This window comes from Ylistrum balloti, unplaced genomic scaffold, assembly GCF_031769215.1.
Source record: "Ylistrum balloti isolate Yb309-2 unplaced genomic scaffold, AGI_CSIRO_Ybal_v1 Utg369874, whole genome shotgun sequence".
Taxonomy (NCBI): domain Eukaryota; kingdom Metazoa; phylum Mollusca; class Bivalvia; order Pectinida; family Pectinidae; genus Ylistrum; species Ylistrum balloti.
This window is the reverse complement of record NW_026782015.1, coordinates 1,693,962-1,965,000: the sequence shown is the minus strand read 5'-3', so window position 1 is coordinate 1,965,000 and position 271,039 is coordinate 1,693,962. Positions and strand designations below refer to the sequence as shown.

Sequence of the window (271,039 nt, the reverse complement as noted above, 5' to 3'; positions counted from 1 at the left end):
TATGTCCTATTTTTTAACATTCACTTCAACTTTATCAGCACAATCATAAGTTCATGTGTAGTTTGATGGCTGATGTGAACAACATAAAAATAACGAATTAAAGTTTACAGACGTAAAAAATAAACAAAAGATACTCAATTAAACTTGCATCATATCATTGCATAATATTTGTTATGTTTGTGTGATCACTTAAAGTAATGGGATTAAAGATTTCCGCAATTTTGAGATAGAACTTTGACCTTACTGGTGTATTAAAGGATCAGTGGACAAGGATATGCATCACCCAGTGAATTACACGTTGTACATAATCTTTTCATTCTTGGAATAGTTTTCTACCATTAGTTATTTCAAGGTCGTGTTCTCATAATCTTAACTTGGTGAAAAACATTCTTAGATTAAAATCAGGCAGATTAAAGTTTCTGTTTTGTAGTCTTTTTTGAGAGGTTGGTATATAATTTATATATATATATACTTATAAATACATACTTATTATCTATTAATAGAAATTGATAAAAAGATATTCTGTGACATGTCATGTCATAAGTTAATTAAACAGATGTTTAAGGTAGATAAAGTATGGTATTTATTGTTACAGTTCATAAATCCAGCGAAATTTTAAAACTCCACTTCACCACGGATAGTACGGCCTATGAGTCCGGATTTTCCGTGAACTACGAGGTGTTGAGTTCAGAAGTAGACGAGACCTGCGGAAATAATGACAACTGTTCCAGCTGTAACACCTCGATCCGGCTGGACTACTTTGGGTGTTGTTATTGCTCTCGTGGACTCGCTACCCCTGGTTATTCACTGAACTCTACTGGCGGTAAGTGGAATTCTCTGAAAGTCTCGCACAAAACGAGATGAGGCATTAGCGAGCAGTTGGTAACAAACTAGAAATTATACCCTCTAAATCGGACGTAGCAAGAACAAGTTTTATATCAGCACATGTTCAGTGTCAGAGAAACATCTTTGTAGTAGTGTTAGTTAATATAAATTGGTCGACTCACGTTTTAGGACCTACGGAACCAAATCAATCACAATTTGTAATTACTCAGCACTTACGTTAATAGCATCGATGTTTGAACACAAGTAACGACTGTCTAGATTCATAGAAACATACCTGTAAAATGCTCCAAATGGTATATTTTAGCAGTGTGAATTGCATCTCGGACTGCAATCGCCTTCAAAAGCAAACAACATGAAGTTTACAAGTTAAACTATCTACCCACCAAGGGGGAAAGCCAACATTTTACATCTGTCTATAAATTCACTCTAGATACATTGATATGTGCAAAAACTATACTTTTCCATGAAGCCCAAAAAATCCAGATATCTTTCATGTATTATGAATTGTAAAGTTAAACCCCAAGAGGGCACACTCTTTCACCAAATATCAATTTTAGTAGGGACTGTATTTAACAGAATCCCAGCCGCCCATTGGCTTATTTAGTTGCATGAGTTTCATAAAAGTTGCGGGAGGTCTTATACCTAATCACCAGGGATCGATCCGCCGATCCCACTGGATATTATCGTACGTCAGTCTGAGCGAACAAGAACGGTTACTATCAGCTGAAAACGTTATTTCACAAATATTGTAAAATGATATAAATCTAATTTTGATACAATGGTGAATAATTTGATACATTAAATTTTTCTTTCAGTTTACTCCAAAAGTCTGCTGCTTCAGATGCTGACCAATATAGCACATCACGCACAGATCTTAGAACAGTACGCTCGTGACGTGGAGACTGAGGCGAACAACGCCAAGAACTTGGTCGCCCAGAGTTTCGGCTGACTGACTGACTGACAGACGTTGTGTCTATTTTAGTAGATTTACATAACTCAAAAAATATTCTAGTTAATGTTTTCCATGGAAAGATTTATAATCGAAGTAGTTTAATTTATTTTTCATTGTACTGTATGTTGTTCTACAGTTGTATATAAAGGTGTTGTTCTATTGTGTGTTTTTGTTCAATCCTTCAGAGGGACAAACTGGTCACAAAACCCATCTACATCGTACATATGAAAGGGAAACGTTATAAACAGAATATTTCTGTTTTCTCGATACATATTTTGGTATCATTTTTGTATTATTTAATTTCACTTTTGTTGCGCACCTGTAGTCAATATATATATATACACTTCATTACTTCCTTCAGTTTCTAAGAAAATTTAAACCCACATCGTTAAAGATATTCTTTGCTGGTATAGAAACTCTCTTTGCTCATTTTATCATTACGAGCAACTTTACAATTTGACGCTAATTACTTACATTACTGTTGGTATTTATTTAAGGTAAGACCTAATTATTTCACTTAATATCTATTTCTTTAATGTGCCCGACGTTCTAGGTTTTCATTTTCCGTTCTACTTTGAATTAGTTTGTGATATTCTTTTCAATTGGTTCTATAAAAAAAATAATCATTAACGATATTCCATTTCAAAGATATGCCTGGAAAAATCGTCTTTTATCTTAATTACCGACTCATTGTATACATGCCCTACTAGAGAAAACTGTACTAGGTCGCCATCAGCGTTTTAAACATTTGTTTGTGCTTATGTTGATTTCCCTATATCTGCTTTAAGTTGTAAGTTTTCATCCATTGTCACACAGAGTCGCAGAAGATTGAAACATCGGTATGATTTATTTTTATTCATAATTCCACACATAATATGCAATATGCATACTTCTCAATTCGAAATAAAAACACAATTAGACATGGGTGATGTTTCGAATTTTCAGAAATCAATATTTTTATTTGGCATTCAAAATATTGTCTTTTTTTTTTTTTTTTCGCTGAAAAATAAAATTTCAAAAATTCCTCAATGTTAACTTGTTCACTTGTGTTTTCGAAGGACAGACCCGTTTGTGCAACCAGATGTCTCATTTTACTTGTTCATGGTTGCAACAAAAAAATCAACAGTGATTTATAAGCAAATTAAGGTTTTATTCCACACCGAAGCATGATAATACCTAGGATCTGGGGTTATTCTCGGCCAATTTTCTCGCTTTTGCTAATACCAAGTGAGTGATATGAGTAAGTCCTTTCATGTTAAATGAAAAACAAGCAGATACATACATGTAATTAAGCAGAAAAAATTGTCCTAATTTTAACCAAGTTTGTAAAGGATAAAGCTATATCGGTATTACTGACAGAAATAAAATCCTTACCTTGTCATGAAGTTTGACTGTGGCGTAGAGTGCGTGTGTCTGTGAAGGTGAATGACTCATGTTATTTCATAGTTTTTACATTTGTATTTTGAATTGGCATAAAAGTAAAAATCACAAAATATGTTTTACCTCTACAATTACAAATGTTTTCACACAAAAAATTATGCTTTTAATTGCTTAACAATGGTTCTTAATATTGTATATAATTGCAGATATATCGCATCTGCCACCATAGATTAAAAATAATTAATTAGATATTCTGTTTCCTGAAATAGGTAAAATATATTCAATTTTCTTAAAATCTGAAAAAAATTTAAGGATTTTGAGAAATATGGTACACGTGTAGCTGACTCACAATTTCTGCAAATTATGAAGAATATCGAGCTCTTACAAGCTTATTCATGAGGTAACATAATCACATGTTTCAATATCATTAAGTTGTTAAAATTGTCATATAATACACACGTTATATTGTATGATAAGATAGTACTTCCTTTATTCCAGCATATGTATAACAGGAATCATTTATTATCCGAAACTTTAACAAGATATATACATAGAATATGAAATGTAATTCATAGCTTTAATATATAATATGCGCGAGGATAAGGTCGTTCATGTCATATGGATCAATTTGTACGTGGCTTCGACTAGAGACCCAGGTATGTACATGTTAGAAATAAGCGATAATTATAACCCTGACCTAGATAACAGCGTCCATTTGCTGTTGGGAAATTCCAAGTGCTGAATTGCACAAAGATAGGATAAGATTAATTGTTATACATTTGAAGGCTAACAAAAGATAACTTGTTCACCCCAGACAAATAAATAAAGAAGTAAAGTGTTTCCTTTCTCAAGTTTTGTGCAGGAACGTTAACCACAAATGTGTTTACTCTCGCCGCCTTTTCTCTTTGAACGATTAAAAAAAAAAAAAAAACATAAATCTCAATGTTTAAGAATTTTCGAAACTGATTGTTATTCTCATGTAGAAAGTTTATGCAAGTAGAATATAATTTAAGACAAAGACTTTGTTTTTATTTTACGTTCATTTCGGAAGGTCAGTCTTACGTTGGTGTTCATAGATTAGTGCGTTACGTTGAATTCGATAGGTCAGTTAGTTACGTTGATTTCTATGGGTTAATCTGTTAAGTTGGTTTTCATAGGTCAGTTTGTTACGTTGAATTCGATAAGTCAGTTTGTTACGGTGATTTCGATTAAGCAGCTTTTACGTGGATTTCGATAGGTTTGTTTATGATGTACATCATAGATTAGTTTGTTACGTTGATTTCGATTGGGTAGCTTTTATGAGGATTTTGATAAAGTAGATTGTTACGTTGATTCCGATTGGTTTGTTTATGATGTACATCATAGATTAGTTTGTTACGTTGATTTCGATTGGGTAGCTTTTATGAGGATTTTGATAAAGTAGATTGTTACGTTGATTCCGATTGGTTTGTTTATGATGTACATCATAGATTAGTTTGTTACGTTGATTTCGATTGGGTAGCTTTTATGAGGATTTTGATAAAGTAGATTGTTACGTTGATTCCGATTGGTTTGTTTATGTTGTACATCATAGACTAGTTTGTTACGTTGATTTCGATTGGGTAGCTTTTATGAGGATTTTGATAAAGTAGATTGTTACGTTGATTCCGATTGGTTTGTTTATGTTGTACATCATAGACTAGTTTGTTACGTTGATTCCGATAGGTTTGTTTATGTTGTACATCATAGACTAGTTTGTTACGTTGATTTCGATTGGGTAGCTTTTATGAGGATTTTGATAAAGTAGATTGTTACGTTGATTTCGATAGGTTCTTTTGTTCGGTAGGCTAGTTTAGTGAGTTGATTTTGATAGGTTATACGAGTTTCGGAAAATTTATCAAAAGGGAAAAAATACAATATTGTGTCGTTTGTAAGCTAAAATAAGTTATAAGAACTAGAATGAATTTGAATTATGATTCTTAAATTAAGTTAATTCTTCAAACTGTTTACTGTGTATAGAACTTGGACATTGTTCTATATAAAGAAAACATTTACGTTAGAACTTTTCTTATTCACCGTTTCAATTAACACTTAACGACACATATCTTTACGTTAAGACAAGAATATGATGATATTTTTACCTTTCAACGATCAATGACGCAAAATATTTGTCTAATATGATTTTATTTTTACAGTTTTTACTTTATTGTTCCTCCCTCCCCTTAGGATATGTTTTATAAATGAAACAAAGGAACTATTCCTTGTAATCTTGATTACGATAAACGTTTCGGAAGGCTCAACAACGGGTCACGTTACAAGTATTCAAGAAAATACAATTATATGAACGTGGTATACAGACGTATTAGACTATCCATCCGATTTCTAAAACACAAGCACGATACCATAATATACAAAACAATGCATTACTTGATTGCTAGTAATGCTGTATATCTGTAGACGTTGGAAAAACCATAGACAAGGTCTTCACGTTCATGTTGTGGTTGGTGTGTTTATTTTGGAGGTATACATGACAACATAAGACTTAAAATATGTCGGTGAAGTAATACCAAGCTTGTTTTCTTTGAGGACAATTGGTAAGAAAACAAGTAAGTAATGAGATTGAGGCCAAATTTACCTCGTCGGGTTGAGTAGTACAGACGTTACACTAATTCAACTACCACGTATAAAATAACGTTACTACAGACAATAACACTACCACGTATAAAATAACATTACTGTCAGACAATAACACTACCACGTATAAAATAACATTACTGTCAGACAATAACACTACCACGTATAAAATAACATTACTGTCAGACAATAACACTACCACGTATAAAATAACATTACTGTCAGACAATAACACTACCACGTATAAAATAACATTACTACAGACATTAACACTACCACGTATAAAATAACATTACTGTCAGACAATAACACTACCACGTATAAAATAACATTACTGTCAGACAATAACACTACCACGTATAAAATAACATTACTGTCAGACAATAACACTATCACGTATAAAATAACATTACTGTCAGACAATAACACTACCACGTATAAAATAACATTACTGTCAGACAATAACACTACCAGGTATAAAATAACATTACTGTCAGACAATAACACTACCACGTATAAAATAACATTACTGTCAGACAATAACACTACCACGTATAAAATAACATTACTGTCAGACAATAACACTACCACGTATAAAATAACATTACTGTCAGACAATAACACTACCAGGTATAAAGTAACATTACTGTCAGACAATAACACTACCACGTATAAAATAACATTACTGTCAGACAATAACACTACCAGGTATAAAATAACATTACTGTCAGACAATAACACTACCACGTATAAAATAACATTACTGTCAGACAATAACACTACCAGGTATAAAATAACATTACTGTCAGACAATAACACTACCACGTATAAAATAACATTACTACCAGACAATAACACTACCACGTATAAAATAACATTACTGTCAGACAATAACACTACCACGTATAAAATAACATTACTGTCAGACAATAACACTACCACGTATAAAATAACATTACTGTCAGACAATAACACTACCACGTATAAAATAACATTACTACCAGACAATAACACTACCACGTATAAAATAACATTACTACCAGACAATAACACTACCACGTATAAAATAACATTACTGTCAGACAATAACACTACCACGTATAAAATAACATTACTGTCAGACAATAACACTACCACGTATAAAATAACATTACTGTCAGACAATAACACTACCACGTATAAAATAACATTACTACAGACAATAACACTACCACGTATAAAATAACATTACTGACAGACAATAACACTACCACGTATAAAATAACATTACTGTCAGACAATAACACTACCAGGTATAAAATAACATTACTGTCAGACAATAACACTACCAGGTATAAAATAACATTACTGTCAGACAATAACACTACCCTACCACTACCAGGTATAAAATAACATTACTGTCAGACAATAACACTACCACGTATAAAATAACATTACTGTCAGACAATAACACTACCACGTATAAAAGTATAAAATAACATTACTGTCAGACAATAACACTACCACGTATAAAATAACATTACTGTCAGACAATAACACTACCACGTATAAAAGTATAAAATAACATTACTGTCAGACAATAACACTACCACGTATAAAATAACATTACTGTCAGACAATAACACTACCAAGTAAAAAATAACATTACTGTCAGACAATAACACTACCACGTATAAAATAACATTACTGTCAGACAATAACACTACCACGTATAAAAGTATAAAATAACATTACAATAACACTACCACGTATAAAATAACATTACGACAATAACACTACCACGTATAAAATAACATTACTGTCAGACAATAACACTACCACGTATAAAATAACATTACTGTCAGACAATAACACTACCACGTATAAAATAACATTACTGTCAGACAATAACACTACCAGGTATAAAGTAACATTACTGTCAGACAATAACACTACCACGTATAAAATAACATTACTGTCAGACAATAACACTACCACGTATAAAATAACATTACTGTCAGACAATAACACTACCAGGTATAAAATAACATTACTGTCAGACAATAACACTACCACGTATAAAATAACATTACTGTCAGACAATAACACTACCACGTATAAAATAACATTACTGTCAGACAATAACACTACCACGTATAAAATAACATTACTGTCAGACAATAACACCACCACGTATAAAATAACATTACTGTCAGACAATAACACTACCACGTATAAAATAACATTACTGTCAGACACTACCACGTATAAAAGTATAAAATAACATTACTGTCAGACAATAACACTACCACGTATAAAATAACATTACTGTCAGACAATAACACTACCAGGTAAAAAATAACATTACTACAGTATATAAAATAACATTACTGTCAGGCAATAACACTACCACGTATAAAATAACATTACTGTCAGACAATAACACTACCACGTATAAAATAACATTACTGTCAGACAATAACACTACCAGGTAAAAAATAACATTACTGCCGGACAATAACACCACCACGTATAAAATAACATTACCGCATTCAAGTAAATTTCTCACTTTCATTCCGGTAATGACATAGCTGTTATTTAAAACTGTTAGTCAACAAATGTTTTTCCACAAACAGATGATTCATGCGTCTAGTGTAAGTAGGTTATCAGCGACTCGAAGATACCACAAGTAAGACGTACATTGTCGCGTCTCCAGGATTTTGTCAGTATCGGATTTATATGGTTTATTAGTAACGGGACGCACTGAAAGAGCTCATTGAGTGTCGTCCTCTTGTTGATGTGAGGACAAGGATGGGGTTCGTGTACATCCGGTTGCTGGTTTTTCTGGTGTTGCTGTTGGTGGTTCGTGGACAGGAGGTAAATCAAAGTGTGGAATTCAACAAGACTGAGGAAATCTTTTAAAGTTAATTTCACAAAGACTGCAGTTGTTTTATATTGACACTACATGCCATCCTCAATATAAGTTTGGTGTCAATATATTTTATATATATTCGCTGTTGTTTCACTAAAATTTTCTTTATCAAAACCAACAAATAATTCCATGTTTGACGGGCAACTTTGATGGATTTGATGATGGTATGGGATTTTTTTTTCTGTTACAGGACGAGGCAGAGAATGGCGAAGATCCCAGAAACAGAGCTGGTAACTCATTCAGTACTCTCACTTATTTTTTAAAACGTGTGTTCATATCAAATAATAAGTGTATTGACAGAGTAGTCGTTAGTTTCAAGTTTAAGTAAAAATTTAAGTAAATGTTCGACAAAACTAAGGAACTTTGCAAACGTTTTTATGGTGAAGGAGTAGGAATATGATTTTTATGCAAGAAAGAAAAACACTTAGGAACATCTGATATCTGATAACAGTTCTTTTATTTTGGCATGTTAAGCAAGATTGGACAATAAAACGTCTGTTAAAAGGCCGAGAGCCCGTGATAGCGGCCGTTCGATAAATATGGAATAGAGTCGGGGTGATTAAACTTCCTTGGCATTCGTGACATTTTGGTGTTGCTCAGGTACATCATAACTTCAAGTTAAAGACGTGCATGGATTTTCCAAAATTTCTAAATAAATGAAAACGCAGCGTTGTTGAATGACACAATATGAGATAATATGGTTTAATACTTTGCCTTATTTAAAAATATATATATATACAATATACACGCCATACGTATCGAAAGTCACGTGACGATGATATGTAATAGATACATAATGGGCATGAGTAATGTACCGGATATTCGGACTCGTGTGATATATCCGATAAATTACGAGTGTCAATTATGTATCTGTTTTATCCAATGGCCACCGAGGTTTTCTCATCCACGTGCCAAGGGGCGGAGCTAGAACCTATTAGGAGCCGATTAGTGGAAAGTGTCAAGTCGGTGTCTGCTCACTTAGCCAACATTTTGATTTTTGGGGTATACAGGTATAAGGTATTTTGTTGGCCAGATAAGACTAGGTGTGAAAGGTAGAACAATAGGAGATAATTACAGGTAAGACTATAGAAGGCTTACTCCCATTTCGCCTTAGCTGTCAATTTCATGGTAAAAAATTATTCCCATTTCGCCTTATTGCCAAAAACCAGGTAGGAAGGAGTCAGCTAAGGCGAAATGGAACCTTGGATATACAAAATAAGGAAGCCAAATAATTAATTTAATAATGTTTATTTAGCTATATACTAGTATTCTTCTTTCAATGTCATCAATACAAACATAATAAACATTATACATATATAATATATATTGATACAGACAAGTATACATTTCATGCAACACAATCTTATAGTTGAGCACTATCAATCTTATCATATCAATCATTTAAATCAAGCACTAATGTTCAAAAGGTTCTCTGCTTCAATAGGATATAATAAAGAGTCCTTACATGACTCAAGCACTATAAATGTCACAACGCTGTGTAACTAGTCACTGAGTTTCAGAATGTAGGATGCTGCGTCTCCATACTGGATGAAGTCTTTGGTCCCATTCATTAGATCAGTCTTTAGGTTTGCTAGACGTTCTTCTACTTCTCTGTAGTTCCTTGCTTTCTGTCGTCTCTGTCCGCCTGCTGCATATTGGATTATCTTCACCTCGGTAGCTGCTTGCAGTCGCTGGAACTTCTCGATGATCTTGTAGATGTTGGGATGTGCTGTCTTTACTCTCTTCTTTAGTTTATTGTACTCTGGGCATCCCATGGAGTAGTTCGGAGTTTGGTTATTTCTTCACCATAGATGGTAGTGGACGAAGTTCGTTTTTAGCTCTCGTTCGTACGTTGTTCATAATCTTCTTGCCTTCTACTGCTGCTCGGTCTGGTAGATGATTGTGAACCTGGCCTATCTTTATGGGTACGTCATCTCGGGTGCATAATTTTGCAGTTTTGCTCGGTACACTTCCATGATATCCATGTGTCCCTCTTGTTGTTATGGCGATATATAAAGCCATTCCATACAAGATGTCTACCACCTCTGTTAGTCTCTAAAAAGTCTTCGTGTAGCATAACTCCTGTCATGTTGATTGTGAAACTGATACTTAAGCATTCTGGTAAATGTCTATATAACATGTAAGCTGAAATGAGGAGTTATTCCAAGCTGAATCTCTGCAAGTCTAGTGTTAGTTCAAGTTGTTACTTTTAGGGTGAACAGATCATTCAGTCTGTAAAAAATCTACTATGATATTTTTGCATACATATACCCCCAAGAAAAACTATCTAAAATTATAACTAAAAATATAAGTTGCTTATAAACATACATTTTTTTAAAATAAGATTTGTTCCTTTGAATTATAAAAGAAATAAGAAATAAATTCAATATTCATTTAAATATTTTCAATTGATTTAGTGTTAGAATGTAAAAGTTCAAAAAATTGAGTTATTTTTATTTCTTCATATATATTTTACATATTATATATATCTTAAATAAATATGGCCTTTGGTCGATTATAATTAAGATTTAACTGTAGAATGAGTTATTGTAAAAACAACAACCGCTGCATGTAATTGGTTTGTTTATCTTTCCACATTTTTCCTAAATTCCACTTTGCCTTAGCCCAATTCCCATTTTGCCTAAGCATATTTCCACCTGTTTTATACCAAAATATGTAACTAAGGCGAAATGGGAACACAACCTATAGGCTGCTTCATAAAACTTCCTACTTTCAAAAGAAAAATATCTCTGGATATTTAAGAATTAGATGTATTTTTATTTCACATTGAATGCATTTACAGTATTAACTTATATACCCTATATATAAGAAACATAGCTACCATTTTTGAATTATAAAAAAAAAACATAGAAGTATAAGAAAGTACACATATAGCTACTATTTTTAAATTATAAATTATAGAAAAACATTGGAATATCAGAAAGTACACTTATAACTATTTTTTTAAATTATAGAATCATGGAAATGAATTAATTCAATTCGGTACTAGAATGTTTTTTTCACAGCAGAATTTTTCATAACTGATATTTCTTTTTTGACGCAACACATGCAGTTTATTTCATTATTTTACTGCAAATGCAGTAGATGGGAATCAGCATAACCGAGCACATCAATTTGTCCATTTCTGTATTGGTCCTTTAGTTGATTAAGGCGATAGTCTATGTGGTGGTATTTCCTCTTCTTTGGTCTTGGTTTATCTCCGGTCGAAATTTGGATCATCTTTGGTTCATCGGTAGCCTGAATTTTCTTCAGATGCTGAACAATCGCAAAGATGTTCGGGTGCACATGCTGACAGAGCTTGTTGACCTTGCTGTGCCATCCCTCAACATGATTTGTTGTCCGTAGGCCATCGTTGTCATAATGGTTCCACAAAGCTACAATCTGTCCCTCAACCCACGTTTCCGTAACGTAGTCCTTAAATCGTGTAGTTTCAGGGCTCATTGCTGTCTAAGACAGAAAACCACACATCCTCAACTTGATCATTGGGCACTAACGGAGGCACAGCTGCGCGTCTCACTAGAGTTTTTAGTTCGTCATCCTAGCGATAGCGTCCAGCCAGTCCACATCCTTGTACTTTCCTCCAGATACACTGTCTCTGGAGCGAAGACAAAGCTCCTCTGAGTCACAGAATCCTTGAGTAAAGTAAACTTCTGTGTCAGTTACCGTCGGCGTCATCACAAAGAAGAAATCTCTCTCCTGCTGGGGTTTCCGTCTAGGCGCCCTGTAAGTCCACTTCTTGTTGTGTAGATGGAAGTTTTGGCAAAGTCTTTGAACGGGCTTTGTAGAGGGATGCTTTACAACTCTCAAATCTGGGAATCTTTGAAATCATCTCACCAACATCATCATCAAAATCTCTATCACGCAGATTTCCTAAAGCCTCATCAAAGATAGTAAGAATAGGACAAACTTCTTCACGACAACGTTGTTTAACATCATTGAGAAACACATTCGCTGCCAGTTTGATGGTATCTCCGGGATGGTCATAGATATTTCCAAAGGTAACTGGAATGTTGTTCAGTGTTGTAATAGTGGCCGGGCACGGTCTCTGTACACATCTCCAATAAACTCTATCATTGCGTCTGGTCCTGACGGAAAACTTGAAGCCTGAACCGTTAAGTCAATGATTTTCCCGCTATTTTCTTACCCATCCCATTTTCTGTCACAGTAATAATTCGTTTCATCAGTAGATGTCAGAGATGTCGGAGCTGGACAACGTATGGAAAAATCTTAGAAACATCAACGCCGGTGTTTTCGGCGATCTCGATGATATAACATTATCACAGGCCGTCGACAAGTATGAATTGGAGTTACAAGACATTGAGGCATCAGTCCGTGCTCAGTATCAGTTACACAGCTGCAACGTGAACTTATATTCAATGTAGGGCTATACAGAGTTCATGTGTTCATATGTGATATCGCATGGTATGGGATTTATCACCAGGAAAAGATCAAAGAAAAACCAAGGCGTCATTGGATGATATTGATTTACCTTTTTAATTGTTGATTATTTGCTTATTTGAGAACGTGCACTTTGACCAAACTACAGAAGACAACGAAGCTTCGGGTTACCTTGTCCTTCTTTCTTTGGACTTTTTTAAATATTTTTATCGGCTTTGTTTATAAATTAAGATTTTGTCAACATATTGTTATTCTCTTTATTTTGTATTAGCAGTTCACCTTTAGATATACGATCGTTGTCTTAGGTTGAAATCGAGCGTAGAAGCTGCAAGCGTTAATATCTAATACCAATGTCCCAAACACTGTATAGAACACTAATGTCCCAAACACTATAAAACACACTGATGTCCCAAACACTATAAAACACACTGATGTTCCAAACACTATAAAACACACTGATGTTTCAAACGCTATAAAACACACTGATGTTCCAAACACTGTAGCACACACTAATGTCCAAAACACTATATAGAATACTGATGTCCCAAACACTAAAAAACACACTGATGTTCCAAACGCTATAAAATACACTGATGTTTCAAACGCTATAAAACACACTGATGTTCCAAACACTATAAAACACACTGATGTTCCAAACACTATAAAACACACTGATGTTTCAAACGCTATAAAACACACTGATGTTCCAAACGCTATAAAACACACTGATGTTTCAAACGCTATAAAACACACTGATGTTCCAAACGCTATAAAACACACTGATGTTTCAAACACTATAAAACACACTGATGTTCCAAACACTATAAAACGCGCTGATGTTTCAAACACTATAAAACGCGCTGATGTTTGAAACGCTATATTGAACGCTTTTGTCCCAAACACTATAAAAGAGCACTGTTCCAGTAAATTGTTCGATCGATGAACTGAAAAGAATACCGACCAATTTGTCTATGTTATTCTGCTATTTCATCAATAACCCTGTCATCTCTTTAGGAACTCTTCATACTACGTCAGATATATATATATAATTGTTATATCGGAATTTAACAGCAATACCTATGTTTTTGCAACCATTTTGTTTCCCATAGTTTGCGGTGCCGTTCTCGCTTTCCTGTCATAGTGTATTTATCTGAAATTGTCTCTTTATGTCTATATGAATTCTTCAAGCATTATATTCCGATTACAAGGACAAACAAGACTAAGAAGATATTTCCTTCTACATATCTGTTTTGGATCAATGTTCTATCCATCCACAGCACACACCACGGGAGGATATTCTGGAACAACAAGTAGAGACAGACTCGGCGTAATTATGAGTCCTGGTTACCCTGGCAACTATCCCGATAACTACCGCTTCCGGTATGATATTTATCTCGGCAGAGAAAAGAGTGACTTAGAAATCAACTTTAAAATCTTTGATTTGGAGTACTGCAGCAATTGTGACTGTGACTACATAGAGATAGAAAACTACAAGCTAGCGAAACCATTGAAGTATTGTGGAGCTGCCCTTCCTAATGGAAACGGACAGGTATATTGTAAGTATGACTTAAAGAAAAAGCTCTTGTCAGGTTGTTTAATCGTATACAGCTGTGTTAACGAATAAGATAAGTGCTGTTTGTTATAGAAGTAGTATTGGTGTACTGACGAAATAAATATTTGTATTTTTTTTTCAAATACAAATCGTCGACTCTCAGATTTTTCTGTAATGTATTTCAGATAAATTTCCTGTGCTTGCTTTTTATCAAAATATGTCAAAGGTTCTATTTTACAAACATGCTTTTGTTTACAACAATTGTCTGTTTCTGTCTTGATGAACCATAATCATTTTGTCTTCGTGATCGCGTTTCCTTAGAAAATTGATATAATTTAAAATCTGTTGAATTGAGCTAGTTCCCATTTTCAGAAGATTGGATTACAATTTAGTGGTCCTGTTTGTTCCTATCTTTACAAGAAATAGTCATCGAAGACGTTACAGCTGTATCATACAGTTTAATGCTTGGTTTAGCTCTTCTGTACTAAATGGTATAATCCATTTGTGTTTCTTTTGTACAATTGCCTGTAAGTAAAACTTGGTACTCTAAGTTATTAGTTGTCATGTTTGTTTGTTTTGTATTTTTCCATGGATCGTTTTAATCAAATAAGCAATCTTTGATATAAGATAGAATTTTAGTTTAAGTGAATTTGGAGAGTACTGTTTAAAAACATCGCAATCAAGAACCAACGAAATAAGATCTATAGTAAAAACCACAAATATTGAGCCCAAGGAAATATCTGATATTTATAGTGCACTTTTCTGATGCGTCCACTGTCAACTATTTTCTTCTAATAATTGTGATCCCGGTGTTAATTCACGTGGCACAGTTTAACTCGTTGGATACTATCGATCATACCGTATTATTGGTAATTTTTGCGGGTCAAAATTTTCACGATTTTCGTTAAAACGATCGATTTATCAAGATTTCGCGATCTGGATGTTAAAGGACATCTTACATACACGTGTCCCATTATTTCAGTGGGCGTAATTTTCGCGATCACTTTATTGTACCGCTAAATAGCGAAAATATTATCCCCGCGAAAATAACCGGCAATAGCGTATTATACAGAGTAATATAGAAGGATTATTAATTAAATCAAATTTAATTATTAATGAAAAGTTTACTGTTTACATTCCTTACAATAAGGGATATACGTGGCTGTGGTTTTATGACAATGTTTTACTACAAAACATAGATGTCTTTGGTAGTTTTAATGAAAAGTATGACATTGTCAGTAAAATGTCTTATATCGTTATCATTTTCGCGTGTTTGTTTTACTGATTATAAGCACCAACATTATTTTATAGTGGACAACTTAGACGACTACGTGTGGATAACGTTTCAGTCTAATTCTAACCAACGTCGTCCGGGTTTTTACGCAACGTACGAGGTTACTCAGAGGTCAGGCAACGACTCGTTCCTGGCCGGAGGGTCAGTCTGTCCTCCAATCGCCTGTCCGTATTGTGAAGTCGGACAAACACCAGAATATGAGTAGGTACACACTTGTTGTATTGTGGTATAGACTACACAGAGAATTGTTCTTTAACTTATCAGCCATCTATCAGATTTGTCCACTATATCACTGAAAAATCTTAAACAATTCATTTCACTTTTATTCATTTTTAAGAAAAAATATTTTCACTAGTAAATACAAACATTGTTAAAATTATATTTCTACTGAATATCAGTAAGAAAATTGTGAATATCATATCATCAGAGAACTATTAAATTTCGCGTGATTTTAATGTCATTATAAAACGAGGATTCACATTTTGCAAATTACTACGGTGTACAAACCTGTCCACTGACAGCCAGTAATCTAAATTTCACCATGTTTGGACTGTGTAGTGTTACTACACCAACTATAAATGTTAGGTATCAGATGTCGCGCTGTGCAACATTCAAATTCTGACTCTTGAATGTCGACTGTTCAGCCAATTTCGCGATGTTGCATACTTAAACATATCAGTTATACTGATCGCTTGGCCCTAATTACGCATTTCTATATGGCAAATGATAGGTAAAATATAGATACTATTCACTGTGATAATTCTACAGAGACATAACTAGACACTGTTTTCAGTAGTTCAATTTCTTAGAAATATTTTTGTAAGCTTAATGTCATATTTAGCACTATGTTATTTTATCATTTTTCCCTCGATGTAAAAAAAAAAAAGTCAAATGTCTGAAGTGTACATTTTTTAATGCAGATTTTATTTTGGATAACAACCATGCCCTACGCAAGCCATTTTCTAAGATATGTATTCATTTCAAACAATACTAGACATTATGATGAAATATTGGTTTGAAGTTAGTGTTGTTCATTTATGAAATATACAAAATTTAAAAATTGAATGGAAGTCAACCTGCCAAAACCGGAGTTCTCCGTATTAAGAACGTAACATTACTAAGGTTTGAATTACTGTAGAAATATCGCCAAATAAAACAGAAAAAATACAACTCTACTGTAAGTTCTATTTTTATTCTTAGTCGAAATCGTGTTGATTTTCCGTGTTTTATATGATAACCACATCGTCAGTACTGAAAATGTTCCATAACGATATTTTTTTAGATACATAACTATCTGTCGTAGTTAAATTATTGTCCTACGTATAAATTTCAAGATCGGCGTAAGAACACGATGTCCAATCATTGTCTTTTGAATTCCGCATGAAACAGGTGACATCCGCGATACCAACAGGTAAACAGAATAACCTAAGGCAAAATATGAATGAAAGAAAAGATTTCCACACAAAAACTTAAAAGAGTAAAATAGAAATAAGATCAGGGTTTCCAAAAGGTAATGCGTCTCCTGATTCGTGTATTATTCAAGCAAAATCACGTGCTGTGAACTTTAGCTTTGATAGTGAAAACAAGTGTCTGTATATATCTATTCATATTTCCGTGTCCTATCATATTTTGTCGCTGTTATATATTTTGTTTATGTACAGTGTATTCTGATTCCCTCTACAGCTACACGAGTGTGTGTCCTTACTGTTACTGCAGAAGATACCAGGAAAACACATCGCCAATGAGTGAGTAGTTCCATCTGTTTAAGTCATAAATATTCTTTATGCATTTATATTCTTTATTCTTTTTCCCAGAGTGTGATCAGAATAGATCCGCTGTTTACATATGTATTGATATGTACAGATATGCCGTCCAAAAAATACACAAGTGAAAGAATATGTATCTGGCTGTGAAACGTATCTTTGAGTTGTACTTTGTACTGTCATATGCTAAAATACACTAAATAAAAAAGTCAAGTTAAAAAAAAGTGTCAGGGGGGAGGGTGGGGGGAGGGGGGAGGGGGGATTAAAAATTGTTGTCAAAACTGTATAACTTATACTGGCGTTACTTTTTTTAGCATCCTTGTGTCCACCTGTCTTCTGTCCGGCTTGTCCGTATGGTTTCAAGCAGCACATGGAGTGAGTTGACTTCCTATATCGACTTTTGTAATTCGGATTTTCGATTTTCAATTAATCTTGAGTGTCAAGAGTACCTGAAGAGTTTAATTTTTAAAATTATCACCGTAACTTTATTTCTTCTCTCATAATTTGTCTTACAGTTATAGCAGTTACAAGTGTACACATTGCTATTGTGTACACGATCATCAGTCAACGTCGAACCAGGAGACAACCACTAGCTACTATCCATGGTACCACCATACGACCACTCGCCGTCCTTGGCAAACCACCAGTCATCGTCCTTGGCGAACCACCAGTTATCGTCCTTGGCACCCAGAAAGTACCAGTTATCGTCCTTGGCAAACCACCAGTTATCGTCCTTGGCACCCAGAAAGTACCAGTTATCGTCCTTGGCAAACCACCAGTTATCGTCCTTGGCGCCAAGAAAGTACCAGTTATCGTCCTTGGCATACCACCAGTTATCGTCCTTGGCACCCAGAAAGTACCAGTTATCGTCCTTGGCATACCACCAGTCATCATCCTTGGCGTCCAGCAAGTACAACAGGGTACTATCCCTGGCGACCACACTATTCGTGGGAAACGACCACCGCTACATACGGTAACAAACATTCTTCCTAATTCTGGTAATTTTGTGTTTCATGGTACTGCACGCAAGTCACGAGACTTTAAAGAAACACATCTTCATCGTATGCTTTTAACAAATGGACTTAACAGTTAACGGCCATCATGTTGATTCAGCAACAGCTGAGCGTGTGCCTTCACGTTTGTCATTTCTTTAAGTATCACGCCTTTTAGATTTAACTGATGAATTTTGACTTCAAAGAGACCCCAGCATGGTTGTTTCAATTTTCATCTACCTCCAAAACGATTGGAATAGAGACACGTGATATGTTCTTTTAAATTTAGAATCACCAGATTTTTGTTCTTACTTGGTACATTCCGACAACAAGTGCACGGTTCCTTTATTTGTAATAAGATCTCGTATTAAACATGTATTCACCCTCGGATGTGGAGAAATAAGGTTATTTTACACATATAAATATAAAATATAATTTTATACATCCGTAATACAAACATGACTAACTAACCTGTAGCCAATATGCTGTAACTGATATGAAGATATCAATACTTTTTGTGCCTTCACTTATTATACCTCGATCAATTTTCAGTAAAACAGTGGCCAATGAAGCATTTGTTTACCATCCTGTTTCACCTGCATGTATACCGTATTGGCATGATCCAATATATTGTGTATTTGGATTAATTTTATCAGTAAAATCAATAAGGAAAGGAACGGCAGATGGTAATGACATACTGAAAGACACTTGGAAAAAGGGATGGCAGATGGTAATGACATACTGAAAGACACTTGGGAAAGGGGTGGTAGATGGTAATGACATACTGAAAGACACTTGGGAAAGGGGTGGTAAATGGCAATGACATACTGAAAGACACTTGGGAAAGGGGTGGTAGATGGTAATGACATACTGAAAGACACTTGGGAAAGGGGTGGTAGATGGCAATGACATACTGAAAGACACTTGGAAAAAGGAATGGCAGATGGTAATGACATATTTAAGACACTTGGAAAAAGGGATGGCAGATGGTAATGACATACTTAAAGACTCTTGGAAAAAGGGATGGCAGATGGTAATGACATACTGAAAGACACTTGGGAAAAGGGTGGTAGATGGCAATGACATACTGAAAGACACTTGGGAAAGGTATGGCAGATGGTGATGGCATACTGAAAGACACTTGGGAAAGGGATGGCAGATGGTAATGACATACTGAAAGACACTTGGAAAAAGGGATGGCAGATGGTAATGACATACTGAAAGATACTTGGGAAAAGGTATGGCAAATAGTAATGACATACTGAAAGACACTTTGGAAAAGGTATGGCAGATGGTAATGGCATACTGAAAGACACTTTAATAGAGAAATGTCTACTTATAAAGACAACATATAAAGGGGAGTGTTACCAATTATTTGCAAGCTTAAAGATATTTAGCGTTAAATGTTTTTTGTAAAAACGATGAAATATAAAAAAAAAATGCTAGATAGAACCGTTGTTTTTTTTTCTTCTTCCATTCCAGATTCTTTTACTCTTTTCTGTGTAATTTTCTTTAACCAAAATTGTTAACAAAGGTAGTCAACGTGAGGTTTGATTCAGGTGGCAATCGTTGAATTTGACGCCAGACCACAGTGTAGTTCCAACAGGCTGATATCGGATCAAGTCATTTATATGTTACAGACAGGTCATGTGGGAGAGGATATTTCTTCGCTTCTTCGGGGATCATCAGGACCCCGGGGGCACCTAACCACCTGTACCCAAGCGGCACTGACTGCGAGTATAACATTGACGTGGGCGGAGTTATTGGCACTCGTAAAACTGTTGCTTTGAGGTAAGTTACTTTGTATGTGGTGCATACGGTACACTGTGTTGTATCATTGGGTTTGTTCGGTAATGGAAAGGAATCGAGGAGATTTAAGTAGTCTGTTTCAATCATGAAAGAAACACCTGACATAAAACAGTTAAATGGGGGCGGATACATCCTGTCGTCTCTATGTTCCTATTTGACAAGAACCATTGCCGAACACCAGACTGGCGAGCAAGTGTTACTTATACAAATGTGTGTGCGCATCCATCGGTTGATAGTTTCCCTAATTTAATGCAAACATGTACTTCGTTGACATAACGAGTTCTCGTGGATGCGGAAAGTCGCGGTTATAGAGAATATAAATGAGAAGCGATGCAATAAGAATTTCAGTCAGTATGTTAATGATTTTCGATGTCATAACTGCGATTCTCGTTTGGAGAACGATAACTGTACAGACTGGAATGCCGCTAATGAAACGTAATTTAACATGCTGGCGTTCTTGTGATATCCAACTTACCGTTCCTAATCAGTTGTCGTTATCATGCTTGCCGTTCCGAATCAGTTGTCGCTATCCTGATTGCCGTTCCGAATCAGTTGTCGCTATCCTGCTTGCAGTTCCTGATCAGTTGTCGCTATCCTGCTTGCAGTTCCTAATCAGTTGTCGCTATCCTGCTTGCAGTTCCTGATCAGTTGTCGCTATCCTGCTTGCCGTTCCTAATTAGTTGTCGCTATCCTGCTTGCAGTTCCTGATCAGTTGTCGCTCTCCTGCTTGCAGTTCCTGATCAGTTGTCGCTATCCTGCTTGCCGTTCCGAATCAGTTGTCGCTATCCTGCTTGCCGTTCCTGACCAGTTCTCACTCTCCTGCTTGCAGTTCCTGATCAGTTGTCGCTATCCTGCTTGCCGTTCCGAATCAGTTGTCGCTATCCTGCTTGCAGTTCCTGATCAGTTGTCGCTATCCTGCTTGCAGTTCCTGATCAGTTGTCGCTATCCTGCTTGCCGTTCCGAATCAGTTGTCGCTCTCCTGCTTGCAGTTCCTGATCAGTTGTCGCTCTCCTGCTTGCAGTTCCTGATCAGTAGTCGCTATCCTGCTTGCCGTTCCTGACCAGTTGTCGCTATCCTGCTTGCCGCTCTTAATCAATTTTCGCTAACCTTCATGCCGTTTCTGGTCAGTTGTCGCTATCCTGCTTGCCGTTCCGAATCAGTTGCCGCTTTTCTGCCTGCCGTTCCTAATCAGTTGTCGCTATCCTACATGCCGTTCCGAATCAGTTGTCGCTATCCTACATGCCGTTCCTGACCAGTTGTCGCTATCCTACATGCCGTTCCTGACCAGTTGTCGCTATCCTACATGCCGTTCCTGACCAGTTGTCGCTATCCTACATGCCGTTCCTGACCAGTTGTCGCTATCCTACATGCCGTTCCTAATCAGTTGTCGCTATCCTACATGCCGTTCCTGATCAGTTGTCGCTATCCTACATGCCGTTCCTGACCAGTTGTCGCTATCCTACATGCCGTTCCTGACCAGTTGTCGCTATCCTACATGCCGTTCCTGACCAGTTGTCGCTATCCTACATGCCGTTCCGAATCAGTTGTCGCTATCCTGCTAGTCGTTCCTATCAGTAGTCGCTATCCTACTTGCTACTTATACTCTTGTCATTGTCTACATTACAGATTCGATTTTTTCGAACTTGAAAAGTGTGGTGGTTGCTCGTGTGACTCTCTCACCATCAACTCTGAGGAAACCAGTGGAGTTAGAATGTGTGATAATTACTTGGTTAACACGTCTCGTACCTATTACGGTAAGTTTCAGCTACATTTTGATCACTTTAATTCCGGCACAAGTGAGCTCCCATACCCCGTGTCATTATATGACAAAGCAGTGTTGATTTCATCAACACATAAGCACAACAAGATTGCTATTTGATGAAAATTGAAGAGTGAAGACAATGGTCTGCATTGATCTTCAAATATCTATAAAACGTCACAGTTGTTAAAATATATACAAACCGTAACACACAGATACTGACATTGCTGTTTGAGTGTACACAAATCGTAACACATTTATTGACATGTTCCGGTATATACAAACCGTAACACATTTATTGACATGTTCCGGTATATACAAACCGTAACACATTTATTGACATGTTCCGGTATATACAAACCGTAACACATTTATTGACATGTTCCGGTATATACAAACCGTAACACATTTATTGACATGTTCCGGTATATACAAACCGTAACACATTTATTGACATGTTCCGGTATATACAAACCGTAACACATTTATTGACATGTTCCGGTATATACAAACCGTAACACATTTATTGACATGTTCCGGTATATACAAATCGTAACACATTTATTGACATGTTCCGGTATATACAAACCGTAACACATTTATTGACATGTTCCGGTATATACAAATCGTAACACATTTATTGACATGTTCCGGTATATACAAACCGTAACATACATTTATTGACATGTTCCGGTATATACAAACCGTAACACATTTATTGACATGTTCCGGTATATACAAACCGTAACACATTTATTGACATGTTCCGGTATATACAAACCGTAACACATTTATTGACATGTTCCGGTATATACAAACCGTAACACATTTATTGACATGTTCCGGTATATACAAACCGTAACACATTTATTGACATGTTCCGGTATATACAAACCGTAACACATTTATTGACATGTCCCGGTATATACAAATCGTAACACATTTATTGACATGTTCCGGTATATACAAACCGTAACACATTTATTGACATGTTCCGGTATATACAAATCGTAACACATTTATTGACATGTTCCGGTATATACAAACCGTAACATACATTTATTGACATGTTCCGGTATATACAAATCGTAACACATTTATTAACATGTTCCGTTTATACAAACCGTAACCCACATTTTTTTACATGTTCCGGTATATACAAACCGTAACACACATATTGACATGTTCCGGTATATACAAACCGTAACACACATATTTACACATGTTCTGGTATATATATAATATAAACACAGCCGTCGACATTGTTATTCCATTATCTTGCTGTACAGACCATATCGACCTTAACGTTGCAATATTTACTAAGTGTCACATGCTGAACTTAGTTTGCCTCAAACATTGGTTGCATGAGGCCGAACAGTCAAACGGACAAATGATGAGAGCAAATTAATAGTATACTCAGTTTTTAAAACGCTTGATTTATTTCTCGTATTTCATTAACTGACTCCTGCGTATTAAGACCTCACTCTTGTGTCACCATGCGGGTTAAAACCTTATAAAGTTCTCAGTCTTAAGTCACCCTGCGTGCTAAAACCTAATGAAGATTTCTCTCTTGTGTCACCATGCGTGTTAAAACCTTACGCAGATCTCACACTTGTTTTAATCAATTTGTTGTTTCATTAGTCACATCTAATGACATCAAATTCAAATCCATGAACAAATAACCGAAGTTTGTAGTAAGTATATACGTGTTATTAGTGTCACAGTTAATAAAAATTTGCTTGCATGTTTACAGTCCATACAACAAGCGACATTTTGAAACTACGGTTTACCACGGATTCCACGGTTGTCAGATCCGGATTTTCGTTGAGCTATGACGTGTTGTCGTCAGATGTAAACGACACATGTGACAACGATACCTGCTACACCTGTAATGGACCTCCCAATTTTGACTATTTCGGATGCTGCTTTTGTTCAAATGGACAACACGAATATACAACGTCTGGCTATAACTATTCCACCCCTAACGGTAAGTGGAAATTTAGTTACATCATGGAGAAAGTTTAAGGCTTGATGAAGGGATGGGTAACAGTCAAAGGTACATTTATACGCTAAACACAGACGAGTGCTGCATTGTCTGTGTTATACATAACAACACAAAACATAAATACCGCACCCTCAGTGCTAGACATAATATCGAATAAATACTGCACCCTCAGTACTAGACATAATATAGAATTAATACCGCACCCTCAGTACTAGACATAATATAGAATAAATACCGCACCCTCAGTACTAGACATAATATAGAATAAATACCGCACCCTCAGTACTAGACAGAGTATAGAATAAATACCGCACCCTCAGTGCTAGACATAATATTGAATAAATGCCGCACTCAGTACCAGACATAATATTGAATAAATGCCGCACCCTCAGTGCTAGACATAATATCGAATAAATACTGCACCCTCAGTACTAGACATAATATAGAATTAATACCGCACCCTCAGTACTAGACATAATATAGAATAAATACCGCACCATCAGTACTAGACATAATATTGAATAAATACCGCACCCTCAGTACTAGACAGAGTATAGAATAAATGCCGCACTCTCAGTACCAGACATAATACTGAATAAATGCCGAACCCTCAGTACTAGACATACTATAGAATAAATACCGCACCCTCAGTACCAGACATAATATAGAATAAATACCGCACCCTCAGTACCAGACATTATATAGAATAAATGCCGCCCCCTCAGTATCAGACATAATATTGAATAAATACCGCACCCTCAGTACTAGACATAATATTGAATAAATGCCGCACCCTCAGTACCAGACATAATATAGAATAAATACCGCACCCTCAGTACTAGACATAATATTGAATAAATACCGCACCCTCAGTACTAGACATAATATTGAATAAATACCGCACCCTCAGTACCAGACATAATATAGAATAAATACCATACCGTCAGTACTAGACATCATAAAGAATAAATACCATACCGTCAGTACTAGACATCATAAAGAATACATGTTACACACTCAGTGCTAGACATATTATAGAACAAATACCACACACTCAGTACTAGACATAATATAGAATAAATACCATACCGTCAGTACTAGACATAATATAGAATAAATACCATACCGTCAGTACTAGACAGAATATAGAATAAATACCGCACCCTCAGTACTAGACAGAATATAGAATAAATACCGCACACTCAGTACTAGACATAATATAAAATAAATACCGCACCCTCAATACTAGACATAATATAGAATAAATACCGCACCATCAGTTCTAGACATAATATAGAATAAATACCGCACCATCAGTACTAGACATAATATTGAATAAATACCGCACCCTCAGTACTAGACAGAATATAGAATAAATACCGCACCCTTAGTACCAGACATAATATAGAATAAATACCGCACCCTCAGTACTAGACAGAATATAGAATAAATACCGCACCCTCAGTACTAGACAGAATATAGAATAAATACCGCACCATCAGTACTAGACATGTAGTTTATATTTTAATATTGCGACATCCGCCATACTCAAGTTGCTACGATGACTTTTGCTCTCTGCACCTATGGCACGTTTCCCTGCAAGATTGAAGGCACAAGTTAAGTCATTTGATTGGTCTAGAGCGGGTTTCATGAGAATTAATCAATTAGTCGCACATGGGACATTCAATTTGGCCATGACAAGATCCATGGGTGATGAGAGCAGTAGTGAGCCTAATCTCTCGAGTATCGAGGATGACGTTGCAGAAAGTTCTGAAAAAGTGTTCTTGAAACGATCCAAGGGAGATAACTCTTTCAACATTAATCATTGTCATGAAACAAACATTGTCAATATAATTAAAAAGAAACGATCAACTTTATATTATCTTTTCCTCCGTAAGATTCAAAGTCATAAAAATTGATGAGATACTCGTGTATAATTGTATTGACGTCCAAATCGGTTTGTAAATCTGTCCAAACATTTATATATTGCGGAAATAGTGTGTAATATGTCTAATTTCTCTTTCAGTTTACTCCAAAAGTCGACTGCTTCAGATACTGACCAATATAGAACATCACGCACAAATCTTAGAACAGTACGCTCGTGACGTGGAAAATGAGGCGAATGATGCCAAGAACATGGTCGCCCAGAGTTTCGGCTAACAGATCGACAAACTTGATTATGTCATGTAACAAAGGTTATAATATTGTTCTTTTTGTTGTTTGTTAAAAGTTTTTTCATATTCTTTTATTTTTTGTAATTTGAAAATGGACCGCTAATTTTGAAAATCAAACCACTTTCACCTACTAGTGTGTCGATAGTTTTTGATTGTGTATATTCTTTAATATAATACAACTTATACTTTATTGGTATAGTCTATCCTTGAAAACTGTTGATAAGGAGTAACATCAAGACATTGTTACGTGTTTCTCGCCTGCTTGCTAGATAAAGTGTAAATCTTGCTTGAGATATACTGTATATTTTAAATTCCGTGAATGATTTATGTTCAACATTCATTTCATCATGTTTTATCCATTAAATCAACCAGATTTTTCTTTGAAAAAGCAATTGTTAAATTTGTTCATATTTCAAAAGTTACTTATAAAAAGTTCATACTACTAGAAACTTTGAGCCCCTAAATTGTAAAACTGCGAATGTTGTTTATGGTATTGAGTGTCCTCTGTGTGGTATCATATTTGTTGGTGAAACAAAAGGACAGTTAATACAACGTATGAATGGTGATTGTTCAGCATGTGAACCGTAGAGAGAATCAATGTTTGTATCAATATTTCAACCTTCTGGACCTATACCGACCTATACTGACAATGAATTTCGGTATGTTGAAGAAAAAAATAACACTATACAAATGACCGTACCGTAGACAACGTGAGTAACACTATTAGACCCCTTGGCACTGCTGCACCATATGACTGCAATGACCGCGTGGACAGTCCTTGAGACGTAGTAACAATAACGTTATGTCTTTATTCACTCTTCAAACTAGACGTAATCGTAGCCACGGGCGGAGACATTACAAGAAATCGAGCGGATATTAAAAAAAATGAAAAATTAATTAATACAGAACTCATTAGGTGCCCGTCATGTTCGAACTACGTTATATTCGCTTCCTGTCTCTGTGCTACGAAAACTTTTTTGTAATTGTTCTTGCAGGTAAGATATCCAATAACTTGGTCCTTGTCAGTTTACAGTATTTGGATTATAAAGAACCCCACAGAGCTTTTGGCAAATCTGCGATACCCTCTTCTATAAAAAAATAGATTTTTGCATCCTGTACACAACCATGCCCCATTCTAAACTGAAAGATTTCTTTGATCTCTTGTGATGAGAGCTTTCTTCCAAATGAAAGGTGAACGGTGGTATAAATATATGGTTGTGAACTATACTGAAGTTCTGTGAAGTATCGGATATCTCAAAATCTACCGGCATGTACACAAAATAACGATTAAGAATCAATATCGATGAAACAGAGCAAAATTGTTACAAAGCCAGGATTTACACATCGAATCTCAAGAAAACTTCAAAGATTATCACACCAGTTGTTCCAAAAGGGTAAGCGTCTTCTTTATCAACAACAACATAAAATCTCAAAATCTACCGGCATGTACACAAAATAACGATTAAGAATCAATATCGATGAAACAGAGCAAAATTGTTAGAAAGACAGGATTTACACAGCGAATCTCAAGAAAACTTCAAAGATTATCACACCAGTTGTTCCAAAAGGGTGAGCGTCTTCTTTATCAACAACATAAACTCAGTTCATCCAATAAAGTTACGTCACGATCAGATTATAACCTAGAAACTACCAAACGTTTTAACAAGCATTGGACACATTCTACTTCACCATTTGTCTCTGAGTCTAAATTTGCATTGAAAAGTACTTTCCACTCGTGTGTGTCATGTGAACAATCTTCATACCATAAAAAAAAAAATTTTTCCATTGAGTTCATGATGGCGCAAATTATGATAATGTTTTGGAACAAGCCATTGAATATTAAATCAGCTGATCGTAGCTTTCACTGGTGGAGTCATTTTTATCAAAAAAATTCACAACGTTTGCAAAGGAATACAAAAGGTTAATCGTGCAAAGGAATACAACATGGCTGTAAATATTTTGGATCTTTCAACTGTTTGGTTCGAGGGTTCAATATAACACATGCTGACAGAAAATCAAGTCTACAAATGTTTTGTTATCCAAAAAATATATATACAGTTGGTATCTCAGAAAACGAATCATTATAGACACAAATCACATTTTTGGTGTTTGCATCGTCAGGAATGTCTTCAAAATCTTCCGCAATATGTTCAGTTAATCTGACCCTGATGGCAGACGACTTGTAAACATCGGAAGGTGACGTCAGCAATGCATCATATAGGGATGAGGGAAGCAGTTGACATCGGGATCTGGGTCAAACATCTGAAATTTCAGACTTTATTCACTATAGAAAAGTGATTATACGATAAAAAGGTAGAACAAATAATTGTATGACCTATTAACAACTTAAAAGACAACTAAAGGAATCACAATACTCCTTAAGTCTTATCTTCTAGTTCATCATCAGTATTCAGTTCTCTAAAAGAAGAACGCGCAGTTGCCATCTGATTGATTTATTTGTATTAATGCTAAGAACATATTCAGAAATCCACATTTGACGGATTCATAAAGACCTTATCTGGAGCACACGATCTGAAGTTAATCCCTTCTAAGGTCAAGTACGTACGAACGAACCGATATATATCTGTAGCGGCGTAGATATACAACAATTTTTTGTTTGATCCCCGAGACAACATCTGGTGCCATAATATTATTGACCGTCCTTTGTTAAACGTTTATGTATGTCGACACAAGAGATGTGTGATTAACATCTATAGATCTTCGTATATCACTTAAAATTGCCTCTAACTTCACCGCCCAGACGAGGTGACAACCATATCCTGTCAGTTATGTAGATATCATGCCAAATAATATTCACATGGAATATTTTTCCTTATTACACATGTGAAATATGACTAACGTGAGGTTTCAAAAGCGACATGACATCACCACACAGAGAGTGATGACCAGAGATATAGAGCTGAAATGGTTTTCAGTCTAACATGGAAACTTTTGTCTAAAGAATCAACCATCTTCAATTGATGTGTGATTTAGTTGTTTCAATGTTGCCGGCCAAAGGCTGCTACAATTAATAAAATATATGCATTAAGCATCCTCGGTGTGTAGAAAAAACAAATTAAACAATAAACAAAAAAACAAAACAAAAAATTATTCACAAACACAATACAAGAAAACAATAACCAAAAACAAAAAAACAAAAAAGAACATTTCCTGATCTGAGATGTCTAAATTTTCTAACAGATTTAAGAACATATACAAAACTGAATTGGAAAAGCTTCTGCCCTTCAGTATTTGAAGAGGAAGTGTTTCCCTTCGTTATCTTGTGGGTTAATGCATATTATAGTAACGACCAAATAACTAAACGATTAAGTACAGCACTTTATGATGAATCGTAGATTGAATTAAATTTTACAAATGCTTATTGAGGAAGAGGTTTGAGCAACAAGCAACTCGTAACGTCGACAGAATGTTGCAGGAAAGAACGAAATGTCAGAGAATTTGTTTTCTGACAAAATCCAGAAAATTCAGAACATCGTATGCTCTCATACCTTAAACTGAAATAAAATTGAAATTTTGTGAGATCTGTAAGTTAAACTGGAAACAGCTGTGTTATGATACGTAACCCGGAGCCCAATCAAATCACAGTAATGAACAACAGATTAAGGATCGTGAACTAAATATCGACCTTGTAGAACACACACATCTACCTGACATTTTATTGACATAATTCAATATCAAAAAGGATAAATTTCATTGCATTTTGAAATGAGTGCACATCCCATCTGGCTATTTGTATAATTTCGATCAATATTGATTTCAGCAATTTAGAGATACAATTCCCTTTTGCATTCTATAGTCCCAATCTCGACTTTAGAGTGTGACAAAAATACATAGATTGTTGCAGGGCGATGAAAATTCACTACTCCATCCAAATCCTGGGGGTAAACTATTTATCTTTCCACGATTTAGATACAAATTGTATTTCATATAATAAAAATATCAAATTGTAAATGACCTTTTTAATCTGCACATCAAACGGGGTTTTCCCAAAGTACATTAATATATTCTTCCATTACAAGTCAATTAGGTACATTGATGAGACATCCTAAATGGAACTTTACACTGTATGTCCTGATGGAGAGTGAGGCCACAGCTGTTGCAGGTTTGTGACTATTGTGTTTATAACCAGGTATGGTGACTGTCGGAGAGGCTGGTGATAAATGAGGCAGGAATGCAATGACTGGCATGTATGGTATGTGTAACTCACATCAACATCATTCCTCAATCAATAGGGTATTTATAGGGTTTCTTACATATCTTAAATGTCGCAATGACATATTCATTTGACATTACATTGACAGTAAGTACTTTATCTTTACCTTATCAAATGCTCCTGAATTTTTTCTATTCTAACTGTATCAACCTTTTCACACAGTTGCCCGAGGGCTCAGAATACTTAATCTGTTTCAGTCAACCCTTTGAGACAGTTGTACCAAAACTAAGAACACCCAGTCTGTATCAGCCAACCTTTTCAGACAGCTGTACCAGAACCCAGAACACCTCATCTGTATCAGCCAACCCTTTCAGACAGCTGTACCAGAACCCAGAACACCTCATCTGTATCAGTCAACCCTTTCAGACAGCTGTACCAGAACCCAGAACACCTCATTTGTATCAGCCAACCCTTTCAGACAGCTGTACCAGAACTCAGAATACTTAATCTGTATCAGCTAACCCTATCAGACAGTTGTACCAGAACCCAGAATACCTAATCTGTATCAGTCAGACCTTTCAGACAGCTGTACCAGAACTCAGAATACCTCATTTGTATCAGCCAACCTTTTCAGACAGCTGTACCAGAACCCAGAACACCTCATCTGTATCAGTCAACCATTTCAGACAGCTGTACCAGAACCCAGAACACCTCATCTGTATCAGTCGACCCGTTCAGACAGCTGTACCAGAACCTAGAACACCTCATCTGTATCAGCCAACCTTTTCAGACAGCTGTACCAGAACCCAGAACACCTCATCTGTATCAGTCAACCATTTCAGACAGCTGTACCAGAACCCAGAACACCTCATCTGTATCAGCAAGCCCTTTCAGACAGCTGTACCAGAACCCAGAACACCTCATCTGTATCAGCCAACCCTTTCAGACAGTTGTACCAGAAATCAGAATACTTAATCTGTATCAGCTAACCCTATCAGACAGTTGTACCAGAACCCAGAACACCTCATCTGTATCAGCCAACCTTTTCAGACAGCTGTACCAGAACTCAGAATACCTCATTTGTATCAGCCAGCCCTTTCAGACAGTTGTACCAGAACCCAGAACACCTCATTTGTATCAGCCAACCTTTTCAGACAGCTGTACCAGAACTCAGAATACTTCATTTGTATCATCCAACCCTTTCAGACAGCTGTACCAGAACCCAGAACACCTCATCTGTATCAGCCAACCCTTTCAGACAGCTGTACTGGAACCCAGAACACCTCATCTGTATCAGCCAACCCTTTCAGACAGCGGTACTGGAACCCAGAACACCTCATTTGTATCAGTCAACCCTTTCAGACAGCTGTACCAGAACTCAGAATACATAATCTGTATTAGCTAACCCTATCAGACAGCTGTACCAGAACCCAGAATACCTCATTTGTATCAGCCAACCTTTTCAGACAGCTGTACCAGAACTCAGAATACCTCATTTGTATCAGCCAACCCTTTCAGACAGTTGTACCAGAACCCAGAACACCTCATTTGTATCAGCCAACCTTTTCAGACAGCTGTACCAGAACTCAGAATACCTCATTTGTATCAGCCAACCCTTTCAGACAGTTGTACCAGAACCCAGAACACCTCATTTGTATCAGCCAACCTTTTCAGACAGCTGTACCAGAACTCAGAATACCTCATTTGTATCATCCAACCCTTTCAGACAGATGTACCAAAACCCAGAACACCTCATCTGTATCAGCCAACCCTTTCAGACAGCTGTACTGGAACCCAGAACACCTCATCTGTATCAGCCAACCCTTTCAGATAGTTGTACCAGAACCTAGAACACCTCATCTGTATCAGCCAACCTTTTCAGACAGCTGTACCAGAATTCAGAACACCTCATCTGTATTAGCCAACCCTATCAGGCAGTTGTACCAGAACCCAGAACACCTCATTTGTATCAGCCAACCCTTTCAGACGGTTGTGCAAGGACCCAGAACACCTCATCTCTAATAGCCAACCCTTTCAGCCTTTTGTACTAGAACTCAGAATACCTAATCCGTTTCAGTCAGACCTTTCAGACAGTTGTACCAGAACCAAGAACACCTCATCTGTATCCGACAACCCTTTCAGACAAAATTGTACCAGAACTCAAAATATCTGATCTTTAATGGCCAACTTTTTCAGATAGTTAAACCAGTGCTCAGATCTTACCATTTAACAAGATCAATATTTACCTTATCTACTCAACACATCTGAAAAGGTTACATCTATAACAGATTATACCTGCTATTTTACTAATGTCTCAAGAAAAACTGTTAGAATTCTTTTTCTATTACAAAATATATCAGTACAAGTAAACGTTAAAGATTGCGACGAGTACTGGTAAATATCAAAATAATTCTGATGTGTGTCACAAATAAACAGCACTGCAGTGTGAACAACTATCATATAGATTCGTGTACATTACAAATACAGGTACTTATGTATACCTTTTTTCCATTCTTTTACCAGTCTAATATATCATGTCCTAATATGGCATATAACACACCAGAAATGTCAAATTACATATAAATAAGGCGTATTGTGTTAACGACATCAGATTATAACTTTATAATTATTTATTTTATTTCAATCCTTTTTCCGTTTTTTTTTTTTTTTTTTTTATTATTATTATTTTTTCATTTATTTACTTCAGGGTATTTTATTTTTCTATTATGCTTGTGAAGATTAAACGTTATAAGCTTGGCAATCTAATTCCTGCACTGTTGTGTGTATATATGTAGATATTATGACGTTGAGTGTATAAGTAGCTTTCAATACGCCCCTTATTGTTAGCCTCTTAAAGATCGGTGAGATCGATATTCAACAAGATTCATTTCATCTATCCATATGTTCGAATGTCCTCGTGACTCACATATTTACATACGGGTCTTCAACACATCAGCAATACATTAGACTTGGCAATCAATGAAGGATGTCGTGAATACTACTAGGTAAGTGCGTTAGATTTTGTTAGGTATCTTAAAGATGTTGAGATTAATCCGAAAAAAAATATCTTTGACTTTGTCCTGAGATTAAAAGAAATGGCATGTTGTTTGATACTTTCTTAAACAAAACAAATCAGCGCGGGAAATTATTAGACTATAATCAATTCCATACATTGTGTTATGGTATCTGTTTATATTGTTTGTTCAAACAAACGTCCTAGCACATTCGCTGTATTGCATTCAAAGGCAAAAAGTTTATTATATCCGCTGTAAAAGAATCATACTCTTCAAGACTTGATGGAATAAGATAACATTGATATGAAAGTGTAAAAACTTGTTTCAGATTTGCAATGACATCACTATCCATTAATCTGTTTCACTAACTTGTTTGAGATTTGCAATGACATCAGTATCCATTAATCTGTTTCACTAACTTTTTCAGATTTGCAATGACATCACTATCCATTAATCTGTTTCACTAACTTGTTTCAGATTTGCAATGACATCACTATCCATTAATCTGTTTCACTAACTTGTTTCAGATTTGCAATAACATCAGTATCCATTAATCTGTTTCACTAACTTGTTTCAGATTTGCAATGACATCACTATCCATTAATCTGTTTCACTAACTTGTTTCAGATTTGCAATAACATCAGTATCCATTAATCTGTTTCACTAACTTGTTTCAGATTTGCAATGGCATCAGTATTCATTAATCTGTATCATTTCATCACTTTTCATTCATTAATTTTTTTTCTGTTTCAGTTAAAAATGAATAATGCTACGACTGACATAACAGACACCACGTATGCCTCCAGCACCAGCGGAAACCGACAGCGAAATACATACATGCTCATTGGCTTCTCTTTCATAAGTCTTCTCATGATAGGAATATTCCTGGCCTTTGTTCACAGAAAGTGTCGACAGTCAACATCAAGTGCGAAACAGTGGTGTTTATCTTGTTGTTCTCGCCAACCAGAAAACCGGTGTCCTTCGGTATCTCGGACTGAGGAAGTAGCTGTGACGGAAAATACATGCAACACAGTGCAGATCGAGCCCGAACCAGAACATCTGTACGAGAATCTCGCATTTACAGATGACGATGGCAAAATAAAAAAGGAAATTGTTGTCAAAGAAAGGTCTGTAAATCCCAAAAGGGAAATGCACAATTGCTCCGGATTTTGCGATACTGAAGATGATTCGGGAATATCTGATGTTTGTACAAGTCCGAGGTGTTCCGAAAGCATTTCATCGATAGATACTAGATATTTTGCCTATGATAAAAATAGCAGGATGCAAGTGTATTATAACGACAGTTTTGATCATGACCTCGAATCAAAAGGAAGTATACGTGTACTAATGCCAGAATCTCTAGACACTGACATCCGTCGACAAAAACGTAAAAAACATGTCCACGTTTATGAAAACATAGATCGAGATCAACATACGTATGTAAATGTAGCGAATGAACAGATTGCGCCAAATGTGAAGTTGCAGCAACGTCAACACTTTCAACAAAAACCACAAAAGTTCCATAACAGGGATACGCAAGAACGTGGCTCGCAAAGAAAATACTCGGATATTCACAGAACACCCCCTATGTATATTCTGGATCCTAATTACGAGAATTTAAAACCAGAAAAAAGATTAGAACATACTGGCCCTGAAACGGTATATTATGTGAATGATCATAATAATGACAGGATATTAGAGGCCTTTGGAGACAGCTTTCGGCTTTCACAGCGGAATTGGCGAGATGGCTTCATACAACGGGAACATCAACAGTCACAAGATAATGCTAAAATAGTGACAAATCGAGAAAGGAGTTCTCCGTCTAAAGTACGGCATGTGAAGGGCTTCTACAGACGCTCATCGGGGAGAAGAAATATCGGCTCGAATCGAGTGTTGTCTAATTACTCACCGTCCAAGAATAATGTTCTCCCCGACAGTCGGGTAGAGGAGCACAAACCGCGTGTCATGACGCAATACGTTAAAGCTGCTGATGGTACACTGCGTGCCATTACATTACATATGTGATTGCTTTAAATATCAATGTGTTACTTACAAAACGACACTATCTAGATCCAACATGGCCATGGGTATATGTGTATGCAAAGTCTTAAAAATTTAGGATGAACACAATATCATGTATATACATGAACATCAAAATGAATCAAATTCACATCGTACAGATAAGTTTATCTCATATTCATTTAGTCGTCTTCTTCATTCTGAAACATGGTGTACCCGCCAGGTTATAGGGACAGTATCTATAAGAACCATATTCGGGACTTTCCGTAAAAATATGCAACTTCACAATGTTTTTAACACCATGTAAAATGCATTTATTTTCACTTCATAGTAATTCTCCTTTTTTTCAAATTACATGTATGTTAAATGAAGTATTGTTAATGTAACAGCCCTACTTTCAATGCCATGCTTGTCGAACTGTCTTGAATTGATGTTCATACACAATAAATTTTACGTTTCAACCACTTTTCATCGCAAATAACTTTCAGTTTGATCATTTTTTAGGAAAAAATATGCATTTTCCCTTTTACAAAATCTATATTGTCAGTGTGTTTATCTTTTATTGGCGTCAACTATTTTTAGAGATTGAGGCTTAATTCGTTTGCAGTATATTTGCATTACCGTGTATTTAGATCACAAAAATCTCAGATGTAGTTGCTGAATGAAAGCGACACTAGTATCAGTGATGTTGACTGGCCATCTGTAAGGATACATTGATCTGGCAAGTGTCAAAACGACTGACGTCAGTAGAGATGATAAACATGTTGTCGCCGTATATTTAAGACATTTGATATTGACCCCAGTTTGTAAAACAATGATGAGTATTTGGACATCTGTTGGAATGATGTATAGGTTTAATAAAGCATACTTTTGAAGAATACACCAATCCTGTACGAGATTTAAAACTGATTCTAAGATGTCCTCATTATCATGATTTCCTCGTACGGTCAATATGATGTATTATCAACATATCAGCTGTCAATATACATCGTAAACATTATTTGAAAACAGAAATAGCCATAGAATAAGTGTCTCACTCATTACAAACCTCAAGGATGTCCTAGTTTAACATCGGAACATTGGAGGAAACATTTACCATGTTTCCAGTACGTTAAATCAAAGACATATATTCCAAACATTTTGCATGTGAAGATGAGTTCATTTGTTAGACGCTACAGTGCTTACTTCAAATATTTTGTGTGGTGTGTTATGTTAACGAGGTTGAGATAACATCTGGAAAGAAATTATCCCTTGTGAATGAAAGTCAAAGAGAAATAATTCGCAAGCTGTCGTAAAAACTATGAACATTTCAACCATCACAAAATACTTCTTTAAAAGAATTTTTTGTTTCGTTTTGAAGATACTTTACTGGTTTTCCTCTATAACTTTAATAACTCTAATACATCTTTTTTTTCAACAAAACGATGAAATAATAAAATAAACAGACAATATAACAATGCTGACTATTAAACATCACAATGACATAATTGAAACGTGATTAACTATAACTTTGGTATAGAAACGTACGTGTTTCTTAAAAGATTATAAAATTCATTTCGACAAACATTTTAAGCTATTTACTCATTTCTGTATGAGATACCTATGTATACATAGTTTGTGTTGCATTGCTTTCAAGGGAAAGGCATGATAAGTTACTTTGTGTCCCATCATATACTGGTTCATAGACACGACCTTGACTTTAATTCATGGCATCTAGTCTAGTGAGTTGTCCCATGTAGTGTTTGTCGCATTTGGTTAGTTGATCTTTTTGTTTACAAACTTTTATTGATTTATTGTGAAATAGCTGAAATTAAAGCAAAGATGCGGGCATCTTGATATCTTATTGTGTAAGTAATTTATTGTTATACGTTTTGGTTTACTATTTGTGTCGTGATTTGATTTCAGGTATGTATGATGTTATTTGAAGCTTCTAATTTTTTTTATTTACGTAATCATTTTTAATCACATTTCGTGTTTGTTGTGTTGACGTTTGCTTACAATTAAATTATATCGACGTGATATGTTCAATGATAATTTATTAAGATGATATTCTATGCAGGATTATTTGATTTTGTTATAAAATACGAAATGTAACTTTAAGAATAAATGTTGAATAAACAGTTTAAATATTAACAACCTTTTTGTGTGTTAATGAAACGACCAATTCTTCATGTTCCCTGTTAAACATTGGTTATAGATGCTATTTTCGTGTACAACAATTACCTTTTGTGAAATATATCTGATCTTATAACTTATAAATTGAATATGACATTTTGCATATTTGAATCAACCACCCTGCGTGTGAATGGACCAACTTTCGTCAAAACTGTTATCACCAAACAGGAAATTTAATGTTTAAGAATTTGGAAATTCAAGTAACACCATGTGATGTGATGGTCAACAGGATACATCTATACAGAATACACATGTGTTACTGGTGACTAAAAAAACTCGGTCATGTGATGTCATATAGAAAGATTCATGTCCTGGTGCAAGTTGTAGTTAAACGGTAGAAATTGTGTTAAATTCCAACACGGTGTAGGACGTCATTTAAATTAGCTTCCAATGAATCCAATGGTAAGGATTTATATACTGGAATAGTACGTATTATGCCCCTGGATGTGCTATCCGTTTGTGGTCTGACTGTTTGCTTGTTTGTTTGTTTGTCTATCGTAAACTTTAACCTTGCTCATAACCACTGTGCCGTGTGACCTTGACCGTGACCTTAGACCTATAGTTTAAAATTTTTAATATTGTCATAATTATTGCATCAGAAGAGGTAGGGCTTTAATATTTGGCATGTGTGTTCCTTATGACAAGACCTTTCCGTCCGGTGGTACCATAATACTTTCTCCTTCTCAGTTCATGAATGAATACTACTACACTAAATTACCTTAGATAGGCCGACACGCTTTATTAAGGAGCTGTACCTTTACCTACATTTTAAATGTAGAAAGATAAGTGAGAGTCAACTACACAGGGACTTAGCCGATTATTCTTATTTGTGAGAGACACGTTCATGCTACTGTTGTTGATTTAAGTGACGAAAAAATCATTCATCGGACAAGATCCAACAAACGACTCTGGCAAAATACTGACAAATTAATGCTAGTGGATAAAGTCGAAGTTACGACGTTTCCTGAAAAGGCCCGATAGACATGTATGGCTTCGATTTTACCACACGTTAAGGTGATGATAATGATAATACTTAGTATTGACTCCTCTTAAAATTCTGATGGGAAAATCCTTGCTTTCAGTGTATGTCATTGTCATCTGCATTCAAATTAATTACTAATCAATCATTTATAAGATATCCCTTCAACCTGAATGAATGTCTTATCAGTGGAAAAACTGTGTTGTTTGTTTCAGTTATGCTCAAAGACTCACTCAAAATGTCTTGGCTGAAGTGACTCCAGTTCAATACATGTAATCTACAAAAAAGGAAACCTAATGATGTTATTTTGAATTTTCACAACAGCTTTCCAAGTTTCAATACTTCAGGTCCACTGTATCACTGACGAATCCCAGTAGTTCGAAATAACTATACGGTGAAGTTGAAATTCTTGAGTTGCATTGAAAGATTTTAATTACTTATGTATCGGGTTCCAAGGATTTAGCAAAGTCGTTAGATTTTACTGAAGATGGATAATAGGTATACATACAAAATAAAGAAGGTCAGTGCCTTGTCTGATAAATACGAGGCTGTATCTATATCTCGGCTTCGCTTGAAAAAATATTTATATTAACTTAACAGGAATCTGAACATAATGATAAAATATTGGTATTCCTAGTTGACAATGAAGACCTGCGATTATCTTTTGACGGATATTATATAAACATGTCTGTTTTTATATTTTAATGGCAATGAGTTTGTAAAAGAGGGTCTTACATTCAGCATGAACACATTTAATTGGCTCAGATCTTGTGTGTACGTACTTTGTTTGACCAAGATGTATATGGTGAGTGTCTTCGATAAAGCAGAAGACATATACTTGATCTCATTCTCCTTGTCCATTTTACAGGAGTCTCCGTGTGAATCTAATCATATGTAAATGCTCTTCCCGGAAAAGAATATCTACACTTAATTATTTACAAATAAACTTTCTCGGAAAGAGAATATTTATATAATCAATTAATTATAGATTTTCCTTCTTACAAAGAACATTTATATAATATCAATTATACAGATATTTCTAGCCCCAGAAATTGTATTAATATATACTTAATTTGTTACATATTTTCTTTACAAAAAGTTTAAAATATACATGTTATTATCAGTTCTGTATACATTTACATTACGATAAATTTACTTGTAGATTATTAAAAGGTTTTACATAATTGCTTCTGTGATTATATTGTCTTCCAAACGTTATGCAGGAAAAACGAACATTTAAACGAGTTGTCTTTTCTTTGCACTTTCATTTTATTATAGTTTTGATGGAAAATCATTATAGGTCGACCTTTAACCTGAAAACAATACGGCTTCATCTTTTCTTTATCCATTTTCCAGTTTGTAACATTCTGAATAAGAAGAATAAATTTTGTCACTTCTTGAAAACCTGCTTAGGAATTAACATCATATTACATTTACTACGTCAAAACAGAACAAAAGCAGGTTAGAACATTTTAGATCGCACCAAAGCAGAAAACTTGAAACCCAATGACTAAGGGGGGACAACATAATTTACAATCCATGTAATCAGAGACTCTTTAGACCTCAGATGTCTTGGACAGTCATAAATAACACAGACATATCTATTTATTATATAAATCATCCTATGTACTAGGGACATTGCTTGGTACCTTATAAACCAGCTGTCATTAATACTGCAGACTCTACCCACTATGTAATACGACATCAACAAAATGAAACTCTGATAACCACACAATGGTTTCATCATACTGTTTAGCAGAAAAAATTAAGCTGAAAATCGATTTGATTTATAAGCGTAATAGTCGTGACAATCCGCAGCGCAAGTGTCTGCTAAGTAGATTGTGAAAGTGGCCTAGTATATTTCTCTCTTGGTGATCAAGCGCATAGAAGGTAATGAATACATATTTATATGTTTCTCAGATAGTTCTGTTTACTACGCAGCAGAAAAAATAAAACCAGATGGACATTTCTAGGATTTTTTGTTTGTTCGTCATTGGAGATAATGACAACACGAGGACGATTCTCGGATATTTTTATCTGCATATCTATTTACTAATTCATTGCCATTTTTTGCAGGTTAATCACATATAACTAATTACTGACGGTCCTTTACAGTACCATCAAATCCTACATGTACGTAAGTACATTATTTAGCAGTAAAGGTGCTCTAGAACTATGTGGTATGGAGGTCGTCCATGGATAGGAAAACTTTTTTATTTTCCATCTGTCAATTTGACATTACAATTATTCTTATCTACATCCTGTTATTGAAGATCTATTGTTCGTCTCTTCTTATCGTGCACTTGGCGTTGATCATCGGCGCAAATTAATTCTACGTTATGAAGGTAAGCTGCCAATGACGGTATGTTTTGTGTTAATTACATCGAAAAGAAATGAGAGAGAAATTCCACAATTATGTATGGAAGACCAAGTCTCTATACTTATAACATTGTATTGTATACAAAACACCTTTTACTCCTTATAACATCCTAGGCATTGCGTCATATTATATAATGTACACACGAATTATAAAGCATATTGTACCGACTGTAGGCGGCACCATATCACAGAACACGTTACTTTTAATCTTAACAAAGTTAAACAGTGCATCACTTTTACTTCTACATGGCAATGTATTACTCATTATAATATTTTATACACATGATACAGTCCAACATACCACGATACACAACAGCGTATAACAATAAATATTACAATATTTGTTACTGGCTATTTTTGGTATTGAAACCTGTAGGTTGTAAATAGGTGGCAGACAAGATGGGAACAATAGAAACACATTTTCAACGGGAATTTTGTCCAGGCAAAAAAATAGGAATAAGATTTCGTGTCAGTTTATTTTTTTTTAAATTTAATGCAGATGACTTTGTGACTAGACGGCAGGGTATTGTTGAAAATCAAAAATGTACCCGACGTGTTCCGGACAGAGTCGAGAACCTAACTGATTAGAAATATGGCCATCGATGTTTAAAAAACTATAAAATACATGAGTAATTTAATTATAATTCACAGATTCGCCTGCGGTCAGTGTCTTACTGACCAGGTAGACCAGATCGCTAATCAGTTTATCTAATGAAATAGAAAATAATTTGAGTTGCAAAATCTTCTATGGTAATGCATATTAAAACATTACACATGGTAACAACAGTACAAAATAGAAGATACACATTATGTACGTGAATGAGGATATGATAATTCAGCACTTAATAGCTCAGATACATTAAAATGTATTGTATGAAGAACTGTAAGAATTATAACCATTATATAAGAACTCAAATTAAAGCTAATCGATGTACATTTTCACTGTTTTTATATAACTTTTTTATCACTTATCTTCAATGTGATAATAGCATCGTTCCCATACAAATCATCATGGGTATTACTTTTCTTGTGAATAAGCGACTACACCGATTGACTATTATATTTGCCATCAATTTATACAAAAATACATTCATTTCATTTCGAAAATACATTTCAGTAAATTAAGTCTCGATTTTAAATGATATCATCTATTTTTTTTACAAAAGTATCAAAAGTCACTGTAGATAATATCAAAGTCTACTTAAATTGAGAGAAATGTTCGTAATGTTGATCTAGAATTACATTAATACCTTGTCGACAAGTCCACTATTTCCAAAGAAAAGAATGACCTTATCTGCAAAGACTTGCAAACACAGAGCACTTCAATCAGTTTTTAGGTGTTTGTCAATTTCATAAAAAAAAAATGTAATATTTTTAATCGACATACTATTGATATACTTTTGTGTGTTATTTTCAGGTAATGTCTGTTCAGGTTTTGGTGTGTTTCCTGATTGTTGGTCTATCTGTGACATTGGCATTCCTTATTGAAACCGTTAATAACTATGACGATCCAATGGATTTTTCATGCCAAGGAAACAAGACTTTACGGCACCTGTCTAGTCACCACAGCAACCACCATGAGGACAGAGTATGGTCGATGGGTTGCTATGATGCCGTAGCAATGGTTCATAACTGCCAGTGGACAGGTACATGTAAACAAGATTGAATGTGTTTTATATAAGCGATATAATTTTTTATCAATTTCTTAGACTCAAAAACTCATACCTATCTATTCGTTTGCTATATAAATTGTTCCTTTTAAGTAGCCGGCTGATCATCCCTCCTTATGATTGGTCATATACAGAGTCCGGTGTATCACTGGTGTTCAAAAACACCCAAAAAACAAATTACATAAAAACACACGTACACGTTGTCGCAATAAAGTTACCGAGTACAAAATAGTGAAACAAAACTAGACAAAACTCGTTTTTATAATATCAACTAATATTATCTTTACATCACCTCATCAATGCTGATTTTTTAATCTACGACCTTTGTGTATATCTGTTACTATTGGCTGTGAGTATGATTACAAATTAATAAGGCCTATTTGTATTTGTTAAATATTGCTGAATGAAATTATGTCAAATGTTTGTCTTTAAGGGAAAAAAATGATTTTTTGATTTATTATACTTTTTGCCAGTGAAATATAGAAAATTATTAATTTTTAGAAAATAACTTATATCCTCACTGCAGTGATATACCAGTGATATTACTTTCGTACTTTCAACCAGGGCGGTGCTTCGTTCTCACTACGTGAATTATCGCACTCGTGAACAATACAGATAGTATGAATTTCTTGTGAAATATATATATGATATTAAACGTTCGAGTGATGATATAACGTAGGTTGAATAAGTTCGTTTTCCATCAAAACATTCACTTGTACAATTCTTTTTTTCTCTTATTTACTATGAAAATAGTTTTGTAAGCGATTTCTACCAGATAACAGCATAAAATGGTAGAATACGACCTGATGTTAAGGTCGGCTTTTCTCATTTGTTTTTATTATTATTATTTCAAAGTGTAATAAAATGAAAAGGACAAATTATTTATATATCATTCGTGCTTTCCACTCGTGAAAAATATAGATATTTTGTCATACTCGTGAAATATATATGTTATAAAACAGGGGACCATTACATATCGTCTATATACCAAACAGTTTAAAACTGAGGATATTTCCACAAACGTGTGTCTGGAGCAATTAAACAGCCTGGGGAAGATACAGAGAAAAATAACTTATGGAGGTCTGTCCCGTTTGATTCTGATAGTGCTTTTATAAAGTTAAATAAGAGGAATACATTCCTTTACTGTCATATGGTGAATAACATGTGTATGATGAGATCTGGTATTGAGCATGGGATCAGCAACATCGGCACGCTTCTTTAAAGTGTGGTAATATATGGTAGGGTTTTTCCGACGTCGCCACCCGTGGCAAGAACATTGAGATTGGTACAACAATCAAACCGTGCGCAATTCAATTCGAAGGGTAACCTACCTAATATGAAGAACATTGAGCAGGATTCTGATAATCAGAAGACTGGCGGCTGCTGTGAATGGACGTTAGATAATTATAACACATCATTTTACTAACTTAATGATAGCACTTCTTGGCTATTTTACGAAATAATATTACACTTTTATTTAATGTCAATGCATTTCAATACTTTTCCAAAATGTTAATTGAATCCTTTCCGAAATTCCAATATGGAGGATGTGATTATTGATTTGGTGTGGAATTACCATTCTCAATCTAACAACAGGCTACGTCAACGATTTTGATCAACCATTTGACTTCGAGTGTCCTGGGGAGGGGTTCATCAACGGCGTTCGTAGTATCCATGACAACGGGCATGAGGATAGACGTTGGGCATTTCAGTGTTGTACGATGCAAGGTAAGTATTAACTGGAGTCACACTAACAGCATTCTCAGTACTTGCTTCTGTCACTCAGAATATTAGGAATATTTCTTCATTATTCTTAAAATATATTCAAATGAGGATTTAATTGTGAATTTTCGGTTTAAATTATTGAAATGACAACTGATAAGCTGATCAAACAACTGTTGTTTTGTTTAAAGTTTATAGTATTGATTTTTAAGGTCGCATTAGACAAGACTGTCAAGACACGGGGTTTGTGAACAGCTATGATGGAGGTCTATCGGTAACTACAGACCATAATAACAAGAACTTCCATGGATGGATCAGTATCCATGACAACGACCATGAGTATGCTTAACATTGCAATAGAGTCTCCCAATGTCATTTGTATGAAAACGATTCAATACAGAAACTCAAGACGAATTATTTTATCATCAATACATGTTCACCATTCATGAATGCCATGACATGACAGACATAGTATTGTTCAAACTCATTTTAATGATATTCAAAACCTGGGGAAATGGAAACAAATGACATTGGAAATACCTGACAAACTTTTGAATGTGGATATTATATGGGATATTTAGAAAATATCAGAAGTTTCGAATACAAAACACAGGATTTATATTAATTGCAAGTTTTACCTGATAATCAAAGTTTTAATTTAAATGTTAAGATTTTGAATATGAAAAGTTTTTCAGCAATTCTACGAAGGCTAAACACGACATTTGATACCCCGGTATGACATAATTTGAAACTGCAATATGACTTCAAGGTTATATATTCACACATAACACATCAAGAGTAAAAAATGTTGACACGTGACATGTACTATGTAAAGTTTACTCGTGGGATAACACGTACATTTTACATAAAATGCTGACACATGACATCTACCACGTAAAATTTACTCGTGGGTTAACATGTACATTTTACATAAAATGTTGACACGTGACATGTACTATGTAAAGTTTACTCGTGGGTTAACACGTACATTTTACATAAAATGCTGACACCTGACATCTACCACGTAAAGTTTACTCGTGTGTTACTCGTGTGTTACTCGTGTGTTAACATGTACATTTTACATTAAATGTTGACACATTACATCTACTTCGTAAAGTTTACACGTGGCTTAACACGTACATTGTACGTACAGTGCTTAGAAATCGCACCTTCCACATAGTCACATGTTGATACATCTACCATGCAAAGTTTTCTTGTGTGTTAACTCATGCATTTTAAAACGCCTAGAAATAGTAGCTTCCACATGAAGTATTCTCTTACATAAAATGCTGGCACATAAAATCTACAACGTAAAGTTTACTCGTGTGTTAACATGTACATTTTAATTGATATTTTACATGAAAATAAGACATCATTACATATTAACATTTCTTCATTTTCATTCATTCTCTTCTCTTTTTTTTTCTAGGGATCGGATTTTTGATTTCCAGGTGTGTGATTATGTGGAAGGTGAAACCAACGTGGTTTGAAATGGTGTATTGTACAATTTGCAAGACATCTGAAAAAAAAATTGAAATAGAACATTTAACTGTATTTGTTTTGTTGTTGTTATTTTAAAGTTACATCCACGATCCATTTACATATCCTTATCCTAAGTCCTCCTTTCAAATTTAAGCTTTAGTTAATCAGACCACAAGAAAACATACCATAAAGAATTAAATGTATTGTAAAATGTATAATTAGGAACAATAATCACTCCTACCTTATCTCCTCTAATTTTCTTTTTTTTAATTTGATACGAGAACACAAGTCCAGGCTGATTCGTCAATGCGATAATGCTGTGATAGCGCATTTATCAGGTAACCCCCATCCAACCCTTAAATGGAAATATAAATAAGCAAATTAAGAAGAATAGAAACATATAAACATAACAATCATTCAGAATACTTAACAAGTGTTCCAGAAGGGAGAGCGTGTTCAGCTTCATTTACAACACTTGCGAAGTATTTCTAATCCAATCTCAGTAATGTAATTGATCTGCTAATGGTCAGCTAGTGGTCATCTGTCGATATCTGGTAATTGTGATACTAGAAAGAAACCCTGGATAACCGAATTATCAACTGTAACAAATATTAAATACAAATGTTCATCCTTTGAAACGTTTGTTTGTTTCACAGGTTTTTCTTTCTTTCTTTTATACTTTTTTTTCCGATAACTGAAAATACTTTTAAATGTAACAGTCTGTTGAAGATTGTGCAAAAGATAAAGTCTAGAGTACTTCTTTCAGAATCATGAATTACATACAGTGGAGTCACATACTTATTTAAATTGAATCCTGCAGCTGTTTCTCCTTTCTAGGAATCGACATTTGGAACCTTGGGGGCAACTAAGAAAATAATAATTTATCGAAGTTAGATGAGGAAGTGCACATGCCACATAATCTGATAAGTAGTAATGAGTTAATAAATAATTCTCATTTCTCTGAAAACTACAGAAGAACGTCATGCCCATGTTAAATACCAGTAAGTAATTGAAATATTTATTCGCAAATACAGTTAGTCGAGCTTCCTGAAACAAAGATTCGTGAGCTAATGGAAGTAATATGGGGAGAGAAGAAAATCCCAGGTAGCTGGATCATTCAGTAAGCGAAAATGGGAAATCTCATGAAATGTAAGAATTCTATAGCAATCACATTGCTTTCTGTAGTTGGAAAACTACTCGGAAATTAAAGATGTTAAGAAAATTCATTCTTGTTATTAGGGACAGCCAAGGGAACTATCAAAACTGGTCTGGTATCGAAGGAAAACGAAAGGCACCATGGAAATGAAAAGCTTAGTACCTATAGATTTGCTTTTGTAATGTGTCTAGTCTTTGTTTATCTGTGACGGTGTCGTGATCAACCGATATACATTTATCTGTCGAAGTACAAATTATGACATATATCCTGTACATGTCTCTTATCCCTGCCAGTGCCTTAGAGATAATGGCTATATATGGATGATTCTCATTTTTTTTTTATTTTATCGTATTTGCTGGCACTTAGTGCAATAGTACTTTGTATTAGTAATACCCCCATAAGTGACATCTAACGTAAATTTTGTACGTTGTTCAGGAAGAGTGTAGATCTGTCCTCGACGTTGTCCTTTAACAGCGAAAAGGAACCCTTTATATAAAGACAGATTCCGTCGACTGTTTCAATTACACAAGACGTTGCACAGTCAGTGAAAATTTCTGGTGCAGTTCTACATCATAATGGTAAGATATCACTTTAAGTTTTAATGTAAAATGGTAAAAGCCTATTACAGTATACATTACTGTTATTCATGTTATTCAACACCTGAGAATATAATACAACACACATCTAGCACAAATCATCATAGCAGAATGCTTATAACATCTAATATTCAATATTCTATCAGTACCCAGTATAACATATTAAAATATTCACTCAGACCATCTGCAGTGATCAATCTACTATTCATTTTTCTCATTCCTTTTCAACTTTATTGCTGAAAACAGTGGGTCTCTGAAGTATTTCCAGAAATCCGATCAAATTTCTTTGATTACATGACTCGGGACTCGAGTGTAGATTTATCACTGCTTTCCTTACAATTCATTATATAACATTCTATCACAATATAAATATAAAACTGCATATTCAACAATATGATTCAAAGATACAATATGATACAACGGTACAATATAATACAATGATACAATATACTACAACTATACAATATACTACAACTATACAATATACTACAACTATACAATATACTACAACTAAACAATATAATACAACTATACAATATACTACAACTATACAATATACTACCACTATACAATATACTACAACTATACAATATAATACAACTATACAATATACTACAACTATACAATATACTACAACTATACAATATAATACAAATATACAATATACTACACCTATACAATATAATACAACTATACAATATACTACAACTATACAATATAATACAACTATACAATATACTACAACTATACAATATAATACAAATATACAATATACTACACCTATACAATATACTACAACTATACAATATAATACAACTATACAATATACTACAACTATACAATATAATACAAATATACAATATACTACACCTATACAATATACTACAACTATACAATATAATACAACTATACAATATACTACACCTATACAATATACTACAACTATACAATATAATACAACTATACAATATACTACAACTATACAATATACTACACCTATACAATATACTACAACTATACAATATACTACAACTATACAATATACTACACCTATACAATATAATACAACTATACAATATACTACAACTATACAATATACTACAACTATACAATATACTACACCTATACAATATACTACAACTATACAATATACTACAACTATACAATATACTACAACTATACAATATAATACAACTATACAATGTAATACAACTATACAATGTAATACAATATACTACAACTATACAATATAATACAACTATACAATATAATACAACTATACAATATACTACAACTATACAATATAATACAACTATACAATATACTACAACTATACAATATACTACAACTATACAATATACTACACCTATACAATATAATACAACTATACAATATACTACAACTATACAATATACTACAACTATACAATATACTACAACTATACAATATACTACAACTATACAATATAATACAACTATACAATATACTACAACTATACAATATAATACAACTATACAATATAATACAATATAATACAACTATACAATATAATACAACGGTACAATATACTACAACTATACAATATAATACCACTATACAATATAATACAACTATACAATATAATACAACTATACAATATACTACAACTATACAATATACTACAACTATACAATATAATACAACTATACAATATACTACAACTATACAATATACTACAACTATACAAATAATACAACTATACAATATACTACAACTATACAATATATACTACAACTATACAATATACTACAACTATACAATATACTACAACTATACAATATACTACAACTATATACAATATACAATATACAATACAACTATACAATATACTACAACTATACAATATTCTACACCTATACAATGTAATACAATATACAACTATACAATATACTACAACTATACAATATACTATACAATATACACAACTATACAATATACTACAACTATACAATATATATACAATATACAACTATATACAATATACTACAACTATACAATATACTACAACTATATACTACAATATATACAATATACTACAACTATACAATATACACAACTATACAATATACTACAACTATACAATATAATACAACTATACAATATAATACAACTACAATATACTATAACTAATACAATATAATACAACTATACAATATAATACAACTACAACTATACAACTATAATACAATACAACTATACAATATAATACAACTATACAATATAATACAACTATACAATATACTATACAACTATACAATATATATACAACTATACAATATAATACAACTATACAATATACTACAACTATACAATATACACAACTATACAATATAATACTACAACTATACAATATAATACAATACAATACAATATACTACAACTATACAATATATACAATACAATATACTACAACTATACAATATAATACAACTATACAATATACTACAACTATACAATATACTACAACTATACAATATAATACAACTATACAATATACTACAATATACAATATAATACAACTATACAATATACAATATAATACAACTATACAATATACAATACAACTATACAATATACTACAACTATACAATATACTACAACTATACAATATAATACAACTATACAATATACTATACAATATACTACAACTATACAATATACTACAACTATACAATATACTACAACTATACAACTATACAATATACAATACAACTATACAATATAATACAACTATACAATATACAAACTATACAATATACTACAACTATACAATATATACTAAACTATACAATATAATACAACTATACAATATACTATACAATATACTACAACTATACAATATAATACAACTATACAATATACTACAACTATACAATATACTACAACTATACAATATAATACAATATACAATATACACAACTATACAATATACTACAACTATACAATATACAATATACAAACTATACAATATAATACAACTATACAATATACTACAACTACAATATAATACAAATATACAATACAATATACTACAACTATACAATATTCTACAACTATACAATGTAATACAACTATACAATATATACAATACTAACAATATACAATATACAATATAATACAACTATACAATAATACATATAATACATTATACAAAATATATACAATATGATACAACGGTACAATATAATACAATGATACAATATACTACAACTATACAATATACTACAACTATACAATATAATACAACTACATACAATATACTATACAATACAATACATATTATCATTTTATATACAATGTAATACAACTATACAATATACTACTACAATACAATACATATTATCATTTTATTCGTGGCGCCACACACAATATTACGCCGCCCTTATATAAGATGCGCTTATACACAGTCAACAGAAAACTACACATGACACAGTATTACAACTACTTCCAAAAATCAAAATACGATTACTCTGATATTCCTTATAAATGAATCATGCTGAAAAATTGGCGATTCCGAAAGGTTTTATGGCAATATCTAATAAAACATTATACGTTCGTAACACTGTCAACAATCAAAGCTGAAGAGAGACAGAGAATTTAGCATCGATAATAGTTAACTTCTTTCCGATGCCAAGAGAAAACGATATATTCTCGGTTAATTGCAATTCTAAGACAACATATTAATAATCGGTTCAGCAAAGTAACTTATTTTACATTCTTACGCTGGCGTGTTTTTTATGGATGTTACTATTTTAGGTGCAAGTTTTTTTTATTGTCTATTATGTATAGTTTCAGCAGGAACGATATTTCTTGGCGACATCACATTTGTACTTGAATAGGTCCCTTTTAACAGCATGTTTGTTATAGTTTTGCCGAAGCAATATTACTAGTTGACATGAAATGCAAATCAAAACACAAACACGATCGTATCCCGATATGTTTTTTACTTATCTCCAAACAACTTCGTCACAATAGCCAATAAATCTCAAATATGATCCACATCAACTGTCGCTGGCAGATCCCAGGTTTTGTAAAAAAAAAAACAAAACATTTCATTGACTTCATCGATCGGGGCATATATGTGATAACTATTTCTTTATTTTCGACTTTTGAAAATATTTCTTCATTGACAGGTTTCGCTTTGTATATTGTTAACCAGTCTCTCGGTGACGTCAGCGTTACTTGTCAGCGCTGCCAATAACTGCACCAAGCCAATGGACCTTTTATGCGGTGAAAACAGTACTAAAGCCATATTTTTAGTCACTATGTCAATAATTATGAGGACAGAGTATGGTTGATGGGTTGCTATCCCACGACAGCAACGATTAACAGCTGCCAATGGACAGGTACATGAATATAGACTTTGCTGTTATATGAAATATTAGATACCGTTAGACATATTATCTACCTAATAGGGGAACACAATAATACCGACTGCATCAACTTGCATTACCGTATTTGTTGATCTTGGGGAAATCACACTTGAGTTTTTAAAAATGGGGAAAGAATCAGGATTGGTGAAAGGCAATTGCAATATGCATTACGACATCAGATTGAATTATTCGTTGGGCCAAATTGCACACAAATTCTGAATTATTCGTTATCACATTATGATATATTATGTCGGATGATTATAATATCAATAAAATATTAATATGTGTATGTACTTTTTATCTTGCCCTAGCATGAAAATGTCAAAAAAATACGATATGAAAGCATTTTCAGGCAAAAGAATTAAAACAGATGTTGCAGCCACTTTGATATATCCGCCTATATTCAATGTTTGTATATTATGCAAGAATATAGTTATGGTTTTAAGAACTTTGGGGACACATTACGATAATCTTTAATGATCTCTTATGTGCTACAGGCACAAAGCAAAAATTCCTTATGCATATAATGTCATCCAATCAAATACTGTTAATGTTTTTTTTATTTCCTATATTTTCACTATTTCGGATGAGATATAATGAAATTGCAAATATATAAATATCTTGAAAAATAAAGTACTGGAGAAAACCGAACTCTGTTACATGTCTTTCATCTGGAGTCCGTTATGGTTACTTCATGATTTCTGGAACATCGTGATCCATTGAAAAAGAACGGACAGTATTTGATCCAAGCTTGAATTGGGTATGAAAATAACACGAACAGACGCATTATAGTTATCATGACTAGTTACATAACCGCTATGTCCTGTTACGATTAACTTATCTATTTATGTTTTATTTTCGATGGTGAAAAAAATGGCTTTTTTTATTTGAAGAAAACTTTTGAGCAATTTTCAGATTTCATGTGGTAGACACAGCTGGTGGACTTTTTAGCTCCACGGTTTGCCGTAACCTACAAGACACGTTTTTTAAAATTCGTACAAAAAGAGGCAAGAGTCAGAATATACGCTTTTACTTGGAAATATTCTGAAATCATTAAACATATGAAAATTACAAAAGTATTGGGCAAGTGCAACCCCTCAGGTACATTTTTCCCATATCGGAGTCGTATCCTATATTTTCAAACCTTAGACATTAACGCGTCCTAGACAGACAATACAGAGATGTGATGGAGTTAAATTCCTTTATTGTATGGAATGGTGCTATACTTTTAAACTCAAAACACAGTGTTTCAAATGATGCAGATTGATGAAGATTATATGGAATTTTACGGTCGTCATAGTGATCTCATTGAGAAACTGGGCGTGTTCGATGCCCGTGTAAGTGGCTGTTGAATCAAAATGACGTTACTCATTTCGATTGACGAAGATTTACAAGGCGGATGTTGCCGATAAAGCAGAAACGGCTTACATTTCTTTTTTTTTAGCCAATTTTTTTTTTATTTTATTCATGTTTTGACCTATTTTCATTTTCAGTTTGGACGAAAGTTCGTTTAACATGTCTGTATTTTCTTTGTTATCATTATTTTAATGCTGAACAAATTCTTTGAGAAACCGCAGTTTTCTTACACTTATTTCTATCTTGTTATCATTCGTTCAACAGGCTATGTTAACGATTATGACAGGCCTTTTGTTTTTTAATGCTCAAGAGAAAGGTTCATTAATGGTGTCAGAAGTATTCATAGCAATCGCGATAAGGACAGACGTTGGGCCTTTTATTGTTGTCAGAAACAAGGTAAGTGCTGACTATTGCCACATTGACAAACCATTGTCCATCACACATTACCGGAAAGTAGAATAATGGCAACATTCCTTATGAACGCATGATTGCTATTATTCTAAAGATAATGTGTACAGAATGCCGATTTAACATGACATACATTCAGGTGTGTTGCTTGGTCGCTCAGGAGATAGTTATACCATGTAATGTTTTTCTCTGATTTTTATTAAATGGACGAATTTTAACCGAGAATGAAAAACCTCATAACTCAAACATAAACACATGTAATTGACGTTCTGTCAAAATTGTCAGATAACTAACAATCACGAAATTAAATGAATTACATGGTAAGTGTACCACCCTATCTTAACTTTAAATTTCTTTCGATCATTTTGGAATCTCCTCAGTGGCTCCTAGGTTTAATATTTAGGCGCTTAGCATCACTGAGGTGCTCTAGAAGACGAAATAGTTGTATAATGCAGTTTAATTCATTATTTGGTTCTACCTTATCCAAATTTGTGCCAAATGGTGCTATTCAATTATGTGACTTTTGTACAATTTTCTTAATTCCATCCTTTCATTGTTAAAATTACGTTTACGAAATAAAAGAACCTTTTACATAAATTAACACCTGTTTCATTGCTTTCTGAAGGTTACGTTTGACATGACTGCGATGACACTGGGTTTTTAAACGACTACGAAGGTGACCTCAACTACACAACGGCCAATAAAGACCAGAACTTTCATGGATGGATCTGTATTCATAACAACAGCCATGAGTATATATATTTAAGATTTTGAAGATAGAACAGTTATCAGAAATTAAGAAACAGTCTGCTGAATTTTTCACACATATAGTTATAGCAAATTGTTTCTTCTGCTTAGTTTAAGTGGCTACAGAAACGTATGCTTGCACATATCCAATCTATGTCAATAATTTTCTTTCTTATTTACAGGGATCGGATATTTGATTTCGCGGTTTGTCATTACATTAAAAGTTAAGACATTAAGTGAAACAAAAAGCTTCTCAGAGTCAGCTGTTATAAAAATAAAAATAAATCGGAAACATGTTGGGAACGATGCTGAAAAATTGATATAAAGATCATAAAACTGTATCAATATAAATGACTCCTTTTTTATGATCTAATGCTGCAAAGTGTGATAATGCTCTGTTCTGCTACAAAGGTGGGGTCAACATTTGGCCCCCACATAGATTTCTATTATTTTTTCGTCATATGTAGATCCATGAAAATAACCTACAACCGCATAAATGATTAGGCATTATAACTACTTATAGTCATACTGGACCTCCTTGTATAACACCAGGTTGAGTGACAAAGGTACCCTAACATAATGACAAATACTACATGAAAATTTTAAATGACAATATTTATATACCAGCCTAAAGTACATAAAATGTCCGTTATTTTGATAACACATATGTTATATTGGCATAAAAATATAAGCATATTGATAACTTTGATTTTAAAAAAAATGCAAAATGTTTGTGTGTTGTGTTGAATTTACTATCGACAATGTGTTTTTGTTGACTTTAAGGTGGGCCCAATTGGGTGTATTAGTTTTAAGAGTAAAAATATGACGGTACTGGTGTTACTGTAAGAATCACAACCGTAACGATAAACAAAGCCTTCATAATAAAACAGTGCAATATATATTAATGTGTACAGACAAAGTATCAATTCCTGTCGTTTCTTTTTTTTTCTCCTTTCCGATTGTAATTACCCCCTTTGGGGCCCCACTAGTTTAGCGCTCGCGATGGACATAGATAATTCTCGCACGACATGCGAAAAAAACGAATTACTAAGACTGATTGTTAAAAATTACATATTTTAACACTATAGAATCATTTACTGCAAACAAGAATTAGCAGAAAGGCGCAAAAGCAAGTGTCATACATAAGACATGTGCGTTTGTTTACCTCGTAATCTATTTTTTTTTTTTAGGCGGAAGTAAATGACATTGTCACGTGACAAGCCATGTGACCCACTCGGCTTTCTTCGTAATCAACCGAGCGTGAAGATGTTTATAATCAAAAGTCAAGATAAACAATGTGCCGACGCCGAAAATATGTACAAAAAACAACAAATTTGATGTTATAAGCGCGTGTATCGCTTTATTATGGATATATTTTATTATTTATAAGCCGAATTCTCCATTTCCCGATGTTGAAAAGGTATTTTGTATTTGTTTTAACATTAAATTCAGTAGGTATAACTTAGCATGGTTTTTCCTCTAAAGAACAACTGACAGTTTAGTTTGTATCATTCCACTTTTCTTCATTTATCATTAAATAATGGATATAAGTTAGTTAGATATTCTAATCAATAATTAATAGATGAGGCCAGAAATTATAACCTTGTCTGACAACTGAATGTGCAAGTATGGTAATTTCCTGAAACATATAAATGTATTACTATGAAGTATTCATACCTTTTCTGCTAAGTATCTATAGACAATTACATAGACAAACTTCCACTTATGTCAGACATTCTGTATTAAATTCAAATTACTGCAAATATCCCAGCAAGTTTACTAGTAATCATGTCAGACGTGTGCATAGGTCGTGGTTGAAAAACCAGGTTGAAAGATTTATCTCAAGGAGCTCAAGTAAGACATGTATATTTACCCCAGTTTAACTGGCTGCACCAGCTGCTGACCGCTGAGCTCATTAGCATAACAGAAGAAAGCATATTATGTGGAAAGTGTTACAAGCGGTACCTCAGGCAAAGACCATAGCAGTCTGAATTGTATTAACCTTCTGGTATGAGCACTCCAGGTGACCTGGCGAATGATGCAGATGACATCTAACCAACTACCACTAATCTCTGTTAAGAAATTATTTTATGATGGCAATTCAGTTAAAAGATTTGTCATATGTGGTAAAGAGGGCACTGGACTACGCACTATACCCAAGCGTGCCAGGACAAACTTGATATTTTTTCCATTTTCTATGGTGTCCCCCTGATGATCGTGTTTGCAATGACCATAGCATTTGCTCCTCAAAATCAATAGAGGACCATGTTCCTCTATAATCCACGCTTTGTTTCTTTTCTGGGTTAAACTGACGACCAATATTTCTCAACTTGGTGTCTTGTGTGGTCTGACAAAAACGCACTATGTGTCTCACACATTTTATAGCGTCTTAAAAAACCTTGAGCCATACCATTGTGCCAGGTTTCCGTGGTCCAAGACACATTACCTGAGAGGACGCTAAGTGCCACAACCCTGCCTTTACAAGATGTTTCTACGGGGACAAAGTAAATGTAATCCTTGACGGTACCTATATTTATGTCCAAAAAGGTGCTTATCACCCCCTTCAAAGATCCTCATACTGTGGGCAAAAGAACTATGTTAAATTCATGAGCAATGAAAATGGTGCAAATATCTTGACAAAATTTCTTGGAACAGTTGAGAACCTGACCTTGTGGCTCAGTGAAGATGGCAATGTGATTGTTTACCGGGAATTTAGGGATATGTTGGAGCTGCTGCGTGGTTCGGGGTTTTCTGTGTACATGCCTTCCTATCTTCTGTCAGGTCAGACACAGCATGATACACTTACTGCTAACGAGGACCGCCAGTGTACTAAGTAAAGATGGGTTGTGGAGAGCTGCCATGGTCGACTGAAACAGTGGAAATTGCTCAGAGAACAACTCAGCTCAAACTACTTCCTTGGTGTCATAGAGGAACTGGTTTAAGTAGCTACTGCTTCCTTGAATGCTGTACGTGGACCAACTTATGTGTCCACACCAGAGAGAGACTGAACGGACCGTCGCCTTGCTGAGCGAATGCAATCCCGTTTGGCTCTGCCCAACACCTTGGCCTCAAGGGTAGCAGATGAACCTGACCTTTCTAGACGCAACAAGGCCAACTGGGTGAAACTCGATGCCTGTTCAACAGAGTTTCCAGTACTGGAATATTTAGAAACAGTAACCTGCGGATCATACCAGTTGAAAGTAGCACCCAGATATATTGCTGAGCATCTGAAACCTGCTGGAGACTTTGAAGTTTGGGTCTATCAGCATGATGAAATCTCCTCCGAAGCCAAATCCATCAAAGGCACAAATCACAGTCAAAATACAGTGTTTGGATTGGGTTTGACAGAAATGATCAAGATGACCCCGTCAAAGATTACCACTGTGTCTGTCAAGCGGGCAAGCGAACCGTTGGAATGTGTGCACATGTTACGTGCATTTTGTATTTCTTGGGCCATGTTCAGCATCAAGAGCAAACTAACCCAGTTCATGCAACACTCAAGTTCAAACAAGCAATCACTTGAGCAGTTCTGCTATACTAAAACGCAATGTAATGTGCTGCAAACTGCAATTCTTCTATCTCTTATTATCTCTCAAAGTGCCACAGATTATGGATCGGACCTGACAAAGGCAAAACCCGTCCCTATTACTGTACATAATCTATCTAATAAGGTCACTTTATTGACCTTCATCAAAAGATTTGTATAAAGCTGCTAACTAAATCTTCAAATTGTGAATTTTGCACAAAAATGTCTTTATTTTAACAAATTTCATTTGTGCGACCTTGAACAGAGGTCATGTTCAGCAATGTTAACCAAACTGATACAAATTGACATGATGGGGAACCACCTTGTCAAATAGCAAGACCTGCAGACTTTTGGTTATTAAGCTGTCACTATTTAACGAAAATGAAAAAAAATCAGTGTTTCTTGGTTTTTCAAGCAATTGTGTAAAATGACATATTTACCGTTTTTCATTTTCCAAAGAATCCTCCTTTTGAAAGATATCATCTGTGGCCAACTTTTAAGCAAGTATGAAAAATAGACTGGTTTCGGAAGTATGAAAATTTAAGTGCCCAAAACAGTACTTTTCTCAAAAGTAATGGCTTTTTATATAAATTTTGGCTGCATTATTCAACATAAAAGAAACGTTTCTCCTGAATTAGTGTAATATGTGGTATCAAAATATTGGTAGGTACAATGTGCACACATTAATGTCATAATTGTATTGGAATTGCCTCATAATAATGCATTAGAAGGAATTACATAACAACTACTTCAACACCTACTTATGTGTTAGTCAAAGAGATCCCATTTTATAAGAAATCAATTCCGAGACTAACTTTTCCGTAATTAAGCTTCGGATACCCATATCTGTTTATGGTTATCATATTTTGAAATTACAAGTGGGGGCCGATACTAATGTTAAATTCCCATATATGTTGACCCCATCTTTATAATAAAATGCTATACAATATTAGTAATGTTAATTCAAAGATGGTCACGTTTATTATGTGAATGCATATATTCTACACTTAAGTCATGCACCAGAAAATTGTACACTTGACGTGAAGGTAATAATCAAATCCTTTGACAACAGGTTTCGGTGTGCATATATCCGAAATATAGTTAAACGTTGAAACGTCCCGATACTATAAACAATTATATATATCTACTTGTCTATGGCGTAAACAATAGGTTTAGAAGTTTAATTGATAACGGTTTGTTGAAAGCAATTCTAGTGATCAAATATACCTTTACATCATCCCATACAAACATTTTTTTCAAAGTTACTGTTAGTAAATGTAATAATTCATATCATATATGATTTCATATTTGCATTTTCTGTAGCGATGCAAAACGTTAAATCAATAGGGCAAATAAAAAAGAAAAGAAAGAGATTTACACGGAGACTCATTAAAAAAATACATTAGGAATAAGACCATGCGTTCCAGAAGAGTAAGCGTCTTCTACTATATTGGCGACACCTGCCGAGTAAATCTTGGTCAATCCAAGTACGTAATGTCACGTTGTTAACAAGATATACAACAACGGAACCAACAAACAAAAACAACGCCACATCAAACACATCCAACTCCATATCATACAAAGAAATAGAATATTTCTAAATGTGATCAATATGACGATAGTACGGAGTGAAAACTCCCCTATACCATCAATAGGCAACCTAAATGATAGCAATTCTTAAGCATGATTAGTAAGTATTTCTTGTTTGGAAAATTTGCATAATTTATAGACGTTATTCACGTCGTTATCAAGGGTGTCTACTTCTTTCTGTATACAGGAAATGAAATAATGTTTGCAGACAATGATAAAGTTATGGGACGCCTTATCTTCAGGTATGATAACATATCTGTCTTGTAAAGTGTGAAGTTTGGATTTAAAAACCAGGATCGAGGAAAGCTGACCTGTGGTTGGCTTTCACTTTAGATTTCCAAACCACGAATATTATATCGTATATAATAAGTTTTGTATGTATTTTCTATTCCGATAGTTTTCGTTGTATGTGATCGATAATATATATTTTTTTCTTTCTTGAAAGTGATTTTATTCCCCGAGGTTCGCCGTATCCTGCACAACACGTATAGATTCAACCGATTAATGACAACGGTTCTGAATATAACCTGTACTTGACGTTGTTCTATGATGATCAGCTGTATGAAAATTACGAAGTATATTTGATTATTGGGCTAACGCACCTCCCCATCTAGATTCTGATTTTTCTGTCGATCACATTGGGTTTTCCTCAGTCGCCTCCTTGGGTTCAAAATTTAGGCCCTTAGCATCACTGACGAGTCCTAAAAGGACAAAACAGCTGCATGTTGCAGCATCATTGACGGGGCCTAAAAGGAAAAAACAGCTGTATGATGCAGTTTAATTTATTATTTGACTCTACTGTATCTAACTCTAAATTTGTAATACAAGTTGCTAATCAGTTATGTCTTTTGTACAATCGTTGTACATAATTAATTATATAAAAATGTTCTTTCCCAAAAACTGTATTTGTATATAACTCGGCGTTCTTTTGTTCATGTCAAGCCCTTGTTTTACTGAATTTGAGTTTTTGGATTTCTTGGTATCGTCTTGTTTTTTGCCATTGATATTATTAACATCATGCCACAGAGACATTCGTCACTTATCGTTATCTGTCATCATTAAAAACTTTTTAAATCTATGTAATACATTTATAAGGTGAAACATTAATATTTACTAAATCATTTAATCTTTTATCTGAAATTAGGCCCATAACACTAGAGTCCCAGCACTTTGTAATGCTACATGACCACCAATGAATTGACTGCCGTATTTTATCCTTATCACAATTCTTGATACATATAAATAATATAAAACAAAATCTGCCAATTGTCTGACTTCACACGAATACTACTCCATATCGCCACGAAGAGCTGTATTACTTCCATTTCCAGCAGCTCCAAGGAAATTTCTACGGACCTTACTTTGAACTATGACCACTTCTTCGTATTTATTAAATCCCCAAAATATCCAACACCCTTAAATGACAGTTCCATCCGAGAAGTGTGTAATTTACAATAAATTTCATAATGCATTTATCCAGCATGTACATATTTGGAACAGAATAGAGAGCCGAGTGTTCTACATGCAGATTTACACAGTTCCTGATGAGTAAAATTGAAGATTTTAAAATTCCTGGATAAAAAGTGTATAAACCCAGATACATATAATCAAAAACTTTATTGTCTGTGTATATGTTACCACAAGGAAAGTCATAATTTGTCAGAGGTACATATAGATTTCTAAAATGTACAATATTAGTTCTCTTGATTGATGTACAATTTCCACTTTTTACACCAATTAAACAATGAAAAAAGGTGTTGGTGACACTTTTCAACTTTAGCTTCACATTAACAGTATCTGTTAATTTTCATACTAGACCGGACATTATAATACAAAGATTTAATGGTTTATAAACAGTTGCCATGGATACCCAATTATTCCAATTTTACCCATAGAAGTTCACGTCTAACATTAACTAATGCCTCTTTCATGTCGATCAAAGAAACAAACGCGGATTATTTCATAATTTTCCTATTAGTTAATATGGAATATAAAATAAACGGGTGATCAACTTCTGGGTTTTTTCCTGAAACTGTTCTGCTCCTCCACTAGGAGATCGTTGGTCGCGAACCAATTGGATAAACGCTAATTTGGAATATCAGCATAGATTTTACATAAAACATATCAAAGAAATCCCTGTGCAGTTTAAAGGTGACAGTGCGTCTCTCCCTATTTTCAATGCAGGGTTTATCATACTTCGTCCCCTTCGTCCCCAAATATCAGGAACCTGACCATTTATAAAACAAAACTTTAAAACATCAGATAAAAGATCTACACTTGCCGGGATATCTAATACCGAGCTCTGAATATCAACAAGCAGCAGTTTCTATATCTTTCCTTTTTATACGAGAGTTCAGTTCATCACTATTTTCATAAATCGGTGGACCAAGGGAGATAACAACTTCAGTTAAGTTAAAATCAGTGACATTGTATAGATCTGTATAAGAATCATGCCACACTGACATTTTTTCTGTTTGGTCTGTGATTGAGATATCATCAAAATCTTAAACTTTAATGGGAACACAACTTTTTTGTTCATTATGAAAACCCACGTGACGGACCTCCCGCATGCGGTGATGTGCAATCACTAGTTACAAAGCTTCAAACAGATCCTGTCTATTCATGGATGATAAGCCAGACAAATTCACGTACTACCACCTCACATATCCGCGTGTTCATCCACGTTTTTTCTCAACTACGTTTTCAACCTGATCAAACCATTCCATTATATTAAATGTCTTACCAATATGATGGTCATTCGGTTAAAAAGGTCCCTTCAACCACCTCTCCTCAAATTAATATTTATATAACTTTAAATTACACTAACCTGTGGCTGCAATGTAAACCTACCAAAACGTAAACTCTAGCGATATTGCCAGAAAGGGTGGATTTACATCTAAAAGTCTAGAGAGATTCCGCATATTGGCGGCCACTGTAAATATGTTGGGGAAAAAACGAGTGTAAATACTTTGTTTAAATCATTGAATTGCTTTGATACATATGCATGTTGGTAGAAAAATGTTTCATCTGTCCATCGATGTGTGATTTATAACTATCTCGCTGTTGTAAACTATATAAAACTTTGCGTGAATGCCGACCCTTGCAGAGGTCGTTAGTATTTGTTGTGGGCAGATTACAGATGCTAAGAGTTCCCGAAATTGTTGAGTCGTGCAAGCAAGCAGTTCGACAAGATTCTCGACTTGGTCTCAACTTGTCATCCATCCTGTGACAACAAATTTAGCGCCTTCCTCTAAACGGCCATGCAGAGCATGAAATTGTATTTCTGGAATCTCATATCTGGTTAAGGCGGGTTACAATTCTCCCATGGAAGATCCTAAAGTAAAAGGCAAATTGGGGCCAAATAATCTCGATTCAATGTTACAATGAATAAATGAGACAATGATACGAGAATCCTGTAACACGCATATTGACTGGTGGTTTTCCACCCTAGTGAATGTACCGCACTGTCCGTCATTCACAAGAGATATCCTATTATATATAACCACACTCTTTGTCCAAGTTAATACCCTCCTGCAGCCATTGTAGACAGTGTTACTGTAGTAATTTTAAGATCATCTGACTCCAGCTGTTGTCAAATCCCTCCTACGCTTAATTCCGTCATTGTACATAGTTTTATGTTAAATCTAAAATATAATGATAATAGTAAAAAGAACATTTTTCTCTCCGAATCCCCCATGCACTCAATGTGATCTTCGTTGCTGAAAAGGTCTGGAGAAAGAAGAAAACAAGAAAACTACTTATACAGTCGTTCAAATGTAAAAAAGATTTATTGCACGAACTCGTTCCATTCAGAATGTATTTCCACTCTGTGACTATTATTTACATTGAAATGAAAGCATAATTGCTACTGGTTCCACTACATTGTGACGTCACACAATTAATGTTTCGGCTGCTGTCATTACGGATTTTCGTTCCGATATACGATGTAACCGAATACCGACTGCAAATAAATGAAAATGCATTAATTTCAGCTGCCACCTGTAAAATACCAAGAAATTCGAGCTGACAATAAGTTTATAAAATGCGCCCACAACTTACATGACGCTTGCGTATTGGAAAGACTAAAGAACTACAGCGATAGCGGTAATGAACCATCTACATCCGATATATATGTAAAAATGTGTCCTTTCCACGGAGAATTGTAAATTCAGTGTTTTTGGTAGGTTAGATTCAAGAAAGTAATGTAAAAGACAAAATACAAATGATGATGCACTTTTTTCGATAAAGGCGTCTGACTTTGTGTAACTTGGCAGGAAATGATTCATTTTCAAACATTTTCCTGTGATAATGGACATTCTTTGTTATTTTCAAGGCAGCCATTTTTAGATCAATTTCTGGCAAATATTTCATGAAACCTTGGCGGATTTCATTGCATTTGCATAGAGACGTTGGAACCGTCCTTGATTTTCCATCAGCGTAAGGTCACTTGCAATTACTAAAAAAAACGCATTTTATTGCTTAAATAATAGATATAGCAGGAGGACAAAAGCATTTAACATACGTAGACATATCTTTATCACGGAAGTACTTTAGACATAACCACGGATTTAGATAGTAACAAAGATATAACTAATAAATCCGTGTAATTTTCTTCTCTAAAAATGTGATATTTATTTTAAAGCCCACATCTTTATTAAAATCTATGAAAATTAAATATGTAAACGTAAATATCATTAACTTGAAGCAGCTTATTGAAAAACCTCACACCATTCGGATAATTTGATACGTGTACGTTTCCAAAATAGCATTAACCTTAAATCTTGGTCTTTTAAACACTTTTGCCTGCGTGCCTAAACTATTAAGCGTTTAAATATCCCGATGAACGAAAAGGCGGCTGTTTCGCTCTGTTGTGAAAGTAAAACACGCGTGAGCGGGGCTAAGACGATGTTACTTGCGACACAAACAAAACATGGTAATTACTCATAGCTAATTCTCATCCCTATCGAATATACCAATTAATATCCAGGTTTCTCTGCTCCCGACAACACATGCGTTACTTCTCTGTGTGGTTACCTGTATTTGACGAGAACATTGGCGAATGCAGTATCATTATCAATATTATCAACATGACAATAACCAGATCTAAACCCGGTCCTCCATAACAACTTGAATTAGTTCCGTCGATATGACGGGTCTGCTTCTCCCACATATAAATATCCTAGTACTAAATCCGACATCAGATCTATAAATAGAAATTTGCTGATGTTAGGGATATATATGTCACACTGATTGGGTGATGTAAAACAGCTTAACCAATGGCTGCTCATGAGAGATGTGATATATCAATATCACACTCGCATGTATGACTCTATATAATGTAATCCACAGTATTCGTGTGATTTATTTCACAAATTGGTTTTTGTTTTTTTTGCAGCGTTCATGATAATTGTGTTGTAAAACTCAATTATTCTGAGCTATTACAAGAAGAGAGTGAAAGAATTTTCATAAACCTGTCATAAAAATGAAACGAAATGAAAAAGGAATTTTTGGAGTTAAAAAGGACCCAAGGAATTTGATGTTGTTTTCATTCCAAGTAAGGGAAGGAGAAGAATGGCCATCAAGTGATTCATGTGACTCCGACTATCAACCAAGTGATGACGAAATTAAACCAAACACTAAAAATAAATCAACAAACAAAAGGTAAGACATGTAATGTCACCAATCAGGACAGGTAAATGATTGCTGATTACAAGGTAAATTGTGTTCAGTAACAAACATTACATTTTAACACAAAAATATTTTTGTGTACATGTAGCAAGACCAGTTTGCTTTCAGGCACATGAACTCTTTACCTGAAAAATATCGTAATTGCACCATCAAAGAACTTTTAAGAACTGATTGGGTAAATATTGTGCAAACCAGGACATCTTGTATGACAATTGTGAAGCAACCATTGGGAGTGATGGCACACCAATAAACTTTGCAAAACTAGAGGAGTCTGGAATAGAGGTCAATTAAGGCCTGATCCAGAAAAAAATCATTAAGTGTCATTAAGTAAGTACATTTCAGGAGTTAAATTAGTTCATATGACTTCATTCAAGGCTGAAAATCCCAAGCCAAATATATATATCACATATTTCCATTAATAAATGGGAGGGTATATTCCACATCATCTAACTGCTTGATAAGGTATATATGTATAATACGTGATGAATCTGATCAATTTCTCTAGATCAGTACTGTATTTCTATTTCTCACTTTCCACTGCAGATGAATTATAGATAAAATCATGATTAGGCATTGTTATTTTGTGTAAGTAAAAAATGTGTATCAAAATTTTTATTTATTGTAAATATAACTACAGGTGCATAACTTCTTTATAATTTATTGTTTCATTAATCTAACTAGTTCTGCAAAAATAGCATCTAATTTATCAAAAGATGGTGTGCATGAACTTGATTTAGAATTTTAGAACTGCACACATTATTGGTTGTGGTAAGTTTGTAATGGCTGTGTATAGTCTTTACTTGTAATGAAAAATTTCAACTGTGTGTTATTGGTAATAATTGTGTTTGGAACAAAAGTCACAGCAATAATATATTAATACCGCAACTTAATTAACTTCTTTTCAGAAATAGATCAAATGTGAAGAAAAGTTCAAAAAGAGTCAAATCCAGTTCATCCGCAAAGGCGCACCCATCAGATGCATCTGCTGAAAATGTGCTCGGTGTGAACTGCCCTAACCTTCCGTCTGAAATATGGCTGAAAATATTTCAAGATGTAGTCAATACTAGCGGTCCTTTGCCATTTTTGTGCAGGTAAATAGTTTTTCGTACTAATATACATCATATACAAACCATGTGTCACTGATTACAATTCTGATGTTTGAAAATATTCCACCTGTATGGTTTTGTAGTAAGTCATTCTTAACACGCTGAATTCAGTATGTTCCCTTTAGACTGGAGAAATACTTAATTTAAGTGTACTGTTGATACATGTATCTATCTGTATAGTGCAATTGTATTTTCTTGTCTGGTGGCTTTGTTTGAATAATAAATCAGAGATACTTGATTAATTTTTGTGTGTACAGCCATTTTGTAACATATATATGTTTATTTTGGTACAAAAAAACAAGGTATGTCTTTTCAAATGTTGATATATAAAAGAATCCTTAACCTTGAAAGAATCTTATTTTGAGAATGGGATGAAAAAATATCAAATGTATATCTTTGTTTTGTCACAGTAGAAAATGGTGTGTCTATCCATATATGTTTTGTCTGTACTGCAGGCTTGTGTGTGTTCCCTATGACCAGACCTTTGTACTTGGCAGTATTGTTTGTTTGGTAGGGCATGCAGCTATGGTGTTCCCTTTGGCATTGACTTCTGTACTTACCAGTCTTGTTTTGATAGGGTGTCTAATTTATAAGGTGTGTACCCTTTAGTATGACCTCTGTGCTCATCAGTTTTGTATTTTATAACGTAACTAAGGAGTGTACCCTGTGGAATGATTTCTGTGCTCATCATTCTTGTATTGATGCAAGGGCAGCTAAGGTGTTTACTCTTTGGCATTACCTCTGTACTCATTCTGGTGTAGATAGGGCAACTTAGGTGTGTACCCTGTGGCATAACCTCTATACTCAAACAGTCTTGTATTGATAGGGCGGTTAATGGGTGTGCCCTGTGGCATAACCTCTGTATTTGTCATTCTTGTGTTGATAGGGCAGCTAAGGTGTGTACCCTGTGGCGAGACCTCTGTACCCATCAGTCCCTGTGGAGAAGTGTGGACTTATCCTATGGCTGGATCAAGTCAACAGACAGAACACTTCAGTGGCTTTGTGATAACAGACTTGAACATACTCAGGAAATCAACCTGTCAGGCTGGAAGTCTCTGTCCTCAGCTGCTCTTAAAGACCTGATGGTGAAATGTAGTGATTTGAGCAGTATTAATCTATCTTACTGTGTCAAAGTCAACACAGATGGCTGGATGTCTCTAGCCAACCACTGTAGTCGCCTTTCAGACATAGATGTGTCCTTCTCATGTGTGAGTATTTCAGTCAGCTAGAATCACCCATTTATTTCTGTTTCTTTTCATTTAAGTTATATTAATACAAAAAATTCAGAATAAAAGCACTTTAGGTATATATATGCACTACTTGTAACATCAGAGCACTAGAATTGATTACTTTGCCTAAAAGGATAGTTTTTAGTTCTCCATGAGATGGTGGGTAGGGGCATGGAGATTATAGTTCTGCATTGTGACCGTCCATGCTTTCGTTATCTTGTCTGGGCTCTCCTACAGTACTTGTTGTCGGAACATCATACTTAAGGTATATGTTATATGCATGATACAGCAAAAATCATATTCTAAGTATAGTTAGTGTAACCAGACAGTAGCATATTCATTAGTTATATAAGGCATTTCTATCTGCCTCGTATCTTCATGTTTTAACATAGGTGAAAAAGAAAAGGAAATAGATGGAATTATCCTATCTTCACACAAAACAGGACAAGTGGGGTTCTTTTTCAAATCAAACAGGGTTCTTAAAATTTTAATTTCTATGCTTCAAAAGATGATATCAATATAAAACAAACTCTATAACTTGACTATCTTAGCTATAAATATTTCATCATTGTCAGAAAATATGTTGCATGTCAAGTAGCAATAGTTTGATTCACACTTATTGTTTGTTAACATTACATATGCACCAGATTAAATTTCTGACTAAAGTTGCTGTAATTAAGCCATAAAGTACAAGGGGCTTGATCTCTATTGTTTCCCATACCAGAGATTGAACTCATGTGGACTGCTATGACCTTGACTTCGGTGAGATATTTAGTGATGGAATATATTGACCAGGTGTGAAAAACCCGAAATAGAATATTTCATACTAGAGATCATCCAAATGTTCATTTGAATTCCGATATTGACCCGCCAAATTGATATGTATATGTTTGGCGACATTCCGAGCTCGATGTTTATTGTTTTAATCCATAGATCCAAGTGCCTGCTCTCAAAGCCCTGGTAGAAAAATGTGGAGAAAACCTCAGGCAGCTCAATGTAGGTGGCAACATCCTGACTGGATTCAATAATGTGATGGCAGCTATCAAGGTATGTTTAGAATAAGGATGAGGTGGGGGTGGGGGGGATGTAATAGTATAATGTCAGCTATCAAGGGATATATAGAATTAGGATGAGGTGAGGAGGAAGGCGGATATTTTAACAGTGTGATGTAAGCCATTGAAGTACTCTTATTATATGAATAATAAGGATGAGTTAGGGACAGAGTTTATCAGTGAGATATTCGTCTTCAAGGTATGCTTAGAATTATTTTAATTTCAAAGTTTATTATTAGAAGTTTGGTATCTATCGTATGTTTAGAAATAGAAAGGTGACATATGCAAGAGTGTATAGTTACCTCTAGTCAGTATCTCCTGGTGTTGAAAAAAGCATTCAAGAGAGTCTAGTAAACGAACTAAAGAGTTGTTACTGTATAATACTGTATGAAAATAGACATATTAGGTTATACCAAAACTGACAAGTATGCTTCTATCCACACTCTACATTTCAGTACTGCTAACACCCTTTCACAATCCTGTCTATGGCATAGCAATCGCATCTATACTTAAGAGATCCTAGACTAGGAATTTATGGAGAAGAAATGAAGAATAAATTATACATAGATATTGTCTTTTTTAGGTATCCCCTGATTTCCTATTTCTAATGCTTTTGTTAAATTTGAAATATTTTAAGTTTTCAATTTTCGTTTTCTTATTTTGAAATCAATACAAGGCATCACAAAAATACTTATCTTTCACTGATATCACTGATGAACTAATACAGGGCATTGTTATTTTCAGAAATGTCCGAATCTTCAGTTGTTGGATGTGTCTAATGTGCGGTTTTCCTCAGATTTCATGGCATTTGATATTGAAAAAATTCAACATGCATGCCCAAAAATGAGAGTTCTTCGATTAGCAAACTCAAAATTCAGAGCTCCAGAAGTATCCAAGAGAATACAGGTAACTTTCCAGTAACGTTAAACTACTGCTTCAATCACATTATGGATATGATTTGTTTCAGTCTGCTTAGATTTCCAATACATTGTATTATATTTAGTATTACTTCTAGAATGTTTGAATTCTAACTGCTGGTTTTGTATACAGTATTATACGCTACCCTGCAATGTATTGTAATTTTATAGAATGAGTCTCCAGGCTTCCCAGAACTGGAGGAGTTAAGTCTAGCTGTACACACAGCCAAGGTTGGAGCAGGTCTTGCCATACATGATAATTTCTACCAAAGGTATGTCCACTTTTTCCCATGCATAGAATGTATTGTATCATATCTCTAAACTTCCACTTGTATCTTAAAGCCTTTCAGTGACTAGTTCAGTATCAATTTTTAAATCAATTCTATAACAGCTATGCCAATGTTTTCCTACATCCAATAGCAGACAATCCATTTCATAAATACATGTCTACTATAAAAATATTTTCTTGGTATAAACCAAGATATTGTGAAAGTCATTATTTATTTCAATGCCTCCACTAGGATTCGAACCTCAAACCCCAGGCCTACTAGCAAGCCTGACGCTCTATCACTCGAGCTAAAGAGAAGTTCTCTCTAGCCAGTATTTGCCAGAGTTACAGTATGATTTGGTGTACTTTTACTTTTGTAGACAGACATTGCCCTGTATTAGATAGGAATGACTTACATTATTCCAAAATTACAGTAGTTCAACTATTGAATGGCAAACATTGGGATTCCTTAGGCTTCACATCTAACACCTTTTGTCAGAGATTTTTTTAGCCCTATTAATTTTTCGTTTTTGATCAGATAAATTTCAAATGTCATGTCATGATATAATGCCTTACAGAATCCTGAAATCTTCCTATAACTTACGTCTGCTTGATCTGAGAGGCCTCAGTCAGATCACGACATTAGGTCTAGCCTCTCTTCCTGTGACTGACCTGGAGTCACTCTACCTGTCCATGACCTCTCTCGCCTCCCGCAACAACAACGTGGATGTTGTCCTACACAAGGTAAGATGAATACACTTTAACCACCCTATGTTACCTTTCTACTACATCCGTATTCACTTAAAGACTCCACAACTATTTGTCCAACAGAATTTTGAATTTTGGTATCAGAAAGGGGAGGGTGTTACACATAGGGAGACAAGTGTACAAAGGAGTTTTACCAAATAGGAGAATATCAAATTTTAAAAAAAATTATCTGACATAGAAGAAAATTGAGTGTGAGTAATTTAATGATCGACCTTATTTTCTTAATACTCTCTTTACTTTTCAAATACATGTTTCATTTGTAGCATTGATCTTACAAAGAAAAGGAATTACTTAAGTGATGAAAGCTTTAAGCTTGTTTTCTCATCCCACATGTACAATATGTAGGTGTAATATGTTAATAGTTTTTTTTAACAATTAATATTTTATTGCCATTTAATTAGCCCACCCTTAGTCAAGTTTATTAAAATGACAGCAGATGCTATTTCATATCCTGTTTCAAAATGATACAAGGTAACAAAAGCTGCTAGTCAATGTACAGTTGGTAATTTTCAAATTTCAGTTGTCAAAATGTTAGTGTTTTTTTTTTTTTTTACAACAACCAATTATATTTAAACAAATTAATACCGGGTATTTCACAATCTGGTTGTGAAATGACATCTTGTGTAAACTTGTCTCATAGTTTTACAAATTAAATTTTGGATCACTTTAATGTACCACAAAATAGGGGAAAATAACATCCTTCAGTAAATAACTGTGAATTATACTATAAAGAATTTCACATAACAGTGTATATGCTTTCATGCTTCAGTGATTTTTTAATTGAACTGACAATATGGGTATAACTGATGCATGTATGCATATTGAGGAACTGACTCAATTTCAGAGGTATTACTTGAAAAAATTTGATGACAATTGAAGAAAAAAAAATTACACAGGAATGCCATATGTGAAACAGACATTTAGTTTATGGTTATTTCTTTAAATTTGAAATTAAAAGGAAATTAAACATATCAAAACTCATTGATGTCATTTGACCAATATAAATGTAAACATAGACTGAACTTGATGTTGTAGTGGCGTCACAGTCTTAAGGTAGTGGATCTGTCGTGGAACACATTCCAAGACAATGTACTGGATGCTGCTTTTGAGGTGTATGTGGGTCTTCCCACCACAACACAACACAAACTACGCTGGATTAACTTTGCTGGAACTGCAGTCACTTTGACCACAGTCAAGTAAGTATATCAGAATTAGATCTCTCCGAACATTAAGATTGAAAATTTCAGGGCCTTCCTTTTAGTCTTTCTGATTTATTTATCCAGTGTTCCTTTCTGTCTTATCTGGTCTCCTAGTTCCCAATAATAGTATCGGTGTAGAATGTGGGCAGTTATCTGAACAGGTTTGGTTCAAATCCAGGACTTTAACCTTTAGTGAAATTTCAGTATTCACCTATATGTATGACAAGATTAACACATCCTATCATTTTCACACCACAGACTGCTGTTGGACAACTGTTCAGATTTGGAGTACATAAATCTTTCATCCTGTCGTGGACTTCCCAGAGGCATGAAGCGAGAATATAGTCAAGGACAGATCAGTAAGCTTCGAAGGGAAGTTCAAATGGAGTTGACCAACGAAGCTGATACAGATTCAGACTAAAACTTTTAAGGACTCCAATAAACTTTATTGTTTAAACGTTTTCAGGGGAGTGTAAAACTGTAATGCAAAGGCAGCTAAAAAAAAAATCAGGAATATCTATAAAATGGTCAGGTAAAATGTTATCAGGAATTAGATGTAGACATAGCCATTTTACTTATCAATGTGTAGTTAAAGCAGTTAGTGGATAAATCTCAGGTTCAGGGAAGGGGTAGATATAAGTGTAATGATACATACGTACAAAACAGATGAAGGCCGTTGTGTTTAGTGTTATTACATATCACATGTAGATATCTGTGTGATACATGTAGATGTCTGTATGGTACATATAGATGTCTGTATGATACACGTAGATGTCTGTATGATACATGTATGATACACGTAGATGTCTGTATGATACATGTATGATACAAGTAGATGTCTGTATGATACATGTAGATGTCTGTATGATACATGTATGATACACGTAGATGTCTGTATGATACATGTATGATACACGTAGATGTCTGTATGATACATGTATGATACACGTAGATGTCTGTATGATACATGTATGATACACGTAGATGTCTGTATGATACACGTAGATGCCTGTATGATACACGTAGATGTCTGTATGATACATGCATGATAAACGTAGATGTCTGTATGATACATGTAGATGTCTGTATGATACATGTATGATACACGTAGATGTCTGTATGATACATGTATGATACATGTAGATGTCTGTATGATACATGTTGGTATGCAGCACATGCATATGTTTTAGCCATTATGTGCTGTACTGGCTCTGTTTGTTTCATGACACTTAAGGCATTGTGTTTGTTACATTATACTGTCCTACACATTTGAGATACGTGTGGGCCTCTGTGAGTGCTACGTAGCATTGTTGTATACATGGATGTTGGATGTATGTATAGGTAGGCCATTGTGTTTTGTAACATTTTATTTGTCGTGATGAAATATTGATTTACATTTGTATGTTACACATGTACAATGTTGGCCATGATACACTATATGTAATATTTATTTCAAAACTTGTATATAATATCATTTGCATTAATAAATTGATCAAATGAAATGCAGTCTGGATTGAATTCATCAGCATGTCAGCCTTATGTCATCTGTTTTGAGGAAGATTTTGTAATCAAGGATTTTTTCTCAGACACAGAAGAACTGTATGTAATATCTATGGCATCAATGCCAGAGAAACGTCTTATCGAATGACAAACATCAAGATATTTACCACCCATTTCCTCTGTATACATCCTCTGTGTGGCATCAATGCCAGAGAAACGTCTTATCGAATGATGAACATCAAGATATTTACCACCCATTTCCTCTGTATACATCCTCTGTGTGGCGTCAGTGCCAGAGAAATGTCTTATCGAATGACAAACATCAAGATATTTACCACCCATTTCCTCTGTATACGTCCACTGTGTGGCGTCAGTGCCAGAGAAATGTCTTATCGAATGACAAACATCAAGATATTTACCACCCATTTCCTCTGTATACATCCTCTGTGTGGCATCAATTCCAGAGAAACATCTTATCGAATGACAAACATCAAGATATTTACCACCCATTTCCTCTGTATACATCCTCTGTGTGGCATCAATGCCAGAGAAACGTCTTATCGAATGACAAACATCAAGATATTTACCACCCATTTCCTCTGTATACATCCTCTGTGTGGCATCAATTCCAGAGAAACGTCTTATCGAATGACAAACATCAAGATATTTACCACCCATTTCCTCTGTATACATCCTCTGTGTGGCATCAATTCCAGAGAAATGTCTTATCGAATGACAAACATCAAGATATTTACCACCCATTTCCTCTGTATACATCCTCTGTGTGGCATCAATGCCAGAGAAACGTCTTATCAAATGACAAACATCAAGATATTTACCACCCATTTCCTCTGTATACATCCTCTGTGTGGCGTCAGTGCCAGAGAAATGTCTTATCGAATGACAAACATCAAGATATTTACCACCCATTTCCTCTGTATACATCCTCTGTGTGGCATCAATTCCAGAGAAACGTCTTATCGAATGACAAACATCAAGATATTTACCACCCATTTCCTCTGTATACATCCTCTGTGTGGCATCAATTCCAGAGAAATGTCTTATCAAATGACAAACATCAAGATATTTACTATCCATTCCTCTGTATACGTCCACTGTGTGGCGTTGGTGCCAGTAAAAATGTCATATTGAATGGTAAACACCAAGATTAAACGTGTGGTGTCAAACTCCTGAAGATCTGGTTCAGTCAGTTTGTTCATTAACACAAAGTATGTGAAGAAACAAGAATACCAAGAGAATCTAGCAGATTCCGATCTTTTGTACCAGAACATAGTAGCTATTGGATGGCAGATCGTTGGTAATTTTGCTGGAAACATCATAATTTCGTTTTAATCTTATTTTCGTTAGTTTTTATATTTTTTCCATCCCCATTACGAAATCCGGATGCTTGTTCTATTCCATGTAGGCCTATATCCCACAGGAAATGGCTGCTCCTTTTGAGGGTATTCCGGATGTATTATATACAGGTACTGGATAATGAATGAGAACTCCGATTTTATCATTTACCAATCAGCAAATTTATTGTATATGACAATACAGAAAAAAATTATTGTTCATCTGAATATACTAATTTGTTCTAGATATCACAAAGGCTTGTACAACAAGGATAAAACACTTCTTTAAATAAGATAACAAAGGATAGATCTAACAACAAGCAGTTATATCGGGAAACATAAAATTTTTAGCACATGAGATTAGGTATCATTAATGTGAACTGGTAACGTTAATGTCTATATCACAATTGACTACATTAGAAATAAATAAATATCATAATATCGATTTATGAGAGATAACTATATCTATGTGTAGTCTTATTACACCTGTTTATGAGATTTTTCTTTACACCTGTTTATAAAATATTTCATTTTACCTGTTGATGAGATCTCTCACTACACCTATTGATGAGATCTCTCACTACACCTGTTGATGAGATCTCTCACTTCACCTGGTGATGAGATCTCTCACTACACCTATTGATGAGATCTCTCATTACACCTGTTGATGAGATCTCTCACTACACCTGTTGATGAGATCTCTCACTTCACCTGGTGATGAGATCTCTCACTACACCTGTTCAGGAGATCTCTCATTACACCTGTTGATGAGATCTCTCACTACACCTGTTGATGAGATCTCTCACTTCACCTGGTGATGAGATCTCTCACTACACCTGTTCAGGAGAGCTCTCATTACACCTGTTAATGAGATCTCTCACTACACCTGTTCAGGAGATCTCTCATTACACCTGTTCAGGAGATCTCTCACTACACCTGTTCATGAGATCTCTCACTACACCTGTTGATGAGATCTCTCACTTCACCTGGTGATGAGATCTCTCACTACACATGTTCAGGAGATCTCTCATTACACCTGGTGATGAGATCTCTCATTACACCTGTTAATGAGGTCTTTCATTATACAACAAAAATGTACCTGTCTGTGAGATATTGTACCTGCCAGTGAGATCTTTCATTATACCTGTTTGTGAGGTCTCTCACTATACCTGTCTGTTATCTATCAATATACCTGTTTGTGAGGTCTCTCACTATACCTGTCTGTTATCTATCAATATACCTGTCTGTGAGGTCTCTCACTATACCTGTCTGTTATCTATCAATATACCTGTCTCTGAGGTCTCTCACTATACCTGTCTGTTATCTATCAATATACCTGTCTGTGACGTTTCTCACTATACCTGTCTGTGAGGTTTCTCACTATACCTGTCTATTATCTATCAATATACCTGTTTGTGAGGTCTCTCACTATACCTGTCTGTTATCTATCAATATACCTGTCTGTGAGACCTTTAGTTAAACCTGATGGTGAGATTTCTTATTAAGACATTTTGTTACATCTTTGTGTTATACAGGACAGTTACAGGTAACAGGTAAAGTGATGCAGGCATCAGAGAAACTTATCTTGTACACAAACAGGTAACTATGGTGATGCAGAAACCTGTCAGCTACAAAAAACTATCGTGTCCAGAAAAAAAGTAACTGGCAATCAAAAAACTAAACATATTAATAATTTAATCTTGTCCTCAAAATAGTTACTATGGTGATGTAGACACCAGGCAACTAAAAGTAAGTTAATATCGTTAATACACAGGTATCCAAGGTGATACAGAAACCAGACAACTATAAATAAACTAATCTTGTCCACAAACAGGTAACAACAATGTTTCAGATCATATTTGGGCAAAATCCAATCATCTCCACAGGAAGAGTAGGATTTTCAAGAACTTGCAAAATTTGCCCTTGAAAGCCCAGCCCCTAAGGCACCAAGGGACCGAGACCCATCACTTATACAAAATTCGTTCATCTTCCCAAAGGATGCTTCTGACTAAATTTGGTCAAAATCTGTTCAGTTGTTTATGACAAGTAGTGTCTTTTAGGAAAAAAGTTCCTGGACAACATACACTGCAGTATGGCATTAGCTCAACAGTCCTTCAGACCAGGAGAGCTAATAACTAAACCTCATCGTTAAACAGGTAAATATGTTGATATAAACACCAGGATGATATATTTACTTAATGTTGTCCACAAACAATTAACTATGGTGATGAAGACACCAGACAATGTAGACAAAAGACAGCTGTAAATAACTATATCGTCCTGAATCGGGTAACTATAGTGATGAAGACACCAGACAGTTATAAATAACTAGACCTTGTCCACAAACAGAAATTAATGTGATGTAAACAGAAGTCAACTTTATAACTTAAACTGACACAGGCACAGCTGTATAAAAAATATGAATAGCACTTTACACCACCCTAATGGCATATCACATCATTCTAAAGGGACAATTACTATATAAACTATCCTAGAAGGCACAAAACACTAACCACAGGGCACATCACAGGGCACATTGTTCTAAGGGAGATACCATACAAAAGGGAATATCACAAAACCCAGAGAATAACTGGGGAAACATCATATTATCATACTTCCTTTGGGGAACACCATACTTTCCTTGGGGAATCAGAGTATCCTTGAGGAGACATCATACTTCCCTGGAGGAGCATCATACTACCCGTAAAGGGGCATCATACTTACACTGAAAGGACATAATTCTACCATTGAAGGGGCATCATACTGCCCTTGGGGAAAATACTATCCTTGAGGGGACATCAAACTAAGCTAGGGGGCATCTGCCACTCTTAAGGAGACATCATACTACCCTTAAATGGGCACCTTACTACCCTTGAAGGGACATAATTCTACCCCTGAGGGGACATTATTCTACCCTTGAAGGGACATAATTCTACCCTTGAAGGTGTATCATATTACCCTCGGAGGAAGATATACAAGTACTTGTAAATATTATTGCATTTCATACTATTGTTGTCAAGAATATCACAATACCATATTGGAGACATCATAATGCTACAATGGAGACACCATAATGCTACAATGGAGACATTATAATGTTACAATTGAGACATCATAATGCCACATTGGAGACATCATAATGCCACAAGGGAGACATCATAATGCCACAAGGGAGACATTATAATGCCACAAGGGAGACATCATAATGCCACAAGGGAGAAATTATAATGCCACAAGGGAGACATCATAATGCCACATTGGAGATATCATAATGTTACAATGGAGACATCATAATGCCACAATCGCTGTAGAGATGTCAATTACCATATCGTGGATGTCATACTACAATGTTGTGAATGTTCTACCATAGCAAGGATGTCATATTACCATAGTGGTGATGTCATATTACTATATCATGGATGTCATATTAACATATTGTGGATGTCATTCTACACTGGTGTGGATGTCTTGCTACCATATCATAAATGTCATACTACCATAGTGGTGAGATCGTTGATTTTATGCTTCTATATCATAGATGTCATGCTTCCATAGAGGGAATGTCACACTACCATACCGTCGATGTCATACTACCATGACGTGGATGTCGTACTACCATAGTGATAATGTCATACTACCATATTCTTGATGTCATATTCCATAATGGATGTCTTGCTACCGTATTGTGGATGTCATACTACCACAGTGAGAATGTTATACTACCATAGTGGGGATGTCGTACTACCATAGCGGGGATGTCATACTACCATAGCGGGGATGTCATACTACCATGTGTGGATATCATACTACAATAAAGAGGATGTCATAGTACCATATTGGAAATGTCATACTACTGTAATTGGGATGTCATACTACCATAATGTGGATGTCATACTGCCATAATGTGGATGTCATGCTTCCATAATGTGGATGTCATGCTACCATATCATGGATGTCATACTACTATATTGGAATGTCATACTACTGTATTTTTGATGTCCTATTACCACATTGTTGATGTCATGCTAACATGTAGGATATGAGATATCATGCCAAGGGTTTATCAAATTGCCCTTTTGAGGAAATTTTAATACATGGAATCAGCAATACATTGACAAGTATATGTCAGAAGATTAGATTTCAAATTTCATACAAAAATAGACAAAGAAACAATGATGTACAAAGATATCAATATTTCACAAAATGAAGAAACATAGAGAAATGCTGCTTTGCAATTTTTCAGGAAAACCTGGACTTTCAATAACAACCACCATATAAAACACTGACAATGATATCAAATGAAATGCTTATATGAGATTTGGTTTAAAATTTGGTTCAGTTTAAAAGAGTCATAACTCCATATCAGCAAGGCTACTGCTATGAAAGACACCCAGGATTTAAAACAGATGATCTAATTAGAACACCAGGAGCTGAGGATCTCCAGGGAAACAGGATCCCAGATAACATCCTTTAGTGATCAAGACAATCTCCAGGGAAACAGGATCCCGGATAACATCCTTTTAGTAATCAGACAATCTCCAGGGAAACAGGATCCCAGATAACATCCTTTTAGTAATCAGACAATCTCCAGGGAAACAGGATCCCGTATAACATCCTTTTAGTCATCAGACAATCTCCAGGTATCATCCGATCTATAAACAGAGGATATCTTGGGAAAAATTACCTCAACCAACAGATGATGTCCAAAGAAAATCCAATAGGAAAACAGAGGATCTCTAAGGAAAATATCCTTGCAAACAGAGCACAGAAATTCCCCTTAGTTATAAACAAAAGATCTTGTTAGAAAATCCCTTCAGTAAATTGAGAATCTCCAGGAGAACAGTGATGAGGCATGGCCGAAGCCTCCATCATTGATACTCCATAATCCAGGGATCTTTGGACATCTAGTCATCCTAATGATGAGGTGTGGTCAAGGCCTTAACAATCAACAGATCACTGGTCATCCTAATGATGAGGTGTGGTCAAGGCCTTAACAATCCACAGATCACTGGTCATCCTAATGATGAGGTGTGGTCAAGGCCTTAACAATCCACAGATCACTGGTTATCCTAATGATGAGGTGTGGTCAAGGCCTTAACAATCCACAGATCACTGGTCATCCTAATGATGAGGTGTGGTCAAGGCCTTAACAATCAACAGATCACTGGTCATTCTAATGATGAATGGTCAAGGCCTTAATAATCAACAGATCACTGGTCATCCTAATGATGAGGTGAGGTCAAGGCCTTAACAATCAACAGATCACTGGTCATCCTAATGATGAATGGTCAAGGCCTTAATAATCAACAGATCAGTGGTCATCCTAATGATGAGGTGTGGTCAAGGCCTTAACAATCAACAGATCACTGGTCATCCTAATGATGAGGTGTGGTCAAGGCCTTAACAATCCACAGATCACTGGTCATCCTAATGATGAGGAGTGGACAAGGCCTAAAAAATCCACATGCCACTGGTCATCCTAATGATGTGGTGTGGACAAGGCCTCCACAATCCAGGGATCACACTTGGAACCTTCTCTGAACTCATCCTTGGTGAGACGACCATCATTATTCTAGAAAGAGAAAACACACAAGATTATACAGCGTATTTGAAGGCATGTGAAGTATTCTCTAAAGATAGGGTCCCATTGGCCTGTCATCTGACAATTAACAGCCGTAGTGGTGGAGTGAAAAATTATGAATGATCCAAACAGTAGAGGTAGCAAAAAAACTTTCTTCATTTCAGCGTCTCAACTTTCCCATCTTATTTCAGCTTGAAGGTTTAAAATGTGTTTTTAAAATGGCAGTTATGGCAGCCATGCTGTATATTTGTCTTACTCAAAAAATAGCTTGGTCCTAGTAAGGTCAAATAACTCCAGGCAAGTTTGAGTTACAAAATATCTGCCCTTAATGTCATGTCAAAGATCTTATGTGATCTTAAAAACTAGCAACTTATTGTCAGCTTCCTTTGGGTCAGATGGCTGAAAAATTACAAATCTGATGCTTAATGCCCAATTATCATTTCTCAGTATGCATTCTGTAACAGGACAGATAATGTTTTACTAGGTTTTCATACAGTTAATGTTTTTCTGTTACAGACTTTCCAACAGGTTTACTGAATATGTCTGACTATCTCTTACTATTTACATGCCTTTCTGAGGTCATACAGACTAAAGGCCCCTGTAAATAACAAACCACACAATACAGACTAAAGGCCCCTGTAAATAACAAACCACACAATACAGACTGAATGCCCCTGTAAATAACAAACCACATCATACAGACTGAATGCCCCTGTAAATAACAAACCACATCATACAGACTGAATGCCCCTGTAAATAACAAACCACATCATACAGACTGAATGCCCTGTAAATAACAAACCACATCATACAGACTAAAGGCCCCTGTAAATAACAAACCACACAATACAGACTGAATGCCCCTGTAAATAACAAACCACATCATACAGACTGAATGCCCCTGTAAATAACAAACCACATCATACAGACTGAATGCCCCTGTAAATAACAAACCACATCATACAGACTGAATGCCCCTGTAAATAACAAACCACATCATACAGACTGAATGCCCCTGTAAATAACAAACCACATCATACAGACTGAATGCCCCTGTAAATAACAAACCACACAATACAGACTAAAGGCCCCTGTAAATAACAAACCAGGTCATACAGACTGAATGCCCCTGTAAATAACAAACCACATCATACAGACTAAAGGCCCCTGTAAATAACAAACCACATCATACAGACTGAATGCCCCTGTAAATAACAAACCACACAATACAGACTGAATGCCCCTGTAAATAACAAACCACATCATACAGGTGCCACAACATACAGACTGAATGCCCTGTAAATAACAAACCACACAATACAGACTGAATGCCCCTGTAAATAACAAACCACATCATACAGACTGAATGCCCCTGTAAATAACAAACCACATCATACAGACTGAATGCCCCTGTAAATAACAAACCACATCATACAGACTGAATGCCCCTGTAAATAACAAACCACATCATACAGACTGAATGCCCCTGTAAATAACAAACCACATCATACAGACTGAATGCCCCTGTAAATAACAAACCACATCATACAGACTGAATGCCCCTGTAAATAACAAACCACATCATACAGACTGAATGCCCCTGTAAATAACAAACCACATCATACAGACTGAATGCCCCTGTAAATAACAAACCACATCATACAGACTGAATGCCCCTGTAAATAACAAACCACATCATACAGACTGAATGCCCCTGTAAATAACAAACCACATCATACAGACTGAATGCCCCTGTAAATAACAAACCACATCATACAGACTGAATGCCCCTGTAAATAACAAACCACATCATACAGACTGAATGCCCCTGTAAATAACAAACCACATCATACAGACTGAATGCCCCTGTAAATAACAAACCACATCATACAGACTGAATGCCCCTGTAAATAACAAACCACATCATACAGACTGAATGCCCCTGTAAATAACAAACCACATCATACAGACTGAATGCCCCTGTAAATAACAAACCACATCATACAGACTGAATGCCCCTGTAAATAACAAACCACATCATACAGACTGAATGCCCCTGTAAATAACAAACCACATCATACAGACTGAATGCCCCTGTAAATAACAAACCACATCATACAGACTGAATGCCCTGTAAATAACAAACCACATCATACAGACTGAATGCCCTGTAAATTACAAACCACATCATACAGACTGAATGCCCCTGTAAATAACAAACCACATCATACAGACTGAATGCCCCTGTAAATAACAAACCACATCATACAGACTGAATGCCCCTGTAAATACAGACTGAATGCCCCTGTAAATAACAAACCACATCATACAGACTGAATGCCCCTGTAAATAACAAACCACATCATACAGACTGAATGCCCCTGTAAATAACAAACCACATCATACAGACTGAATGCCCCTGTAAATAACAAACCACATCATACAGACTGAATGCCCCTGTAAATAACAAACCACATCATACAGACTGAATGCCCCTGTAAATAACAAACCACATCATACAGACTGAATGCCCCTGTAAATAACAAACCACATCATACAGACTGAATGCCCCTGTAAATAACAAACCACATCATACAGACTGAATGCCCCTGTAAATAACAAACCACATCATACAGACTGAATGCCCCTGTAAATAACAAACCAGGTCATACAGACTAAAGGCCCCTGTAAATAACAAACCAGGTCATACAGATTAAAGGCCCCTGTAAATAACAAACCACATCATACAGACTGAATGCCCCTGTAAATAACAAACCACATCATACAGACTGAATGCCCCTGTAAATAACAAACCACATCATACAGACTGAATGCCCCTGTAAATAACAAACCACATCATACAGACTGAATGCCCTGTAAATTACAAACCACACAATACAGACTAAAGGCCCCTGTAAATAACAAACCACATCATACAGACTGAATGCCCTGTAAATTACAAACCACATCATACAGACTGAATGCCCCTGTAAATAACAAACCACATCATACAGACTGAATGCCCCTGTAAATAACAAACCACTTCATACAGACTGAATGCCCCTGTAAATAACAAACCACATCATACAGACTGACTGAATGCCCCTGTAAATAACAAACCACATCATACAGACTGAATGCCCCTGTAAATAACAAACCACATCATACAGACTAATTGCCCCTGTAAATAACAAACCACATCATACAGACTGAATGCCCCTGTAAATAACAAACCACAACATACAGACTGAATGCCCCTGTAAATAACAAACCACATCATACAGACTGAATGCCCCTGTAAATAACAAACCACATCATACAGACTGAATGCCCCTGTAAATAACAAACCACATCATACAGACTGAATGCCCCTGTAAATAACAAACCACAACATACAGACTGAATGCCCCTGTAAATAACAAACCACATCATACAGACTGAATGCCCCTGTAAATAACAAACCACATCATACAGACTGAATGCCCCTGTAAATAACAAACCACATCATACAGACTGAATGCCCCTGTAAATAACAAACCACATCATACAGACTGAATGCCCCTGTAAATAACAAACCACATCAAATACAGACTCATACAGACTGAATGCCCCTGTAAATAACAAACCACATCATACAGACTGAATGCCCCTGTAAATAACAAACCACATCATACAGACTGAATGCCCCTGTAAATAACAAACCACATCATACAGACTGAATGCCCCTGTAAATAACAAACCACATCATACAGACTGAATGCCCCTGTAAATAACAAACCACATCATACAGACTGAATGCCCCTGTAAATAACAAACCACATCATACAGACTGAATGCCCCTGTAAATAACAAACCACACAATACAGACTGAATGCCCCTGTAAATAACAAACCACATCATACAGACTGAATGCCCCTGTAAATAACAAACCACATCATACAGACTGAATGCCCCTGTAAATAACAAACCACATCATACAGACTGAATGCCCCTGTAAATAACAAACCACATCATACAGACTGAATGCCCCTGTAAATAACAAACCACATCATACAGACTGAATGCCCCTGTAAATAACAAACCACATCATACAGACTGAATGCCCCTGTAAATAACAAACCACATAATACAGACTGAATGCCCCTGTAAATAACAAACCACATCATACAGACTGAATGCCCCTGTAAATAACAAACCACATCATACAGACTGAATGCCCCTGTAAATAACAAACCACATCATACAGACTGAATGCCCCTGTAAATAACAAACCACATCATACAGACTGAATGCCCCTGTAAATAACAAACCACATCATACAGACTGAATGCCCCTGTAAATAACAAACCACATCATACAGACTGAATGCCCCTGTAAATAACAAACCACATCATACAGACTGAATGCCCCTGTAAATAACAAACCACATCATACAGACTGAATGCCCCTGTAAATAACAAACCACATCATACAGACTGAATGCCCCTGTAAATAACAAACCACATCATACAGACTGAATGCCCCTGTAAATAACAAACCACATCATACAGACTGAATGCCCCTGTAAATAACAAACCACATCATACAGACTGAATGCCCCTGTAAATAACAAACCACATCATACAGACTGAATGCCCCTGTAAATAACAAACCACATCATACAGACTGAATGCCCCTGTAAATAACAAACCACATCATACAGACTGAATGCCCCTGTAAATAACAAACCACATCATACAGACTGAATGCCCCTGTAAATAACAAACCACATCATACAGACTGAATGCCCCTGTAAATAACAAACCACATCATACAGACTGAATGCCCCTGTAAATAACAAACCACATCATACAGACTGAATGCCCCTGTAAATAACAAACCACATCATACAGACTGAATGCCCCTGTAAATAACAAACCACATCATACAGACTGAATGCCCCTGTAAATAACAAACCACATCATACAGACTGAATGCCCCTGTAAATAACAAACCACATCATACAGACTGAATGCCCCTGTAAATAACAAACCACATCATACAGACTGAATGCCCCTGTAAATAACAAACCACATCATACAGACTGAATGCCCCTGTAAATAACAAACCACAACATACAGACTGAATGCCCCTGTAAATAACAAACCACATCATACAGACTGAATGCCCCTGTAAATAACAAACCACATCATACAGACTGAATGCCCTGTAAATAACAAACCACACCATACAGACTGAATGCCCCTGTAAATAACAAACCACATCATACAGACTGAATGCCCCTGTAAATAACAAACCACATCATACAGACTGAATGCCCCTGTAAATAACAAACCACATCATACAGAATGAATGCCCCTGTAAATAACAAACCACATCATACAGACTGAATGCCCCTGTAAATAACAAACCACATCATACAGACTGAATGCCCCTGTAAATAACAAACCACATCATACAGACTGAATGCCCCTGTAAATAACAAACCACATCATACAGACTGAATGCCCCTGTAAATAACAAACCACATCATACAGACTGAATGCCCCTGTAAATAACAAACCACATCATACAGACTGAATGCCCCTGTAAATAACAAACCACATCATACAGACTGAATGCCCCTGTAAATAACAAACCACATCATACAGACTGAATGCCCCTGTAAATAACAAACCACATCATACAGACTGAATGCCCCTGTAAATAACAAACCACATCATACAGACTGAATGCCCCTGTAAATAACAAACCACATCATACAGACTGAATGCCCCTGTAAATAACAAACCACATCATACAGACTGAATGCCCCTGTAAATAACAAACCACATCATACAGACTGAATGCCCCTGTAAATAACAAACCACATCATACAGACTGAATGCCCCTGTAAATAACAAACCACATCATACAGACTGAATGCCCCTGTAAATAACAAACCACATCATACAGACTGAATGCCCCTGTAAATAACAAACCACATCATACAGACTGAATGTCCCTGTAAATAACAAACCACATCATACAGACTGAATGCCCCTGTAAATAACAAACCACATCATACAGACTGAATGCCCCTGTAAATAACAAACCACATCATACAGACTGAATGCCCCTGTAAATAACAAACCAGGTCATACAGACTAAAGGCCCCTGTAAATAACAAACCACATCATACAGACTGAATGCCCCTGTAAATAACAAACCACATCATACAGACTGAATGCCCCTGTAAATAACAAACCACATCATACAGACTGAATGCCCCTGTAAATAACAAACCACATCATACAGACTGAATGCCCCTGTAAATAACAAACCACATCATACAGACTGAATGCCCCTGTAAATAACAAACCACATCATACAGACTGAATGCCCCTGTAAATAACAAACCACATCATACAGACTGAATGCCCCTGTAAATAACAAACCACATCATACAGACTGAATGCCCCTGTAAATAACAAACCACATCATACAGACTGAATGCCCCTGTAAATAACAAACCACATCATACAGACTGAATGCCCCTGTAAATAACAAACCACATCATACAGACTGAATGCCCCTGTAAATAACAAACCACATCATACAGACTGGAATGCCCCTGTAAATAACAAACCACATCATACAGACTGAATGCCCCTGTAAATAACAAACCACATCATACAGACTGAATGCCCCTGTAAATAACAAACCACATCATACAGACTGAATGCCCCTGTAAATAACAAACCACATCATACAGACTGAATGCCCCTGTAAATAACAAACCACATCATACAGACTGAATGCCCCTGTAAATAACAAACCACATCATACAGACTGAATGCCCCTGTAAATAACAAACCACATCATACAGACTGAATGCCCCTGTAAATAACAAACCACATCATACAGACTGAATGCCCCTGTAAATAACAAACCACATCATACAGACTGAATGCCCCTGTAAATAACAAACCACATCATACAGACTGAATGCCCCTGTAAATAACAAACCACATCATACAGACTGAATGCCCCTGTAAATAACAAACCACATCATACAGACTGAATGCCCCTGTAAATAACAAACCACATCATACAGACTGAATGCCCCTGTAAATAACAAACCACATCATACAGACTGAATGCCCCTGTAAATAACAAACCACATCATACAGACTGAATGCCCCTGTAAATAACAAACCACATCATACAGACTGAATGCCCCTGTAAATAACAAACCACATCATACAGACTGAATGCCCCTGTAAATAACAAACCACATCATACAGACTGAATGCCCCTGTAAATAACAAACCACATCATACAGATTAAAGGCCCCTGTAAATAACAAACCACATCATACAGACTGAATGCCCCTGTAAATAACAAACCACATCATACAGACTGAATGCCCCTGTAAATAACAAACCACATCATACAGACTGAATGCCCCTGTAAATAACAAACCACATCATACAGACTGAATGCCCCTGTAAATAACAAACCACATCATACAGACTGAATGCCCCTGTAAATAACAAACCACATCATACAGACTGAATGCCCCTGTAAATAACAAACCACATCATACAGACTGAATGCCCCTGTAAATAACAAACCACACAATACAGACTGAATGCCCCTGTAAATAACAAACCACATCATACAGACTAATGGCCCCTGTAAATAACAAACCACACCATACAGACTGAATGCCCCTGTAAATAACAAACCACATCATACAGACTGAATGCCCTGTAAATAACAAACCACACCATACAGACTGAATGCCCCTGTAAATAACAAACCACACAATGCCCCTGTAAATAACAAACCACATCATACAGACTGAATGCCCCTGTAAATAACAAACCACATCATACAGACTGAATGCCCCTGTAAATAACAAACCACATCATACAGACTGAATGCCCCTGTAAATAACAAACCACATCATACAGACTGAATGCCCCTGTAAATAACAAACCACATCATACAGACTGAATGCCCCTGTAAATAACAAACCACATCATACAGACTGAATGCCCCTGTAAATAACAAACCACATCATACAGACTGAATGCCCCTGTAAATAACAAACCACATCATACAGACTGAATGCCCCTGTAAATAACAAACCACACAATACAGACTGAATGCCCCTGTAAATAACAAACCACATCATACAGACTAAAGGCCCCTGTAAATAACAAACCAGGTCATACAGATTAAAGGCCCCTGTAAATAACAAACCACATCATACAGACTGAATGCCCCTGTAAATAACAAACCACATCATACAGACTGAATGCCCCTGTAAATAACAAACCACATCATACAGACTGAATGCCCCTGTAAATAACAAACCACATCATACAGACTGAATGCCCCTGTAAATAACAAACCACATCATACAGACTGAATGCCCCTGTAAATAACAAACCACATCATACAGACTGAATGCCCCTGTAAATAACAAACCACATCATACAGACTGAATGCCCCTGTAAATAACAAACCACATCATACAGACTGAATGCCCCTGTAAATAACAAACCACATCATACAGACTGAATGCCCCTGTAAATAACAAACCACATCATACAGACTGAATGCCCCTGTAAATAACAAACCACATCATACAGACTGAATGCCCCTGTAAATAACAAACCACATCATACAGACTGAATGCCCCTGTAAATAACAAACCACATCATACAGACTGAATGCCCCTGTAAATAACAAACCACACAATACAGACTGAATGCCCCTGTAAATAACAAACCACATCATACAGACTGAATGCCCCTGTAAATAACAAACCACATCATACAGACTGAATGCCCCTGTAAATAACAAACCACAACATACAGACTGAATGCCCCTGTAAATAACAAACCACATCATACAGACTGAATGCCCCTGTAAATAACAAACCACATCATACAGACTGAATGCCCCTGTAAATAACAAACCACATCAATACAGACTGAATGCCCCTGTAAATAACAAACCACATCATACAGACTTAATGCCCCTGTAAATAACAAACCACATCATACAGACTGAATGCCCCTGTAAATAACAAACCACATCATACAGACTGAATGCCCCTGTAAATAACAAACCACATCATACAGACTGAATGCCCCTGTAAATAACAAACCACATCATACAGACTGAATGCCCCTGTAAATAACAAACCACAACATACAGACTGAATGCCCCTGTAAATAACAAACCACATCATACAGACTGAAATAACAAACCACATCCCCTGTAAATAACAAACCACATCATACAGACTGAATGCCCCTGTAAATAACAAACCACATCATACAGACTGAATGCCCCTGTAAATAACAAACCACATCATACAGACTGAATGCCCCTGTAAATAACAAACCACATCATACAGACTGAATGCCCCTGTAAATAACAAACCACATCATACAGACTGAATGCCCCTGTAAATAACAAACCACATCATACAGACTGAATGCCCCTGTAAATAACAAACCACATCATACAGACTGAATGCCCCTGTAAATAACAAACCACATCATACAGACTGAATGCCCCTGTAAATAACAAACCACATCATACAGACTGAATGCCCCTGTAAATAACAAACCACATCATACAGCCCCCTGTAAATAACAAACCACATCATACAGACTGAATGCCCCTGTAAATAACAAACCACATCATACAGACTGAATGCCCCTGTAAATAACAAACCAGGACTCATACAGACTGAATGCCCCTGTAAATAACAAACCACATCATACAGACTGAATGCCCCTGTAAATAACAAACCACATCATACAGACTGAATGCCCCTGTAAATAACAAACCACATCATACAGACTGAATGCCCCTGTAAATAACAAACCACATCATACAGACTGAATGCCCCTGTAAATAACAAACCACATCATACAGACTGAATGCCCCTGTAAATAACAAACCACATCATACAGACTGAATGCCCCTGTAAATAACAAACCACATCATACAGACTGAATGCCCCTGTAAATAACAAACCACATCATACAGACTGAATGCCCCTGTAAATAACAAACCACATCATACAGACTGAATGCCCCTGTAAATAACAAACCACATCATACAGACTGAATGCCCCTGTAAATAACAATCCAGGTGATACATCATGCCCTGTAAATTACAAACCACATCATACAGACTGAATGCCCCTGTAAATAACAAACCACATCATACAGACTGAATGCCCCTGTAAATAACAAACCACATCATACAGACTGAATGCCCCTGTAAATAACAAACCACATCATACAGACTGAATGCCCCTGTAAATAACAAACCACATCATACAGACTGAATGCCCCTGTAAATAACAAACCACATCATACAGACTGAATGCCCCTGTAAATAACAAACCACATCATACAGACTGAATGCCCCTGTAAATAACAAACCACATCATACAGACTGAATGCCCCTGTAAATAACAAACCACATCATACAGACTGAATGCCCCTGTAAATAACAAACCACATCATACAGACTGAATGCCCCTGTAAATAACAAACCACATCATACAGACTGAATGCCCCTGTAAATAACAAACCACATCATACAGACTGAATGCCCCTGTAAATAACAAACCACATCATACAGACTGAATGCCCCTGTAAATAACAAACCACATCATACAGACTGAATGCCCCTGTAAATAACAAACCACATCATACAGACTGAATGCCCCTGTAAATAACAAACCACATCATACAGACTGAATGCCCCTGTAAATAACAAACCACATCATACAGACTGAATGCCCCTGTAAATAACAAACCACATCATACAGACTGAATGCCCCTGTAAATAACAAACCACATCATACAGACTGAATGCCCCTGTAAATAACAAACCACATCATACAGACTGAATGCCCCTGTAAATAACAAACCACATCATACAGACTGAATGCCCCTGTAAATAACAAACCACATCATACAGACTGAATGCCCCTGTCAATAACAAACCACATCATACAGACTGAATGCCCCTGTAAATAACAAACCACATCATACAGACTGAATGCCCCTGTAAATAACAAACCACATCATACAGACTGAATGCCCCTGTAAATAACAAACCACATCATACAGACTGAATGCCCCTGTAAATAACAAACCACACCATACAGACTGAATGCCCCTGTAAATAACAAACCACATCATACAGACTGAATGCCCCTGTAAATAACAAACCACATCAATAAATAACAGACATGAAGACCCCTGTAAATAACAAACCACATCATACAGACTGAAATGCCCAGACTGTAAATAACAAACCACATCATACAGACTGAATGCCCCTGTAAATAACAAACCACATCATACAGACTGAATGCCCCTGTAAATAACAAACCACATCATACAGACTGAATGCCCCTGTAAATAACAAACCACATCATACAGACTGAATGCCCCTGTAAATAACAAACCACATCATACAGACTGAATGCCCCTGTAAATAACAAACCACATCATACAGACTGAATGCCCCTGTAAATAACAAACCACATCATACAGACTGAATGCCCCTGTAAATAACAAACCACATCATACAGACTGAATGCCCTGTAAATAACAAACCACATCATACAGACTGAATGCCCCTGTAAATAACAAACCACATCATACAGACTGAATGCCCCTGTAAATAACAAACCACATCATACAGACTGAATGCCCCTGTAAATAACAAACCACATCATACAGACTGAATGCCCCTGTAAATAACAAACCACATCATACAGACTGAATGCCCCTGTAAATAACAAACCACATCATACAGACTGAATGCCCCTGTAAATAACAAACCAGGTCATACAGACTGAATGCCCCTGTAAATAACAAACCACATCATACAGACTGAATGCCCCTGTAAATAACAAACCACATCATACAGACTGAATGCCCCTGTAAATAACAAACCACATCATACAGACTGAATGCCCCTGTAAATAACAAACCACATCATACAGACTGAATGCCCCTGTAAATAACAAACCACATCATACAGACTGAATGCCCCTGTAAATAACAAACCACATCATACAGACTGAATGCCCCTGTAAATAACAAACCACATCATACAGACTGAATGCCCCTGTAAAAAACAAACCACATCATACAGACTGAATGCCCCTGTAAATAACAAACCACATCATACAGACTGAATGCCCCTGTAAATAACAAACCACATCATACAGACTGAATGCCCCTGTAAATAACAAACCACATCATACAGACTGAATGCCCCTGTAAATAACAAACCACATCATACAGACTGAATGCCCCTGTAAATAACAAACCACATCATACAGACTGAATGCCCCTGTAAATAACAAACCACATCATACAGACTGAATGCCCCTGTAAATAACAAACCACATCATACAGACTGAATGCCCCTGTAAATAACAAACCACATCATACAGACTGAATGCCCCTGTAAATAACAAACCACATCATACAGACTGAATGCCCCTGTAAATAACAAACCACATCATACAGACTGAATGCCCCTGTAAATAACAAACCACATCATACAGACTGAATGCCCCTGTAAATAACAAACCACATCATACAGACTGAATGCCCCTGTAAATAACAAACCACATCATACAGACTGAATGCCCCTGTAAATAACAAACCACATCATACAGACTGAATGCCCCTGTAAATAACAAACCACATCATACAGACTGAATGCCCCTGTAAATAACAAACCACATCATACAGACTGAATGCCCCTGTAAATAACAAACCACATCATACAGACTGAATGCCCCTGTAAATAACAAACCACATCATACAGACTGAATGCCCCTGTAAATAACAAACCACATCATACAGACTGAATGCCCCTGTAAATAACAAACCACATCATACAGACTGAATGCCCCTGTAAATAACAAACCACATCATACAGACTGAATGCCCCTGTAAATAACAAACCACATCATACAGACTGAATGCCCCTGTAAATAACAAACCACACCATACAGACTGAATGCCCCTGTAAATAACAAACCACATCATACAGACTGAATGCCCCTGTAAATAACAAACCACATCATACAGACTGAATGCTCCTGTAAATAACAAACCACATCATACAGACTGAATGCCCCTGTAAATAACAAACCAGGTCAAACAGATTAAATGCCCCTGTAAATAACAAACCACATCATACAGACTGAATGCCCCTGTAAATAACAAACCACATCATACAGACTGAATGCCCCTGTAAATAACAAACCACATCATACAGACTGAATGCCCCTGTAAATAACAAACCACATCATACAGACTGAATGCCCCTGTAAATAACAAACCACATCATACAGACTGAATGCCCCTGTAAATAACAAACCACATCATACAGACTGAATGCCCCTGTAAATAACAAACCACATCATACAGACTGAATGCCCCTGTAAATAACAAACCACATCATACAGACAATGCCCCTGTAAATAACAAACCACATCATACAGACTGAATGCCCCTGTAAATAACAAACCACATCATACAGACTGAATGCCCCTGTAAATAACAAACCACATCATACAGACTGAATGCCCCTGTAAATAACAAACCACATCATACAGACTGAATGCCCCTGTAAATAACAAACCACATCATACAGACTGAATGCCCCTGTAAATAACAAACCACATCATACAGACTGAATGCCCCTGTAAATAACAAACCACACAATACAGACATACAGACTGAATGCCCCTGTAAATAACAAACCACATCATACAGACTGAATGCCCCTGTAAATAACAAACCACATCATACAGACTGAATGCCCCTGTAAATAACAAACCACATCATACAGACTGAATGCCCCTGTAAATAACAAACCACATCATACAGACTGAATGCCCCTGTAAATAACAAACCACATCATACAGACTGAATGCCCCTGTAAATAACAAACCACATCATACAGACTGAATGCCCCTGTAAATAACAAACCACATCATACAGACTGAATGCCCCTGTAAATAACAAACCAGGTCATACAGACTGAATGCCCCTGTAAATAACAAACCACATCATACAGACTGAATGCCCCTGTAAATAACAAACCAGGTCATACAGACTGAATGCCCTGTAAATAAGACATACTTCTGACAGTGAGATCCCCAGGAGTTGAACTTACAGACACACTTCTGACTGGTAGACCCTCAGGAGTTGTACTTACAGTCATACTTCTGACTGGTAGATCCTCAGGAGGTGTACTTACAGTCATACTTCTGACTGAGAGATCCTCAGAAGGTGTACTTACAGTCATACTTCTGACTGAGAGATCCTCAGCAGTTGTACTTACAGTCATACCTCTGACTGAGAGATCCTCAGGAGGTGTACGTACAGTCACACTTCTGACTGAGAGATCCTCAGGAGGTGTAATAACAGTCATACTTCTGACTTGTAGATCCTCAGGTGGTGTACTTACAGTCACACTTCTGACTGGTAGACCATCAGGAGGTGTACTTACAGTCATACTTCTGACTGAGAGATCCTCAGGTGTTGTACTTACAGTCATACCTCTGACTGAGAGACCCTCAGGAGGTGTACTTATAGTCATACTTCTGACTGAGAGATCCTCAGGAGTTGTACTTACAGTCATACCTCTGAATGAGAGACCCTCAGGAGGTGTACTTACAGTCATACCTCTGACTGACAGATCCTCAGGAGGTGTACTTACAGTCATACTTCTGACTGAGTGATCCTCAGGAAATGTACTTACAGTCATACCTCTGACTGACAGATCCTCATGAGGTGTACTTACAGTCATACTTCTGACTGAGAGATCCTCAGGAGGTGTACTTACAGTCACACTTCTGACTGACAGATCCTCAGGAGGTGTACTTACAGTCACACTTCTGACTGACAGATCCTCAGGAGGTGTACTTACAGTCACACTTCTGACTGAGAGATCCTCAGGAGTTGTACTTATACTCAGGTATACTTAAAGTTCGACTTGAAGATCTCTAAGTGCAATTATTGTGATGACTCTCTTTAAGATGTTAAGGTGTATTTACAGTGAAATTCCAGATCTTTATTTATAATTAAAGTCAATCTTTTCAGGTGTACTTACAGATCAACTGTAAGATCTTCAAGTGTACTCAAAGATCTACAGATGTATTAACATCAAAGATCTGTATGTATAATTACATTCAATCTTTAAATTTTCAGGTGTACTTACAGTCCAGTTTCTCATCCAGAGATCCTCGTGAGGTGATGGAGAGAGCACAGATAAACTCCTTAAAGGATATGTAGCCGTCCTAAACAGTCAACACATGATTACAGAAACTACAAAGTATCGTTCTAGATAAACAGCTGCTTCATAATAAATAGAGTATTTGGTACTAAAACGTAATGATATCATTATTTGTGCATTTAGGATATGAACAGACTCATAACATTACACATATATATAACAATGTATTGAAATATGTAATACCACACACATATATTATAATGTATCAATGTTTTCACACGTGTAATACTACACATCAAGGTTTCAACAAGTGCAAGGCCACATACTATAATGTATTACAATGTGACTATGTTTTTACATGTGTACTAAACTACATTATAATAATAAACAACAACATAGTCGTTTACACTGACTTATCTAAGAAATCACAAAATCAATACTCATGCTCACCTTGTTAGCATCAAATACATTGAACACAAAACTTGCAAATTTGCTGGGGTCACCATTTGGGAAGAATTGCTGGTAAATTGTTTGGAATTCCTGAAACACATAAACAGACATCATTTCCACAACATTGCGAATTGAATTTGCAAGATCAGAAATCAGATTTCTGTCACTTTTTTCTGAATTTTAAATAATACTTACTTTCAGTATCCTTTTAAAAAATACTTACTTTCAGTATCCTTTTAAAAAATACTTACTTTCAGTATCCTTTTAAAAAATACTTACTTTCAGTATCTTTTTAAAAAATACTTACTTTCAGTAACCTTTTCAAAAAGGAATAAATGTTGATTAATTCAATGATTGCCATAGACCAAGAAAATTCATTGAACATATTGTCTCTGCTTTACAAAGAGAGGTACAATACCTAGGGAAAAAAGGAACCTTACAGACTTACAGAGTTATACACGAGAGAAGTACCTTAGCAAGAAGAAAGCGTTGAAATTGTTGATGCTACAAACAAATCATGTTGTCAACTACGCTGTCAAAAAAAAAAAATAGTCCACAAGCCAAATTTCTTCAAAACATCATAAAAAATGCCCTATTTGAGATATAAATAAAACTATAGATAACAAAGTGTTTAAGAACACAAAACTCCAAGATATAACATGTTTGAATTAATTTTATATTGATTTATGTCCTACTTCCGGTCAAACATCATCCCCCACCCATCCCCCTATTAGTGATAGCAATAATTGCATGTTCTGTACTGTCCATACAACTTAAGGGAGATAAATCTGTGCTCTAAGCTGAGCTAAAGAGAGACCAATCTGCACAGACATAGAAATTAAAGGGAGATAAATCTGTATGGTAAGAACTCCACAACTACAGAGACAAATCTGTTATGAAAATATAATTAAAGGGAGATAAATATGTGAGGACTAACATTAACAAGAAGTCATCTTTTTGAGGGATGTCAGTGCTAACAGGAAAAACCAAAAGGAGAGAAATCTTGGTTGACTTTTCCATACAAGGCAGACAAATCTGAGATGCATTTAAATGGAAGTCTTTTGTCTATATTTTATAGGAGTTATGTCTACTAGACTGAATTAAAAACAAAGTAACCTGGGGTTCATGTAGATCTACCCCCAACCCAGGGTCAGGAATTCAATTAAAGTAAGCAGGGGCTCATGTAGATCTAACCCCCACCCATGGATCATGAAGTCAAAGTGAGCAGGGGCTTATGTAGATTTACCCTCCATTCAGTGGCTCAGACAGGAAGTACTTACAGTTATCATGTGATCACTTGTAATTACTTTAATCTGTTCAGAGATTCATGAGATATCTTGTACAGAAATAATATCAAAGACACATAATTGCTTAGACAGACACAAACATTCATACATGCACATGACACACTGACAAAGTGATTACTATATTGTCCCTCTCCCTAAGGGTAGGGATATAAATATGTTTCTGTTATGTAGCATGTGTGCACGAGTAATTGAGACTATTTCATTAACCATGTTCCCGAATAAAATACACTTTATATGTGTATACTAGCTCTTGTAAATTAACTTTAGAACTTTACAACTCTGTTTCTGTGTTAATTTGTCTATTTTCTTATACATTCAAATTTCATGATCCTAACAGTCCCAACATCTACAAACCTGGTTATGGTTTGTTTCATTTTTTACACTACAAACTAGTAAGCTTACAACTGAAGGGAGACAACTCTGTGCTGACTAAGCTGAAGAATGTTCTGTGACTGATTCACACCTTGATTGACAGACTAGCACTTTACCACTGGGATTTAAACATGCACTTTAACAATGGTCTTGTGCCATTTAACAAAGATTTCACAACAAGGTTAAATGAGGTCAGCATGCCTTGACTAAACACTTAGCCGATCGGACTAATTGATTATAATTGATTACTAATGATCTACAGATAATTAAAGAAGCATTTGGAAGGTAACAAGAGGATTAGTTTTATCTTTGTAATGGTGTTTGTTATCAATTAGGCAATCAATGACAATATTATTGCAGTTCAAATACACATCATGTTACAAATCCTTAATGTTAGTAGGTTATTATCGGTTTGTCACATTGAATCTTTTGCATAGTTTTACTGTAAACTAAAGTATGATATCTTCTTTTCATATCAAATTACGATATTTGTGTTTTGACATATCACCTGATCAATGTTAATAGGTATTACTATAAGTACAAGGTGAAGGGATATATGTGTATGTACCAGGGTACAGTAAATGTTTACAAACGAAGGAATTGGAAATACTGGTAACCTATATATATATCTATCTCTATATATCTATACCCCTAGTCCTAGTCCCTGTCTTCAGAGTTACCTGCCTCATTTATATATATATATCCCTTCCCTAGTTACCTGTATAAGTTTACTCTCCCTAGTTACCTATATATATATCCTCTCCCTAGTTACCTGTATATGTATCCTGTCTCTAGTTACCTGTATATATTCATATATCCTCTCACTAGTTACCTGTACATGTATCCTCTCCATAGTTACCTGTATATGTATCCTGTCTCTAGTTACCTGTATATATACATATATCCTCTCACTAGTTACCTGTACATGTATCCTCTCCATAGTTACCGGTATATATATACATATATCCTCTCCCTAGTTACCTGTATATGTATCCTCTCCATAGTTACCTGTATATATACATATATCCTCTCCCTAGTTACCTGTATATGTATCCTGTCTCTAGTTACCTGTATATATATATCCTCTCCCTAGTTACCTATATACATGTATACCCTCCCTAGTTACTTGTATATGTATCCTCTCTCTAGTTACCTATATATATATGTATACCCTCCCTAGTTACCTGTATATATATATATCCTCATCCTAGTTACCTGTATATATGTATCCTCGCCCTAGTTACCTGTATATTTGTATCCTCACCCTAGTTAATTGTATTTATATATCCCCTCCATAGTTACATATATAAATGTATCCTCTCCCTAGTTACCTATATATGCATCCTCTCCATGGTTACCTTTATATATATATATATCTTCTCCCTAGTTACCTATATATCCTCTCTCTAGTTACCTATATATATATGTATCCTTTCCCTAGTTCCCCATAAATATGCATCCTCTCCCTAGTTATCTATATATATGCATCCTCTCCCTAGTTACCAATATATGTAACCTCTCCCTAATTATATGTATATATCCTCTCCCTAGTTACCTGTATATGAATACTCTCCCTTGTTACCTATATATATATCCTCTCCCTAGTTACCTTTATATATGTATCCTCTCCCTAGTTACCTATATATATATATCCTCTCCCTAGTTACCTATATATATATATCCTCTCCCTAGTTACCTGTATATATGTATCCTTTCCCTAGTTATCTGTATATGCATCTTCTCCCTAGTTACCTGTATATGCATCCTCTCCCTAGTTACCTTTATATACGTATCCTCTCCCTAGTTACCTGTATATATACATATATCCTCTACCTAGTTACCTGTATATGTATCCACTCCCTAGTTACCTTTATATATGTATACTCTCCCTAGTTACCTGTATATATATATCCTCTCCCTAGTTACCTGTATATGTATCCTCTCCCTAGTTACCTATATATATATATATCCTCTCCCTATATATATATATATATATATCCTCTCCCTAGTTACCTGTATATGTATCCTCTCCATAGTTACCTGTATATATACATATATCCTCTCCCTAGTTACCTGTATATGTATCCTCTCCCTAGTTACCTGTATATATGTATCCTCTCCCTAGTTACCTGTATATGTATCCTCTCCCTAGTTACCTGTATATATACATATATCCTCTCCCTAGTTACCTGTATATGTATCCTCTCCCTAGTTACCTGTATATGTATCCTCTCCCTAGTTACCTTTATATATGTATCCTCTCCCTAGTTACCTGTATATATACATATATCCTCTCCCTAGTTACCTGTATATGTATCCTCTCCCTAGTTACCTGTATATGTATCCTCTCCCTAGTTACCTTTATATATGTATCCTCTCCCTAGTTACCTGTATATGTATCCTCTCCCTAGTTACCTGTATATGTATCCTCTCCCTAGTTACCTGTATATGTATCCTCTCCCTAGTTACCTGTATATGTATCCTCTCCCTAGTTACCTGTATATGTATCCTCTCCCTAGTTACCTGTATATGTATCCTCTCCCTAGTTACCTGTATATATACATATATCCTCTCCCTAGTTACCTGTATATGTATCCTCTCCCTAGTTACCTGTATATGTATCCTCTCCCTAGTTACCTGTATATGTATCCTGTCTCTAGTTACCTGTATATATATATCCTCTCCCTAGTTACCTGTATATGTATCCTGTCTCTAGTTACCTGTATATATGTATCCTCTCCCTAGTTACCTGTATATATGCATCCTCTCCCTAGTTACCTTTATATATATATCCTCTCCCTAGTTACCTATATATATATATCCTCTCCCTAGTTACCTGTATATGTATCCTGTCTCTAGTTACCTGTATATATGTATCCTCTCCCTAGTTACCTGTATATGTATCCTCTCCCTAGTTACCTGTATATGTATCCTGTCTCTAGTTACCTGTATATGTATCCTCTCCCTAGTTACCTATATATATGTATCCTCTCCCTAGTTACCTTTATATATGTATCCTCTCCCTAGTTACCTTTATATATGTATCCTCTCCCTAGTTACCTTTATATATGTATCCTCTCCCTAGTTACCTATATATATATATCCTCTCCCTAGTTACCTGTATATGTATCCTCTCCCTAGTTACCTGTATATGTATCCTCTCCCTAGTTACCTTTATATATGTATCCTCTCCCTAGTTACCTATAGATGCATCCTCTCAATGGTGACCTTTATATATGTATCCTCTCCCTAGTTACCTGGGTATATATATATCCTCTCCCTAGTTACCTATATATATATATCCTCTCCCTAGTTACCTTTATATATGTATCCTCTCCCTAGTTACCTTTATATATGTATCCTCTCCCTAGTTACCTGTATATATCTCCCCAGTTATGTATATGTATCCTCTCCCTAGTTACCTGTATATGTATCCTCTCCCTAGTTACCTGTATATGTATCCTCTCCCTAGTTACCTGTATATGTATCCTTTCCCTAGTTACCTGTATATGCATCTTCTCCCTAGTTACCTGTATATGTATCCTCTCCCTAGTTACCTGTATATGTATCCTGTCTCTAGTTACCTGTATATATACATATATCCTCTCCCTAGTTACCTGTATATGTATCCTCTCCCTAGTTACCTGTATATGTATCCTCTCCCTAGTTACCTGTATATGAATACCCTCCCTAGTTACCTGTATATGAATACCCTCCCTAGTTACCTGTATATGTATCCTCTCCCTAGTTACCTATAGATATATCCTCTCCCTAGTTACCTATAGATATATCCTCTCCCTAGTTACCTATATATATGTATCCCTTACCTAGTTACCTGTTGAAGTACTTGTCAGGAGATCTCTATCCATGACCTACTACTTAAGTAGGTGTATTTGTTTGAAGTGTGGTAAACTTGATTGACCATTAAGATGATAAAGGTCCTGACCAGACTTAGATTTGTAACAGAATGATCAGGGTAAAAACAGGGAGGTTAAAACTCTCATTCTGGTTTCAACAAAGTGATGGTTGCTTTACTTGTATTTGACAGTAACACAAATGTAAGTAGGGGGTAGTTTCCTGTTTCTGGTTTTAGTTATAATTATAAACATTTTCATATCATAAACCTTAAAAGGCGAGCCAACTTCAAAACAAGCCTATTCTGAAAATAAGCCTGTAGTTTCTTATAGAAATAAGGCCACATTTGCTTATTAATTAAGAAAATAAGCAACATCTTAGTGACAAATTAATCAGGTAGAACTTGAGGTCAGGTATTCATTCTTGTGATACTTTCAAACAAGATCACTATTTTTTTTTCTTCCGGTGACCAAATTTGACAAGTCTGTATTTAGGAATGTAAGTTGTGTGATACATAAATGAAGTTATCAAAAATATTATATTTTATTTCATACGGTAAATACATAGATAGAACAGGGTCAGATGGTGAAATCTAGTAAGATGACCCTATAAACATACCCTAATCAACAAATAAGAAAAAGAAACCAGATATCATTTATCTTGATTTATTAAATAAAATCTCTAAGAAAAATATAATATATTATGAAAGATAAATACCAAATTATGAAGTTGTTTGTACAATCTTTGTATTACGCCAAAATCATCACATACAATGATTATAAGAATTGTATAACTACAACAATAGTTGTAACATTGTATAACTACTACAATAGTTGTAACATTGTATAACTACTACAATAGTTGTAACATTGTATAACTACTACAATAGTTGTAACATTGTATAACTACTACAATAGTGTTGTAACATTGTATAACTACTACAATAGTTTTAACATTGTATAACTACTACAATAGTTGTAACATTGTATAACTACTACAATAGTTGTAACATTGTATAACTACTACAATATTTGTAACATTATACAACCACTGCTACAGCAGATGTATACACAGTTGGTGTATTCAGTATACTATTTGGGCTATCTATGGTATCCATGCATTTTACAAAGTTAGTACATTGAGTAATAAAAATAGTAAAAATAAATATAACTGGATACAACTATCCTAAGTGTATTCAAGTAAAGCTAATATAATAGTCTACAAGTACAATTAGATTTATAAAAGGAGAAAGAATATATATATAGATATATCTACTAAGATAATCGTCATCAGTTTTAAACTATAGCGTGACAATAGAATTGTTCTGCTGTACAAAGTAGTACCTCTGGTCTAGGGACAAACCCTACAAGTTTCCTATACTGATGATAAATAGGGAAATAACACTGTACACAAATAATGCAACAGATTTTTGAGAAATTCACTCAATTAAAAAAAAGTAATACAGGAAAAATAGAACATACAGATGGTAAAAATAAAATATTGTTTTAAGTTCAAAATAATTTGGGCATCATTCATTTTCTCCTTAAAAATAGAAAATTAAATGTTTCACAAAAGTGTTAGAACTTATGATGAAAACAAAGATAAACTAAAGTGCTGGTCAGAACAAACAGCTACACTAAAGAACAGGACATAACATACATATACAATACATGGCAGATCACACATATACACTGAAGTTCAAGTCCTATCACACAGATACACTAAAGTACATGTCCTATCACACAGAAACACCAAAAGTACAAGTCCTATCACACAGATACACTGAAGTTCAAGTCCTATCACACAGATACACTAAAGTACAAGTCCTATGACACAGAAACACTAAAGTACAAGTCCTATCACACAGATACACTAAAGTACAAGTCCTATCACACTGCTACACCAAAAGTACAAGTCCTATCACACAGATACACTAAAGTACAAGTCCTATCACACAGATACACTAAAGTACAAGTCCTATCACACAGATACACTAAAGTACAAGTCCTATCACACAGATACACTAAAGTACAAGTCCTATCACACAGATACACTAAAGTACAAGTCCTATCACACAGATACACCAAAAGTACAAGTCCTATCACACAGATACACCAAAAGTACAAGTCCTATCACACAGATACACTAAAGTACAAGTCCTATCACACAGATACACTAAAGTACAAGTCCTATCACACAGATACACCAAAAGTACAAGTCCTATCACACAGATACACTAAAGTACAAGTCCTATCACACTGCTACACCAAAAGTACAAGTCCTATCACACAGAAACACTAAAGAACAGAACTTAATATACAGATACACTTAAGCATAAATCCTAATGCTAACATGCATTTTTCAAATCGGTAGTTCTCTGTTTGATTTAGAATAAAAAATTGTTCAAACTATAAACTAATTGTATACCTCAATACTTGTAATAAATGATTTTTTGTGTAAATGACGGTAATTTTCTTTTTTCTGGTAAATTCACTACTCTAAAAAAAACAAATCGGTAGTTTACTTAATTTGTTTGATTTTCTATACAAGACATTCAGATGGAAGTATTCATCATTGGTGAATGAATTTGTCAGTTTTTATTTCTTCATAATGAAGTTAGAAATGGCATAGTATTTTCTCATTTCTGAAAATTAAAATCCGAAAATACATATAACAAGTATTCCAGAAGGCCCTGATGTTGAATATAAAAAAACATCAGGATATCACAGACTTATACAGTAACAGTGCCTTTGTTACTAGATATAACGGAACATCACAGACTTATACAGATACAGTATTTTTGTTACTAGTTATAAAGGAACATCACAGACTTATACAGTAACAGTGTCTTTGTTACTAGATATAACAGAACATCACAGACTTATACAGTAACAGTGTCTTTGTTACTAGATATAACAGAACATCACAGACTTATACAGTAACAGTGTCTTTGTTACTAGATATAACAGAACATCACAGACTTATACAGTAACAGTATCTTTGTTACTAGATATAAAGGAACATCTCAGACTTATACAGTAACAGTGCCTTTGTTATTAGATACAAAGGAACATCACAGACTTATACAGAAACAGTATCTTTGTTACTAGATATAAAGGAACATCTCAGACTTATACAGTAACTGTCTTTGATACTAGTTATAAAGGAACATCACAGACTTATAAAGTAACAGCGTCTTTGTTACTAGATATAAAGGAACATCACAGACATATACAGTAACAGTGCCTTTGTTACTAGTTATTATGGAACATCACAGACTTATACAGTAACTGTATCTTTTTACTAGAAATTAAGGAACATCACAGACTTATACAGTAACAGTATATTTGTTACCAGATATAACGGAACATCACAGACTTATACAGTAACAGTGCCTTTGTTATTAGATACAAAGGAACATCACAGACTTCTACAGAAACAGTATCTTTGTTACTAGATATAAAGGAACATCACAGACTTATACAGAAACAGTGTCTTTGTTACTAGTTATAAAGGAACATCACAGACTTATACAGTAACAGTGTCTTTTTACCAGACATATACAGTAACAGTGCCTTTGTTACTAGTTATTATGGAACATCACAGACTTATACAGTAATCGTATCTTTTTACTAGAAATTAAGGAACATCACAGACTTATACAGTAACAGTATATTTGTTACCAGATATAACGGAACATCACAGACTTAAACAATAACAATGTCTTTGTTACTAGATATAAAGGAACATCTCAGACTTATACAGTAACAGTGTCTTTGTTACTAGATATAAAGGAACATCACAGACTTAAACAATAACAATGTCTTTGTTACTAGATATACAGAAACAGTATCTTTGTTACTAGATATAACAGAACATCACAGATATACAAGGAACATCTCAGACTTATACAGTAACAGTGTCTTTGTTACTAGATATAAAGGAACATCACAGACTTAATTAACTACACTAAGGGTGAGTGTTACTGTTACTTTACCTTAAAAGAATTGGGAACATCACCAGACTTTACCTGAGCAGCATCAGTGGTCTCAAAACAAACTAACACCTTTTGAAAGAAAAAAAACCTGACGTTAAGACTTTCATCAATATATTATTCAGTTTATCCTTCACAAGACCTCCGAATCACATTGTCACCTATCGGTAATGATCACTAGAAATACCCGATAAAGCTGCTCCTTACGATATCCTTTGCTAAATGGGTTCTTTTTTTGTTTCATCACTCTAACAAGAACATTCATGCCACAGCCAGTTGTCGCATGTGGGCAGGGCCCCTCTTAGCATCATCAACCCACACATGAGGGCTTGGGGAGTACTTGGCCTTATATGCTGGGGTTAACTTTGTGAGACGTGATACAATGTTCTGCAGCTGATCATCTGAGACCTTCTTGGTCATTCTCCTTTTGCGTTTTTCTTCTAGATGTGGTACACGGACGTTTGTTTTTGTAATCTTCGGAGCATTATAGTTAAAGTCTTTGTTTGCTATTGGTTCCCCACCAAGGCTTGCTATAGTGTGTCGTGTTAGGCGACCGTTTACATCCTCCAGCTCTGAGGTAAGTACTGTGCGGCCTCCAATCACATGATCTGTGTACTTCCGAATGATACCTGCTCCCCCAGTACTTGCTACTGTAGAACGGGTCACACGTTTCACAATGCCATGGAGTTGATCTGGAGAAGCTGTCCGTGATCCATAGACGTAATCCTTGTTTTCGAACTTCGCTGCGATTGTTTTACCTCCCTGACTTGACACTGTGGGACGAGTCACACGCTTTGTTATTCCATCTAGCTCCTCTGCTGTTACACTCTCATAAGGACTGCCAACCCATGTGCTATCATTTGTTGTACTTGCACGGGAACTCATGGTTGTCATAGCAGACCGACTGCGAGGCTCGCGCATCAAAGGTAAAGAATATCCACTCCTTGCAGATCTCCTACCGGAGTTCAAGTCACGCTGATCTCTGTAAATTTCGTAAGAAGTTTTAGGTCGTTCAAAGTCTTTGAAACATTTATCCTCGGCTGCCCATGCACCGTGACTATGTCCCCTGCTACAGGGACGGGAGGTAGGTAATGCCAGGCGATCAACTTGCTGTTCCAGGTACTTTGAATCTACGTTATGCCAAGGCCCGATCACACGGAAATTGCCAAGTTTTGCACCAAGGATGTATAGCTTCTCTGCAGTCATGTACTGCTGTTCAGTGAGCGATGGTTTTTCATCTGCTCGTGCGAGCGATGGTTTTTCATCTGCTCGTGTGAGCAATGGTTTGTTTTCTGCTTGTGTGAGTGATGGTTGGTTGTCTTCCCTTACACTCTGCCCACCTGACACAGCCATAGTGATCAATGTATGTGTGTATATATAAACTTCAAACTTATCCTCTCTTTGTCTCACAAACTCTCCTCAGGCGCGGCTTATGTCTATTCTCATAATGATCTAATTAAGTAAAAATGCCCTTTGTAGTGAGATCGTTTTAAGATTGAGAACCTGAGTTTAATCACTTAAAGACGAAGGTGTTTTGTTCTGTTCACTTGTCTAATCACATAATCACTTCACTTTACAATTTCACACAATTTAAGATCTTGATTGTAATTTGAATCACTTACCAATGGACATAAGCGTGATGGATTTGATATTTGCTCCAAGGAATATCCAAAATAAATTCTCAAATGTAGGCAGTCTTAAGACTAAACACGCCCCCTTTTTTTTAATATTGAATATGTGTCAAGTCAATCAAAAGTTCTCTGAGCATGCTCACAATGAATGCCTCTAAAACACAGGTACTTTATAGCAACTTCATATACAGTTTCTTCAGTATGGTAAGTATGGACCCACGGTATGATATGTAAATGATGACCAAATTTATACCTGAAACAGGTAAATGAGTAGGAATTATTCCACACCTGAGACAAAGGTAACTCAGGAGAGATAATTCCACACCTGAGACACAGGTAAGTCAGGAGAGAAAATTCCACACCTGAGACACAGGTAAGTCTTTAGATATGATTCCACACCTGAGACACAGGTAAGTCAGGAGAGAAAATTCCACACCTGAGACACAGGTAAGTCTTTAGATATGATTCCACACCTGAGACACAGGTAAGTCTTTAGATATGATTCCACACCTGAGACACAGGTAAGTCAGGAGAGAAAATTCCACACCTGAGACACAGGTAAGTCTTTAGATATGATTCCACACCTGAGACACAGGTAAGTCAGGAGAGAAATGATTCCACACCTGAGACACAGGTAAGTCTTTAGATATGATTCCACACCTGAGACACAGGTAAGTCTTTAGATATGATTCCACACCTGAGACACAGGTAAGTCTTTAGATATGATTCCACACCTGAGACACAGGTAAGTCAGTAGATAGGAATGTAAACAGAAATATCCACTTAATTAAACTGCAAGTTTACACTTTAAATGAAATGTCAAAATCAAGATCAATCAGAAATTTGATTTCTTTGTTCAAACAGATTTGTTCAAATAGAAACTTTGTACAGTACAAATTAAAAAACATACCACAAACTGATGTGTCTTTGACTCAGATGTGCCGTTGGAAAAATGTTGTCCTTCAATCGTTGACCATAAAAAACATATTACTTCCAAACGAGACAAGTTCCTAAAGCAGGTTATCAGCCAATTATCAACATAAAAATATCCAATTTGTCCTCACTAACATTTTCCAATAATGGCAGATTCTCCAACAATTTGTACAGAATGACGTTGATATGATAACATTACTGTGGTGATATCTGTCCGTGTAAGGTCCATGGACAGTGTATAAGTCACAGCATACCTCCACTCACACATAGGTCATTTGTACTTACAACCCTTGGATTAATATCCCATTGATTCTTTACTATTGACTGATCACCAGAAGTTTTTAAATTCCACCTATTTGCCAGTTAATGCAGTCCTGAAAGATTAACACCTTCACAAAATCATTGTTATTCCAGGTAACACTTAAAAGAACTGCCAGATCGTACAGGTAAATGTTGGACAGGTGAGTGTCCACAGCCCCCAAACGCAATCATTGGTGGTGTTGACAAGTCTGTGGCACTAGGGAACCGTTCACAGTACCAGTGACAGTGTTCTTTACTCACTGATTGTCTGTATGTAGTACTCTTTCCAAAGGTTTCTATCTATATACACTTTTGTCTGATATTAAAGATCAAACACACGTCACATTGAGTCTGTATTACCGAGGACACCGCAATCTCTATGTCTGTTTCACATGTTGTAGTTCCTTTAATTCTCCCTGGCAGGTTTTCGATTACTTTAAAACACAGATAAATTCGCCCTAAAATGTTTTTTGAGTTCTCTTATATTTATCAGATAAATTAATACTCTTTCTGTGATAAGTTATTACCTCTCACGACAACCGTTGATACGTCAGCTACACCGAATGTCTATATCGCACACAACTGATTATCTATGTGCACCGTTCATTTGAAGGAGGATTTAATATCTGACAGGAGTTAACCCAGGTGTTGGCGGACAGAGACAGCCTGGCCGAGCAATTTGACACAATCAATATAGGTATAAAAGGGCGCATTATAGTCGACTCAAATCTATCATTATACTTCGGGTGTATAAATCTTTTCTACAATAGCACTATTCAGCTACCATATCCCCCTGGATTACCATTGTTTTTACTCACAAATTAGTTTTTCTTGATGTTGACATGGAATGTCTTCTAAAATGGACTTGTTTCATGGATCTGACATTCAAAAGTTTTGATAGTCGAGGAGGGAGACTTAAGAAATCTAATTGTATAACATGTCTCCTAGGTCCTACGTCAGACAGGAGGCACATGAAAAAGCCATTCTGAGGAGTTCTTATCCTACATGAGAATAAAGTTGTCAGAAACACGATTGTGCACTTTAAAGTACAGTACAGGCCTGGTTATTTTCGATTACTGTTTTCTCACCACTCATAACTTTCAATACCATGACTTTATCAGGGTGTAAATAAACACTGAACTGCCTGACACAGTCACATGGAAAATCTCTCCACAACATAAATGTTAAAACGCTATTAGCAATATAATATTTCACTCAGAGAAATTAAAACTTCAAGCAATCATTTAAATTTTTCTAATGTGTTATTATTTCCCAACCAAACACATTCCATTGTAATAATACTGGGTATTAAGGTAACAGTTTGTCGACTGTCGATACACAACAAGTTTTACAACAGCGATACACTAAAGCATTAAACCCAGGACATTTAATAACACACGGGTATACAAAAACTCACTGTCCACTACAAAGCTACCAGTCCGACATTGATTTCTACCCCGGAGATGACCCAGTGTGGTGGCGTTCCAACAGATCACCTGGCAGGAATCCATCTACAGGTCCATTATCACCACACCTTTCATAACGTTAACAGTGACCAAACTACTACTGGACATTCATTTCTCAATAAACATCTAACTGCACTACATGGTGCCTAACCAGTATAATTCCATTCACTTTAAGTAAAGATTTCTTTCTGTTTGGTGTAATTCAACACTTAGACAGAAGCAGAAAATTAGCCCTGAGGCCATCACACTGATTGTTAAAGCAGAAAGCAGAAAAGATGAATTATTTTGACAAAAAAAAAAGGTATTGTGATATAATCACATTCCACTATCTGTTTACATGAATTTATTTGAAGAAAGGATCTGCCGACCAAATAACAAAACCCTAGGTCTTTTGAACGGAAGATTCTTACAGTTTCTACCAATTACAGTCTTTGACCCTTGCTAAATTAGTGCTAATTGTTGACCTTTGACCTAAAAACAATATTTGCAATTTAACAGAGGTAATTTTTTTTTTCAATGTCTCCATTAGGATTCGAACATGGTACACCAGGACCTCTTGCCTATAAGTGTAACACTCGAATTCCTTCTAGCCAAGGTTTATTGCTACTTGTATATTTTTGTGTGTCCCATACAAAATGTTTCTTATATATTGTTGTAATCCTGGTAAATACTTGCCACACCATATTGCTTGACTAGAGAAAACTTCTCTTTAGCTTCATCGGTTGAGCGTCAGAGTAATAACCCTGAGGTCCAAGGTTCGAATCTTAGTGGAGGCATTGAAATAAATAATGACACTAGCTGGCACCTATGTAGGGAATAATACTTAGTGTTTCTTTCACAAGCATCCACTGTATATTAAAAAAGTAGGTCAAGGTCACTTAAATGAGGAAGCAATGATTTTTCCAGAAGAATTCATTAAGTGTCTGTAAAGTCATTTGATTCACTGTTAAGCATCTGCTCAGTGTTATAGGTATAGGTTACCATGAAGAGAGGGTTAGGTTTTTAGTGGACTGTGGAACAAGTGGTTTATCACCAACGCTATTTCAATGTGAGAGGTGTGAAGTATGCAGTTATATATATCATTCCGCGGCTTGATATCCTTTTCCAGTGGTAAGCATACGACATGATGAACTGACACGGCTCAGAATTCCTGAACATACAGAAGTAGAATTTTACCTATCACTACTCACCGGCTATACACATTGATACATTGTACACTGTATACTGAATGTAAATCAATCGTCCTTAAACACCCTTATTTACAAACGATTTCAATGGTGAATGAAGCCAAATGAAGTTACCATTCACCAATGTAAACAGTGGACTGGTTATAGATCTGTGAGGAATGCTGTCTATAACGGACCGACCTGTCATGGCTCTAAATTATTCTAAGCAATAAAACAATTCATTTATACAAAAAGAAGAACATGTTAAATAGTTCCCTTACAGTAATGTCAAGTAAACTTGAGAGCAAACACTCTACTTAAACACCAGTATAGAATGTTGTATAGCAAAGATCTAAATTCCTTATAGATAGCTGATAGAGCTCTAGAAATCCATGACAAAAACAGAAGACAGGGAGATTAAGGAATCTGTGGTGAAAATGGATGATAGAGAAAGCTCACATAGAGTGCCCAGATAGAGAGCTCAAGAAATCTGTGATACAATCTGATGACAGAGAGATTAAGGAATCTGTGGTAAATTTGAAAGACAGATAAAGCTCACAGAAAAAGCTCACAGATAAAGCTCACAGAGACAACTCAAAGAATCTGTGAGGAAATCAGACAACCATAAGAGCTCAAAGAATCTCTATAATGAAATAAGATGACAGAGAGAGCCCAGAAAGAGAGCTCGAGAAATCTGTAATAAAATCTGATAAGAGAGAGCTCAAGGATTCTCCATCATGAAATACGATGACAGAGAGAGTCTAGAAAGAGAGCTCAAGAAATCTGATAAAATCTGATAACAGAGAGAACTCATTTAACTTTGGTGAAATGGGATGACAGAAAGATCCCAGAAAGAGAGCCAAAGAAACTTTGGTGAAATGGGATGACAGATAGAGCTCACAGAGAGAGTAAGGAATCTGAGATAGAATCCGTGATAAAATATCAAAGCAGAAAGAGCTCAAGGAAACAGTGGTGAAATGGGATGACAGAGAGAGCACACAGAGAGAGTAAGGGATCTGTAAGGAAATCATATGACAGCTCAGAGAATCTGTAATGAAATTAGATTAATCTTTTTATTAATATTAACCTTGTCAACGGTGTTGATATGGTTAAGCCTAGGTATTTACCAGATGTAACAAAAACATAATAGATTTCTTTGTGCAGTCCAAACTCACTGGGCAAACTGGCAGACACAATCAATGTATGAAGTATTGACATAACTAAACAAGAATTACAGACTGACAGATAATGTTATTGGAGACCAATTAACTGTGGGGAACAGGACACTATTGATGATGTGAGCAGTCTGGTGAGGGTCTACAGAATTGTGGGGAACATGACACCATAGAGGCTAGAGTAGTCTGGTGAGGGTCTAAAGAATTGTGGGGAACATGACACCATACAGGCTAGAGTAGTCTGGTGAGGGTCTACAGAACTGTGGGGAACAGGACACCATAGAGGCTAGAGTAGTCTGGTGAGGGTCTAAAGAATTGTGGGGAACAGGACACCATAGAGGCTAGAGTAGTCTGGTGAGGGTCTACAGAACTGTGGGGAACAGGACACCATAGAGGCTAGAGTAGTCTGGTGAGGGTCTACATAATTGTAGGGAACATGACACCATAGAGGCTAGAGTAGTCTGGTGAGGGTCTACAGAACTGTGGGGAACAGGACACCATAGAGGCTAGAGTAGTCTGGTGAGGGTCTACAGAACTGTGGGGAACAGGACACCATAGAGGCTAGAGTAGTCTGGTGAGGGTCTACAGAATTGTAGGGAACATGACACCATAGAGGCTAGAGTAGTCTGGTGAGGGTCTACAGAACTGTGGGGAACAGGACACCATAGAGGCTAGAGTAGTCTGGTGAGGATCTACAGAATTGTAGGGAACAGGACACCATAGAGGCTAGAGTAGTCTGGTGAGGATCTACAGAATTGTAGGGAACAGGACACCCTAGTGGCAAGGCGAGAGTAGTCCACTGAGGGTCTACAGAATTGTTTAGATGTCTGATAAGGGTCTAAAATATTGTAGGGAACAGGACACCATTGAATACCAGAGCAGCCTGGTGAGGGTCTACAATTTGTAGGGAACAGGACACCATTGAAGACCAGAGCAGCCTGGTGAGGGTCTACAATTTGTGGGGAACAGGACACCATTGAATACCAGAGCAGCCTGGTGAGGGTCTACAATTTGTGGGGAACAGGACACCAATGAGGATCAGAGGAGGCTGGTTTGCATGTGTTCAGGGTTACATAGTTTTTTTAGATATAGACAAGGGACTTTCCCTGTATTGGTAGAGTTTTGTTTAGTGATGTGAAATGTTAGAGTCATGTACCTTATAGGCTGACAAGTGCATATTTTAACCTGAACAGCTAAAGGGTAGATCAAATACTGATCAAATATTCAGTGATCCTGATGAGAGTGTCAACGACAGGTAGGAACCAGCAGCAACGGATATCTCAAGTATAAGAACCTCCTAATACCTACTGTTTGTAAACAAAAGCCTTGTTGATAGAGAGGCCTAAGTGATGACAGGATCAATGGGTTATATTAACATGGTTCAGGTGACTTGTTTGTGTCCGGGGAAGTGACACGTGAGATATGTCGCCAATGTATCAGTTAAGTCTGTCTGTGTTATTATAGCGAGTGGTATGGAAGTCAGTGATCATCGCGATTTACACCAAACAATTGACCACTAAGCCTGTAATGGGTCAACAGAAGGGCTCTAAGTATATCTTATGTTGTCACACGTGTACAAATATTCTAATTAATCACACTTGGAAATACGATAATGAGTGTAAAGTCAGCAAGGAATCTGTCCATTATAAGTTTGACGGATAAGTAGGAGATTCCTTTCACTGGATGACTGTATATAGAAATTTGTGCTATGAAGAATTCATTTGTCATTCTATCTAGAAGTTGTGATATGAGGAATTTACAAAATTCTGTTAATGAAGAAGTTTATCATAATTGTATATTGAAATTCCATGTCTGTATTATATTGTTGTATTTCATCATATTGTGTTATTAAATTTCAACTCGGTGTTGAGTGGTTTCCTTTGTTGATAGTAAGTTAAATGAAGAAACTTGAGTTGAAATTAATGTAAAAATACTACAACAAGATTTAGCCCACTTAACTAGGAAATTCTACAACCAGGTTTAGTCCACTTAACTAGGAAATTCTACAACCAGGTTTAGTCCACTTAACTAGGAAATTCTACGACTAGGTTTAGTCCACTTAACTAGGAAATTCTACGAGAAAATCACCACTGAACTTCTACAATCAGGTTTAGTTCACTTAACCATCAAATTGCACAACAAGGATTAATTCATTAAAGTATAACACAGTGAAATATGTGTTCATTAAGTCTATTATTTAAGGTAAACTACAACTTCATTAAGTCTATTTATCTTTGGTGAAAAACATCTTCATCAAAATCATTTCATTACAGTGAGTCACAACTTCATCAACTCCATTTAACTGAGGTGAAAAACAACTTCATTAAAATCATTTCACTACAGCGAATCACAACTTCATCAACTCCATTTAACTGAGGTGAAAAACAACTTCATTAAAATCATTTCACTACAGCGAATCACAACTTCATCAACTCCATTTAACTGAGGTGAAAACAACTTCATTAAGATTATTTCACTACAGTGAGTCACAACTTCATTATGTTCACTTAACTGAGGTGATTTGGTATTAACTGAAGCTGTTTCGACCTTCATCAGATCGATTACATCAATGACCTCTGTCACATGGGCACCCATGTAACCCCTTGAAACTCAGGGAGGAGTAATATGGATGCAGAGTTTGTAACCCTGGTAAATACTAGTATTAACATCCAACTCAGCTACAGAGACCTCCTGTTTAGCTCAGTTGGTTGAGCGCAAGTCTAGTAAACCGGAAGTCCTGAGTTTGAATCCTAGCAGAGGCATTATCATAAATAATTACCTCTGTTACATGGTCACATAGTAAACAAGCAAATCTTGAAGCTTAATCATACTGACTTCCACACACCACTCTAAATCTTCACAATCAAAATTGTTTGACAAATTAATCGCTTTATCCAGGAGATTTCTGTACTAAATCCCCCGCTTAGTAAGTCTATTCCACCGTACCATGCAGATCAATAGATCAAATGTAGAAGTCTGTTTATCTTAGGAACAAGAAACACTCGCATACAACCATCCCGTGCATGGCCATGAAATAAAAAAATGTACAAGTGAAAAGACACACATATCAATTTAATAGCTTATCTTAAACCACATAACCTTCTCTTTAAAGTCTTTTAAAGATTTGTGTTCTACCAGTCACGATTACTGAATGCATATTCAAATCAATTGAAGGGCACATCCGAAAATAGAGCTAGTATTTCATTCCCACAAAAATTATGCAAGAATTAATTTGCATAACTACTGACCTAACTGAATGTTAAAAAAAATAAAATCCATATCTAAACAGCTGTACTATTTTAGTATTTCAGATTAATTCAGTCACACAGATTTAAAAATGACAATTTGCTTCACAGCATAAGTTACTTTTGAACACAATTACTTTGATATCTAACACTATCATTTGTACCCATTTAATAGATAACAATTAAGTTGTACATAATAGTAAACATATATATCTTCTTAATTAAGATATTTATCACCTGGATATTTATATTTAAAGTTGAGCCTCATTTAAACCATTCATAGCAGTTTGAGTTATTAAACAGTTCTGGCCAGCAAACTAAGTAATAACTTAGGTATCAAAGAATTATCATTTTCAAATTAACTGTAAATTCATTGATCAACAAGACTTTGTACAAATTACAAATCAGAAGTACCAGGTAACATATTCTGCCATTTGTAGATATAATCACAATTGTTACAGGTAATCATCAAAGGTATTTCTGTGTTAAGTGCAGTTTGATTGTAGATGTATATTTTATTCATGTGCTTTATCACGTGTTATAGTAATTAAGTAATATTAATTATTGAATAGTCGTTAAGGTAGGACAGGTACACAGACCTCAGCCCTCTGATCCTACGCTAAACATAATCGTTATTGGTGTAAAATAGATTACGTTACCAAATTACCCCTGCACCGTCAGGCCAGGGGGAGCTAGTATTGTAGTGATTTCAAAAGGGATTTCTACTGCACAATGGTCGGCCATGCTGGAGTAACTCTGTGGTCGCCAGTACAACGAGGTGATGATATATTCACCATTTCAGTGATGTTATTTGTGTCTTTAATTTGTAATCAGAATAACTTGTTGAAAACTTGAGGAGGCATATACCATAGTGTAGGGCATGGATATTCTCCAAAGCGAAGCAGGATTTCTAGGGTGGGGAGTACTTATAACACATACCTATAGACAAACACCTTAGAGTCCACTACATATAGTATTTCATATCTATTATAACATATCTATACTTACAAGTTTACAGAGTTAAGAGTCCACTACATATTGTGTTTCATATCTATTATAATACATCTATAACTACTAGTTTACAAGTTAGATACCACTACATATTGTGTTTCATATCTATTATAATACATCTATAACTACTAGTTTACAGAGTTATAGAGTCCACTACATATTGTGTTTCATATCTAATATAATATATCTATAACCACTAGTTTACAAGTTAGATACCACTACATATTGTGTTTCATATCTAATATAATATATCTATAACCACTAGTTTACAAGTTAGATACCACTACATATTGTGTTTCATATCTATTATAACATATCTTATAACTTCAAGTTTGGGAGAGTTCTCTGGTCTCCTTTCTTTATCAATGTATCCATCCTAAATCCCTGTATCTGTCTAAACCCCTGTATCCACCCTTCATGCGTGTATTCACCCTAACTCCCTGTATCCACCCTTCATCCCTGTATCCGCCCTAACTCCCTGTATCCACCCTTCATCCCTGTATCCGCCCTAACTCCCTGTATCCACCCTTCATCCCTGTATCCACCCTTCATCCCTGAATCCAACCCACATTCCTGTCCCCTTCCTCCAGCAATCCATTTTGACACATGATCAAGAAAAAGAAAATTTTCCTTCACTTGTAGATACTGATTTCAATAAGACAGATATAGAACAGATCCTGGTGGGGATTAAGGTGTTAGTATTTAAGGTTTTGTACTGACCCCAATCATTAAAGTACAAGTCACCTACACTTGGCACACAGCGCTCAGATATTGTTACCCAAATTTTCTTCATTTCAGATAAATGTCTGACTCAGCTCATTTATCAAGTGAATTCTCAGTTGTCAATATCTTTTTATTACAACATATACACTAATAACAGAGGCTGAAATGTATAGTGTTACAAGGATTTTGTTTACCAGATAATGTCACCCAACTGTCAACCAAATCCCTTATCCGGATTAGAAAGACTGTAACATACTTATAGACTGTATAGTATAGTATTACAAGTTTACAGTGTTCACTACATATTGTCACACGACTGTCAACTAACACACATCATTGATGGATTGATCAGTAATTTAAATCAACATTCTCATGTACGCTACCAGACTGGATTCTAGTTAAAAAATCTCTTATTTCATGCTAATTTCCATATCCTGATGAAGGTGCCATTTAAGACTCTTGTGTCAGACATGTGCCCTTTGTCTGAGAATTTAATCATCATAATCATCAATATGCTATCAGTAGTTAGGTTTTATATCAAATTTCTGTCCACGTCAGTGGCACAGTCGTCCAAGGAATGATAAGATTGAGAATAAGTCTGGTACAATGGCCAGTGGACAGTCTCACGCTTCTGGGTGGCGAGGTGCATACTTCCAAATCTATATCTTACCAGATCAGGCAATAAAATCCCTCACTGATATTACAAGTATTACAGAGAGCATGAGACAAATTTTATTACAAGTAATACATGTGTTTATTACAGTGAGTACTATCTGTACTACACAGGTAATTATTACAGTGTGTACTAATCAGGTAATTATTACAGTTAGTACTACACAGGTAACTATTACAGTGAATACTACACAGGTAACTATTACAGTGAGTACTACACAGGTAACTTATTACAGTGAGTACTACACAGGTAATTATTACAGTGAGTACTACACTATTACAGTGAGTACTACACAGGTAACTATTACAGTGAGTACTACACAGGTAAATATTACAGTGAGTACTACACAGGTAAATATTACAGTGAGTACTACACAGGTAATTATTACAGTGAGTACTACACAGGTAACTATTACAGTGAGTACTACACAGGTAATTATTACAGTGAGTACTACACAGGTAATTATTACAGTGAGTACTACACAGGTAATTATTACAGTGAGTACTACACAGGTAATTATTACAGTGAGTACTACACAGGTAATTATTACAGTGAGTACTACACAGGTAATTATTACAGTGAGTACTACACAGGTAACTATTACAGTGAGTGTTGTGTATACTACACAGGTAACTGTTACAGTGAGTACTGTCTATACTACAAAGGTAACTGTTACAGTGAGTACTGTCTATACTACACAGGTAACTGTTACAGTGAGTACTGTCTGTACTACGCAGGTAACTGTTACAGTGAGTACTGTCTGTACTACACAGGTAACTGTTACAGTGAGTACTGTCTGTGCTACACAGGTAACTGTTACAGTGAGTACTGTCTGTACTACACAGGTAACTGTTACAGTGAGTACTGTCTATACTACACAGGTAACTGTTACAGTGAGTGTTGTGTATACTACACAGGTAACTGTTACAGTGAGTACTGTCTGTACTACACAGGTAACTGTTACAGTGAGTGCTGTGTATACTACACAGGTAACTGTTACAGTGAGTACTGTCTATACTACACAGGTAACTGTTACAGTGAGTGTTGTGTATACTACACAGGTAACTGTTACAGTGAGTACTGTGTATACTACAAAGGAAACTGTTACAGTGAGTGTTGTGTATACTACACAGGTAACTGTTACAGTGAGTACTGTCTGTGCTACACAGGTAACTGTTACAGTGAGTACTGTGTATACTACACAGGTAACTGTTACAGTGAGTACTGTCTGTACTACACAGGTAACTGTTACAGCGAGTGCTGTCTTTACTATACAGGTAAATATTACAGTACATACTGTGTATACTACACAGGTAAATATTATAGTGAATATTCCCTGTACTAAAAAGGTAGGTAACAAATGGCTGCTTCTCTATATTCTTTATGAAGATATGATTTACTAGTAATGTTAGGTCTCTATATTTAAATTTATAACATGGTTCCCCTGTTCATAGTATATATAGAGTATTCCAGAAATTAGGTCAACAGGTAATGATCTACCTGAGAAGGTCAAGGTGATATAACTCATACAAATAGTATTAACAGTTTAACTTTACCAACCAGAAGAGGACTTAATTGCTATTTCAAGTGAAATCTGATACGAAAATCAAAACATCAAATCAACAGATTATTCCACTTCATTGAAAACTTTTCAGTTTGTAATAAATAGCGTTTCAACCTAATTAGGAAAAAGTAAAAAGACTGGCAAAGCTCATAGAGGCATGAAACAGTAATCCGTCCCAGGGGATAGCCGAGTTTTCGTTTCATTTAGAACTTGTCTTGTGTTAGGTATGAATGTGAAGTTACGTGTGTGATGTGTGCAGATGTCCTGTCACTAACACTGACTTATATCAACAGGGATTAAAGGCTTATTTAGATTCCCTTATCAATTTCAATCCATTAAATGTTGAAATGGCGGTTTGATTTTCACACCATGAATTATATCTCATGGTCAATAAGCAAATACTCCAGGATTAAAGAAGATTTAAGCTGAATTTACAACCACCACCTTTCTGGAATGATGTTACACAACAGTTACCAAGGGTTGAAAATAAACATGTATTACGCAAGCGATTGCACAGTTAACCATCTCACCTGTGAAAGATTATAAGATATTGTCCTAGTTAGCAAAAGATCTTACAGATAACGTCCTGGTAAGTGAAATAGCTTACAGAAAATGTCGTGGTAAGTAAGATATCTTACAGATAATGTCCAGGTAAGTGAAATATCTTACAGATGATGTCCAGGTAAGTGAAAGATCTTACAGATAATGTACTGGTAAGTGAAAGATCTTACAGATAATGTACTGGTAGGTGAAATATCTTACAGATAATATCCTGGTATGTGAAATATCTTACAGATAATGTCCAGGTAAGTGAAAGATCTTACAGATAATGTCGTGGTAAGTGAAATATCTTACAGATAATGCCATGGTAAGTGAAATATCTTACAGATAATGTCCTGGTAAGTGAAATATCTTACAGATAATGTCCTGGTAAGTGAAAGATCTTACAGATAATGTACTGGTAAGTGAAAGATCTTACAGATAATGTACTGGTAAGTGAAATATCTTACAGATAATGTCCTGGTTAGTGAAATATCTTACAGATAATGTCTTGGTAAGTGAAATATCTTATAGATAATGTCCTGGTTAGTGAAATATCTTACAGATAATGTCTTGGTAAGTGAAATATCTTACAGATAATGTCCTGGTTAGTGAAATATCTTACAGATAATGTCCTGGTTAGTGAAATATCTTACAGATAATGTCCAGGTAAGTGAAAGATCTTACAGATAATGTCCAGGTAAGTGAAAGATCTTACAGATAATGTCCAGGTAAGTAAGATATCTTACAGATAATGTACTGGTAAGTGAAATATCTTACAGATAATGTACTGGTAAGTGAAATATCTTACAGATAATGTCCTGATGTCCAGGTAAGTAAGATATCTTACAGATAATGTACTGGTAAGTGAAATATCTTACAGATAATGTCCAGGTTAGTGAAATATCTTACAGATGATGCCATGGTAAGTGAAATATCTTACAGATAATGTCCTGGAAAGTGAAATATCTTACAGATAATGTCGTGGTAAGTGAAATATCTTACAGTTAATGTCCAGGTAAGTGAAATATCTTACAGATAATGTCCAGGTAAGTGAAAGATCTTACAGATAATGTACTGGTAAGTGGAAGATCTTACAGATAATGTACTGGTAAGTGAAATATCTTACAGATAATGTCCTGGTATGTGAAATATCTTACAGATAATGTCCAGGTAAGTGAAAGATCTTACAGATAATGTCCTGGTAAGTGAAATATCTTACAAATGATGCCATGGTAAGTGAAATATCTTACAGATAATGTCCTGGTAAGTGAAATATCTTACAGATAATGTCCTGGTAAGTGAAAGATCTTACAGATAATGTACTGGTAAGTGAAATATCTTACAGATAATGTACTGGTAAGTAAGATATCTTACAGATAATGTCGTGGTAAGTGAAAGATCTTATAGATAATGTCCAGGTTAGTGAAATATCTTACAAATGATGCCATGGTAAGTGAAATATCTTACAGATAATGTCCTGGTTAGTGAAATATCTTACAGATAATGTCCTGGTAAGTGAAATATCTTACAGATAATGTCCAGGTAAGTGAAAGATCTTACAGATAATGTCCAGGTAAGTAAGATATCTTACAGATAATGTCCAGGTAAGTGAAAGATCTTACAGATAATGTCCAGGTAAGTGAAATATCTTACAGATAATGTACTGGTAAGTGAAATATCTTACAGATAATGTCCTGGTAAGTAAGACATCTTACAGATAATGCCATGGTAAGTGAAATATCTTACAGATAATGCCATGGTAAGTGAAATATCTTACAGATAATGTCCAGGTAAGTGAAATATCTTACAGATAATGTACTGGTAAGTGAAATATCTTACAGATAATGTCCTGGTTAGTGAAATATCTTACAGATAATGTCCTGGTAAGTGAAATATCTTACAGATAATGTCCTGGTAAGTGAAATATCTTACAGATAATGTCCTGGTAAGTGAAAGATCTTACAGATAATGTCCTGGTAAGTGAAATATCTTACAGATAATGTCCTGGTAAGTGAAATATCTTACAGATAATGTCCAGGTTAGTGAAATATCTTACAGATAATGTCCAGGTTAGTGAAATATCTTACAGATAATGTCCAGGTTAGTGAAATGTTTTACAGATAATGGCCTGATCATCATAACATCATATATACTCTCTTCTCATACCTCAATCATATTCATGCATTGAATGTGAAGTCTGTAGTTGAAATGTAAAAATTACATTGAACTTTTATTTTACAAGTGATTCCAACTTTTTAATTACTGTTGTTGATCCAGATGGAAGTGCAATTTGTCTTAATGTGGGAGGAAACAGGAGTAACAAGGGAAAAACCCACATGGTCGGACAGGAAACCCTATACCTTTCAACTTCCAGAAATCTTATCCCAGACACCTAGGTGAAAAACAAGTACATTACCACAGTACCAACCAACCAACCATCCAGTGTTCATATTTTAGTTGAAATGTAATGTTAACACTGTAGTTTTCATTGGAAGGTTAACATAATAGTTCTAACGTCATGTTAACACAATAGTTCTAACGTCATGTTAACATAATAGTTCTAACGTCATGTTAACATAATAGTTCTAACGTCATGTTAACATAATAGTTCTAACGTCATGTTAACATAATAGTTCTAACATCATGTTAACATAACAGTTCTAACGTCATGTTAACACAATAGTTCTAACGTCATGTTAACATAATAATTCTAACGTCATGTTAACATAATAGTTCTAACGTAATGTTAACATAACAGTTCTAATGTCATGTTAACATAATAGTTCTAACGTCATGTTAACATAATAGTTCTAACGTCATGTTAACATAATAGTTCTAACGTCATGTTAACATAACAGTTCTAACGTCATGTTAACCTTTCAGTTTTAATGTAATGTTAACACTGTAGTTTTTATTGGAAGGTTAACATAATAGTTCTAACGTCATGTTAACATTGCAGTTTTAATGTAATGTTAACATTGCAGTTTTAATGTTATGTTAACATTGTAGTTGTTACGGAACGTAAACACTGCAGTAGTAATGTTAACATTGTAGTTGAAACATATTATTAACATTTTTGTTCCGAACATTGTAGTTGTAATGGAAGGTTAACATTGCAGTTGTAATGTATGGTAAGATAAAAGTTGAAATAACATTATGTTTACAATTTATTCTATATTGCTGACAATCTTGAAGCTAATCTATAGAAATATAAATAAAAGAGAAATGCATACTAAGGGAAATAACTCTTACAATGCAGAGAACATTTGCCTTAGTAGTATTGTGCATATTCACCTCTCTCCTGAGTATGCCTCTAGAAAAATCCTGTAATAATACTCACCTTCTTCAGTATGCCACTAGGATAGTCTAGTACTGATACTCATCCTTTTTCTGAGTTTCCCACTTAAACATGCAGTCCTGTACAGATACTCACCTCTTCCTGGAGTATGCCACTAGGACAGTCCTGTACAGATACTCACCTCTTTCCTGAGTATACCACTTGGACAGTCCCTCATGAAGTCTCTGTACCTGTTAATGAGAACAAAGTATCATCAGTCACATACACTCACAGTACTCCTTGTAACCTGGTTATCACCAAATAATGTTATTATCCTACAATACTACTCTGATTCTTTGTTTATTAAGGATGTTATCATCACTTTCCTCAAATAGGTTATCTATTTAAGAAAATGTTCAAAAGTTTAACAGAAAACTAGAAAATGTCTGTATGATATGAATGTCCCTGTTCCATGCAGATCACTGCTTGATGACTTTGAATAAGCAGTAGAATGTGACCTTTGACCCTTTACCTTTGGCATGACCACTTAAACAGAAAGCGTAGAATTTGTTGTTATATGTTTGTATGACATGTGTCTCCTTCTGATAAATATGCATAAGCTATAACCATTTTACCATATATTTGATTGATGGTTACGTAAAGGTTATCTCCCTCTGGATAGAAGCGTAGAAGCATACCATATAGGTGTGCCACAATAACTGTTGTACTTGACAGATAATAAGAAGTGGGGTTATCTCCCCCTTCTGACAGACATGTAGACATGTAACATATAGGCATGTCACTATCACTGTCATATTTGATAGATAAATAATACGAGGGGTTATCTCCCCTTCTGATAGATGTGTAAGCTACGTATATAGACATGTCATCACTGCTACCCAACATGATATATAATAATAAATATATGATCTTACATGAAATTCCATTTGGTATGTGAATTAATGAAATAAGCCAAAGGATTTTCCATTTTAGCAATCCTTTGGCGAGCTAAGATGAAAATTTGCAAAAAGCTTCATAATTCACGAAATTGGAATTAAATTGAAGATCCTTTATATCACAAGCAAATATGGTATAGAAAGTCTATGGTTCTAAGTCAAACCGTATATCTATGGTCTCCCATGTTACATCACAATGCAATAAATGAAATTATATTCTTCCTTTGTCCCAATATAGATTAATTACTTTCTAAAGAATAACTACAACACAATGAATGGAAGGATACTTGCTACTCTTTTAATTACCACAATTCGTTAATACAACCACAACAATGTCAATGCTTTTGCTATTCTGCCCGTATATTATACATGTATATTCACCAACTTATAACAACAAATGAATACAACACCCCCATTAAAAAACTTAAACAGACGCACTCATGGCATTTTTTTTTTTTTTTTCAAAGTTTACACATCTGAACCCCATGAGTAGCTAGCATCAAAATTACCTTACCCCACTCTACCCGCGCGCGCATCACATGCTAACCAACGATACTCGGAAATCACCGAAAGTTAATTACATGTGTGCTGTCATTCTGTTATCTAAATTGAAGTCACAATAAGCTTTATTACATTTGTAATATGTGAACCTATTTCATTATTATATTCAATGAATAACAAGGCAATCAATGACAATAGGTCAATCAAGGCAACACAGATTTATTCCCTGATAAACTAACACACCTTTACTAGATTTTGGAATTGTTACATTTCAATGTGAGGTTCCATTTCAATTTGAACAATCTGAACCCAATTTCATAATTTCTCTGGATAAGAAAGTCAGGCACCTTCAAAGTGCTCATGTGGAATAATCTGCTTTCAAATCTTGGTACTGGTATTTCTCTTGCAGATTCAGCCAGTGAAACAATTTCAAATGTGTATACTCAAGCCAGAGGCATGACATCATATCTGTCATACTTGATCATTAGTAAAATTAGGGGTCATCTCCTCTAATAACCTTAATACGATATTCTATTTCAATTTCTCTTGCTCAAAGGCACCAATCACTGTTACACTTGAGAAATAAGAGGGATCATCTCCACTTATGATGAAAATGTTAGCCTAAGGCACATCACCATCACTGTTATACTTGATGATGAGTAATAAGAGGGATTATCAACCCTTCTGATCAAAATGTTAGCCTTAGGTATGTCACTATTACTTTTAAACTTCATGACGAGAAATAAGAGGGATTGTCTCCCCTTCTGATCAAAATGTTAGCCTCAGGCATATCACCATCACTGTTATACTTGATGATGAGTAATAAGAAGGATTATCTCCCCTTCTGATCAAAATGTTAGCCTTAGGCATGTCACCATCATCGTTATACTTTATGAAGATTAATATGAGGGATTATCTCCCCTTCCTATCAAAATATTAGCCTTAGATATGTCACCATCACTTTTATTCTTCATGACGAGAAATAAGAGGGATTGTATCATCATCACTGTTAAACTTCATGATGAGCAATATGAGTGATTTTCTCCCCTTCTGCTCAAAATGTTAGCCTTAGGTATGTCATCATCACTGTTAAACTTCATGACGAGAAAGAACAGGGATTATCTCCCCTTCTAATCAAAATATTAGCCTTAGGCATGTCACCATCAATTTTATACTTCATGACAAGAAATAAGAGGGATTATTTCCCCTCCTGATCAAAATGGTAGCTATATGCATGTCATCATCACTGTTAAACTTCATGAAGTGTAATATGAGTGATTATCTCCCCTTCTGATTAAAGTGAGAGTTTAAGGCATGTCACCATCATTATTACACTTCATAAAGAAAAAATAAGACAGAATATCCCCCTTTCTGATTAAAGTTTCATACTTGCTTTAGCATGAAATACTTATATATACATATACTCACCACTGCTGGATCTCACGTCTGTCAACTGAAACACAAAGTCATATCTGTGTTTTATCTTCCTTGTGATTAAAATGTAAATAATATAAAATGTGGAAAATTTCATGTGTTTTGTTCAACAGTAAAATCATCCTTCATCATTCAATTTTTCAAAAACATACTGTATTGCTAGTTTCCACCACATGATTCAACTCATTCACCTATATTTTAAAAAGAGTTTAAGATTGAATACATACAAAATATTTCTGTATATAGTTGATATACATGTATATCATCCAGCAATAGCTAAAGATATATAAAAAAAATATATTGGAGGCCGTCAATAAAATTCTCACATTAATGGAGACCTGCATATCATATACACATTTATATAGTGATTGGGGCCTGAACAACATAGATACAGATTGATATACTGTACAGGACTTGTATACGACACATACACAGTTATATATTGATAGGGACATGTACACCACACATACAGTTATATATTGATGGGGACATGTACACCACACATACAGTAATATATTGATGGGGACCTGTATACCACACATACACAGTTATATATTGATGGGGACATGTATATCACACATACACAGTTATATAATGATTGGGACATGTATACCACACATACACAGTTATATATTGATGGGGACATGTATACCACACATACACAGTTATATATTGATGGGGACCTGTATACCACATACACAGTTATGTATTGATGGGGACCTGTATACCACACATACAGTAATATATTGATGGGGACCTGTATACCACACATACACAGTTATATAATGATTGGGACATGTATACCACATACACAGTTTTATATTGACTAGAATGCATTGATCTGTATACTCACACATACACAGTTATATATTGATATTGGGACATGTATATCCACACATACACAGTTATATATTGATGGGGACATGTAAAAGCAGCAAAACCCAGATTTTGAAGATTACGACCACACATACACAGTTATATATATATATATTTAAATGATGGGGACCTGTAATCACACATACACAGTTATATAATGATTGGGACATGTATACCACATACACAGTTATATATTGATGGGGACCTGTATACCACACATACACAGTTATATATTGATGGGGACATGTATATCACACATACAGTTATATATTGATAGGGACACAGTTATATATTGATGGGGACATGTATACCACACATACAGTTATATATTGATGGGGACATGTACACCACACATACACAGTTATATATTGATGGGGACCTGTATACCACACATACACAGTTATATATTGATGGGGACATGTACACCACACATACACAGTTATATATTGATGGGGACATGTACACCACACATACACAGTTATATATTGATGGGGACATGTATACCACACATACACAGTTATATATTGATGGGGACATGTACACCACACATACACATGGGGACATGTATATCATACACAGTTATATATTGATGGGGACCTGTATACCACACATACACAGTTATATATTGATGGGGACATGTATACCACACATACACAGTTATATATTGATGGGGACATGTATACCACACATACACAGTTATATATTGATGGGGACATGTATACCACACATACACAGTTATATATTGATGGGGACATGTATACCACACATACACAGTTATATATTGATGGGGACATGTATACCACACATACACAGTTATATATTGATGGGGACATGTATACCACACATACACAGTTATATATTGATGGGGACCTGTATACCACACATACACAGTTATACACAGTTATATATTGATGGGGACATGTATACCACACATACACAGTTATGTATTGATGGGGACCTGTATACCACACATACACAGTTATGTATTGATGGGGACATGTATACCACACATACACAGTTATATATTGATGGGGACCTGTATACCACACATACACAGTTATGTATTGATGGGGACATGTACACCACACATACACAGTTATATATTGATGGGGACCTGTATACCACACATACACAGTTATATATTGATGGGGACATGTACACCACACATACAGCGACATACTGTTGGAGACTTATATATACACTACGCATACAGTTATATACCTTAGGAGATACAGTTAGGAACTAGTGGGGACTTATACAGTTAAATAGGTAGGGACCTGTACGTGGTATATCTCGATTTATTTACTTACAATAAGTAGAGTCCAAGAGGTCCCTTAGTTCCGTGCCGTCTAACTTGCTCTGTTTCTTGCCCATTGTGCCAAAACAGAGTCTGACAAAAACACTGTCACATGAAGATAGAACACATTTGTTGTTGTAACCTTCTGTTCATCCTCTGACACATTCACTGATTCCAGCAGCCGCCATATTTTAATTTCCTAGATTGTCACATGTCACCATACCAAATCACGTGATTCATCGAAGCGACACTATTATCACAGCCTCCGCAACTAATGGCGGGAAACCAGAATGTCTCGATTTACCAATATTGATATCCTGACTAATTCTTTTCGATTACTGATAAATCACCTAATCGATCGTTATGGAAGTGTACTGGTGAATTGGCTAACTGAAGTTGTTGATGGTGTGCAACCCTGTGGTAACGATTGAACGATCATATAGATAGAAGAGCTTAGTTCCACGCCATATTTGTTGGTTTTGGGGATTTGTTTACTCAATATGGGATGCTGGACAGGTGTTGAGGACAAGTGTGCAGTGCTGTACTTGATGGCTGTGTACGGTATCATGTCTCCGCTCAAGCTTTATCGATTTGTAAAGATCAATATTCGTCTTCATTAGTGAAGTGCAGTAGTTTCACGGCGTTGTCACACTTCTCTGCCCCGACTGTAACATCTAGCTTTACTCATTGGAGGCCACTTCGCTTTTGCTGTGTACACCCAAAGTCACGGGCAACACTCGTGCTTATTTGAATATTTGATATAAAATCGTACAATGTCGATTCCGTGACATACAGGACGATCTATACATTCCAACAGCTGTCTAATTACAGACGACTCTCATCGTTATTTCTAAATGCTACATTATGATAATACTGGTCGCGATGTAGAGCATACAAGATATCTCTGAACAACCAGACAAGGGCTATGATGTGATAACCTCACAGGACGAATCATGCGATACAATATGACAATTTCTACATATCTTAGTTGACCGCATGGAACTCACTTTAGTAATAAAAACACTATGACAATGCCCTATAGATCTTAGGACTGTGTAAAACTCGCTACAGAAAGAAAACAAGACGATGATACAGTGCATGTATTAGGACTGTATAATTTTTTCCAGAAATAAAGCAAGACGATCACTTTGTATGTATCTTGGTACCGCTTGAAACTCGTCCTATAAAAATCGGGCAAAGTATTTTGGTATGGATAGATTGCTTGTTAAGACGCAAAATATGTGGCAAGATCCTAAATCGATTGATAAAGAATGTCTGTCGGGCGAAACCCTAAGGAGATTAAGTACGGTTGTGGGCGTAAACAAGGAAAGGCGAATTCATCTCAGGAACAGTGGCATACACCATAGTCCTGAGTTCCATAGCAACAGTGACTTACCAATGTCCTGTATTCCATAGCAACAGTGACATACAGTGGTCTTATGCTCCATGGAAACACTAGTGTATACCATGGTCCTGAGTTCCATAGCAACAATGACTTACCAATGTCCGGTATTCTCATGTAACAGTGGCGTATACAAAGGTCCTGGGTTCTCTAGGAACAGTGGTATATACCAATGTCCCGAGTTCACTAACAATAGCTAATACCAAGGTCCCCAGTTCCCTAGGAATAGTGGTATGCCAAGGTCCCGAGTTTCCTAAGAAAAGTAACATACAAATGTCCTGAGTTCACTAACAATAGCTAATACCAAGGTCCCCAGTCCGCTAGGAATAGTGGTATGCCAAGGTCCCGAGTTTCATAAGAAAATTAACCTACCAATGACCTGAGTCCCTATGTTCAGTGGCGTATGCCATGGTCCTGAGTTCACTAGGAATGACATATACTAAGGTCCCGATTTCCTTATGAACAGAGTCATACCGATGTCATGAGTTCTCTTTGAACAGTGGTATGCCAAGGTTCCGAGTTCCCTAATAACAGTAGCATACCAATGTCCTGAGTTTCCTTTGAACATTGGCATATACCAAGGTCCTGTGTTTACTAGAAATGGCATATACCAAGGTCCCGAGTTCCCAAGGAACAGTGGCATATCAAGGTCAGAGTTCCCTCGGAACAGTAGCATACAATGGCATGAGTTCCTTATGAACAGTGGCATGCTATGGTCTTGGTTTCCCTGGGAACAGTAGTGTACCGGAGTCCTGAGCTCCTGAGGAACAGTGGCATACAAAGGCCCTGTGTTCACAGGAGCATCCTCTGTCATTTAATATTCGATTACATGTCTATTTGGTGATGTATTTGGCAGATATTTTGAAATTACAAATTTTCACTTACTGGAAACCGTAGTTAGTGTATAACAACAGAATAGCACGCTTAATGTGAATTACGTAATGGACGGACGGATACAAACATGTTTAATATAATGTGTCTGTGATGTAAAATTAACCTCATGAAAGTCAATCACCACAAACATGAAAAATTCCAACGAGAAAGGACAATATTCGAACACTGTCGTTTCCTATGCGTCTTGGCTTCTGTAGTTCCAGGGCTCCTCTTGCGGTCAAACTCGTGTGGCGATGGTATGCGATGCCCTCAAGGTACTGGGGTACAGACTGTACAATGATGTTTCCTAGTCTTTGTTCTTATCTAACACAATATTCCCCCTGTGAATTATGCCAGACTCGGTCAAAATAGCAAGAACGCCGGTAACCGTTAATTCCCTGAAGCTCGTGTTATTGTAATTTTCGAAAAATCGAGTGAAGGAATATATCAACCACATGTTGTATTAGATTTATATCCCGCTCCAGGCATCCATATTGATCCGCGATGTCCATACAGGTCCGATAAATCTTAAGTTAGATGTAATCTGAATTAATATTATATAAATGTCGGAGCTCGTTTTTTTCAGATGCTTGTCGAATAGATGAAGATAGATATGTCTGTCGTGTGATCTTGTCAAGTAAATAACTCTCGTGGGTTGTAAGAATTCATTAGGGACAATGATGTCGTCAATACAGTAAAGCGTGCCTCTCCGCTTTCATGTCCCCTCGGGACCATGTTTTATTTTTGTGTATACCAGATTCACAGAATCTGAACAGATATGTACGCGGAAAGTAGGAGAGCCGATGGGTTGGGGGCGGGGTGTTCCTTCGTTCAAGCCTAAAGGACGCGAGGTTTTCTGCACGATACAATCTAAAATGAAGTTTTTCCGGTACATGTGTACCCGCTTTTACGAACGGCCAGTTTCCTGTAATTTTAAGACACAAAAATATATATTTCGCCTGCTTTCTTGATCTTGGAAAAACTGGCTTTTTGGGAGAAAAATTGCAAAATTTAGAGAACAGAGACCCCCCTCTTTTTTAATCGTGAAAAGTACCCCCGGAAATTTCTCTACCGAAAACTTACTCTTACAAAATTAAAAACTAGAAGTAATCAAATAAAGGATTGATGTCATTTTAAAATACATTTTTTTTTTCATTTTTTTCGTTGCTTTGCAGTTTAAAGCTCGTTAAATCAAATGCAAACTTGAGGTTAAGTACAAATTTAATATTCATAAAACTTCTTAGTTTTATCAGAAATTATACGCGGCATCAGTTTTATAAAGAATTATTTTGTTAACGGTAAGTTTCCCTTAATGAAAATGTCCATGTGGGTTTTTTTTGTGTTTTTTTTTTTTAATGGCTGGTTTGGTGTTGACGCCTCCCAATGTTACTAGTGAAAATATTTTATCTGGTGGTTGCCACTTAATTTCCTAGCTTCCGCTACATCATTATCTGGCGGCCACTAGATAACTAAGTGGCAGATGCCATATTATATATTTTCACTCGACTTCACTTCATTTGTAACAGAGGTCATTACTTATTTTCTCCGGTAAGATTCTAACCCGGTACCTCCGGCTTACTCGTCCGACGCTCAACCGATCGAACTAAAGAGAAGTTTTCTCTAACCAAGCGTTATATTATTGTGTTCAGCATTTTACCAGGGTTACATACTCCCTCTCCAGGAAATTATTGTCCTCGAATTTCCATCGACTACAACGAAGCTTGTGAAGGTATTACTAAGTATCATTCAACACACTCCCTCTCCAGGAAATTATTGTCCTCAAATTTCCATCGACTACAACGATGCTTGTGAAAGTATTACTAAGTATCATTCACGAGTCCCTACATGGATGCCAATGTAACAGTGGTTATAATATATTTTAATGACTCCACTAGGATTCGAACCCGAAACCCCTGGCTGACTAGTCTGACGCTCAATCGATCGAGCTAAAGTGAAGTTCTCTCTAGTGGGCAGTATATTGCTGTTAGTATTTTACCAGTGTTACTAATTCATTATTTCAATATATTTTGATTTTTTAACCATAATTGCTTTCAGATATGCAACGAAATTGGATAACATGTTGAGCATGCTCAAGGACGACTTCCCTTCATCATGCAGAGCTTAAATTCAAATTTTCATGAAACTTGAGACCTTGCATCAGGATTTTATTTAGTTGCAATATATTTAGATAACATCTAGGAACAACTTTGCATACCAGTGGATAAACGATCAATACCAGATCGTGTTCTCCAGAAGTTTCAAATGAAATCGACATCTTTTTTACAACTTCCGCTTTCCAATGTAAACAATTGCCACCGAATTGCCTCTGAACATTTTGATTCTGATGATGAAAAATTTCACCAGAAATACCCCTGAACAAAACAGATATATATATTATCCATTGTAGTCTTACCCTTTGTCACTCCTGGAACACGAAACCCATGTAAACTGTCCGTACACTGTGTTTTATTGGCTATCATGTGTTTAAAAACATCGTGGCCAAATTAAATAATGAAAACTTGCCCAAGTGTTACTTCTCATGAGTGGACTAGAGAGCAACCTATGACATACCAAGTACCCAATCGGAGTCTGCACCAAACCATGTCGTTGGGATCAAAAGCTGTTGCCTGCGACGAGTGTGATGAGTGAACACATGCCAAGTGTTTAGGGTTATCAGATTCTGTGTACAATAATGTACCCTAATACCCATCCTCGATATTTCAGGGGTTACGATCACTTCCACTCTCTGAACCCCTGGAACATGCCATGGACTTCTTGACAAAGGGAATCCAGATGGTACAACCTCTAGCCGAGCTGATGTCATTTCCGGAGTGCCACAAGTGACGGTGCTGGGGTCACTGATGTTCCTAACATACACCAACGATTTGCTAGATCACATTCAGTCAGATGCACGGCTATTCGAAGATGACTGCGTGCTGCACATGAGCATATCGTGCCCTATTCGAAGATGACTGCGTGCTGCACATGAGCATATCGTGCCCAGCCGATGCAAAACAGTTCCAAGAGCATCTGCCATAATTCCAATGTTGTGAACACTAATGGGAGATGGAGTTCCACCAACAAAAGTGTACGGTGAACCACCTGACCAACAAGCGGCACCCACTCAGGCTATACATTACATAACCACACTCTCGAGGAAGTCAGCAGTGTCAAGTATCTGAATGTTGATATTCACCATAAGCTGCACTGGAATGAACACGTCTCCAACATCAAGACCAATACCATCAGAACTCTAGAATTCGTCAAGAGGAACACCCATGGACACAAACCCCACATCAAGTCTATGGTTTACCAGGCAACGGTCTGCCAACTTTAGAGTACGTCAGCACAGCGTGGGATCCATATCAACAAGTCCACGCCAGGACTCTCATGCAGGTCCTAAGGAGGTCGGCCCGTAACAGATAATTACAGAAACCGTTGTCCAGGGTGCATGACAGCCGTGGCGCAGGACCTACAATGGGACACTCTCAATCATCGCCTTACGACTTCCAGGCTCATCGTGATGTTTAAAATCTCCCACGGACATTTAAGGGGCAGGATAACTGACATCAGGTGACAGCAGGGCAAGAGGTGCACTTAAATTCCTACAACCAACCGCATCGAAGAAAGTATCCCACAAACTCTTCTTCTCCCACATCATCAGAGACTGGAACGGATTATCCTCATCCGTGAGGACAGGCAAAACACACGAAACATTCCGCATGCTGTTTATGACCATCACAGCAGCCGCTCCAGTCAGCTGTAGATGTTTTATTCGTTTCTTAACATTGTAAATAACGCCAGAAGGTATTTATCGGTACTTTTCATGCGCCAGTGCATCATTGTACTCCCTCGGAAGTCCTGTACTTACACAGGAAGAAGAAAGACAATATGATGATTTTTAAGCATCTGCTGTTAATATCTTTAAAATGTAGGTTGCATAAATTGGGTATCGTCCATTTCAGTCTGGAAGACTCAGAACTTTGAAGTTTCCTAAATGTGAACGTGTGAAGGCAAGAAACGTAAATGCATATACTATATTTAGATGTATTTGTTCTAAGTTTTCATTGATACTGATTAAATTTAGATATTGTCTTTAAAAAGTCAACTTCACAGTATTTTCGATATTTTGATTATTTTTAGCAATATCTACGTCGCAATAATTTTCTAATGTCATATTTCCCATTGACGTTTTGGCTAATTTATATTGTACATCAAATCATCTCGCAATGCTGTTAATTCCTGATATCTAGTTTAACACAAGGGGTAGATACATGTTTATTATAACGAACTTAGGTAGTTCGGCATAGTTTACATGTTAGTTATATAACGAAAGTCCGTGATGTTAGTAATGGTCTTTATTCTACTAATCGCGGTTTCGGGAAAAATTATCAAATCGTGATTTTTTTCATTTTTTTTTCTTCTATAAATCATTCCGAAACATATAAATTTATTTCTGCTACAATATAGCTCAACGTTAAATCTGACATTGACTTGACAGTAATAGTGTAGCGTTTCCTTCAGTTTGCGAGTTGTGTCCCTTAGGATATGTGAAACCAGCGTGGATTGGTCTCTTTGCTTACCATTGCCCAATCACATACAGTGTAACATATCGCAGTATAATACGGTCGCCAACATGGACGATATGACGAAGTCTGTGATGTTGACAGTTGTGTTTATTGTAACACTGTTTGTACTGCCATCTCAGGCGAGGATTTTCCATTTGGATTTAAAGGTGAACATAAGTGAAAATGTCCTTGATAACGAAAGCTGATATGTTGCAAGGCTTATATTTGACTGCAAATGTCATTTTGCCACCCTTTGGCAAAAATTCTTAGGTCCGAAAGAAGGGTTCTACTACGATGACGTGCCATAAGTCTTTCACGTTTTTTTTGACTATATAATCTTTGTATTTCAAACCCTTTTCGGTAAATGTTCTTGGCTTCATTCATGGACTATATGTAATGAAATTTTGTACACTTATGGAGAATTGTTTCCTGGTTCATCTCGTGTTATTCCTGTCGGTGTGTATTACCAGGGAAAGAATAATTTATTTAAAACATGCGATTTTCGTAATGCCATTTTGACATCGTTTTGGTAACCGTATATATGAAAATGGCGCCACATGGAAATGAGCAGCGAAGATAATTTCGTATTGCTTCTGACATAAACAACGGAAAATTAATTGAATATTATTGGAAAAACGATGGATATTATTGTACAAAATGGCCTAATCTCAAAATCCCTCTCTAAACGAAGTCAAGAAAATTCGGGAAAAAAAGTTTGAATTATAAAGAATATTTTTTCATGGTCAGTATATATGAAGGAATTTTGATTATCGACAGTAACCAAAATAAAATTGTGGATAAATATTCAGAACCATTCAAGACCTCTTACATGAAAAGGAATAGTCTATAAAAAAAAGACAAGCTTGGTAGCCTCAATTTCCTCTATCTCATCACCAGAATATGGTGTTTACATCTGGTGCTGGGGACAGAGGAAACCTTTGGTACTTATATTCTTGACATTGAATAGAATGCTGTTGGGTCATTGTGTGTATGTTATGTCCTTGGATTTAAAAGGATTACTACAATGATACACGTTTTTGAGATATTTGCTTCTAAACAAAGTTCGATATGAAAAATGTCGAAGCTTTATGACTTGCATGACAGGCCATTTTTAACACAAAATGCAGATAATTACCAACTACAGACCATTGAATCACAAAACTAAAACTAAATTCGTCAAAACTAATTTTGTTTGTCATATGTAGTTCATAGATAATTTCCAAAATATCAAGTGGGTTCCACTGTACCAAGAAACTTATGATATTGATTACCTTTTTTTTTCTTTGCATTTACAGACAGATGAGCGACGAGAAATACCCCTCAGTACTTTTGGCTTTCTGAAGAAAGGCACCCTGGTCGTCAATATGACGCTATTTGCTGTCACTAGTACGGACGATTTTGATTACAAAGATGCAATGGTAATGTGGATTTCTTTATAATGTAGAGCTAGGCTTCCATTTCTACCATATGATTAATACTATTATTAATCTTTAAACTATCAGAAAAATCATTACATCAACTGACTTATAATGATCAATACAATAATTGGATAATCATGACTTCGATTATTCAAAACTAAGACATTTTGATAGATATGTATGCTTAGCAGGGATAAAATACTATACAGATCAAACATCTTGTCACACAATACTTATTTAACTTATTGGGATTTCCAAATTGCATTCACAAAAAGAGTCAAATTTTGTTTAAAGGGCATTGATTAGGGACTCAAATATTTGAGTTCTGCAATCATGATTTTCCTGTAGGAATCTGTCAGATTTCTGGGATCCACCAGATCTCTTTATATTTACAATATAGGGAATTTTGGAAATGGTGTTCTTGACTCTTATGAAAAAAATTTACAAAAATAACAAGTTAATAAAGTTTTTTTATTTGAATTTTACAGTTTGGGTTTACACTAGACAAGAGTGGCAGTAAAGGAATATCAAGCTACATGGTATGTACACTGTATTACTGGGGTCAAACATCTGTATTATATGTGCACTGTATTACTGGTATCAGACATCTGTATTATATGTACACTGTATTACTGGTATCAGACATCTACATGATTTGTTCACTTTATTGTTAGTATCATAGAACTAAATTATATGTGACCTGTTTCCTTGTGTATTAAACTGTATGGTATGTGTTCTGATTTGGATGTATTTGTAAACAATTGCTAAACTCTGCATGAAATTACCAATAGATATTATTGGCGGGAAAAAACTACTGCCAGTTTGCAATTTAATCACATAAGTGTTTGACCGACTAACTTAAAACAATATTGTCACAGATCAAAGATTTGAAATAAAGCTTATGATTGGTTAACACAAAATGTTCAATACAGTAATGTAATGTAACAGAGGTCATTATTTTATTTTAATGCCCCTGCTAGGATTCAAACCTAGGACCTCTGGCTTACTAGTCTGATGTGTGCTGTAACCATTAAAGCTAAACAGAAGTTCTCTCCAGCTCAGTGTTATTTTGCAGCTAGTATTTTACCAAGTTACATACTCCCCCTCCAGGAAATAACTTGACCTTGAGTTTTCAGGAGTTACAGCAATGCTTGTGAAAGTATTGCTTACAGTGATTCTTGTGAACGTATTGCTAAGTATTATTTCCCAGTCCCTACATGGGCGTCAATGTAAAAGAGGTCATTATTTTATTTTAATGCACCTGCTAGAGTTCAAACCTGGAATCTCTGACTGACTAGTCTGATGCTCAACTGATTGAACTAAAGAGAAGTTCTCTCCAGCCAAGTGATATTTTGTGGCTAGTATTTTCCCAATGTTACATAATATCAGCTGGATGTTTTAACCTTTGAATATGCATGATTAGGTTTGCTGAACTCATTGTTTTGCTGTAAGTAAATTTACTGTGTTATCTACAGAGAATCATTGTTTATTTCTACAGGAGGACAACCAGGGCAAGTGCATTCTACAGTCACCATCAGTAAAAGAGTTCACCAACAACTCTGTCTCTATAGTGTTCTTCAAAATGAATTTCAAGACACTTGAGTAAGTTCATTGGTTCTCAATCTGTTGTTTTGACTTTTAACTTCAGTGATTCTCTCTCTGATGTCTTTGACCTGTAACTTCTTAGCTGATTTGTTTGATGGGTATTTTGACTTTACTGATCTGATTGATGGGTACTTTGACATTATTGATCTTGTATAGATGGTCCATGTTTATACTAGTTTAATCAGAGAAAGTTATACATTGTTGTTGTTGAATCTTGATAATGTTTGTAAGAAAATAAGACATTATGATATACTAATGTGGTCTTGTTGATGTAGAAATTTAATTTTGTTGAAAACTTATCTATTGGAATACTTTTCAGGATGACATTGAGCAGAAGAGGGAAAGGCATTAAGAAATTACTGATTACAGATGATGAGGATGTCATCAACAGTCGTCTTAACCGCCCTGTCATATCCAAGCCAAAGGTCCTACTTGGCGACCAACATTTGGTTGGTGGTAAAAAAACCAAACGGGATGTCAGCAGCTTACCACAGCTCTCCACAACAACTTTTGCCAGTTCTCATGTTCAAGAACCTACAGCTAAGCCAGTGAAACCTCATGATACTTCAGTAGACAAACCACAGGATGTTGAACCTGCTTCAGCAGACAAGACAAAAGATGTGAAACCTGCTTCAGCAGACAAGACAGAGGATGTCACACCTGCTCCAACAGATAAACCAGTGGATGTCAAACCTGCTCCAACAGATAAACCAGAGGATGTCAAACCTGCTTCAGCAGACAAGACGCAGGATGTCAAACCTGCTTCAACAGACAAGACAGGAAATGTCAAACCTGCTTCAGCAGACAAAACAGGACATAAGTCATCTCAGACTAAGGATGTTGCAGTGCAGAAGAAAATTAGGATGCACCAGACAGAAGATGGGGGTTTCTCTGCCTTTGTGAGTCTTTGTTGTTGTCTCTTGATTTTAAAGAGATAGTAGTGGATTGGAAAGTAGTGGATGGGGAAAGGTAGAGGGTAGGGAAGGGTATATGATGGAGGAGAAGGGTAGGGAGTAGTGGATGGAGAAAGGTAGTGAGTGGGGAAGGGTAGTGGATGGGGATGGGTAGTGGATGGGGAAGGGTAGTGAGTGGGGATGGGTAGTGGATGGGGATGGATAGTGGATGGGGATGGGTAGTGGATGGGGAAGGGTAGTGAATGGGGAAGGGTAGTGAGTGGGGAAGGGTAGTGGATAGGGATGGGAAGTGGATGGGGAAGGGCAGTGAGTGGGGAAGGGTAGTGGATAGGGATGGGAAGTGGATGGGGATGGGTAGTGGATGGGGAAGGGTAGTGAATGGGGATGGGTAGTGAATGGGGAAGGGTAGTGAATGGGGAAGGGTAGTGGATGGGGATGGGTAGTGGATGGGGATGAGTAGTTGTGGGAAAGCCTAGTTACTGAAATTCTCTTGAACTGTTGTTAGCCCATAAAATCAGACTGCACTGTTGACTTCCCTATCAAGTCTTCATTGATTTTGTGCCAAAGTAGCATTTTGTCAAAACCTGTAGAAGAGTTCTGAAGTAATTGCATATTTCTAGATTTAATACTGTAAGTGTGTGGATATTTATAGATTTTATGCTGCAAGTATGTGGATATTTATAGATTTAATTATTTCAGTGTGTGGATATTTCTAGATTTAAGGTTTTAAGTGTGTGGATATTTATAGATTTAGTAATGTAAGTGTGTGAATATATATAGATTTAATGTTTTAAGTGTGTGGATATTTATAGATTAATAATGTAAATGTGTGGATATTTATAGATTTAATAATGGAAAGTGTGTGTTACATTTTGATATTTACATATGAGAATGCATTACCATACTTGCATTTGATGTTGTTACAGTTTGGTGTGGCCATCAATACAGATGAAGAAGAAGGTTTGTACAACCTGTACTTCCATAACTGCTACAACTATCCTAAGGAGCTGATAGAAGTACACCTAATGGTCAGTACCATATCCCAAACTTCAAAATATGTTCGCAATGATCATGAGATTCTCTTGATTTACATAGTTTGTCTATTTCTAATCCTAGGTTTGCATGTTTTATTTAAACATAATTCAATTTTCAAGATGGCTGCCAACAGCCATTTTTTAATTCACTTTTGAAGTTTGTTTTTGCTTCTCAAAAAATGTATATGTTTTGTAATTAAATAATCACAGTGATGTTAGGGACATGTTCGTTATAGACCATTATTCAGCATTCCATCTTTCTTTTTGATAGTGATCAACTCTTTCATTTAGTCTTAACTGGCCTCCATGTATTCATACTTCAGATATTTGAAATTTGTTAACATTATTACTGTGTAACCATTGAAGGGGCATTACAAGAACCTATTATAGAGTCATACTCATTAGTTTTGCCTTAGTGTGTTTGTCACTTCTTGTATTTAATTGGATATTCAAGATGAAAATGGATTTGAAAATTAACAACAGTAATTATTCATGAAGTCGTATTGCTTGTCTAAGTAAACACTGTTGAATGTATAGGTTTCCCTTGGTACATATATTTACCTGTAGAGCTATTACTGTAGAATGATGGAATTTTCATGACTTTTTAATCATTACTCATTAACATTAAGCATGACCATTGATAAAACAGACAGAAATCAATCAGTAGGAAAACTTCCACATAGAAGATCATAAAATATTAGATGTCAAAGTCCCTCTGGGATCTCTTCTTTATTTTCTTTTATATTTTTATGAATTTCAATGTTAAAATTGGTGTTTACAGTTAGGAATCACTGAAGCTAACGATAACAACTACCTGTCTGCTGGGGAGATGCCCATACCGAAGCTTTTCTTCTGTCTCTTTGTGTTGTACGTCCTGACTGCCATCGTCTGGTCAACCATCCTCAAGAGGGGCAGGTAGGTTTAAAATGAAGTCAGCATACTTTTTTTGCTGTAGGAATAATTAGAATTACTAATGATTTAATTGTGTTCCAGTTCCAGATGAAAGAAAGGATTAAGACTTGGATTGTATGAGAAATGTTTGTTAGATCATTGATATCAAAATGTCAGGGACAGATTTGTTTCCTGAAAATGATCTTACATTTTTGTTGAAACAAGACAAAAATGTTGTCTTCTATTTAGAGAAAACATTATTCATGAAGCTTACTTTGATGTATACCCACAGTGAGGACGTGTACAAAATCCACTACCTTATGCTGTCTGTCATCATGGTGAAGAGTCTCTCTTGTCTATTTCGTTCTGTAAGTATATCATCAGGTGTACCTTTCTCAAATTCATTGTATAAAATACCAACTGCTATTTGATGTTGTGGGTTAGAAGACTTACTTTGTCTATGACACTGTTCTTTTCAGGTTAGAATCCCCTCAAACTCCAACAACTCCCCCAACTTCACCAACTCCACCAACTATCCCAACTCCCCCAACTCCATCAACTCCACCAACTCCCCCAACTCAAACCCTCCCAACCTCCCCAACTCTGCCAACTTCACCAACTCCCCCAACTCAAACTCCATCAACTCCACCAACTCCCCTTACTTCAACTCTCCCAACTCCCCCCAACTCCCCCATCTCCACCAACTCCACTTGTATGTATATGGATGGGCATTATTTCTGAGGTAGCTGAAACTGAAGCAAAAGACAAGCTCTTTTATTTATTCTTCTATGAATCTCTAGTTTCCTAGGTGAATTCACTGTGTATGCTTGATTGTTTTTAGATCAACAGCCATTTCATTTCTGTGGAAGGTTTTCACCGGGAAGCATGGGCAGTCTTATACTACATCGTATATCTGTAAGTAAACTCTGTGTCTTTCACATGGTATATCTGTAAGTAAGCTCTGTGTATTCCTTAATGTATATCTGTAAGTAAGCTCTGTGTATTCCTCAATGTATATCTGTAAGTAAGCTCTGTGTATTCCTTAATGTATATCTGTAAGTAAGCTCTGTGTATTCCTTAATGTATATCTGTAAGTAAGCTCTGTGTATTCCTTAATGTATATCTGTAAGTAAGCTCTGTGTATTCCTTAATGTATATCTGTAAGTAAGTACTGTGTATTCCTCAATGTATATCTGTAAGTAAGCACTGTGTACTCCTTAATGTATATCTGTAAGTAAGCTCTGTGTATTCCTTAATGTATATCTGTAAGTAAGCTTTGTGTATTCCTTAATGTATATCTGTAAGTACTGTGTATTCCTTAATGTATATCTGTAAGTAAGTACTGTGTATTCCTTAATGTATATCTGTAAGTAAGTACTGTGTATTCCTTAATGTATATCTGTAAGTAAGCTCTGTGTATTCCTTAATGTATATCTGTAAGTAAGCTCTGTGTATTCCTTAATGTATATCTGTAAGTAAGCACTGTGTACTCCTTAATGTATATCTGTAAGTAAGTACTGTGTATTCCTTAATGTATATCTGTAAGTAAGTACTGTGTATTCCTTAATGTATATCTGTAAGTAAGCTCTGTGTATTCCTCAATGTATATCTGTAAGTAAGTACTGTGTATTCCTTAATGTATATCTGTAAGTAAGTACTGTGTATTCCTTAATGTATATCTGTAAGTAAGTACTGTGTATTCCTTAATGTATATCTGTAAGTAAGCACTGTGTATTCCTTAATGTATATCTGTACGTAAGCTCTGTGTATTCCTCAATGTATATCTGTAAGTAAGCACTGTGTACTCCTTAATGTATATCTGTAAATAAGTACTGTGTATTCCTCAATGTATATCTGTAGGTAAGTACTGTGTATTCCTTAATGTATATATGTAAGTAAAGTCTGTGTCTTTCGCATGGTATATCTGTAAGTAAACTCTGTGTTTTCCACTGTATTTATCTGTAAGGAATCTCTATGTTTTTGCACGTTTATCTGTATCTTTCAATTGAATCATCCTATATCCCCAGGGATGTACTTAGTAAAAGCTGTAATGTCTTCCACTCATACATTCAAGCTTGTAAGATCACTTGCTATACACTTGTATAAGATGACTTACTTGGTCTTGGACTTGGTAGTATTTGTCCATATTTGTCACTACCATTAGAGGTAGTTATCAATACACGTGACTTACTGGTTCACTACTATGATAGACCAATACTGATAAAACTGATGACCTGTACTTACTTGATTGTATGCCTTTTTTCCACAGGACTAAGGGCGCACTGCTGTTCTCCACCATTCTACTCATTGGTGCTGGCTGGGCCTTTGTCAAACACATCCTTTCTGTTAAAGAGAAGAAACTGTTCCTTATCATTCTGCCACTTCAGGTATAGTAACACCTGTCCTTACTGATGAGATATAGTAAAACCTGTCCTTACTGATGAGATATAGTAACACCTGTCCTTACTGATGAGATATAGTAAAACCTGTCCTTACTAATGAGATAATTATAACCTGTCTTTACTGACAAGAAAGCAAAACTTGTCTTTACTGATGAGGTTCAGTAAAACCTGTCTTTATTCATAAGATAAAGTGAAACCTCTCTACACTAATGGGATATTGTAAAACCTGTCTTTACTGATGAAAACAGTAAGAAAATCTTTATATTGATAGTAGAGTAGCTTGTCTGCATTAGCTATGTAGGATTGATCAGCATCAAGAGGTATGGCAAGTAGAATTGGGCAGTGTGAAAAAACAAAATATTATTTGTCTTTATCAAGAGGACAAGTAAAACTTAGAAATAAAGATGGTGAGGATAAATTGTCTGTATGAAGATGACAAGTGGAATTTGTTTTTATTAAACAGGACAAGCACAACTTGTCAATATAAAAGAGAAGTAAGGATTTGTCAATACAAACAGAGCTGGTATGGTTGGTAGTTTCATATTAAAAAAGAAAACCATATAAACAATATGAATGTAATTATGTTTGTTGTAGGTTTTGGACAATGTGGCTTTCATTATAGTAGAGGAAAGTCAAGAGGGCCAGTCAGAGTACACCATGTGGAAGGAAGTGTTCATCATCATTGACCTGCTGTGTTGTGGGGCTATCCTCTTCCCTGTTGTGTGGTAAGTTAAATGTTTATATCATCATCATTGACCTGCTGTGTTGTGGGGCTATCCTTTTCCCTGTTGTGTGGTAAGGTAACTGTTTATATCATCATCATTGACCTGCTGTGTTGTGGGGCTATCCTCTTCCCGGTTGTGTGGTAAGTTAACTGTTTATATCATCATCATCATTGACCTGCTGTGTTGTGGGGCTATCCTCTTCCCTGTTGTGTGGTAAGTTAACTGTTTATATCATCATCATTGACCTGCTGTGTTGTGGGGCTATCCTCTTCCCTGTTGTGTGGTAAGTTAACTGTTTATATCATCATCATTGACCTGCTGTGTTGTGCAGCTTATCAATTGATAACAGTATACAGACATTTCTATAGGGCCACTTTTTGTATTAACAGTATACAGGTTATTTTATTGGGCCACCTATTGATAACCTTGTGTGAAAAAAAAAATTTTTGGAGGTAGCAATGAGTTTGATGCTGTCACAATATTGTTTGAGTGTACTTAAAAAAACCTTTCAATTGTCTGTCCAATTTTAAGTGCATGTGTGTATTCATACACTGTATTTAACCATTTTCTCTCGCAGTCAATCAAACTTAATGTGTAGGCACAAGGAGTACAATAACACAACAGGATATCAATTTTGTTATTTTTCCCACTTTTCATGGTTAGGATGGAAATATCATTTTACTTGCATCTAAACAGAATTGGCTGCATATATATATGTGATAAATCGACATGTAATGTAACTTGTGTATTTTCAGGTCTATACGTCACCTGCAGCAAAGTGCTAGAACAGATGGCAAGGCTGCTATCAGTCTTCAAAAGCTCAAATTATTTAGGCAGTTTTATATCATGGTAAGATCACATTCCTCAACAGCTCAACTTTATCCTGCGTTTCCACATAGACCAAAATTTAATGTCTCAAACTGACCCATAAACCTGAAAATCTGACCCTAGTTCACCAGTGTGAGCCCAGAACACCTCACCAGTTTTATCTTTTCTTAATAAGGATATATCTATGAGAACCCGAAGCACCAGATAATAAATTTTGAACACTCTTTTCTTCAATTACAGGTGGTGTGTTACATCTACTTCACACGGATAATAGCATATCTTATAAAGGTAGGTATACATCACCACTAGATACAAAGAGAGACAGACAGAGAGAGCTAGGGAGAAAGAAAGAGAAAAATAAACTGTATCAGTATCAGTGACAAATATATAGTTCACCAGATCTGAAGGAACAGTGAGCTTATGCAATGGCACAATATCCATCATCCATCCAGCATCTGGCATCAGATGTCTTTTCAACTTTTTTTTCTGAAATCTGAACTAGTCAAAAATGAAAGAGCATTGCTGTGAGGACAGGAATATAAATGGCAGGTTTCGTGCCCCAGGAATCTGAGGGTCCCAAAAGGGGCAATTTATCAAATTCTTTCAAATCCCTCTTCTTCAGTAAGTATGATTGGATTTTGTCAGATTCAGTCTGAAGCATCCTTGGGTAAATGGGACTCAATTTTGTATAAAGGGTGATCCTGATCACCCTTAGACCAATGGAAATGATTCTCAGTTGGAGAAATAGAATAATAAAATCATATTTTTGGGGTTTTTTTATGCAAATTTCATTTGAAAATCCTTGGGTAAAAAGGACTTGATTTTGTGTGAAGAATTGATCTTATAAGGTGGAGGGTTTCCAGTGGTAGAAATTGTCCAAATTTCATTTGAAATATGTTTGGGTGAAAGGGATAAGTAAATTGGGTCTAACCCTCCATAGGTTCAAGGGGTGTGGCTCAAGAGGGTAGATAAATGTTATCTTTGAAATACATCTACTGTAACATTTAAATTGAGAATAAAAATATTTTAAGTAAAAGCTGAAATATCCAGATGCAATGTAAAGACACCAGAAAAATATGTTTGCTTTTGGTTACCGGTGATGTTACCTGTTGTTTATATTGTAGATTACAGTACCATTCCAATATGAATGGGTATATGACCTGTTCCGAGAGACAACTTCCTTCCTGTTTTTCCTAGTGACAGGTTGGAAGTTCCGTCCTGCATCCAACAACCCTTATCTACAGGTGCCTCAGGACAGTGATGATGAATTGGAGATGGATGAAGTGTAAGTGGCTTGCTTAATGTGTATAATTTATATAGACTGATTGATGCAGTGTGTCTTGCGTAAGTTGTATATATAGGTTGTCGGGCACAGTGTAAGTGCTATGCTGAAGGTGTATTGATAGGCTGGCAGATTAAATGTAAGTGTCTTTGCTGTGGTTGTATTGATAAGCTAGCCAAGTGTAAGTGTCTTGCTGTAGATGTATTGATACTCTGGTGGACAAAGTGTCTTTGCTGTAGTTTTATTGATGGGCTTGTGGACGAAATGTCTCTGTGCTGTTGGTGTATTGGTAGACTGTTAGATGAAGTGAAAGTGTCCAGGCTGTAGTTGTATTGGTAGGCTGGTAGATGAAGTGGAAGTGTCCATGCTGTAGTTGTATTGGTAGGCTGTGGATAGATTGAAGTGTATTGGTAGGCTGGTGGAAGTGTCCATGCTGTAGTTGTATTGGTAGGCTGGTAGATGAAGTGGAAGTGTCCATGCTGTAATTGTATTGGTAGGCTGGTAGATGAAGTGGAAATGTCCATGCTGTAGTTGTATTGGTAGACTGATGGATGAAGTGGAAGTGTCCATGCTGTAGTTGTATTGGTAGACTGTTAGATGAAGTGGAAGTGTCCATGCTGTTGGTGTATTGGTAGGCTGTTAGATGAAGTGAAAGTGTCCATGCTGTAGTTGTATTGGTAGGCTGTTAGATGAAGTGGAAGTGTCCATGCTGTAGTTGTATTGGTAGGCTGGTGGATGAAGTGGAAGTGTCCATACTGTAGTTGTATTGGTAGGCTGGTAGATGAAGTGGAAGTGTCCATGCTGTAGTTGTATTGGTAGGCTGGTAGATGAAGTGGAAGTGTCCATGCTGTAGTTGTATTGGTAGGCTGGTGGATGAAGTGGAAGTGTCCATGCTGTAGTTGTATTGGTAGGCTGGTGGATGAAGTGGAAGTGTCCATGCTGTAGTTGTATTGGTAGGCTGGTGGATGAAGTGGAAGTGTCCATGCTGTAGTTGTATTGGTAGGCTGGTAGATGAAGTGGAAGTGTCCATGCTGTAGTTGTATTGGTAGGCTGTTAGATGAAGTGGAAGTGTCCATGCTGTAGTTGTATGGATAGACTGATGGACAAAGTGTGAGATTGCTATTCATATGGAAGTTGTATAGTGACAGAATGTATTGATGTGGAATTTTATTCATATTGGGGTTCATATATGTTGGTTATAATGAGGAGCAATTGGTGTGAAAAAATTGTAAAAACTCTTGTTATTTGAATTAATGCTGATTCACTGTTAAGATTGTTTTTTTATCTAAACAGAGTGACTGAATCAGCTGCTCTTGACAATGTGAAGCGTGTGAATCAAAAAGATGAGTCAAGTACCAAGCCAAAACAGCGTGAGAGCAGTCATGAGTATGATTAGAACCAAGCTGAAAACATCACAAGAGCAGTCACGTGATTAGAACCAAGTTTAGACTTGGAGAGAGCAAATCTATTATCTTTTGCACTCATCACATTGTGACATTTTTCATATGTAACCAGGGATAGGTTTCGGGATTGTCCCCATAAATGAACTGGTCGCATATCACAGCTGGTTTCGTGATGAAAGCACCTCTTGAAAAACAATACTCATAGCAGTATGGGGCCTGACTATATTCAAAATCTGTTCTGTCTCAGGTAGGTCTGCTTAAAGAGAACAGAAACAAATAAACAAAGAAACATTATTTAAATACATGATAATATGAATGTCCTGTGTACAAAGTAAAATTTTTTTTCGTAAATGTGCATCAAATTAGTCTAAAAGTGGTTTATCTGGGAGTAATCTTCTTAGGCAGTTTGGATCCTGAAGACTTTGACTTTTCATCCTGTGCATATATATATATATAGTGACCAGTAACCTGGTTAAGGTGCTAGTTCTGCCAACATGAGAATATTTCTAGTCAAGGATACTTAAGAAAACCAACAGAGGTATTCTATTTCTAAATGAAAAATATTCAGTTAAGAATTTTGTACGAGATTGATAAGGCATGTGATTGTTGTGCCATGACATTTACAGTCAGAATCAATGCAGAGCTTTGCAGACGAACATCAAATTATATACTAGTGCAATCAAAATATAGGATCTCTGCCTGCAAAACATCTGTAATTCCTACTATCGTAAATTCCAGTAGAAGATAATTCTGTTCCTATATCTATATTCTATACAAAACTGCAATCCTTCAAACGGAAAGATCTTTTTGATGGTACTTTCCCTGTCTCTATGACAACATTAACGATGCCATAATGATTACCATAATCAATGTCATTTACAGTGTTTAACTTACACTTTTTATTCATTTGTTAATGTAAATATATTGAGGTGAAATTTGGGGTATCAACTGAGGTTTTCACAAAGAATACTGATGTGCTTACAGAAGTGTAGGTTAATCAGCATATAACCAGTTTCAAGTAACTGGTTTGGATCCGAGAAAACAGTTCACAGATCAAGGGAGTTGCAGCTTTAGATGGCTTGAAGAGGATGACTCTCATGATAAAGTGTTTCATGTTACTGATGAAATGATCTTTAATGGTATAAAACAGGGTCATCCTTCACTGGGATTTGTAAACTGTTTGTTGGGAGAAGGAATAATTTATTTGTAGTCTCTGTGTACAATAATTTGTCATTGCCAACTGTCAAACGTTTGTGTCTGTAAAGTATGAATGTGTTAATTCTTAATCAGGAATGAAGATTAATCAGCAGAAATGTGTCTTTATAATGTTTTTTAGTTCACTTTTCAATTGATATTTATATTATTAAATTATAAGTATAAATGAAAGCTGTTACCTGTGATTTATGTCATTATGGAGGAGTGATGTGTTTATTGATATTTGTATGAATTAAAGATACTGAGTGAATGAACATGTAGTAATTAACTCCACATTCCAAGGGAGATAAAGCACAAGCAGTGTTATAGCTGTTTATCAGTAGGGACTCTTATGCTTCACATTGATAGAACAATAGTGATATATATGTATATATACATATATATATTTATAGGCAATCAATTGTTAAATCCTATTATTACATGAAACCAGTGACAGTATTTGTATTGTATATGGAGCACTTTCCATCCTTCTTTTTATGGTACTATCTATTATCACATTATTGCTTTGTGTTGCGAATGGTGATATGATGTCTGAAGTGTCTGATGGCACTAATTGAACAGATAACACTGTTGTATGTGTGGTTAAGTTGTCTAAAGTGTCTGATGGCACTAATTGAACAGATAACACTGTTGTATGAGTGGTTAGAGTGTCAGAGGTGTCTGGTGGCACTAATTGAACAGATAACACTGTTGTATGAGTGGTTAAGGTGTCTGAAGTGTCTGATGGCACTAATTGAACAGATAACACAGTTGTATGAGTGGTTAAAGTGTCAGAAGTGTCTGATGGCACTAATTTAACAGATAGCACTGTTGTATGAGTGGTTAGAGTGTCTGATGGCACTACTTGAACAGATAACACTGTTGTAAGAGCAGTTAAAGTGTCTGAAGTGTTTGATGGCACTAATTGAACAGATAACACTTGTGTGAGTGGTTAAGTTGTCTGAGGTGTCTGATGGCACTAATTGAACAGTTAACATTTGTATGAGTGGTTAAGGTGTCTGAAGTGTCTGATGACACTAATTGTACAGATAACACTGTTGTATGAGTGGTTAAAGTGTCTGAAGTGTCTGATGGCACTAATTGAACAGATAACACTGTTGTATGAGTGGTTAAGTTGTCTGAAGTGTCTGATGGCACTACTTGAACAGATAACACTGCTGTATGAGTGGTTAAAGTGTCTGAAGTGTCTGATGGCACTAATTGAACAGATAACACTGTTGTATGAGTGGTTAAAGTGTCTGAAGTGTCTGATGGCACTAATTGAACAGATAACACTGTTGTATGAGTGGTTAAAGTGTCTGAAGTGTCTGATGGCACTAATTGAACAGATAACACTGTTGTATGAGTGGTTAAGGTGTCTGAAGTGTCTGATGGCACTAATTGAACAGATAACACTGCTGTATGAGTGGTTAAAGTGTCTGAAGTGTCTGATGGCACTAATTTAACAGATAACAATGTTGTATGAGTGGTTAAAGTGTCTGATGGCACTAATTGGACAGATAACAATGTTGTATGAGTGGTTAAAGTGTCTGAAGTGTCTGATGGCACTAATTGAACAGATAACACTGTTGTATGAGTGGTTAAAGTGTATGAAGTGTCTGATGGCAAATTGATGAAGTACATAAGTTGCCCCATTAGACAAACTGATTTTATATCAGCGAATAATCTAAAGATCAGAGAGTTTTTTGTGTGGTTTTATTGTGATCTAGTTTTATTTCTAATGTATCAGTTAATGTTTGGGAGTACATATTATGTTAATTTTGTGACTGGATGTGAGTCTGCGAGAGTTCCCTCCCTTCTACTACAATACTGTGCTTGTAAAAAAATACGTCCTCAGCAGTAGGCTTAAGTTGACCTTCATACACCACTTGGTGAAATCACTGAAGAAATGGCTGAGGTGGGATTATTCTGGGGTTTTCACTGACTAGATATGATGTGAAGTCTGTTTGTTATATAACATGACATAAGTTGCCCCATTAGACAAACTGATTTTATATCATATCCAGCCAGAAAAACGCTAAAATGATATTTGTAAATAAACGAATAATCTAAAGTATCAGAGAGTTTTTTGTGTGGTTTTATTGTGATCTGAAAGACCAAGGTGACTTCAATATTACACTATTCATTTGCTAGAGCAGTGACACAGACTCACTAAGCCACTGATACATACTCGCTTAGATATTGATAAAGACTAACTAACACACCCCCGATACTCCAGGGATTACGATCACTTTCGTTCTCTGCACCGCTGGAATATATCATGTCAAAATTAAAGGTTCCATGTGCGGCACGTTGTCGACAAGCCGTAAATATCAGTTGGATCATTTGATGTACATCAAATAAATCACGAGACGGCGTAACGGAATATCGTCATGGCTTTGAAGCTGGTGTCGCTCCTTTGTAATCTTGGAAAGGAGCATGATCAGTCTGTGATTGGTCTGTTAATTTCTCCTGGATCCAATAAAATTACTTCGCTTCTGCCTTCTATTTTGCCATGACATGTTCCAGGGGTGCAGAGTGCGAAAGTGATCGTAACCCCTAGAGTATCGAGGAGGACTTGGACAGTGACTCCGAATCGCTCAGACAAGAGGCACTGACTCGCTAAGACAGTGATAAGGACTCACTGATAGTAACACAGACTGACTTAGGCATGGAGTCCGACTCGCTACAACAATGACAATCTGACTGATACAGACTCACTAAGACAGTGTCTCATACTCACTTAGACAGTGACTCAGACTCACTAAGACAGTGACATGGACTCACTTAGACAGTGATACAGAATCACTTCCACAATTACTCAGATTTACTGGGACAGACTAACACATGGCACAGCAACATCGTTGATTAACAATCCGGTCATTCGGGCAGCTATAACTGAATATTATAACTGTGAGGTAAACAGACAGGGGACAAGTGTATTATCGACCGTAGTTTTATCTTTGTTATCACGCAACTTAAATATTTGTGCATTTTAAGGTGAAGACGTGCAGCGAGGTTGATAATAACCAACCCGGAAGTTTCGTGTTGAGCAGGGTGATCACCGATATGACCTCACCTCTTCGTTTGTAAGATCGTGATCAATAACATTGTTGTGTTGCCAAATGTAGGAAATCGATCTTGTGGCATTGAAATCTCGACTTACATGAACGTGCACGAAGATTATTACTTTCAAACTTTGTATACTATTGTCAGAAAATATTCCAGTGTTGACTACCTGTCAGCATTGTTATGAACCAATCGAGTTACGAGTGTCTTTGTTGGGTAGCTAAAGACAAAAAAACAAATAAAACAATTACAAAGTGATTTATTAGGGTGATTGTATACTTTGTTACAAAACTATTTACATAGAAAGTTACGCAAGGAGAAGAGCCAGAAAAGGACTTTCGCCTTCCGTCTCGACATTCGGCCCAGTCTCCCTACTAAAACCTTAAATTTAATGCTTGAGACTATTAACTCTACATATAAGTCCATGTAATTCGTACAGAAAAAATATACGATTTATATGTAATGCTTTTAATATAAAATTTCACTTCAATAGACACTGTATTAAAAATACATAATTTTCAGAATCCAGTCCCACTATCACATTTTATCTGCTATTGGCGGACGTGTCTGTATGTCTTTCTTGTGGTCCATCTGTTGGTATGGGGCGGAAAATGTTACACTCAATCAATTTCAAAAATAATATACAATGGCTACATAATGCAGGTCGAGATATCACGATTATACGCGGTTTTAATTTTTGACTTTGTCGCGTTCGATACCGACCAAGTAAACAATTGAAATCGCAGATAGATTGTACAAAAGACACACAAATGAAAAGGACCTTTTAATGATTTAGAGTTAGATGCAGTAGAGTCATATATTCTATAAACCTGCACCTGAACCGTGTCACTAATCGAATGAATTAAAACGTGGAATGCAGACTACGGCAAACCTCGCGGACGGAATTCATAAATTGTTTATGATTGTTGGTTTTTGATATACAGTTGTAATTTGTATTAAAAATAGGTTTCCATGTACATCTTTACATGTGACACTTTTAAAATTATCTAATTTTGGTACCTCTAACACAAGTGATAGTAGGATAGAAATTATATAGTCGGCCCAGGTCCTGGGTGATGAAAAAAATAACTGTTCGTTAGTAATCAACACAAATATGGGGGAAAAACTAACTACAAATACGAACTGTCTGTCCAACAAACTCCAAGAGATAAAACGATGGTTCTTTTCAGACAATTGCTAAAAACTACATTTTGAAAATGTACGAAGTATGAAAAGGGAAAGACAAGATAATTGATCACTTAGCATATCCCACCAGTATTATCCTTTGTTACGTTGTGACTGGTAACTTCCAAGAAGACGCATGTACTTTCTTTTTGCCATCTCACTTCGCACGGACCAATTCCTCAGTTTTTTTCATGGTAGTTTTCTGACACGAAAGACAAGTGGGCGTTTAGAGGCCAATAGTAGTTATGACGGAAATATCAACACTACTTGCCCACTGTGAGGGATAAGAATCATGCAGTGGACTTTATTGGTGCGGGTTAAGAACTAGTCACACACATCTTTCTCGAACTTGTGCTAACTCTGATTGACCACATGTGCATGGTACAGGTTATATACGGGTATGCCGATAGACGGTAATTATATATTGTCTGGGTACAATTAGTTCAAATATTATTATGTCATGCTAACATGGTTTTGAATGCACAGATATATTAAAGTCGATGTTTTTAACTCTCGCCAGGCAACGACATCGACTGTGCATACATATAATTGTTGTAAGAAGTTTGTTAAAGGTTAACCATTTGAACCAATAGGAAATAAAACAAAACCGACACTCAAAGCTTGCAACACCTGTCTACGGCTATGGATTATTCTGTTTTAAACACTGACATTTTCACTTTCAAAGGATAACATTCTATGTAGACTTATCCTGCAACTAGCACCGCCATTGTCGGAATACACCTGCCATATGTAATTTTGCTGTATTCGACAGTGACGGAAAACAGCCGTGTTTTTAACACGTGCGGTAGTTCGACATAATTACTCTCCGAATTTACTTAACTATTACGTTTAGAAATATGAAAAAAAAATTGTTGAAATAAGCGATTTTACATGTTGTAATGAACAAGTTGATTTATGAAAATTCATAAAATCACTGTTATATCCGATGAAATTTGGAACTATGTTTCCGCGCGGAGCAATGATTTTGACGTCCGTCATCAGGCAAAATTCAGCGCAAGGTCAATGTCATGTTGAACAACAAAATTGTGAAAGTTTCAATGGTCTGATTTTCAGTAAATGTTGCAGGAAAAATAGAATACATTGTCAGTGTCTTAAAATATAAGCAGAGGCTTGCCACTTTTGCCTTTCTTCGCCTTCGCCAAAATACTGCTATTTTATGACATTGACCATACATTCTCTCTATATACAACTCCATATCGCGGCCACAAACTGGTTACTTTCGCTGCTCGTGTTGATGTAGAAGACATGATGTCATTGGTAAAAAATTACTAAACGTCTAGTAAACTATTAGAACGGCCTCAAGTTAGTGCACTGTAACGACGAATACAAAGACTTGCAATCCGAAAGACAGTAACAGCAGAGATATTCCGAACAGGTTGACCAGACGAATTCCATAGCTGGTTTCTTTTTCCTGACAACAATCACAGAAACATCCGAATGTTTTCAGAATAAAATTGCACCATGTCACCGGAGAACATTTGCAGTGATCACAATTTAGTGTGCAACAAAACATCGGAAACGGAATTTCACATGTACAGAAGAATTCGCGGGGTTTGACTTCACAACAGTAGTCAATGTTACGACAACAGCAGCATCGCCACCATTGGTTACAGCATCCATCATTACCAGTGACGTAATCATAACTCACACAGAGACGGAAGATGGCGCTCACACACGCACTGATGCTTGCCAACAGTGCAAAGAGGTTAATGTCCACTTTGTTGGGTGGACATTTACAATGGAATAGCAACACTATCATAATGATTGCTTGGGGTATTTCCTCGCAAAATATGGTTAAACAAAGTTCACTTTGTCCTGACAAGATCCGGAAAACCTTCTTCCCACGAACGATAGTAATTGTTTCCATGGTGATATTGATGCACTGAATTATTGCTATAAGTGACCCTAGCAACATAAAAACTGTCAGTGATGTCCAAATGTTTACAGTGTCCAAGCATATGGATTCCCTGGCCTTTGTATTGCTGATGTTCAAATACTCAAAAACATCTTCGTTTTGGGAACATGCTTTGCTAGTCGATTCATCTTGCCGTACAAACGGAGACGGTCCGGAAGCACCTACAACCCAGTCATTGGCCAGATCCCAGAATATCAGTAAACACGTCACTAAACGCAGAAGCATGGCAAATCCTACACCGCGTCGGACTTTCTTCTCACCTTCGTCAACATCACTGTATTTCGATCTGTTCATCTTTCTTGTCGAGCCATTCGCCATTCGTCGATCGCGGTAGATGTAGTTATTTTCGTCGTATTTGTCTGTTACCTGGTTGTGGCCGAAGTCTGTATCAAACATGTATCCCCGCTGAACTGAAGCCAGTGACCCATCACTTCTTCTTTCCGGTTCCCTGTATTTCGGCTGAAACCCCATATTGTCATATGCGAATTTGGGTCGTTCGTCAGAACCGCGAGATGACATTGATGCATATCTGGTTTTATCCCCAAGGTAACGGTCTCGGAAACTCTTCTGGTACCGCGGGTTTCCGTTAGGGACTCTAGTAAATCCCATGTGGTCACCATCTTTTCGCGGTAATGGTCGAACTGGTTGCTGAATCCCCCCAGGTGGGAAAAAAGTCCCACGGTCTTCTTGAGCGTATCTTCCCATGTTGCCGTTAAAGGCAGTTTCACGAAATGGATCTGGACTCCGTCCCCTCGAAAACGAATGTTGCTGGTCCCAGGATGGAGAAGTAGTACCAATTCCTATTTGTGGACTCCGGTGATCACGCGTTCTTGATGGTGGAAAACGTCCATCAGCTGAGGTGTCTCGATAATGCCCAGTGTATCGGCTATAATCAACAGGGGGATCCATTCTCACTCATAAACTGGAAGTCAAGCTTCTTTTAGCTAGCAATCAATGCACTACTGCAATTACTTTGTACTAGTGGTTGTCAATCCTTTGTTACGTATTGTTAGGTCAAGTAAGTTAACACGAGCGTCGTTTTCACAATAATTGGCAGTCTGAATCAATCCCGATAACGTTGATATCACATGATACCTATTCCTACTCTCGTGCAATACAAAATCCGGACAGTGGATTCCACAATAACACATCAACGTTAGATAAATGTTTCTCTCTTCCTGGTAATACTATGGGTACTTGTCTGTGCGTGTTGTGTAACAGTGTATACGTGTGGCTACCAATAACTACCCATATGAACAGATAGCACGCCTACTTCGTACAACACTGATAACAAGCGACAATTGCCAGTCTATATATCTCTACCTTCCTAAAACGCCTCAGTCACTTGTCTCTGCAAAATTGGACTGTTATCAGGGATCCATAGATTTGCGTGTATTGTTCTAACTTTAAGGTATTTTGTATTGATCAATAAATAATCGAAGTGCATTATTAGGCCCCATGTTTAGAAAGACACGACAATCTTTGAATGATTTATGTGTGTTAAGGTTTAATGTTATTACAATGCAAATTCACGTGACCTTGCAACGGTTTAAATCTTGACACCTGCTGCAGTAAAAACTATGTATGTAAATAAATTCCTACGTGGGTTCTCTTAGATAAAGCCTGATAATTCGAGACATGTGTATTCTCGTATGTCACTCATATAGATTTGTGCACACTAGGCACATATGTGACAAACCATTGACAGTGACAAGATAATCAATACTTGTAATCAAAGACGAGGACCGTTGGAGATTTTAAATATCGGTGCATTTAAAAGATATTCAGATACACGTACGTGGTTTAAATAAACTTTATTTATCTTTTTCAACTTTTATAATTTTTTTGATGGTCCGAAGGGGCCTTAGTGTGTGAGGACACCAGAGTGCACGAGGAAAACCATCAGAACAGGCCGGTGACCCCATATCATTTCACCTCCGTTCCGGGAATCAAACTGCGGGCACCTAAGTCAGTGAAAGACAAGCGCGTTACTACTGTATCTAAGTGACTTTTCATTGTTTGTTTGTCCGAGGTTACCGCGCCATGAACAGCCAGTGTCCATGAGGCGGAGTCTTTTGTGACCACTTCACTGAACACAATACGGGAGGCCCTTCACAGGCCGTTTAGATCTATGAGGATGGAGTGTCTTGCCCAGCGACAAAACCGCGACGTCAGAGGACAATCCGCTTTTTAAAAACATTTCATACTTAATTATGACATACTTGACAGTATGTATAACAAGATGTTCTAAAATATTACATAAGTCAAATATCGTGACAGAGAGAGTAGATTACACGTGGACAGAATCAACATCATTTCATACATGTGGTACACAATATCGTGACAGAGAGAGTAGATTACACGTGGACAGAATCAACATCATTTCATACATGTGGTACACAATATCGTGACAGAGAGTAGATTACACGTGGACAGAATCAACATCATTTCATACATGTGGTACACAATATCGTGACAGAGAGTAGATTACACGTGGACAGAATCAACATCATTTCATACATGTGGTACACAATATCGTGACAGTGAGAGTAGATTACACGTGGACAGAATCAACATCATTTCATACATGTGGTACACAATATCGTGACAGTGAGAGTAGATTACACGTGGACAGAATCAACATCATTTCATACATGTGTTACACAATACCGTGACAGAGAGAGTAGATTATACGTGGACAGAATCAACATCATTTCATACATGTGGTACACAATATTGTGACAGAGAGAGTAGATTACACGTGGACAGAATCAACATCATTTCATACATGTAGTACACAATATCGTGACAGAGAGTAGATTACACGTGGACAGAATCAACATCATTTCATACATGTAGTACACAATATCGTGACAGAGAGTAGATTACACGTGGACAGAACCAACATCATTTCATACATGTAGTACACAATATCGTGACAGAGAGTAGATTACACGTGGACAGAATCAACATCATTTCATACATGTGTTACACAATATCGTGACAGTGAGAGTAGATTACACGTCACAGAATCAACATCATTTCATACATGTGGTACACAATATCGTGACAGAGAGAGTAGATTACACGTGGACAGAATCAACATCATTTCATACATGTGGTACACAATATCGTGACAGAGAGTAGATTACACGAGAGAGTGGTACACAATATCGATTTACACGTGGACAGAATCAACATCATTTCATACATGTGGTACACAATATCGTGACAGAGAGTAGATTACACGTGGACAGAATCAACATCATTTCATACATGTGGTACACAATATTGTGACAGAGAGTAGATTACACGTGGACAGAATCAACATCATTTCATACATGTGGTACACAATACCATGCCTTAGGATGATTATTCCATAATGAATAATGAGATAACAATTTACAATTAAATCACGTGATAACAAGAAATATGCTTATGGGGAATGTAGAGCTGTTATTACAAATGAGTCTCGTGAGAGAAGAAAATTGGGTAAATGGGGAGGATTTAATGGGGTTAACTGGAAACAGGAATATAATTTCAATATCTTTACTATTCCTGTATTCCATCTAGGCTACTTTTCAAAGATTTAAAATCTCGGTTCGACAGCATTCCGTTTTCTCTCGGCTCCTTAATAGTTCTAATCCAGTATGTTTTTTTCACCACAGTGTTAGAGAGCCAAATAACTTAACTGTAAACTATTAAAAACACACAGATTATGAAAGATATTGGTATTTAGAATTTCTGTTGTTTTGAAAACTTATATGTATAGTAATTCATGTTAAACTTTTTTCGTATTTTTACGTTTTACACTCTGCCATCTTTATTAAATTGAAGGTCACCAGATACCACACTGGCATGACACATTGGGTATTAGAACTGACCTCGACCTATCTCTAAGCAACAATATAAACTGTTTAATTCTGTGGGGCCATGTTCATCACAATAGTAGTGACAGGATCACATTTATTGTTATATTTATCGTTACATTTATTTATTTTACATTTACTGAACAATAACACGAAGTAAGGGAGACAACCAATTTCTTTGTAAAACTTCCATCTACAAATATTTTTTTTGATTCGAGAAGACAATTCTCTTAATGCATATTGGAGACATAACACGTGGTTGTGTTGGTCACACTTTACTGAGCTACCACGGCCTCAGATTCTTTGATAAATGCATGTTTTTGTCATAGTAGTTTAATTGATGTATCGATCCTGGAATCAAATTTCAACTGTTTAATTTATAAACTCAAACGCAGAATAATATGTTATATTGGTATCAAATCTGTCTCTGCAATATACTATCTCTATGATGACACGGTGAATCAGACAATCGGTCGGTCAATCAGGATTGGGTTCAAATTCAGTTTCACAATTTCCATATTGTGTATTAAGTCAACTATTCGCATTGATGTCTGTCACACACTTATGACACGTGGAACTGATCAAATGCCTGACAATTTACGACGCAGTGCGTCCTACATCACCGGAGGGGTTTGGCTTCTGGCGTAGACAACTCTCCGTTCCACCTCAAAAAGCTCACTAATGTAGCACGGTGACGGCCTGTTGTTGTAGCATAAATGGAAGAAAAGATGATGTGTAATTTTGTTGCGGTAACGCACACAGGTCAAGTTTACTGTAACGTTCTCCTGGCCGACGGTACACCCGAACGTGACCGTCACTCTAACGTGCTCCCGGCCGACGGTACACCCGAACGTGACCGTCACTCTAACGTTCTCCCGGCCGACGGTACACCCGAACACAACCGTCATTGTAACGTTCGCCCGGCCGACGGTACACCCGAACGTGACCGTCACTGTAACGTTCTCCCGGCCGACGGTACACCCGAACACAACCGTCACTGTAACGTTCTCCAGGCCGACGGTACACCCGAACACAACCGTCACTGTAACGTTCTCCCGGCCGACGGTAAACCTGAACACAACCGTCACTGTAACGTTCTCCCGGCCGACGGTACACCCGAGCACAACCGTCACTCTAACGTTCTCCCGGCCGATGGTACGCCCGAACACAACCGTCACTGTAACGGTCTCCCGGTCGACGGTACACCCGAACACGACCGTCCGGCCACTATCAAATCTGGACTAATCTATGAATACCACTTCAGACCAGTCCATGTTTAATGGTGAATCGTTTATGCCTCCTGTACCATGCTAAGCGCGCAACCCTGTGACGTCGAAGCAAAACTGGACGTTTAGCGGTACGTCGCGGGCGGATGTTGGCCTCATGCAATCCGTCTCGTAGCAGTCCTGAAACTGACCCTTCGAAGTCCTGGAATGCTTCTAGCGGTTATTGAAAAGGATTGGAGCCGATTACGCAAATGCGATGTCCATATATACGAATCTTACTGAAGTGACGTCACACGCTGACGCCATCAGAAAATATTCTGATTTTTTTTTCTGCAATTCTTATGTATCCAGTTTCTTCCTCCGTTCGGTTATATGGTCAAGTCTACATATGGTCAAAAATTATAACTAAGGAAAACGTATCTAAATAACATCCAGATTTTCTCAAGACAAATAATAATTAGTCATGTTCTGTCGTGTACCCGCCAAGGAATGGCTTTTTAAAGATGGCGGCGGGTTCAATTAACAAAAGGTAGGTATACATTTCAAACTTGAATATCTGTTGTTTCTAATAATATTTCGACAACGGCAAACACTTTTGAAAACATGATAATGTGCAAACAGAAGTCCTTGTAAATCTATCACAAAATTGCTCCATAAAGCCTCTACACCCCTGGAACATGTCATATCAAAAACTGAAGGTGTCATATGCGACACCTTGTGAACAAGACGAAAAGACTAGTATCATCCTTTGATGTATATAAAACGAATCTCTGGGTCGCATAACGGTATATTGTAATGGCTTTGAAGTTGGGTGCGTATCAGTCTCTGATTTGTCAGTTTTGGCCCCCTATAGCCAATCAAATTACTCCGTTTGTGCCTTCAATATTGCCATGACATGTCCCAGGGATTGCAGAGAACGAAAGTGACGATAACCCCTGAAGTATCGAGGATGTGTTTATGTATAAATTGTTCACGCTTCCGAAAATAACTGATAGAGAAAAACGTACAGTTAACTTCCCAGAAGCATGCAAAGGAGAACCGAATACTTACACGGTAGAATCTTAGCAATGTGAAAACATACGACTGGGTACAATAACAGCTGAAATACTAGACAAAATGCTTATGAACGATCTATATACAGACTTACACGACTTCTCTCGGAAATTATTTTCTGCTCTTTGAAGCTACAAACCAATAAGTATAATATTTGAAGTATACAGACTTATGTCTCAGCATACAACAGGGACATTATTAGCACCACTGGGGCTCTTTGTTATTGAGGAGAAGTACTTTTGAAATAAAAACACACCTGACACATGTGACCTTGAAAGTGGACCAGTGTTATTCATTTGAACAAACTTGGTTGCCCTTAATCTCAACATGCCACAAGCTAGGTTCAATATCAGTAACTTGAACCTCTTATTATCAAAAAGCAGTGTTCCACGGCATAACTACCTGCAGTTACCGCTGGGCAAGTGACCTACAGATTAAAAGAAAATAAAAAAGTGTTCCTCTTTTTGTAACAACAAATCTATCGAAATATTCTCGCATAATAAACGTATCTGTCACATTATGTTAATCATGTTAACGTTTATAAGACAATGGAGACTTAAATATAGCAGCAGCAGCAGCAGCAGAAACAGCAGCAGTAGTAGTAGTAGTAGTAGTAGTAGTAGTAGTAGTAGTAGTAGTAGAGTAGTAGTAGTAGTAGTAGTAGTAGTAGTAGTAGTAGTAGTAGTAGTAGTAGTAGTAGTAGTAGTAGTAGTAGAGTAGTAGTAGTAGTAGTAGTGGTAGTAGTAGTAGTGGTAGTAACAGTAGTGGTGGTGGTGGTGGTGGTAGTAGTAGTGGTGGTGGTGGTAGTGGTGGTAGTTGGTGGTGGTGGTAGTAGTAACAGTAGTAGTAGTAGTAGTAGTAGTAGTAGTAATAGTAGTAGTAGTAGTGGTGGTGGTAGTGGTGGTAGTGGTAGTAGTAACAGTAGTAGTAGTGGTAGTAGTAGTAGTAGTGGTAGTAGTAACAGTAGTAGTAGTGGTAGTAGTAGTGGTGGTGGTGGTGGTGGTAGTAGTAACAGTAGTAGTAGTGGTGGTGGTGGTAGTAGTAGCAGCAGTATTAGTAGGCTATATATTGGAATTCGGACTGACCCAAAAAATTATAACACGATGATTTCACTTAATTTTCAGTTAAATTCAACTGGTGAAATTAGATAGGAGGTTTGAAATAGGCAATATTAATCGCTTTACAAAATGACCGCAAAGGCTGCTATATAGATTTTTTGGGAAGGCCAACAACTAACAATCCTTTGTCTCTCTATGTCCTTAACATTCCCACCAATATCAAGTCACTTCCAACTAAATAGTACCAGTTGAGCTTGAGAAGAAGTTTTAAAATGTGTCACTTTTTTCCGATAGATCGTGGCCACGGCTTATTGGATTTCAAGACCCGAAAATAACATGTTGTCATCTTTCTGCTCAAGTTTCAGATATAAGCAATCTGAATAAATATATATGTTCATCATCATGTACCGTATGTTTCAAAGGTATTCTATTAATATCTTATTTTATTGAGTTTGGGTTATCATGTTCAGCTGACCTTTATGATAACACACAACTGCTAACTAACGATAAGTTAATTTTCAGGAATATTAAATACAATAAACCGAGTCTGTATAAATTTGAAAGTAATTAGAATTGAGACTTGTAATCCTAGTCCTGGATATTTGAATATATATGATATAATAACTGTTGAAAACTTTAGTAACCGCGTGCGCTCTCAGACCCACGTTACCTTTACACACGAGTATTGTTGTAATTCAGAGTTATCCTTCCTGAATAAATCAACTTCCCATTCATGGCGAAATGATGACATGAAAAACGAGACATGATCTTGCTTGCTGTCGTCTAGATACATAAGGAGATACAAGCACCAGGTTTGTATTGAAGAGTAAATATGATTCGTATCTGCAGACTTTTACCAACTAAAAACTTGGCCTCACTTCGATTTATATTTTTTTTTCAAAACATGATCATGAATGTCAACCGATTCAGGAAAGTGAAAGCAGCTCAACGTGGTCAGTTGTTAGTCTGTTATTTATTCTGTAATATAAGGAATTGCATACCCTGATGTTAACGGATATCCAACAATACTACTTATGAACTAGCTTATAAAGTACCAAATACATGCTGCATCACATATGAAAGATCGAAATGTAGTCTGGTAGTATTGCTCTTTTCTAGCCATCTGTAACACCCACTCCATCCTCTAAACCTTCCGACGTCCCCAGGTAACAAACACTACTGAATATCAATGCAGCTAAGACAGGACTCTCAGCGTACCTGGTAGTAAAAATTTGATCAACTTCTTTTAGAATCACATGTATGTACCAAATTTGCTAGTGGAAGGGTCACGAAGCGTGTCCCAACCCCGAGAAACCTGTCCTATGTTGAGAGACTGAGGACGTTAGGTCTCCAAGCGCTGGAGTATAGGAGGTTACGTGCTGACCAGATTCAACTGCTTAAAATTATTAATAAAATTGATTCAGGAAGTATGTTTGTACAACCAGAATACACAGCCTCAAGAGGGAACAGGAAAAACTGTACAAAAGACCGTTTCGGTGCAATACCTGCAAAAATACATTCTCCGACCATGTAATCAATTCTTGGAAAAATTTGCTGGATAGTGTTATTACAGCAAACTCTGTGAATAGCTTTAAAACCAGGCTGAACACCCACTGGAAGGACCATCCTAATAAGTTCACTGCCTAGTGTAACTGTCAAGCTGTTTGGGGATTGCCCCGCCACTTGACTGTTACTGCCCAGTACTAAGATAACAATGTATATAAGAATGTATAAATGAAGCCTGACCTTTTGTACTTAAAACAAGATGAACAGAGGCCAAGTGAGTAAATTAGGAATACAAATATAAGACCCAAATCAATATTATATTACCATATTAACATCCCTGTCTTTAGCTTTTAATCCTTTTAAAACTTATATTAGAATATATAGTGACAAGATGTCTGGAGATTGTTCCACCAATTGTCGTTTAATATCAACTATGTGTTAGTTAATGTTAATCGAACCTAAGATTGACCAAATTTGATGTCTTCTTTATCACTGTGCTATATCTTAGTACTTAACTCTGGCAGCTGTTCATTCAATTGGTAACCCCTTTTTCAATGATATGTCAACTTCAAGTTGCTGTTTAAAATTTTAAAGCAATGGTTAGCATAAGTATGAGCTCACACATCTCATTTTGTATATGTATGCAATGGGTAATTCAGCAAGTAATAAGCTAGCATATGTATTTGAAACAACATCATACCCATATTTGCAAATATTTATTGTAATTGTTTTGACTGATTGAAGAATTGAGTAAAAGTCATGTGTACTTGCAATTACTAGGATAATGATCAGTACTGTTCATGTGTAACCAAATCGTAAAACAGAGGAATAAGAATCTTGAATCACTCTTGGCTGAGATTTTGGAATTTTTTGCCAATGCTTTTGCTGAAAATTTCAATTGCAAAATGTAGATGGGATGGTGATGGAATCCCATCAACTTTCTTGAAAATCCTGAAATTTTCCCTTAACATTAATAATGCAGAATTAAACCTGATAAACTTAGGTAAAAGTTATATAAGCCAATCCAGCATTGAAAGATACCTTGACAAAATATCACATATTTTGGAAACATGATTATAAAAAGTAAGCTTAAGCCTCCATGAAAATATTCTATTTACAGAACACACTATGCCAACTGGATTCCTGGTTTTAACACAGAAAGCCAAGTGTTATACTTTTCTAGGAATTACTTGATTTTAGATGTAACAAGATTTGTTTTAAAATCAATCCAAATAAGATTGGACACCACAATTTTACCAAACATTTTTTCAAGTCAGTGTCAAAGCCTGCATGATTCTGTAGAATATAATAATGGTTTTTTAAGCTTTAATTGGATCTGATGCGATATGAAAGTAAACAGAAGTTAACAATGAGTATTTACATGGTGGATGTTGAATGTGAAATTTATTGTAATGTATGTGTATGAATTGTGACCAATTTGGCATTAACATTTCAGAAGTTAACAAGATCCACACGCCAGAGTATAATGGCATCAAAGAAGCAGTCAAGCTGCCCACATGTGTCCTATGTTGACAGTGTTACCTGGGAAGAACTTCGTACCAAACATGAGGTGAACAAATTTAGATATAAACTGCTATGTGGTTTTGTAAAATGGTGAAAAGAATGAGGGGATGACATTTAGATAAAAACTACTACTGGATTTTGTGAAGTCATATTAAGTATTAATGGGGGCGTAGTAGCTCATTTAGTTAGAACATAGGCCTATGTAACCTCAGTGAAGGCCAGAGGTGTGTGGTTTGATGCTCCTTATCCATGGCACCTTGTGTTCCTTTCAAAATACTTCCCACATTAGTGATGATAGATACTTCCCATATTAGTGATGATAAATAGTTTCTTATACTTCCCACTACAATGATGATAGATACTTCCCACTACAGTAATGATAAATATTTTTTTATTCTTCCCACTGTAATGATGAAAAATAGTTTCTTATACTTCCCACTACAGTGATAAATAGTTTCTTATACTTCCCACTACAGTGATAAATAGTTTCTTATACTTCCCACTACAGTGATAAATAGTTTCTTATACTTCCCACTACAGTGATAAATAGTTTCTTATACTTTCCACCACAGTGATGAATAGTTTCTTATACTTTCCACCACAGTGATGAATAGTTTCTTATACTTTCCACCACAGTGATGAATAGTTTCTTATACTTTCCACCACAGTGATAAATAGTTTCTTATATTTCCACTCCAGTGATGATAGATACTTCCCACTACATTCCCACTACAGTGATAAATAGTTTCTTATACTTCCCACTACAGTGACGATAATAATGGTTATATAATTATACTTTACCTATAATAAGCACAACTCATTATAAACATAAGTTTACACATATGAATGAGAAGAAAGATAGACAGATTGTATTAAGAGCAGTCATCACTCATCAGTGAAGTTTTCAATGAATTTGGTTTGTTATTGACAACAGTGATGTTTATTCTTTATACTCTGATGTTATTGGATATACTCGGAATATTTTTGTTACAGCTGAAGGATCTGACATGCAACACTTGTGATGTGAAAGCCAACAATTTATGGCTGTGTCTGGTTGGGGCTTGTCAGTATGTAGGCTGTGGTGAATCAGTCAAGGATCATAGCTCGGAACATGCCATGGTGAGTGGATATATCACACGTACAAGGGTCAAGGTCATACTTGTGGAAAGTTTACATGATAGACTACATTCAAGGTCAGGGTCACTTCTCAACACATTCCGTAAATGGTTAAGCTTTTCAGCGAAATGTGATAGAACTTCTGACACTTTCTTGACAGTTGCCAGCAGTTACTTGTTTATGTATGAAGAAATGATCAAAACTCGAAGTATAATAACCTAAATCAATTAGATAGGTGTTCTATACCATCTGGTGATGTCTGCGATTATTTGGTTGGGCATAACACATACTGCCTGTGATTCTAACTTGAGATACAAACACAATCATAATTCTTTTACATATTTTTTTAGGAAACTTTAGCCTGGAGCATTAGTTGGTTGGGTCTTATAACACACAAGTCATTTTGTCACGATTATCATCATTAAAGAAAATAACCCATTGAATTACACCTAATGTATCTTATTTAAACCAGGACAAAAAACACAGCATGACCATCAACCTGTCTACCCTGAGGATCTGGTGCTACGCTTGTGAATCAGAGGTGTTTCCAGGCAGGAACAAACCTTTCTTCACGTAAATATCACTTTTTCCTGGTTCTGATATGTCATCCAATAAAAATTATTCTCATTCTAGGATAATTACTTATCATATACATAGAGGAATTAATCAGTTATACAAATATCTGCATGGATTTGAATTTAAGAGAAATCACTAAATCAGCTATGTCACTGTACTTTTCATGTATGTGTGATAAATGTGTATGGCTGAGAAAGACATTTAATGTTACTTTTATTGGGTGATAAATTTTGTAGAATTCCGGAAAACTCAGCAAGTGTGTTGTCTGCAAAGAAGAAGAATAGTATGTTGAGGAAATCTGCATCAAGTTCTACCAACAGTTCCCCTACACGTGGTAACTCATCAGCTGGCGAGGAGTCTGACTCCGACCTTGAGGATGATAACATAAAGCCAAGAGGTGAGGGTTGTTAAGCAATAAACAATAGTAGTTATTATATCTAGCAACAGTTCTCCTACACCTGGTAACTCATCAGCTGGTGAGTAGTCTGACTCTGACCTTGAGGATGATAACATAAAGCGATGAGGGTTGTTAAATGATAGTAGGTATTATATCTAGCAACAGTTCACTGATAGGGTAACTCATCAACGTGCAGTGGGGTCACTTAAGAATAGTTACGTTATATTGTATCCAGTACATTGACATAATATGAGTCTTCTTTAAAAGACAAATTGCATGTCTGATACACAATGATGAATGTCAGTTGTTAATATCAGTCAATATTACACCAAAGGTATGTTATATAGTGGTGAGTAGCAGTCTATTTATTATAAAAATTATTTTTAACAGGAAAGTTGTTGTGAAAAAACCAATTGAGTGAGTTGTCATTAATATAGACAGGGAGGTGGGGCAAGGTTATCTACAATGTTTGTTTAAATTATCTTTTCTTTGTAATGTAAGTTCATTTATAGTAAGTAAATCAATTTTCAGGTTTGACTGGACTACAAAATCTGGGAAACACATGCTACCTGAATTCAGCTCTCCAGGCTTTATCTAACTGGTCAGTATACATCCCTCGACCTTGACTTATTGACTATTTCTGTATAGGTCCCTGGACCTTGACTAATTGACCTATTTTCTGTATAGGTCCCTGGACCTTGACTTATTGACTATTTCTGTATAGATCCCTGGACCTTGACTAATTGACCTATTTTCTGTATATGTCCTGGGACCTTGACTAATGGACTATTTTCTGTATATGTCCCTGGACCTTGACTAATGGACTATTTTCTGTATATGTCTCGGGACCTTGACTAATGGACTATTTTCTGTATATGTCCCGGGACCTTGACTAATGGACTATTTTCTGTATATGTCCCTGGATCTTGACTAATTGACTTTTTTCTGTATATGTCCCAGGACCTTGACTAATGGACTATTTTCTGTATATGTCCCTGGATCTTGACTTATGGACTATTTTCTGTATAGGTCCCTGGACCTTGACTAATGGACTATTTTCTGTATATGTCTCGGGACCTTGACTAATGGACTATTTTCTGTATAGGTCCCTGGATCTTGACTAATGGACTATTTTCTGTATATGTCTCGGGACCTTGACTAATGGACTATTTTCTGTATAGGTCCCTGGATCTTGACTAATGGACTATTTTCTGTATATGTCTCGGGACCTTGACTAATGGACTATTTTCTGTATATGTCACTGGATCTTGACTTATGGACTATTTTCTGTATAGGTCCCTGGACCTTGACTAATGGACTATTTTCTGTATATGTCCCGGGACCTTGACTAATGGACTATTTTCTGTATATGTCCCTGGATCTTGACTAATGGACTATTTTCTGTATATGTCCCTGGACCTTGACTAATGGACTATTTTCTGTATATGTCCCTGGATCTTGACTTATGGACTATTTTCTGTATAGGTCCCTGGACCTTGACTAATGGACTATTTTCTGTATATGTCCCTGGACCTTGACTATTTTCTGTATATGTCCCTGGACCTTGACTAATTGACTATTTCTGTATAGGTCCCGTGACCTTGACTAATTGACTATTTTCCGTATAGGTCCCTGGACCTTGACTAATGGACTACTGTATTGTTAAACCTAGTACCTCTCCTTACATATCACTGTCAATTACTATGAAATGTATCGGTTATATTACCTTGGTAGGATGTTCAAAAACCTGTTTGTGTGGTCTGAGTCTACTTTAAACCATTCTTGTCTATTCTATTCTTAAGAAATTTTTAAATGAATCTTTCTCAGGGTGTTGAATAATGTTATCAATTGTTGAAACTTTTACATTGAATCATGAAAGATCACTTGGTGATAGACACTTTAATCCCTCCTGCAGGATTATTTTTTTAACAATATAAAGAGATTTGCCATTTTTTCAGTCCTCCTCTGAGTCGATTCTTCCTTGATTGTCATGGCTTTGTGCAGCCAGAGAAAAACCCAAAATTATCAAGAAGTTATCAACGTTTGATCAGCGAAGTTTGGCACAAACGCAGGTGGGTTGTTTTTGTATGTAGATGTCTACACTTTGTATAGTGACTGACAAGTGGAAAGCTTAAATCTGTTGTTTGGTGTAATATATGATTGTACATATGTGACAGTGTAAACATTCCATGACTGGTAAGATTTGTATTACTACGGTCTGATGTGAGCAACATCCTATTTAATTATAGTTGTTATATCTGTTAGTGTTGACATATTTTCAGTATTTTAAGAGTTTGTATGACCGTGTAATGATTCTGTACTTTAAGTGGTTTTATGACCCTGTGATAAATCAGTATTTCAAAGAGTTTGTAGGACTCTGTAAAGATTCTGTACTTTAAGTGGTTGTATGACCCTGTGATAATTCAGTATTTTTTAGAGTGTGTAGGACCCTGTAATGAAGAGATCACTTGTTTCTTTGTTGGTTAGACAACTTAAGTATGAGTATCCATTTCAGACCCAGCTATGTGATTCCTAACAGTGTAGTCAATGGGATTAAGGTAGTCCATCCCATGTTTAGAGGATATTCCCAGCAGGTAAGTCGCTAATGGAAAGTACACAATACATTTCAGTTTGTAGTTTAAAACACAAGAATGGACATCAGTAACTACCTGGTATTTTGCGTGTCTTCACTTTGTCTATAACTGTATAACTCAAGAGTTTTGTTCCCAGGGGCTGTGTGGGGCCACATATGGGTCCCATTCGCAGTTGGATCTATTTCATAATGGGACCAGAATCCCTAAATTAGAGTTTACTCCTAAAATTTTCCTTCCCTGTGGATCAATCTTTTCCAAAATGAGACAAAGAAATTACTTGAAATCCGATTTACTAATGATATCACAAATTTCTTTGTGCTGAGTAAGTACTTACCTATCTTAGTAGTGAATGTTATCACTATTTCTTTGTGCTGAGTGTTATCACTATTTCTTTGTGCAGAAACAACTGTCAGATTTTGTCATAATAGAATAATTCTACAGAATATTATTTTCTTTAGGTGATCCTCTTATCTTCTATTTTTTGTCTTTCTGAAAATGTTATAATTTTCTCAATTTGAAGGATGCTCAAGAATTTCTGCGATGTTTCATGGATGAACTTCATGAAGAACTGAAACAACCTCTACCGTGTGACTCGGACGATAATGATGATGATTCTGATGAAAAAAATGCAGAGGAGTCCCACAAATTTATAGCGTCACATGATCGTCAGTTGTCAATGGATTCTAATAGCAGCAGCCAGTCAGAAGACTTTTACGAGACATGTGACTCTGGTCTTAGTAGTGAGAGGTGTTCAGCAGATGTAGCAATTATTGGTGAAGAAGGTGAAAGCACAACTGTACAAAACTCTGACAATTCTGCTCACAGTAACAAAACAGATTCTCACTCCAGAGTCAGTGCTGGTAAAACGTATGCCCGACTTCGACAGAATGAGGAGAAAGGGGGCAAGACTCATATAGAGGACAGTGTAGTGGCTAGTAAACACTTAAAGGAGACAGTCAATCAGATGTCGAAACGGTCAGGCAGCACAGTGACCATTAATAGCGCCACCTGTACAGAGGACAGTGGTCATCCTGATGATATTCCATCGGATGGGGAATCAAATCCAAGTCGAGTTCGTTCAAAGTCTAGCCCGAGGTTTAAACGAGCATCGGAAAGCTTAGACTCGTGTAATAGTATGTCTAGAAACAGTTACTCCACCAAAACCAGTGTGAACAATAAAAAAGGTACTAGTTCTATCTTAATCAAATAATTGGTCTGTTCTCACATGAATTTGAGTTTTGTTTGTTTGAAGAAGGTGATTTTTTAATCGGTGGTATCTAGTACAGTTCCTATTGAACTTAATTGACCTATTTAAAGACTTGCATCATTTTGAATCATTGAACTAGGCTGCTCCTGAAAAATTCATATTCATATTATTTGTCTAGCAAAGTTTTCAAGCTTACTTAAAAGTTTATATCATCTGCTTATGACAAAGTGCGATGTGAGTAGTCATAAGGTGATAAACAAGAGTTTGTGAATTTGTGTTTTTACTTCTTTACAGGCAAGCAGAAAAATGTCCAGTATCAGTCGGTCATTTCTGATACATTTGATGGCAAAATCCTCAGCTCTGTGCAATGTCTAACTTGTGAACGGGTAAGATAAAAAAAAATCATCTTTATACAATGTATCTGTAAGATAAAAAAATCTCAGCTCTGTACATAGTTTGACTTATGAAGAGGTAAGATAACAAGATTTTATCTCTGTACAGTGTATAACTGCTAAATGGATAAGATTACACCAGTGACTTACAAAGGGCAAGTCTAAGAAGCTAATGACAATATGTTTTGATCCTTTTAGGACTTTTTTCTGGTCTGTTGGATGATATACTCTCTGTTGAAGGTTTGAAAGCTAGTTTGTCTTTTATAAGGAAGGGAGAGCATATAGTTGCCGCTTTGTCTGTCTGTCCATCCGTTATAATTTTGTCCAGAGCATAACTTTCTTTTTGCATGATTAAGGAGTTATTGCCCTTTTTTTTTGAGAACACAAAAATTATAAGAGATATCAACATGAAACTTCATAGATAAACAGATCTTGATGAGGAAAAGTGCAGTGAAGAACCATAATTCTCTTTGTATTATTTAGGAACTAATGCCCCTTGTTACTTTTTTCGTTCTTAAATTTTGTGCCATTTGGGGAGCTAACCAGTCTTTGATAGCCCTTGTTGTTTAAAACTATAGTCAGCTGTATACTTGTTGTGGCAGGTGTCAACCACAAAAGAGACTTTCCAGGACCTGTCACTTCCTATCCCGGGGAAGGACCACCTTAACATGATCCACCACAGTTCCCAGGGTGGTCCACCGAAGGGTGGGGCCTGTGGAGAGGTGCACCAGGGCTGGTTCTCTTTCATGTTCTCCTGGATGAAAAGGTAGGTTTACCATATTGTATACTATGAAATATAGTATTTTGATGGGGACGAATTTTCCTGCTTTTTTTTTTTTTGATTATTCATTAGAGAAAAGTAGCTCAACAAATCTTCTTATGTAAATTTTGAACAGTTCCCGGGCAAATCATTTAGAGTACCCATGAGCCCATGCACACCACTGTTATATAAATCGGAAAAAGCCAGATAAATATGATAGGAATTATTGATTGGTACAAGCTTGCCTAAAGAAAGCTGCAGATGAAATTTGACTGGATAGTGGGCCCTACTACTGACCTATATTGTCCTCTATTTCAGCTGGTTTGTAGGCCCTACCATTAACCTGCAGGATTGTCTTGCTGCTTTCTTCTCCGCTGATGAACTCAAGGGAGACAACATGTATAGCTGTGAAAAATGTAAAAAGTGAGTGACCTTGAATTCTTTGTGTGAAAGGAAATAATGTCTGGATCTCTAGTAAGGTTACGAGAAAAGTATATTATAAATGACCTTGAATTCTTTGTGTGAAAGGAAATAAGTTCTGGAACTCTAGTAAGGCAATGAGAAAAGTATATTATGAATGACCTTGAATTATGTGTACAGAAGAAGAAAATGTCTGGAACTCTAATATAGTTGTGAGAAATGTGAAAATTTGAGAGACTTGAATTCTTGTGATGGAAAAAGAAAACATCTTGATTTCTAGTACAGCTATGAGAAATGTACAGTATGAGTAACCTTGAATTCTCCGTTTGAAAGGAGAAAATGTCTCTACCTCTAGTAAAGAAATCCTAAATATGAGTGATTTTAATTCTCAGTACAGGAGAAAATGTCCAGACATCTGGTAAAGCTTTGAGAAATGTATGATATGAATGACCTTGAAGAAAGATAGGTTTTGATAGATGTATGTAAATCAAATACATGTTACCTTAGTTATTGATGTACATACCTGTACATACTATATATGATTTTTTCTGTTATGTACAGACTGCGGAATGGTATAAAATATTCTAAAGTCTTGGAACTACCTGAGGTGCGTATTTTCTTTCATACAGTGAGCTTTGTTAGAGGCAAAATAACAAAAATTGAGTTCATCATGAAATGAAATTATATTTGATGTAAGAATTAACACCAGATTTATTTTACAATAATTGTGAAACAAGTTTCATTTATTTTTGATGCCCTAGATGGCAATATACTTGGTATTTAAGTATCAAAATTCCTACAGCAAACTGTCAGCTGGTGACATCCAGAATGGGAAACACAAAAATTAAATAAATATCTATTTAGATTGATTTATAGGAGGAAAAAGATTTATTGAAGATTTGGACGTGCACTTAAACCTAGACAGCTGTTTTGTTAGTATAACAGAACTAGGATATCTAATAAAACTTTCACTTTTATAGATCCTGTGTGTTCACCTGAAGAGATTCAGACATGAATTCTACTCATCAAAGATCAGCTCCTATGTGGCATTTCCTTTGGATGGACTGGACATGAAGCCATACACACACAAAGGTAAATATCACTACCTGACTCATAGTGATACAGGTAAACATGACTTTTTAAAACATGTAGTTTCTCTCGTTATATGACATTACAAATAAACTTAAGTCATCAGGTAAACATGACATTTTCAACCTTCAGTTTATACGATGATATAAACAGGTTAACCCTTTCATTGAGTTGGTTGGCTGTTATCTGTCACCACGGCACTGCTGGGGGTAAGTAGGTTGTTGTACAAGTTCTGAATTTATGTTTATACACAACATATTGTCATCCTTATTTGCTGGCTGGTGTGTGTAAGCATGGGTGTATAGGTTATGAATTGATGTAGGTTATTAGTACAGACTTATTACTGACGGTAGATATAAGTTTGTTTACATTTATGTAGGGTGTCTAAATTTAGTATGATGTAAAAGTTCACGTGATCAGAATCAACCAATGAGAGCAGTTGCTTGTAAGAGAGAGAAAAGTGTTGAAAGTGTAGAGAGAAGCAGCACGTGGGCAGGTTTTTAGTGGCATGGGACAGTTATAAAACTTTCTTTGGTATATGCAAGGACGAGAACTACCATTCAGATCGAATTACTGTAATGCGATAGCCAGACGCGGTTTCGTGGGGACGTCCTGTTACAGGCTTGTCCAGCTTCAGCCTTCAGCTTCACCATCGCCATATTCACGACAAGTGTTACGAACTTTTAGTCTATGATACGTCGATCGTTGGGACGAGTGGAATCTGGTCAAGTGTCCGTCTAAGGCGTATATTCTGTGATATTTTACCCAAAGGGCTCAGGATTTGAATAATTTAGACTGTTTCCTCGGCATTGTTTTCATCAGACTCCTAGGCCTATTATGGCGCCAAAACGTCGAACATCTCGCCGCAGTGTACCTTACGATCAGTCTCGTCCAGAGAATTGGCTGGTGGCAAAATTAAAAGAAGAATTGGTAAAAATGGGAACTACACCGCCTGTGCATTTCAAACATTCAGAATTGGTGAAACTGTACAAGGAGACTCTAGCCAGGTACGAAACTACAAATTTTTCTGGTGATGTTACTACGGCTAGCTCCGCGAGGCAAGGTGCGCGATCCCATGATGCACCGCAGGTAAACATTAATGGCGGTCTTGTGAGCGTAGTAGAGACTTTATCAAGTACGGTGGCTTCGCTGCAGGCTAATGTTGTGCAACTAACGGAAAAGGTAACGGCATTATCTAATGGAGAGTCCAACAGGCCCAGGTCTACCATTACATCAGGCGTGAGTCCTACCTTGTCAACAGAGGCCAGGATAGTTTCTTCGGCTGCAGGCAGTGAGGCCCAAGCAACAGAGCAGGCCTGTTATACCATACATTCGGCTATGACAGCCTTTAACGGCACTGCCAACGTTCCCCCTCAGCCTTCGTCGTCTTCGGCATACGTGAGGACAGCGTATGGATATTCGGCGGAGTCATTGCCACTCGTGGAGACGATTGCTCCAAACTTAAGGAAACAGATCATAGACGGTAAGGATGTCAACTTGGCCAGTTTACTAATTCCCTATTTTCAAGGCCCATCTATCGCAGTTACAGACCCACGCATCAATAGATCACTGACCATTGGGGAATTTATTCAGGCGTTCGGGATATATAAGAACATTTTGTGTTCAGCACACCCCACTAGGAGGGTAGAGATGGACCTGTATGAACGGGATATTATTGACATGGCCACACGATACAATGGTAAAGGATTTTATGAATACCATTGTCAATTTGCGAAGCGGGCTGCCGCACATCTGAAATACCAGAACATTCTCGTTGATTGGTCTGTACGAAATAACACATTGTTTTGTAACATCTTTGCTAATGTTAAGCCCAACAGCTGTCAACGTTGTAGCAGTACAGCACATACAACACCTTTCTGCCCAAATATATTGATGCCACCACAAAAGAACCCACAGAATACATTCAAAACGTCAGACTTCAATTCCCATATGGACATACACGGCAGAAATAGAGTTTTCTATCTGGGAAAGGAAATTTGTAATAATTTCAACAGTGAGAGGGGTTGTCAGAATATGCGTTGCCACCATCTACATGCGTGTGTCACCTGCAAGAAAGAACATGCAAGAGTTCACTGTCCCATGCATCTCTCAAAAAACAGCCAGGGTCCTCGTCCACTGACGGGGTCATGACACTCATTACAGATGATTCAAGGAATAGGGGTAGGTCACAAACATTTAAAACGGTTTCTACACCAGTTAATATCAGTCAGTTGGAGCTGGAATTACTACAACACCCAGATCAAAGATTCAAGCAGTACTTGATCTCTGGTTTTAAAGAAGGTTTTCAGACGGGTATCAAACAACTTCCAGAGAATAATATTATTTGTCGGAATCTTTTATCAGCTAGGACGCAACAGGACGTAACTACAACCCTTGTTTTTAAAGAACTGGAAAAGGGTTTTTTGCTGGGGCCTTTCATAGACATACCATTTCCACATTATCGGGTCAACCCCATAGGGATAGCAGAAGGGAAATACTCGAAGAAAAAACGACTCATTGTGGATTTATCTGCCCCACATAATGATAACAAAAACCCTAGTCTGAATGATTTGATCGACAAACACGAGTATTCACTGCAGTATGTCACTATTGATAAAGCCATTCAGGTGATAAAGGAATTGGGTAAAGGTTGTTGGCTGGTGAAAACAGACATTACTGATGCGTTTAAACTTATACCATTACACCCTTCCTTGTGGCCTTTTCATGGTATTATGTGGGACAACCAGTATTATTTCTATACTCGTTTAGTGTTTGGAAGCAGATCTAGTCCAAAAATTTTTGATCATCTGTCACAAGCTGTTTGTTGGATAGCTGAGAATAATTACAATATTAGGAATGTATTACACCTGTTGGATGACTTTTTAATTGTGATCAAACCTCTGGACAATGCAGATTTCATTATGACGCAATTTTTGGAGATATTTCATAGACTAGGCATTCCTCTTGCTCCTCATAAGACGGTGGGTCCTACTACAGGTTTAGAATACTTGGGTATTTTCCTTGATTCGGTGAAAATGGAGGCACGCTTACCAGAAGAAAAACGTGATAGGATTATGGAGATTTTACAGTCTTTTCGAACCAGGAAGTCGTGTACAAAAAGGGAACTGTTGAGTTTACTTGGTCATTTTAATTTCGCAGCAAGAATCATTGTGCCAGGTCGATCTTTTGTATCTTATCTGATTGCCCTGTCTACGACGGTAAAAGAACTACATCACCATGTTAAAATTGGGGCAGAGTGTAGGATCGACCTAGATATGTGGTTTAGGTTTTTACAAGATTGGAATTGTGTTTCTTTCTTTCTGGATGACAACATTGTAGCAGCTGCAGATATCCAACTTTTCACTGACTCTACTCAACGTTCTTATGCTGGCTTTTACAACAACAAGTGGTTTCAGGGGAATTTTCCTGATTTGAGTTCCGAAGAAGTATCTATGGCTTTTTACGAACTTTACCCCATAGTGATGGCTTGTGTGTTATGGGGCCACTCCTGGTCCAGGAAACGTATTCTATTCAACTGCGACAATGCGGCCACAGTAGACATTATCAGGAAAGGCAGATCTCGTGTTACAAGTATTATGAAACTCATGCGGAGGCTGACTTGGCATTCAGCTTGTCATAATTATGTTATTCATGCAAGACATATTATGGGCCATACAAACTCTATTGCTGATTCTTTGTCTCGTTGGCAGATGCAGAGATTTCGGAAATTAGCACCCAATGCGGATCCAACACCAACCGCATGCCTACCCATGAGCGACTTGATGTTGTGTTAGGACAGGCAGTGGACAAATTATGGGAAGCATCCATCAACAAAAATACCAGGACAGCTTACTCGTCTGGTCTTCAGTGTTTCTTGTCCTTTGCTGTTATGTTTGGTGTGACATTCACTGGTGCTTTACCTCAGATTTCTGAGGAGGTGTTAGTGTACTTTGTAACTCATTGCCATCAGATGTTAAAACTGAGTGCAGCAACCATTCAGGTGTATCTGGCTGGAATTCGGTACTTTTATATTAAGGCAGGACACAGTGATATGATAAGTCATTCTTCTAGGTTAGCTTATATTATGAGAGGTATTAAGAAAAAGTCCAAGCAGTCATTACCAAAACGGCTGCCCATAACATTTGATATACTTGAAAGGATTTGTTCACTCTTGAACGGTAGTGTTTTCTCAGCTTTTATGGATTTACAATTACGATGTATGTGTCAGATGGCTTTTTTCGGTTTCCTTCGCTGCGGTGAATTTACAGTACGGTCTAAAGTCGATGACCAAGGTTGTGTATACATGAAAGACATCAGTATAGCGCCAGATAGATCTTGTTATACTTTTATGTTGAGGAAATCCAAATGTGATGTGTTCCAACAAGGTGTTCATATTAATATCCATGAAAATGATGTGGTTCGTCCAGTTATGACGATGGATCAGCTTTACAATTTTAGACTTGGTGCAGGGGCTACTCCCGATTCTCCTCTGTTTCAGGACAGATATAGTTCTGAGGCCTTATCCCGAGATAAATTTCTGTCTTATCTTCAACAAATTATGGACAGGTTAGGACTTGGAGACAAACCTTACAGTGGCCATTCATTTAGGATAGGGGCAGCAACTACCGCTGCTGCCGCTGGTATAGAAGATCATGTGATTCAGACTTTAGGACGTTGGTCTTCTGACTGTTACACTAGGTATATAAGAGTATCTCAAAATGTCGTTAGTCAGGCTCAGAGAAACATGTGTAAACATTAGGTCCTCTGAAGGTATCTGTCTTTCATAGTATTACTTTTTATACATCTTATCGTTATTATCTTCTTGGGGCTCTCACTCATTGTTGCTGTACACATAGCAAAAATTCATTCGTTTGGCCATTAGAATTTCAGGAAATTCTTTTCCCCATTTAGATAATAACTAAATTTTACATGTTCAATCGGATAATAACATGTTATCATTTAAGTTTCGGATCAGGTTAAATTATTAGGAAGTTAATGTGTTATGTGAATGTTTTTGTAAGGTATACACATGGTGAGTAGCCCCAAAGAAGAGCCAAATGTATTTATTATGACAATCTTGTTATGTAGTGTTTTAAATAATAAATAGTATGTAAACCCTAACTATGGCGTTTCTTATGTTGTGTATAAAATGGAAATTTATTTAATTTGAGTTTATACACAACATATCGTCATCCTTATTTGCTGGCTGGTGTGTGTAAGCATGGGTGTATAGGTTATAAATTGATGTAGGTTATTAGTACAGACTGTAGGTTATTAGTACAGACTTATTACTGACGGTAGATATTAGTTTGTTTACATTTATGTAGGGTGTCTAAATTTAGTATGATGTAAAAGTTCACGTGATCAGAATCAACCAATGAGAGCAGTTGCTTGTAAGAGAGAGAAAAGTGTTGAAAGTGTAGAGAGAAGCAGCACGTGGGCAGGTTTTTAGTGGCATGGGACAGTTATAAAACTTTCCCACCCACCATCCCCGTACATCACCCTTGCTTTGTATATATTTCTTAGTATTTTCAAAGCCATTGTTTAATTTTACATTTTGTTAAGAACATGTATTTGGGCTACTCATCATGTTTTTGTTGATGGCTATTCCCAATCTTTTTTGCATATGTATTTGTGTGAGTGTTTACCTGGTATGTTACAAATTTAATTATGTATTATTTTAGTCATATAAGCTGCTTATAGGTTACATTGTTTAAGTTTGGTCTCATAACCTGTTCCAGGTTACATTTTGATTAAGGCCATTCCAGGGTTTGTCTCATAACCTGTTCCAGGTTACAACGTAGATTAACAGTTTACCCTGTTCCAGAATTTCAGGAAATTCTTTTCCCCATTTAGATAATAACTAAATTTTACATGTTCAATCGGATAATAACATGTTATCATTTAAGTTTCGGATCAGGTTAAATTATTAGGAAGTTAATGTTTTATGTGAATGTTTTTGTAAGGTATACACATGGTGAGTAGCCCCAAAGAAGAGCCAAATGTATTTATTATGACAATCTTGTTATGTAGTGTTTTAAATAATAAATAGTATGTAAACCCTAACTATGGCGTTTCTTATGTTGTGTATAAATATGTGGTTATATTATAATTACAGCTGGTCACTACACAGCTTACTGTCTCAACTACACTAATGAACAGTGGTATGAATTTGATGATCAGTATGTCACAGAGGTGGACATCAACCAGGTCATTAACTGTGAGGCTTACGTCCTGTTCTACAGGTAAGGTCAAGGTGACTCAGTAAATAAGATATACATCAATGGCTAATAACTGATCAGATATTTAAAGTGACGTGACCATAAATGGAAACAATCTGATAGCTAGATTTCTTTACTGGATGTGGAAACGGATAATTAGGGGACTTTGCCAAATATGGAAAAAACCAGAGTAAGACGATTTTTACCAAAAAAATAAAACAGTCAGTCATTAAGATGACTTTACAAGATAAAAAAACAGCCAGATGGTTAGGGAAACAGCCAGATGGTTAGGGAAACAGCCAGATAGTTAAGTGATTTTACTGGATATAGAAACAGTCAGATAATGAGGGTGACTTGACTAGATATAGAAACAGTCAGATAATGAGGGTGACTTGACTAGATATGGAAACAGTCAGTTAGTTAGGATGACTTTTACAAGTTATAGAAAAAGTTAAATGACTACTTTTTGTAAAAGTGATAGTCTGTAGAGATCAAATTTTCATTTTATTGATGTTGAATATTTGTTTTTCGTATTGCAGGAAAAGAAATGACAAAATGATATCAATACGACAGAAAGCTATGCAGCTGAAGGAAACTCAAGAGGTATGTAATATATCCTCAGTACCTACTTTACTAAGTAAAAGAGTATTTTTAATCTGTTTTAAAATCAGACAAGGAGAATTTGTCTGACTTTCTAGTCTATGTATATAATAATTTTCAAAGTGAAGTAGACCGGTTGTGATCAAGAAAATAATTGTATGTATACAGTTTTTGTTACTCAAAATCTTGTTTTCTTCCCTCAACAGCCAAGCCTCCTGCAGTTTTTTGTGTCAAAGCAATGGATCAACCGTTTTAACATGTTCGCTGAACCTGGTCCTATAACTAACTTCGACTTTCTGTGTCCTCATGGAGGTAATTATCTCCCTTTGTGTACCTTTTAGGTGAATGACATTACATAAGATGTAAGAGAGAACACATAGATGTAGATAAATGTATGTAAAATCCAGCGTCAGTAGTGATCTGGTCAATAGTTAACTCTCCATCATCAGATTTGCTCTATCACGTGAATTGACAATATCAATGAGTGTCCGAAAAACTTACCTACTTTAATGTATGTTTAGAGCTGAAGATTTCTTTCTGAATTGATATTGTTGAATATATTTATCAACACTGACAGAATTTTTTTTTTTAGTCAATAATTTGTTAGTAACAAACAGTCTCTCCATAATTTTGTGTTTTCCTCTTGTTACCTAAATCTCCTGTTTTATGTGAGGGGTACCTTATTAATTTCACAGGTGTACCACCTCACAAAGTCGACCATGTGGAGGATTTGGTAGAATCATTTGACCAGTCACTGTGGGAGAATTTACATGGCAGGTTAGTACAGCACTCAGTAAGGACAAAGAAAGTGGTCAGGGATATATATATACATAAACTTTTTCCTAAAAATCAATACAAGTATTGATAGAATCTGCAGATTTTGACCAAATATCTCATCAGAAGCATTTTTGGGCAAAAGAAGACTCTATTGCTAATGTAAGGTGTGGGCCCCTAAGGCCTCAGGGATGGGGCCGAGTGGATGACTTAGAGCAATAATCCTTCTATCGAAATGACAGAATTTTGATCTGAAGCATCTTTTGAAAAAGAAAAGTATCAATGATGGTTCTGAAAAGTGGGTGTTGTTACATTAAAATCCGTTAAGAATATAATATACTTTTGTCTTTCTACCTTAACATTGAAAGGTGACTTGGTTATAAATTATTATAGTGGAGTAGTTTTGTGGGAGGTACTTGGAAACATGCCTTACTTCACTCTATTTTACTTGTGACAGGTTTGGTGGTGGGCCAGTATGTAATCATCTATATGCATGCTCTGCCTGTCAAACAGAACTTGACAACTTAATTTACCGACAGAAAACAGAACTGGAGCAGTTTGTGGCAGTAAGTTTGATGTTTCCACATAATTTCTCTCTTCAGTGATCTTAGTATCTATAGTATTTGGTGTTGTGCAAAATCATACAATGAATTTGAAATTCATAATATATTACTGATAAGTTAACACTGCTAAGGAAAATGGACAACTTTAATCGACTTATCGACAAGTTTCATTTATATTCTGGTACATTTCAGCTCAACGAGAAGTTTAAAGACGAAGACAACCCACATATAATTTATGCTATCAGTATGACATGGTTCAAGGAATGGGAAAATTTTGTACGCAAGCGTACGTCAAGTGAGTACTAGTAAATTACCCTGGCTGTTAACAGGGCTATAAATCTAGCAAACAAACACTGGTTTATAAGTGATTGACAAAACACCCCCCTTTTTTTTGAAGCCACTGATGTATATGCAAACTTTATTTCCTAATAATTGTAAGAAATCATAGCACTACAGGCAATCCTACGTTGTTGGGCATGTGACCCCATACCTTTTCATTTCCAATTGAACCCTTGTTGAAGAGTTGAAATGCAAGTGCTTTCCTACTTTTCCACACATTCAGCCAGGGATATCTTCCAATCTCTTGTAGCTATCATTGTAGTAAGTTTTGGTTGTATTATATCATTCCCTATCACATGAAATGACATGTTTATTGGTCAGTTTCAGCTTATGATTAATTTTATCTTTGATGATACTGCATCGTCAGATGAAACTGAAAAAAGAAAACTAAAAACATTAAATTATATAAGATAAATATGAAATCTCACTGACTTTTTTACAGAACACTTTTGTTTGAATTTCAGCCCTGCCTGGTCCAGTGGACAACAAGGCCATCTCAGTAATGAGAAACGGTCAGCTGATAGTCCGACATAATTCTGACTATGGTCAACTATCCGAGGAAATGTGGCAGTTTCTGCTGGGTATTTACCATGGAGGGCCAGAGGTTGTTATCAAACAGGTGTCCTCACTTCGATCACCTTCTCCCTCCAGTCACCTCTCCTCCTCACCCTCAGCATCCTCACTCAATCTGCCAAAGTCAAATGAAGGGCAAACAACTCCTACACAACCTCAACAACCCCTACGTACCCTGGCCAAGCAGGCAGGTAAGGGAATTAATGCAGAATCACAGGATGACCTGGAAGACAAAACGACCAGAGCAGACAGTGAACAGGACAGAAACTGTGGTGATGCAGATGACAAACAGAATAGAGCAGATGGTCAACATGAGGACTCCAAGGATACAGACCAGGACACCAACCAGAGTGCTATAGAAACCAAGTCTCAAGAGGAGGAGGTCCTGATCCCTGAAGAAGGGGAGACTACTCATACAGAAGGCCAATCAAATGTGCAACAGATGGAACAGAAGGAGGAATAGATTAAAATGCTGACACATGCTGAAATTTCTCTAGTCATCACAGGGCTTTGTGTCTACATCAGAGGCTGTGTTACCCTGTTTTACTTAAGACATAGCAATGCTTGTCATCTTGCCTCAAGGAAGAAGTGAAGACTGATTCTTTACCATTGGCATTAACATTTAGTGTATGGAGTCCTGAAGCAGCCACATATGGTATATTGTTAGATCTAAAGATGTACAGGTACACTTGGGAGATTGAAAAATGAGATTTGGATTGCTGTGGTCTATCTTAGGTTGAAAAGCATGAAATTTTGATGAATTTTGAGAACTTTAAAATATTTTTTGATTGACTTAAAAATGACATATACAGTTTTAAATGTACAAGTTGTCTTTATCTAGTTTTTAGAAAGTACAAATTCCAAAAACTAAATCAGGACAAAAGTAGAATTTTGTATTAATTTTATCTATATCAAGGGTGAAAAACATGAAAATTGAGGTGGATTTTGAGAACTGCATAAACAATCATTAGATTTACTTTTGGTTTTGTAAATATCTTCAACAAAAGATGTATTTTTTGATAAAAAAAAATAATTAAGATTTTATCAGAATTTTTTCTCTAAAATTCATGCTTACAAACTTACGTCACAATGGTAAGTCAAAGAAAGGGACAGCAAGATAGAATTATGTACTTCTTTTGTTTTACAATATCTCTCCCTCATATTGTGTGTGACTCATGGTCCTTTGTGTGGTATCAGTGTACAGCTGTGCAATTGTATCCACTGTAGTTAGATTTTTTGGTGCTTCCTCTTGATGAGTCTAGGTCTATTTGAGTAGGATGAGACAGGTGGAGTTTCAGAAGTCCTGGACTGTTGAGTCTAGGTCTGCTGGAGTAAGATGAGACAGGTGAAGAGACAGTAGTCCTGGACTGTTGATGAGTCTAGGTCTGCTGGAGTAAGACTTGACAGGTGGAGTTTCAGAAGTCCTGGACTGTTGTTGAGTCTAGGTCTGCTGGAGTAAGATGAGACAGGTGGAGGGACAGTAGTCCTGGACTTCTGTTGATGAGTCTAGGTCTGCAGGAGTAAGACAAGACAGGTGGAGTGACAGTAGTCCTGGACTTATGTTGATGAGCCTAGGTCTGCAGGAGTAAGACGAGACAGGTGGAGTGACAGTAGTCCTGGACTGTTGATGAGTCTAGGTCTGCTGGAGTAAGATGAGACAGGTGGAGTGACAGTAGTCCTGGACTTCTGCTGATGAGTCTAGGTATGCTGGAGTAAGATGAGACAGGTGAAGAGACAGTAGTCCTGGACTGTTGACGAGTCTAGGTATGCTGGAGTAAGATGAGACAGGTGGAGTGACAGTAGTCCTGGACTTCTGTTGATGAGTCTAGGTATGCTGGAGAAAGATGAGACAGGTGGAGTGACAGTAGTCCTTGACTTCTGTTGATGAATTTAGGTCTGCTGGAGTAAGATGAGACAGGTGGAGTGACAGTTCTCCTTGACTTCTGTTGATGAGTCTAGGTCTGCAGGAGTAAGATGTGACAGGTGGACTGACAGTAGTCCTGGACTGTTGATGAGTCTAGGTCTGCTGGAGTAAGATGAGACAGGTGGAGTGACAGTTCTCCTTGACTTCTGTTGATGAGTCTAGGTCTGCAGGAGTAAGATGTGACAGGTGGACTGACAGTAGTCCTGGACTGTTGTTGAGTCTAGGTCTGCTGGAGTAAGATGAGACAGGTGGAGTGACAGTTCTCCTTGACTTCTGTTGATGAGTCTAGGTCTGCAGGAGTAAGATGTGACAGGTGGACTGACAGTAGTCCTGGGCATCTCCGCCAGTTGTGATCATTTTGGGATGTTAAAGACTTACAGTTACTCAATTTTCTCTCTGAAATGCAATATTGTTTGTTTGTGATTTTTTCTCTAAAATGTTTATGTGGGTTATGCTTTTGATATACAGTTATGCAGAAATTTGTCTGGGAAAAATGTTTTTATTGGATATGTTGTACATTGCATGTCTTTCTTCGGTATTTATTAATGATTTAACTTAAAGCATAATTATATGACATGTATATAGACTTGATGTTTTTCAATAGCTGTCATGTGATTGACTACATATGTCATGTGATTGACTACACATCTTGTGATATTTGTTGACAGTGTCATGTGATTAACTATACATGTCATGTGATATCTGTCAAGGGTGTCATGTGATAGACTGTACATGTCATGTGACATCTGTGAACAGGGTCATGTGATGATACCTGTCAAATTTATCGACATGTCTCATTGAAATGATTATCAAGTCATGCTATTTAACTTGTTATTTGATGTAAATTATTAGTAAATCTGTAGTGGTTATCCAGACGCATCATCAATGTAACTACCAGAAATGTCATTGATGCAGTTACCTGACATTTTATTGATGTGGTCACCCCGACTGTCATCAATGTGGCTACTCAGAAATACCTTTGAAATGGTAACCAAGAAATGTCACTGATTATGCCATTTATGTGGTAACCTAGAAATGTCATTGATATGGTCACCCAGACATGTTATCAATCCAGTTACCTTGACCTGCCATCTAGCGGTTTAATACCAAGAAATGCCATTGATGTGGCTACTCAGATAAGTGTTACTGATAAATGTTATCGTTAATGGAGTATAATGATATCTACAACTATAGGGCATCTGTGACTTGTGGATTATAGCTGAGGGACTGGTGTATAATGATATCTACCACTATAGGGTATCTGTGACAAGTGGATTATAGCTAAGGGACTGGAGTATAATGACATCTACCAGCTATAGAGTATCTGTGACTTGTGGATTATAGCTAAGGGACTGGAGTATAATGATATCTACCACTATAGGGTATCTGTGACTTGTGGATTATAGCTAAGGGACTGGAGTATAATGATATCTACCACTATAGGGTATCTGTGACTTGTGGATTATAGCTAAGGGACTGGAGTATAATGATATCTACCACTATAGGGTATCTGTGACTTGTGGATTATAGCTAAGGGACTGGAGTATAATGATATCTACCACTATAGGGTATCTGTGACTTGTGGATTATAGCTAAGGGACTGGAGTATAATGATATCTACCACTATAGGGTATCTGTGACTTGCGGATTATAGCTGAGGGACTGGAGTATAATGATATCCACCGCCTACAGAACTTGACAGTATGGGAGATAGTTGTGAATGGTTATTTATTGAAGTCTTTGTGTTGTGTGTTACCTGTTTAACATTTGAAGTCATATTTATCTCACGAGATAATGTACCCAAGGATTTTGTTTTTTTTCTTTCTTAACAGTGAACAAGTGCACATAGTGATGTATATTTTCATAAGAATCACATTACAATCAGATGGAAATAGAAAATCTACTGGCACATCAGTTTGTGCAGGATATAATTATTGAATAAAGGAGTATCGTTATGAAATGTCAGTAAACTTCTAAATAATATCAATTGCAAAAAAGTCTTTCATTTGAATCATTTTCATTAAACCCGGCTTGTGAGCATTGGTTATAAAGCTTTGTTTGTTGTCGGTAATTAGTATCGACTGGATTTACAATGTTCACTTGATAGAACCCAATCCTATAACAAGACTTTCCCATCCTTGGATTGTGATCATTAATTTTCTTATTTAATTGACATGACAGAAAATAAGATACAGGATACATTTTGATATCAACATTGTTTACACTTATTCAAAACTTGTTTTAGCCAGGATTGGTACAATACATATTTGCATGTAACATATTTCTCATATTTTGATAAAATTTGTAAAATGTAGAATAGAAGTTCTTACATCACAACTAGTAGAAATTCTTAAGACATAGAAGTTCTTATAACACAACCAGTGGAAAGACATGCTAAGTTAACATAACTGTAATCTTAATATATAAGCAATCAGTTTCATTCAAAGATAAAAATCTTTTAATATTTGTCACCTAAAGTTAGTTTGTCTGTTGTTCATATTGCTGCAAATTATGTAGAAATATTTAATTACAACTAGTAAATTATGTTGATTAAAGATTTTAACTTTGAAGAGTTACTTTTAAATGGTGATATTTGTTTTGTCATATTTCCAGTTTATTAAAGATAAACTTTAGTTTACTTGTGTTCACCTTATTTATCACTGCTGATATTTATCAACTAATACATATATATCTCAAGGACACCCTGTCTTGAAATGACTCTGTTCAAGGGTCAGTCAGATTAAAAATTGTACCTGGTCCTGGATTGTGTCGTCATTGAGACAGGTATGTTGCTGTGATAAAGAGATAAACATTGATAACAATGTACTTAAGTCGGTCAACTTCTCGTATGTGACTCAATATTTCAGAGGTCCCATTACCCAATACAATACTTTACTAAGAATTATTCAAGAAGGACCTGGTATTCAGGTGTATGAAACATTAAATAAGGACCTGGTATTCAGGTGTATCAAACATTAAATAAGGACCTGGTATTAAGGTGTATGAAACATTAAATAAGGACCTGGTATTCAGGTTATGAAGCGTCAAATAAGGACCTGGTATTCAGGTGTATCAAGCATCAAATAAGGACCTGGTATTCAGGTGTATGAAACATTAAATAAGGACCTGGTATTAAGGTGTATCAAACATTAAATAAGGACCTGGTATTCAGGTGTATCAAACATTAAATAAGGACCTGGTATTAAGGTGTATGAAACATTAAATAAGGACCTGGTATTCAGGTGTATCAAACATTAAATAAGGACCTGGTATTAAGGTGTATCAAGCATCAAATAAGGACCTGGTATTCAGGTGTATGAAACATTAAATAAGGACCTGGTATTAAGGTGTATGAAACATTAAATAAGGACCTGGTATTAAGGTGTATCAAACATCAAATAAGGACCTGGTATTAAGGTGTATGAAACATTAAATAAGGACCTGGTATTCAGGTGTATCAAACATTAAATAAGGACCTGGTATTCAGGTGTATCAAACATTAAATAAGGACCTGGTATTAAGGTGTATCAAACATTAAATAAGGACCTGGTATTAAGGTGTATCAAACATTAAATAAGGACCTGGTATTCAGGTGTATCAAACATTAAATAAGGACCTGGTATTCAGGTGTATCAAACATTAAATAAGGACCTGGTATTAAGGTGTATCAAACATTAAATAAGGACCTGGTATTCAGGTACATCAAGCATCAAATAAGGACCTGGTATTCAGGTACATCAAACATTAAATAAGGACCTGGTATTAAGGTGTATCAAACATCAAATAAGGACCTGGTATTAAGGTGTATCAAACATTAAATAAGGACCTGGTATTAAGGTACATCAAACATTAAATAAGGACCTGGTATTAAGGTGTATCAAGCATCAAATAAGGACCTGGTATTCAGGTACATCAAGCATCAAATAAGGACCTGGTATTCAGGTGTATCAAACATTAAATAAGGACCTGGTATTCAGGTGTATCAAACATTAAATAAGGACCTGGTATTCAGGTACATCAAGCATCAAATAAGGACCTGGTATTAAGGTGTATGAAACATTAAATAAGGACCTGGTATTAAGGTGTATGAAACATTAAATAAGGACCTGGTATTAAGGTGTATGAAACATTAAATAAGGACCTGGTATTAAGGTGTATGAAACATTAAATAAGGACCTGGTATTAAGGTGTATGAAACATTAAATAAGGACCTGGTATTAAGGTGTATGAAACATTAAATAAGGACCTGGTATTCAGGTACATCAAGCATCAAATAAGGACCTGGTATTAAGGTGTATCAAACATTAAATAAGGACCTGGTATTCAGGTACATCAAGCATTAAATAAGGACCTGGTATTCAGGTTATGAAGCGTCAAATAAGGACCTGGTATTCAGGCTCTACCAGGGTCATTAACCAGTTTAACTAGTTTATTCTTGGGAGGGGGAGGGGGGCATGGCACAGACAGGGTCATTCACAAGTTTAATGTTTGACCCTTGGTCATGGCTGAGCCAGGGTTGTTAACAAGTTAAACTCTGTGGTCAGGGGTCACACAGTGATTTGACAAAGAGTGTGCTCAGCCAGGGTCATTTTACTGGCTACCTGCTCAAACATGAAGTTAAGGTTATATTTCATACAAATTTCTTGTATTCAATGACCATCAGTTGGATGTCAATTTTAATTATATTCCAGTTTCCTGTAAGGAGTACAACCAGATCATCTCCTACTTCCTTTTATGGCTGCTTATACAGTCGGATAGATTGGAGCACAGATCATCAAAATAGGTAACTCATAGATGGAATTTCAGTCACTAAATTATTCGACTCATAATCTTGCATGCAGAAACTAGCTTAACAGAGATGATGCATAGAAAAGACTAGACAGTGTTTTTTACCAGGCTAGTCATTCAGATTACTTACAAGCACCCTTCGTCCTGATACACTTCTGCTCAGATGACTTAATACTAATAAGCCTTCTGATTTGTATGGACAATTTTCAGAATTAAAGAAAAAAACATTTATTGTGTAGCATATATTTTAATTTGCTCTTTAAAATTGATTTTATTTTAATGTTAAAATATCAGCTTTATCAATCACCTGATCACTAAGTATGTGTATAAATGCCTTCCTCTATTGGGTTCCTGATCCATTGTGATACAGCCTCTGTATGCAGTAGAAATAGAGATTCTAGGCACGACAACAACATATAGAACCTGTAATTCAGTGTGATAAGTGTTGTGACTGATATTTCTCCCGGTAATGTGAGCTGCAGAGCGAGACATCACCAGGACTGACACATCAACGATATCTGATGATAATGTATTAATACAAGATACGTAGCATTGGTTTCATTGCCTTGTACATCATTTCTTTTTCTTGATCTGTTTTTTTGGTGTCTTTTCCTGAAATGTAAAAGAATACAAGGATTGTTGGTGCAGTGTTAGTTCAACAAGAGACCTGATGGGCCTGTATTGCTCATCATTTTGCAGCTTGAAAGGAAAAGGCATTACTGAAAATGTTCCAAACTTAAAATTTCTGATAAAATCCAAAAATATTGTGTCTCTTAGCTATTTCTAAGAAAAAAAAAAGATACTGAAATAATTTTTGACACAGAAACAGGTTTAAACACTGACAATCCTTGTCTGGATTCTGTGGGAAACATTGGTTACCTTTTTATGTTTTCTTTTGTTTGTTTTCACTACAGGATCTGACGTTTTTGATGTATCTTCAGGTTCCTCTTCGAGAGCTTCAAATTCGAAGTCAGATTCAGAGTCAGTCGCGACCCTGCCATTCTTTTTTATGTGGTTGTTATCCACATCCTCACTTGTGCCATCTCCTTCCATCTCTTCTCCATCATCCTCAAAATCAGCAGCTGTTTAATCAGGTCAAACACATACAGTTCAAATCTTTTTTACTACACTGTAAAACATATATGTTTGATATAATGGTAACAATGTGTAATATAACATTGACAGTGTGTAATATAACATTGACAGTGTGTAAATATAACATTGACTGTGTGTAATATAACATTGACAGTGAGTTATATAACATTGACAGTGTGTAATATAACATTGACAGTGTGTAAATATAACATTGACAGTGTGTAATATAACATTGACAGTGTGTAATATAACATTGACAGTGTGTAAATATAACATTGACTGTGTGTAATATAACATTGACAGTGAGTTATATAACATTGAGTGTGTAATATAACATTGACAGTGTGTAAATATAACATTGACAGTGTGTAATATAACATTGACAGTGTGTAATATAACATTGACAGTGTGTAATATAACATTGACAGTGTGTAAATATAACATTGACTGTGTGTAATATAACATTGACAGTGTGTAAATATAACATTGACAGTGTGTAATATAACATTGACAGTGTGTAATATAACATTGACAGTGTGTAATATAACATTGACAGTGTGTAATATAACATTGACAGTGTGTAATATAACATTGACAGTGTGTAATATAACATTGACAGTGTGTAATATAACATTGACAGTGTGTAAATATAACATTGACAGTGTGTAAATATAACATTGACAGTGTGTAATATAACATTGACAGTGTGTAATATAACATTGACAGTGTGTAATATAACATTGACAGTGTGTAAATATAACATTGACAGTGTGTAATATAACATTGACAGTGTGTAATATAACATTGACAGTGTGTAAATATAACATTGACAGTGTGTAATATAACATTGACAGTGTGTAATATAACAATGACAAAGTGTAATATAAGATATAAATTGTGTCCTATAACATTGACAGTGTGTAAATATAACAATGACAGTGTGTAAATATAACAATGACAAAGTGTAATATAAGATATAAATTGTGTCCTATAACATTGACAGTGTGTAAATATAACACTGACAGTGTGTAAATATAACAATGACAAAGTGTAATATAAGATATAAATTGTGTCATATAATATTGACAGAGTGTAATATAACATTGACAGTGTGTAAATATAACATTGAAAGTGTGTAAATATAACATTGAAAGTGTGTAATATAACATTTGCTCCAAAGCAAAAGGTGCTACTAGACCACTGGAATGATGTGTGTAGAAGCTTTTGTAAAAACTTATTTTGAATGGTTTTTGAGGTTTGCTCTGGAAAATATAGATGAAGAGACAGAAAAAACCTGTTTATATATCCTCCATCAACCTTCATTGAGCGGGAGAGTTGTACTGTTATAAAACCCACCTGGGTAGAGGTCACTTAGACTGTCCACGTCACTTTCCTTATCAGAATCTTCCTCATCAAGTGCCTGCTCTTCCTGTTTTTTCTTGCTTTCGAGGGGCTTGAACACCTCCCCTGTTCTCTGACACTCTTCCCCTGTAACCATAGTGTTTTGAAGCAATATGTTAAGTTACAACGCAGAATGATTATCAAATTTTTCATGTGTACATTAAACAGGGTGGTGACACAAACTGAAGAAGATTTAAGATACAAAACCAAAATTATAAAAATCAATGAAAAACCATAATAGCACCTTATTACATATTACTCAGACACAGGACAGACTTACATCGTTTGTAGGCTTTTAGGAATCGTCTGCCCTCCAGATGTTTCTGTATATGGTCAGGTAAATTGTTCATGTGTCTCAACGTCAGCATACAAAACAGCTGATGTCTGGAGAATGACAAATATCATGTACATGAGCTTTACAATTCTGAAGAGAATTTGAATATAATATACCAGGTCTGTCACTACCATTTTGACCTCTGACCCCATACATAAGGACAGGAAGACCAGACAAGGACTTAACAAGGCCCTACAATTTACAGTTGAACTCTGACTGAGACATTTAGTCAGCAATTGACTTGGTCTACTTTTTATACACTTCTTCTTCAGTAAGAGAAAATACAATCACTAATTAGACTCCAACCTCGGACCTCGGAAGTCTAGCAGATGTTTCAACCGATCAAGCTACCCAGCAACTAACTTGAGCCGTTTGCTACACAGACATTTTCAATTGACATATAAATGTTATATATCGCAGAGATGTCCTCCAGAAAAGATTGTATTGTATATCATCCTTCCTGAGAACACCTTGTAACTTCATTCGAGTTACACAATTGGATATTTAATTTTACGTTAAGGAACCAATAGATATTAACATAGATTGACTACAGCTAAGAGAGATGCAAAATCTTTTGAACTTCAATTCACTTTTGACATCAAAAAAGTCTTTACTTACTGCCGGCCCTTCTTTGTGCTAGGGATGATGTGTTGTTTGTACTTCTCATATTCAAAGGTTTTCTGAGCCAGCAATTTCTGGAACTTTTTACCATTGATGTAGGTGTTGACAGTCTCATGACTACATGGCATTTCATGGCCACTGAGTTCACATCGAATCTGAAACAAGAAGTAAAGTCAGGTATGTTGGTAGTCAGCCATGAGAGTGTGTAGAACAGTGGATATATTGGATGTACCACCATAGCTTGTTTCTACACATTGTCTTTCATTTACCTGATAACATCTAATATACCTTGAAGGCAATAACAGGAAATCTTTTTTTTTTTAAATTTGCTTTACTTTTTTTATCTACATCCTACTAACAACTGGTGCATCTAAGGATGTGCCATGTGTGGATGCTGGAGGAAAATTGTAGTTCAAAGAGAAAACCTTCTCCATGTAGGCCTCAAACCTGGGACCTAGAGATGGAGGGCTGGTGATAAAGATGGTCTGCCACTACTCATTTCTGACTGAAATTCTATACCCTCAGGAAGAATATCCATGTCCACCTATATAGTTGATTGTGTTGTCCTTCCTTTTAATTGGTTTGTGGGCCCCACCATTAACCTATATCGTCCTCCATTTAAATGGTTTGTGGGCCTTACCATTAACCTATATTGTTCTCCATTTCATCCGGTTTGTGGATTGTACAATAAACCTAAAGTTTTCTATGTATCAGCTGGTTTGTAGTTCCCACCATTAACCTATATTGCCCTCCATTTCAGATGGTTTTATAAAAAGCTTGGATATATAACTTATACAATCATACTGATATATTTATCTATTGATATGTAAAATTGTCAGTTTGAGGTGAGGGAAAAAATTACAATATTTTATACAGATTATCTGGTCTACTGACACTTGCAAAAGGAAGACATCTGCATCAAAAAGTTTAGTTTTTTAGATTTTTAACAATCAATTCAATCTCATAAAAAAAATAATGCTGATCATTATCCTCTTTATAAAAGTAAATATAACTTTATGCTAGCTAAGAAATTATCTTAGTAACTAGATCCCCATCTAATAAATAGCCCTGTCTGTGATCATATTTCTCTACACATTCAAACACTTCTTAATGGTTTGCATGAGCTTAATATAAACATAAATAAATCCATTCTGAAGTGAAGAGATTTGTTACTGATACCAGATGTCGTTTTGAAGTACATGTAAATTATTGATGAAAGTATTTTAACATGAATTATTGATAAAAATGTTGTGACAAGTTTCGGTCTGTTTGTTATTTGCATGGATCCAGCATTGGAGAGTAAGTGTGTATGGTCAATTTGTCCGTGACAAAGTCCATTCAAGGTAATTTTCAGATTGAGTCTTGTTGCAATTATCAAGTGACATTATAATCTCAACTATTGGTAGTAACTATTTTGTAAGTAATATCATATCTCAAATATTTCTAGTTTTTTTTTTGTAATACTGATACCTTTATTTACTTGAAATTCATTCACTATTATTAGTTTATATTAGCAAGGAAAGGGCTTTCATAGTCTTTGCTTGTTGCCCAATTCCATTTGTCTTCAAAATCACAACAATGAAAAACAAATTTTCTGAAGTTAAATATTGTATTATCAATAAACCTCCATTTTCCAGTCACATGATTTAAGAATTCCAAAGGGTTCCAATTTTGAATTTCAATTTTGGAATGGCTACTGTTATAAGATTAGGTTCTATGAGAGGTTTAGTGATATTTTTTTTCAAAATGAAAACTCACAAGATGGTGACTAGCAGGTCATCTTCTTGTCCATTTAAGTCTAAATGTTGCTGTACTTATATTATGTAAACTATTGACTGCAAAGTCAACTCATACACATTTTTCATGGATTTATTTAAGGATTAATTCAACTATGACACAGAAAAAAATGTCCTGATGGATCTGTATGTGGTTCACCTGTTCTGCAGCTTATAAAAATAATTTGTTGAACAAGTCCTAGTACTGGCACAGACTTCAGCAGATATGTGATCATTCATTGCCATGTCACCTTAAAAGTAGGTCAAGGTCATTATTTTGAACATGTAATGAATCTGTGATATGTTATATGTACCGTAAGGACTACTATTTGACATATTTCTATTTTGTACATATGATATATACTATGGCCATGAGGCTTGCGCACTTAATGCAGATCAAGGAGATCAGTTTTGCCTTTTTTATTCCTCCTTGGGACTCATTTACATCAGACCTTTGACAATGTCACTCGTCAGTGTGTGATTCCGATATAAAGTTAATAAACGTCCGATATAAATGAGTTCCAAGGAGGAATCCTAAAAGCAGTATATTGATAATATCAGCCTTAGTCGGATATTAGACAAGAGGACAAAATAACAAATAAAATTCTTCAATGATGTTGTTTTGAGTTACACACCGGCATCAAACTTTGTTATATACACAAGAAAAAGCTTCCGTTTATATATACAGGATTCTTGTTAAACAGTATATGTAGTTGTTTCACACATAAAACATCTGATGCCTGTGGTGAATCACGCCCGGGTTTTCTACGAGATTTCTGCTATCTCAATATCACATTAGCTGTCATCTAACACATGAAAAGTCTGATGCCTGAGCGTGCATGTTGTTTAGTTTTTTGTTTTGGTTTTGACAGCCGGTTTAAATCTACATCACATTTGCCTCTCGTATTAAATTTCGCCATTACATTAACATAATTATGGAAGTACTTATTGACAAAACTAAAATGCCTACCTTTTCGCGTCCTTTTTGAAGTGAAAGAGTTGGATATTTTTTCAAAATACTTTGTAATTCTTTTGACAACATATCCACGTGTAGCTCCCCCTTCGCAGCCATTTTGGATATTAGTGTGACTTCCGTTTCCGTTTTCCTTGACAACACTGTAAATCAAAATGGCGCCGGAGACTGCCGACTGAAGTGACGATCAATATAAACAGGTATTATATCATAACAGTCTTTTTATTCACTGTTATTTCCTTGTATATTACAAACACATGGCATTGATGTGTTTCATTTCACATATCTATCGATAAAATATTCGTAATTTCTTGCAAATCTCTCTCAGCAGTAAGAATAGAAGTAGTGATTGTAAATCACTGCAAATAATGACTTTCGAAGGGAAATATTTTTGTCCTATGATATGCCGTCTTTGTAATATTACATAAATCTGTTATACATGCCCATATATGCCTCTCTATTACTTTAGTCTGTATGTATTTATACAATTACAATACTGCACTGTTAGCTTAGAAACAGCTAGGACTTGACTTTCAATAACAAATGAATGTTTACAATAGTTTAGGTTTAGCCAGTCTGTGTTATGAAAAATTAATGAGACTTCAAATACCTGCTATATCTCTGATTATTATTGTATGTATACATTCAGATATGTTATGGCACTGTCATGAGAATCTTAGACTGTCGTTTGAATTATGGAAGGAAAGGATGTCTGAATTTTTCTGAATGAGTGATTATCCTTAAATGGAAATACATTGCTATTACACCAAGTATACTAAATGACATTGTATAAATAGTGATATCTTTTTTTACAAACACCATGACAGTTAATTTTATCAGTTGATGTAGCAATATCACCATTTAACTTGAAAACTGATAGATGCATGTGTTATCTCAGATTTGGATTGTTTTCAATCCACACAAATTTACAAGAGATAATGTGTGAGGGGAGAAAATGCAAAATAACAAATTTATTAGTGATAGAGTTATTGTCTTACTATTCTGACTAAAATCATCTTTATTTTAACCAGACACATGCTCATAAATTAATTTCTTTTTATGTGATTCGGTTGCTGATTTCATCAATTAAAAGCTTTTGGAAAATATGAAATACATTATTTTGATTATTTTGGTATATGGGCGTCATTCAGAATCAGGTTCAGATTCTGGTAATAATTGACTCAGGCAACTGTTAATTAACTTTTTCATATCATAGCAATTTTACTTTTTCTTAGGTGATCTTACTTGTATGTGTGTATTTTTTAGAGTATTTAAATAATACTGTAATATACCTCACATTTTAGATACATGCATTTTTTTAAACTAGAAAAAGATGAGTACAGCTGTAGAGCCACGCCAGGACAGTTTCCATGGGGGACCGTCTTATGGCACACCAAGAGGTCAAGAAATGGTGCCTAAAGAAGGTAAGAGATTATTTATCATATAATTTGTTTTCATCATGTAATAGGGTTAAGTTTTATGTAATTTTGGCCGCTGTTGTCTAGCGTCGCGTCGTTGGGATTTTCGCGCCGTCTGTAATCGTTATAAATGTATGTATATATGTTGCGTCTATATGTCCAGTTTGCCCGTGTGACGTAGTGTGTCTATATATGTCCAGTTATTGTCTCGTTTTCGTTCTTTGGTCTTTGTCTGTATTTGGCGGGTTTTTAGTGGACAAAGGGGACATTGACTACTACGGACGAGTGAAACCTCCGTCCGGCTTACGAACACATTTGTCCCGTAAATTTAATCATCTAGATCTACGATCCAATGATATCATTCATTTGCCTACGATCGAGCCCTATGTTACTTTAGGACCCTTAACCCATTGTTGGGGTATGTTTTCACATTACATATTGTTTATAATTACATAATATTCTATTGAATTATTAAATAACGTGTAACGTACCATAGCTATAGTGTGTCGCTATATTCCTTTTTTTATGTTGAACTAAGTATTTGTATTTATATAATATAAGTACAGTAATTATACATGTACATGGTGGAACAATTGAACTCTCTTTTGAGATAATTACAACTGTGATATTATCTGTAATGTATATTACGTGAGATATTTAATGTATTGTAAGGGATCGTATTTATGTGTTTTATGTATGTTATGTTGTAGGGTCTTTAGGGTTTTTACCTAATAAATGGATGGAACCGGATATGGTGTTCGCCCTCATTATTTTTGAAATAACCAACCAATTTTACATTGGCGCCCATGTAGGGACAGGGTATTATCTCTACTACGTGACAGATTCTACTGGCCCAACATGACGAAGGATGTAGAGGAGTGGGTCAACGAGTGTCCACGCTGTATCCGAGCTAAGACTTCGAGGAATGAGCGAGCACCATTGGTTGGGATACACACTTCTCATCCGCTTGAGTTAGTGTGCATGGATTTTCTGTCTCTGGAACCATGTAAAGGAGGATTTGCCAACGTCCTTGTTGTCACAGACCATTTTACAAAGTACGCGCAGGCATTTCCAACTCGAGACCAAACTGCGAAGACAACAGCTGCTACCCTTTACAACAATTTCATCATTCACTATGGTATTCCAAGACGCCTACATTCTGATCAAGGCCCAAACTTTGAAAGTGAAGTTATATCGGAACTTTGTGATCTTCTCGGGATGGAGAAATCACATACTACCCCCTACCATCCCATGGGAAATGGAATTACTGAGCGGTTTAATCGTACCCTCATCTCTATGCTTCGCACTCTGAAACCAGAAGAAAAGAAGGATTGGAAGGCATATATCCCATCTTTAGTCCACGCCTACAATTGCACCCGTCATGAGTCTACTAAAGTTTCACCTTTTTATCTCATGTTTGGAAGAGAGCCTCGTCTACCATTGGACATTGTGTTTGGTTTAGGTGGACTTGTTAAAGAAGAACAGACTCTCTCCGACTACACGAAGGACCTTAAGGATCGATTAACCTTCAGTTACGACTTAGCTTCAGAGATGCTATCGAAAGCGAAAAGGCGACAGAAGGCCCATTACGACCTCAAGGTCAGAGGATTGCCTATTAAGGTTGGAGATCGTGTATTGGTGAAGAAGCTAGCTTTTGATGGGAAACACAAGCTGGAAGACCTTTGGGAGGAAGATGCCTGTACAGTGATTAACCAACCTAACCCGAATATTCCTGTGTTCGTAGTGGAACCAGATTCAGCAGAGGGAAGGACAAGAACCTTACACAGAAACAACCTGTTGCCTATAGGATACATTCCACACGAAGAAATGTCCTTGGATAATCTGGATAGCAAGGTTGAGCCTTCCAGGGAAAACACAAACTTAGCCCTCGCAGATATAGAAGACTCTGACAACGAGGATACAAATGTTTTATTGGCACCTTGTACAGCTGGCAGTTCGGAGTCAGATGATGAAGAAGGCGATACGGCAGTACGGGATCCGGATGACGATCCAGGCTCTCCTGTGTCTGCCACTGGTCCGCCTGGTGACGACCAGTTCTCTACTGAGGAGGGAGGACCAGCAGATGATGCCAATAAAGACGTAAAACAAGATGATGTTCCGAAGTCAGACTCAGTAGTGTCATCGACTGGTGAACTTGGGCAGGATACAGTTGTCATCCCAACTGATGATGTCTTGGACCAAGACGAATCTCATACGAACGAGGAACATGTGTCAGAGCGTCCGGTGCCTCTTCCCCGAAGATCTACAAGAATTTCCAGACCGCCACAATGGCAAACTTCGGGTGAATTTGTAATGGGAGGAGCAAAGAGTTCGCAAGTAAATGTTGCTTCGTGGAACCTTAAGGCAAAGCTTTTGGAAAACTTGGCAAAGGAAGGTGTGTTTTCCAGAATTAATCCAGATGCTACCACTGCTTTAATCAGAATCATTTGTGATATATAAGCCTTAAACGTCTTTTCTTATTTTGATATTTATGTTTACCTTTGACAGTTTGTAATTCATTTTATCAGTGATTGCGACATTTTCACTTTATGTTTGTCGTGAATGATATTTGCTTTTAATCTATTTCAGAATTGAATATTTAGTGATGTTAATATGTAGTATGTAAGCTATTCTCTTTGATAAGTATATCAACAAATGTTGACATGGTGTGAATTATCCTTGTATAATTTAGGTGACGAGGGCGTCCCTTTTCCTTAGCGGGGGGAGGATGTAATAGGGTTAAGTTTTATGTAATTTTGGCCGCTGTTGTCTAGCGTCGCGTCGTTGGGATTTTCGCGCCGTCTGTAATCGTTATAAATGTATGTATATATGTTGCGTCTATATGTCCAGTTTGCCCGTGTGACGTAGTGTGTCTATATATGTCCAGTTATTGTCTCGTTTTCGTTCTTTGGTCTTTGTCTGTATTTGGCGGGTTTTTAGTGGACAAAGGGGACATTGACTACTACGGACGAGTGAAACCTCCGTCCGGCTTACGAACACATTTGTCCCGTAAATTTAATCATCTAGATCTACGATCCAATGATATCATTCATTTGCCTACGATCGAGCCCTATGTTACTTTAGGACCCTTAACCCATTGTTGGGGTATGTTTTCACATTACATATTGTTTATAATTACATAATATTCTATTGAATTATTAAATAACGTGTAACGTACCATAGCTATAGTGTGTCGCTATATTCCTTTTTTTATGTTGAACTAAGTATTTGTATTTATATAATATAAGTACAGTAATTATACATGTACATGGTGGAACAATTGAACTCTCTTTTGAGATAATTACAACTGTGATATTATCTGTAATGTATATTACGTGAGATATTTAATGTATTGTAAGGGATCGTATTTATGTGTTTTATGTATGTTATGTTGTAGGGTCTTTAGGGTTTTTACCTAATAAATGGATGGAACCGGATATGGTGTTCGCCCTCATTATTTTTGAAATAACCAACCAATTTTACAATCATTTAATATCTTTCAGTTTATATGTGGTCTGTTAAACAGCTGTATGGGGTTTCAGTAGTTGCATGTTATTTTGATAAGGTCTGACCACAGTTTGTATCAATGATATGAATTCAGTGTAAATATCACATTATTAACGTCTAGTCTCTGAATATATATTTACAGACATATTTATGAAATCTGTTGCAGGTTTACTGCCTGAGCTGAAAAACAGTGAAAATCAGGTGGACCGTACCAAGCCACTACCTACTTCCTTACAGAGCGATTTTTTACCTGAAGATGTTCTGTTTGCCCTTACACAGCCACCACCAGTTAGGGATCAACTGGGCCCTCCTAACAGGGCAAGAAATCTCAGCACCACTTCGGTGATTATAGCACAGGACTCAAATAACTAAATAAAAAATTTATCACATGTAATTTAACACAAATAAAGTATTCACATACTTGATGTTCATTTTAATTTTTTGTATCAGTGTTCGCAACACTCTCTTGAATTTTTTTTTTTTTCAAATTCATGGTCAAACAAATAGTAATTTTTTTTTTGTGCTGTTTCAGGTTCAGACTCGCCCGCCACCTGCAAGTGTCTGGGGTCACAAGAGACGTGAACGATTCAAGCATCTCACAGAAAATACACCTTGTGTATGTGGTGCTGGCAAGTAAGTGTCTACGACTGCCACTTGTTTGGCGACCTGTTCTTGATGTATTAGAATTAAGTATTGTCTCGTTATGCTCCCTGAAAATTTTGGTGGGGGAGCATATATTCGCCCATTCTCCATCTGTCCTTCTGTGTCTGTAGCATAACTTTGCCCACAGTTCTACAAGGATCATGAAACTTGATGTATACATTGGTTATATAAAGGGAATGTCCAGTGTACTAAATTCAGGGTCCTCAACCCCTAAATTACAGAGTTATTGCTCTTTGTTAAACCCTTTGTTTCCAGAGCATAACTTTGCTTTCACTTAAGCTAGGATATTGAAACTTGGTGCATACATTGTTCATACTAGGAGAATGTACAGTATACCAAATGCAGTGCATGAAACCCTTTAATTACAGGATTATTTTCCTTTGTTGTAATTTTGTGTCCTTATTTGTGAGGATTCATCAGTTTTACTGATACTCTTGTTCTATTATCGTTATAAAACTAATCACTCAAAAAAAATTTTCTTTTCAGTGACATCTCGTTCCTCTATGATGTTCCCAAACCAGAAGTGGGACTTGAGAGACCAGATAAAATAGATAAAAGTCAAGTGAGGAAAGAACATTTGGACAAACAGAGAAAGGTAAGCCATGATCCAGCTGTTTAAGGTAGCCCATGATCCAGCTGTTTAAGGTAGCCCATGATCTAACTGTTTAAGGTAACACATGATCCAGCTGTTACACATTTTTTCTCATCTGTTTAGAAGACATTTCCCAGTAAAATGTTCTGTTTTGATCTTTAAGTAGATTTGTTTGAGTAATGCACTCTATATTTATTGTAGCCATTAGTATTACCAGACACCCTGATACCAGATGAATACCATGTTGTCAAAAACCGAGGAGTGATGGGAATTGAGTTCCATGAGGAGTAAGTGTTGTTACCCCCAGCCATAGATTCCTAGAACTGTTCTGATTCTAGTGTTGATATACCACAGTTATGAACTTAGTGTTGACACACACCAGTAATAGATTAGTACCTTTTAGTACAATTATGACTTTATTGTTGATACACAGCAATGGTAGATTTTCTCCCTTACATCATGACTTTAGATAATACATTTGTAGTTCTGTCTTAAATAATGACAAATATAGTTTACAAAATGAATTTGTTTAGATGAGACCTGTGTCATGATTTCATTATGAAAATACATAATTACATATATGTAGTTTACCAAAATTTTATTTTTCAACATAAGGAAGTGGTGGATTAGAGTTCATTATTGATGTCATGTAATGAAATTTATTTTCCAGTAAATACAGTAACCAGGTAGAGGACCATGAGAAACACTTAGTCATGTTTCCATCTATGTAAGTACCATTTATTGACAAATAATTACAACACAATATTTTCTCATCATTTTTTAAGAAAGTGTTGTTGACACTTTGTCACTTTTGTTCAACTGTAAGAATAAAAAATTGATCTTGGTCACCCATTAGTAACCAGGATTTACTTTGGTCAACGTTTACTAACAGGAATTCATCTTGGTAGTATAGATGTAGCTTTAGTAAAAAAGAAGGCAGACTGAATTTAGAGTACCTGATACTAATGTACAATGTATTGGACATTCCAGGAAACCATCCAGTCGGTATGAGGTATTACAGCTAAAGAAAACTCTAGGAGAGATGCTGGAAAGAGCTGGAGTAAATGATGCAGAGAAGGAAATCAAAGGTCCTACTCAGGTAAGGAAACCAGGGGTCACACTTAAGTAAGGAAACCAGGGGTCACACTAAAGTAAGGAAACCAGGGGTCACACTTAAGTAAGGAAACCGGGGGTCACACTAAAGTAAGGAAACCAGGGGTCACACTTAAGTAAGGAAAACAGAGGGTCACACTTAAGTAAGGAAACCAGGGGTCACACTTTAGTAAAGAAACTAGGGGTCACACTTAAGTAAGGAAACCAGGGGTCACACTTTAGTAAAGAAACTAGGGGTCACACTTAAGTAAGGAAACCAGGGGTCACACTTAAGTCACACCTAAGTATGGAAACCAGGGGTCACACTTAAGTAAGGAAACCAGGGATCACACTTAAGTAAGGAAACCAGGGGGTCACACTTAAGTATGGAAACCAGGGGTCACACTTAAGTAAGGAAACCAGGGGCCACACTTAAGTAAGGAAACCAGGGATCACACTTTAGTAAGGAAACCAGGGGTCACACTTTAGTAAGGAAACCAGGGTCACACTTAAGTAAGGAAACCAGGGGGTCACAATTAAGTATGGAAACTAGGAGTCACACTTAAGAAATTTCAGATGAGAGTAGAAGGGATGGTATCATTGTAAGAACAGCTGTCATTTCAACGTCTATTAGAGTGGTACATTTGTTAATGAATGAAAATAAAATGTAACGACGGGTCTGACTATTGTGTTATAATTTATTGATGAGTGTAACAAGGGTCTGACTGTTGTGTTATATTTTATTGATGAGTGTGACAGGTTTGTTTGACCTGTGAGGAATCCCAACCATTCAGGTCAAATCCTCTGGCGATTATAGAAAACGCTACAGAATGAGAACTGACATGTGTTTCCCTTTGTTTTGTCTACAGATGCACAACTTGATGGAGCTGATTAAGAAAGAACAGGACATCTACAATGTTGTCTTTCATGAACTTATCCGACAGGTTTGTTGTATATACTGCAAGTTGGAAATGAAATAAGAGTACATTTGTATCATGAAACTTTGTATGACATATACGATGCAAAAAGAAGGCTTCATTCTACGTTCAGTGTTATAATTGAAATTATCAAATCATAGCAACATGAAATATGTAAGTATTTGAAAATCCACATATTGAATAGCTGTCTTCCATTAATTCAGAAGGACATTCTCATTTGCATCTACATGTACTCAGATATAATAACATAGTTGACATTATGTTGACCTATATATTGCTATATAATAGGTTTTATGTTTGCTATACATCAATACAATTTTATATTGACTTAGATAACACAATCTATAGACGATTCTGATCAAAAAGAAGCTTTCCCGTACAAACAAGGAAGTGTTATATATTAAGGAAATGGACATGAAAAAAAATTCAAAATACACCTGACATGTAAATTCAATTGTTTGACAGTTGTCAGATTATGTTTATTGAATTGCATCTTTTGTCAAAATAAATGTCTTCTAGATGGGATAGATAATCGTGATGTCTGACTTCATTCCCTCAGAATAGCCATGTGAGAGATTATCACTTTTAATACTTTTTTTGCTTCGTGATCAATATTGCATTCATATTGACAATAAATGCATTTTAACTTTAAAAGTATAGAATACATAAAGGAATACTGTAAGATCATATATTTTCAGGGGACTTGATTTTTGTGGTTTTTCAAAAAAGTGATATTTTTAAGGCATTTGATTTCTTGGATAGATATTGTTCAGTAAATCTACTTACACTAATTTGAACAGTTCATGGACAAATGAATTCATGTTCTCTTAGTACCCACAAAATCCATGAAAATAAATCTCCCATGAAAGTGAATGATTTCACAGTATATACCTGGTAATTACAAAACTTTTGGGAAAATCTACTTCTGCAATATCAGAGATACTGGATTTATAGCTTAGTGGATCATTTGTAATATTTGGTATATTTTGCCCCTACAGACCAGTGTGGAGTGTGTGGAGCGAGGAGAACTCCTGGCAGACTTACGTCTCAAATACAAAGAGCTTCTGAACAAGGTGCCTCAACAGATCAAAAGGTGATTTCTTAAGATCTTAAAGACTTGTAATATTTACTGTCATAATGTCAGTACACTCTACAGTTATAAGATATTTTATTAGAGAACTGTTGACTTATGTTTGATGTATTGTAGTTTACATGAAGAGGTGATGGCACAAAGAGCATTGGATCGCAGACTGACTGAAGAACTGATGAGGTTCAAGTCAACCATTAGTATTCTGACCAGGTAAGGTCACTCCTCCATTGTTTGTCTGGGTGGTAAAAGCACACAACAGATAACAAGTAAACCAGACTGCCAGATATAATAAAGGGGGTTGATCCCCAGGCAGATATAAGAAAACTCAAAGTCACCAGCATAATCATATAAATTTTCTACATTTACCCTGATTTCCTATCCGAGTTCAAACTCACTGTATGCTTACACCTATGCAAAGTTTCCTGATTGCTGTAACATTTTGATTTATAAAAGATAACACATACTATTTCCTGTACATTCCTAATTCCAAAAGAATCCTGACCATCTCTGAAGTAACAGTGTTACTTTGTTATTTACAGTGAATTGTCAGCTGTCAAGGAACACGATCGGAAGGTCACCAAGGAAGCAGCACAGGCACAGGAAGATGTAGGTGTTTGACATCACTGTACCTACCCAGATCTTTGTTTCACCATCACAGTACCTACCCAGATCTCAATATCCCACCATCACTGTATATACACAGATCTCAATATCCCACCATCACTGTATATACACAGATCTCTTTATTGCCTTTACTGAATCTACCCAAATCTCTCTGTCTCACCATCACTGTATTTATGCTTATCTCTATGGCTGACCATCACCATATCTCTGTGTCTCCCTTTAACTACATCTCTATATCTCCCCATCACCACATCTCTATATCTCCCCATCACCACATCTCTATATCTCCCCATCACCACATCTCTATATCTCCCCATCACCACATCTCTATATCTCCCCATTACCACATCTCTGTTTTTTTAACAAATTTTATGTACTGTTAGTGTGACTGACCTATCTACCTTCCTTCACAGCTCCGTACTGCCTTGATGGAGGCTCAGAAAAATGCCAGTTTATTGGCAGAATACCATGATTTATATGAACTTCAACGTAAACGCTTAGAAGGCCAGGTTCTTATGCTGACAGAGGAGAGAGAGTTATGGAGTCAAGCTGCCTACAGTCTAGCCCTAAAGGTAAGTCTCATCACACTTAACTTCAGTTACTCTAGCCCTTAAGGTAAGTCCCATCACACTTAACTTCAGTTAGTCTAGCCCTAAAGGTAAGTCTCATCACACTTAACTTCAGTTAGTCTAGCCCTTAAGGTAAGTCTAATCACACTTAGCTTCAATTAGTCTAGCCCTTAAGGTAAGTCTCATCACACTTAACTTCAGTTAGTCTAGCCCTTAAGGTAAGTCTAATCACACTTAGCTTCAATTAATCTAGCCCTTAATGTAAGTCTAATCACACTTAGCTTCAATTAGTCTAGCCCTTAAGGTAAGTCTCATCACACTTAGCTTCAATTAGTCTAGCCCTTAAGGTAAGTCTCATCACACTTAGCTTCAGTTAGTCTAGCCCTTAAGGTAAGTCTCATCACACTTAACTTCAGTTAGTCTAGCCCTAAAGGTAAGTCTCATCACACTTAACTTCAGTTAGTCTAGCCCTTAAGGTAAGTCTCATCACACTTAACTTCAGTTAGTCTAGCCCTTAAGGTAAGTCTCATCACACTTAACTTCAGTTAGTCTAGCCCTTAAGGTAAGTCTCATCACACTTAACTTCAGTTAGTCTAGCCCTAAACACTTAACTTCAGTTAGTCTAGCCCTTAAGGTAAGTCTCATCACACTTAACTTCAGTTAGTCTAGCCCTAAAGGTAAGTCTCATCACACTTAGCTTCAGTTAGTCTAGCCCTTAATGTAAGTCTAATCACACTTATCTTCAACTTGATTTAACACTCAGAGACCAGCAGGTAAACATATCTTCACCTTGATTTAACACTCAGAGACCAGCAGGTAAGCATATCATATACTTACATATTTTATCATATGTAAATAAGATGTCATTCATAAGTTTGGATTTCTTTTCCCTCCATGGAGTCCCATGTTAGACATGTAAATATTGAAGTGCCTGTCCACAATCTACACACCTTTACAACACATGTATGGCTATAAAGTTTGTGATATGATAATATAATGTTTGTGAAATGATAATATAATAATATAATGTTTGTGATACGTTAATATAATGTTTGTGATATGATAATATAATGTTTGTGATATGATAATATAATGTTTGTGATATGATAATATAATGTTTGTGATATGATAATATAATGTTTGTGATATGATAATATAATGTTTGTGATACGATAATATAATGTTTGTGATACGATAATATAATGTTTATGATACGATAACAGAATGATGTTGTAATTTCTGTTTATTTAGGTGACAGCAGAAGCAAACCTTGTCACAGCCAAGCGATTACATGTCAGTGAAAAGTCCTGGGCCAAACTTGCGACTCACTTTACCATCCTCTTAAGTGATAAAGATACTGAACTCCTGGCACGACTGCAAGGTCACGTGGAGAAGTGGCGTGACCTGGTGGAGGATTTTAACATGGTGCTCATCATGCGTGAAGATGAGATGAAGACAAATATAAGCGGTCTACGCAGCGGCATTGAACGGTGGATGAATGATATCAGAAATCTTTGTTTGTAAGTAAATGTTCTGCATCTAATATTTCTTATCATGGCACGTAGTATATTTTTCACTCGTTTATTTTTTTTTTTTAAGTAGAAAAAATCACAGAGAATTAGGTGTATGTTTTTTTAATCACCAGTAGATATTCCAGGTAGTTGGTGTGTTATCACAGATACTGATGATCACCTACAAGAAAAAATTTGTTTTATCACAATAAATGTGTTATTTTGACTTTGTTTCCACAAATGAGTAATTAATCAGGAGAACTTTACAGAAATGTGGGCTTTCCCATGTTAACAGTCGATAGAAATTTGATCACTGATTGATTATACATGTTTGTGTTTACCGTTCTAGAACTAGGAGGAGGTAAGCTGTAGAATTGATAGTCTTATTGTCTCTCCCATCTTTTAACTCCCTTCACTTTCATCCCTCTCTGATAGATAGACCTATACTGGGTAGTGGTCTCCCCCTCCAAATAGTAGATAGACCTTATCACTCCTATACAGGATGGTGGTCTACCCCTCCACATAGTAGATAGATCTTGCCACCCCTATACTGGGTAGTGGTCTCCCCCTCCATGTAGTAGATAGACCTTATCACTCCTATACAGGATGGTGGTCTACCCCTCCACATAGTAGATAGATCTTGCCACCCCTATACTGGGTAGTGGTCTCCCCCTCCATGTAGTAGATAGATATTGCCACCCTTATACAGGATAATGGTCTACCCCTCTATGTAGTAGATAGATCTTGCCACCCCTATACTGGGTAGTGGTCTCCCCCTCCATGTAGTAGATAGATATTGCCACCCTTATACAGGATAATGGTCTACCCCTCTATGTAGTAGATAGATCTTGCCACCCCTATACTGGGTAGTGGTCTCCCCCTCCATGTAGTAGATAGATATTGCCACCCCTATACAGGATAATGGTCTACCCCTCTATGTAGTAGATAGATCTTGCCACCCCTATACAGGATAGTGGTCTACCCCTCATTGTTGTAGGTAGATCTTATCACCCCTATACAGAATAGTGGTTTCCTCATTCACATAAAAGACAGATCTTATCACCCCTAGACAGGATAGTGGTCTCCCCTTTGACATAGTAGATAGATTTACCACCCCTATATAGGATAGTGGTCTCCCCTTTCACGTAGTAGATAGATTTACCACCCCTATACAGGATACCTGATACTGGATATTGATCTCCCCTACCTGTGTAGATAGACCACCCAGACTGTTATACCAGATAATGTATAGTGATCTCCCCAACCTGTGTAGATAGACCGCCCAGACTGTTGTACCAGATACAGGATAGTGATCTCCCAACCTGTGTAGATAGACCACCCAGACTGTTGTACCAGATAATGTATAGTGATCTCCCCAACCTGTGTAGATAGACCACCCAGACTGTTATACCAGATACTGGATATTGATCTCCCAACCTGTGTAGATAGACCGCCCAGACTGTTGTACCAGATACTGGATATTGATCTCCCTTACCTGTGTAGATAGACCCCCCAGACTATCAGTGACTTTGTTGCTGAATCTATTAGTGTGAATTATGAATCAATAACTCTATATAAGATATTGTTATACCTGTCTTTTTCTCTCTCCATTTTTTATAGATGTACCTATAGTTGGTGAATGGGTTTTAATGTATTTTATTTGGTGGATGATTCCATTACATATGTTCAGTTTTTCTGTCAATTGAAATAAGATTTTTTTTCTTTTTTGTTTATCTTTTTCATTTTTCCTTTTTTCTGATATTTACTTTGTAATAGGGAATGATACATTGCCTACATTGGAGTTGGATCCATGTGTCTCATGTGTGTGACAGAGAGTGACATAGGAATGAGGTGTCTCATGTGTGTGACAGAGAGTGACACAGGAATGAGGTGTCTCATGTGTGTGACAGAGAGTGACACAGGAATGAGGTGTCTCATGTGTGTGACAGAGAGTGACACAGGAATGAGGTGTCTCATGTGTGTGACAGAGAGTGACACAGGAATGAGGTGTCTTATGTGTGTGACAGAGAGTGACACAGGAATGAGGTGTCTCGTGTGTGTTACAGAGAGTGACACAGGAATGAGGTGTCTCATGTGTGTGACAGAGAGTGACACAGGAATGAGGTGTCTCATGTGTGTTACAGTGAGTGATGCAGGGATAATGTGTCTTGATTTGTGTGACAGGGTGTGACAGGGAACAACACAGGAATGAATGAGTGTGAGCAGGAGTGACATGGAGTGACACAGAAATTATGTCTTATGTGTGACAAGGAGTGACACAGGAATGATGAGTGTGACATCGAGTGACACTGGTGTGTGTGTTTCTGATGTGTATGACTTGAAGTGACATAGGAATGATGTGTCTGATGTTTGTGCCAGAAAGTGACACAAGAATGGTGTGTGACAGGAAGTGAAACAGGTATGATATATATTACCACATTGATTACAGAGACACAGACTCAGATGTCACCAGTAGACTAAAGTCTGCCAGGTATTTTCAGATGTGTTGTGATCAGCCTGCGGCTAAAAATTGGTTTAGTTTTAGAAATTAATGCCTGGTATTTTACTAATGAAACATTTTTGTGTTGACTGATAAACCGTGTGAAGACTTTGGTGATTTGCTTTTTTCATACTGGTTAAGAACCAGGCTTGTTAGGGAATTGTGAGAGGGTATGTCAGGGAAATGACAAACAAGTGGATGGGTATGTCAGGGAAATGGCAGACAGGTGGGTGGGTAGACAGGGGAATGGCAGACAGGTGGATGGGTAGGCGGGGGAATGCCAGACAGGTGGATGGGTATGTCAGGGAAATGGTAGACAGGTGGATGGGTAGACGAGGGAATGGTAGACAGGTGGATGGGTAGGCGGGGGAATGGCAGACAGATGGTAGGTATGTCAGAGAAATGGCAGACAGGTGGATGGGTATGTCAGGGAAATGGCAGACAGATGGTAGGTATGTCAGAGAAATGGCAGACAGGTGGATGGGTATGTCAGGGAAATGGTAGACAAGTGGATGGGTAGGTGGGGGAATGGCAGACAGATAATAGGTATGTCAGGGAAATGGCAGACAATTTGGTGGGTGTGTTGGGAAATGGCAGACAGGTGGATGGGTATGTCATGGAAATTAGAGCCAGTTTGATGGGTGTGTTGGGAAATGGCAGACAGGTGGATGGGTATGTCAGGGAGATGGCAAACAAGTGGATGGGTGTGTTGGGAAATGGCAGACAGGTGGGTGGGTAGTTGGGGGAATGGCAGACAGATGGTAGGTATGTCAGGGAGATGGCAGACTGGTGGGTGGGTAGTTGGGGGAATGGCAGACAAGTGGTAGGTATGTTAGGGAAATGGTAATATCTATAATAATTCATTTTTTAACAAATTAATATGAATTGTTTTTTTGGGGGGAAAATTGTTAACCACGAGAGATCCATCTGGTTTTAACTGACAGTAATAATTGGTGTTATAACCCTGCGGGAGTGTTCACTCATTTGTAGCTATACTGTAAAAATAATGTTTAATATTTAGTTATTAGCTTAAAACTTACATGAAGATTTATAACATATTGTTTTAAGTAGGGAAAGCAATTAACAACATGGCCTTAGGTAGAGCACTTAGTAGATGAAGAGAATTTGAACCAAACCTGTGTGAATCGGTGTTGTATATCTACAGACCCTGTGTTACCACTGGTGTAAATCAGTGTTATATTTCATACAGACCCAGTGTTATATTTCATACAGACCCAGTGTTATCACTGGTGTAAATCAGTGTTATATTTCTACAGACCCAGTGTTATCACTGGTGTAAATCAGTGTTATATTTCATACAGACCCAGTGTTATCACTGGTGTAAATCAGTGTTATATTTCTACAGACCCAGTGTTATCACTGGTGTAAATCAGTGTTATATTTCATACAGACCCAGTGTTATCACTTGTGTAAATCATTGTTATATTTCTACAAACCCAGTGTTATCACTGGTGATAATCAGTGTTATATCTCTACAGACCCTGTGTTATCACTGGTGTAAATCAGTGTTATATATTTACAGACCCTGTGTTATCACTGGTGTAAATCAGTGTTATATTTCATACAGACCCAGTGTTATCACTGGTGTAAATCAGTGTTATATTTCATACAGACCCAGTGTAAATCAGTGTTATATTTCATACAGACCCAGTGTTATGTTTCATACAGACCCAGTGTTATCACTGGTGTAAATCAGTGTTATATATCTACAGACCCAGTGTTATCACTGGTGTAAATCAGTGTTATATTTCATACAGACCCAGTGTTATCACTTGTGTAAATCATTGTTATATTTCTACAAACCCAGTGTTATCACTGGTGATAATCAGTGTTATATCTCTACAGACCCTGTGTTATCACTGGTGTAAATCAGTGTTATATTTCATACAGACCCAGTGTTATCACTGGTGTAAATCAGTGTTATATTTCATACAGACCCAGTGTAAATCAGTGTTATATTTCATACAGACCCAGTGTTATGTTTCACTGGTGTAAATCAGTGTTATATATTTATACAGACCCAGTGTTATCACTGGTATAAATCAGTGTTATATTTCATACAGACCCAGTGTTATCACTGGTATAAATCAGTGTTATATTTCTACAGACCCAGTGTTATCACTGGTGTAAATCAGTGTTATATTTCTACAGACCCAGTGTTATCACTGGTGTAAATCAGTGTTATATTTCTACAGACCCTGTATCAGTGTTATATTTTTCAGACCCAGTGTTATCACTGGAATGAATCATTGATATATTTTCAGATAGACCCTAAATCTCCTTGAGTTTGTTAGCTCTGACTAAGATGTTTATCTATAGCTCATCTGTATGTTTTCAGCACGAAGGATGGCCATTTCATCAAGGCCCCGGAGGATGACCGACTGGGGATGTTGCTGGAGGACATTAGGAGATGGGAGGATGTAAGTTTCTGTAAAGACCAGAATTATATCACACTCTAACCAGGATACATTTCTTATTATACGATATAAAGGGGATATATCCAGATGTTTTGTGTACATCAGATGTATTGTTACAGCAACATCGTTTAATGTTTGAGGCATTTCTGGGTGTTTTTTGGTACATAAGTTGTATTGATTTTTAACTTATCTGTCTATTAGGTGCTTGGCCGAGAGTCAGAAAAGTTTGGTGGTGACACACTTCTCAATGGCCAAGAACAGTTAATGGTCATAAGGCGACAAATGGATGGCTGGACAGATAATGCTCTGAAAGTCTTCAATCGCCACCGAAAGGAACCAAATGTCAACCATCCAAGTCAAGACAGCATGAACATCCTTAATGAGGTAAGTCCTGTAACCAGGTGGCATCTTTCCTGTAACTAGGTGGCATAAGTCCTGTAACCAAGTGACCGAGTCAATATACTTTATACATGTATAATTATTCTCACTTTATTCTGTTCACAGGAGGTGGAAGAACTTCTCAAACAGTTTAACAACAGAATCACTGGCGAGAATGGTGAGTCTCCTTCAACTGCATTATATTTTACCCAATCTTAATAAAGATGCCATTTTCAGTCAGCAACATATGCTAAATTGAAAATCAAGTTTGTTATAATATATGACTTTACCTTACTTTCAAGGCCACAGGAATGACAATTTAACAATATTAAAAAAGGGAGATTTTCAATGTAGAAGGGATCAATTGTGTAGAACCAGAAGGCTTGGAGTCCTGATACTGAAGCATAGTAGGATGGAGTCCATATACACAATGTAGATCTCTTGTGTGTATGAATTTGTTTCATTTTTAATGTCATAGAGATAAAATTGGTTTAAAACTAAGCAACTTATTTTTATAACAAAAAGTCATTGAGTTTTGATATTTGGCATATTGAATGCTTGGAGGAAGATTAGTTAGTATAAGTGACTGATAAGCTTCGAAGATTGCAGAAGTACCTCTTCCTAAAATCTTCAATGATCATATGGGATAGAGAGGTGATGTTTGAGCTTTAGAATTCAGTTTGCTGTCAGGTTTGTTTGGATAAATTTAATATTGACCTTTAAAGATCATTAGTGCAAGATGTTACCTGTTACTTCTTCATAGACACCACTTGTTAGCTTATCTCAGCTAATTGAGGCGCATTTTGTCGAGTCAACTCGTTGTTGTCCAGTTGTGCCACATAAAAACTAGGATAAAACTTGAACGGTACTTGTTGCCAGTGTTCGTTCAAAAGACTCTTAAAAGTGTTTAGGGTAGGGGCACAGAATTAGTAAGTGGGAGACTGAAGTTTTATGATTGAAGATTTAAGATAAAAATGATCATTCATGTAATTCTTCCATATCTAAACCATTTAACATTGAAATTTGCTGTGGTAGAGAAATGGAGACCAGTTGTATTTAAAAACTATGGTAAGTCATTATGTTATGTAACTTTACAGTTGTAAACTTTTAAGAGTTGATCATTTACTGAAAACTTCAGTCTCATGTTGGAATTGTTTTTAAATCAAAATGTTGAGTTCAGTTGTTTGTTAAGCGTTCTAAGCATGCGTAACTTATCAAAGCTTGTAATTAGAAACACCAGATGTTTCCAGTTTTGTTTCTGTCATAACATAATGGAGGCTTCTGATTGGCCAAAATTTGGATATTATCCATCTGATTTTACTGGAAATTGATTGGTCAAAATTGAGAAATTACCCATCTGATTATAAAAAAAATGATATAAGGGTTTTTAAGAATAGTTATTACCATGGTATTATTTTCCAAAATGTTGGTTCTCCTTTGATTGCCATGGTAACCATGAAAAGACCTATGAATGGATAAAATCTTTTCCAAACTGCTTATCATAACCTTGTAAGTTGTGAACCAAGTTCAATGAAACTACACAGGAATATTGTGAAACATATGTGTAGATGTGCATGTACTTTTTATACCCCTATAATGTATGACAAGGTGATGATACATGTCTAGAGAAATTAACTGGGACTGAAACTAAAGCAAATAATATATAAAATCTTTGTATCTGCAGGGTATTACTTTTCATCAGGATGACAGTTCTGGTTTTTATTGAATTTGCTGATTAATTTGACAAACAATTTATTTTACCTCAGTAAGAATATTGTTAACTGGATCTATACGACCTTGAATTGTTAAAGATGAAATCCTATCCAGTTTTTCTTCACTGCTTCCTGATCAGCACTATAACTTTCAGAGACCTTCCATCATATGTAACATCCTTATCAAATTGTTTCCATGTTTTCGCTTGGTTGTATGCAGTAACTTTTGGTTAATTTTTAATTTTTGACCAAGATATGCCCTTCTGGAAGTTTATACCTTCAATGTTTTTGTTTGTTTCCCAAATATTTTCACCTATTTTCATTATCTTAAATGTTAATACTTGTGTTGATTAGCTCAATGTTTACACCTGTGCTGATTACCTCAATATTAACACCTGTGCTGATTACCTAAATATTTACACTTGCGTTGTTTACCTAAATATTTACACTTGCGTTGATTACATAAATATTTACACCTGTGCTGATTACCTCAATATTAACACCTGTGCTGATTACTTGCGTTGTTTACTGATTTACACTTGCATTGATTACATAAATATTTACACCTGTGCTGATTACCTCAATATTAACACCTGTGCTGATTACCTAAATATTTACACTTGCGTTGTTTACCTGAATATTTACACTTGCATTGATTACATAAATATTTACACCTGTGCTGATTACCTCAATATTAACACCTGTGCTGATTACCTAAATATTTACACTTGCGTTGATTACATAAATATTTACACCTGTGCTGATTACCTCAATATTAACATCTGTGTTAATTACTTAAATATTCACACCTGTGTTAATTTCCTTGCAGGTGTTGCTCCCAATGCTATCCATCTTTTAAATGCCTTGGAGACATGGGACATGCGAGTGTCATCTGCTCTGAACGGGACACTTCCCATACATGATAACGAATGGGGAGCATTATGTCAGCTCATGGAGGAATGGTTGACGGCTGTGGACTCAGCGGCAGAGTATGTGGGCACCACGCAGAGTGAGGAGGATCGGGACGAAGGAAAGCCACACACGAGGTAGCCGTGGTGATGGTGACATTGTACCTGCTGCTTTTTCTAACACTCTGAAAATAACCCTTCAAACCCTTCTAACCAACAAGATTGGTGTAGTGTAAAACTTCTCTACTGTTCTCTCTAGTTTATTTGAAGCACAGGGCCATCGGGATAGTTTCATTAATCACAATGTTCTCTCTCTGCACATCTACATAGAATATAGCTATACATCTGAATAAAAAATATTTTGTTTAAAATCAATTGTCCTAGATATTTATAACATCATAGAACAAATTTTAAACATTTCTATAATTAGCCATGTGCACATATAATAGTTTGTATATCTTTTTCTTACTTTTCCATAAATTCTATCAATATACTAAAACATTTATGCATGGGTTTAATTATTAATCTCTGGTATCAGTATATTATATATGTCAAGGTAGACAACTCTTTCTGTGATATTTACTAATTACATAACCAACTTGATGCAAAACTCAAACTTATACTAGTATTTCTCTCTATTGAAAGCCGAGATTCTCCTGGGTAACTATTTCACACTGTCACCTTACATATATATGATAAATAAGAAGTCCATATGAAACACTGTCAGCTTCCGTATCTAGTCTTGTAGTGATCTTACAGGATAATTAACATGCACTTATTTATTCTTCAAAGCTTCTGACCAACTAAGATTGTAAACCTGGCATTAATGCAACTGAAGCACTTGAGTGAGTCTGATCACAGCAGCGTAACCATCACTGATCACCTCTACCACTGTTGTGAGCTAACCAGCCTGAATTCTCTACTTCTCAGCCATATTTGCCAACTCAGTGGAATTTCAGTGAGAAAGATTTGGCACTTTGGAAATTTCAAGTCTCAGAAAAGTTTATCTTTATTTCCTTTAGAAGACATATGCTTTAAAATCATTTTCTGAAATTTATGTGTAAATTTTAGGTAAAAAAAAAACCCCACTGATTCTCACTCTGAAATAATAAATAAAAGTTGGCAGATATTGTGCTAAGTACCCATAGTAACTAACTCTGGGTCCTTTTTATCCACTACACTAAGGTGTGGTTTAGAACTAGGAGAGATGGTTACAGGTCGTTTGTTTAACAAGCCTTGAGCTATTTTTTAATTGCCATGTGACCTTCACTCCTAGTTTAGAAATACCAGTAGTACAGCATTGAGAAATAGATTTAGTCACAATTGCATGCCTTCTTGTATAGCTCTTTTATTCAATCTGTGTCCTAGTGATGAAAAAAATATATCTTTGGGTTCTATTTTTGTCACTTAATCATTTGGTCATAACTTTATTATTTATCATAAGGTCGTAACATTGTCAATTTATCATAAGGTCATAATTTGTCATTTTATCATAAGGTCATAGCACTATCAATTTATCATAAGGTCATAACATTGTCAATTTATTATGAGGTCATAACTTTATTATTTATCATAAGGTCATAACATTGTCAATTTATCATAAGGTCATAACATTGTCAATTTATCATGTCAATTTATCATAAGGTCATAACTTTATTATTTATCATAAGGTCATAACATTGTCAATTTATCATAAGGTCATAACATTGTCAATTTATCATAAGGTCATAACATTGTCAATTTATCATAAGGTCATAACTTTATTATTTATCATAAGGTCATAACATTGTCAATTTATCATAAGGTCATAACTTTATTATTTATCATAAGGTCATAACATTGTCAATTTATCATAAGGTCATAACATTGTCAATTTATCATAAAGTCATAATGCTGTGAATTTATCATAAGGTCATAACACTGTCAATTTATCATAAGGTCATAACTTTATTATTTATCATAAGGTCATAACATTGTCAATTTATCATAAGGTCATAACATTGTCAATTTATCATAAGGTCATAATGCTGTCAATTTATCATAAGGTCATAACATTGTCAATTTATCATAAGGTCATAACATTGTCAATTTATCATAAGGTCATAACATTGTCACATTTTTTGCACAGTTTTCAGTTTTCCAGGAAATAAGACATTGACACGTATTTTAGGGGATAGATCTTAATCTCTTGAAGACACTGTATAATGTCAGCACTAATCTCCTCACCTGTCTAACACCTAATATAATGTAAAATGTTTTGCAGAAAGTTAACGTCATGTGTTACGTTTAATCCAGGTAACTCTAGATGCTATATATAGTGTTGGAATCATGGGGTTTATTGTGTCAAAATTACACAATCTTTCTTTATGTGTCACAACCTGTCACATTAAGTAATACTGTACAACAGTTCAGTCAGGATTTATATCAGTGGTGTATATCTTGTATGTATTCCACATTACTTTTTATTGACTCAAACTCAGAGGGATGGGCATATTACAAGTGAATGAAATCATTGGTTTATGATTTTATATGACAGCAATATATATATTTATGGGTTATCACCAGACATGGGGTTATTGCATGGTAACTGTGTGAGTATGTTGTTTTAGAATATTATAATTATACATTCAGCTTTACATTTGTATGAACATTGTTTTATCAGGTAAGTACTTGCCTGTTGACATATTGGCTTTGAGTTTCTGTCTAATGTCTGTCTTGTGTTTTTTAAAGAATTGAGGTGACTGAAACAATCAAGAAGGTACAGAAATGGACGACAACCTCAACAAATGCGATTGACAGTGAGGATGCAAAGCTAGTTGAACAGGTAATGTGATTTGTCAGTTATTTCTAGGTCTGTAGAACAGGAAACACAGTCTGTTAGTTATTTCTAGGCCATTAGAACAGGTAACACAGTCTGTTAGTTATTTCTAGGCCAGTAGAACAGATAACACAGTCTGTCAGTTATTTCTAGGCCAGTAGAACAGGTAACACAGTCTGTCAGTTATTTCTAGGCCAGTAGAACAGGTAACACAGTCTGTTAGTTATTTCTAGGCCAGTAGAACAGGTAACACTGTCTGTTAGTTATTTCTAGGCCAGTAGAACAGGTAACACAGTCTGTTAGTTATTTCTAGGCCAGTAGATCAGGTAACACAGTCTGTTAGTTATTTCTAGGCCAGTAGAACAGGTAACACAGTCTGTCAGTTATTTCTAGGCCAGTAGATCAGGTAACACAGTCTGTTAGTTATTTCTAGGCCAGTAGAACAGGTAACACAGTCTGTTAGTTATTTCTAGGCCAGTAGATCAGGTAACACAGTCTGTTAGTTATTTCTAGGCCAGTAGAACAGGTAACACTGTCTGTTAGTTATTTCTAGGCCAGTAGAACAGGTAACACAGTCTGTTAGTTATTTCTAGGCCAGTAGATCAGGTAACACAGTCTGTTAGTTATTTCTAGGCCAGTAGAACAGGTAACACAGTCTGTTAGTTATTTCTAGGCCAGTAGAACAGGTAACACTGTCTGTTAGTTATTTCTAGGCCAGTAGAACAGGTAACACAGTCTGTTAGTTATTTCTAGGCCAGTAGATCAGGTAACACAGTCTGTTAGTTATTTCTAGGCCAGTAGAACAGGTAACACAGTCTGTTAGTTATTTCTAGGCCAGTAGATCAGGTAACACAGTCTGTTAGTTATTTCTAGGCCAGTAGAACAGGTAACACAGTCTGTTAGTTATTTCTAGGCCAGTAGAACAGGTTACACAGTCTGTTAGTTATTTCTAGGCCAGTAGAACAGGTAACACAGTCTGTTAGTTATTTTTAGGCCCTGTAAACCAGGTAACACAGGTATATGGTATACATGTCACTTATGTAATGCTTGATGACTAGAGGGTATACATATTATCCACTTAGTGACTAAAGGGTATTCAGGTCACTACCTCATTGAGTAAAGTCTATACCTGTCACTCCCATGGTGACTGGAGGGTATACATGTTACCCCCTTAGTGACTAAAGGGTATTCTTGTCACTACCTCATTGAGTAAAGGATATACCTGTCACTCCCATGGTGACTGAAGGGTATACATTTCACCCCCTCAGTGACTAAGGGTCTAGTTAATTTCTTCATGTAATCTTTTGTTACATGACATGAATTGATAGATTCCCTTTAAGATGTATGTTGTACTTATAAAGGAATAAAAAAGAGACATCAAGATCTGTTGTCTGTAAACAAGATGACACTACGGCTTACATTGGAAGTTTTGCTGTCTGTTGTAGGTTTTGACTCTTCACTCCTCTATGGTGAGGTGGATGGTACAGATGTTGCTGAGACTGGCCCCAGACAGAGAAGATAACTCTAAGGAGGCTAGTGAGATGGCATTACTGGGCAGTGCTCCACTAGGTGAACTCCATGCCAAAATCAAGACTCTATTTGAACAGCTGGAAATGTTCACAAATTATGTTGCTCTGTAAGTCTACACTATCTTGTCCTCCGATGTAGCAAACTGTATAAAGTGCTTTAGCCAGACAGTATAATTTTGAAAGCAGCATGTATTTTATCTTTGGCCTTTTGTGTGCATCACTAGATCTCTATGACTTGCGTGTAGTAAATTAACTAATTTGATGCAGAATACATCTCTGTAACCTGCTGATTAATAAATCTCTCTAGCTTGCTTGGTAGTAAATCTTTGTATCCTACTGTGGAGTAAATCTCTGTAGTCTGTTGTGTAGTAGATCTCTGCAGCCTGTTGTATAGTAAATCTCTGTAGTCTGTTGTATAGTAAATCTCTGTAGCCTGTTGTATAGTAAATCTCTGTAACCTGTTGTATAGTAGATCTCTGTAGCCTGTTATGTAGTAAATCGCTGTAGCCTGTTGTGTAGTAAATCTCTGTAGCCTGTTGTGTAGTAGATCTCTGTAGCCTGTTGTATAGTAAATCTCTGCAGCCTGTTGTGTAGTAAATCTCTATAACCTGCTGTATAGTGAATCTCTGTAGCCTGTTGTGTAGTAAATCTCTATAACCTGCTGTATAGTAAATCTCTGTAGCCTGTTGTGTAGTAAATCTCTGTAGCCAGTTGTATAGTAAATCTCTGTAGCCTGTTGTGTAGTAAATCTCTCTAGCTTGCTTGGTAGTAAATCTTTGTATCCTACTGTGGAGTAAATTTCTGTAGTCTGTTGTGTAGTAAATCTCTCTAGCTTGCTTGGTAGTAAATCTTTGTATCCTACTGTGGAGTAAATCTCTGTAGTCTGTTGTGTAGTAAATCTCTGCAGCCTGTTGTGTAGTAGATCTCTGTAGCTTGTTGTATAGTAAATCTTTGTAGCCAGTTGTATAGTAAATCTTTGTAGCCAGTTGTATAGTAAATCTCTGTAGCCTGTTGTATAGTAAATCTCTGTAGTCTGTTGTGTAGTAAATCTCTGTAGCATTTTGTATAGTAAATCTCTGTGGCCTGTTGTATAGTAAATCTCTGTGGCCTGTTGTATAGTAAATCTCTGTAGCCTGTTGTGTAGTAGATCTCTGTAGCCTGTTGTATTGTAAATCTCTGCAGCCTGTTGTGTAGTAGATCTCTGTAGCCTGTTGTATAGTAAATCTCTGTAGCTTGTTGTATAGTAAATCTCTGTAGCCTGTTGTATAGTAAATCTCTGTAGCCTGTTGTGTAGTAGATCTCTGTAGCCTGTTGTATAGTAAATCTCTGCAGCCTGTTGTGTAGTAGATCTCTGTAGCTTGTTGTATAGTAAATCTCTGTAGCCTGTTGTGTAGTAAATCTCTGTAGCCTGTTGTATAGTAAATCTCTGTAGCCTGTTGTGTATTAGATCTCTGTAGCCTGTTGTATAGTAAATCTCTGTAGCTTGTTGTATAGTAAATCTCTGTAGCCTGTTGTATAGTAAATCTCTGTAGCCTGTTGTGAAGTAAATCTCTGTGGCCTGTTGTGTAGTCAATTTGTGTAGCCTGTTGTGTTGTAAATCTCTTCATGCTCTGTGATAAAGATGCTACATAACTATATTTCCCTGCTACTATCTTTAACAATCTTCTCTATAATCTCTTGTGCTTCACTCTGTCTTCTGCTTTTAATGTTTCTCTCTATTTTCCTCCCTTGCTGTTGATCTGTCTTCCTTTGTGTGAAAAAGACGTAACATTGAAATATACTATGACAAGAAAAAAGAAAGTAAAGCACACCTTGAGGACAGCACAGATAAAGCAGATGATAGTGATTGGGAAGATGAGGAAGATTTTGAGTGAGTCATTGAGCCACAACTTCTCCTGTGGACGTATTATAAGCATCTAAGTTTGTAGTACCAACACAGCACTTTACTCTTATAATTTATAACTGCATGTTGTTCTGTTTATATTCAGTGTGTAAATGTGTTTACATTTATTTACATATAAACTCCTTGACTATGTATGTTAGTTCTTTCTTTTTCAGTCCTCGTAAGTTCTCCTTAAGATAAATATTTCATTTAGATATGTTTGTGGACAGAAAATGTACAGGTAGTTTCCTTAAATGTTAATTCAAGTACCACAGCTCTTTCAGATAAACTTCAAATGTTATGTACTGTGTATTGTTAGGAGGACACCTGACAGTTAATTAGATAAACTGTTTTGTTTGTGTTGTGAGGTAGATCTCTGACAGATGTTATGAACTGTTTTGTTTGTGTTGTGAGGTAGATCTCTGACAGATGTTATGAACTGTTTTGTTTGTGCTGTACGGTAGATCTCTGACAGATAATTGTTATGAACTGTTTTGTTTGTGTTGTAAGGTAGATCTCTGACAGATGTTATGAACTGTTTTGTTTGTGCTGTACGGTAGATCTCTGACAGATAATTGTTATGAACTGTTTTGTTTATGTTGTAAGGTAGATCTCTGACAGATAATTGTTATGAACTGTTTTGTTTGTGTTGTAAGGTAGATCTCTGACAGATAATTGTTATGAACTGTTTTGTTTGTGTTGTAAGGTAGATCTCTGACAGATGTTATGAACTGTTTTGTTTGTGCTGTACGGTAGATCTCTGACAGATAATTGTTATGAACTGTTTTGTTTGTGTTGTAAGGTAGATCTCTGACAGATAATTGTTATGAACTGTTTTGTTTGTGTTGTAAGGTAGATCTCTGACAGATGTTATGAACTGTTTTGTTTGTGCTGTACGGTAGATCTCTGACAGATAATTGTTATGAACTGTTTTGTTTATGTTGTAAGGTAGATCTCTGACAGATAATTGTTATGAACTGTTTTGTTTGTGTTGTAAGGTAGATCTCTGACAGATAATTGTTATGAACTGTTTTGTTTGTGTTGTAAGGTAGATCTCTGACAGATAATTGTTATGAACTGTTTTGTTTGTGCTGTACGGTAGATCTCTGACAGATAATTGTTATGAACTGTTTTGTTTGTGCTGTACGGTAGATCTCTGACAGATGTTATGAACTGTTTTGTTTGTGCTGTACGGTAGATCTCTGACAGATAATTGTTATGAACTGTTTTGTTTGTGTTGTAAGGTAGATCTCTGACAGATGTTATGAACTGTTTTGTTTGTGCTGTACGGTAGATCTCTGACAGATAATTGTTATGAACTGTTTTGTTTGTGTTGTAAGGTAGATCTCTGACAGATGTTATGAACTGTTTTGTTTGTGTTGTACGGTAGATCTCTGACAGATGTTATGAACTGTTTTGTTTGTGCTGTACGGTAGATCTCTGACAGATGTTATGAACTGTTTTGTTTGTGCTGTACGGTAGATCTCTGACAGATGTTGTGAACTGTTTTGTTTGTGCTGTACGGTAGATCTCTGACAGATGTTATGAACTGTTTTGTTTGTGTTGTAAGGTAGATCTCTGACAGATAATTGTTATGAACAGTTTTGTTTGTGTTGTAAGGTAGATCTCTGACAGATAATTGTTATGAACTGTTTTGTTTGTGTTGTAAGGTAGATCTCTGACAGATGTTATGAACTGTTTTGTTTGTGCTGTACGGTAGATCTCTGACAGATAATTGTTATGAACTGTTTTGTTTGTGTTGTAAGGTAGATCTCTGACAGATGTTATGAACTGTTTTGTTTGTGCTGTACGGTAGATCTCTGACAGATGTTGTGAACTGTTTTGTTTGTGCTGTACGGTAGATCTCTGACAGATGTTATGAACTGTTTTGTTTGTGGTGTAAGGTAGATCTCTGACAGATGTTATGAACTGTTTTGTTTGTGCTGTACGGTAGATCTCTGACAGATGTTATGAACTGTTTTGTTTGTGCTGTACGGTAGATCTCTGACAGATGTTATGAACTGTTTTGTTTGTGCTGTACGGTAGATCTCTGACAGATGTTATGAACTGTTTTGTTTGTGCTGTACGGTAGATCTCTGACAGATGTTATGAACTGTTTTGTTTGTGCTGTACGGTAGATCTCTGACAGATGTTGTGAACTGTTTTGTTTGTGCTGTACGGTAGACCTCTGACAGATGTTATGAACTGTTTTGTTTGTGGTGTAAGGTAGATCTCTGACAGATGTTCTGAACTGTTTTGTTTGTGCTGTACGGTAGATCTCTGACAGATGTTATGAACTGTTTTGTTTGTGCTGTAAGGTAGATCTCTGACAAGTTATATGATATGAACTGTAGGTGCTGTAGTGGAATTGTGATGGATAATACACAAGTTCGCCGTGACAATATGGAAGACAATGCTGACCATGAGTTGAAGGATCTTCATCGCTTACGGGTAAGAACTGACTTTACCAAGACTTTCTCACTTATCTTAATCTTGAAAACACTCAGGGCAGACCTTTATCAGTAATACTCTTGTTAACATTCATGGTAGATGGTCTATCACTTATGTTCCGGAAAACATTTGTGATAGAAAGTCTATTCCTTATGTTCTGGAGTTCTGTCTATAGTTCGTGTCTACAGTACATGTCTACAGTATGTGACTGCAGCACATGTCTACATGTCTACAGTATGTGTCTAAAGTACAATGAAATTCATTGGAGTGATAATAAAATTATATTTTGGAACATTTCTTCAGGTTATTAAGATGCATCGAATAAATGTTATTGTATCACAACCAGTTAGAGAGCCATGTCTCTTTCACTGTATACCTTAGTGTAAAAAACATCAGAAAACCCCAATATGGCAACATGATCATAATCCAAACACAAATTCATAAAACTAGGGCAAAATATGAACAAAAGAAAGATTTTCATGGAGACTTCTGTAAAAGTACAAGGAGAATAAGACCAGGTGTTCTGGAAGAGTAAGCGTCTTCTGCTTCATGGAATATTTCTCAATAAGATCACTATGCCACTTTTCATTTGTCTAACAAAGGTGACTGTGACTCATTTTAAACCTCACATGTAATTTTCTTACTTGTGATATAAGAACTGACACTGTGTGTTTGGAAAAAACAAGTTGTTTTTCTTAAATACCAAAATATTGTAAAGTACAAAAATAAAAACCTTGTAATCTATTTCAGCATGAATGTGAAGACTGGATAAAAACAGCCAAATTGTTGACCAGTCAATTACTGGGAGAGTCCGTCATCTCTCTGTTCCCACCACCGATCCAGACAGACGACAAGGTGCTCAAACCACGCACAGAGTCCATGGCAACAGATGTTGATCTTTATTATGATCATGAGAAACTTGAGAAACCTGAAGAAAAACAACCTGAACAAGGAACTCCTTCTGAGGTATGTCAAATATCTACACATACTGTACCAGAATTACTGAATTTTACAGTTAAAATCATCAGATTTTATTGAAGCTTCGAAGTATCAACGTAACATATTTTGTCTTCCTGATTCTCATGATACCATCATCATAACAACTTGATTTTTCTGTTGATACTTATCTTCTTGTGAATGTAGCCAAAGGAACCAGAGACCAAGCCAGCAGAGGAGACGAAACCAGAGGAGCCAACCTCACCCAAGGAAAGGGAGCAACAGGCACCAGATGGAGCCACTGAAGAGGTACTCCCACCTCCAACAGAGGGCACTGTACAACCCAAGGCAGAGAAGGTAAGTCACATTTGCAAGAAATTTTAGGAAATATTTTGATAAATTTTGTCATATTTATATTGATTATGAAATTTTCTTTAGAAACAAAGAACAATTAAAACATCTTACTTAAAGTATATCCTGCACTGATCACATTCTGGGTGATAGGTAAAAACAGAGTTATTGCCCTTTTCTCTCTTATTTACAGTGACAAATTTTCTCGTTAATTAGGTACTCAAGAATGCTAGCTATATTTTGTTTTTGTTAAGTCTGGTCGGGTTTGAGAATCAATGCAGTGAGATGATAAAACTTGTTTTGCTTTTGAATGATAGGAAGCAGAGATAGATGACCTGGAGAGATTGGAAGTCATTGGACATGATGACAACACCCATGTAAAAACACTGGATCAGGCACCTTTAGAAGTAAGTTCAGACAGTAACTATGAGTATGGTAGTTGATAAGATATCTACAAGTATCGTATTGGAATCGATATATAGATTAAGATTAGACAGTAGCTAGGAGTATTGTATAGGATCAGACATCAAGACGTAAGCTAAGACAGTAGCTAGGAGTATTGTATAGGATCAGACATCAAGACGTAAGCTAAGACAGTAGCTAGGAGTATTGTATAGGATCAGACATCAAGACGTAAGCTAAGAGAGTAGGTAGGAGTATGGTATAGGATCAGACATCTAGATGTAAACTAAGACAGTAGCCAGGAGTATGGTAAAGGATCAGACATCTAGACGTAAGCTAAGACAGTAGCCAGGAGTATGGTAAAGGATCAGACATGAAGATGTAAGTTTAGACAATAGCTTGGTGTATGGTATAGGATCAGACATCTAGACGTAAGCTAAGACAGTAGCTATGAGTATGGTATAGGATCAGGCATCTAGGCATAAGCTTAAACAGTAGTTAGGAGTATGGTATAGGATCAGGCATCTAGGCATAAGTTAAGACAGTAGTTAGGAGCATGGTATAGGATCCGACATCTAGGCATAAGTTAAGACAATAGCTAGGAGCTATCTGGATGTTGTCTGAGTGATATATTTTTTGTGTACTTATGTATGCTTCCTCTTGTCAGCCTGTACCCCCAAAAGAACCAGCACCAGCAGTGAGGACAGTTGATGCCCCAGACACACACAAGGCCTTTCAGGCTCTTACTGCCATGGATTCACTACAAAATCAACTCATGTAAGTTATTAGTCCAGAGTCACTTCACCAAAAGTCCGTAGAATCTGCCTGCGATTTTAGGGATATTGTTTGATAAGCTTACTGCTAGTGTTTTTTTTAAATATTGTGTGATAATTTAACTTGCTACTACAGGTATTTGTAGCTATTGTGTGATAAGCTTGCTACTACAAGTATGTGTAGCTGTTGTGTACTATTGTGTACAAGAGAATCATTGTCAATGTGTTACAGAGATACAGAAGAGCGTGCCCAGAGAGCTGAGGAGCGGGCAGCCGCTGCTGAAACTGATCTAGCAACTGCTGAGGAGAAACTTCGTGATTTGGAGAAAAAACTGATGAAATATGAACAAGCTGAGGGATCAGAAAGCAGAGTAGCATCAGTCTCCCCAACAAAGACGGCCGTCACTCCTACACCAACGACTCCGAAGGATCCACCTGATACCAAAGAGGAGAAGAAACGTCCCGAGTCTCAGGCCTCCAAGGGAAGCAGTAAATCTAAAAAGAAGAAAGACAAATAAATACCCTTGCCATTTATCATCAGAGGTGGAGTCATTTTCCCAAACATCCAAAAAATATTCATCTCCTCCATCGTAATTGTGTCAGAAACCAGGAAATATTAATTTAACTAAGGTCGTGTGTATAGTTCTGTCTGAGAACTTCCTTTAATGAATTACATAGATGGAACCAGAACTGCTAAATAAAGCTGTGGTGAAGTATTATTAGTAGAATCTTAACTTGGTAATTATTTTGTACATTTTCCAGTATGTTAGATTGATTATAAATAATGTGGACACTTGTGAGTTGATGTGTCTGGTATTGTCTGTAATATGTATTCTGTCCATAGATGTGGTAATGATAGATACACATTTTGTGTGTCTCGTCGTTATTTACATCATAATTCTGTATTCCGTCCATAGATATAGTAATGGTAGAGACATGTGTTGTGTGTCTCAATGCAATTTACGTCATACCTTTTTATTCATTCCATATATATGATAATGATAGAGACATATTTTGTGTGTCTCAAAGTTATTTACATCATACATCATTACTCCGTCCATAGATGTAATAATGATAGACACATGTTTTGTGTGTCTCACTGTTCACTTTACTGTATGAAACTGCTGACAGAGCATTTTTCATTCCTCAGTATTAATTAACCAGTATTATCTCTGGTATTACTGCTGAAATGTGTTTTAACATTAACCTCAGGTCACTATAAACGTGCTAAAGTAACTGCTGAATCAATGCTGTGAATATGATGAAACAGGGCACAACAAGTTCTGTGTAACTTTTCTGTGTACCTTTTAGAGTTGGTTTCTTTCTGAAGACTAATGAACATGTATTTATGAACTTCTGTATGCTTGACATTCCTGATCTGTGATAATGGAGACCTGCATAAGTTCTTCCAAACCACAAGGGCGTAGCCGACTAAAATGCAAAAACATGGTGATTTAATGATTTGCAGAGCAAATAAAATAGAGCACATTGATTAATGATAAAGAAGAATTACTTGTAAAGATAGAATATTTATAATTGTGATTATGTGGTTGTCTCACAACAAGGCGTCTTTAATGTTAAGCTGGGCTTAATGGCATTCTGTAAATTTCTCCGAAGTGTAGATCATACCTAAACAATGATACAGATGAATAGAGCAGAATTGGAGATCTACAATGTTTTATTATCAAGTATATGATGCTCTTTACTAATTCTTTTGGAAAGTCCATCATCTAATGTTATCAAAACTAGAAATTTCTGACATCTCAGACCATCTTAAACACTGCTGATGATATATATATATGCTGTGACCTTCCAAGGGATTTTTTGTTGTATAACTCTGTGATCTTTATATGCTATTTTTGGATAAATTCTTGGACAGAATCACTTTATATTTAATAAATGTCATTTTATACACTAATATTGTGTTTTTGTCTTTCTTAGTATGATGATACACCAGTTTTATTAAAGATGATATAATTAACATATTTTAACCTTAAAATGATATGAACAGGGCACAATAGTTCCTAAGATTTATGTAGAATTAGAATCAGCACATCTAGATTTTCTATAAGGATTGTAAACTGGAATCGGCACACCCGAATTGTCTAGATTGATTGTATACTGGAGTGAGCCCACCTAGTCAATCTGTACAGTGTAAACTGGTATTGGCCAAACAGTCTGTCAGTATAGTGTAGACTGGAGTTAGCCCACCTAGTCAATCTGTACAGTGTAGTAAACTGGTATTGGCCAAACAGTCTGTCAGTATAGTGTAGACTGGAGTTAGCCCACCTAGTCAATCTGTACAGTGTAGTAAACTGGTATTGGCCAAACAGTCTGTCAGTATAGTGTAGACTGGAGTGAGCTCACTTAGTCAATCTGTACAAAACTGGTATTGGCCAAACTCTGTCAGTAATTAGCCCCTTTGTACAGTTGATCCCTGGTATTGGCCAAACAGTCAGTCAGATAGTGTAGACCTATCAATCTGTACAGTGTAAACTGGTATTGGCCAAACAGTCTGTCAGTAAAGTGTAGACTTTTACCTAGTCAATCTGTATTAGCAAACTGGTATTGGCCAAACAGTTCAGTAAAGTGTAGACGGCTGTAAATACAAATCTCTTTAAATTAGTCAAGTTCATTTGTCTTTCAATTTTTAAAATCGCTGGTCACAGAGACAACAAATCTTTTCTCTGAAGCTCAAAATATAATAACAAAATATTTCTTTGGCTGTAGTTCTGACAGGAATACATACGAGAGATTGTTCTTCGGCATAAATTCTGACAAGAAGTCAGACAAAGAGAGACTTGTTCTTTGGCCGTACTTCTGACAGGAATACATACGAGACCTGTTCTTGAGCCCTAGTTCTGATGAGAATAAATACAACAAGAGACTTGTTTTTATAAAATAGGTTTTATTCCATCAAATGATGAAACTTGTGTATAAAGTTGAACATGTTTGACACTGTAAGCTGACAAGGTTGTGTAGCACAAGAGAAGATCCCTCCCTGTGTACAACTTTACATACATTTGTCCATTATATGGAACACATTTTCTTTATCCCTACTCAGGGATGTTAATTTACAATTTCTAGCTTATATACTCTATTGTCAATCATTCTTCTTTCTCATTATCAATTATAAAGTCAATTATACTACAAGTTTAATCAAACACACACACCCTCCCTCATTGGCATGCACACCCACACACTTTTATATCATCACAGCACACACATGGGTATACATTCTCTTCATTTTGACATCTCCATTTACAAATTTGTACAACCTGATCTTTCATTTCACATAACACAAAATTATTTTATCACATAACACCAGATGAACAAGAAATAGATGTGTTTTGAAATGATATCAACTTGATACAAGAATACCAGATACTATTGTAGATTATTTTTGGTCATCAATGTAAAATTTTCAACGTCCTTAATTCACATACCTTGCAATGTCTAGTTCATCAAATTACTGAACAAATCACCAACGTTCCAGCAGTGAATCAAACATGAAACTAGAATGAATTTGATCTATTGATCACAGCTTTCCGTAACAGCTGGATGTATTACTTGTCTGATGGCATAGTAACAAGTTTCACTAAGTGTTGTGAAGTGCTCAATACATATACTTAAAAATCCTGCTCAAAAAGGAAAAAATTGGGACTTGAAGTACAAAATATTACCAAGAATGCAGTCAACATAACAACAGTTGCTTGAAAGTTGTTTGACCTGCACAATATAAAACTATTTTGAAATATCAACGAATGTATCAAATTAGATGGTTAAAAAACTTGAAGTCCAATGTCAAGACTACAAGACATGAGTTCAATACTGTTTATTTTAGATACAAACTACCTTCAAATTGCAGAATGTATCAATTTAGATTGTTCAATAACTTGAAGTCTGATGTCAAGACTACATGACAAAGAGTTCAATACTGTTTATTTCAGACACAAACTATCTTAAAATTGCAGATACCCTTTCCTTAAATTTCAGGTTTGCTGTTCAAAGTGATATTAAGAAATCTAAAACCCATGTGGTTAAGGAGATTGGCACCATACCAAGATTAATTAATCAATAACACATATGTTAGTAATATTCTTTTTCTATGTAATTGTGTCAAACCTACAGGAAAACTACAAGTTCTTTTTTTATTTTTTGACTCTTCAATTGATCTGAAATGTCATTTTATAATAAAGTCACCTTTTGCCAAAAGGATGAAGTCTAACGCTGAGCACACAGAAGATTTCACTTTATCCAAAACAAAAATAATAATGTTGCAAATCAAGCAGACAACATACTTTCCTCGGACTGTGCTTGCTGTCCAGTATAAGTTTAACTTGTAATACTGCATATAAAATAGACAAATAATTTTTGTTTACTATGAGGTTTGAGCCATACTGTCTAGGGAGACAAAAACTCTCTGATAATTTAACTGGAAGTTTGCTATCTCAAGGTATACTGTATATGTATGTATATCTACATCAGCTTGTATCTATATATATCACACTATTTTGTTCTTAAAGATTAGCATAATGATTATAATCATGGCTTTTATCAATAAAGCAATACTTTATACATTCCTGAGATATCATATATGTACAATAATTATTTGGCAAGTACATGAATAAAATCTAGGGATTCACTTGATAACTCTCACCACTCACTTGCCCACCTATAATATACAATGCATCTAATCTATTACTTCAGATGAAGTCCTCGATGGGTAATTTTTCATTGGAAAACACTCTTTGACCATTCAAAGGAATGATTCTGCACCGCTGATTCCATTAGTGTCAGTATTTGTACTTGTAGTTTAGCACTGTTAAATCACAGAACTTGTATCATATAACCACTAGCATGCAGACATTCAATGACTGCAGCAATGTGAAGTCCATGTGGAGATCAAACTGTAATTGTCTGCATGATACAACACACACCTACACACTTTTCCTGCACATGTCACATTTAACTTCCATCAGGTATTCAATCTGTCACTGATATCACATGTATTCCTGACAGGCAGATCCACATATTAATCCATGCATTCATTGGAAGAGAAGTCTTTGGTACACACTGTCTTGTTTTCTCAGTATCCTTTCCAGGCATTCGTTCAATAAGAAGTCTTATGTACACATTATCTCCAAGCATCTCTGTCATGTATTCTTTAGATATCACTGCCAAACACTCGTTCAATAATTGGAAGAGAAGTTTTATGTTCACACTATCTCCATGCATTCCTGCCAGGCATTCGCTCAATAAATTGGAAGATAAGTCTTATGTACACACTAAGTTCTATTGATGCTATACTGGAGGACCAGGATGTAAGAACATACATGTAGCTCCCCTACGACATCCTCCTGCAGCATAGTGCCGACACACTGGCAGATCTGGTCGACCTGAAAAGATATATAATATTCAATGAACATATCTTCTTCGTCAATTCAAATAATTTCAATTTTATATAAAATTGCAAGTTATTTTTATATCACTTTTTTGTTTTTTTAACATACCTCCTCTCATACGGCCCCCTCGCATGCCCCTTCCACGAGGGCCCCCTCTTGGTCCCATGAATCCAGGAGGTGGTACATCTGTTCCACAAAATTCTGGCCCCATTGGTCCAAAGTCTGGTCCAGGTGGTCCTGGCATCCTTCCACCTCTCATTGGAATGCCTGGCCGGCCACGTCCCCTCATACCAGGACGGGGACCTCCAACCATATTCTCGCCCCAATCATCATGATCCCCGGGGCCTAAGTGTGGACCATTCATGCCTGGTCCTGAAACACACATCAAAATATTGAAATGGTTACCGTGAATCAAGACTTATGCAAAATATCTGAACAAAAAATTTAGTTTTATTATATAGAAACATTGCGAATGACCTTGACTTACCTGGAGGAGGAAATCTTGGAGCTCCTGGGGGTCCTCCCATACCTATAGGAAAGCCTGGTGGGGCATTTCCCAATAGACCTAAACGTGGTGGCATTCCACTCATTGACATTCCCATACCAAGGTTTTCAGGCATCACACCTACAACAACAAAACTTATGTGAATTGTCGGCTTTTTAAAAAAATTGGATATTTTTAACAGCAGAAAAATACTCTGAGCAGTCTCATAACAACAGCAAAACTAAAAAAACACATCTACTGACTTAGACCTAAAAAAAAAACAAAAAAAGTGCTGTGCTCTCTAGTTTTCTACTCAAAAATCTTTATCTACGGAGACTTAAACCAAATTAAATAACATAAAACAAAATAAAACTCTGCTCTGCCTCTTTTCTTTCTCGCTCAAAAAGTTACCATTGACTTTTGACTGTGCTACTCACTTGGGTTGTTGAGGACACTCTTTAACTGCTCCAATGCTGCCTCTGCCTTACTGGGATCTTTGGTTTCACCCTGTAGAACACAGAAAGTACACATTTAGATCACAATTGTTCTTCTAACAGGCATTTCATAAGTTAGAAATGATTCACTGCTAAAACTTTGTTTTTGAAACATGTTCACTATACATTTTATATATTTTTCTGTTGCCTTACCGATATGGAAGTCAGAAGATTCTGGACATTGGCTAACACTGGATTATTAGGATCCATTGGTGTCTGTGCATTGGCAGCTTGTTGGTGGAAGTTAGCCAGCATGTTAGCCACGTCTGGAGGCAGCTGGAAAGGTGCCTGAACTTCTTGGGTGGTCTTTTGGCCAGGATTATCATAACTGTATGTAAACTCTTCACTACCTGATGTCTCCTAGGTACAACACAACACAGAAATGTTAGACAAAGCTTCCCATCAATTTTTCACCTGAATCTTCTGAGTAACTTAGAATACTGCACTTACAGTCAGACCAATTTTTTGAAACAACTCAATATATCAATGTGTATGATAAATGAATACAAACTAGATCTATAGATCTATTTTCTGTTCAATCAACTTATTTCACTACTACAATAAGGTACTGAATTATAATGGAAAATTTCCTTACATCTTCCAGTGGGATGAACTTCGGATCTGAAGGCTCCACAGATTCCACATCTGGTTCACTTGGTCCATCAGGGAGCCTGTAAAAGAAGATCATGAAAATACAAATGTACATTAATATTCACTGATTCATTAAGAATTTTGTGTTACCAAAGTAACATAAAAGGTCCCAATAACTAGGCGATGCATTACATCAATAGTTTAATACTTTCAATGAAATATATTACAAATGAAGGTCTACAAATAAGGAATACTCACATCTCCTTGTTGAAGAAAAGTGCCTGTAAGACAACACCTTCTCGCTCCTTCTGTATATCTTTTTCCAGACTCTGCGAACCTCTCTCAGATGGAGGTGGGGGCAGGCCAGATATTAAGAAAGGAATTCTCCACTGCAACACAGAAGTAACCAACAATTATTGTCATTATTCCCAAAAAACTTTCCTATATTCTTTTCTTCGTTGATAGGGAATATAAAATTGTGGTCTCCTTATTTAACTTGGGAACTCTAACGACTACAAATAGTTGTATCTTAGTAGCAAGACATCAGAGATTTATCATCAAACTATGATCGATAGACTGCTGGTGCAAGTTGACTACAATTATAAGACACTCATGCCACAGGTAAGTTTACACATTGTAGTTGGACACCTGGTGAAATCAAGCTCAAACTTTTTAATCACAGTAGAGAACTTGGATATCTGGTGTTTCAAATTCCTTCCCTTACATACAGGCCCATCTGTGAACTCTAATGTCATGATATGCTAAAGAAATTTTGTCTAATATGCAAGATGAGCTCAATTATGTTTCAATATGTTCTATAAGACAGATAATAAATTCCTTTTTTTATCAACTATAATATATAATGGATTCAAGATTGTTAAAGCTAGATTCAAAATCAAGTAATGATACTTACTGGAATAGCTTCTTGCATGTTGTCGTTCGTGAATCTTTTAGCAGTCTCTGCCACCTTAAAAAGGAAAGAAGTATATTTAAAATATTCAGAGACCTCAAAAAGTAATATGTCTATTATCTGAGCCATACTCAACAAGCAAAATAAGCCAAACAGATAATAATTAGTAACCATGAACCATTCATAAATCTTTTTGAATACCCTAAACAAAATTTTCTTTGAAAATTTAAAAATCATTTTGCCCTTCTAAAATCATCAACCAAAATTAGGGTGAGAGTACATGGCAACAAATCACTTACCCTTCTGTCCATCATCATCTCATGTTTCTTCAGTTCATCAAAATTCTCTTTTGGTTTGTTGACATTTTCTGCAAAATTAAAAACAAAAATTCTTGTATTCAAAATGTACTTATGGAAATGCTTTTAAAATTTATAAAAATCAACTTTTATGTATAAACTTTAAGTTGGACACATTAAAGAATTAATTCTGGCAGACTCGTACCTCTCTCTGTTTCATCCATTTCAAAATAATGATATTGGTGAAGTTTGCTTTCTTCTGCCCAGGATACAGTCAGCCTCTTCTTCTTCTTTTTCCTTGTGGTGGTCTCAGATGATTGTAAGCTCTCCCCAAAATTGTCCACAGCTGGCTTCTCAGTGTTGTTGTCTGCCTCTTTTTCAACATTGGCTTCTGGATGATAATGAAAAAAATTGTTAAAAGTTGTGTATGCATATCATAATAAATGTTAAAAATCAAGAATCACTGTTTTTATCAGTTTCATATCTGATCTTACTATCGATAAAGAAGGAGACAATTGATGTTTCTGTTTTGTAAATATTAAATATTGAATTTTTATCTAAGTGAAAATTAGCTGCTTTAACAACTTTTTTACAAATCCAAATCAAGTTGGCAATTCTACAGTTTTTGCTGTAATCTAATGGTCTCAAAAAGATTGTGTTGGATTCTGTGTGTACTTACCTCTGTTATCAGTCTCCATATTATTGTCATTGATTTCTTTGGCTTCTGTGGTGTCCATTTTTTCTGTTGGGGAAGGGCTTCTTGTCTCAGTTGGACTAGTTCCATTGGTTTCACTGGTTTCTAGAGTTTCCTTGTAAAACTACACAACAAAGTAACATAGGATTAATTTTATATTTTCATGTCACAGTAAATGGATGTCTTGAGCAAACTATTAACTGATTACAAACTGACCTGACTGTATTGTATCTTACACTTACCGAGGGTACAGACGGTAGACTAGACTTGAGGGCAGTGGTAGGTGATACAGGTGATGGGGGTGTGGTGGGTGTGCTTGAAGTTGTAGTTTTAGTGGGTGTGGTTCCATTGACCCCTGGGCGAGGCTTCCTTTTTATCCTTCCTACTGGTCGTATGATATCATTTATAAAACTATTGTCTTCATGCATTTCGGCTGTAAGAATCAAACAGAATCTGAATGTAAGTATTATGGCACCAATCATCCAAACAGTCAGTCCAGATTTGCAAATTAATTTGTCAGAGTATCTAATTGTACAAAACACACAGTCACAAAACAAAAAAAACTGCCTGATATAGTGTATAACAAAAATGCATAACACTTCATTATCATTTCATTATGTATATGTTGTTGATGTTAATCTTACAAATAGCTTCCATTTTTGCTTCTGAATGAGAAAATAAAGACAGCATAGAATTAAAGCTATTATATTCAATCTTATCATACCACCCTGTAAGCTTACATTTGATTGATTTCTGGAAAGGGAATTTGATTTGATTATGTATGTCTCCTGGCGACACCAATGTTGGAGATTTTTCTGTCGGTGAGTTGGAAGGGAGTGAGGATGTTGTCAGATGTAGGCGAGATTTCTTCCATGGTGGTTCCTCTTTAATCTTTTGATCAGATCTAGAAGTAAACAGACATTGATTAGTTTACTATAATTATCAGAATCATAATTATCATCTGCTTCTATCTAAGATCCATCAGTAAGACCTGACTTTGATTATACAGAAGAAATCTGGTGTGTTGGTCCTTTAAACTACTCATGTGCAATGCCAATTTCTGAAAGAAATTGACTGTGAGTGTGCAGTTAAATTGGTGTGTGTTGATTCTTCAAAAATTCTGATGTGCAATGCTTATATCTTATCAAAATTGGGCTTCTGCAATCTTTTGATTACAGGTCTGTTGTCTGTCATGACCTGTGTAGATACTTACCCTGGTCCTTTGGTATAACTTTGTTGTTTGTTACAGCCTGTGTGTGTACTTACCCTGGCCTTTTGATTACAGGTGTGTTGTCGGACACAGCTTGTGGTAGTACTTACCCTGGCCTTTTGATTACAGGTGTGTTGTCGGACACTGCTTGTGGTGGGTACTTACCCTGGTCTTTTGATTACAGGTTTGTTGTCTGACACTACTTGTGGTGGGTACTTACCCTGGTCTTTTGACTACAGGTTTGTTGTCTGACACTACTTGTGGTAGTACTTACCCTGGTCTTTTGATTACAGGTGTGTTGTCTGACACTACTTGTGGTGGGTACTTACCCTGGTCTTTTGATTACAGGTTTGTTGTCTGACACTACTTGTGGTGGGTACTTACCCTGGTCTTTTGATTACAGGTGTGTTGTCTGACACTACTTGTGGTGGGTACTTACCCTGGTCTTTTGATTACAGGTTTGTTGTCGGACAATGTGGATACTTTTTTCTTTGGAGGTGCTACTGGTCCACTGTCCTCTATCACACCTGTAACATTACAAAATCACAACCTGGAAACCTTCACAATGTGGCCAGTTATGTAATCAGATAACCATATAAAGCAGGAGTCACAAAACTAAATATTTATTAAAAAACAACACAACTATATTTTAAATATCAGCATAATTGCTCAGACTTCCTTCAAACAAAAGACTGAATTCCTTGCTACTGTAAATCACTTATATTTCATTAGTACTATAATTCATGAACTCACATCTTCAGACATATTTGTAAATATATAATTTAATTAACGCTGACCTAGAAATGACTTTGAATTTTATTGAATGATGAGTTATTAGAGACATAGACTCTAAAAAGCTCCTATATCCACAACTGACAGCTTCATATTCTCTGCCATTTCACTTATCAGAGTAATGGGACTAAACCTGAAAGGTGATTCAATCATGTGATTATGCCACGTCCATAATGAATGGTATTGATCTGAATACAGGTTGGTACATAGACATAAGAAGCGAATGTGAATGCTCCACACACTTCAATGTTTGGAGAGGGGGAAGTGAGTTGTCAGAACTTCGATAGGCCTGTTGTTTGTGCAATGTTAAACATCATGCTTCGTAGCATGTTTTCTCTATTTATACAGTAGTCGTTCAAGCGGTAACTGCTTGGACAGTTATCCTACTGCTTATTTTGAAATTCAATAAATTGATATTTTACATGTAATAAACTATGCTAATGCTAATATTTTTTTGCACCTCTCTGACACAAAAATATCATGGCATGCATGTTCAGCCTCTGTACAATGGCCATAATGCCATTTTCTGAGGTTGTACAATCAGTAATAAAGGGATATTGTTTAAAAGTAAACAGTTCTAAGAATGTTTAAATTTAAGATTAAGATACATCTAGCTGATTTTTCTGTAATAATATGACAAGGTGTATATAAATTCAACTGAAATATCATCTTAGTGATCACCAGTAAGGGGATTATCAGAGGTCAAATTGTTGTGATATTTTGCACTATTAGGGCTGTCAATGTATTCTCAATATAGTCATTTCATTAACACTGTGTTAATTTTATCTTGCTTTTGTTAATATTGATTCCTTTTTATCAATACAGCTGAGACATACCACTAGAACGCGGTTTGACAGGAGGTCGTTTCACAGTAGAAGGTCTCTTCTGCTCCGGTGGTTTAACAGTCTGGTCATTGCGCTTCAGTTTGATGTGTATTTTAAGTCCATTTCCCGGTGTGACTGTCCCTGTGGCAGTGTTTGTACTAAGGTTGTCCACACTGACTGAATCTGACTTTTCTTGCGGACTTGACTCTGCTTTCTCCTCTTTAACGCGGTGATGGTGGTGGTGATGATGATGGTGAGATGATGACACATGTTTATGCTTGTCTTTCTCTTTCTGTTTGTCTTTTTCACTATCTTTTTCTTTTCTATCACTTTTGTCACTTTTTTCACTTTTTTCACTTTTATCACTTTTTTCACTCTTCTTCTTTTTCTTTTTATCTTTTTCTGAAACAACAAGTTGCACATTTCTTAAAAGCCCTCCTACATTTAAACAGGTATAGCTATGTTGCTTCATATCTCACACAGACAATGAGTTCTTTCAGTATGCCTTCCTGATTCTACTAGCTTACACTTTTAAACAGTAAAATAATTTAAGAAATGATCTACTCTCTGTAGTTCCAAGTGCCAATCATATCTCACATGAACATTGAGTCCTTTCAGTATGCCTGATTCCACTAGCTTACTCTTTTGAGATAATTTAAGAAATGGTCTACTCTCTGTAGTTTCTAGTATGTTGACCTACCATTGGCTTCTCCAGCTTCTTTATTATTACTGTTCTCTCGAATTTTGTTCATCCATTTCTCAACAATTTCTGACGACAGAGACTTCAACACTGAAAATACAAATATTATGTTAGCCAGTCATATCCCAGTACTGTTCATGTAGCTTTACATAAAGATTCTATCAACCAAAAATCTGAAAGTACTCAAACAGAATATCGGTATCTTTCAAAAACATAAAAATGTGATCTACTACAAAATATGTTTACTACAACAAGCAAATGTCTACGCAATTTATCAATCATAAATCTCTTTTAATTGAAATAATCACATAAGAGGTTAATTAAGATATATTAATATGATTTTAGAATCAACAGCAGCTACAACAGTTAGTGAAAGCTACATATCATCAAAAATAAATGAAATAACAAAATAAGTTAAAAGTAAAGAAACTGGAAAGAGAAAAAATTGGAAATTGGGATCATTTTGAGATGAGTTGTTTTTTTATCCAAAACGGGTTCTTACTTTCATCCTCTGATTTGCGGAATTGTTTGATGGTCTTGGCAGCACCATTCTTCTTAAGGAGTTCAACAGTAATGGGAAGCTGTTGGTACACCTTGAGGAGCTCTACTAGGATTGGAGTGTTCTCAGTGTTTTTGCTGTCCTCCAGCCACACATTAAGGATGTCCCATCCTCCAACATCTATGAACCTACAGTACAAGTAAATAAACTCCTTTAGAAATGATAAATACTCATTTCAGCAACTGAAGAATAATATCTACCCAACAAACCTATTTTTTTCAGAGACAAAAAGGGTTTGGCAGCACCAGTTGTACATCATATAATATATTGCTAGTATACAACAGACAGGGCCTCTATGACAGGTTGTATGGAACTATCAAATGATTTTGGGTTTCTCTTTTACATCCTGCCACTAAACACCTATAAACAGAACTTAAAGACTTACTTCTCCAGGACATCTTGGGTCTCTGTCGCCCGCAGAATATTGATGTACACACATTTACTGGCTAGTTTGGTCACATCTCGCATTAAACTGACAAAGAGAAAAATACAATAATCAAACTTGAAAATCAACACAGTTCCTTTCTTGCAGCTAATTTTTATCAACATCAGTTGGTAAATTGTTGAAAAAGTACTGTTAAATTTGACAACTGAGCTCATTTCCACTTTCCGTTAGCGTGCTATATCATCTTTTGTTATACACTTTTTTTAGCTTTTTGTACACTACACACATACACACCTGCATATGCGAGTTGATTCAGTAGGCCCTTTTATTGCCCCACTTTGTGTCAGCAAGGAACTCAGTGCCTTCAGCAGCTGGTGTGGGTCAATTGGAGGCTGCAAAACAAATAAAGACTGTTAATAGAGAACTGCCATATGAATTCTTATTTTCCAAGAATAAACAAATATATACAAGAATATCAGTCATTTACTGCTCTAGTTTGGGACTCAATGTCCTCTAGTAAACTTAATTTTTCAATCCTCAAATGTTATACAATGATTTTTAGCACTACATTGATTTTACACAAAAAACACTTGCACAAACTATAGATCATATACACGGCTGTATGATCACACACACATGAAACCTGCACATTACACAGAACACAAATCATACTCATGGAGAACATCAACAAAATGGAGAACCTCAACATTATTGATTATACACACAGAGCACCTGCACATCGTTTATCATGCACACAGAGTACCTGCACATTATTGATCACATACAAAACACCTGCACATTATTTATCATACAGAGCACCTGCACCTTATTGATCATACACACAGCACCTGCACATTATTGATCATTCAAACAGAGCATCTGCACATTATTGATCATACTCACACAGCACCTGCACATTACTGATCATTCACACACAGCACCTGCACACCATTGACTTTACACACAATGCAAACAATAATTTACACAGTGATAATTACACTTATGTATTAATGTTCTGTGTATGATTTATTTAATACATTAATGTGTACTCCACCCAAACAATCAAATTTCTATACATGTTTATAGCATGGTCTCAAGGTTTCTTAGAGCTGCATGAATACTTTGCATTTTCTTTTCTTGCAAATATTCCACTTATTATTCAAGAATGATATTACCAACTTCTGTTGGGATGTACACGGACAGCTTGTTTACCATCAGTTATGATAGATCACGATCTTCCCAGTCCCCCACCCCTCCCTAATAAAATCAAATGTACCTTAACAATTTTTTTTAGTTGTTTGAAATTTTGTAAATATTTATCTGAATAGCCATCATAATAAAAATGACAATTTTTAATTTAATTGTGCCATCCTCATGAAATGTTCTCCCTTCAAATGAAATTGAACATTTATTTCTGTTATCAGTTACAAATCAAAATATATGTGATGATGCCCCTTCCTTATATAAAATACAAAACACAAATATACAGAATAAATTCTTTATTTCTTGCATACAACATCTCAATGGCTTTCATGGGTAAATTTTCAATGGTTTTCATACAATCATCCTCACATCATTCTGCTCCCATTAAACTTCACATGACCTTTAGTAGATAGTGACTTCAGTTCCCAGTCGTATATGTAATGCCACACCATCAATCCCCGAAATGCTTTAGGTAAATTAACATGCATGTCTTTATATGACCTACATGTAAACAACTCCTGTGTCCTTTTAAAATGTTACTCCTACAATATATTTTGTATGCAAAATAACATCCCTTCTCTATAGCTTTTACACAGAATGCCCATTTCCCCTCTTCTCTCTATATACCCTTATAAATGCCATTTATTTTCCCACTCATAAATGATCTGTCCCTATATTCTTACTCTGAAGACTTTTCACCTTCCCTCTAACTTGTACTGCTAATCTCCCTATCATGTATATCATGCTGTCCATCCTTAAATTATTTATCTTGTGCAACAGTTCTTATGTTCATGTTGTCTACAAATAATGCCATACTTGTCCCCCCCACCCCCCAAGGTACTTAGTTTATAAGAAGCCACCCTCAAACTATACTCTCTCCACATACAATGATGTCCATCCCATAATGGTAAACCCTTCGTATGAAATATCAAAATGCTGCCCTTTCTAGAATCCTTTATATAAGTTGTCCTCAAATCATTTATGTAAAATGCCACGTCAGATATCTTTGATTTAGAGAATGTTACTAAACATGCTTCATAAACAGGTTTCAATTTGCATCATTTCCAAGACACCATTATATTCATCCCTTTATGCTTTTATCACTAAATGCCAAACTTTCCCCAAATCCTTTAAACTTTATACATTGCATATCAACCCTAGTATACATGTTATACCTCCCTAATCTCCGCAAAACATACAGTAAATCCCATATCCTTCACAATTACAGTGCATATGTAACAGAATGTTAACCTGTTACCCCTCTCCCAAGACCTCTAGAGTATCCATCTTCCGAGAATTCATCTCCCATGACCTCTATAGTATCCACTTTTCCCTTATCCATCTTCCTAATAGAGAATTCATCACCCAAGGCCTCCTCAAGTATCCACCTTCCCTATAGAGAATTGACCTCCCATGACCTCTAGAGTATCCACTTTCCCTGTATCAACCTACCCTACAGAGAATTAATCTCAGAAGACCTATAGAGTATCCACTTTCCCTTTTTAGAATTCATCTCCCATGACCCCAAGAGTATCCACTTTCCCTGTATCCACCTTCCCTATAGAGAATTAGTCTCCATATACCTATAGTGTCCATCATCCCTATAGAGAATTCATCTCAGAAGACCTACAACAGAGTATCCACTTTCCCTTTTTAGAATTCATCTCCCATCTCCCCAAGAGTATCCACTTTCCCTGTATCCACCTTCCCTATAGAGAATTAGTCTCCATAGACCTATAGTGTCCATCATCCCTTAAGAGAATTCATCTCAGATGACCTACAGAGTATCCACTTTCCATTTTTAGAATTCATCTCCCATGATGACCCTTACAGTATCCACTTTCCATGTATCTACCTAGCCTATAGAGAATTTATCTCAGATTGCCAATAGAGAATTAATCAACAAGACCTCTAGAGTATCCACCATCCCAATAGATAATCAATCTCAGAAGACCTATGGAGTATCCACTTTCCCTATAGCAAGTTCATCTCCCATGACCCCTAAAGTATCCACTTTTATTGTAGAGAATCCATTGCCAAAGACCTCTAAAGTAACCATCTTTCCTATAGATATTTTATCTTTGGGTCTGTATATGGAATGTCACCCTTTTTCATGCATTGCAAAAATGTTTTTCTTTGAATTTTGACACAATCATCATTATTTAATCATCTCACATTTAAATGCCAAATTGGATAAGGAGAAAATATGCCACATAGTAAGAGTTTGATAAATCCCATCTTTCCCCTCCCTACATCCATATACATGTCTCCTTCACCTCCTATTGCACATTATATCATTTACAACTACTTTCTCTCTAGATATTCCATTTTAAGAATGTAACCCTTCTCCAAACACACCCACTTCTCATAAAAAGAACAATCATCAGAAAGGTATTTCATCACTACCCTGTTGTTTTACTGAATGTTATCATTCCCTTTATTTCAGGTTTAGATTGAATATGCTTTCTTGAATGGAGGATCAATGCCTTCTTGTTATTCTAACATCTTTTCTATAAATTTGATTTATTAATAGAATAAAAAGCCTTTCCCTTCATTTCTTGAATATGGCAATTTCCCCAAATGTTTAGTTCTTCCCCTTAACTAATTTTCATGTCACCTTTTTCTTTGAATGAGAGTTGTCTCCCCTTTATTTCAAGACTATGACCTCTTTTCTCAAATAGAGAGTTATCTACCTCTTAAGAGCATCATTATTTACTGATCATCCCCATTTCCCTTGGTGGAGGAAAAATCCTTTATTTACAGAGATTACCCTTTCTGTATCTCGGTGTCAATATATTGGATTTCACCTTGTCCTTTAAGTTTACCCTTTCACCTTTACTCTAAAATAGCACATTCCTGAAAGTTCCCAACTTAATATTTTTTCATGGAGAAATCAAGCTTGATAGCATCCCCTCCTATACTTCAACAGTAAAATACTTGTATGTTTTACTGCAAGGTCTAATCCTATAAACCATAGTACCTTTTCAGGTATAGATACTGCCCTTCCATCATAGCAATATTTAATCCTTTATGTAGATGTCATTGCTCCTTTTATGAACCCGATTACTACTACAATAAAGAGGGATGGGCATATACAGGTATCTTTGTATGAATAAAACCAGTGATGTAGGCATGACATTTCTTACACCTACATCAGTGATATTGATAACACGTTAGTACCCATCCCTCTATATTGCAGTAGAATTAAGAAGCATGTCACCCATTCCAATTTTCAGTGTATATATACAGAATAAATCACTTTCTCCCCTTCTCTGTCTGCTATACACGGGATTCATCTCACTTTCCCTACCCACGATTGTCATACCATGTATTTGCCAATCTCATAACTTTCTTGCTCTTTCCCTGTACCCTAGTTACTGTACTGTGTGTGGATTTAATCAGATCTATATATTCACATGTATACTTTTCATTTTCTTCAGAAATTATGGACTGGATTGACTTTGAATCAACTACTTCATGCAACTATCACTACTGGATAGCAATGTCTTATTATCTTTTTCCAATTCTTGTTTCAACAACATTTCAGTCAGCATTCCAAAATTGTTGTTTTTGTGGTGGTAGACAAATTTTGAGTATTCAAACACAATATGACAGTCTGCAGCAAAACAAACAGACCAAATAACACTTTAGTTCTAAAGGAAGGAGCGACAGGTGGCAAGACAAATCAATGAAAGAGCAAAATGATAGTTATTTCTTCAGCAGCAATTTTCTCATTTTAACATCCGACTTTAACATGGATGTGTTCCCCAGACAAAAAAAAACCTTAAAAGAGAGAGATACAGAATTCGGCACCCTTTCCCAAGGATTATCCCAGTGATTCTGACTGCCGTACCATCCTCTCCACTCCCACCCCTACAAAGAGATTTTTACATTTTCCTAAGTTTATTTAAACAATGTAAAAAAAATGCCACCTGTAGATATTGTGCAACATCATGTGTATGTTAACTTTCATAGAGGGGGAAATCATTTAGTGGGTAATCTTTCTTTCACTGGTCAGTGTTTTGTGTAGAAGGGGGAGGGAGGTGTATTGAATTTCATGGAATTCTCCTGGTATTAAAAGCAAATATGGTTGCTTACCCAAAAAAGAGAAAGTTGATAGTAAGTAAGTGTGTTGTGGAGATTGAGTGAAACAGATGAGGAAGAAGGGCACCACATGCTAAAGATTTCTTATTGGTAGTAGTCACATTTCATTGTTTTTATCTGGCAATAAGCCCTAAAAAGTGGGGCAGGGGCAGTGTCTATAATCAGGTCAAAAGTGAGGCTTATAAACAAATAAAAACCTCATCTTAACAGTGCTGTTATCCTAAACCTGATGGTCTTATTATTGCTACCCCTCCAAAACCAAGGTACAGGTGGTGGTCAAAAGCAGAGGCAAGCTTTTTACCAAGCATTGTAATGTAATAAATAGTGAAATATTATGTGTACAGATCAGAGGAGGAAAGCAAGAAGTAACAAAAAGGCAATAGACAGTGACAGTGATTAAATAGGGAAAGGACAGATAGGTTACATACAGATAAGCAGGAAAGTGTACTGACAAAAGACGAAAGTGGAGAAAACAGGGGAAGTGCTGTTAAAAAGTAGCAAGTGCATTTTAACATGCATTGATCAGAACAGAGTACATATAAACTTTTTCTAATCTAAAACCACTCTCATGATAATCTAAACGGCAATTCAAGACATAATGTTATGGTATTCTGTGAATCAGTACTCTCATTACACAAACAACCTTGACACAATAGTAGCTTTCTTCCAACCTCTGCATATATGAAGCTCCTTTATGCAGACACTTCTTTCACCATCATCAACGGAATTATTTTTCATCAGCAGAGGAATCAGAAGTTGCATGGTCTGGCCATGGGCAAGAAGGATATTATTCCATTCATGGCAATCTCAAGCTCCTGTGGTCAGGAAATGGCAACCAAAACTGTCAAGTCTTTATCAACTGTCTTTGATCACCTATGCAGGTGTTCCGGTTTTTTTTAACACCACTGATGACCATCATCCTGATTCAGCTTCATTGTCCTGAACTTCCTGATCACATCGCGTGTCAAGGCTGATGACTGATGACAGCGTGTAACGACAGGTCCAGCCATGTTCTTTGGTAAAGAGAGTAGTTTCAGTCAAGGTGATGTGTTATATTGACATAACTGGTCATACTACTTCAACCTGAATTCACATTTGTTTCTTACCACAGGCTTGAGTCCAGGTAACATCTCTTTGTACTCTAACAATTCCTTCCCCAAGGTTGTCATTTGGCAGCATATCTTCAGGGTTTTTTTGTAGTTTTAAAACTGGGAATTTTATGTCAACATTTTTGTTAATTCTTTAGATGGTTTAATCCCCAGTTAACCCTATGCAGAATTAGTACACCAAGTATCCCTTCAAAACAAGTTCACTAAGCCACTAAACTTTGTTTAAACAAAACAAACTGAAGGATGTCAGTTTTAAAAGCACCTTTTCCCCAATGACTTTTAACAACAGAATCATTCATTCCCCCCTAAAAGCCACATGATGACTGTGACCACAATCAGCTGGTTTGATAACCATTATTACTTCAATCCTTTATCATGCATCCCCACTCACATAACTGAAATCTGTCTTCAACACATACCCTATTTGCCTAACCTTAGCCTGCATACTCAATCCTCAAACATCCATCCATTCAGTTCATTTGCCTAACTAGACTGCAGTCTTATTCCTCAAACACTGACCTTTCTTAAAATGGCAACCTCATTCCATACACACCCCTCCCTAAACACAATTTACATCTCCATGTATACCAACGTATGACACAACTTCCTGGTGTGAAAGCAGTGCTACCATCAGTTGTGAATGTTATATAATGTATTCCCTTGTCAAAAATATTGACTCACCTAAACGATACGATATCTAAGATTGCATATTATCTTTAATAACAGGAAGAAACTTTTATCAAATGGAAATTTGTATTTCATCTGTGTTTCTGAATACAAAGTAGTAAATTCTGTTTAATCAATGTCAATTATCCTAACAAATTCCTCTAACACAGCTTTCAATTATAGGCGATACCCTAATATGCATACTAAATAACCTATTGATGTGTTTATATATATATATATTTTTTTTTTTGTTAATTCAACTTTTTGTGTAGAAATACATTATGTAGGTGTCACTAAACAGATAAAATATTACACATTCAACATTTGGTATTAACAATGTTTGTACTCCAGCCATATAACTTGGATTTATACTGATCCAGTATGACAGACAGTTAGTATTGACTTATATGTGTTAATCTTTATTTTCACACAAAGTAACAAAAGTAGTTTCTATTGTTCTTTGTATTACATATTTGATTTGATCTTAGAAGTTATTACCATTGTCAAGATTTAAAGATATCATCCAAAATCAGGTAATCTTGGAAGTGTAATTGTTGGGATATCTGGTCAAACCCCCGAGGTACAGACTCAACAACATACAACGGCTCACTTTCCCTAGTGGCACAATCTGAAAAGAGAGGAAACAGAAAACCAAATGTCAGTCAAAAAGCATAAAAACAAAATATACAGATTTTCTAAACATTGAATAAAACTTCCTGTTGCTATACATTTCTCAAGTAAACTTTTTACAACAGCTGTTACCACAGGCAATCTTCACAATAAAATTACTTTTTAGATGTCAAGAAGGCATTACCTACATTTCATCCATGACCTTAGTGGCAATCATCCACTTGCAAATCATTGATATAATGGAATGAATTTTTGGAGATCAACCTAAAAATGCTTAATCAAAATTCTCAAATAATACCACTATAACGAGATCACTGCGACAATGGTATACAAAATATCTCATCTACATAAAGTAATATTGACATATTGGAGTCCTGGGCTCATGTTTCTCTTGTAGGACTCACTCAAAATTTGACAACCCACTCTATCCCTTAGTATTGAGACTAATTAAAAAAAATTTATTAGGGTGTTCTGACTCACCTGAAAAAATCCTACAAAAATCACTGATAATTGAGTACTACCCAAATATAGCGGCATTGATATTTATCACATCTATATGATTGCAAAAACAACATTTCATGGACAGTAACAATTTCTCTTTATAGAATGGCACCGACATCAGTCAGAATTACCTTCAAATGGAATTTTTAGTATATACCAAAACTATTTGGCAATAATAAATCATTATTTCCTAAAAATTGAATGAATTTCCTGTTTTCAAATTCACCAATTGTGTTTTTAAATGATATTAAACATTCAAATAAAAAGATGGGGAAAATTCTAAATATTTACACATAAACAACTTTATAATCTAGGATAATTAAAAATATCACACAATACACAGCAGTTCAAATCATATAATTCTATGAATGTATGAACACTATATACTTACATTTTTCATATTAAAGATTTGCCACTTTACTTGTCTTAGTTTAAAGTAATTTTGTTAGTTCCGTATTCTCCTGAGTAAAAGCTTCTGTATGTCTATTCAGTGTTTGCACACAAATTCTACAATTAACTCATTTGCTCAGCTTTTTTTTATTAAAGCAAAACAAAAAAATATATGTCCTTTTTTTCTATTTCATTTCTGTTAGTAATTAGCAGATCTGCCTTATAAAATGTATTGCTTTTGGTAGCCAAATGAATTGATTGCAACAGAACACATATTTTGTTTAAAAGTTAAAATACAAAATCTTCCTAGCAGCATATTTCATCATAAGAAAGAAATTAATTCCAGAAATTGCATCGACTCTTTCAGCCAGTCGGGCAAGTGACATGACTTACTGTGTAAATGATATGTTTTTATTCTGATCTTAAAGTATTCATCAGAGCAGAACGAAATTTTATGGTGTCCCCCAAAATATCTTCTGATAGGGAGTTGTTGCTAATGTTTAAGGCTGAGGTACTTCGATAAATCATTATAATAGAGTGTACCCAAAGTTATGATAGGTCACACTAGTTAACAGCATATGAAGACATCGTGTACTGTGGTTGATATACCAGTCACTCATACAATTTATTAATAGATAGACATACCCAGGGAAAATTCAAACCTGACATGAGAGTTCCTCGATAATCAAACTTAACATGGCATACCCTTTTTATGACCTCTCATTACAGCCTCTCAATATATTTGCAACATATAACTATACATATATTTTGCCAAAAGATAAAAATACCTATACATCAAGGTATTACAATATCTACATATACAGTCACAAACACAAAACTGTCCAGTCAATATTACATACAGAAATTAACATTTCCGATATGTATACAATGCATGTCACAAATATGAATTAGAACATGTATATTTCATAAGAATCAATCAATAGCAGCCGACTAAATTTCAATTAAGGTCAAACTTTAAGAACCAAAAACAATTTGTCATGTATGTAATTACTGTCAGCAAACTATTTTTTTTTCTTAAAGTTTAAAAAAAATTAAAACAAGTGGGGTTTATCAGTAGTATGTAGTCCCTGAAGCTGATGTAGCAGTAAAAATCTAATCACTGTTAATGATGTAGCAGGAAAAGCATCAATTATTCATTATCCTAATCACTGTTAAGTCTGTTTAATACATTTAAATGTTAACAAATTATTACATGAAATAAATATGTAAAGGGAGGTAACCACTATATTCAATCATGCTTTATTCTCCAAAAATGTTATTTTACCAACATGAAGAGAAAATGACCAATATCTTCCATATTTTAAAGAAAACATGACTATGTTTTCCCAATTTCAACTGGCACAGACAACTGTAGGAAGAAACAAATATTATTTCACACAATACCTTAAAAGTATGTCATGTTTTTAGAATGTCAACATCTTTTACATCACTTTTCATTTCTGCATTTTGAAATTAAATTTCTTTATAGTGTAAGAAGTTTGGAATTAACAAAATCTTACACACTTTTCACTTGTGAAGTTTGGTTATAGATATTTACAAATAATGATAAAAATAACCCAAGCTCAATCAGGAGTATTGGGCTCAGGTTCTGGTGTTTTTGCAATTAGTCCCTATTTTGTTAAAAAATATCCAAGCATTTATTGCCTCACCTAACTACAGCATGACATTCAGAACAATTTCAGTTATTACAAAAATGATTTTTTTTACACATTTATAAAAACCAACCTTTTCAATTAATCACTAGGCCTATTATAACCAATTTTTTTCCAGATTTCAACCCGCCAAAATATATGTATATGAAATGATCATGTAGGATATGAAATTAAATATTTAATAAATGTTGTTTTAATCGCAATTTTGGCAAACTATATATATTATTACCAAAAAAAAAAACATTGTATGAAATGACGTGTGAAACAAAACACATGTTCCAATTTCGGGAGTTTAGATAATCATTGTGCCCTTGCATTGGATGCGGCAACAACCTTAACAGCTGCACTACAGTACAAACATTTGTATCAAATTGTCACATTTGTATCGATTAAAATATTCAACAATATCATGATTTCAACATATTGTACTCGGCACATCATCAAGTCACGTTTTTGACCGAGCTCTGTTTACTCGAGTCGAAACGTCCTTGACCCCCAATATTGTAAACTCTAGTCAACATGCGGCGGCCATTTTGCCCAAAACAATGAACGCTTACTCTAAATGGTAGTTGCTTCATATTCCAGTAATGAAAGAACAAATTATGACAGATTATGAGAAATGGATATTAACTACTCACATATAAAGTAACAAATAGTATTGCATCCTACCCGAATGTCTGATAATATGGGCACAATATTGACTAGTACCAAGACAAGGTTCGTGGCAAATCTTATACTATACCTGCGTCCATTTCTGCTGGAAATACAAATTTCACTTCAAAGATTGTTTAAAACAGTGAGAAAAAAAATCACATTACATATATATATACCACCTTATTCAAGTAAATCACTTGGTGGTTTTATCTTTTTGAGAAGTCCAGCGCACTTACGCTTTAATTTTTGTGAGTCCAGTATCCTGTATGTGGCTTTATGACAGCCTGCGACATTCTATTCTGAATTCTAAAATATTATGGAATTATCACGTTCCAAAAATTATGATAGATGTTATCCTAACTTTTAAGTAATTTGATGTGTAACAGTGTAGTCAGCGACTCCGGTTTTCTCAAGAGCATGGCATGGTGTTTGGCCCCATCTTAGAAAATACTTCTTATGCTCATTGTGAATCCTTGTGTCCTCATTTATCACTTTCAATAGTTACAGAATAGACTAATTTTATGATTTAAGAAAGAAATTATTCGTTTATATGACTAAATCTGAACTACAATGCCTCCATTGCGGAGTAAACGCGGACCTACTCCTATCGCCAAATAGGATGGGCGTCAAAATTGCGCAGTAGTTTATCCGTTGAGCTGACCCTGGAAATGTGACGCAGACGGGGTTGGATATGAAATAAAATAATTGTAATCTTTATCATATAAAAATTATATCACTCAATTAGGATACAAAAATATACTAAATAACAATTGACATCACCTAAATAGTCTATATGAGACGACATTCTCCCCTTATTATTCCAAAATACATATTAACGCCAAATTCGTTTATCGGAATTGAAGTGTATACCTACTCGAGTCACAATTTCCTGTTGCATGCCTACGTAAATCTTGAACCAAAATCAAATAAAAATTATTGCAAAAATCTCCATTTTGAATTCTCCATCCTGCAAGAACTGGCTAGATACTAAGTTGAGATATAACAAAACAATATCTTCAAGAATATTGCAACTGTCTTAATATGAAAAATACGAACAAAAATGTCAAAGAGATTTCATCATATGGACGAATCCATATAGAAAGGTGAATTAGTTTATACTTCAGTATAACAGCTAAATCAGCTAATGTAATCTTGATTTGGCACTCTATGGTCTATTTCCCGATATCATTTTAAACAAAATACGTTTCTTCTAAGAGAAAATAAACAATTAAACATAACACGAAATATACCCCTAATAATGAAAATGGAAACGACCATAAAACGTCTTAATGATTCAGACCAGTCTCTGTTAGAAAAGAGCTTAACACATGTTGATCTTGTACTTGATGGAAAGATGATTCGTGCTATTTCTACAAATGCATGCAAACAAATTCTTCACGATATAGTTATTCCAAAGGTAATACGTTTATCCAGTTTGATTTACAATGCGTTATACGGTCTATTGAAAGACTATCAACACACTTACATATTGTAAGATGCCGTATCCTTGGACAGGTTGGGAATAACCTCATACTCTCTTTTTGGATTCCTCCCTGGGGCTCATTAATATCGGTCATTTGACAATGTCCCTCGTCGGTAGGGGATTCTGACGAGTGACATTGTCAAACGTTCGGTATAAATCAGTCTCGAGAAGAAATCCCATAAGGGATTGAACCCCTCTTGTGGGTAATAGTCCTGCATTTGAGGAATAGGCCAAGTCAATGCTTTGAGTAATCAATTAATTACTAATATATAGGGCCATTTGAAATAGGAACACTTAAATTTCCTTTAAATATTTGCTGCAAATGTTTCATGTCAACAGGTTTTTCATTTGTGAAATAACATTGCTTGCTTATCGTAAAAATTACAAACTTTATCACATCCACTGTTTATCAACTGCTTATAGTGTGACTTAAAATAGAACATTGGTCAATTTATGCCATTTGCACTAAATGTTCCCAAATGTGAACAAAGTCATAGATGTAAGAAGTCATTTTGACACAAAGGTAGATCAAAGAAATGAACATTTCTTATGCAATTTCAGACATTGACACATTGGCTGTTGAGTAATGTTAAAAAGATTTCACTTTTTTTGTTGCAATTTTTAAACAAACTTTATTTGTTTCTATTTCAAAATAACCATACATTTGCATAACTAGCTGATTACCCAAAATGGTAACTAAACCCCAAATGCACGACTATATAAGGAGTTTTCCCAGGCTGTTGAAATGAGAATGGTGAGTGCTTGCCCTATATGGAGTATATGTACATTTGTCATAACCATTCATCTGGTGAAGCTGTTACCTTGTTTTGCAATTGGCGTGATATAAGTGGTTTATTTTGTAATTACCTTAAAACAATCGCTAGACTGCAGAAACCATCGACGTCATCAGCCAGGACCACCTCTCACTGGACGTTTCGACTCCTATCCTGGAACGTCCTCAAGGTGGCGAGTCGACAGTGATTGGCCAAATCACTGCCTGTCGATGGATGGCTTCCAGCTCAATTCTTCTCTTCTCCACCAAAGCCAGCTGGACGACTTCTCTGCTGTTGTTGATAGTCGTTGAACAGCTGCCCTTCGGTCTCTTCCCTGGATGCCTAGTGTAGAAAACATCCTCCACATGGACTGTGCAGGGAACCCTCTGCACCCCATCTCTACTGGCAAGACCCACACACTATCCTTTTGCTCTCACGTCGTCTGCAAGATCAGTGTACTTCCCTTTCTTCCGCTCATGAGCCTCTTGGCATCGATCCTCCCAGGGGACAGTTAGCTCAATCATTACCATTTTCTTCCCTTGCTGTGACCATAGTAGGATATCTGGACGAAGGTTGGTTTGGACTACCTCTGGGAAAACTAGTCTTTGCCCTAAGTCAACCCGCATCTCCCAACTGTTTGCTCCATCCAGTATCCCTCCTTGGTGCACTGCTTTCTTATTGGTTGTCTCTCCAGATCTTACAAAGTTGATGTACGGTTGATGTTTCGTACATTTCCTCTTTTTCTGCCTTTCCTTCTCAAGGGTGTCTGCTAGCTCTCGCAGTACCTTGTTGTGTCTCCATGTGTATCTCCCCTGGGTCAGAGCGGTGTTGCACGATGACAATACATGGGCCAGGTTACCCGGTTGGTCACACAGTGGGCAGTTGGGGTTTTCCATCATCCCCCATCGGTGGAGATTGGTAGGTGTTGGTAGGACATCATACACGGATCGCAGGAGGAACTGGATTCTACATGGTTCCAACTTCCAGATATCTGCCCATGTAAGACGTCTTTCCGTTGTCTCCCATTTGGTCCATGCTCCCTGTGCTCCCATTTCTACAGCTTTAACCTTAGTTAAGTTTAATGCTGATGTTTTATACAGCTGCCTTTTACACTACTTCCTACTGGGATTTCTTAGGACGCCATTGAAATAGAACAAAGAAAAGCACATTCTGCCAAATTCCTCTGAGGAGAATGGAACTCGGATCTCATGCTTGGTGACCCGCAACTCTACTAAATGAGATTAAAGAAGCATACTCCATCCGCGGAGGGACAGAGTCTATATTTAACACTATGTACAAGCCACACCAACCTGCTCCCTTTACAAGATCATACATATAATCATGTAGCAATAGATTCAACATCTTACATAACATCAGGTGATAGAATAAGAGTTGATTATAAAGTCATCCAACTCTCTGAAAAAAAAAATTATGGATAAATTTTCTTAGAACTCTTATCAATTTGAAGTCTTCAGCATCATCACCATCACAGGATCCAAACCTGATCTTATTCAGGCCTGACCTAGCTAGCTACAATCTTCCCTAAATTGGTACTTGCTTTCAACTTAACATAAAAACTCCAAAAAAAAAATGAGTTGTTTTCAATCTATATTACCTCCCAAGGCCAACTGCACTCAAACCGTTGAGTCTGATACTTAAGTTGAAGAAAGGGTTGGTATGTGTTGACCACACCTTAGTTACCTTCTACACCGTACTACAGCTCAAGTATTGGAATACACTAAACTTTCACTCTATCTCTCTCTTTGTGAAGATTGTCTTACAAGACAAACCTAGTTGTTGTTTCGATAAAGATGTAATGAAACAATTGTTCTAGTTTTCACTATTGATGTAGATATTGGAAATCAAATAAAATGGCAGGTAATAATGTTGGCATCAACAGGGGAGGCTCTATCACTGTTTTCTTAACTGGCTGGAACACATAATCAGCAATGCTAATCAAAAACAAAACTGTCGTTATCAGTTTTTTCATAGGAATCTATTTTTGGCAAGGACCAGTTTGTTTCTAGAATCAATTAAACCAAACAAAACTTCTTGTTAAATTCTTTAATTGAAAAAAAAACAAAAAACAGATGCAAAGCATCAGCTTTATACTGTGATAAAACAAATTTTATGTTTGCGTTGATAAATCCCAGAGAAGACAGGAATTGCTTGTCACTGATGTTGGCTTTCTGTGTTACCAGGCAGTACAACAGAGACCAATATCTGTAACCTGTATTTGCCTTGCAAGAGATGAAGCAAATGAAAGAGTGGTACGGGATGCTAGAAAAGGAATAGAATACAAACCAGCAGATGCAGAGACAAGTAAACGATACCTGGCTAGTAAAGGTAGGGCATTTAACAAGGAACTACTTAATATACTATATATAGATCCATGATGTAAATGAAACATAGAAGTCCCTGACAGTGCTAAAAGTCAGCAGTGGCATTAATATAATATCTTCTTTTAATAAAGTGTAACCCTAGTAAAATACTATCAGTATACTAATGTAACATAGGTCATTATTTATTTCAATGCCTCTGTTAGGAATCGAACCCGGGACCCTTGGCTTACTAGTCTGATGCTCAACCAACTAATATTCTCATTCTATCCACTTTCCCTCATTCTATCCACTTTCCTTACTTCATTTCCCTCTCCTAAACTCTTTTCACTTTCCCTTTCCCAAATTCGATCAGTCGCTGCCTGCTTGTTACTTCTAAGGAGACAGATTAACATAAGTTTATAAGTTCTTTCTGAATCCTTTTTGTATAACATCCTTTGAATGAAATGCCATTGTCAAAATAAAATAAAGTTTAAACAACCAACTAAAGAGAAGTTCTCTCTAACCGAGTGGTATATTGCGGCTAGTATTTTACCAGGGTTACACTAGTTACAACAACTGTTTTAATGCATAATCTGCCTGTCCATGTAATAATTTTGCTTTTGTGTCACAAATTTTATATACCCTGACTGTATTAGTAAAAAAATGTGATGTCATGATATAGACAGTGATGTTACATCATGGATAGGAAATGGTGCGAAGATATCAATTAACTATCTTAAATTTCCATACATGTATTAATATCTGGTGTCTCCATACAAACATCAGTAAGGTATGTGTATACATGCATGCATGCATGCAAGGATGGATGGATGGATGTTTATATATGTATAGAGATTTGAAATATTAATAAACGTGGATGAAGATAACATTCATGTAAGCATGGAGATATAACTTATATATGTAAGAGGATATTTATAGATGTATGGAGTATAATTTTATATGTAAGAGGATATTTATAGATGTATGGAGGTATATTTTTATATGTAAGAGGATATTTATAGATGTATGGAGATATAACTTATATATGTAAGAGGATACTTATAGATGTATGGTGGTATAATTTTATATGTAAGAGGATATTTATAGATGTATGGAGGTATAATTTTATATGTAAGAGGATATTTATAGATGTATGGAGGTATAATTTCATATGTAAGAGGATATTTATAGATGTATGGAGGTATAATTTCATATGTAAGAGGATATTTATAGATGTATGGAGGTATAATTTTATATGTAAGAGGATATTTATAGATGTATGGAGGTATAATTTCATATGTAAGAGGATATTTATAGATGTATGGAGGTATAATTTCATATGTAAGAGGATATTTATAGATGTATGGAGGTATAATTTCATATGTAAGAGGATATTTATAGATGTATGGAGATATAATTTCATATGTAAGAGGATATTATAGATGTATGGCGGTATAATTTTATATGTAAGAGGATATTTATAGATGTATGGAGATATAATTTCATATGTAAGAGGATACTTATAGATGTATGGAGGTATAATTTTATATGTAAGAGGATACTTATAGATGTATGGAGATATAATTTCATATGGAGGATACTTATAGATGTATGGAGATATAACTTATATATGTAAGAGGATATTTATAGATGTATGGAGGTATAATTTCATATGTAAGAGGATATTTATAGATGTATGGAGGTATAATTTCATATGTAAGAGGATATTTATAGATGTATGGAGATATAATTTCATATGTAAGAGGATACTTATAGATGTATGGCGGTATAATTTTATATGTAAGAGGATATTTATAGATGTATGGAGATATAATTTCATATGTAAGAGGATATTTATAGATGTATGGAGGTATAATTTCATATGTAAGAGGATATTTATAGATGTATGGAGATATAATTTCATATGTAAGAGGATACTTATAGATGTATGGAGGTATAATTTCATATGTAAGAGGATATTTATAGATGTATGGAGGTATTTATAGATGTAAGGAGATATTTCTAGATGTATGGAGGTATTTATAGATGTAAGGAGATATTTATAGATGTATGGAGGTATTTATAGATGTAAGGAAATATTTGTAGATGTATGGAGGTATGAAATTTTGTCATATTGTTCATTATCAGCCTACAGAGAAACATACGGTGACGATGTTGTGTGGAAGCATTACAGACGGAATTTTAGAGGTCACATTGCTCCAGAAACAAGGTTAACATGTGTGGTAGGTAGTAAACAAATCATATTAATACTGTAATATTTTGTATTTGATATTATTCAGATGAAGTATACAGTAATAATCCATAGTTGTAAGTAGGTACATCTTGTGATAATTCTTGGTATAACCGGGTACATTTCAGTCATTAATCCTTATAGAAAATTTTAAGCCCTATATTGTAAAACAGACATTTTAGCCTATTGAATATTTCAACCTTTATGAAACTTTTCAGACTAAACTCTTAATAATTTTAAAGTTCTTGAATTATGGTTAATGAATACTTACTTAATATTAATTTATTTGTAAATTTCAGACTATTTTGAAATATGTTTTTCAGCGAAAGGGTTTTATCAGTACTGGAAATGCTTGTCCAGTGTGCAGAGACCAGTACTTATGTCTCAGTTTTGAGGTAAGTACTTTAATGTTGGTTTAATATCGCTGTGCGTTCTATCAACAGCTATGGTCATTTAATTAAATATGGATGTACGATGTGAAGTAGATAACATAAAATATGCCACAGGATTTACACTATGTAAATTTTTTGAGGTTGGTGTTATATAAGTGTGAGGTAGGTATATATAAGTGTGTGATAGACATAGTAAAGAGATGGGAATATTCCAGTGTAAGGTAAGTATATAAGTATGAGGCATGAATAAGGTATCAGTATTAGGTAGATATATAAAAATGTGAGGAAGGTATACCATAAATTTCTGCGTATAGTGCACACTTTTTCAAGCTAAAACTGTCGTGTCAAAAAGGGGGTGTGCATTATACGCAGGAACATGCCATTCTTGGGGTTCTCTTTCCCGAGTTCTGCGTCTGCCATATTGGATTACCTCCCTTCACATAGTTATATGTAAAAGTCGTCTGTCATATATGATAGTTTGGAGATAAAAACAACAAAAAAATAAAATAAAATTTGAATCTTTTAATCATCAGCCATACACGCTAGCATTACGATGAATCTAATTTTTTTGCCGTTTCCGGTCATTCGAATAGTCACAGTCTTACTATTGGTCGGGGCTATAGTAGTGTCTGAATTTCTGCCTCATTTTGATGATGTATCTCTGGAATTCAATGAGTCCGGAAGTTTTTGGGCGATTGTCGTTCTGTTCATAAATCGGACAGACCATCCCATCAATGCCTAAAGTTGGTGACCCCATGACCTCTCTTGATCTGCATGGCCCGCAGTTCTGTTGTACTGGCAGCGATGCCAGTATCTCTGCAATCGCATACAAAGTTGAACAGCTCTCTCTCCATCTCTGGGTGTTTCGTTGTCGCACCTATGTCAGCCCTTCTGGTCAGTGGTAGGGACTTTAGTTATCAATGGATCAAACCACATCAACTGTTTCATCGCGGTAACCAGTAATCAATTAATTTTTCTGTAGAAAACTTTTTTTTGTTTAATCTGACCCCAAAAAAGTACCTGCGCATTATACCCGAGTGCGCACTATACCCACAGATTTACGGTATATACATTTGAGATAGGTATAAATAGGTATGAGGTAGGTATATAGAAGTGTAAGATGATACATGTATGTGTGAGGTAGGTAAACATAAGTTAGGTGTAGGTATATATACATGTATGAGGTAAGAATATGTATGTGTGAGTTAAGTACAAATATATAAAAATATGAGGTCGTATATATAAGTGTGAGATTGTACCTATACGTATTAGGTAGGTGTATGTAAGTGTGATGTAGGTATATACACGTAGGAGGTAGGTATACATAAGTGTGAGATAGGTATTCATAAGTGTGAGGTAGGTATATATACATGTATGAAGTAAGTTTACATATATGTTTGAGGTAGGTATATATTAATATTTTATAAAAGTATGAGGTAGGTATATTTAAGTGTATGATAGATATTTTTACACATATGGGGTAGGTATACATATATGTAAGTATAGATAGATATGAGGTAGATTTCAAAAGTATGAGGTAGGATAACAGTATTATACACCTGGTATAAGAATTATGTAGGTGTATATAAGTATGAGGTAGGTACTATATAAGTATTAGGGAGGTATTATAAAGTATGAGATATTTACTGTATTTGTGAAGTAGGTACCGTTATAAGTATGTGTTAAGTATCGTATATGTGAAGTAATTACTGTTATAAGCATTTAAGACAGGAAGGATGACAAAGTAAGCATTGTATAGTAAACTCTACTTTTTGCGAAGTCAGTGGGACCATCAAAGATGCATTGTGAAACATGACGCTAGTTTACTTCTGTCCTGGTCAATGTGTAGGCCTAAATATCAAGTGTAATGAAGTGACAAAATGTTATTACTTACGTAATATTGTATATAAACATAACTAACACTAAGGTTAAATGTGAAGTTTTGCTATTTATTATGGATTTTTTTTACTACAAAACAACATATTTACCAGGGTATATGTGTTATCAGTTATAAATAGGCTTTACGTAGTACACTAGACTCGTTTAATAGAATGCGATTCAATGAAATTATTTATCATGTCAACACTATCCACAAATTCGGAAAAAGTTGCTGTCCAAGTCTATGTCCTCTGGATGTGATTAGTCTGTTGTTTTGGTTTTCAATTCATCAATAATGTTATTTTGTGTCTGTTGTTCAATAGTTATGTTGTCCTCGTTTACTGATACAAAGCCGGTGAAAGAAATTTGGTTCTCTGAGATATAACTGAACATGAACAGTGAGATATTTTAAAACAGGTCATTTTGTGTGTTACTGTGAATAGTGTTTTCTAGACAATGTACAAATTTGTTACGCGTGAGTGTGAAATGTTCATATATACACATAAATTACCCTGTGGGGACCCTCAAATCACATCATACAAAGCAGTAGTACATAGCAACTTTATAAATACATGTAAAAGTTGTATAGGGATTCATGGGGGGAAATTTTATTACTTTTTGAAATGTGGAATGTCATTAAATCCGACTTTGTAAGATGTGGAATTTACTGTATATTAGATATGTACATTTGTTCCCCCTGTTGTCCTGATTGATGTTAGCTGTGTGTTATCTGTTACAGTGGAACAAAGCTGTGTGTTATCTGTTACAGTGGAATAAATCTGTGTGTTATCTGTTACAGTGGAATAAATCTGTGTGTTATCTGTTACAGTGGAATAAATCTGTGTGTTATCTGTATCAGTGGAACAAAGCTTTGTGTTATCTGTTGCAGTGGAACAAAGCTTTGTGTTATCTGTTACAGTGGAACAAAGCTGTGTGTTATCTGTTACAGTGGAACAAAGCTGTGTGTTATCTGTTACAGTGGAACAAAGCTGTGTGTTATCTGTTACAGTGGAACAAAGCTGTGTGTTATCTGTTAAAGTGGAACAAATCTGTGTGTTATCTGTTAAAGTGGATCAAAGCTGTGTGTTATCTGTTAAAGTGGATCAAAGCTTTGTGTTATCTGTTAAAGTGGATCAAAGCTGTGTGTTATCTGTTGTAGTGAAACAAATCTGTGTGTTATCAGTTACAGTGGAACAAATCTGTGTGTGATCTGTTACAGTGGAACAAATCTGTGTGTTATCTGTTAAAGTGGATCAAAGCTGTGTGTTATCTGTTAAAATGGAACAAAGCTGTGTGCTTATCTGTTGTAGTGAAACAAAGCTGTGTGTTATTTGTTGTAGTGGAACAAAGCTGTGTGTTATCTGTTACAGTGGAACAAAGCTGTGTGTTATCTGTTAAAGTGGAACAAAGCTGTGTGCTTATCTGTTACAGTGAAACAAAGCTGTGTGTTATTTGTTGTAGTGGAACAAAGCTGTGTGTTATCTGTTAAAGTGGAACAAAGCTGTGTGCTTATCTGTTACAGTGAAACAAAGCTGTGTGTTATCTGTTAAAGTGGATCAAAGCTGTGTGTTATCTGTTAAAGTGGATCAAAGCTGTGTGTTATCTGTTAAAATGGAACAAAGCTGTGTGCTTATCTGTTACAGTGAAACAAAGCTGTGTGTTATCTGTTGTAGTGGAACAAAGCTGTGTGTTATCTGTTGTAGTGGAACAAAGCTGTATGTTATTTGTTGTAGTGGAACAAAGCTGTGTGTTATCTGTTGTAGTGGAACAAAGCTGTGTGTTATCTGTTGTAGTGGAACAAAGCTGTGTGTTATTTGTTGTAGTGGAACAAAGCTGTGTGTTATCTGTTGTAGTGGAACAAAGCTGTGTGTTATTTGTTGTAGTGGAACAAAGCTGTGTGTTATTTGTTGTAGTGGAACAAAGCTGTGTGTTATTTGTTGTAGTGGAACAAAGCTGTGTGTTATTTGTTGTAGTGGAACAAAGCTGTGTGTTATTTGTTGTAGTGGAACAAAGCTGTGTGTTATTTGTTGTAGTGGAACAAAGCTGTGTGTTATCTGTTGTAGTGGAACAAAGCTGTGTGTTATCTGTTGTAGTGGAACAAAGCTGTGTGTTATCTGTTGTAGTGGAACAAAGCTGTGTGTTATTTGTTGTAGTGGAACAAAGCTGTATGTTATTTGTTGTAGTGGATCAATGCTGTGTGTTATCTGTTAAAGTGGATCAAAGCTGTGTGTTATCTGTTAAAATGGAACAAAGCTGTGTGCTTATCTGTTACAGTGGAACAAAGCTGTGTGTTATTTGTTGTAGTGGAACAAAGCTGTGTGTTATTTGTTGTAGTGGAACAAAGCTGTATGCTTATAAGTGGAAGCTTTGTGGGTTTTTTGTTACATGTGCATTCTCAAAATTAAACTGTTTGTTCAATTTTATCAAACTGGTTTGAAATCTTTGTGTTATAGGATTGATAATGAGTAATCTGTATATCTCTGTGGTTACAGAACAGGGACTTACTACAACAGTTTTTAGACCCAATGACGGGAGAGTGTCTACCTAGTAAAGTCACAGGCCTGTGTCAGCAACAACATAAACGCCTTATGTTTGAGGTGGCCAAGGCTCAGGATTATGGTAAGAAAAACAACATTTTCCATAATGGTTTTTGGAAAGTTGACAACAGTTATCACCATGTTAGCATCTGACACCTGCATACTTGTCATTTGTCATATATCACAAGTTTACCTGGGCTATTTTAAGTCCTTTGTTTCCCAGAAATTTCATGCAGTAAATCCTGACTAAAAATTAAATGTGAATAGGCTAGTGAAATATAAAAGTGGTTTCTGCTCTGTAACCTGAGCTGACAATATAACTTAAATTATTGGCCTTAAACATTTACAAGGTTTCCTTACTGAAAGTACTTGCTTGTAATAGCTGTAGACATCTGCCTCCGATTGCTCAAAGGTTAGTTAGAATTAACCAGTGGTTAGTGGAAAATTCAAATTGTTGCCTCTGAAGAAATAAGGCTGTCAAAAGCAAAATTAAAACAAAAGATATCTAATTGACCAGTCTAATGCCATGAAATGATCAATTGTTTCCCCAATTTTTTTTTATTTGTATTACAATTTTTCACTAACCACTGGTTATCTCTAACCAGACTTTGAACACATGGGGTCTGTAGGCCAAAGGTCATGACAGCTGTGTTACTATGAATAGGAAAGTGGTTTCTATGAGGTAGTCTCTTTATAATCTCCTTTATCTTTGACCACACAAGTAATATCCTCTTATGTTAAGTTTTATGACAACCACAACACACTTCATTTAGTATTTAACTCCTTGTAATACCCTACAGACTGGGGTCAATGTCTGCTGTTGTTTGTTAGTAGTTACACTTGTTACTCAACAAATTTGTATGACACTCGGAACTTCTGATCAGTACCAATTTTAAGTAAGAGTTATGCTCTTTAAAAAATGTCCTGCTATGTGGCAGTGTCATCAAATTAGACTTATTTTCAATACCATATAATAATCAGAATGTCAGTCTGTCTGTCCGTTCATCCAATTTGTTTTTTGTTTCCACAAATTATGTTCAGTTCTGGTTAGATGATCACTAACAGACTTTCTTCATTGCTTTTTCACAGGAGTGCTAAATCTCAATTGCTTTTCATGATCAGAAGTCAAAGGTCAAGGTCACCATTACTATAAATAAAAATGAGATTATACTGTACTGTCAGGAAGTATAATCAATTTAGACTTTTACTTTCAATTTTAACATCAAGTTTTATGCTTATTTTAACTCTTGTGTAGGTCAGCAGTGGTCATTGTTATTCTCCTTTTTTCAACAGGATATTTAGAGAAATATTTTCCTCTGAGAAAATACAACTATTCAGAGTACTACAGGATGGCAGGATTGACCAAGGAAATGTTGGATGCAGAGGCAGAAGAGATGATGAATTAAGACCATTAGAACAGGACGAGAATTCATTAGGAATTTTATGAGTGGCATTTGATGAAATAAAACAAATTCTTATTTATCTGGTTTTTCTTTTTACCCTATGCTCAATGAACACAGAGACACCTATACAGGTGATATACAGAGACACAACTACAATAGATATACAGACACCATTACTACTGTGACACGGAGACACAACTACAGTAGATATATACAGACACCATTACTACTGTGACATGGAGACACAACTACAGTAGATATACAGACACCCTTACTACTGTGACACGGAGACACAACTACAGTAGATATACAGATACCATTACTACTGTGACATGGAGACAAACTACAGTAGATATACAGATACCATTACTACTGTGACATGGAGACAAACTACAGTAGATATACAGACACCATTACTACTGTGACAGGTAGACACAACTACAGTAGATATACAGACACCCTTACTACTGTGACACGGAGACAAACTACAAGAGGTAAACAGAAATTGTAATGATAATCTTTACCTGCCGAATCTAAAATGGCCACCTGGAAGCTATTTTGTTTCTTTTGATCAGACCCAAAATCAAATGGGCACAAGGAGAGACCAAAGGGAACATACATACGAAATTTTAGAGTCATTCATTTAGTACTTCTTTAGAAATAGGAATAACAGTCTTTATTAGGCGAAATCCAAGATGGCTAACTGTCGGCCATTTTATATTTCTGATCAGACCCAAATTCAATCAGGCACTACTAGGGACCAAAAGGAACCTGGATATGGAATTAAAGAAAGATCCATCAAGTACTTCTCAAGAAATGGCGATAACAAACTTTCAAAGTCATAATTCAAAATGACCGCCTTTCGGCCATTTTGTTTTTCTGATCAGTCCCAAAATTAGACGGGCACACTTAGAAACCAAGAGGAACCGACATATGAAATTTGAGAGAGATCCATTCAATGCTTTTAAAGAAATGGTGATAACAAACTTAATTGAACAAATCCCAGATGACCGCCTTTCGGTCATTTTGTTTATGTGACCAGTCCAAAAATCAAACGGGCACAACTAAGGACCTAGGGGAACATCCATATGCAATTTTAAAAAGATCCATCCAGTACTTCTCAAGAAATAGCGATAAAAATTGTTAACGGACGGACGGACGTACGACGGACCACGGACGCAGATCATTTTGAATGGATACCATCTGATAATAATGGGCTAAAAACTGAGTTGTCCTTAAAACATTTACATTTAATTAAATTGTAATTTAAATGTCACTGAGTCGGATATTTAAAATCACTGAACGATTTTTATATTGACGTAATTTGTATGTGGTCAAATCAACAATGTTTTATGAGTTAAAGCAGATGTATTTTCTCACCTTCAAAGCCACAAAGAAGACAATTATCAACCTTACTAAGCTTATTGTCTTCACGGACAATATTTCATGTTATCAAAAGTCGAAATAGGATTCTGGGGATCCATTTGTTCTAAAATTGTAATCAATGGGAAATATCTTGTCTTACGAGTCTGTCTTTGAAACTATTGTGAAATGCTTGAGACATTTCAAACGAATTTTGAAGTTTCGGAAACATAGTGTAACCACAGGTAAAAGGAATCCTTTGCACATAATGTAGATAATGTGAATATTTATGCGAGTTAGTTACCTCTAGCGACAGACATGAAGTTTGTTCAGTTTACGGGCTTGGTGTGCCTGTTGTCCCGACTTCGGTCTTGTATAAAGCAATCAATTATTCACACGAAACAAACCAATACACAGGGGAGGTACAGATGTTGCTGAACTCGATCCACATATTAAACGTCTACTGCAGTAGTCCGGGACAGGCCCTGCAACTATAGCGATTAGTTTCAATGTACGGGGTTTTCTAATGGTGATCTAACATCTATATTGGCTAGTAATGAAAAACATGCTTTCGTTGCCAAAACCAACCTTTAGATTATTATCAAAGTCCTTGTAGTGAATGTCGAGAAGTTTATTTTATGCCGCTGTGGTAAAATATCTAGTTTAATAATATAACGATAAAAAGGCCGTTTTCAACCTTCTGATAAAGCCTATTATTTTTAATTACATTGTTGTTTATCTAAGCCTCCATGTACCTGAGGCTTATTTTTTCTACCTGTAACTTTCCTGTACTTATTTTTTTTTTTTTGTCTGCTGGTCAGGAAGCTGAAGATCCGCAGTGCTGTGGAGATTGTGTCCAGCTACTTGAATTGACCAGCAGAAAGCAGCGGGTTGCAATCAGTTCAAAATATGGTCGCTGATTGAAAGGAAGCCCACGAGTTTCAATTACGGGCCCTTCGCTTTTATTATCGTTGTTGGTGACATGTTTGTATGACACCAAAGTGAATAGTTTAATACAAATATAGATGTAGATAAAGTAGAGCCAAACAATGAATTAAACTGCATTATACAGCTGTTTCGTCCTTCCAGGACTCGTCGGTGATGCCGAGTGCCTAAATTTTGAACCCTAGAAGGCGACTAAGGAAAAAAATAACGTAAATCCTCATATCAGTAACGCTGGGTTAAGAGCTTTTATTAAATACAGGTAGACGATCAGGTGATCTCAATGTATTCTGGAGGATCTTGATCTCTATAACAACTAGGCAGCTGAAAGAGTATATAACGACTCCACTAGTGTCATCCGCGATAGAGGGGTAAAATGTGTCGCCTTCTAAACTAGTTATGTCACTCATTGTTCCCAGAGACAATAGGGAAGCTGGGATGGCTAGCAATAGTAACGAGAATAGCCTCGAAAAATGTCAGATGGTGCTTTGTGGAGAGCACGGTAAAGCCTTAGAGTTGATCACTTTCAGTAGTGGAGTGAATATAAACAGTTGTTATGTCAGTGTTGCAACAACGGCATCATCACTCGAAACGTAACCCTATACACGTATACATTCTGTGATTGTATGTACATTTCGAACACAACTTACAGAAACCAAGCAATATATTTCTATTATCCAGGCCTCGGCGGGTTTTTGTTTTTGTTTTTATTCAAAGGCTTTTAAGACAATAAATATACATCACATACCCTTCCTATATGACAATAATCAATAAAATTATCATAGTGTGTATACCACGTGACTTTTTCGGTATAACAAAATATCGGCGTTCGATTCAGGTATGTTTTTAACGAATCTGGGTAAGATTTAGACCAAAACTGACAACTTTGATGTCCTTTATATCTTTTATTAGAAGTATGTTTCCTGTATACAAATTGAATATGTCGGCATACTGGCATAGAAAATGCTATGCATGCATTTTTTTTTATGATATTATCTTTCAAATTAGATTGTAAACTACTTAATAGAAAACCCATAACGTACATGCCCACATTTAGAATCATTACGTATAGAATTTGTCTGCATAATTTCTCGCTTCTTATTTTCACTGAGATTTACTTATGCTCTCCAAACGAACTCGATCGACCTATACTGATGTCGTAATATCACACGACGACAGACGACTTGGTTAGCCCTTTCCGTCATGGTATAATATCACACGACGACAGACGACTTGGTTAGCCCTTTCCGTCATGGTATAATATCACACGACGACAGACGACTTGGTTAGCCCTTTCCGTCATGGTATAATATCACACGACAGACGATTACCCACTAGCTACCACAAGTTATCCTGATTACTCGCCTGTGGAGTGATTAAAAATCCAACAAACATATGTTTAAAGTGATATTGTAATTTTGACCATTAACCTTCCCCTATAATCACCAGTGAGGTGTATAACTTGATTGTGTGATGTTATAGATCATATATTAACTAAACCTGTCTTGGGGTTCATGAGATGTCCCGTACTGAAGATTGCTTATGAATACACGCAAACAACGACAAACACACAACATATTTTAAAGATAATATAATATTTATTGACATACATATATATATATATATATATATATATATAACATTTAAATTTGAATAAACATGCGAGAATGGGTATAAGTAAAGTCTGATTGTGTCCATGGTAATCTATCACCAATAGCATTGTTTCCGGACATTAGAGGGACAATCCTCTTCGGATGGAAGACATCATATCTCACATTGGACATCAGTTCATGTCCGCTGGAATAAAATCTTATATCTTCTTCCCTTTTTCAATTGACCATCTGTCGACGTTGATGTCCGTGTATCTCACATACGTATTTTCCGGTGACGAGGTTTTCGTCAATGAAACCAATAAACCCTTCTATGTTATATGATGAACAAGCTGCAAAACAAACATTCTACAAGTAAATGAGTCAAATGTCTTCAAAGTTGATTACATTGCAGCTTATTTTGAAGAACCGGCTTCAGCAGGTGAAGGAAGGGGTGACAGCTCAGGGTTGGCTTTAACCGGAATAGGACTCGGAGGTGGCGGTGGTGGACACAGATTGGGTCATTGTCCCTGACCCAACAAGTGCCTCTCACGTCTCGAGTGCAGATGGGGAAGGTGAATAAGATTTTTAGTCCACGTGGAGGTGGAGCAAGTTTCAGTCGGTAATACTTCTTCCCATATGGTACTTGAGGTGGTATGCCTTCCATTTCTTCCTCGGTCATGTATGGGTGGATTTTTGGTTTCCTATGACGTTTCAGACATTTCAAGAAGGCGAAACAGCCCATTTTTGAAGCCTTTGCGAAATCGTGCGTGTGTTTGTTGATGTTCAGGATATCAATTATGACGTCATACGTAGATACATTACCGATTGTGACGTCACGAGCTACGTTCTGTTCTCGTCTTGACGTGGTTTGAGATATCGACCGGGTAAAGAATTCAGATCTTTTAGGTTTTTTTTTTCAAATGAAATTTCTTTTGGGGTCACAAAAAGTGATGTTTAAGGTACACAACATCACAGACGTAAATAATACATAATTACGCACGTCTCTGATAACATTACAGACCCAGGTAGCCAATGTGATGTTGACGTGATGAAATATTTACGATATATCAGATGTAATCTTGAAATTCTAGCTAAACATATTGTAGACGGAACCTCCGCATCATGCTCGGATATTATTTTTCTTCGAAACTAAGACTAAGACCGACCTCTAGCGACAAGTTAAATATAAACTTTATTTCATTCTTATATATACATACATATTTAACAATACAAGAACAATCCTTACAACAGGAAACAAGTTTTCCAACTTATATATTCCGTCTCCGTTTCTAAACAGAAGCTATAAATCTGACGGGATATAGTTGTTATTTATGTGTATATGCATGGAATGGAGAAAGTAAGAAGAAAAGGAAGTTATAAATTTACGGGACAGGTATATAACAAACGGACGGGTTTCACGGTTCACTTAACAAACGCACAAACCAACACCAGAAGAGCATCCACTACCCTCCGGAATATGTTCCTGGGCAAAATACCTGTTTATTATTTTGAAACTGAGACTAAATGTTTGATTGGGAAGGAAAATTCGTGGTTTTCTGAAGTAATTGAAACAATGTAACAATAATGAAATTTTGAAAATGCCATATGTATCATCATTCCTTAATAGTAAATTAATAATTGGACATTAATTATGACATTTCGAATAGGACGGATGGGGATCGGGAATAAAACCTGCTGTCGAGATGTAAAAGTTTAATTGCCCTTGGGGACGTATTGCAAATTTCATTGGTTACAGACTCAGTCGTTAACACATTAAAATTCGTGAGAAGGCTACTTTTATAAACTTGGTGAAGATTCCTCGAACGTTTCATTGTCTCCATTATGACCTCCTTTGGCTGAGGATTCTATCTCGTTGTAGCGATGTGAAGTCATGCGTGGTTCAATAGTTGTTATTATGTCCAGTGGTTTCGTTGTTGCAAGTGTTAATTTCAAATACAAAGTAATTCAACATTAGCATACTGTTCAAGTCGCCAGAACACTGGCATTCATAGGTGAGACAATGCCTGGAGATAGGACGAGTCACCGAGACGGAAAACCTGTTACCAACCAACAACGATGTCTGGGTTGGCTTATTAGTCAGATCAATATACGATCTTACGCGAGTTTCTAGTCAATATGTACTTTATAGAACGAGTATAATAAAGACTCCCTGAAAAGTAAAAAAAGAAAAATTGTGTCGGCTTTCATAAATATACGATCTTACGCGAGTTTCTAGTTAATATGTACTTTATTAAACGAGTATAATAAAGACTCCCTAAAAAGTAAAGAAAAATTGTGTCGGTTTTCATAAATGATGTACCAAATGGACACGAATTGAAGACCGTTTTTATCACATAGCTGCAGTCAGACAAACAATGTATAAAACGAACATTTTCACTTAAAAGTATGGATTTTTTAATCATTGTGTAATCTGTTAGACGTCGATTGATTTCCTTATCTAACATTGACACCAAAAATGCAATCACGTGATAAAATACTTTTTCATAAATGTTAATGAAAAGCATATCCATGATAACTAATCTTGTACGAGTTTCCATTGCATAAGGAAGTATTATCACGGACATTGTCTAAGAGTTTTCATCGAACCTCGCCAAAGGCTGTGTAACAGATATCATATACCTAAACCCGTAGTAAAATCAGAAATCTACTCG

At 36.0% G+C, this 271,039-nt stretch overlaps 12 protein-coding genes and 1 pseudogene across 12 annotated transcripts; 9 read left to right on the top strand and 4 right to left on the bottom strand.

The window, feature by feature from the left end:
- Window positions 1–1,795, top strand: part of LOC132546096 (tolloid-like protein 2) — an 8,638-nt pseudogene extending 6,843 nt beyond the window's left edge.
- A 6,770-nt stretch (window positions 1,796–8,565) lies between these two features.
- On the top strand, window positions 8,566–26,832 carry LOC132546118 (uncharacterized). The gene is made up of 11 exons (XM_060209813.1): window positions 8,566–8,647; window positions 8,893–8,932; window positions 14,399–14,677; window positions 15,985–16,168; window positions 17,651–17,712; window positions 18,045–18,105; window positions 18,246–18,703; window positions 20,363–20,513; window positions 22,158–22,285; window positions 24,044–24,277; window positions 26,322–26,832. Exons 1-11 carry the CDS (start codon window positions 8,582–8,584, stop codon window positions 26,453–26,455), a joined length of 1,797 nt encoding a protein of 598 aa, XP_060065796.1. The 5' UTR covers window positions 8,566–8,581; the 3' UTR covers window positions 26,456–26,832.
- Window positions 26,833–41,169: 14,337 nt separating this feature from the next.
- Window positions 41,170–44,950, top strand: LOC132546094 (hemagglutinin/amebocyte aggregation factor-like). Its single transcript, XM_060209791.1, has 4 exons — window positions 41,170–41,175; window positions 42,627–42,855; window positions 44,476–44,607; window positions 44,814–44,950. The coding sequence occupies exons 1-4, from the start codon at window positions 41,170–41,172 to the stop codon at window positions 44,948–44,950; spliced, it is 504 nt and encodes a 167-aa protein (XP_060065774.1).
- A 19,807-nt stretch (window positions 44,951–64,757) lies between these two features.
- LOC132546120 (F-box/LRR-repeat protein 6-like) lies at window positions 64,758–72,770 on the top strand. Its single transcript, XM_060209816.1, has 10 exons — window positions 64,758–64,807; window positions 65,270–65,535; window positions 66,468–66,653; window positions 67,555–67,876; window positions 68,831–68,944; window positions 69,694–69,855; window positions 70,038–70,138; window positions 70,713–70,878; window positions 71,938–72,098; window positions 72,360–72,770. The coding sequence occupies exons 2-10, from the start codon at window positions 65,357–65,359 to the stop codon at window positions 72,520–72,522; spliced, it is 1,554 nt and encodes a 517-aa protein (XP_060065799.1). The 5' UTR covers window positions 64,758–64,807; window positions 65,270–65,356; the 3' UTR covers window positions 72,523–72,770.
- A 7,665-nt stretch (window positions 72,771–80,435) lies between these two features.
- On the bottom strand, window positions 80,436–128,657 carry LOC132546093 (uncharacterized). The gene is made up of 7 exons (XM_060209790.1): window positions 128,594–128,657; window positions 126,402–126,426; window positions 123,719–123,767; window positions 96,282–96,371; window positions 95,817–95,895; window positions 94,630–94,643; window positions 80,436–80,528 (listed from the first exon to the last, which is right to left on the bottom strand). The coding sequence occupies exons 1-7, from the start codon at window positions 128,655–128,657 to the stop codon at window positions 80,436–80,438; spliced, it is 414 nt and encodes a 137-aa protein (XP_060065773.1).
- Window positions 128,658–135,491: 6,834 nt separating this feature from the next.
- LOC132546025 (protein GPR107-like) lies at window positions 135,492–150,729 on the top strand. The gene is made up of 15 exons (XM_060209720.1): window positions 135,492–135,590; window positions 136,719–136,841; window positions 137,330–137,380; window positions 138,340–138,443; window positions 138,766–139,345; window positions 140,287–140,388; window positions 141,176–141,309; window positions 141,578–141,653; window positions 142,127–142,200; window positions 143,555–143,672; window positions 144,282–144,412; window positions 145,168–145,261; window positions 145,481–145,528; window positions 146,365–146,525; window positions 147,816–150,729. The coding sequence occupies exons 1-15, from the start codon at window positions 135,492–135,494 to the stop codon at window positions 147,916–147,918; spliced, it is 1,998 nt and encodes a 665-aa protein (XP_060065703.1). The 3' UTR covers window positions 147,919–150,729.
- A 3,968-nt stretch (window positions 150,730–154,697) lies between these two features.
- On the bottom strand, window positions 154,698–156,218 carry LOC132546015 (uncharacterized). Its single transcript, XM_060209709.1, has one exon. The coding sequence runs from the start codon at window positions 156,216–156,218 to the stop codon at window positions 154,698–154,700; it is 1,521 nt and encodes a 506-aa protein (XP_060065692.1).
- A 3,676-nt stretch (window positions 156,219–159,894) lies between these two features.
- Window positions 159,895–160,458, top strand: LOC132546091 (uncharacterized 29.1 kDa protein in cryB1 5'region-like). Its single transcript, XM_060209787.1, has one exon. It carries the CDS (start codon window positions 159,895–159,897, stop codon window positions 160,456–160,458), a length of 564 nt encoding a protein of 187 aa, XP_060065770.1.
- A 2,796-nt stretch (window positions 160,459–163,254) lies between these two features.
- Window positions 163,255–187,696, top strand: LOC132546121 (ubiquitin carboxyl-terminal hydrolase 20-like). The gene is made up of 22 exons (XM_060209817.1): window positions 163,255–163,327; window positions 165,478–165,591; window positions 166,539–166,664; window positions 167,134–167,234; window positions 167,474–167,634; window positions 168,166–168,235; window positions 169,593–169,706; window positions 170,150–170,228; window positions 170,749–171,412; window positions 171,730–171,821; window positions 172,430–172,593; window positions 172,906–173,010; window positions 173,569–173,614; window positions 173,988–174,098; window positions 174,239–174,305; window positions 180,215–180,341; window positions 180,857–180,920; window positions 181,124–181,229; window positions 181,613–181,694; window positions 182,149–182,257; window positions 182,447–182,549; window positions 183,058–187,696. The coding sequence occupies exons 2-22, from the start codon at window positions 165,508–165,510 to the stop codon at window positions 183,627–183,629; spliced, it is 3,147 nt and encodes a 1,048-aa protein (XP_060065800.1). The 5' UTR covers window positions 163,255–163,327; window positions 165,478–165,507; the 3' UTR covers window positions 183,630–187,696.
- Window positions 187,697–190,117: 2,421 nt separating this feature from the next.
- LOC132546122 (surfeit locus protein 2-like) lies at window positions 190,118–196,176 on the bottom strand. Its single transcript, XM_060209818.1, has 6 exons — window positions 196,075–196,176; window positions 193,327–193,484; window positions 192,655–192,758; window positions 192,330–192,461; window positions 190,758–190,960; window positions 190,118–190,490 (listed from the first exon to the last, which is right to left on the bottom strand). The coding sequence occupies exons 1-6, from the start codon at window positions 196,174–196,176 to the stop codon at window positions 190,452–190,454; spliced, it is 738 nt and encodes a 245-aa protein (XP_060065801.1). The 3' UTR covers window positions 190,118–190,451.
- Window positions 196,177–197,410: 1,234 nt separating this feature from the next.
- Window positions 197,411–227,913, top strand: LOC132546110 (axonemal dynein light chain domain-containing protein 1-like). The gene is made up of 27 exons (XM_060209807.1): window positions 197,411–197,501; window positions 201,169–201,344; window positions 201,535–201,635; window positions 202,152–202,260; window positions 202,459–202,544; window positions 202,928–202,984; window positions 203,248–203,356; window positions 204,219–204,293; window positions 205,286–205,380; window positions 205,495–205,587; window positions 205,917–205,983; window positions 206,415–206,573; window positions 207,822–208,086; window positions 210,689–210,716; window positions 212,941–213,022; window positions 213,221–213,403; window positions 213,524–213,575; window positions 215,082–215,100; window positions 215,919–216,155; window positions 218,748–218,841; window positions 220,281–220,471; window positions 224,601–224,697; window positions 225,448–225,663; window positions 225,841–225,990; window positions 226,302–226,391; window positions 227,054–227,163; window positions 227,392–227,913. The coding sequence occupies exons 1-27, from the start codon at window positions 197,411–197,413 to the stop codon at window positions 227,675–227,677; spliced, it is 3,318 nt and encodes a 1,105-aa protein (XP_060065790.1). The 3' UTR covers window positions 227,678–227,913.
- A 2,154-nt stretch (window positions 227,914–230,067) lies between these two features.
- On the bottom strand, window positions 230,068–251,995 carry LOC132546028 (serine/threonine-protein phosphatase 1 regulatory subunit 10-like). Its single transcript, XM_060209723.1, has 21 exons — window positions 251,670–251,995; window positions 248,084–248,213; window positions 240,798–240,895; window positions 240,504–240,590; window positions 240,062–240,246; window positions 239,560–239,649; window positions 238,872–239,261; window positions 237,683–237,770; window positions 236,774–236,937; window positions 236,276–236,466; window positions 236,019–236,157; window positions 235,545–235,730; window positions 235,343–235,410; window positions 235,047–235,100; window positions 234,392–234,522; window positions 234,138–234,213; window positions 233,696–233,902; window positions 233,486–233,555; window positions 233,052–233,189; window positions 232,673–232,936; window positions 230,068–232,558 (listed from the first exon to the last, which is right to left on the bottom strand). The coding sequence occupies exons 2-21, from the start codon at window positions 248,084–248,086 to the stop codon at window positions 232,464–232,466; spliced, it is 2,724 nt and encodes a 907-aa protein (XP_060065706.1). The 5' UTR covers window positions 248,087–248,213; window positions 251,670–251,995; the 3' UTR covers window positions 230,068–232,463.
- A 757-nt stretch (window positions 251,996–252,752) lies between these two features.
- LOC132546108 (small ribosomal subunit protein mS40-like) lies at window positions 252,753–264,550 on the top strand. The gene is made up of 6 exons (XM_060209804.1): window positions 252,753–252,850; window positions 255,891–256,035; window positions 258,159–258,253; window positions 258,585–258,656; window positions 263,024–263,150; window positions 264,362–264,550. Exons 1-6 carry the CDS (start codon window positions 252,788–252,790, stop codon window positions 264,472–264,474), a joined length of 615 nt encoding a protein of 204 aa, XP_060065787.1. The 5' UTR covers window positions 252,753–252,787; the 3' UTR covers window positions 264,475–264,550.
- Window positions 264,551–271,039: the final 6,489 nt, after the last annotated feature.

Bases quoted from the DNA above. Each gene is read 5' to 3' on its own strand.
- LOC132546118 (XM_060209813.1), top strand. From the start codon at position 8,582: ATGGGGTTCGTGTACATCCGGTTGCTGGTTTTTCTGGTGTTGCTGTTG. The intron at 16,169-17,650 runs GTAGGTACACAC...TTCCCTCTACAG, and splicing joins GGACAAACACCAGAATATGA to CTACACGAGTGTGTGTCCTT. The intron at 24,278-26,321 runs GTAAGTGGAAAT...TTTCTCTTTCAG, and splicing joins TAACTATTCCACCCCTAACG to TTTACTCCAAAAGTCGACTG.
- LOC132546094 (XM_060209791.1), top strand. The intron at 42,856-44,475 runs GTACATGTAAAC...ATCTAACAACAG, and splicing joins TCATAACTGCCAGTGGACAG to GCTACGTCAACGATTTTGAT. The intron at 44,608-44,813 runs GTAAGTATTAAC...TTGATTTTTAAG, and splicing joins TCAGTGTTGTACGATGCAAG to GTCGCATTAGACAAGACTGT.
- LOC132546120 (XM_060209816.1), top strand. From the start codon at position 65,357: ATGAAACGAAATGAAAAAGGAATTTTTGGAGTTAAAAAGGACCCAAGG. The intron at 69,856-70,037 runs GTAACTTTCCAG...GTAATTTTATAG, and splicing joins AAGTATCCAAGAGAATACAG to AATGAGTCTCCAGGCTTCCC. The intron at 70,139-70,712 runs GTATGTCCACTT...AATGCCTTACAG, and splicing joins CATGATAATTTCTACCAAAG to AATCCTGAAATCTTCCTATA.
- LOC132546093 (XM_060209790.1), bottom strand. From the start codon at position 128,657: ATGGGCAAGAAACAGAGCAAGTTAGACGGCACGGAACTAAGGGACCTC. The intron at 96,372-123,718 runs GTGAGTATCTGT...TATGTGTTTCAG, and splicing joins GTGGTATACTCAGGAAAGAG to GAATTCCAAACAATTTACCA. The intron at 95,896-96,281 runs GTGAGCATGAGT...TTGACTGTTTAG, and splicing joins ATGTATTTGATGCTAACAAG to GACGGCTACATATCCTTTAA.
- LOC132546025 (XM_060209720.1), top strand. From the start codon at position 135,492: ATGGACGATATGACGAAGTCTGTGATGTTGACAGTTGTGTTTATTGTA. The intron at 138,444-138,765 runs GTAAGTTCATTG...AATACTTTTCAG, and splicing joins ATGAATTTCAAGACACTTGA to GATGACATTGAGCAGAAGAG. The intron at 140,389-141,175 runs GTCAGTACCATA...TGGTGTTTACAG, and splicing joins TGATAGAAGTACACCTAATG to TTAGGAATCACTGAAGCTAA.
- LOC132546015 (XM_060209709.1), bottom strand. From the start codon at position 156,218: ATGGATCCCCCTGTTGATTATAGCCGATACACTGGGCATTATCGAGAC.
- LOC132546091 (XM_060209787.1), top strand. From the start codon at position 159,895: ATGGAAGAAAAGATGATGTGTAATTTTGTTGCGGTAACGCACACAGGT.
- LOC132546121 (XM_060209817.1), top strand. From the start codon at position 165,508: ATGGCATCAAAGAAGCAGTCAAGCTGCCCACATGTGTCCTATGTTGAC. The intron at 166,665-167,133 runs GTGAGTGGATAT...TATTTAAACCAG, and splicing joins ATAGCTCGGAACATGCCATG to GACAAAAAACACAGCATGAC. The intron at 173,615-173,987 runs GTGCGTATTTTC...TCACTTTTATAG, and splicing joins AAGTCTTGGAACTACCTGAG to ATCCTGTGTGTTCACCTGAA.
- LOC132546122 (XM_060209818.1), bottom strand. From the start codon at position 196,176: ATGGCTGCGAAGGGGGAGCTACACGTGGATATGTTGTCAAAAGAATTA. The intron at 193,485-196,074 runs GTAGGCATTTTA...TTCTTGTTTCAG, and splicing joins TTCAAAAAGGACGCGAAAAG to ATTCGATGTGAACTCAGTGG. The intron at 192,759-193,326 runs GTAAGTAAAGAC...GTCATTCTCCAG, and splicing joins AGCACAAAGAAGGGCCGGCA to ACATCAGCTGTTTTGTATGC.
- LOC132546110 (XM_060209807.1), top strand. From the start codon at position 197,411: ATGAGTACAGCTGTAGAGCCACGCCAGGACAGTTTCCATGGGGGACCG. The intron at 202,985-203,247 runs GTAAGTACCATT...TGGACATTCCAG, and splicing joins TTAGTCATGTTTCCATCTAT to GAAACCATCCAGTCGGTATG. The intron at 205,381-205,494 runs GTGATTTCTTAA...GATGTATTGTAG, and splicing joins GTGCCTCAACAGATCAAAAG to TTTACATGAAGAGGTGATGG.
- LOC132546028 (XM_060209723.1), bottom strand. The intron at 234,214-234,391 runs GTGAGTATTCCT...CTTCTTTTACAG, and splicing joins CTTTTCTTCAACAAGGAGAT to GCTCCCTGATGGACCAAGTG. The intron at 233,903-234,137 runs GTAAGGAAATTT...TGTTGTACCTAG, and splicing joins AGTTCATCCCACTGGAAGAT to GAGACATCAGGTAGTGAAGA.
- LOC132546108 (XM_060209804.1), top strand. From the start codon at position 252,788: ATGATTCGTGCTATTTCTACAAATGCATGCAAACAAATTCTTCACGAT. The intron at 258,254-258,584 runs GTAGGTAGTAAA...TATGTTTTTCAG, and splicing joins AAACAAGGTTAACATGTGTG to CGAAAGGGTTTTATCAGTAC. The intron at 263,151-264,361 runs GTAAGAAAAACA...TTTTTTCAACAG, and splicing joins GGCCAAGGCTCAGGATTATG to GATATTTAGAGAAATATTTT.